The following is a 288,358-nucleotide window of genomic DNA, read 5'->3' as shown; positions in this document are numbered from 1 at the left end:
GGCTGCAAAGCTTCATTGCTCCAAGAAGCTTCATTTGGCTATCACTGGTCCTTTGGGGGAGACAGTCAACCTCTGCTACCACCTGCTGTCAATACTGTTGTCATCCAACATGCCTCCCGGCATGCATTGCAGCGCTACCGATTTAAATAACAATCAAAATTCATGTTCTCTGCTCGTTATTTCTTCAGTTACTGTTCCAGTTGTTTCATTAATTGCTAGTTATGGTATTTGTTAACACTTTATTTGACAGTGGCGCCATAAGATTGTCATAAGACAATCATAATTATGACATGACTCTATCATGACCATTAATGAATGCTTATAACAGAAGTCACATCGTGTCATCCGGCAAATTATGGATGTAAAAGATCTGAGCTGGAGTTGGAAGGGAAGTAGACGTAATTTGCTGGATGACACTGAATGACATTGGTCATAAGTATTCAGTAATGTCCCTGATAGTGTCATAATTATGTCTCATAATGCCGCTGTCAAATAAAGTGTTACCTATTAACCCAAATAAATCAACAAATAAGCCGCAGATTCAAAATGAGGGGAAAAAAGTAGTGGTTTATAGTCCGAAAATTACGGTATAATGGCTCTCTCCTAACAGCTAGAATGCAACAGTCCTTACAGTCAAATATTATGTGAAAAGACTGCCAATATGTTATTTTCTCCAGTTTTTAATATCAATGTGCCTCGCTGCCACTTTGTTTGGATCATAAATTTCTAAACCTGCCTCGCCAACAATGAAACTCACCGCACATTACTGCATTTACAGTATACCTCCTGGGAACATACTATATGTGTGTTTGGGGAGACCGGGCCCCCCAATTGTGGATCACTGTTGCCACCTGGACAGCTGTTGTGAGACACCTGATTACACCTAAGCAAGGCAAGCACACCTGACGGCGCCCCCTGTGGTTCTGTGATCATTGGAGCCTCCCAGATGGCTCAAATGTTTTTGGGCATCAGTCCAACAACAACAGCAACACAGAAGTCAATAGAGCTTTGAAAATAAATCCCAGCGCCTCGCCACTCACATTTGTTTGTGATGTCTGCTGCCATTGAGGAAAAGCCCCTTAAATGAGGCCGAGTTTGGTTCTTCATAATGGAAGGGCTGGTAATAGAAAACTGCTGTCTTGCTGTGAAATTAGTTTCACGTTTTTGAGTAATAGCCAAACCAGTGGAAGACAAAAAGCCTGCAAGGTTGTTTCAATACAGCATGAAATTCAAGACATGAGTTCTTATAATTTGGTGTCTGGTCAGCCTCCAAAATACTGGAATACTCTCCAACTGGGATTGACCGCTACACCCAGTTCCTGTACTTCTTCCTAATCTTCCTGAGAAACCAAGGTGGGACTCTTAGGTGAAAAGGTCACTGTCCTCCAGCGTTCTTGGCTTGGCAGGGGGGCAAGTGTTGGGTTGAATTGGAGGGACAGGTTTAGTATTGAGGTAAGCAAGGACATTGTAGGTCCAGGGGAGGTGCCTAAATAGGGTTTGGCCCCTTAGCTTTTGTTGTTGTTTTGTTCTCATTGTTGGTCAGGTTTAATGCAACATTCCTTCTGGCTCTACAGTCCGTTCATACAACAGCAAGGTAGAAACGACTTGGGGTGGATATCAATAAAAAATAGGTTTTAAAATCTATTTGGAAACGATAAATACTGACCCCTGATGGATATTTATATGATTGAGTACCTTCTACTAAAACAGGGGTGACCTACCCTGGTCCTCGAGAGCCGCAATCCAGCTTGTTTTCCATGTGTCCCTCCTTTAACACACCTGAATCAAATGATCAGCTCATCAGCAAGCTCTGCAGTTGCCTGATAACAATCCTGATAATTTGATTCAGGTGTGTTGGAGGAGAGAAACATGGAAAACAAGCTGGGTTGCGGCTCTCGAAGACCAGGGTTGGTTACCCCTGTGCTAAAAGGTTGCATCACTGAAATACCAGAAGAACTTGATTTAGGATATAAATTATGTAATTTACCTCATAAAGAGAAACATTCATGGATCATTATGGTACTACTTGCAGGTGATGCTTATCCATCGGCAAAACTAAGTACTATGAGGTAGTAGCACCTATCAGATGGATGAAATTGCTATACGAAAACACACACGAATGTTAGCTTAACCTTTTGCAGCTTTATTTTAATCACGGGACTATGTTCCTAACTAAAAAAATCTAAACTTCAATATCATGCAGCTCATTTCTACATGCTTAGAGGTAAATGCAGAACAGGAGATCCTTATCATCCTCATTTTTAGTTGGTACAGTCATGTGAAAAAATTGGACACCCCATTAAATATTCAGTTCTTTATTAAGAAATGTTCTCATATCAATGTCTGATCTTGTTTTTCTTTATCTCTGGAAAAGAAAGTGATTTAATTGCTGGTAAACAACAACAAAAATAACATTGTTTTACTCATAAACCAAATATATCAACAAAAATGCATATTCTAACTAACCCTACCACCTAATAACTAGTGTTACCCCCTTTGGCTGAAATAACTTCAGTGAGAAGCTTTTTGTAGCCCTCTACTAGTCTTTGACATTAGTCTGAAGAAAGTTTGTCCCACTCCTCAACGCAGAATACTTTCAGCTGTGAGATGTTTGAGGGGTTTCTTACATGTACAGCCCGTTTGAAGTCACCCACAGCATCTCAATGGGATTAAGATCTGGGCTTTGACTTGGCCGTTCCAAGACTCTCCATTTCTTCCTTTTCAGCCAGTCCTTGGTGGATTTACCGGTATGTTTTGGGTCATTGTCATGTTGCAGGGTCCCGTTTCGCTTCAGCTTTAATTTTTTCAGAGATGATCTCACATGTTCCTTAAGCACCCTCTGATACATGATAGAACTCATGCTGGATTCTATCATCAACAGTAGCAAGAGCCTGCTGTAGGTCCCGTGATGGGATTTTAGGGTTTTTGGAGACTTCTTTTAGAATCTTACGGTCTGCTCTCAGGGTGAACGTGCTTGGACGGCCAGACCTGGGCATGTTGGCAGTTGTTTTGAATGTCCTCCACTTGTAGACTATTTTCAGGACAGTGCAATGTCTGATTTTATATCCTTTTGAGTTCTATTACCTGAATCTCTCAAGATTGTTACCATTGTTGTTATGACCAAATATGTTAGAAAACATTCCCACATTCCATAGGGTGTCCGAATTTTTTCACATGACTGTCTTGTTCAGACTGTTTCGTTCAATGTGGTGTAGTTTTCTCAGTTTCCTGCTACTGTTAAGAGTTGAAGTAGAAAATCGACATCCTTTAAATGAAACGAGACTTTTGTACATTAACCACTAGAATGTTATACCCCAACCAATGAGGTTGTCTCTATCTCAGTTAGTCAATCCTATTTGAATAGAAGTCCTCAAAATTCCATAATACATTATGAATGGTTGGGCCTGGTCCCAGGAAAAAATATGTTTTGAGTTTTTTCACACTAAAACAGTATTTCTCATAAAATGTTCTACTTTTCCAGCAGAAAACTGATGAATCTGAATGTCATGTCATCAAACTAAAATGGAAAATAAATCTTGTTGCTCAAGGCAGTCATTGCCCTGATTGAAAATGACAAGTATTCATTTTTCGATGGCTCATCAATGTGTTTCTCAGCTGAGCAACATGAAAACAATAGTCTGCCTGAAGGGATGCGGCCAGAGCAAATGGGGTCAAGCTGTGGTCAATTGAAGCTTCTCGTAACCTCTCGTCTTTCTATTTTTCAGCACTTGACGAGAGTCTCCTAAGGCAGATCTCATTTTAGACAGCTTTGTTGTCGTCACGGGCCCGCCTCGCTCCTTCTAGGCGGCTTTTAAAAGAGATTACAGGTAAATGGGTTGTTTTACCCTGGAGCCTGCTGTCACTGAAATATGGAATTGTTTGATGTGCTAGTCCATACACTGTCAGCTCAGATGTTACATGTTTTGGTTATGAAGGGCATCAGTCATTTTGATGGCGTTATCATGACCAGTTTGTCATGTCATGGAAAAGCTTGGCCAAATTCCTCAAAGCAGTTTCTATTCTCTGGTTACTACTTGCTCATCGCTTTCCCTTTGTGGCTTTGTGGAAATGAGAGGAAGCCACAATTCTAAAGTGAATTTATGCATGAGTTTTTTGTTTATTAATTAAGTTCTCATTTCAAAACAGCCTGCCTACTGCAAGGGATTGCAAGTAAGAATGTGCATTTTTTGCAAAGCAGCAATTTTATTCTCAGAAGGGAGATCTGTAATCTACTTCCATACAGGAAGAGTTCCAAACCTTCATGCATCAGATAAGTGTTTTTGTTTTTTGTATCTGGGTCAAGCACATTTCGTTTGGAGTGATGCCTTTGCCAGACAGAGGTTATTCGTGGCTGGCCTACAGGGACTTGATTATGACTAATGAGTTCCAAGTTAATGTGAGCGACCAGAGGAGGTAGCTGTCGGGAAAATGGACCCAAACCTTGATCGTGAGATCTCGTCACGGGTTACATTGTGGGACAAACCCACAGGAAGTGCACTGTGGCTACCCCTGGTCACGTCCGACACGAAATGTTGGCTTATAAGGAGATATCTACGTGTTGTTAAGAGAAACATTCATGAATAGAAACGGTGATTTATCCATAAAATTTCATCATTTGGAATAAAAAAACATAAGCAATTATTGCAAGGTTGATAGTATTTGATTACATATTAAAGTAAAAAAAAAAATACTCCGATTTATTATTTATGAAGCTACACTTTTAGAATTAAACAGACGTTAGTTGTATTTTCACAAAGGTTATCGGTAACACCTATACAAGCTTGGATTTTACTAAATTTCATCTCAAAGGAAATTGATGGGATCAGTGTTGTTTTTGGCAGCCCTTTTAATTTTCGTCTTAGTCTTTTGGACGATAATACTTATTAGTCTTTGTCTTTTTTTAGTCATCTCAAAATGTGTTTGTCTTCATCAAGCTTTTGTTGACAAAAAGTGAAGAGTAATTTTGTCTAGTTTTAGTCGACGTTTACTAAAAATGTTTTTGTCTGTAAAATAACACCAAAAATAGATAAAGGCAATACCATTTCGAACGAACATTAACAGACGAGCACATATTGTAGCGTCTACATGTTGATAACACAGACTCAGCAGGAAAAGAGTTCATTATTTTCAATTAAATATACCCACCTGGATGCCACAATCTGTATGATAAAAAGTTGTCCGAGAGTTTAAGAGGACGCTCACCGTTAGAATTAACCTAATGCTAACGCGAGTGCTATGCTAACGCTACGAGTTACATTTAAAGTGTGATGATCACTCAGCACAGATCTTTAAAGGCTAAAGCACCATTGCATATCTTCTCTGGCAAGATAGGAAAACAAATCCTACCATGTGTGCAAGTCTTGAGACTGGAGGACACTGCACTGGTGGAGGTGGGTCACAAGCAGACACTGCTACAATGCAGGCTTACTACACATAAAATATCACACATTGCAAAAATGTGACAGAAACAATTGCACATTTTTGTCTCGTTCTCGTCTCGTCGGACGAAAACAAGCGTTAGCCTCGTTATGTTGTAGTCTCCCAAAACACGTTATTAGCTCGTTATTGTCTCGTCATTGTCATGAAAAAAGCGTTGGTTGACGAAATTTTTTTGTTATCGTTGACGAAAACAACACTAGATGGGATCAACAACCCCTACTTACTCTTCATATTTTAGTATATGCATTGTGGACAATCTTGTAATTGCGATTGCACATTCAATGAGGTGAAAAAAAAACCTCACAATTTTCTGTATGTATGTCTTCATCAGGGAAGCTGAAATCAGTTGTATTTTCCCAAAAGACTACATGATCCCCCAAAGGTATACTTTTGTTTTCCCCTTTAGTTGGCTTATTGAAAAACTGTGCTGTGATACCTGACAAACAGAAATAAGTGATCAGTAATTGCATTGTGGTTCAGGGACACCAAATCAATTATTTTGCCTCCATGGCAAAGATTACAGCTGTTTATTTGAACACAAGCTCTTCCTAGGCCAGTCATCAGGGTTAATTGAAATCTGGGGATCGTGGCTGTGAGTCACTTTTGGTGTGCGTGTGTTTCATGCAGCTATTTTAATAGTAATGTGTTAGTTTGTTTTTTAATTATTAACATTTCTGTTCTTGCAAAAATGTATAACAATACTTAACTGCCAAACAAGACAACCGTTCAGTGTGCCAGGGTTGAAGCAACAAGTGTGAGAATAACCTTGGACCCACCCATTTTGTCGGAGCCCCTATTCATCCCTCCCTTAAACTGTCGTACGTGCATTGTGGCTAAAGAGGAGCAGAGGAACAAGACAATTATAACATTACGGCTGGCTGACTGAGCAGTGTTCCCAGCTGGTGAAACACAGAAGGGAGAAAAGGGCCAGTTTTCCCACCGGAAAGCAATCCAGCACATACAGTATGGAGACTGTCTTGATGTACGTCGGGGGGGCTGCGATGCCACACCAATCCTTGGAGAGCAAAGGGGTGTAGCCATTTAATCCTTCAGCGATTTTCATCCAGGATTAAAACTCTCATTTACATCCAGTGTGATTCATTTACTCATATCACATTGTCTTCCTTATGGGTGTGTAAAATATTCAAAAATTAAAGTCACAGTACAACCAATAAGTGTGATTTGAGATGAACTGTATAGCTGACTTAATAACACTTACTGTAACAATTTAGGGTCGAATTGTTACCTAAATTGTTTTGATCATTGTGTAAATGTGGTGAAATTACAATGCATGTTGTTGTGGTGAAAATAAACTTTCTCTTAATGATTGTGTGCAATATTCTGCTCATTAAGCTTAAGGGAAATGTTCAACTATTTAAAACTCTAAGATGCAGCTCATTCAGAACTGGGAAGTTATTACAAATTTTATTTGGGGGGCTCAGCATGGACATAGCATCACCTCTGCTCATTGTGATTGTGGGACACATTATTCACCTGGTATGTGGGTGTTGAAATGTACAACTACATTAAGGTATGTATGACAACCAATGTGTCATAAATCAATTGTAGTTATAGTTTAGTTTAAATTCAGTAATCACCCATTTGTAGGGTTGTTCCGATCATGTTTTTTTGCTCCCGATCCGATCCCGATCGTTTTAGTTTGAGTATCTGCCGATCCCGATATTTCCCGATCCGATTGCTTTTTCTTGCTCCCGATTCAATTCCAATCATTCCCGATAATTTTTCCCGATCATATACATTTTGGCAATGCATTAAGAAAAACATGAATAAAACTCGGACGAATATATACATTCAACATACAGTACATAAGTACTGTATTTGTTTATTATGACAATAAATTCTCAAGATGGCATTTACATTATTAACATTCTTTCTGTGAGAGGGATCCACAGATAGAAAGAGTTGTAACTTTGTATATTGTGACTAAATATTGCCATCTAGTATATTTGTTGAGCTTTCAGTAAATGATACTGTAGCCATGCCCAAATGCATGATGGGAAGTGGAACCATGAGTGTGCGTAGTGCTACCAATTGATATATCTTTTCTGCGTTGGGAAATAACATAAGGTGTTAAGAGAAAGATCAATTGCTACCTTGCTTCCCCACATTGCTTCCCATGATATTTCTAATCATAGGGAGAAGGATTGTAAGGCTTTAATCAATTAAAGAAAGGCTCCAAAGGCTGCCAAATTTCACTCTACTCATTTAACGCTGCCTTTTATCTCTCTATATAGGTAAAACGGCGCCATTACAGATTGAGCGCGACAATGCGTGGGTGGGTCGTGCAGCGCATGCATTAATTGCGTTAAATATTTCAACGTGATACATTTTTTAAAAAATTAATTACCGCCGTTATTAGGATAACCTTAAGCCTAATCTAAAGACTCTGGGTGAGTGTAACATATTATGTCTGTAACGTTAAATACAATTAGAAAACGATTTAACTAAAATATATCTATATATTAAAAAAAAGGCATGGCCGATATTTTTTTACCGATTCCGATGCTTTGAAAATGACATGATCGGACTGCCGATCGATCGGGACATCTATACCCATTTGCTTTAGTAATTTAGTCCTGTTAGCCTTACTGTTAGCCTGTTTTTTGCACTCTATTTTGTACACTTGCGTACCTGAACTGATGGTATAAGTAATAAAATAGGTGTCTTTGATGTGAAGTCGCACCCAGAGGCTTCTTCTCCCTTGGAGGAGACAAAGCACCAATTCATTACTGGAGCTGGTTCTTCAAAGCTCAGCCACTCTGCATCCAGAAACTCTAAACTAGCATCCCAGACAGGCTCCTTTAACCACCCACTCAACCCCCCTGGGCGCTAAGGTGGCGACTGGATGAGTCCACATAAGTCACGGTAGCCTGCACATATCCCCTCCTTAAAGCCTGCAGCACCACACCTATCCCCCTCAGGTGACAGGTGGATTATTGGGCATTTTTGCATTCCCTTGCCCATCTTTAAACACGCCCGTTAACTGCGGGAAAGATGTTCCTTAAGATGTGGGGAGGTCAAAGCTCTGAAGTTGAGTCTTCAGAAATGCTCTGCAACACCGTACATTAGATTGCTGTTAAAAACAACAACTTACAGTCTTACAAAAAACAAAAACTTTGAAAATGGTGGCTAACATTGTATGTATTCATTGTAAAAGATTGTCACATTGTGTTTGTTTCTCCAATAGACACGCATACTACAGTGATAGCCAATGCATGATGAGTGGGACAACTCTGAAATATTATTTGATTGGGTAAAATAGCACTGGCATTTTAAACATGTCTGATAATGGCTATTTTGCACACATTTTGGAAATGTTGTTTTTATTGATATTTTTCTCCATTATAACATGATGTTGATCAGGGCCAGAGTGGGACTCATTGTCATCCCTGGAATTGCCACAGACCGGCCCACTTTATATCATGACCTACCATATTGAAATGATGTAATTATAATCGTGCTGTCAAGCGATTATTATTATTATTTTTTTTTTTTTTTTGGTATATACAGCACTGCTCATTAAATAGCAATCTCAGCAGTATTCCCCATGCATGTCTGACGTCTTCTGATCCAATCTAAGACTGACTTTTTAGGGCGCTTTCACACTGGCACTGTTTGGTCCGTTTTAAACGGACCAGAGTTCTTTTACTCAAATAGTCTGCTTCGTTTTGTAAATGTGAACGCGCACTCCAGTTTAGATCAAACAACTGAACTCTGGTCTGCTAAAAAATTAGAGGATCTCAGTCTACTTTAGGCGCACCTTGCTTCGCTTGTGAAGGCAACCGGAGCAGGGTGCGCTTTTGCTACTTTATGTGCAGCGTCACAGCGTGGAGCTGTGATGCTCTAGGGTGTGACGGTACACGCAGGGCATCCTTGGAAGTGGAAGTACAGCGCGGACGCTATTCAAAATCAACAATGGCAAGATGACAGATGATTAGCCATGGCCAAATTTTTTTGTGCTGCGCTAAGTAGTTGTATTTGAGCACAGAATCGGGTTCTAATTTGGCAATTGTGTTTTGCATGTTGTTGCTGAACGTACCATGTGGCGGTGACTGACCGAGACAGCGGAGCCTCCTAGGGCGGCTGTTTTGTGAGTCTCGCTCTCCTGGAAATGCGACAATTTGACAGTCCAAAAAGTCACAAAAGTGACCGCCTATGTGACTTGGGGTACCAGACCCTTTTGTGGTTTAATTTTCCCCTATGCATTCTTCATATGCTCCTGTTCGCGCTGGCAGCGACTTGCTACGCTATGCTACATTACGTGCAGCATCACAGCACCATGCTGTGACGCTCCACGCTCCCTCCCAGGAAGGAGGTATTTCCTCTTTTATTTGTCCAATCAATGAGTGCGCCTTTCATCCACGTGGTGCTACTCTGAAAGTTCAGTTGGCGCAGTGTGAATGCTAAACAACTCATTTGCAAGTGTTGCTGCGAGGTACAGTGTATCACAAAAGTGAGTACACCCCTCGCATTTCTGCAGATATTTAAGTATATCTTTTCATGGGACAACACTGACAAATTGACACTTTGACACAATGAAAAGTAGTCTGTGTGCAGCTAATATAATAGTTAATTTATTTTCCCCTCAAAATAACTCAAAGTATAGACATTAATATCTAAACCCCTGGCAACAAGAGTACATCGTATGAGAACTACATACATCCCTAAATGTCGTAATTGAGTACTGCTTGTCATTTTCCCTCTGAAAATGTCATGTGACTCGTTACAGGAGTGCTGTCAGCATTGCTGCGGAGATTGAAGCGGTGGGGGGGTCAGCCTGTTAGTGCTCAGACCATACGCCGTACTCTACATCAAATTGGTGTGCATGGCTGTCACCCCAGGATGAAGCCTCTTCTGCAGACGGTACACTAGAAAGCCCGCAAACAGTTTGCTGAAGACAATTCAACAAAACACATGGATTACTGGAACCATGTCCTATGGTCTGATGAGACGAAGATTAATTTGTTTGGTTCCGATGGTCTCAAGCATGTGTGGCGACCAGGTGAGGAGTACAAAGATAAGTGATTCATGCCTACAGTCAAGCATGGTGGTGAGAATGAACCCCCCCCCCCCCCTTTTCAATCTATGCAGCAATGCTAACAGCACTCCTGTAACGAGTCACATGACATTTTGGGGGGAAAATGACAAGCAGTACTCCAATTTGGACATTTAGGGATGTATGTAGTTCCCATGCAGTGTAGTCACTTTTTTTGCCAGGGGTCTAGATATTGATGGCTGCATTTTGAGTTACTTTTTGTGGGGAAAATAAATTAACTCTATCATATAAGCTGCACACAGACGACTTTTCATTGTGTCAAAAGTTTCGTTTTGTCAGTGATGTCCCATGAAAAGATATACTTAAATATCTGCAGAAATGCGAGGGGTGTACTCACTTTTGTGATACACTGTAGCTCTCCAACCGGACCCTGGTCCACTTGGTCTAGTGTGAAAGAGCCCTTAAAGGCTCAGGAACATTTTGCAGGTGCTTTGAATTGGTCATGTGGCAACTGTGTACAAAACTGAAGCTTTTTACCAGATTATTATTTTTTTAGTTTGTGGTTTGATTAGCTGAAAAATGTTAATCAGAAAAGTTACAACGAGGAACTGCTTCAGATATGTCAATTTGCATGTAATGGCTCAATACAATTTCGTTGGTTTATGTTAAATTGCCAAAATGAAACAATCTTTACTTGATATTCAAAATTTTCTGGATGTACTGTATATACTTTAATGTAATATATCATTTGTTATCATTGGTTTCATATTATTGTTGACATAAAATGACATAAAATATGAAATGTGAAAGATAAAATGATTGAACTCACCAAAACGGCTGTCTCCCAACTCACTTATACAGTTCGAATATCTGTGCATTTCAGAGTGCATTTCAGGGGGGCTCGCGCCAATCAATCCACCTCAGAATACCCTATTTTGGGTTAAAACGCTAAAGTAATGTCTTGCCTGAAAATCTAGATTTCACCCCAATCCTCCGTGTGTCTGTGCCCAAAAATAGTGTGCTTCGGGCTGCCGCGACAGAAGCGCGAAGTGCCCGGAGCCTCCATACTGTAGGTTTTAGTGATGCTCAAAAACGTTTATATTCTTTCATTCTACATGTTCATTCACAGTTTATCTGTGCATTGCAGTAATAAATGACAAGAGTGCCACATTTCGGGCTATAAAGGACAGTTATGTTTTGCCTGACAAGGGGATTTCACCCCAATCCTCCATGTGCTTTTGTCTGCCTATAGTGCGTATCAGGCGGCCACGACAGCTGCCCAAAGCACTGGTAGATTCATCGCTGTATTTTCAACCAAACATGCTCAAAAACAACCATAATGGGTTGCGCCAAGCAGCCAGGCAGGTTCACGCTTGTCACGCTGCCTCAACGTGCCCCATTTTGGCCATTGAAACCCAGAAATAAGTTTTACCAGGATCAAGTCAGCAGGATGATACTCTGTCCCAGAGCTGGCGGCAATGTGAGCGCACCGCGGGGTCTAGAATTCCTACTTACGGTGTGCGGGAAGGGCCATCATTTTTTGCGAGATTAAAAAAAAAAATTAACAGCGTCAAAGGAGAGTTGCGTTAATGCTGTTATCAACAACTTTAACTTTAAAAATGTATGTTATGACCCGCCGTCATGGCCCAAGCATCAGGCCAGCCCACCGAGATTTTTCCTGGCCCTCTCGATTAACCACTCTGGGCCTGATGTTTATTGTTATCAAGTGACTTAACTTTGAGATCTTGCGTATAGAAGCAACAAAGAAGATAGATAACTACACATTCAATAGGACTTCTCCCTCCCTTTGAAGGATTCATTCAATTTGAGGTTAAGGTTAATTTCATTTTATTGTATTTGTAATGAACTCGTTATATTTGTCTAGAAAGCATAATGCCATTTCAATGTGATTTCATGGTTAAGTGAAAATGCTGGGCTTGTGTTCTTTGAGTTGTTTGTTTTTATAATGAGGGGGACATGAAGGACCTCTTAAACATTTTCAATCCATCCATCACTGTCAGTGGCAGTGAGTTAATTGCTTGTGAGACCATCTATAAAAGTAATAGCTTTATCCTGAAACTAGAAATATATATTTTCTAAAAATCTCATTTCACCCAAATCGCGAAAAACTGATGTCTCTGCTTTTGTGTTTAAAATCATATTCAATTAAAAGGCGTGCATTTTTTAATACAACATCTAAAAATAGTCACACATTCTCAAGATCTTCGATAACTCTTGCAATCAGAGCAAACTCATATAATCCTTTCATCAAGTGTATTCAAGGCAACTCCTTCCACTTTGTTTGTTTGTTTTGTAATCCTTGTAAAGACTTCAGAAGGTCATCGAACCACTTGAAGAAAAGAAAAGTAGCTTGACCCGTGTGCTGGAAAGTCTTTATGTATAGAAGCACTAGCTGTTCCATGATCCATGATGAGCTTTACGTGGCACGTGTTGTTTGCTCATGGTGTTTAGATAGCGCTTTTAGAAAGTTTTTTTTTTTTTTTTTTTTTTTTACCATGTGGCTTATTTAAAAGCCTGAATAAACACATGTCTGTTATATTGTGCGTCTTTTCTGCCAAGTGCCAAGTCAAGTTGTTATTCTTTTGTGACATGTTTGTAACACTGCAGATTAATTTTAAGGACGCTCATGCGACAACTTTTCTCCGTGGGTGCCAAAAATAATATCCTTCCCTTTTATTGTCCCTCTCAATTTTACTTGTTCTTTGCCCAACTATGATGTCAGTCCATATAGCACAAAGGGTCTGTGAGTGCGTGTACAGTTTCTGTTTTGACACCCGTTCCTAATTACACATGTAAATGATTGATCACCTGGTCTTGGCGTGGGGCTAGCTGAGATGGTTCAAAGATGGTTCTGTGATTATGTCGAAGAACTCTTTCCGCTGCTAGGTACAGTTGAAAGTGATACCTGTTCAGGCCCACGAGTTGGGAGATTAAGTTCTGAGCACCTGCCATTTGGACCAAAGTTTGTCCCTGTTAGTGGCCTTGAGGAGTGAGCTCCACAGGTGTGACTGGGTTTCTGTGGCTTTTTGTTTGTGCTAATCCCACACAAATAAAGACCGAGCTGGCAGCTCGCACATTTAAACTGGCTCATTGACACCTGACGCCTGACCAGGGAAGGCACAACGGAGCTATTTTTGTGAAATACGATTTGGCTAATTGATTTTGGAGTGGCTAGTCCTGATCGCCTGCGGTGGTAAACTGAACCTGCTTCCGCTTCAAATGATCCCCTCTTTGTGATACAAAATGATGCTGGATGCAAAATCCCCGCTTGTACTGTTGAGAAAATAAACAGTGCACCAGGAGCAGCCAGCATTCAATGCTTTTACAGATGGGGTTAGAAGCTGTTTCCCTTGTTCTACTCAGCAACAGCTGTTGATTCATCTGCACTTTGACTCAGGTATGGAGCCAATCTGAGGGCCAGGAGGGTTTTAACCCCAATCTTCTCCTCTCCTCCGTCTCGCAGCCTGGCACACATGGGCCGAGCAGCTGTGCTTCCCATTGATGTACTGGGCTGACTGGATGGCTGCCTGGCTGGAGGGGAGATAGATTGGAGGGGAAATGGCTTAATTGTCCTCACTCTCACTGCTGGAATGCAAATAGCCCTCCACTGCTAAGCCTCCTCGGCGAGGAAAACCCCACGCTGAGGAGCACTGACGGTTTTTTGTGCTTATACCGGTAGAGAACTACAACAAGGCACATGGTCCATTCTGTCCAATATTATTAAAAATAAAATTGCAGTAAATTAAAAGAGATGTAATACCTCCACTAAGTTTAAATCACATGTGGCAAGCAATTATTTTTGTTGTCCTTTACAGTTCGGGTAAGCTAAAGCAAAACCAGTTTTCCATGGAAATGGTGCCACATTAAATTTCCGTGTAAATTCTGGTTTGCTTTTTTTCGTTACTGTGCCGTGAATGGAAGGTTTTATACCTGAAAATTACTATGGTTTCTCCATTTCACGACCATAAACTGGGATGCAGAATATCGTGTAGTATAGTGTTCTATAGTATAAAATAGTTGGAATCTATTGTCAGATTTATAGTGGGGCAAATAAGTATTTAGTCAACCACCAATTGTGCAAGTTCTCCTACTTGAAAAGATTTGAGAGGCCTTTAATTGTCAACATGGGTAAACATCAACCATGAGAGACAGAATGTGGAAAAACAGAAAATCACATTGTTTGATTTTTAAAGAATTTATTTCCAAATTAGAGTGGAAAATAAGTCTTTGGTCACCTACAAACAAGCAAGATTTCTGGCTGTCAAAGAGGTCTACCTTCTTCTAACGAGGTCTAACGAGGCTCCACTCGTTACCTGTATTAATGGCACCTGTTTTAACTCATTATTGGTATAAAAGACACCTGTCCACAAACTCATTCAGTCACACTCCAAACTCTTCTATGGCCAAGACCAAAGAGCTGTCAAAGGACACCAGAGACAAAATTGTAGACCTGCAATCCCTCGATCTGGGGCTCCATGCAAGATCTCGCCCCGTGGTGTCAAAATGATAACAAGAACGGTGAGCAAAAATCCCAGAACCACACGGGGGGACCTAGTGAGTGACCTACAGAGAGCTGGGACCACAGTAACACAATGCGCCGCCAGGGACTCAAATCCTGCACTGCCAGACATCTCCCCCTGCTGAAGCCGGTACACGTACAGGCCCGTCTGCGGTTCGCTAGAGAGCATTTGGATGATCCAGAAGAGGACTGGGAGAATGTGTTATGGTCAGATGAAACCAAAATAGAACTTTTTGGTAGAAACACAGGTTCTGGTGTTTGGAGGAGAAAGAATACTGAATTGCATCCGAAGAACATCATACCCACTGTAAAGCATGGGGGTTGAAACATCGTGCTTCGGGGCTGTTTTTCTGCAAAGGGACCAGGACGACTGATCTGTGTAAAGGAAAGAATGAATGGGGCCATGTATCGAGAGATTTTGAGTAAAAAAATCTCCTTCCATCAGCAAGGGCATTGAAGATGAGACGTGGCTGGGTCTTCCAGCATGACAATGATCCCAAACACACAGCCAGGGCAACAAAGGAGTGGCTTCGTAAGAAGCATTTCAAGGTCCTGGAGTGGCCTAGCCAGTCTCCAGATTTCAACCCCATAGAAATTCTGTTGAAAGTCTGTTTTGCCCAACGACATCCCCAAAACATCACTGCTCTAGAGGAGATCTGCATGGAGGAATGGGCCAAAAATACCAGAAACTGTGTGTGAAAAGCTTGTGAAGAGTTTGGCCACCGTTATTGCCAACAAAGGGTACATAACAAAGTATTGCGATGAACTTTTGGTATGGACCAAATACCTATTTTCCACCATGATTTGCAAATAAATTCTTTAAAAATCAAACAATGTGATTTCCTGTTTTTTTCTCCACATTCTGTCTCTCGTGTTTGAGGTTTACCCATGTTGACAATTACAGGCCTCTCTAATATTTTCAAGTGGGAGAACTTGCACAATTAGTGGTTGACTAAATACTTATTTGCCCCACTGTATTGTTGTGGGATAATCACTTCAGTGTAAATTATTTCTTAGAGGGAACCTCAGACTTAAAGACTTATAGGCTCTAATAAGCCACAATTGTTCTCTCTTACTAAAATGTGTTATTAGAAGCACATAAAATGTTGCCATTGATTTAAAAATCTATAATATTTAGTACATGTTTTGACCTACGGAGCATTGCGTTTTCTTGAAGTAGCTTTGAAGCAGATTGTTGATTTGTTGACCACATTAATTGTTGATTTGTTGACCACATTAGTCACGTAGCATATTTAAGCCACCCTTATTTGATATTACTACGCTTAAGTATTTTCTTAAGGCATCTCTAGTATGTTCTGTCTGTCTGCATCTAAACAAAACAAGCTAAAGCGCACGGTGATACTTTGGGTGTCAAATTCGCCTCTTGTAGACGTTTCGCCGAGGTAGCACATTTTGGCAGAACACGATTTTTTTCTACTGTTGTCTCGTCTCATGCCGTCTTTAATTTTGACTTTGCTTTTGCTCCTGGTTTTGTGAAATATCGACAGTGATGTCATGCTCATTAATGTTCCTCTCAGGTTCAAATTGAAAGGGTTGAATAGATGGCATGTTTATGTCGCTAGAGTCATACTCTGAAAGCCCGGCAGTGTCACCAAGTGATGTCACCGCCCTGTGACGTCAACAACAATGGCGACCTATTAGTTAAACTAATTCTACAAATTGTATAAAAACGAAAACATCAAGAGGGGTTTCAATAGAAAAATTGTTTTAACTTATAATAACGTTTTTCTTTTAAGAAGTACATTCCTTTCTATCAGTGGATCCCTTTAAGAACAATGTTACAATACATTTGCATTTAATCTTTTAACATTGTTTACACATTTTTGGGGAGGTAAATTTTTCTTTCATGTGCAATATGCGGTATTTTTAAAAAATCCGTATTTAAGTATAATTAGTCCACGGGTTATGACGTTGATTTCGACTTTACGACACTGGAGTCTCATCCACCATTTGGTCTCTAGTCGTTTTTTTTTTTCTTCCCTTAATTAATTTTTTTATTTTTAGCCACGTAACAGTTTCCCAATGGTAAGTACAGTATCTTCTTTTTCTCTTTCTTTTATTAATACGACATAAAATACATGTTTTTGGATATTTATTTTGAGATTTAGGGGGCATTTAAGGACACTTAAAGGGATAATTCCAATTTAAGCAGAAATTTGGGTTACGTCGCCAGCAAAGGAAAGGAACTCGTTTGTAACACAGGGACTACCTGTAGTTTTATTTTCCTATATTCAAGCACTGTTAGTATTCATGTTTATATAGTTACATCAAATTACTGTTATATCAAATATACGTTATACTCTTCCAATGCTGATCATTATACAGTAGTGGTACTTGATGCAAAGAAATGTTTTTAGGTTGTCAGACATGGATGCAAAATACCAATCCTAAAATGAAATCATTGACATTGTTTTATTGATGAATAGTACAGTGAGGAGTCACCAGGGGTCGCGTTAACCGAATATTTTCCGTCATTGACCGTTTTTTTAAAACGGTGACGGAAAAAACTGAAGTCCATCCGTCATTTTGACAGGTTGCAATTTCCACCCCAGACCACAGGATGGCGAGTGAGCATATTAATAAGCTATTGTCTCTCTTGATGCATGACGTCGCTGGCCTTACTCGGAAAAATGTCCGAACTAGCATTCAGGTGTAGCAAACACGGAAACGTTAGGAAGCTTTGGAGAGCATTGTCTAAGGCTACGTTCATTCTACAGGTCTTAATGCACGAATCCAATTTTTTCGTGTTTTTCCGACTCGAGTCAGGCATTAACTTGACGGTCTGAACGGGACAAGTCGCATAGAAGTGGACCATTTTAAATCCGATCTGGGTCATTTTTTTATGTGGTTCAAATCCGATCTGGGCCACATTTTTCCAGACTGTCGCGGCGGTCTGTACCGTCCAGTGTCCCAAATCCGATTGCAGTTGTGCGTTATTAGCGCCTAGCTTGCAGTGAACACGGCTTTTGGGGAAGGGCCGGGCTTGACAACAGTCATAAAAAAATAAAAATGGGTTGAGGATAAGCATGAGAATGATCGGTTTTCTCTCTGCTCTAAGTGAGCTATATTTCAACATTTCCTACACGGCCGAGAGTCGGGAGAGGGGTCTGGCTGCAGAGTCAGGGCAAACTGCCCGTATGTGTGTGTGACATGCACGGACAGTGCGTGCATGCTATCGATCCAAATAAACTGTGAATATAAGCCTAAACGGGGATTATTTATGTCTGTTATTTGTGTCCTCCTTTTGAAAAGCAAAATATGATATCCCTGAAATGACGGATGACTTGTCATTTGTTTTGATGCTTCTGCGCACCGGCGCATGTCGGACTGCGAATTAAAGCGCATGCGTAATACTTGAATGTTCTCAATGGACAAAAGCAGTCTGAACGGGCACGCCAAAAAAATGGATATGACAAAAAAATCGGAATTGTGCATTAAGACCGTAGCCTAATTGAATGAGCAGGGACAAACAGCTTGGAGTCAGAAGTACATGCGCTATTCTCAAACCTGAACGCACCCCGAGTCTTGGATGACAAATCAACAGAGTAGAGAGTAGACACAACATGGCTGGTAGTTTTTTCAATTTATTCAGAGTTGAGTAAGTAACGCACCGCTTTTGACCAACACTGCAATTGAATATGTCGTTATTACCATTTTAAAAATTTAAGTGACGGGTAAAAATAGATTATGACCGGATTTTTATGACCCTGTCAGTCAAAATGACAGACAACGAAAAAGTCTAGCGCAACCTCTGGTGAGGACAAATATTTACTAAAATTTGTTTTTACAACAAGTACCCTAATTTTCGCACTATAACGCGCCGTTGACTATAACCTGCCACCCACCAAATTTGGCACGAAAATAGCATTTGTTCATAGATAAACCGCACTGGACTATAAGCTGCAGCTGTCCTCACTGTATTATGGGATATTTACACCAAAAAATATTGACCGGTAACACTTTGACAGCGGCATCATACAACTGTCATAAGACCAAATGAACCACCATGAAGCTTGGAACCAATTGGCTGCAAAGCATCATTGCTTCAAGAAGCTTCATTTGGCCATCACTGCTCCCTTGGGGGAGACGGTCATGATAGCGTCATGTCATAATTATGACTGTCTTATGACAGTCTTATGACGTCCCTTCAAAATAAAGTGTTACCTATTAACCCAAATAAATCAACAAATAGCCCGCACAGGACCATAAGCCACAGGTACCAAAAATGAAGGAAAGAAGTAGCGGCTCATAGTCCGAAAATAACGGTAATTGAGGTTGTTTTAGCGTAATCATGCTGGAAGATGGTTTTCTATGTAGTGATTGACTGACGACTTACCCATGCTAGTTTACCGTGCCTCTCACCTGAATTCAGATGGGGTGGGCTTCACTGCATCCATGACCCTAATGAGGATAAGCAGGAGGGAGGGAATGAGATTTCGTTTCCCAGCTATGGATAAGCTTTTGCAAAATTCCAGTCTATTCTCAAATGTATCAGAAAACTACCATCAATTCAAGTTAAATGTCATGCATAGTAGCTAATATTTTCTGAAAATTTCTTGACCTAATGCTAATGTCTAACGCTAACGCTTATTCAGCAAATTAATCTTCTGTAAAAGTTGAAAAAGCATGTGGTTTAAAAACACGTTCATGGAAGTTGGAACCCACTTTGTCATGTGCATTGCAGGACTGGATTGGAGCAGTTTTATTTTTCCAAGGAAGTTACCATATTTTTTGGACAATAAGTCTCAGTTTTTTTTTCTTAGTTTGACTGGGGGTGCGACTTACACTCAGGAGCGACTTATGTGTGAAATTATTAACACATTATGATATCATTTCACATGTTATTTTGGTGTTTTGGAGTGACACTGATGGTTTGGTAAACTTGTTAGCATGTTCTTTATGCTATAGTTATCTGAACAACTCTTAATAGCTATGGCCACGTTCGCGTTCTGCCTTTGGCAATGTGTGTTCAACTGTATTATTGACTTTTTTATATTGAAATGCATGCTTTTAGTTTGTGGCGCTTTAACGCCCAAGTGGGGGCGCATTCGCATTTGTTTACACGAAGAAGAGTTCACACACCAGAAGAAGACGGAAAGCTACGCAGCATCTGAGCGAGTGGGCGAGAGAGAGAGAGAAACACGGCTGTGAACCTACTTTCATTGTTTATGCTTGTAAAATATCTCTACAGAGGCAACACCTGTGTGTGTCATCTTTTCTGTTGTTGTGTGTTTTCCACCCGCGATCGGACACTTAGATCAAGTTGTGTGGTTGTTTGAACGATGTGCTAATGCTAGCGAACGGATGCTAACCGTTTGTGTCAATGCTGTAATAGCAGCTATTTATCATTTATTTACGTTGATGCGAACCTGTTTGGTATCGAGAATTGATTAGTATTATTTGTATTTTTAGTTTTACTCTTCAAATGATGGTGTCATAACGACGGCCAAAATAAAGTCAGCAAATTATACAGACGTTCAGCATCGTCATTTGGGAGTTTAGCTCGCTGTATAGCCAGATCCGAGCCGTAGCGTCCTGGTGAGGATCATATATTCGCATTTTGTTGTTCATGCGTCATGTAACATTATCATACTGTACACTTATTAAGCATGTTGTTCTCTATTGTATTTTTATATTAAATTGCCTTTCAAGATGACATATCTGTTCTATGTGTTGAATTTTATCAAGTAAATTTTCCCCAAAAATGCGACTTATACTCCGGTGCGACTTATATGTTTTTTTCCTCTTCGTTGGTCATTTTATGGCTGGTGCGACTTATACTCAGGTGAGACTTATAGTCCGAAAAATACGGTATATTAAGTTAAGTTCAGCCTTGGCGAAGATGTAGTTCCACCTGCATTTTTTTCACCATTCATCATTGGGAGGTCAAGCAGATAGACAGGTGAGGGGTCGTGACTCGTGTAGAAAAGGTTGGAGATGAAAGAGTTAAATGCCAAGGCATATGTATCCTGTCTGACTTTGATCTCTGCCTCAGGTAGCTCTTTCCTGGCCATCAATCTCGGCCCGGAGCTGATGGAAGGCTGCACCTTTCCGAGAACGGGCTTGCTCAGACTGAGACCGTCTCCTCACCTCAACAAGAGGACCGGATTGATGTCTCAGCCTTACACGCAAAGCTACATGTGTAAAAAGTGTTCTGCATTAAAGTTCAATTTAATGGCATTGTTGGTTTCATGTTTGCTTTCTCAGTGTGAAGCTTTTAAAGAAAACAGTAGAGTACGCAGGCAGGGAGGGTGTGTTGCCTTGCGGTTCTCTAGTGACGTACTGTGCATGTCTGCGTTGCTTTGATGTTTCTTGGCAAACTTTAGACGACTACTGACAGGCTGACGATGCGGCAGCGGTGGCCAACTTTTAAACCCCCGGCCCCAGTCTTCTTGCCCTCCAGTGACAAACACTTTAACACGACAAGGCTATATATCTGAAGTGCTGCAGAGAACACGCATGACCAAATCAGGGTCAAGAGAGTAAACCTTAACTTTTTGACTGCCATCGACGAGTTCAGACGTCCAATCCATTTTGACTCGTAGGGCTGGCAACAAATGATTGCTGTCAACCCTCCCAGTCAAAATGGATTGGACATCTATCAGAGTAAGTGGATGTTTTTGATATATTGTTCTTCTTTTACTAACTACCACAACATATACTCTGTGAAAACTATACATATATCTGGGCTAACAGCGAATAAGTGACCAGTCCAGTGCTTTGTGTGTTTTTGTTTTTGTTGTTTTGATAAGCGTGAAATAAATGTAATCAAAATTGAGAACTTCTAATAGCTGCTCGTCAGTTTCTTCTATGAAAGTTGTTGTCATTTGATCGGTCGCGTGGTTGAGACTGGCTGTTGCTGAGCCTTTGTGTCACATTGTACGTTACAACGGAACTTAACACTTGACAGAACCAAGGCTTGTTGTCAGCAGATGAACTTGATCCCCTTAACGTGTTCCCATCCAAAAGGTAAAGACTTGAGTTTTTACCTCACTAAAATGTTGACTCTGCAAATTCAATGGGGGAAACAATTTGTGTAGGTTGAAACGAATAATTGATTAATAATTGATATAAAGAAACAAATCATTTATTAACTAATAAATGGTGCAAGTTTTATGGATAACCGTTGACACGTTTCTCACCCTTGCCCGACCTCTGAATGGGAACAAAACATTAGTTGAGTAAATTTTCTGTTTTGGCATTGTCCACCTTCCATTTGAACGTGAAATGGGTGGAACATTGTTTACACACACTTTTCATAAGTGTTGTTTCTCAATAAGGCCAAACAGATTCCCCCGTTCCTCCTCCACTTGTCATCCCCGTCACCTCTGGCATTTCAAACTGACTCTTATCTCGCACATTGTTGCCAGGCCACAAAGGTGGGTTCACGTTACCCAGAGGGGCAGGTAACCTCAGAAGGCTAATCCTTGGACCTGGTAAACCGGTCTTTTCTCTAGACCTATAGCTATGTTTCATTGTGTGTGCAGTTGTGTGTGTGAGACTCCCTGGGGTAAATCATTGTCCGCTTGCTTCGTTATTTCCACCTCCACCTGTTAGCTTATGAAAATTAATGGGCAAGCCCCAAAACGTTTATATGTCAAAACATCTGGAGCTTGTTAATCGTGTTATGGATGACATTTTACTGGTTTAAAGTGGCTATTAATACATTTTATTATTTTGAGGCGAGGAGCATCAGTATGTTTACAATTTTTAACTATTTATATATTTATACCATGTAATTGAAAATGGGCCAGTGTCAGAGCTGTATTAACATGTCAGATAGATTTAATTCAATTGTTTATTTCAAGCCCAAATAATATTTTGTATGCAGGATAGGCATAGCGGGTGAAGCGGTCATGGACAGTCGACATGCAGTAGTGTGCAGAGTCGCTGATGAAATGACAATGAATGCTATGCGGCCGTGCCTTACAGTGGTATGAAAAAGTATCTGAACCTTTTGGAATTTCTCACATTTCTGCATAAAATCACCATCAAATGTGATCTGATCTTTGTCAAAATCACACAGATGAAAAAAAGTGTCTGCATTAACTAAAACCACCCAATTATTTGGAGGTTTTAATATTTTAAATGAGGATAGTATGCAAACAATGACGGAAGGGGGAAAATCAGTAAGTGAACCATCACATTTAATATTTTGTGGGCCCACTTTACCAGCAACTTCAACCAGACGCTTCCTGTAGCTGCAGATCAGTCTAGCACATCGATCAGGACTAATCTTGGCCCATTCTTTTCTACAAAACTGCTGTAGTTCAGTCAGATTCCTGGGATGTCTGGCATGAATCACTGTCTTTAGGTCATGCCACAGCATCTCAATGGGGTTCAAGTCGGAACTTTGACTTAGCCACACCAGAAGGTGTATTTTGTTCTTCATTTCATTAGTTTATTTCAGGCCATGATTCCTTGTCAAGAGAAAATACAGTGGGGCAAATAAGTATTTAGTCAACCACTAATTGTGCAAGTTCTCCCACTTGAAAAATTAGAGAGGCCTGTAACTGTCAGCATGGTTAAACCTCAACCATGAGAGACAGAATGTGGAGAAAAATAAAACAGAAAATCACTTTGTTTGATTTTTAAATAATTTATTTGCAAATCATGGTGGAAGATAAGTATTTGGTCAATACCAAAAGTTCATCTCAATACTTTGTTATGTACCCTTTGTTGGCAATAACGGAGGCCAAACGTTTTCTGTAACTCTTCACAAGCTTTTCACACACTGTTGCTGGTATTTTGGCCCATTCCTCCATGCAGATCTCCTCTAGAGCAGTGATGTTTTGGGGCTGTCGTTGGGCAACACGGACTTTCAACTCCCTCCGCAGATTTTCGATGGGGTTGAGACCTGAAGACTGGCTATGCCACTCCAGGACCTTGAAATGCTTCTTACGAAGCCACTCCTTTGTTGCCCTGGCTGTGTGTTTGGGATCATTGTCATGCTGAAAGACCCAGCCACGTCTCATCTTCAATGCCCTTGCTGATGGAAGGAGATTTTCACTCAAAATCTCTCGATACATGGCCCTGTTCATTCTTTCCTTTACACCAGGTCCAAAGTCCGGCCCGGGGGCCAAATGCGGCCCGTGGTCAAATTTCATCCGGCCCCCAGCCTCTGTCATAAAATCAATAGCATCTGGCCCGCACACAGACTTAATAAATTGGTCAGCAGTACTGCAGCCAGCATATGAAGTAGCTTTCACATGAAATGCTGCTCCTCATTTACCCACTAAAAGGCAGCAGCACTCTAAGCAACATTACTCCGTGTGACCTTCTACTTCCAATTTTCCAAAATGGCGACAGTCAACAAAAAAAAGTTGACTTTGGTGGCGGACGCTTCAAGGATAGGTGGAAATTGGACTATGTCTTCACTAAAATACGCAACAACTGTGTCTTGCCTCATTCGCAAAGAGACAGTCGCTGTTTTTAAAGATTTTAATGTGAGGCGATATTACCAAACAAGACACGCTGACATGTACGACAAGATTACAGGGAAGATACGCAGCGAGAAATTGAAGCAACTTGAAGCTAGTTTCATTTCACAGCAGTAGTATTTTACAAGAGCCCGAGGGTCGAAAGCGAACGCCACAAAGGCTAGCTGCGAGATTGTTGAAATTATTTATTAAAAAAATAATAAAGCAAATGTGACACACTGAATGGCTTGCTAAATTTTGCTTACATATATTGTTCTCAGTAAAGGACGTCAGCCAAGGTCGGCCCCCCACATTTTTGCCACGCCAAATCTCGCCCCCTTTGCAAAAAGTTTGGACACCCCTGCTTTACACAGATCAGTCGTCCTGGTCCCTTTGCAGAAAAACAGCCCCAAAGCATGATGTTTCCACCCCCATGCTTCACAGTGGGTATGGTGCAATTCAGTATTCCTTTGTCGCCAAACAAGAGAACCTGTGTTTCTACCAAAAAGTTCTATTTTGGTTTCATCTGACCATAACACATTCTCCCAGTCCTCTTCTGGATCATCCAAATGCTCTCTAGCGAACTGCAGACGGGCCTGGACGTGTACTTTCTTCAGCAGGGGGACACGTCTGGCAGTGCAGGATTTGAGTCCCTGGCGGCGCATTTTGTTACTGATAGTAGCCTTTGTTACTGTGTCCCAGTTCTCTGTAGGTCATTCACTAGGTCCCCCCGTGTGGTTCTGGGATTTTTGCTCCCCGTTCTTGTTATCATTTTGACGCCACGGGGTGAGGAGGGAGTTGAAATTCCGTGTTGCCCAACGACAGCCCCAAAACATCACTGCTCTAGAGGAGATCTACATGGAAGAATGGGCCAAAATACCAGCAACAGTGTGTGAAAAGCTTGTGAAGAGTTACAGAAAATGTTTGGCCTCCGTTATTGCCAACAGAGGGTACATAACAAAGTATTGAGATGAACTTTTGATATAGCCCAAATACTTATTTTCCATCATGATTTGCAAATAAATTATTTAAAAATCAAACAATGTGATTTTCTGTTTTTTTTTTCCACATTCTGTCTCTCATGGTTGAGGTTTACCCATGTTGACAATTACAGGTCTCTCTAATATTTTCAAGTGGGAGAACTTGCACAATTAGTGGTTGACTAAATACTTATTTGGCCCACTTATATACAGCTCATATAATAATGTAACAAAAAGAGCAGCAAAACTAAGTAACATTGCAACATCAACTATATGCCTGAAAAGGAGTGGGTGGAAACAAGAACAAAAATCTTGCTACTTCCATTAATGATTGCAAGTTGTCCAGGCCTCGAGGTAGCAAAACAGCCCCAAATCATGATGCTCCCGCCACCATGCTTCACGGTGGGGATGAGGTGGTGTTGTCGGTGAGCTGTTCCATTTTTCCTCCACACATGACATTGTGTGTTACTCCCAAACAATTCAACTTTGGTTTCATCAGTCCACAAAATATTTTGCTAAAACTTCTGTGGAATGTCAGTGACTTTTTGCAAACATTAAACGAGCAAGAATGTTTTTTTAGACAACAGTAGCTTTCTCCTCCCATTAACATAATTCTTGGCCATGGTTTTACATCTAGTTGATGTGTGCACAGAGATACTGGACTGTGCTAGTGATTTCTTTAAGTCGTTAGCAGAGACTCTAGGGTTCTTTTTTTACCTGTCTGAGTATTCTGCGCTGAAATCTTGGCGCCATCTTTGGTGGACGGCCATTCCTTGGGAGAGAAGCAACAATGCCGAACTATCTCCATATGTAGACAACTTTTCTGACTGTTGATTGATGAACATCCAGACTTTTAGAGATGGTTTTGTATCCTTACCTAGCTTTATACAAATCAACAATCCTTGATCACAGCTTTTCAGACAGCTCTTTTGACCGAGGCATGATGCACATCAGACAATGCTTCTCATCAAGACATTTCATACCAGCTGTGTGTTTTATAGTGGACAGGGCGGCTTTAAACCACTCATCAGTGATTGGGAACACACCTGACTTAAAATGTTTGTTAAAAATTGGTTTCAATTGCTCTTTAGGTCTCCTTAGGTTCACCTAGTTCACTTATTTTCCCCCCTTATGTCATTGTTTGCATGCTATCCTCAATAATTTATGAAAACTTATAAATGTTTGGGTGGTTTTAGTGAAAACAGACATTGTATTTTCATCTGTGTGATTATGACAAAGATCGAATCACATTTGATGGCGATTTTATGCAGAAATGTGAGAAATTCCAAAAGGTTTAGATAGTATACCAATGTAAATGCACAGTTGGTAACTGTCATGTCTGTGTTCTTAGTTATTCTTTGTGACATGTTTTGTGACACATTAAGGAGCACACTGTCTTTGTGACGCATGAGTGTGATGCAATATGCTGAAAATTAGTAGAAGAGGGCTAGGCATATGACAATGATATAAAGATTACACTAATTAATGTAAATATATATTTTTTTACATTCCACATTTTTATGCTGTTAATGGAAGCATTATTCTTGTAAAATAGTTTTACTGTAATGGATTGTGTAAGTTGCAACTTTACTTGCAAGTTTACAATGTGTGTTAAGCATTTTGCTGACTAAGCACTATGAATTTTCTCATTATAATGGGACTCTTAGCCTGACCATGTATAATTTCTAGTCCCTAAAATTATAACAGACTATATTTTTTTACATGCATTTCCATTTTTCCTCAAAGTGATAATTACCTGACCTGATCTCTTTTGCCACCCTTACCCATGGGCAGGCATGCAAGTTTCTGTGTCAGAATTCTGGTTCCCCCTCTTGGGAAAGATCTGTGCCAGTTTTTGTTGTTTTTTTACTCACCTCCCTTGGCACTGGATTGAGGATTTACAATGGAAAAGTATCATATATATCCCCCCCACCCGTGTTGAGGTGGTGGATCTGGAATGTGTGCTTTGGCAAGATTTTGTGAGGAGCGGGGGCAGGCGGGGTACAACAGAGCTGTAAACACCTAGTGTGGACCCAGACTTGCTTCTCTGTTCCAGATGTGCAGTATGCATGCATGGAGCGGCACTATTAGTGCCGTTACACTCCAGCAAGCACAGTAACACAAAACACTGCCACTACTGTCCAGCTGCCTGTCCATCAGCTGAGGCCTGGACACTGTATAATAAACTGTGTGTGTGTGCACCACCTTCCCATAGTCAGAACTGGCACCACAAAAAGCGGAGGCAAGATCTGAACCGAGCCAGAATGCAAGATCTGTAATTGTCGCTTTTTAAAGCACTCAAGAGTGTGGCTCTTTTGCTTATTTTGTCTAATTGATTCCAGAAGTCTTCTATTCAAGTGATCAATTAAAACGTTGACATTGGTAGATGCATACCTGCAACCCGAGGCCGTTGGCAATCTTACAAATAGTGACGAATGCCCTTACAAATTGGTGACTAATCTTACAACGTTGTATATAGCGTGCAATATGAAAAAAAATAAAAATCCATTTTTAAAATAATATGAATTTATTGGTAATATTGGTATATAACCTGGTGCAATCAAAGAACAATCAATATCTTCAGCTAGATCATGATTACTAAAATTTAACAGTGACTTTTGTTATAATTGTATGTAGCACTTTTGGCAATTTCGATGATGTCTTTTGATGGCTGCACATCATGGCACTTCAGCTCGAAATTCAGTTTGACTTGAAGGTAGTTTGTTCGTGTGTCCAATTATAAATTAAAAAGGTCAATTGATAAAATTAATTTACCGATTTGCGAAGTCTGAGAAGTGATCAGCAATAGTTGCAGGCAAATTGTGTTCGGAAATAAATTGGCAGAATAAAATCTCCGCTTTCGTCACTTTTCATTCTGCAGACCTCATCTTTATGACCAGTGTTGTTAATCTTACTTTTAAAAAGTAATTAGCTACAGTTACAAATTACTTCTCCCAAAAAGTAATTGAATTAGAAACTCAGTTACCTGAATGTAAGAGTAATTAGTTCCTTGGCAAAGTAACTGGTGTTATCATTCATGTTTTTTTTCCCCATTTATTTCAACAACAAAAAAAACATAGTAACCTTTGCTATGTTTGGAAGTCATTTAATGATGTGAATCAACTGTTAGTTGTTAAAATTGCTCCCGTTTTTGCAATGCTTCCCTTTTGTCTACTTTCGACATGCGAAAGTTTTAAAACTTTTTCATCATTTAAGGATAGATTCAAGATTTTTCCGATTTAGGAGTATTTTAGATAAAAAGTTACTTAGGTTCGCTTGGAAGGTTCACTACAACAGCCTTTCTGAGAAGTCTACCGCTTTAAAATGGCGGCTGTTTACTAACGCCGCCGAGTCTGTCATATTGCATCTAGTTCTATATGCATGTAATATCTAGGCGTAGATTGTAGGCTTGTCGGCTACAGTCAGGAAATACTGGAGCCGCCTCGCTTCGAATTTGCTACAGCGTCACAACTCTCTCTCCGAGTCTTTGACTTTTCTTGTATCATTCAACCAACGTAGTAACGCATAGTAACGCACATTGCCTCGTTGCCGAAACGGTGACAAAATCCGAACAGAGAGAAAAAAAAAGTAATGCACGAAAAATGTACAGATTTTGAACTACGGCGTACACATTTAAAAATCAGTGCTCACTTGTACAAATTATGCCGAAACCGTTCATCTTGATAGGTATGGAGATGTTGCTTTTTGGCAGTCCTTATGCAAATGAGCTTCAGTCAATAACGGTATTTTCCTTTTTACGAGAATCATTTCTAAACAATGACTTTTATTTATTTTTTGGGGCTGTAACATACGTGAGACTTTTTTTGTCTTGTTTCAATATGCTTGAATAAAATGCTTGAATAAACTCTTTAGTCATGCTTTTTTTGACATCTGAACCATATCAATTTCTGCAAACAAGCTATTTCAGTGAATAGACACAAGCATGATCATATTTTCAAATAGTAAAACAATTATTTCAAATTCTGCATGTCGCATCATCAGTGTTGACAGTAATGCTTAGTAACGCATTACTGTAATCTGATTACTTGTTACTGAAAGAAAGCAATCTAATGTGTTCATTTTTCCAAACCATTAATCTGGTTAAAGTTAGTTTCCTTACTGTCTGTGCGTTTGTTATTGGCATATTGTATGTAGAATGAAGACTATTGTAGTCATGTACGAAGAGCATTTTGAATAGAAAATGCTTGAAAGGTTCTCGGTACGTGTTCGTTCCCATGGTAAATGCTCACAGCTACTTCCTGTTTTGGTCTCGAGTCACAAGCGCTAAGTGTTTTGGAACTGAGAAAGGCATGGGTGAGGCTGCCAGAGCGGGTGCACATTCGAGCCGAATGTTGAGGTGTGCGAGGGAATGTTGATAATTATATTCATGAATGAAAGTGAGGGTATCAGCAATAAGTTGGACCCCTTACATGCGCCGCTGTTTAGTAGCTTTGCAACGACGGGCAGTCATCGCTCAAAGTTGGCAATTAAGCATTGTTTACATCATATTCGTGTTTCACATTTATGCCGTAAGGTGACGTGCTCGTTTAGCATCTTTGGGATGTGTTGTTCAGTCCGACTGAGTGTAAAGTGCTTAATTGCCGCCACGTTTTGTGGCCAAATTGACTGCATGTGTTTACGACGTAAACGCATCCACGCCCACCCCCACCTTTGTGTTTATTGCACTGTGCAATTCATTTGTATGTTGTTGATTATTCTGAAGTCAATTTGCATTGTTTTACATTGGCACTGATATGCTGTTAACCTTAACCAGAAATTCAGAATTTTTGACATTAGGATAAATCTTCGAGGCCGTGCAGTTTGTCAGTTATTTGTTAGTTTCCGGGCTTCCGAGTGGCTAAGATGGTGTGAGACAAAGGTGGTTGAAAACAACTCCATAGATTAAATAAACCTCCGCTAACTCGAAAATTGAGCCTTACGTGAAAAAATATGATATTCCCCTTTAAGTTCATTTTTCGGAAAAAAATTACGTGAGATGACACTTTTCTGTTTTCATTCTTATGTTCAGGCGGCAAAGGGAGAAAAATTGGTAAAGAGTAACTGATAAATTACTTTTAAAGTAACGTTACTTTGATAAAAAAGTAATCAGTAGTGTAACTAGATTACTTTTTTGAGGCATAATCAGTAATCAAATTACTTTTTCAAGTAATCTTTGAATACACTGCGCATCATAATATCAGTGGACTAATAATGACATACCTTTAAACACAGTACCCAGTCAGTCATACCTCAGATGCATTTATAAATGTTAATGTTACAACCCAATGAGATAAACAGGTGTGCTTTCGGCGTGTAAACATTTACTCCTAAATCCACACCAGATAATGTGGCACGCCAGAACTCTATCAGTCTTGTGAGTAGGCCAACGCACACATGTTAGCACCCTTGAGGAATGACAAACTGGCGTTCTGACGGGTGCCTGGAGGAGAGATTTGGTCAATCATCCTCCGAAGTGGGGCCCCACCTCCTCTATCATCCTTCACCTCCCATCCTTCCCGAGGCATAAAACAGTCAAGGAAAAAGCACGAATTCTATTGTTTGCATTGGCTTTGTTGATGCACCAAGACATTGAAACACTTTGCACCACAGAGGATTTTTTAATAGTTTGTACCAAACTATGCAGATGCTTTTCAAGCTAGGTGGGATGCAAGTCTCCACAGTGGGACAAAACATGAGCGTTAATCTTTTACTCTTATAGCCCGGAACAGTTGCGAGTCTAGTCTTTCAATGAGGGGAAGCTCAAAGTGTGTCGGCCTGTGAGTGCTTTGTAACGGTGGAGGGGCTCAGCGGCACCTGCTGCTTGGTAGGGAAAGAAACTAGAGTGCCAGAAGTCAAGTCTCCAAACAATAGGAAAAAAACACCAGGTATAAGCACGATTATTCGAAAGTCGTTTATCACAAAACAAGTGTCGTTAGGATGATTATGAGAGTCTCCAGTTCAACTCAGAACAACAGTATAAAAATTGAAAAGTGTCTCCAATGGATGTTAATACAAGCTCCCGCGATTCGTTCATTTCACTGTCACTCAATAAGGGATTCCGCCTCAGACAGATCATCCAATCATCGTGCAGAGAAGCAGAGCGTTCAGCTGAGCCCACCCACTGCCCATAGACCCCCGGAGACTCACAGCGTCCGAAAGGGGGGGAGAACCCAATGATTCATCTTGTTTCTCTGTAGTGGAATAATGTACTTTCAACTCTGGAGACGCACACCTTCCACACTGTTTAGGACTGTGAAGCTAAGCGAATGAATGAAAAGCAAGCCGCATCGTAACCAGTAATAAGAAGCTAATTCTGAACAAAAGTTGAGCGGCTAGTTGTGCATATTTAGTCAGTGACGTACACACAACAGTATACAGTTGATCACTTTCATTTTGATATTTCGGGGGAACCTGAGCTTCCCTTGCAGTCTTATAGCAATCACCTCTGCTTGGAAATAGGCTTTTTTTGACCTGAATAAAATTGTGGTAGTAATTTACAAAGTTTATTAATGTGCTGTGGATTATTATTGTTTTTCATGTTATTTTTTTCTGAAAATTGATTTTTACAAGTATTTTTTTAATTCATCTATCTACACCAACAACATATAGTGACATAATGTTCTTACAGTAATGGGCCAAAGTACATACTAACCACCTGTTGTCTTTTATAAAACATACAGTAGGTCTAATTGTGAGTAAATTGAGGCAGGCTCATCATTAATTCAGTAAATATGCTGAGGTATTTGTGTTATTATTGTGCTTGATAAAAGTCGCCATGTAGTCATAAATACACCAGGGTGCACCACTTATCGTTTAGGTGGTGTTAGATCAAGTCATTTTTCATCTCAAATCATGTTAATAAATGCAGTATCTGTGCGAACAACTGCAATTTTTTCAATCGTCATCACTTTTGTTTTTGGCATCTCTTCTACTTTAAGTCTTAGTTTTTTGTACGAAAATACTTGTTAGTCCTAGTCATATTTTAGTCATTTCAAAATGTGTTCGTCTTCATCTCGTTTTCGTCGACGAAAACTAAAATTTCCTCTAGTTAGTCGACACATATTCAAATATTTTCATCTGCAAAATTTAAAAGTTTTAGTCCAAAAATAAATGAAATAAAATAAAGGTTTCCAACAATTTGGAACAAACAATGACAGGCGAGCACATATTGTACACATATCGGACAACGCCAACTTGGTGATGATAATACACACTCTGCAGGAGAACTGTACATTAATTTCAGTTAATTACACCCACCTGGACGCCACAAACTGTATGCAAAAAAAAAAAGTTGCCAGAGAGATTAAGATAACGCTTACAATACTAAATGCTAATGCTAACAAGAACTACTAGAAATACTATGCTAACGCTCCAATTTACGTTGAGTGAGTGGCGATCACTTAGCCCTGAAATTGAAAGGCTAAAGCAACAATGCATATTCTATTTTGCTAAGCTAAGAAAACAAATCTTACTATGTGTTTCAAGACAAGAAAGCCTGCAGCCTGGAGAGGACACCGGTGTGTGTAGGTGGGAGCAGCACATCACATGAGTGACACAACCAAACACTGCTACAATGCAGGCTAACTACGCACATACAATAAAAAAAATGTCACACATTGTGAACATTTGACGGAAGCTACGGTGCATTTTCATCTTGTAGTGGTCTCATCAGATCAAAACTGGCCTTTGTCTCGGTATGTTTCTTAAGACATGTGTTTAGCTCGTTATCATCTCGTCATCATGAAAAAAATGTTCATTGATGAAGTATTTTCGTTAATGTTAGGGCTGTCAAATTTATCGCGTTAACGGGCGGTAATAATTTTTAAAAAATTAATCACGTTAAAATATTTGGCGCAATTAACGCATGCACGGAATGACCCGCTCACGCATTGCCTTAAACAGATTACAATGACACCGTCTATGCACATTGAGAATGAAGAGAATGCCACCGGCCGCTTGGGGGCAGCGCCATTCCATACTAATGTTATTCCTCCTACTAGTGGGAGGATTAGTAGTCGTGAGCTATTTGTGCTCCTCACATATTTCTGTAAGTTTACTTTCTTTTAGTGGCAATTATGTGTCTCTTGTTCTATTTTGGGTAAGATATGTACAGAGATATATATGTTATAAAGGCGAGTGGACACAGGCGTTCATTGGACCACGCCGTTTATTGGCATAAGCTTCGACAACTCTTTCACAACAAACATAAGTATCATTTAGTGAAAGCAAAACAAAAATAATATTCCTATCTCTCAAAAAAAATAATGTTCACAAAAAGAAAAGCACTTCAGTCTGTATTAATGAGGCCCTATTCTCACACAGTTGAACTATGGAAAGAGAACTGGCATTCCCATTCAAAATAGCTATGCAAAATACACATAAAACTTACTCAGACTTTGGTCACTCTATTCTTATTATTGTTATTTTTATTCTTATTATTCTTATTATTATTATATTAACTCTACTTTTGATTGAAAATTCTACAAATTTTATTAAAACGAAAACATGAAGAGGGGTTTTAATATAAAATTACTATAACTTGTAACTACAGTGGGGAGAACAAGTATTTGATACACTGCCAATGGGTTTTCCCATTGGCAGTGTATCAAATACTTGTTCTCCCCACTGTAAAACATTTATCTTTTAAGAAGTACAAGTCTTTCTATCCTTTCCATTCCAACAATAATTTACAGAAAAATATGGCATATTTTATAGAGATTAATTACGAATAATTAATTTTTAAGATGTGATTAACTCGATTAAAAATTTTAATCGTTTGACAGCCCTAGCTATCGTCATCGTTGACGAAAACAACACTGTTGCCATGTACTCCAAAGTGCACCATGGTGGACAACTCATTGCTTAGTTGGCGTAAGATAGTCATTTTTTTCTTGGGTAACTCAAGTCGTGTTAATAAATGCAGTAAAAGTGTGAGTAACTGTGCACTTTTTTCAGTTGTCATTCAGGCAGATCCGAGGCCATCAGTATTTGAGTTCACCATTGAGAAATTTCTGCTGGTAAGAAGGTTTTTTTCTACCAGCCAGCACTGAGGACAACATTAATTTCCTCAGGCAGGCAGGCATGCAAAGCCACTGAAAGTCTCTACAGAGAGCTGCACTAGAAATGCATTGTTGTATTGATTTCTTTAGAGATCAGAGCAGCATTTCCACCAATTGTTCTACTCTTGAGAGACTAGTCGGGTGCTCCAAGTCTTTCAAAACGTTTCTTGAGAATATTCTACGGTTCTTTCTGCTTGAAACTTATGTCTAAAGCAAACAATGGTGCATTGGTGGATTGTTACCCCCACCCACTTTTTTTTTTTTTTAATTTTCAGTGTTACTTTTTTCATTTAAAATGGACAGTTGGCACTATTTTGAAGTGGACAATTGCCTCTCTCAAATGGAGTGTGTACAGCAGGACTGTTATTGTGCAAGTAGTGATATTTGATTAATTCCCAGACTGTTTCTTTCTAAGTGAATGTGATTCGTCTTGTCATTTGTTACAGCACTCCTCATTTTTCCTTCTTTACCTCCATTTCTGAGAATTCAAGCTTCAATTTGTGTTCAGTTTTATGTTTCCCTCAATTTCTTGCGTGAACTATTTGTGTGCAGCCCACCTTCATTTTGTAATGCCATACTGAAATTGTCCATGTGGGTCTTGTATTTGCATATATTTTGGAATGATCTGATCCCGTGGTAATACATCCTAGCTTAATATCGAGGCCCGCGGCCTGTCAACAGCGTAAGCACGCTTCTGCCCCAAAACGGAAGGTGACAATGTAAAACATGACGTGCCAGTGTAGAAGATCAGAGCTACTGAAGGTTGCCTGGGAATGTGCTCTTTGGTTATAGGCATAAAGAATGTTGTCAATCTGCGTCATGATGGACAAACTTGACTGGTGTGTGTTTGCGTGTAGGAGTGTACTACGAGGACACACACCTGTGAGGAACACGCCTCGACGCAGGCCTTGTGTGCGGTGTGTAGGAGACGCCACCGAGTCTGGACCGCAATCGAGAGCGCCGAATGTTTTGAAAATGTTTGTATTAAGAAAGACATGGCGAAGACCCATCCCTTTGCCCCATGACTGCAGGGCTCGCCTTTGTTCTTGGCTCGTTGTACAGACGTAATTACAAGCCTGGCAGGGCCTCTTCTCCTCCCTGTGTGTGTGCGTATTTTAGTGTGTGTGTGCTTGCTTGCACACCTTAGTTCTCATGCAATGTTCTTTTTTTTCCCATCCCTCTATGTTCTTCTGTGTGGGAGAGCAAAAGATGTCTTCATTCGTCTCTATGAATTTTTTAAATCCTCTTCGGTCCCCAACACAAATTTAAGTGCCAGCCATTAAATTATTATTACTAAAATAATTCATATTAATTGAGGTACAAAATGCACTCTCTCCTCAAAGGCTTTCAAGGGTAAAATGTTCATCCCTTGACAAATGAATGGACAAGTATTTTAAATGGTAAATGGAGAGAACTTTCAGTACGTATATAGTGCTTTTATCTACACTAGGAGTGGGAACTTCTTGCTACATCACGATATGATTCGATTTGCGATACAAAGCTCTCGATAACGATCTGACGATATAGCGATACAACGATTTTCAATACATTGGTCAGGAAATCATTCTAGGATATTCTACAAAAAACTAAGACACAGAAAAACAAGCTTCTGCTGTGAATTGGAATGAGTTTATCACTAGTAGACGTTCAATCCATTTGAAGTGGGAGGGTGGCAGCGAATGAATATTCGTTCATTCGCTGCCAACCCTCCCACTTCAAACGGATTGAACGTCTATGGCCGTCAGTGGCAGCCAATGTCAGGCAATGAGTAATTTTGGGCCATTTAAGGTCATTTACCTGTTGATTTTCAGTTACTTCTAGGGTTGTTCCGATCATGTGTTTTTTGCTCCCGATTCAATTCCAATCATTCCCGATAATTTTTCCCGATCATATACATTTTGGCAATGCATTAAGAAAAAAATGAATAAACCTCGGACAAATATATACATTCAACATACAGTACATAAGTACTGTATTTGTTTATTATGACAATAAATCATCAAGATGGCATTTACATTATTAACATTCTTTCTGTGAGAGGGATCCACGGATAGAAAGACTTGTGACTTTGTATATTGTGACTAAATATTGCCATCTAGTGTATTTGTTGAGCTTTCAGTAAATGATACTGCAGCCATTCAACCCAAATGCATGATGGGAAGTGGACCCATGACTGTGCGTAGTGCTGCCAATTCATATATCTTCTCTGTGTTGGGAAATAACATAAGGTGTTAAGAAAAAGATCAATTGCTACCTTGCTTCCCCTCATTGGTTCCCATGATATTTCTAATCATAGGGAGAGGGCTTTAGCCTATTAAAAATAAGGCTCCAAATGCTGCCAAAATTCACTCTACTCGTTTTACCCTGCCTTTTATCTCTCTAAATGGATAAAACGGCACCATTACAGATTGAGCGCGACAATGTGTGAGTGGGTCGTACAACGCATGCATTAATTGCGTTAAATATTTAACGAGATACATTTTTTAAAAATTAATTACCGCCGTTATCGGTACCTTAAGCCTAAACTAAAGACTCTGGATGAGTGTAACAAATTATGTCTGTCACGTTAAATACATTTAGAAAACGATTTAATAAAAAAATATATATATATTTTAAAAAGGCTTGGCCGATATTTTTTTGCCGATTCCGATACTTTGAAAATGACGTGATCGATCCCGATCGATCGGGACATCTCTAGTTACTTCCTGTTGATTTTGGGGTATTTCATGGTTCACTTGCTGTTTATTTTGCGTCACAGACCAGGAAGTTACCTGGGAATCACCCAAATGAATAGGCAGTGACTCAAACTCAACAGGACCTGTAAATGGCCTAAAATGAAAAGCAAGTGACCTGTAAATGCCCCGAAAATCGGACCGAATGACTGTGAACGCTCTGGTTTTGAATGGATTGGGACGGATGGAAATGGATTGGGCGTCAATCACTGTCAATGGCAGCCTTTTTTTTTAATTTATTTATTTTATTTTTTTATTGACACCTTTTTAAAACGATATCTTATATCGATAACCTTTCGGGATACAAAGTATCACGATATATCACCATTTCGATATTTTGTCACACCCCTAATCTACAGTGTTAGAGTGCCCAAAGTACTTTACAAACTCACATTCAGCCATTCATGCACAGATTCACACACCAGTAGGTGGTGCTGCTGCCATACCCCCATGCTAGAGAAGTTTGGGGTTCAGTGTCTTGCCCACTGACACTTCGACAGTGAAGCCCTACTGCTCTATTAACTTTGTTATGAAATACGCTAGTAGTCAGAAAAAACTTGCATATAGGAAAAAGATGTGTTTCATTGTCCTATAACTAAAACAAAGGGTTTTGTCATTTTCTGTAGTGTTTTCCTAAAAGTCAAACATCTGCAGCCCAAGTGCTACACAAAAGGAGGCCAAGAAAACAAAAATTGAGTTCTTGTTTTGACCTGCATCAACCTGTCCAAAAACTGCTTTGATGTTGAAGCTAGCACTATTTCAACCAACACCTTTTTTAATCGTCGCCAACGTGATCTTTCACACAATACTAGCCAACTACTATTTTGAACTATGCAAACTAATGGAACAATGAGGAGTTTATGTTACAATTTATGCCCCTTCTGTCATTTTATTTCTCTGTGCTGGTAGTAATATCTTACTTTTTTAAAATCAGATATAAATGAACACTGTCAGAGTAGAGTTACATTGCTGTGCCAAGTCCAAGCACATTTATTAACATTATGTCCAGTTGCTCTACTCATCTGCTAATGTCGCTGAAAATCATATTGGATTTCATTAGATGTGCAAGTGAAGAGTTCAAATGCAAATGCCGCCATGTGCCATTTAGACAAAAATGAGCCACACCTACCAGCTGACTACCTGTCATGGCATCATTCCATGTTGCATTTCCTAATCCTGCAAAAGACAACCATTTATATGTAATACTTGTCAGTTTTACTCCAGGGTTATGGTTTTGTGAAGAAACGGAGGGGGCGTTTTTTAAAAATATATTTTATGGGAGCAAAAAAAAAAAAAAAACACCGGCCACCACTCCGAATTAGCCTTAGAACTGCTGCACATACTGTCCTAGTATACTCCAAATCAATCATGACTAAATGTGTGGTACTCATACCACAAATGGGACACAGGTTTCCTCTGTGGTATGGAAATGATTCACTGACAAAGTACAGTTCAATTGTATTTAAAGTTTATCACATTTGCATTTATTGTTGGTTTTGAAACAAGCACGTTGTAATTTACCTTCAATGTCAAGCACATTTTTGATTTATTTACAATAGGTTGTTAGTTTCAAGATTCCTTGATGTTTTGCTCATAAAATTTAACATTTTTATCTATTATTATTTTTTACTTTATTCTCATAAATTATTGTTTTCCTGTAATATTGCAACTTTGTTATTGCTTTATTATTATTACTATATTTGTTATTCTTTCGTCTCGTTTAGTTTTGTGCAATATTTCTCGTGACAGAGTATTGTTGTTTCCATAACATCCTAATTTTATGAGAATATTTTTTCCCTAATGATTTAAAAAAATAATAATAATACATTCAGACTTCTCTTTTGCATTTGAACTCAAAAGGCTAAAGTGTCACTCAGGATGTTTGTGAAGTCATTTCAGGCTATAATAATAAAAAATAAAAATAAAAAAAATAATAAAAAAGCTTGGAGGTATATTATGTATTTTAATAATATAAAAGTGCTTCGTATGCAGTTGCTAGATTTCTTTGATCTTCTGAAAAGTATATGCATGACCAATTAAAGAAGAGTGGATTTTAAGTGCAGGCTTATGATGCTCACAGCCCCAAGGCCCATATTTTTGGTGGAAATGCTGTTAATTATTATAGTAATTATGGTGTTATGGATTCATTACTTGCAATGGCATTCAAGTTCAAAAGTGATAGGCTATTTTAGATTTCGCACTCAATTTTTGAGTGTTATAAAGTTTCTAGTTGTGAATGAAATTGTCCCATAATAATAATGATAATTTGTGGCTGTGTTCTGGCGGCCTGATTTGGCTGAGTGGCTGCATGTGGGGATCGGGAAGCGGGCCCAGCAGCAGGCAGGCAGGCAGGCCTTCACTATGGCGTTTAGTAGAACCTGACCAAAATGATGGGTTTGGACAACACGCTCAACCCACCAAACACTCTTTAGAATGTGACCATATCTTACTGCACATGTGAGCTCACATGTGATGGCTCTATTTCTATGCATGCATTCAAAAATGTTTTTTTCCCCAACTTGTTTTTGTTGCGTTGTAATTTCAACTCTAAAATAAAAATAATTAAAGCCTCAGTTCATAATTTGACAAACGGCTTGTACGTGTCTGCCTTTTTTTTTTTTTTGCACAACCTTCCCACATCCATGTTTTCCCATTTCCCATCATTGTATATTTATCTTTGTAAAACTTAAACGACTGTGTTTTTGTATTTCCGTTTAACTTTTCCTATACATTACTGGGATAATTGAGACTGCATAATTGTTTTTTTTTTTTAAGTATGAATGGCCCAACTGAAAAATTAGATATACAAATTTAACAAAACATTTGGAGCGGCAAAAAAAGCAGTGATTATTGCGCAATATTTGAAAATAGTCTATAATAAACCGTGTGGGGAAATATGTGTTTTTTTAATGAAATTCTGCAAATGCAAAATTAAAGTTGGACGCACGTGAGAAACTTCTATTAACTTCATCAAATTTTTAGTTTGGAAATTATTTCATTTGAAGGACTGCTTTTAAATTATGGGTAAAATAAGTGATAAATTGTGTTTTATTTCATTAAAACGGCATGCCATTACTTCTAATAAGAGTGTTTGAATTGCTGTGTGATTCATTTTAAGCAAACACATTAATAACGTATGACCAAAAATACATGCCGTTTCGGTCATTTCTAATGGCGCTTTATTTTTATGCCATTTTTGTATATGCTTGTTAAAATGCATTTGGGTGCAAATATGCAATCTCCTCAAATGGGACCTCTATTCACCCCCAAACAAATGAAAAAAGAAAACTGATTTCTCTAAATATTATTTGTTGTGTCCTTGGGGGACTATTTGTGGACTCAAACAACGGTTCCGTCAGTCACCGCATGTCACGATGAACATAATTTCATGTGTTGCTATTGTATAGAAGGAGGTCCTATGTGCGTGCGTGCGGGTGCAGAGCTTGATTTTTAGCGCATGTTAATGAGCTTCAAGCGGATCCGGTGACAGTTTGCGGCTGAAGGCCAATCAGAGGGAGACTGAGTTTGCAAGACACAAGACGAGCAGTGTTGAAGCTCTCCACGCTGGAAGTGTTTGACGAGCCTTGTCAGCTGCAAAGAAGGATTTTTTTTTTTTTAACTTGGCTTTTCGTGGATATTTTGGGGAGCATCCATCGCCTTCGGACGCGTGCGCTTGGAACTTGTCGGCATTTCTGTGTGGATTTTGTACCGGATCTCCTCCTCAGAACTCATGAAACCATCTTCTTCACTGTGTGGACGCTCTGATGATGTCTATGGCTCTCATGCCTGACACTCTCAATGGCCCCGATCCGTCCAAATCGGCCTTTCTCGAGTTCGGCCACGGACATCCGGCTCACCAGCAGCGCTCTCCGGGGCTTTCTCACATTTACCCCGTGCACGGCTTCCACGCTGCCGGTCACTCGCAGCATGACGGATCCTTCCCGGGAAGCGCATCTTATGGCCGCTCGTTGGGTTACGCCTACCCGGGTGCTTCGAATCCTCACACCCAGCCTGCCTACATGCAATACCAGCACAACAACAACAGCTCTGGCAGCGCTTTGAGCCTGCACGGTCGATTAGAGCACGCAGGTATGCACAGGCAAACGTGTCCATGCTCGGACAATAATTGTCGCTCAAGTGTCTTCCCAAATCTTTCTAGATGATAAAGTTTGTGAGCACATTCTGTCAACATATTTCAACACTGCCCGGTAGTTAAGTTTTATGTTTTACATCAACATTGTCAACCCATTTTGTACACTGTAAAATATTCAGAAAGCTTTTCTGTGGTACCCAAATTATTTTCTTTTGCTTATCATACGCATACATATGTATATTTTACTGCTTTTGGGTTCAATTTTATAAATCCTCACAAACAAACAAAAAATCACCCAATGATATGAGTATATTTGACCTTTATTTGGGGGGGGGGGGGGGGTACAGTTCTAAAGAACTGCATTAGTCTATAACTCTGAGGAACAATTAAAAAATATTCTGTTGTTTGATGTTTATGCTGATTAAAAGTAAAACTGCATGCCGATTCCAAAATTGCAGTCATTTTCCCCTTCCATAGCTTCCTTTTATCAGCAAAATATCATGGCTGACCATTATTGGCAGTGATAGTCCTTAAGTTGAACACTTCTGAATGTGCTAAAAATGTCAAATTTTACCTCAGCTACTGTCATTGAATTAAACTTACAGTAGCCGATCAATTATAAAAACATATTGTTCAATAAGCGTTGCAATCAAGTCTCTTTTGTTCCTGTATAAGTAAATATATTTTGTCAAAATGTTTATAAAACAAGCAAACATCTAATAGTATTATTTTGCCTTTTCGGGCATCCTGTAGTTCAAAAACATGACACATTAGAGGAAAAACTATTATTAGTTTTGGATTCCGCACCCAAAAATTTGTCAACAAATTTATGTCCCTCAGTGTAATTGCGGTGATCTAAAGTTGTGCTAGAAAAGATGACAATAGTGAATCTGACAAATTTTGTGATGTTTTGGCTCTAACAGCTTTTTAAAAATAATAAATTTATCTGAACATTCAAATAAGAAGTCCGAAAACCATGCAGGGGCATTTGTTTTTTACAAAAAGTATAGCATGTATTAAATATAAATAATAGGATGGAAAGATGAAAATAACAAATCAATTGGTGGCAAAAAAAAAAAAAAAAAACTTGAACCACTTGATTAGCTATTCATGGGCCACTTAAATTGTTGACAGGCCCAGTTTTGCCCCTAGGCCATAAATTGGACACCTTGGGTTTTAGAGCTAATTGATGGTGCTGTAATTTGCAAAAATCAAAACACATAAAATCCTTTGGATTGTTAATACCTGTTGGGAAACTATTCTCATAGATAGATGGTTGTAATCTCTAATTATACGTGTAATCATCCAGTAATACTACCTCGTACTTGCTTATTAGTATAATTGCTTGCACTCGATCTGACAAAATGGCCACACGTCATTGATTTGTTACCAGATCACGACAAGTCTCCGCTCGAAACGAGAGACGCACGTCTGAACGGCAAAGGGAAGAAGATCCGGAAGCCCCGCACCATCTACTCCAGTTTGCAGTTGCAGGCTTTGCACCAGCGCTTCCAGCAAACCCAGTATTTGGCCCTCCCGGAGCGTGCTGACCTGGCTGCCAAACTGGGGCTCACCCAGACTCAGGTAGCTTTAACTCATTCACTTACAGCCAGGGGCTTCACTAGATTTTAAGAACGGGGGACTTAGCCACCAGGTGTTACACAGGATGTATAACTGAACGTAGCATACAAGCATAAAACTTAAGAAACAGCTAACAAAGACTAATAATTATATATACACACACCAAGGGTGTAGGTTTGGTCTTAAAATTGGTAGGGACGCTATAATAGCATAACCTGCATGTACACTTATTGGTGGGGATGGGACATTAATAAGACCAAACAGATTGGGTACATTCCTACATAAAAATGAAAAAAAGTTAAAATTATTTTCATAGGAAGAAAGTCATTTTTCAAAATGCTGACTTCATATAAAGGAAATTTAGAGTGGTGCTTTTTATTATTTTTTTTTGGGGGGGGGGGGGTTAAAATGTGCATAGGCTTCAAATAAAAATGTTTTTTTTTTTTTTAAATGATGTAGAAAATAAATACATTTTAATTAATAAATGCACAGTTGAATTAACATTAACAGTAGAAAACATACAGGAAGACACCTATCTAAGCAGCTTTCTACTCGAGTTTTACAGGTTAGCAAGTTCACACAGTTTAATGTCATGCTAACTCTGATGCTGGTTGGACTTTCAGTAGAAAAATTAGTGGTGTGTTCCCCACCTCTACAACATTGACATCTTTTTATATTACTTACAGTGGCTGCTGCTGGCTGGAAAAAAAACTTCTAATATCCCTCCTCTTCAAAGGGGGCGGAGGAGGCGGGATATTGACATGCATTTCTGTCGGGATTGTGTGAATGTTGGGGTTCTAGTCATCAGCCAATTGCGTTTTGGGGGGGGGGGGGGGGGGGGGATTGGACCGGCACTACTAAATAGCAAGTGAAAAGGGGTAAATGTAAGTCTTAACATAATAAAAGTAATTCGCTTAATAATGGTAGGGTCAGTTCTATCCTAGCAACACATGGGAAGACAATCTAAATGACCTTTATGGCTGAACTCATTGATTAATGCAAATAAGGTTGCTTAAAAGTTGGTGGGGACAATTTGAGCATCCTGAAAAGTTGCCTACCGTCCCTATGCAAACCTACGCCCTTGACACACACATATTCAGTCATAGAGGTTAATGTTATGGCTTTCACTCGCAACACAGTAATTGTTTGTTCCCATATATTTGTAAATCGCACAGATTACATTTCGGGCATATATGTAACAAAAATGGCTGTAATTTTAAACCCTGAAAATACTACTAATTACTTGAATTTGTGTAATATCTTGGTCAGTCTAATTTTCCTTACACACACATGCACACAAACATATATCCAAACATATACATACAGTACATACATGCATACACGGAAAAAAAGAACCCTATAGGATTTACTCAATAAAATTGAGGTAACAATTTACACTCATTTTGATAGTGTAAATTTTACCCAATTTACACTATCAAATTAACTGATACCCAATTTTACCCAATTTTTAAAAGAAAGCCCACAAACACTTTGCGAAGACATGTCAACAAACCACATGGATTACTGGAACCATGTCCTATGGTCTAAAGAGACGGGCGGGCTTTCTTGTGTACCGTCTTCAGAAGAGGCTTCCTCCTGGGGTGACAGCCATGCACTCCTGTACTGAGTCACATGACATTTTGGAGGGAAAATGACAAGCAGTACTCAATCTGGACATTTAGGGATGTGCATTTTTTTCATAGGGATGTACTCACTTTTGTTGCCATGGGTTTAGATATTAATGGCTATATTTTCAGTTATTCTGAGGGGAAAATAAATAAACTATATTATATAAGCCGCACACAGACTACTTATTATGTCAGTTTCATTTTGTCAGTGTTATCTCATGAAAAGATATACTTAAATATCTGCAGAAATGCGAGGGGTGTACTCACTTTTGTGATACACTGTATATATACTAGTATATATATTCAAATAAATAGTTTTTAAGCACTTCAAATGTAATAATTGTAAGTTTTAAACATGTTCCTCTCCCACCGAATTATTATTAAACAAGAATAAAGTAGAAAAATGCTTGTCTTTATTCAACGTGTCATTGCGTGAGTCCACTCAAATCTGCTCAAGCTGTTCACTTACACACTATGAGTTACAACAGCAACTGTTTGACAAGTCAAACGATGATTGACGCATGCTGCGGTTTGAAGTTTCAGCTTTCAAGCATCTCTGGCATGATCAATCCTTAACGTCTGTCAAACATCGTTAACATGTATCTGTATTATACGTTTTTAGTTATTTCACCGTTTTTTGTTGTTGTTGTTGTTTTTTTGCTAAGTACACAATTCGACACATGTTCATTCATAGTTTTATTACATTTAGTGAGAATTTATATTGTAAATAGTCGTGAAAATAAAGAAAACGTACAAATGAGAAGGTGTGTCGAAATTTTTGGCAACTTCATTAATATGTCAGCAATTCTTTGTATTGATTTGTTTTTATTGTTTTTAAATTAAATAAAAACAACAAATTATTTAATGGGGCTTAAGAATAGATGAAGCCCCTCTAAAATATTACAATAAAATAGGCCTAACGACGCCACTGCTTCCGATCCAGTATTCACAGAGTATGTGCTGTGGTAGTTAGCAAAATTTATATTGAAAACACCCATTAACGACTACAATCGTCTAATCTATTTTACCTGGTTGCCACCCTGTCCCAATCAAAATTTATCAGACGTCTATAACTGTCATTGGCAACCAAGTTAAATTCATGCACATGCAAACCAAAAATGGTAAAACTTATGGTTTTTTTTTTGTGTGTGTGTCTTTTATTTGCAATGAGAAAAAAAATACTGTACCAATTGGTGAAAATGATCATGCAGATACGTCAGAACATTAAATACAGGGAGGAAAAAATGTTGTGATTTGTAATTGGAGATCATAAAGCCTGACTTATTTACTCTACTAATTACTCGACTTGAGGAAAGTCCCATGTGTGACCACAAGTTTAGAAGCCGTTCATCCACGACATGTTATGGTTTTGTTAATATAATAGTGATAATAGTTACGCTGCTTAATTACATGTAGCTGCTTGCAATAATTAGGAAGGAAATTAACACTAGGTTTGATCACATGTTAAGGCTGTAAATCATCTCACTAGGACTGAGTTAATATTTTTTCCGCACACCAAATTAAATAACACTTTCGCTGCATGGTTCACATTTTATCTTGAGGATGGTAACAATGCAATATTAAAAATACTTTTGATGACGTTTCTGACACCGAGCTGCACTGTTTGTAATATTCATAATAATACATAATAATAATGTTAAATAATTATCATTATCAGTACAGTTCAAACCAAGGCCTTAGGTTTGGGCTCAATATTGGTAGGGACGATATAACAGCATAACTTGCATGTACACTTTTTGCTAGGATCAGGACATTAATAAGACCAAACAGATTGGGTGAAGGGGTTCAGGGCTACATTTCTCATGAATATGAATCTAATTAGTGGATCGCCTAAATGATCAATGCAAAATAAATCTGTAATGACTTTCACACTGCAAATTTATAACGTCTTAGTTTGATCATTCTTCTTAAATCTTGTTGAATAATTTCCTCCATCTTGTTTTGAGTGTAAATATTACCATTTGTTCTTATTAAACCCATACATCTAAAAGTTGGTGATTTTTCAGCTAAATCAAGAAAAAAAATGGTTTCAGATAACGTTTAGAACAATATTCTTGAATTAAGAATATTTCAGATTTTTTTGCTTAAAATAAGTGTGTTTAGATTATTTTCAGATAGCTATTTTTCTTATTTCAAGAAATCTAAGTGAGTAAAATTTACTCGATGCACTAGCTGGTAATTTAACTTATTTCTCGTAAATTTACACTGAAAACAAAGGAATTTAACTAGTTTTAAGTAGGTATGTTTTTGGAGTGCATATGTATTGGTTCAGGTGATAAATCGTACAATTCACATGTTTGTTTTCAAAAACTACTAATCAAACATTTTGGAAACTTCCAGAATAAATGTCTGGATTTTATTAGCAAATTTTAATTGCAATATTTGAACATAAATTATATGCAATCATACACAAAAAATACAAACCATGTTAATCATCTTTTAACTATCCAGGAATGCAAAAAAATACCATTTGTCTTACGACCACTCATTATTGTCTGTCTAAATAAATTAAATGTAACAAAAAAAATTCTTAGTAAATATAAGGAAAAAAATGGAGCATTTCTTCAGATGAAACACTACTACTTTTGGGAGTGGGGGGTCAAGTCATCAGCCAATCAAACGTGAGTTTGAGGGAAAATTTTGGACTGGCACATTCAGCAAGTGAAAGGGTGTCAATGTAAGTCTGAACATAAAGAAAGTCATTCACTTAATAATGGTAGGGTCAATTCCATCCTTACAATATACGGGAATATAATCTAAATTACTTATACAACTCAAGTTATTATAAAATGCAAATAAGGTTGTTTAAAAGTTGGTGGGGACAATTTGAACACCCTGAAAAGTTGGTAGTGTTTTGTCCCTACCGTCCCTATGCAAACCTACGCCCTTGGTTCAAACTATTACAATGGCAAACATGTCGTTAGGAAAGCATTTATTGTCTTGTCTTGCAGCAACTATACGTTACTGTAGTTGATAAAATGTAATTAAGGTTGTAATGATTTCTGCGATGTAATACGGATTATCATTTTTCCCCTCCTGCAGGTGAAAATCTGGTTTCAGAACAAGCGCTCCAAATACAAAAAGATCATGAAACACGGGAGCGGGCCAGAAGGGGAGCATCTGAGCAGCACCAGCTCGGCGTCCCCCTGCTCGCCCCATGGAATGCCCCAACTTTGGGATGTTTCCATGGCCAATAAATCAGGAGGCCCCGTGTACAGCAATAATTACATGAACACGTTGGGCCACTGGTACCCCAACCAACATCCGCACCAGGAGGGCATGTCGAGACATCAGATGTTGTGAATGCATGGATTGTTTACTGCGGGCCCATTGAACTCCACAATAAACACGAACTTCTTCCCCGAGACGGACTTTTTTGCGCATCATTTTACGGATCATTTATTGACAAAGGAGGCTGAAGAGCAGCTTTTAATGCGTAGCGATGTCTGGATACATGTTGATCACGTTACCAAAAGAGACTTTTTAATTTTCTCGGAGTTCACAAACAGATGTTGAGTGCGCTCTGTTGTAACTTTGTAGTTAATTGTGGAGATGTCGCCTTTAAATGCGTCCTTCAAATGTCCCTCTGGCGTTTCTGTTGCGCAAACGGGCATTTGAATGGAACTCAGCAAATGCGTGTGAGATTCAAATAAATAATAATAATAATAAAATGTTTGTTTTGAATTTAACACATTTTTTGTTGCTATAACTTTGGGATGAATTGAGTCTTGAAAAAAAGAAAATCATACAGCATTGAATGTTGGTGTTTTTGTTGTTGTTTAAGTTCAAACATTCATTCTACTGTACTTAAAATGTCATAAAGTGAGTTGAAAGCAAAGAAAAGACGGGCTTTCACGTTCCAGGACAATTAGGTTTCGGTTGTTGTTTTTTTATTATTACAACACTGATCAAGTTCTTTCACCTTAAACGTAATTACAGCAACATTTTCAATACTGCTTTTCAAACTCACTCATATTTAAACTCCATTCATGTTAAAATATTAGGTAAGCATGCATTTCCTGGAAAAACAATGATCCTTAGTTGCGCATGATAAACACATAAAGTGACCTGATTGTTTAAAATTATATCTGTTTACCTTATTTTAATATGTACAACCAATGTACACAATCATATAATTACTTTTCCCCATGTATTAGCTCAAATACAGTCCTGTAATTTTATATTGTGTCCACTGCAAACACCTCGATTTAATCTCTACAAATATTTCATTACAGCACATACACACGTTTCTTTTTTTTTTTTCTTCTTTTTTTTTTTTTTTTGCCATAGAACCATAAAGAATATTCAATAATAAAGAAAATAAAAGAAGCTACTCTTAAACATCAACACATGAATCATGAACAATGCACTCCGCTCTGTTTTGGACTGAATTGAAATGTCCTCAAAGGATGAACCCTCACCTTGTTTGGAGCTCCATTCTTGTTATTGGAGTGAATCCTGAAGAGGAAGAGCTGAAGAAGTCCCTTTGCAGCCCCCCAAATTTGGCTCTTTTATAGTCCCCTTTCTGCAATATGCAAGGCCTATCCTCATTGATGATGATTACGTGCCTTGTTAAGCATTGTGACTGGATGTCTGAGAAAATTATAGGCAATTGCCCATCTCTAGATTAGAATAATGGCGTGTGTGGTTGGACAGATGATTCTTTCAAACCAATTATCATGCAGGCACAGTAAAGGGGACAGTCAGAAAGCTTTGTGTGGGGAAAAAAAGAGAGGATCTGCTAAAAGCAGCGTGACTACGAGGGACACAGAGTTTGTTTGGTTTTGATTGTGCATTGACAATAATAGGTCAAATAGAAAAGCATCCCAGTGGTTACGGAGGCCTTTTGGGTGATTATCATCATTAACTACAGTGATGTGACATGTGAGCATTTGAAAGAGCAATTTGGTTTCCTCTCAAGCGAGTCCTGACTTCACTTCCACGGGACACGAAGTGCTGTTTCTCCCGAGATTCGAAAGGGGAATTAAGTTTGGCAGACATCGGGCTCGCAAGAGGAGGACACACAAACACTCTATTGTGTTTACATCCCTGCACATGACACTATATTGACTTACACTCACTCTCTTGAGACTTCCCCCAAACCATAATCACTGCTTTGCATCCCCAACTGAAGTCTTCACCCTCAAATGTAATGATTTATGTGATAGAGACTCGCTGTTTGTTCCCGGAAGGATTGGATTGGAGTCGCCAGATATGTGGATCCGCGCACTGTATTTTTATGAGTCATTCATACGTTAGCCAGCAAAAAATGCTAAGTATAGCTTATGTGCAAGCATTTAAAACATCCAAAACACTGCTGTAATACACAGCAGATAAAATGCAACATGGCAAAAACAACACATTTCCCCACAGTATTTGCAACCAAAATTATATACTTTACAGTTTACAGTGCAACGTTGGAATATAACTGTATAGAAGAAGATAAGAGACAAATGTTTAAGGGTGGAGGTATTAAAATAGTAATGTGTATATGAACTGAGACAGTTACACTATATTCAGCAGTCTAATACTGACTTCCAGGGGCATTTGATTTGGTGGACAAAAACTAGTTAAATATATGAGTATAATTGTGTCATTTTGCTAAAATATTGTACAACATTTTTAGCTTAAGTGGGGGAAAAGCTACACTTCCTTTTTTAAAAATTATAAACTGTGAAGTGAGTTATGAGTTAAACTTAGAGATGCCGATCGATCGGGTCGGATCACGTCATTTTCAAAGTATCGGAATCGGCAAAAAAAATATCGGCCATGCCTTTCTGTAATATATATATATTTTTAATTAAATCATTTTCTAATCGTATTTAACATTACAGACATAATATGTTACACTCATCCAGAGTCTTTAGTTTAGGCTTAAGGTAGGGTTATCAAATTTATCCCGATAACGGCGGTAATTAATTTTTAAAAAAATGTATCACGTTATAATATTTAGCGCAATTAATGCATGCACTGCACGACCCACCCACGCATTGTCACGCTCAATCTGTAATGGCGCCGATTTACCTATATAGAGAGATAAAAGGCAGCGTAAAATGAGTAGAGTGAACTTTGGCAGCCTTTGGCGCCTTTTTTTAATTGGCTAAAGCCTTACAATCCCTCTCCCTACGATTAGAAATATCATGGGAAGCAATGTGGGGAAGAAAGGTAGCAATTGATCTTTTTCTTAACACCTTATGTTATTTCCCAACGCAGAGAAGATATATCAATTGATAGCACTACGCACATTCATGGTTCCACTTCCCATCATGCATTTGGGCATGGCTACAGTATCATTTACTGAAAGATCAACCAATACACTAGATGGCAATATTTAGTCACAATATACAAAGTCACAAGTCTTTCTATCCGTGGATCCCTCTCACAGAAAGAATGCTAATAATGTAAATGCCATCTTGAGGATTTATTGTCATAATAAACAAATACAGTACTTATGTACTTCATGTTGAATGTATATATTGGTCCGAGTTTTATTCATTTTTTTTCTTAATGCATTGCCAAAATGTATATGATCGGGAAAAATTATCGGGAATGATTGGAATTGAATCGAGAGCAAAAAAAAAGCAATCGGATCGGGAAATATCGGGATCGGCAGATACTCAAACTAAAACGATCGGGATCGGATCGGGAGCAAAAAAACATGATCGGAACAACCCTTGTTAAACTTGTATCTGGCAGGCACGACTATATAGTGATGAGCCACAACATTACACCATATTCTAAGGACATCTCAAAACAAGATTTGCTTAAATCAAATAAGGCTCCATTTTTATTTCACCATATGGTTTGCGGTTGTAGTTGCTGTCATCGTGGACTATTACTGTTGTTGATGTGGCTGTTTTGCCCATTGTTCTCACATCATTTCCTCAGTTCTCCATCTTTTTTCTGTTTTTCTCCACACTTTGTCCATTTACTCTCCATTTCAATGAGTAAAATGTGATTTTTAAGGAGATTTGAAGTTATCACAAGTTAGATGAAAACCTATGATGAGCATGTTCCACAAATTAAGAGAGAAACCAGAATTCAGGCAGACGCAAACAGCATAACTGTATGAATTTTCAGGCCAGGCACCACATGGACATAAATAATTGCAGTTTTACACTCTTGTTAATGTTTATCACATGTTGTCTTTTTCTATAATGTAATTTAGTCGATGTCTGCTGGAGGTTTGCCCGTTGCATGGGTGGTTAGCACGTCTGCCTCACAGTTCTGACTGGAGCTTCAAATCTGGCCTTGGAGTTAGCATGATCTAACGTAGTCTGACATCCAGGAGCCACGTGAGGTGGCTCAGGCATCTGTTAGGATGCTAAGGAAGTGTTTTGGTCAAGTTCCACCAGGGGGAGGAGGTCCTAGTGAAGAACCAGAACAAACATGGCTCGGAATAGGGCTGCAACTACCAACTATAAAAATAATAATCGGACAAGGGCGTAGGTCTGGTCTTAATATTAGTAGGGACGATATAGCAGCATAACCTGCATGTACACTTTTTTCAGGGGATGGGACATTAATAAGACCAAACATATTTGGTAAATGGGGGTCAGGGCTACAATTCTCACCAATGTGAACCTAAATAATTGATAGGCTAAATGATTAATGCAAAATAAAACTGTATTGACTTACACTAACTTTCACACTGCAAATGTATAATGTCTTAATCTAATATACTGTATATATTTTTAAATCTAGTCAAATAATCTTTTCCATCTTTTTTTGAGTGTTAAAGGCTAGATAACAGATTAAGTCGTCAGATTCTTCCACTTACTTTAAATAAATATTACTATTTGTTCGTATTGAGCCTATACATCTAGAAGGTGGTCATCTTTCACCTAAATCAAGAAAAAAAAAAAAAAAATTCAAATAACGTTTTGAACAATATTCTTGAATTAAGAACATTTCTAACAAACAAGCTTTTCTTTTAAGATTAAATATACAAACTTTTTGCTTAAAATAAGTCTGTTAAGCTTATTTTCGGCTAGCTGTTTTTCTTATTTCAAGAAATCTCAGTGAGTAAATTCGACTTGAAGCACTGTAGCAGTAGCAAAATTAGTGGAGTGTTCCCCACCTCTATAACATTGACGTCTTTTTTACATTACTTACAGTGGCTGCTGCTGGCGGGAAAAAAACTTCTAATATCCCTCGTCTTTGAAGGGGGCGGGGGAGGAGGCATGTTGTATTTCTGTCGGGCTGTGAATGGGTGTGTGTGTGTGTGGGGGGGGGGGTTCAAGTCATCAGCCAATCAAACGTGCGTTTCAGTGGAAAAATGGACTGGCACATTCAACAAGTGAAAAGGGGTCAGTGTAAGTGAACATAATGAAACTATTGTAATTGATTTAATAATGGTAGGATCAATTCTATCCTTACAACATATAGGATAGACAAATGACCTATATAACTGAAGTCATTATATAATGATAATAAGGTTGCTTTAAAGTTGGTGGGGATAATTTGAACATCCTGAAAAGTTGGTAGTGTTATGTCCCTACCGTCCCTATGCAAACCTACGCCCTTGTAATCGGACGATTCACTAAACGATGAATTGATTAATCTGATAACTGTTGCTTTTTTCAATTACCTTCACCATTTAACTTGTTTTAGGCATTTTGTAAGTAACAATGACAAAAGATGACAAAATGGATGACTATTTCCTTCAAAAATAATATTTTATCACAGCCTCCTGACTTACCTGTGGTCTACAACTGTACTCTTTTAAGTACATAAAACTTGTTAAAAGTTTTTAATAAAGTTTCTGAGTATATAACATAAAAATAATTTCTCAGTAGACAAGACAAAAGTCCTGTTCATTAAAAAAAAAAAAAAGTGTTGCTGATTGGCATTTTTTATCTTGGGGACAAAGCGCTGATATACATTGTGTCAATGACTCATTTATTTTCTTTAAACAAACTAAACAAAATCAAATAAGGAGGAGGCAGACTGTAATGACGTTTTTTTTTTTGTTTTTTTTTTTCTAATCAAACAGTTGTTCATAAATACAATCCAAATCCAACTGCAAAGCACTCTCTCTTGTATGACATTTTACAGTTTGAATGGGAGCTTGCGTTGGAAGGAGACTCTAAACTGTTATATGAATAGGTTTATATGTGTGGTTTCTTCATAAAAAAGAAATGAGACAACTTTACTATCAAACAATAACCGAACAAACGGACACACATAAGACACTGATTAGCATAATCACTAACCAGCTTGGCGCTCCGTGCTAAGTAGTAACACCTCATCAACAAAGAAAACAAACAAAACAATTGGTTTAATTTACTCACAATTGACAGAGGCACATTGGATCTAACAACACAAAAGACAATCTAACTTTGACACTTTGTAACATTAGGGTTTCAGCAAACCAACCTGAGTGTAGCACTAAACTCCCTCTCTCTTGCTGTAATCATTGGCCCACGCGCAGCCTCACATAACACACAAACAAAGACCCAAACGGGACTGCTCATAGCTACTGGCAAAAATGTATTATCAAATTCATTGGCAACTAACTTATTAATAAAATTTAATTGATTTAATCGATTAGTTGTTGCAGCCTTATCTCGGAATGTCTTAGTTAACATACAGCTTTGCAAGAAATGGATGAACTGGTTCGGGGAGACAGAAGTCTGGGCGTCTCTGGCAATTTCTGTCCATGTGATGTGATGCATCCTCTCACATTCCCCCCAAAATTGAAGCAGAGGTTGTACAACTGCCTACCAATAGACTGGTGACTGTACCCAGCCTCTTGCAGCTGGGATAGGCTCCAAAATACTCATGACCTGAGTTGGTAAATACACTATAGAAGACTGAAAATTTTGTTCAGATTGCAATGTATGGAGATGACCAGCATGTAAAACTGAGTGGTATAGGGTCAGGCAGGGTTCACAAGTCCACAGCTGTCCCCTCCTGGCCAATGTATTTCTTATGTGTTTACAGCAAACTGAACCATATGAGTGACCCTGATGCAGCTGATGCTCAGTCCAGACGTGGTCTGAACGCCAGACAGCTGCTGGAAGTTTCTCCATCGTCACTTCGGCCTCGCTGAGGAGCTCTCGACCTCCGCCTAAACTCGCTTTGTTGCCCCCCAGAGACAAGCGCTGACACAGGCCTGTTGACTGCTGGACGAAGTAAAGGCCTCGCTGGGACTCAAGCATCGCTTCTATTCAGAGTCAGTGATGTTTTTTTTTTTTTCTTTTCGGCCAGGCAGGATCACATTCAAGTTCAATAGTTCGCCTCCATGGCTGCTTGCACTTGCTCATATTTAGAGATAAAGTGTACGTTGGAGGACTCACATACTCATGCACGTTTGTCTTCAGCACAAATGGTTTCCCTGATGAAAGGCGGTCGAGGACCACACAAGCCGGGCGCTGGCTTCATTTTAGAGATCACATGACCAACTGATGAGAATTAATTGACACCAAAATGCAAATAATTCACATCTGCTAAAACGCAACACGCCAAGATATACACAATCTCAAAAATAAAAAATAAAAACTGTTCTGGTTTTGTAGGTTTAACCACTTGTGGGTATTATTCAGCACCCATTCTTAGTGGTTATGAGGGTTCTTAATAGTACCTGAATGTACTTTGTGTGCAAGCCAGAAAGCTATTGGCTATGTGAAGCTTTATTTTTTTTAGCACAATTTAGCGCAACTGGTGGTGAATTTTGGGACAATATGCTTGCTTGACTGTTCGCAATGCAATAACAACAATGTTAAGTGAGGTCAAACACAGAAATCTCTTCATTTTTCAAATTGAACTTTACAATTTTAAGGAAAACATTTACAATTCCAGTTTTAAATAGAGAAAAAAATAGCACTTTATAATTGAATGTCATCAGGAAACAATTGGTCTCTTCAAAGGAATAAGCATGCTTGTAATAATGATAATATATAATAATAATAATAAGCATGTCCTTATTTTAGAGCTCACCGATTAATATTGAAAAAAGAAAAAGCATTACATGTATTTACATTTAACAGGGATATAGTTTTTGTTGCGATTGGTGAGGTCGTGAAGGGAAAAAAAGTGTTTTTCTGTGAAAAGTATTGACATTTATTCTTTTTTTTTTTTTTAAAAGACCTACACATTTTTCAAATTCGTGTTTTAAGTATGATCATCAGAATCATGTTACACATAAAAATATAATATATATAATAATAATATATTTAAAAAATCTATATAATATATATATATATATATATATATATATATATATATATATATATATATGTGTGTTGAAATAATAAGTGATTTTGCTTAAAAACTCACTGAACTGAATTCAAGTGAGTTCAAATTTAGGCTTTAAAGATGGCTCGAATAAAGTGAGACATTCTAAATATTAAAATGGCTCTTTGCCTCTTTTGCAGTGGATAAACAGTGACGATTTTCGATAAAATGTTCAGTATTTTATGAATTTTAATGTATTCTAACAACCTTTCAGTATAACCTCATTGCGGTTGCATGTCCATTTTTTTTTTACTATACCAAAGTCATTTTCCTCACCATTAATTAAATAATTTATTTATTGCATATTAATTGGCTCATTCAGTGCGAAGTAGTGAAGAAGGCACCCCCAACCCAAGCACATGCACAAGCACAACCACGCTTACTTCACTCTTCCGACAGCTCAACACGGAGACGCAATAAAACCCAGAGACTCCAGCATGTCTGCAATTGCGTCGCCTCCTACTGCAGGGCTCGTCCATGCTGCCAAAAAACACTCATCTGCACAACTTGTTTTCTGCTTTTTCTGACGTCAACAACATTGTTTAGCACGCTCAACAACCAGTTAGTTGGCATGTTGATCCTCCCAGCAAACCAACAAACAGCAAACAAATTTGCCTAAAACTTCAATTTGGACATGAACAATTATGCTTTAAAATTTAGGTGTCTAAGGAGAAATAAAACACGGACTGTAGATTTGCTGATGTTGTGAATGTTTATTTCAATTATGATTATTTTTTGGATGCGTGGCTATTTTTTGTAATATTTTCCCTGAGTAAATTAGAACGGCGGCATTTTGTAAACACCATACACCACTTAATGAAGATATTACAAGACTACGTGGACACACAACGTGCAATTAACACCTTTATTCCAAGGATAAGAAGGCAACATGAGTATAAAAAAATGACTTCTGCATGGAGAACCACAATTGAGTCGTTCAAACAAATAGAATCATAATAGTGGTTCTATATAAACACGTATTTACAGCCTTCGACGTTTTGTACAAATCCTTATAAATATGACCTGAGTTTCATGTGACGCTCGGGATGAATTATTTTTAACTATTAACTGCAATTATTGCTTTCATGGTTACTGTAACAAAAATAACGTTGTATATCTATTTACATTAAAAAAGCGAGGAAGGGGACTATAACAGAAGAGATAAATAATTTAAAAAAACAACAACACGTCAGATGTCTTTTAAATAGGTCGTTACAAGTGATCACAAATCCCTTATGTGCTTTGTCAAAAAAAGTTCTGGTCAGGATCATCCCCTTAGGACTGTTAATTCCCGGTCCAAACGCGTTCAATGCAAAGTCTTTTTTTTTTTTTTTTTTGGGTAGACCTCGTTTGAAAATTAAAAAAAAGAGTCATTGTTAATAAACAGCGCCCACGCTCTGTGGGGGGACGGGGTGGTGCACGGTTCCCGGATGCTGTATGTGGGATCCCTGCTGGTACCAGTGGTTGCTATAATCGTCCATGTAAGGCGGCGACGAGCTGTGAGTTGGCTGCGGCGCCTGAGGTCTGCTGAGGGGGGTGTTTTGGGGGGTGCTGTTGTCCCACGCTGCGGGGGAGGGCGGGGAGTTGCACGCCATGGAGTCGCTGGCGTTCGGGCTGTGGTCGAGGGGCACCTCGCCGTTCTTGTACAGCTTCTTGAACTTGGATCTCCTGTTCTGGAACCAGATCTTAACCTAAGGGAGAAATATACTATTAGTGGATTCATATTTACTCGGTTTTATAGAGTATCTGTGCGAGGAATCGTACCTGTGTTTGAGTCAGGCCCAGTTGGGCTGCGAGTTCGGCTCTCTCTGGAAGAGCCAGGTATTGCGCCTTCTGGAAGCGCCTCTGCAGAGCTGCGAGCTGATAGCTGGAGTAGATCGTGCGGGGTTTGCGGATTTTTTTCGGTTTGCCATTCACCATTCGGACCTCGGGCTCTGGCTCCTCTTTGACTAAAAGGTGAAACACAGTATAATACTATGAATTTAAAGCTTAAAAAATCTAATATAATAGGAAAACATATATTGAGAACAAATTAATGAGCGTCTATTGCGCAAAGAAATGTTGGAAAATTTAGGTTTGTTTATTATTGTGACTTTTATGCAAGAAAATAGCATAACCTAATACGATTTTAAGGAATACTTTATAGGTTGCATTATACATTCAATGCAGCTTTTGTACTTAAATGGCTATTTCCTTACCTGAGCTCGGAGATGATGCCTGCAGGTGATCTCTGTTGTAATGTCCGTACTGTCTGTAGCTGTTCGTGTAAGGGTACTCTGATTTCGTGGCGTACACTCCAGCGGCCCCCACTCCGTTCAGGTTAAACTGGTGGTGGTGATGGTAAGAGTTCATGGGCTGTCCGTACGCTTGGCTCTGGTAATATTCGTGATGGCCGTGGGCCGACTGCGCCGCGCTGTAGTAGCCCATGTCCGTCACCGACGACTCGGGTAGAGTCGGGGAATCCTTGGAGGTCGGGTGGGAGCTCATAGATCCGGGAAGATCGGTCAAAATCCCGGCGATTTTCTTCTCGTATAACTGCTCGGTACTCATGCTTTTGGGAGAGGGTTGCATGGGGGTTTCCTCGCAGGGGTAAATCCACGCGTGGATGGAGGCTTCTATTGGGAAAAGTCCACTTAAAGTCTTCCAACTGCAAGAACTTGGTTGTGGCATGCTTGGGTGTCTGTGACATGAAGTTATAAAGAAATGGGCGGGATGCTGCGCTCCTATTGGCTCCAGAACAACCCCCACCCTTTTCTTGGCACCCTTAGGTGCAGGCCAGCCCTCCGCACGCAAACCTCACCGACTTGACATTTATTTGTGTTTTCAATGACGCATTTGCATTTACCTGTTGGTCCAGAGAAAACACAAATACAAGCGCTTTCATTCAAAATATTACAACCACACTAATATTTGTTTTTTATATTTTGCACATTTCCAGTAAGGAAGAACACAATAGTTGACCGGAGCTTTCTCTATGTCTTCTGTTTTTCTTTTTTTTTTTTTCTCTGTCTCCCCAAGGAACTAATCCTATCGCCAGACCGTCTCCTTAATGTTTTTATGCAATGTTTTGCCTGAAGATCACACTTTTTATTCAGCTCAGTGAATAGGCTTCCCGCTGCCAGCTATTGTTATTTAATTGTGTTTGGCGAGGCCTAGGAGTCAACTTTAGGGGTGAGAAAAAGAGATAGGAACGATAGGTGGAGAAAAAAAAAAAAAAAAGACAGCTGATGCAGCCCCCAGGGTAAATTCCTATCCAGTGTTTATGCATGTTTGCTGTTTTCTGGAGGGGAGTGGTTGGGCGTGTTAAAAAAAAAAAAAGAAAGAAAATAAATTGCTTTAGCATGCTGATTGATTGTAGGGAATATTTAAACTTAAATTTTAATTGTTTGATTGTTAATTTTAATTATTTTTAGGGTGAAGTTTATATTGTGACCTACAGTGACTAATTTTCTTTTTATACCTTCAATTAGACAAACATAATTACCAATGATTGATTTTCTAATCCCTCACGAAGTGGCCAAACCACTTTTTTTTTTTTCAATCCAACAACCCATTGGTATACCGCTTTATTTTTCTTAATGCTATAACGCCCTCTTTTGGTAAATTATCACAGTGCTACTTCGCGAAAGAAATTCGGGTTTGCTTGAAAAATGGGTTACGCCCTCAGGTTAATTTCACTTTTATTTTCTTTCTTTCTTTCTTTCTTTCTTTCTTTCTTTCTTTCTTTCTTTCTTTCTTTCTTTCTTTCTTTCTTTCTTTCTTTCTTTCTTTCTTTCTTAGTTAATTAATTAATTTTATTTCAACATTTATTTATTTCCTTGTTACACTCTTGTCCCATGGAGAGCCAGGAGTGCAAAAACTAAATAAAATTGATAAATAAATGATACATTATCACAGTGCTACTTCGCGAAAGAAATTTGGGTTTGCTGGAAAAGTGTGTTTCGCAGGTTTACCCTCACTGTCCTGATGTATGGAGGACAAGGAGTGGAAAAATTAAATAAATGAATAAATACACAATCACATAAATTATTAAATGTGTTATTAAAATGCTTCTATTTTTAATATTTATTAATTTTTTTCACGTTGTATTTATTTATTTGCATTTTTATTTATTATTATCTTTTTTTTTCAACATTTATTTCAATTTTAGTTATTTATTTAACATTTATTTATTTCAGTTTTTATTGATTGATTTTATTAGTTATTTATTTCTTGCCCCTTGTTTCTACAGAAGACCAGGAGTGCAAAAAAAATGTAAAAAAAATAAAAATAAAAAAATAAAAGAATAAATACAGAATTAAATAGATTATTAAATGTGTCATTAAAATGCTTCTATTTCAATATTTATTTATTTCCTTTTTATTTATTTATTTGAGTTTTTTTTAAATTTATGTACTAATTAATTATTTATTTAATTATTTCAACGTTCATTTCAATTTTTAATTATTTTTTTAAAAAAACATTTATTTGTTTAAATGTTATTTATTTATTTATTTCAACTTGTATTTACTTCATTCTTGCACTTTTGTTCCTATTGAGGACCAGGAGTGCATAATTTAAATGAATGAATAAATACACAATTAAATGAATTATGAAATGTGTCATTGAAATACTTCTACTTCAATATATATATTTTTTATATTATATATTATATTAATACTCAATTTTTTTTAAATTTCACTTTTTATTTATTTTTTTGAAATTCATGTATTTATTTATTTCAACATTTATTTCTATTTGTATTTATTTATTCAACATTTATTTATTTAAATTTTTTATTTATTGATTATATTATTTCTGGATTTATTTCAACATTTATTTATTTCCTTGTTGCACTCTTGTTCCCATGGTAAATCAGGAGTGCAAAAATTAAATGGATCAATAAATACACCATTAAATAAGTTATGAAATGTGTCATTAAAATGCTTCTATTTCAATATTTATTTATTTATTTATTTATTTGTTTGTTTGTTTATTTATTTATTCATTCATTTATTTGTTTCAACATTTATTTATGATGAAGTTCACTGTTCGAATGTCAACTCTTGCTGCGGTCTGAGCCCAAAATTTAATGTTTACGACAGTATTGTCAGATTGTATCGTGATTTATGTTATAAACTAATCGATTTAATAGAATTTGGTAGTGCAAATACATATATGGAAGTACGGTATTTCCAAGTTTGATTTGAAAGAATTAATCTCAAATTCTTTGTTTGTAACTATGTTTTTTGCTGTGTAAAAGAGATATTGTGGTCCTCCGCTACTAAATTTAATGATATTTGAACTATATTTTTACAAGGCAGTGAACAAGAAATAAATACACAATGCGCATACACAGTAATCCAGATTATAAATACAGTGCTGTATTGACTAATTCGAAATAAGAGACGTCCTGTGCATTCTAGTGCTCATTACATTCATATCCAGTAGATGGTGCAAATGGCTAAAATATAGAGTAGCACGAACACACTTGCCATAACAATAAATGACTTCTTTATTGTTACTAAAATTGATTTTGTGATTTCAAAACCCTTTTTTTCCCCTTTAAATAACCAGTGAATATTTTTATTAAACAGCGTCTCTTTTGATACTGTCTCGATCACAAATAAATACTGTGTGTGAGTGAAATACTGTTCACACACTGTACTTTGTACACTTGCACTGAAATAAGATCCAATAAAATGAATAATGTTTAAACATGCAGAACGTTATAACGTTATGACATTAGTATAACTGTCATTTCCTCACATCAGAAGAGGAAAAATATAAACATATTAATATTTTCCAGTGTAATTAGGCCACAGAAAACTGAATTCACCTAAATAAGCAGATTGTTCTAGTTACACCTCAATAACAGTGTCCATGAAAACTTAGTACCGTAATTTCTGGACTATAAGGCGCACCTGACTATAAGCCGCCAGCCACCAAATTTGACATGAAAACGGCATTTGTTCATAGATAAGCCGCACTGGACTATAAACTGCAGGTGTCCTCATTGTATTATGGGATATTTCCACCAAAAGATATTAACTGGTAACACTTCATTTGACAAAGGCATTATAAGACTGTCATAAAACCAAATGAACCACCATGAAGCTTTTAACCAATTCGCTGCAAAGCCTTATTGTTTCAAAAATCTTCATTTGGCCATCACTGCTCCCCTGCCACCTGCTGTCAACACTGTTGTCATCCAACATTTCTCCTAGCATGCATTCCGGCACTACAGATGTAAATAACAATCAAAAATTCATGTTCTGTGCTAATTATTTCTTTAGTTACTGTTCCAGTTGTTTCATTAATTGTTAGCTATTGTATTTGGTAACATTTTCTTGGATAGTGGTGCCATAATACTGTCATAATTATTACATGACACTGTCATAAGCATTATTGAATGCTTATAATAGATGTTGGTTAGTGTCATCCAGCAAATTATCTCACTTCTGAATGGACGTAAAAGATCTGAGCTGGACATAAATGGAGTTAGTGACATAATATGCCACATGACACATACTGACATCTGTCATAAGCATTCAGTAATGCCCATGATAGTGTCATGTCATAATTATGACGTTCTTATGACAGTCTTATGATGCCGCTGTCAAATAAAGTTTTACCTATTAACCCAAATAAATCATCAAATAAGCCGCACTGGACTATAAGCCACAGGAATCAAAATGAGGGAAAAAAGTAGCGGCTTATAGTCCGAAAATTAGGGTATATTAATCCATCAATCCATCTTCTGAACTGCTTATCCTCACGAGGGTCACGGGGGTGCTGGAGCCTATCCCAGCAAACAACAGGCAGGAAGCAGGGTACACTGAACTGGTTGGCAGCCAGTCACAGGGTACAGAAGTAGACAAGCCCTTCGACAGGGGGGCAACCTGGTATGTTGTCCCAGGCCTCATAACCATAGAGGGCTCCTGAATGACCCTTCATTTATTTTACTTTACATTACTTGGCTGTGGTTAGTGATGTCGGTAAGTGAACAACAGCGGCTAACACAACGTTTACATTCGCGATCACCGTGACCAAAGCCCGATTCGAGTCTTTCACCGGCCGCTTGTATCCTATTGAGCTGCAGTGTGACAAGACATGCTGCTTGCGTTGAGCCGAGGCAAGAGAAGGTGATGGGAGATCAGGGATATATGTTAGTCTGATGTTAGCGCAAGGCTGAACAGACTCTGGTCCGGTGGCTGGATTTATCTTGGGTTTACAACCCACTGTAATACGTGTGTTTAGTTATACTGTTTTGTTGCTTGGCAGGCAGGCATAGCACTCTCAGTTGTATTGTATTGTAGCCTACATGGGACAATAGATGGAAATTGTGTGTTTATATTGTGTCACATCACATTACTGTCTGTTAAATTTAACTGTCCATCTCAAATTAAATAATTTGAAAATTTACACTGTCATTACTTGCAAAGCTTTAAAAGTATTGCATATGTTGTCGTGACAAGCCGATGGCAGGGGTGGAGGATTGCGTGGGTGGATAATGGTCTCTTGCCCCCGGGCCCCTGCAAGTCTGTTGACAGCCCTGGAGGCAGACAATCATCCACGCACACACTCACACCTACGGACAATTTGGAGTGCTCAATCAGCCTACCGTGCATGTTTTTGGGATGTGTGAGGAAGCAGGACTACCCTAATAGAACCCACGGAGAACATGCAAACTCCACACAGGGAGGCCATACTCAGGATGGAACCAACAATCCACCATGCCGATTATATGAATATACCATATATATATATATATATATATATTTTTTTTTTTTTGGGAAGCAGTTTTTGTTTCAGCTCTGTAAGATATACTTGACACTAATAATGTCCCACTTTTTGTTTTTTGTGTTGTAGCCTAAATAACACTCTACCCAAACACTTGACTGACCCCTTGCAGACCCACGCAGACAAGAAAATGTTTGAGTCACAAATTAATATAAATTAGAGTCTTATTCCCGTTGCATTCAAATCTTTCAACATAAAATATATGCATAAAATCTATTTGAATATTTATATAGGATAGGAAAGATTGGGCTTTGCAAGGTAAAGGTTCAGATAGTAAAATTACTTCCCCCCCCCAAAAAAATTTTTTTGAATGGAGTTTCTTCGGCGTGCCGCAAAGCCCAAACCGTTTGAAGGACCGTCACCATTTGAATACCAAAATGACCGGAATTTTCTCGCGATGCAGGGAATTTTTCAAATGAACCACTGAAATTTTCCATTCACCCGAAAATGTAAAAAATTTAATGTTTTTTTTTCAAATTGTATCTAGTCCTACAAATTTTGACCAAATGACATAATTTACACACCAAAAATTCTGGGACGATAAGGGACATAAAAGTTGTATACAGAATTTGCCGAAAACGTGCGGTTCCCTCAAAATTCTCCAAAAACGGTCCCATTCATTTCTAATGGGAGGCCATTGACAGCCATGTATGTCCAAATTTCCCATTCATTTTCAATAGCAGGAAAACATGTGTCCTTGTGATTTTTGACCATTTACCATGACAGGCTATTCACATTCGCCTGGCGCCCAAGTACGTTGATGCCAATGACAGCCATGCACCTCCATGCCATTGACGGCCATGTACGTCCAAATTTCCCATTCATTTTAAATGGCAGAAAAACCTGTGTGGTTGTGATTTTTGACCAAAAACTTAGCATGACAACCCAATGACATTCAATTGGCGCCCAAGTAAGTCGATGCCATTGACAGCGATGCAAAAGGACGTGTCCACAAAATGTCCCTAAATCAACAGAAAGTGACCTGATAGAGCTGTATCTACCACAGCAAAGCCCCATCACAATTTCTCTAGAAATTGCGGTTTCCTGTTTTTGTATATCTTTCTACTTATCTGCACATACAATTTTACAGTGTATGCATGGCCTATTATAAAATATTCCAACATAACAGGTTTGGAATCACTACATTTTTAAAGAAGCTATTTTCAGATACTATTTTCATATATTTCTCATCATTCAACACTGTAACATAAAGGGCTCAATAACTGTTAAAGTGGGATGGCTGTTAATGGTAATCCAACCGTTTTCACAGGACCTTGAATGATAACGACTGTGGTTTTGAAAAATTCCACTGGGGGAACAAAATGTACCTCTCACTCTCTCTCACTCTCTCTCTGTTTGTCTATCTCACCTCCAAGTACTTTGTTCCCATTTTATTTTGAAATACCAGCTTCTGCATTCCACTTTCAATTGAATGCCTTCAGGCTGTCACATACTGTATTATATAGCCTGCAGGTAAAACATTCTACAGGGTTTTATTGTTATTATAGGGAAGTGCACATAAATGCCCTGCACCTCTCTTTTATTGTCAAACCGGCAAAGGGAAAATACATTGCATACTACCTCAAATTGGGCCTTTTCAACTCAAGAGTTGTACAACTGAACATCATATTTACTGAAAAAGGGACTTGGGAAGAGGTAGGGTGTTTATTTTGGTGACTGAAGCTTCAGCTTTAGAGTGAAGTGATTACTTGTTTTAAACGGAGATCCTCATTATGCAGTTTACTAAATAAATACATCTAACCACCATGGGAAATACAGTCATGCACATGGCGGTGGTAGGGGGTTCGAGTACTTAATAATACACATCCTACTTATGATCCCACAGTGCAACACAGCAGCGGATGTTTACTTTTCTTAACTACGAGGAGATGAGGGCCACGCAATTGCTTCCTATAGGCCCCCGCAGCAAACACGATTGCCCTTTGAAAACTTCAAGCAACTCTCCATAATGAAGCGCCACAGGCTGGTTTAGGCTGATCTGATTGAACGCGAGTCCACCTCTCTAGTAAGTGGGAGAGCGGCAAGTCATATTATTTACTGTGGTCTCTCTCGTTATCTCGCCGTCACACCCCCACGCCTCGCCTCCCATCCCCCCTTTGAGATAAAAAGAGAAGATGGCAGGGAGTCAAGGATACTAAGCGTCTAATTGTTCAGACAATATAGGGATTTCATTTCTGAAAGGCATGCAGGAGCTATTGTCGGCCACAGCTCTCAATTCATTGGCTTGCATCAACGGCGGTAGCTGTCATTTTGACTGGGAGGGGTGAATGAAAATTGCCATCCCAGTCATGTTGTTGAAGGATCCCAGCGGTGTTGTCAATCAGCGCGGTTGCTCGTGTACCACCGCGGCCTTCGTGTACTCAGGCGGCTTTGCACTGCTCTCTGTGGAGATGTTGTGTTACATCGTGATACGCATGAGAGAAAAGAATCAGGTAACACTTGTGTAAAAAGTGGTTCCACAAGGCCCAAAAGATAATAGAAGACAGATGTGTCCACATGTTAAAGGGCATGCCCTGTCCAAACAGACACGCGCATGTGCACATGACATAAACATGAATGGCTCGAAAGATTAACGTTCCCTTACTGGGCCACTTCCACTCTTCTGAGAGCAAAAGTTACAACTACAGGCTTTAATAGAGCACTAAGTGCTTCTATCTATCTGGATCTTCATCACTGAAGACTTCAAAACATGTTACAACATCACTCAGCATAACGAAATGCAGCCATTGCAAGCTATAATAAAAAACATATTGATGATAGAACACCTAGAGGTGGGTAGTAACACATTACTGTACATTTACTCTGTTACATTTACCGTATTTTTCGGACTATAGGTCGCAGTTTTTTTCATAGTTTGGCTGGTGGTGTGACCTATACTCAGGAGCAACTTATGTGTGAAATTATCAACACATTATGATATAATTTCACATGTTATTTTGGTGTTTTGGAGTGACACTGATGGTTTGGTAAACTTGTTAGCGTTAGCGATCGTTTTAGTTTGAGTATCTGCCGATCCCGATATTTCCCGATCCGATTGCTTTTTTTTGCTCTCGATTCAATTCCAATCATTCCCGATCATTTTCCCCGATCATATACATTTTGGCAATGCATTAAGAAAAAAAATGAATAAAACTCGGACGAATATATACATTCGTTAAACGCGTCAAATATTTTAACGTGATTAATTTTAAAAATTAATTACCGACCGTTAACGCGATAATTTTGACAGCCCTACTTTTTACATGACTTACAGTGGCTGCTGCTGGCCGAAAAAAACTACTAATGTCCTTCCTCATCAAAGGGGGTGGAGGAAGCAGCATGTTGTCGACATGTTGTCTGTGTTTGGACTTTGTGTGTGTGTGTGTGTGGGTCAAGTCATCAGCCAATCAAACGTGCGTTTAAGGGGGGGGGATTGACCGGCACATTCAGCATGTGAAAATGGGTAAATGTAAATCTGAACATAATGAAAATAATTCACTTAATAATTATAGGGTAAATTCTTTTTTGACAACATGAAAAGTTGGTAGTGTTATGTCCCTACCGTCCCTATGCAAACCTACGCCCTTGCTTTAAAGCAACTTAAAGAATTAAGTATTTAACATAGAGCGCTGCCATCAACATGGCTAGAAAGCGTAGATTTTAACCTCCCTCACAGTTTTTATTTGCCACCGTTTGACCACGGAAAACAGGAGATATGATCCTTTTATTTTCATAGTATGAAATATGTTTTCTCCACTAGAGGGTACTCATGCTCTTTGGACGAATGATGCTTCATTTCTGTTCCCTCGCCGGAATTCAGTAATTTCTTTTGTATTTCTTTGGCTTAATATGGTTATGTTGTAGGTTATACACATCTTCTTTAAAGTATAATAATAACTAGCCCTGCAAGCAGGACTGAACGGGCCCTCGCGGTATGGCGCAACTCGGAGCTCAGGCAAAGTTGGACGGCATGCAGGTGGGGGTGGTGGCAGTCGACAGCAGACAGATATCCAGGCAGATATATTGCATGTCTGAATGTTCAGAATTAGTGGCGAGACAAAATGGCGACGGTCATTATGACTTTTCTGTTGGACCCCTCTGCTTTAACGAAACAAAATTGTTCATCAGGCACCTGAACACATGTCTTGAGGCTCCCCTGATTCAGGTTTGAGGTCAATTAATTTTTGTCCCCGAGAAGCAGGAGCCTTTCTCATGAATTAAAAGGGTGTTTCCTGTTCCCACTAGGTGGCGCCAGGCGCAATGGGTAATATTTCAATAAGGTCATATGTGCAGGCTGAAATACCTCACATTCATGCCAGATATGAAAAAGATTGCACCTTCAATCAGGAAGTTATTAGTCATTTACTGAATTGGCGTGTTGTCAAAAATACGCCGCATTTGCTCCCCTGCCCAGGTCAGGCCCGTGAATGAAATGTCACCATTTTGATAACCTAACATCTCATATGTGTCATGAACAGTCTGACCAATTTTGAGGAGCATTCAACTTACTGCCTCGGCGTAATGGTCTCAAACGTGCATGCTGGTTTTTGACTAAACTGTCATGTTCTGCAAGATTCAATCCATAATACCCGATTTCCTGTTGGGTTTGGAATATGGGTGCAAGAGACTTTTTGGAGCAGTTTTGCACAACGTATCCACTCCCCAAATTTCATCACTCTACGTCGAAAGAAACTAATAGGAAAGGCCTTTTTAAAAAATTGAAGGGGGCGCCACTGAGCCATTTTATTACATCTTCTGGAAATGTTGCTAAATTCATGAAATTTACATGAAGCCGCATGTATGTGCGAATTTTGGTGAGTTTTCGATCATGTTCAGACCTTGAAATTGGCCATTTTGAGACAAAATGCCGAGGGTCTTTTCACTTTCCTGTTTGGGTACTGCTACATCAACGAAAACTCAATATTTTTTTATCAGATACCTAAAGACATGTCTTAAGGCTCCCCTGATGCAGGTTTGAGGTCAATTATTTTTTTTCCCAAGGAGGAGGAGCCTTTCTCGTAAAAAAGGCAGTTTCCTCTTCCCACAAGGGGGCGCCAGGCCTAATGGAAAATATTTCAATACAGTCGTGTTCAGGTTAAGACACATTACACACATGCCAAATATGAAAAAGATTGCACCTTGTATCAGGAAGTTATTAGTCATTTACTGAAATTGGCACGTTACCAAAACAAACACCCGACTTTGGTACCCTGCCCAGGTCACGCCCGTGGACGAAAACTCACCATTTTCAGACCTTAATATCTCATATGTCTTATGAAGACTTACACCAATTTTGAGGAAGATCCAACGTACTGGCTCGGCTCAATGGTCTGAAACGTACATGCTGGTTTTCCACGAAAATGCCATGTTTTTCAACATTCAATCCAAAATATCCGATTTCCTGTTGGGTTTGGAATATGGGTTCTGCAGACTTTTTGAAGCGGTTCTGGACAACGTATCCACTCCCCAAATTTCATCGCTCTACGTTGAAACACATCAAAGCAAAGGGCATTTTTAAAATTGCAAGGGGGCGCCACTGAGCCAATTCTTGATTTTTTGATTTTTTTTTTTTAAACGTTGCTAAATTATCGAAATTTACGCGAAGCCGCATGTATGTGCAAATTTTGGTGAGTTTTTGAGCATGTTCAGGCCTTCAAATTGGCCATTTTCATTTGCCATGAAAAAATAAAAATAAAAAATAAATAAAATCCTTCGAAGAACAATAGGGCCTTCGCACGCGAAGTGCTCGGGCCCTAATAACAGTTCATATAGACAAGTTTCCGAGGGACTTTACTTCCACTTTACTTCCTAATGTCTGTGCGCAACTTCCGTTTTCAATTTTTTTACCATTGACTTCAATGGCGCTGGAGTGGCATCACTCACTAAAAACCCTGAAAAAACACGACTGCATCCTTCTGCAATCTCGACATGGGAAGACAACATAAAGAAGTGGCCGAGGGTGACCACAAGTAAAATAATATCGTATTTTATTGACTCCATGGCAGTGGATGGAAATGCCATCAGGAACCTGAAAATATCTGAGGCATTCCAGTATCTGCACAGCCACAAAGTTGGATGTGTCCTCATACGCAAACACTGGAAATTTGTCTTCATGAAGGCGGATGTAGAACCAAGCCAGTGCCTCAATGCTTCGTACCACAAACAAGAGGTGCTGGTAACACCGGAGAAAGACGTCAAAACTGCAGGCTGTACATGTATCGCGGGTCCCGTGCGTTCGTGCAGTCATGCTGCCGCTGTGTTATGGAAGGTATGTGCTCCAAAAATATGAAACCTAAAATCTGGTGCATGAAACGACTTGTTGCCTTTGCTATTGATTTTACGATGATGATTGTAATTATATAGTTTAATCATTTTTAGTACAACTACTGCTTCTGCTGCTAGCCTGTTGCTAATCAGTACGTGTTGGATGACTGTGGTAGTGTTACAAGTTTTTTGTTCATTTGTTTACAGGTGGAAAACGCTGTTAGGCAAGGGAAGATAAGTTGATGTGCCTCACACCAACACTTACTGTACGTTAATGGACATATATTGAGACCACGTCGTTCTACCCGGGGGCGGCCGAGAGGCTGGGGCTGAAGATCTGCAGCAACTTTAAAGATACACTATTGGAGCTGAAATTTCCGAGGACAGATGGAGAAAGCCCGTCTGGAGGCCATAATGTCGGGAGAAAGTTTGTCGAGGCTCCAGAGCTCTACTGTCTGATGTCACATTCTCCTATGCTCTTTTTCCAATAATTTTATAAATTGTGATTTATTGACCTGTTTTGCACATGCACCAATCGTTTTGAATAAAACAAGAATTGGAACCATGTTGTCCAAATGTTTTATTGTGATCAATATCAGCAATAAAAAAGAATGACATACTATTCTTTTAAAAAATGTACATACCTTTTAGAATTTCCTCGTAACAGCAAAATCCAGGTAAGCCCTTCTGCATACGGCAAATGTAATATTTGTAATTTCACCTCATTTTGGTCACTCAAGTGGCTGGCGTATCAATCTATACCTCACGTCGTCACAGGCTGACAAGTTGTTATAATTTTGTCCACAAATGATCAACAAAGTGATAAGAACAATCATTCAATCTCATCTACGTCTCATCTACGTCGTGCTGAATCCATTTTTTAGAGATTCTGTGGGTTCCTCTGGCTTGATTTTGCAGTTTTAACTTTGTCAACACACTGCTAACTTGAACCGCAACTCAGAGGTTTTTTTCTAAACCGGCAGACATTTTCCATAATGGCGCCGCCCATATTTCGCTCAGGAAACTTGTCTATAGCTATTTGGTGAAAAATAAATAAATAAATAAATAAAAATTAACATTGTAAGCAGTTACTCACAAAGTTACTCATTATTTGAGTATTCTATTCACCCAAAACTTTTTTACTTGTATTTGAGTACATTTTTGGGATGAATTCTTTTACTTGAGTAATATTATTTTGAAGTAACGCTAATTTTACCTGAGTAAAATTTTTGGCTGCTCTACCCACCTCTTGGAATACCGCAAATAACTGAATTACTGGCCATGAGGATTTAGCACTATAATTGTGGGGATGCCCACATAAAATATTTGGATTTTAGTTCCATCCACGTGCTTTGACCAATTCTCACCGTTCCAACTTGGAAACATTCCAAAAATAAATGCAACGAGGCTCTTTTTTAATTTCGCCCCAACATTTATGAATGTGACAAAAACGCATGTTTTTTTTGATGAAATTAAACCCATTTTTTCCAATGGCAAAAACACTTCAAATTAAAAAATGTCTCACATTTTTTTAAAAGTCAATTCACAGAATTTACATATCAAAAAAATTCAGGAAATCAGGATGCACAAAAGTTGTATAGTTTTATAGTTATAAACAGAAATAATGACTACAACGTCCCTCTTTATTCACATGAGAACATTTTGTATTAGTCAGGACGGCCTTGCTAAGAAGACTGCTTCTATTCTGTTTCTGCACTTTACTTGGGCACAAGTAGGAGCGGCCAGCACAAACAGCTGGGCTGACCAAAAGACCTTTTTGATCACGTCGTTTTTGTCCCCCGCCACTCAACTTGCGTATTGACGGAATAGGTCGCTTTCTGTGCGTAGAACTACAGCAAAACAAGAATACCCGATGAAAGCCTTTTTATTGGAACAAGGCCATCTGTGTGCTTCTATGAATTCCACACGTTCTCTCTCCAGTCCCTATTTAATCCTCACCGTTCCCGAATTCACCTTAACCCCGCGGCCCATTGTTGCTATCCTATTTGGGGATTAAAACAGAAGAACGCGTAACCGTGGTGACATTTGGACTCTTCTTGAAGTTGTTGTCGCTGCCGTTGTTCAAGCAGGAAACTCCACCCTGAATCTGAGCATGTTTTGACTCGAGAAGAGATGAAACTACGCCTGTGCGTCTTGGGAACATCTTGACTACACTCGGCAGCAGTGCGCGTCTACACTTTAAGGCGCAGTTCTTCTCAAACTAGCAAGTGGAAAAGGAATATCCTATTAAAGTAAAGCCATGTTATTCCATGTTCAAAATGTATACACAGACGTTTATGAAGTACCCATCTCTGTAATTGACAATCAGTGTGTGTCAATTTTCAGATACAAACAATATTCTCCATTGACTGCTGCAAATCTTTCGTAAAGAGAGTAAAAATACAGTAAAGAAATCCACCTTGTTATTTGGTGGGCTTGTTAACGCACTGTCAAGAGTAGCAATCAATCCAGGCATGCCTGAGCTTGGCGGATTTAGGGTGTTCTCGTTCTACCACAAGTTTTCTCTCCAGGCTTGGTGTGTCATCCTCAGTTTATAAACCGACAATTTTAAAATGAAGCAAATTGGCAGAAAGGCTGTTGAATGTTTTGTGTTTTGAGCAAATGGAAGCACCCATAAGCACATTCCTTGTCAGAGCACGTCCTTGGGCAGACGATCACTTCGAGTGCTTATCTTCACAAAGGGCAAATGTCCAGAAAAAAAGTACAATTTTAGTATGTATTTAGTTTCATTCGTGAGTTTTATGTCATGACGTGAGATGAATTTTTTGCAAATAATTGCTTGCAGACCCTATTTTGTGAATCACTGCATGAAAAATAATCGAGTATACATATAGTACCGTAATTTCCCGAATATAAGGCGCACCCGTGTATAACTCGCACCCAAAATTTACTTGTAAAATCTAGGGGAAATTATTGTACCCGTGTATAACGCACACCCTAATTTTAGAACCAATAAATAGATGAATACAAGAAAACAGAGCTCGTGTACAGATACAAAAATGTCATTTTACTGACTGGTGAAACACAGCACAAGCATAGCACATTGGTAGTTCAAAACATTATCGTAAACTGACAATATGCATGGTAACAATATGATCTGACAACTTCTCCAACTTACCAAAATCCAGGAGAAAACAAAACAGATGTGAATTTTCTTTTAAAGGCTGCTGTATAACTTGATCGTTTCATCATGATGAATAAATGTTTCTTCCACGGATTGATATGGTAAAATAAAAGTGAGGACCGAAGTCGGAAATCGGAACGAGTGCATTGCTACTGTAACAAGAGGAACTATTGTTATTTGGGTTTGAGTTTCCCGAGGGACAGATATAAATGACGACACAGTAATTCTGTGTTGTGTTACGTTTGTTATGGTCCGAGTTGCAATAAACGTTGACTCAAATGAGTTCAAGAAACTAAATTCTGTGCTTTATGAAGAGTGAAAAAAGCAGAATTTAACACAGACGAAATCATTCGTCCAATCAGAGTGAAGTGTTACCGAAACAAAATGGTGACGTCATGTACCGTAATGGTCGGCAACGGATCGCTGCATACATTTTCTTCAACACAACATGGCCGTGTCAAAAAAAAAAAAAAAAACGGTCTTTATATATATATATATATATATATATATATATATATATATATATATGATTTTACAAGTTGATTTTGGGGTGAAAAAGTGCGCATTATATTCGGTAAATTACGGTATTTAGCAGTGTTGTCTTTGCAACACTTTTAATTTTCATCTTAGTCTTAGGCTACGTTCATACTGCAGGTCTTAATGCACAAATCCAAATTTTTTCTGTTCAGACTGCCTTTGTCCATTTAGACCGTTCGAGTATTACGCATGCGCAATAATTCGCAATCCGACACGCGCTGAGCAAGAAGACCCGCATACGCAGAAGCATCAAAACAAATGACTACACATGCTTGCTATTATACGTCATTCCAGGGCGATTATATTTTGATTTCCAAAAAGAGGACACAAATAACAGACATAAATAATCCCCGTTTAGGCTTACATTCAAAGTTTCTGTGGATCGATACCATGCACGCACTGTCTGTGCATGTCACACACACATACAGGCAGTTTGCCCCGACTCTCGGCCGTGTAAGCAATCTTGAAATATTGCTCATATTGAGCAGAGAGAAAACCGATCATTCTCAGGCTTATCCTCAACCCATTTTTATTTTTTTATGACTGTTGCCAAGCCCGATCCTTACCCAAAAGCCGTGTTCAAGACAAGCTAGGCGCTAACGGACAGCTGCACCGCTACCGTAGCGCGCCGTCTCTCTCGCTCTTTGATGACGTAATTGCTGCATGAATTCCCGATTTGGGCGACTTGGCATTTCAGACCGGCGCGATGTTCTGGAAAAATGTGGCCCAGATCGGATTTAAACCACATACGAAAGTGACCCAGATCGGATTTGAAATGGTCCACTTCTACGTGACTTGTCCCGTTCAGACCGTCAGTTTAATGCCTCACTCGAGTCGGAAGAACACGAAAAAATTGGATTCGTGCATTAAGACCTGCAGTATGAACGTAGCCTTAGTCTTTTGGACAAAAATACTTCTTTGTCTTATTCATATTTTAGTCATTTCTAAATTTCTTCTTTGTCTAGTTTTGGTCGACAATTACTCAAAAGTTTTAGTCCAAAATGAAATAAATAACAATTTTGAATGAATATTGACAGACGAGCACATAATTGTAGAGTCCACAAGGACATCACCATCTTTGTGATGATAATACACACTCAGCAGGAAAACAGTACATTTTTTGAAAAAATGTTCTCCAAGAGTCTAAAGCCTGAGTTATGCTCCCGCGTTGCGGTGACGGCGCAGCGACTAGGCGTCATTTGACATTTGATGGTTCTCCGGCCAGGTGACGCGTTGCTCTGTAATTCACCGCCAAGCCACTAGAGGGGTGTGGCGTCATGTTTGTACGGTTTTGGGGCATGCTTGTTGACTTCCCTATGTGTAGTTTACAGAGAAAAAATAAACAATGCAAGATGGAACGCTTGAATGTGGATCTTCAGCTCATCAACATTGAATAAATGTTGATCATACAAATGTTGAGGCACAGGCGACGCAGAAGACGGTTTCGAGGCGGTCTGTCCAACTTTTGATGCCGCATAGAGAGTTCTAGTCTCGGGTGGAAACCAGTTAGCTGTAGCGGCTAGCTTCAAACTGGCGTCGAGCACTGCGTCCAAAGTTTTGTCCGAGGTCTGCAAAGCCTTCCAGCCCGATTTGTTTGCCGTGTCCTACAACCATCCAGTGGAAAGCCATAGCAGATTTCTGGCAGCTATGGAACTTCCCAATCTGCGGTTGAAGCCTTGATGTTAACATTATCATAAAAGCACTGAGGCACTCTCAATCGGTGTTGATATAAGAGTGAACTGTCTGTTGTGGAAAATGAAACATCAAAACAACTCTTTGACACCAAACTTTGACACCAAACCCTTCATATACTTGAAGTGTGACACGTTAATAAGTCATAGACTCACAGCAAACATATGTACACAATAAATGATGAAGTGCACCGACCACAAATACGACATAAAGTGATAAAAAGCTGGCAGTTTTTAGCCAAATGGGTCACCGCTTTGTGTGGCCATTCGATTCCGAACACACATATACTGTACTTGTCTCGGTGGTTCTTCCATTTTATTTCCATTATATTCAATCGCTGGCTGACCTCCAGCCCTGTATTTTCAGCAATCTCCTCCCATGAATTGCTTGCCATTTGGCAATCTTCATAATGTCTTGACGAGACATTGTAGAAGTTGTCGTACTTGCTCTTCGTTGATACTCTCGTCGGCTTGGTCCATTTTTGCGTGTAGAAAAATAATATTGAGACTATGGCGGGAATTCGCCCTGAACCGGAAACAACAGTCTGAACGGACCAATCATAGTCCATTTCCGCCACGTCACACGCGTTGACGCGACGTGAAGTCAGAAAAAAAAAGGACCCAGAGAGGCTACGGCGCAGGGTCGTAAATCGGGTCTTCGTTGACGACGCAGGTCTGATGCGGAAGCATAACTCGGCCTTAAGACGACGTTCTCCACGCTACATGCTAATGCAAACACTATGCTAACGCTACAAGTTACATTTAGTATGTGATGATCACTCAGCACAGACCTTTAAAGGCTAAAAACAACATGGCATATTCTCTCTAGCTAAGAAAACAAATCTTACCATGTGTTATCAAAACAAGAAAGTCTGGAGCCTGGAGAGGACACCGATGAGTAAGTGTGTGTGGAGGGCGGCAGGGGTAGGAGGACGTAGCATGTCACATGAGTGACATGACCAAACACTGCTACGATGTAAGCTAAGTACACATACGATAAGAAAATGTCACACATTGTGAATTTATGACAAAACATATGGCTCATTTTCATCTCGTTCTCGTCTTGACAGATAAAGACTGCCTTTCGTCTTGTTATGTTTTAGGCAAGGCAATTTATTTATATAGCACAATTCAACACAAGGCAATTCAAAGTGCTTTACATCACATGAAGATCATAAAAATCACATTTAAATCAACACAACGTAAAAACCAAGAAAAAAGATCGCATTTAATCACTTTATAAAAATAAATAAATAAAAATAAAACAAAAATAAAAATAAAACAAAAACTACTACTACTAATAATAAATGAAATCAGCAATGGAGATAAGCACAAGAGGAATAGAAAGGTAGATTGAAATATATAGACAGTTATGGATATGCAGTGCTAAACAAAAGCGTTTTTAGCCCTGATTTAAAAGAGCTAACAGTTTGAGCATACTTCAGACGTTCGGGTAACTTGTTCCAGAGGTGAGGAGCATAATAACTAAATGCTGCCTCACCCTGCTTGGTTCTTGTTCTTGGAACATGCAGAAGACCGGTTCCAGACGACCTTAGGGGTCTAGATGTCTCATAGGAATCTAACAAGTCAAGCATGTATTTTGGTCCAAGGCCATTAAGTGTTTTGTAGACGAGCAGTAGTATTTTATAGTCTATCCTTTGACTCACTGGAAGCCAGTGTAGCGATTTCAAAACCGGTGTAATGTGGTCCAGCTTCCTTGTATTTGTGAGGACTCTGGCTGCAGCATTCTGTACTAGCTGCAGCTTCCTGACTGATTTTTTATCAAGACCTGTAAATATACCGTTGCAATAGTCCAATCTGCTGAAAATGAATGCATGCATAAGTTTTTCCATGTCTTGTTGAGTCAGAAGCCCCTTAATTCTGGTTATATGTTTTAGGTGGTAATAAGCGGATTTAGTGATGGACTTTAGATGGCTATCAAATTTTAGGTCTGAGTCAATAATTACGCCAAGGTTTCTGACTTGATTTGAAGCTGTAAGTGACATTGTGCTAAGTTGGCTGCTTATCTTTGACCTTTCCTTTTTTGACCTTTCCTTTTTTAGTCTCCCAAGACACGTTTTTAGCTCGTCACAAAAATATTGTACATCAATGAAATATTTTCGTTATCGTAATTGTTGCCGAAAACAACACTGTTATTAAGAAAGAGGTTGATTCAGGTAAAATTTAGAGGCCACTACCACCCACATTGCCCAAGTACCCCCCTCAAAATGGCCTCTCAGTGTTTGCCATACGGCTGAGCCCCTGCCTGTGTCCCTCACTAATGAATGGACGCTTAATGATCTGAGCAGGCCATTCAATTGAGTGGAAATTGCAAGTCTGTAGCATCTCTCGCTGTTTCTCACCCTCCTTTCTCTGCTCCACTTATCATACGAAGCTAACACTTGGCCAAGTTCTTTTTCACACACTCACTTTTAAGGGGAAGCGCAGTAAATGGAGGATGCTGAGCTTCCACTTTTTTTGTCATATTAACCAATTCATACACAAATTATGAACTTTTTAAAAAACCCTATAAAGCACTCATCTAACTCATTGGCTGCTATTGACGGTGCTAGCCGTCCAATTCGTTTTGAGTCAATGAACGAACGTTTATTCGCACCTCTCAGTCAAAATGGATTGGACATCTATTGCCGACAATGGCATTGAAGTGCCTATAACATCAAAAAGCATGTTTATATTTCACGCGGTATTTTATGTTCCTGAATGAATTGGACCGCTTGGATGTGTGTGGAAGCGATTGTTTTATTTATTCAATTTTTAAATCCCGCCCCGTGAAAATGAGTGACTTCCTGCTCGAGTCTTGGGTTGTGGACAAATGAGAATGTGATGTCACCCAGGTCAGCATCTCACAATACAGCATTCCTTTATAGCATGCAGATGGACTGCGGATTCAGCTAATTTTGTGGATTAATTTGTTTATTTTTTGCATCACGCCAGCCAAATGTGCTGCAGGGTTTTGTTGCTCCACCAGGGAGAGGCATGTGAGACTTTTTGGGTTTCAAAAGCTTCCCGTTCACCCCGAAATTGGCCAAAAGAAGTCCGACAACTGTGGGACCACTGGAGTTACGAGGAAGTGAGTAAACATCGTGTTTTATATTATGTCAAATACTGGGATCATGGCACACGTTTTAATATGGATATGGCTTGCATTTTTTGGCTGACAATGCTCTTTGTCAACCGAGAATGCCACTCGGCCGAAGACCGGCGGCTTGTCGCGCACACCCCTCAGTCCTCTTCGCTTGCCCGCCGTGAGAGCGTTATAACCTTCTGCGTGTGCCCGGGGTTCTGTCCAATTTTGCACCCCATCAGAAATTGCAACTTTGTGTTAAAAATGGCCACGAATACAGCGATTACAAAGTAAACACTACAAACTTTCTTTAAATAAAGGAATATTTACTTACGTTTGATCATGGATGGACATGTAGAAAAGTTCTCCTCAGAACCATCCTGCCATGTTAGCTGCACACACCAACTGCACGCCGCTTTCTCACTGTTTAGGTCTTCGCTGTTTAGTTAAGTATTACTGTATTGGCCCGAATATAAGACGGAGTTTTTTGCATTGAAATAAGACTGAAAAAGTGGGAGTCGTCTTATATTCAGGGTCTAGACATTATACCCATTCATGACGCTAGATAGCGCCAGATATCATTGAAGCGAATGCTGAACTTGAGGAGTAATGTTCTGCCATGACAGATCTCAGCTACTCTCAAGTTTAACCAGTTTGCATTATTTTATTGCAATGTTTTTCCTTATTCAGATTTGTTTCAAGACTACAGTTACAGTTAGACCTCACTTTGATGGTTAATGCAGTTATTGCAATTTTGTTGTTTTATCACAATAGATTGGTTTATTTACATTTCAAAAACCAGAAGCCATTCATTTATGAACGTGATTGCACTTTAGTTTACAAATTTAAATGTTCAGATTAGGGCTGTCAAACGATTACAATTTTTAATCGAGTTAATTACAGCTTAAAAATGAATCGTAATTAATTGCAATTCAAACCACCTATAAAATATGCCATATTTTTCTGTAAATTATTGTTGGAATGGAAAGATAAAGCACAAGATGGATATATACATTCAACATACGGTACATAAGTACTGAATTTGTTTATTATAACAATAAATCAACACGATGGCATCAACATTATTAACATTCTGTTAAAGGATGGAAGACCATGGATGGAAAGACTTGTAGTTCTTAAAAGATAAATGTAAGTACAAGTTATAGAAATTTTATATTAAACCCCTTCTTAATGTTTTCGTTTTAATAAAATTTGTAAAATTTTCAATCAAAAAATAAACTAGTAGCCCGCCATTGTTGATGTCAACGCTCATGGGTGCTTAAGCCCATAAAATCAGTCGCACCCAGGCGCCAGCAGAGGGCGACAAAACTCCAAAAAACACAAGTAACAAGTTGGCATTGCACTGTGCTGTCATTTTAATCTGTTTGACAGGGCATGTCCGTTAATTGCGTCAAATTTTTTAACGTGATTAATTTAAAAAATTAATTACCGCCCGTTAACGCGATAATTTTGACAGCCCTAGTTCAGATATTAATATTCGAAAGAGGCAAAATATCAGGCTTTTTTTCTCAAATATATTGTTATAATCATTTGTTTCAGATGTACTGTAATTATTTTCTGTATAAAAATTAATTTGGTGTTCAAAAAGTCTTTTTTCAAACTTGAGTCTTGAAAAAGAGGGGTTCGTCTTATAATCAGGGCCATCTTACATTCGGGTCAATACGGTAATTTACGCTATATTTGTGTGGAACATGTGTGCTTACGATGTTACTTGTTTATTTAGCACCTGTGGATAACATTGAGAGTCCAACTGAATGTAAAAGAGGGCTTATTCACAGCCACAGCTTTGGGAGAGAAATATTATAAGGATGCAAAATTTGGCAGAACACCGGCAATAGGCCAATATCCTCTGGTTGGGCCCGGACAGCTTCGCGCTCCTCCGACGTCGGCCGGGTTGTGCGGCAGTCATTCTCCAGCTGCTTCCCCAGTAAAAGAGCTCTCCTGCCTACAGCAGGGGAACGACGAGCTATCACTTGCTTGCCGCCGGGAGGTTGCCGATTGACGAAAATAATTGACAACCCCGCCGCGGTGTGACATGCTCTGGGGTAGTTTTGTGTGATTTTAGGCTTCGAAAGGCGAGAATAGGTCTTTGAAATGCCTCTCAGTTCGGGTTAGACTGCCGGCTAGCTGTCACGCCTTCTGGTTTGTTGACGCTCTCTGAAGCCGGGCAGGGAAATGACAAAAGCCGGACAAACTAAGGTGGCATAAAATATCGTTCGGAAGGTGCAAGAAGCCGACAGTTTTGACCATTACGGAGTAAATTTGCCATGTCGTCCTGAATCAATGCATTTTTAATATTTCATATTCCATTTAGCACAAGACTGTTATTTGTCATGACTGTACCATTGATTTGGGGGACAATTGGGGAAAAATACTTAGATAAAAAGAATATCCTGTAAAAATATTGGAGTAGAGAGATTGAAACAATGAAATTTTGCTGCTCTCTTCGTCACATTTTCCTCATTCTGAATATTTCCCTCTCAATGGGCTGAATTCGAAATCAGATGAAATCGTCATCCTCCAGCTGGGGACGCTTGAGCGCTATAATGACAGGCAAGTCTAAACGGCAGATTAAAAGACTAATTTCTCGTTCTAACCCTTTGCCAAACTGTTGTATATAGTCGAATCGTCTTAAAATATGATTCTAATTCACATAATAATGTTATTTAAGACTTTTTAAAAAACTTTAATTTCTACATTTATTTAATAATATTAAAATGATACACTGATATATAATAAATATTAATATTAATTGACGATATTAAAGTTATTCTCGATGACCATATACTAGTATATATATAGTCACTTGCCCTATAAAAGATTAAAAGCCATAAATGTAAAAATAAATAAATAAATAAATAAACATATTACAAAAATAATCACCTTGTTAAAAGTCTTAATTGTCAACCTTTTAATAGCTGTCCGCTTAAAGGATTTTGTCAATTGGAGGAACTTACTAAGCATAAAATATTTTAAAGTTGTTTTTATCAATCTAATTTGGGCACTGACACATTTTTTCTCATTTGAATTTTTTTTTTTACAAAAAGTATACATTATATAAATTGAGAAAAAAAAACCTGTGCAGCACATATGTGACCGATATACGCTCAAGCTCTTACAACAGCACATTTATTTGTAAGACAATCACATTCACTCCTAAAGAAAATGGCACCATGTGGACTGGAACAACAGCTGCTCCAAAGACGGATGGAAATAAGGGCCTTAAGGATGGGTGGTTAGGGATCGGACCCTTGCAACAGATAAAGGAGGTCTTTACAGAGCAGCATTGTAAATCATGTAAACCCACTTCACCGCGGGAGGGTACACAAGCAATGTGGGGGCAAGGTGATGTTGTGTTTACCACTCAAGTGCCATTATTCATGTCTGACCATATGATTACATTAGGCTTAGCACCGGAAGCATACATTCACTAAGAACACACGGGTAGATGCACCTTCAGTAACGTCGCAAGTCATTGTGTGGTCTTCAAGTATGTTAAAGATCATATTCTGGACAATGTGTCCCGCCGCAGCCAATTTCAAAAAGTGAAGTGTTATGAATTTCATGAGAAAAGCAGGAAGGGTCCGTGTGATGACTGAGGTCAAAGGTTGAGATGATGTCACGCTTCACAGACGTGGCCCCTTTTTACCACAACTCCTTCCAGAATGTACACATGGGCCACACAAAGAGCTACTTTCTTTGGGTAACTATTGTGTCTTGAGCCAAATTCAACTCTTTTCAAAAATTCCTTCTTTTTAATCTGTCCATCTGACTCCTCTGCACATAATCTACAGCGATTCAGAACAAAAGGAGGAGGAATGCAGTCTTGAACTACTCCCCATTTTAATGATTAAACACCATCTCCATTGCTCCATAGCACATCAGGTGTTCCATTATTTTTTTCTCCAGTAATAAATTATTAACTGTCGACACATTCTTTTTAAAGTTACTACAGTGAAAGTCAAGGATACTTTTGTGTGGACATTATTACCTGCGTCACAAGCCGGATGTTGAGAATTATTACCAACACGCAAAAACTACAACCAGATTTTAACGAAATTGTCGAGAGGTGATGTATGCAACAAAGGAGAAAAGTGTGAAATACTCAAAGGTGGGTAGTAACGCGTCACATTTACTTCATTACATTTGCTTGAGTAACTTCTCGAGAAAAACGTTTTTCTAAGAGTAGTTTTACCAAGCCATACTTTTTACTTTTACTTGAGTCAGTGGTGTTACCAAGATGCCAGGTGTGGGTGGGCATTAGTCTTCCCTGGGGAGGGGGAAAAAAATATATATATACAATGCTCAAGTAGGTCGAAATGCAGCATAGGGCTACTGCACCTTAAAACATGTTTTGTTTTCTCCTTGAGATAACTGTTGTTGTGATTTGGTCTAAACAAATAAAAGTTGATTTGATTTTATTTGACTTAGAACACATTCATAACTGGACAGTGTAGACAGGTGACAATGTTTTTTTTAGGTAACCTATTGTGGTTCCTCGGTTTTAGTATTATTATTATTATTATAGAAATTCTTTGTTACGCAGCCCCTTTGAGCTAAATATGACCCCCTTAGAATGCTTCAAAATGCACCAAAATCAGCAGGCAGGTCAAGACAGGTGCAATCTTTGATACCGTGTAAAGGCAAATTCCAAATACACTATGTAGCGCCCCCTAGCAGTAATTCTTTGTCCCGCTGACGCTTTGAGCCCTACTTTGACCCCCTCAGAATGCTTCAAAACTAGCCAAACTCCACAGCCAGTTGAACACTGGTAAACTTTGATAGAATGTTAAAAAAATATATATATATTTATATATATATATATATATATATATATATATATATATGTGTATGTATGAATGAAATAAAAAAATGCGTAAATGTGTTTTTATTTTTTAAGGTGAAAGAGGAGGTAACAACGCAAAGGTTAAAACTTAGAACACATCAGTACTATATAGATGGGATAGTACTACATCCAGTTTTCTTTGGGTGGGCAGAGCGTGTCCATGGGTAGGCACTGCCCCCCACCCCAGTAACGCCCCTGACTTGAGTAGATTTGTGACGAAGAAACTACTAAGCTACTTTAAGTCTACACTAGTCGTTACAATTTTCCACTTTATTCTACACATTAGATTTTACTTTTTTTTTTTTTGTCAGCGACGCCAACAGTAGCTCTACCAGTTTCACCAATGAGACATCACAACAATAATCACATGACTCCGTTATACAAATCAGACTCAAGCTACCCTTTCTATCAACGCCGTTGTAACATATTTATTTTTGTCACACTGCTGTTGCCATAGTTGTGCGCTCCCTGTGGGTGTGGTATTATGGTAAAAGGAACCCTAAGTGATGAGTCGTGTGCACATGTGATGAGAAGCAGACTGAATAAAGAAGTGTTGTTCCACTCAAGTCTTGGCCTTAAAGGTACTTACAGTGGGGCAAATAAGTATTTAGTCAACCACTAATTGTGCAAGTTCTCCCACTTGAAAATATTAGAGAGGCCTGTAATTGCCAACATGGGTAAACCTCAACCATGAGAGACAGAATGTGGGAAAAAAAAAAAAAACAGAAAATCACATTGTTTGATTTTTAAAGTATTTGCAAATCATGGTGGAAAATAAGTATTTGGTCAATGCCAAAAGTTCATCTAAATACTTTGTTATGTACCCTTTGTTGGCAATAACGGAAGCCAAACGTTTTCTGTAACTCTTCACAAGCCGTTCACACACTGTTGCTGGTATTTTGGCCCATTCCTCCATGCAGATCTCCTCGAGAGCAGTGATGTTTAGGGGCTGTCGTTGGGCAACACGGACTTTCAACTCCCTCCACAGATTTTCTATGGGGTTGAGATCTGGAGACTGGCTAGGCCACTCCAGGACCTTGAAATGCTTCTTACGAAGCCACTCCTTTGTTGCCCTGGCTGTGTGTTTGGGATCGTTGTCATGCTGAAAGACCCAGCCACGTCTCATCTTCAATGCCCTTGCTGATGGAAGGAGATTTTCACTCAAAATCTCTCGATACATGCCCCCATTCATTCTTTCCTTTACACAGATCAGTCGTCCTGGTCCCTTTGGAGAAAAACAGCCCCAAAGCATGATGTTTCCATCCCCATGCTTCACAGTGGGTATGGTGTTCTTCGGATGCAATTCAGTATTCTTTCTTCTCCAAACAGGAGAACCTGTGTTTCTACCAATAAATTCTATTTTGGTTTCATCTGACCATAACACATTCTCCCAGTCCTCTTCTGGATCATCCAAATGCTCTCTAGCGAACCGCAGATGGACCTGGACGTGTACTTTCTACAGCAGGGGGACATGTCTGGCAGTGCAGGATTTGAGTCCCTGGCAGCGCATTGTGTTACTGATAGTAGCCTTTATTAATGTGGTCCCAGCTCTCTGTAGGTCATTCACTCGGTCGACCCATGTGGTTCTGGGATTTTTCTCACCGTTCTTGTTATCAGTTTGACGCCACGGGGTGAGATCTTGCATGGAGCCCCAAATCAAGGGAGATTATCAGTGGTCTTGTATGTCTTCCATTTTCTAATAATTGCTCCCACAGTTGATTTCTTTACACCAAGCGTTTTACCTATTGCAGATTCAGTCTTCGCAGCCTGGTGCAGGTCTACAATTTTGTCTCTGGTGTCCTTCGACAGCTCTTTGGTTTTGGCCATGGTGGAGTTTGGAGTGTGACTGACTGAGTTTGTGGACAGGTGTCTTTTATACCGATAATGAGTCAAAACAGATGCCATTAATACAGGTAACGAGTGGAGCCTCGTTAGACCTTGTTAGAAGAAGTTAGACCTCTTTGACAGCCAGAAATCTTGCTTGTTTGTAGGTGACCAAATACTTATTTTCCACTCTAATATGGAAATAAAGTCTTTAAAAATCAAAAAATGTGATTTTGTGTTTTTTACCCACATTCTGTCTCTCATGGTTGAGGTTTACCCAAGTTGACAATTACAGGCCACTCTAATCTTTTCAAGTTGGAGAACTTGCACAATTGGTGGTTGACTAAACACTTTTTTACCCCACTGGCCTCTCTAATCTTTTCAAGTTGGAGAACTTGCATAATTGGTGGTTGACTAAACACTTTTTTACCCCACTGTATATTGAGGAAGTACAAAACACAAAGTGGTGACGAGGACGTCTGGACTTACATCAGCTCGAACGTGCGGTTTTTGGAGTTTGCTGCAGGTCGCGGTGCTCCAAGTGATAGACGGCGCCGACCTCCGCGTCTGTATTGTGACTTTGTGGGGAGGAGGATGAGCGGATATTTCAAAAGGAGCGTGAAGGTGCTGTATCACCAGGCGCTATGGCGGGAGTTATCGGTTCTGTTGGTCCTTTTGATGAGCTTGTGCAACAGTGGAACTCGTACACGGAGCGTTTTGGCTATTTCGTGAAAGCTAACGATATAACGAAAATGAAAGTAGTGCCCACGTTTTTGAGCGTTATTGGGCCAAAGACTTTCAAAGTACTGAGTTACTTGCTTCAACCTGATAAACCTGCTAACAGCAGGACTGTTCAATGACGTGGTGTCTATAAAACTTAAAAAATAAGTATTTGACATAGAGCGCTGCCCTCAACAGGACTTGAAAGTGCAGTTTTTAACCTCTCTCCCAGTTTTTATTTGGCACCGATTGACCACAGAAAACCGGAGGTATGATCCTTTTAATTTCACAATAGGAGCTATGAAGGAACTATTCACTATTCAGCTATTCAAACTAGGAACTATTTTCTCCACTTGAGGGCACTCATGTTCTTTGGACGAATGATTCTTCATTTCAGTAATTGTTTTTTCTCTTGCTACAATGCAATTATTATTGTTTTTTTTTTTTTTTCATTTCTTTGGCTTAATGGGTCATAGAACAGTGTAATAATAACACTTCATATAGATAACTGCTACGAGAAAAATACCATTGTTTTAAAAAAATTGAACATCCTAAGCAGTTACTCACATTGTTACTCATTACTTGAGTACTTTTCAACAAATGCTTTTTTACTTGTACTAGAGTACATTTTTTGGATGACTACTTTTCCTTTTACTTGAGTATTATTATTTTGAAGTAACGCTACTCTTACTTGAGTAAAATTTTTGGTGACTCTACCCACCTCTGGAAATACTTCACTAATTCGCTCATCATCATTGATTGTGTTCTCAAGTTTGCAAAGCTGTCAAATATGACTTTATGTTATGTAGCTAGCAATCTTTTTTCCTCAATAAACTGAAAAAGGGCTTATTTACACTTTTGCCATGAAACCAATTTCTCTACAAGTAGTTTGACTTGTTCGTGAGATGTATAACATGACCTGTTTTGTTGCCACAGCATATTGACTGTGTCCCATTGACTCCAGTATTTCCTGTCAGATCCGAAGCAAAACCGGAAATTTAAAAATATATATATATAACAGGTGTCACTGGACAGTGGGAGCGTTCGGAGCCACACCTTCCTCCTCAGGGTACAAATTCCTAAGCAAGCAAGCGAGACCGTGTGAGGGTCGCAAAGCTCTTTCTATTCTCTTTCCCCCACATGCACACTGACAAATCAGAAAATATGCACATGTGGATGATGACATGCCCCACACACACTTTTATGTATGCAATGTGTGAATGCTGACTAATTATTAAATGCATTTAACAAAAGCCAGTTGCTGAAAATATCAAATTTCAACACTAATTAGAGAAATCTTATTGATATGTAAACCGGTGGTGTCCATTACATTGATCGAAATCGACCAGTCGATCGCAACAGTAGTGTGGGTAGCTCATGGCATCCCAAAAAATAATGTTGTTCACACAACATAATTAATTATGTACAAAAAACAAACAAACAAAAAAATTATATATATATATACATACAGTGCCTTGCAAAAGTATTCGGCCCCCTTGAATCTTGCAACCTTTCGCCACATTTCAGGCTTCAAACAAAGATATGAAATTTAATTTTTTTGTCAAGAATCAACAACAAGTGGGACACAATCGTGAAGTGGAACAAAATTTATTGGATAATTTAAACTTTTTTAACAAATAAAAAACTGAAAAGTGGGGCGTGCAATATTATTCGGCCCCTTTACTTTCAGTGCAGCAAACTCACTCCAGAAGTTCAGTGAGGATCTCTGAATGATCCAATGTTGTCCTAAATGACCGATGATGATAAATACAATCCACCTGTGTGTAATCAAGTCTCCGTATAAATGCACCTGCTCTGTTATAGTCTCAGGGTTCTGTTTAAAGTGCAAAGAGCATTATGAAAACCAAGGAACACACCAGGCAGGTCCGAGATACTGTTGTGGAGAAGTTTAAAGCTGGATTTGGATACAAAAAGATTTCCCAAGCTTTAAACATCTCAAGGAGCACTGTGCAAGCCATCATATTGAAATGGAAGGAGCATCAGACCACTGCAAATCTACCAAGACCCGGCCGTCCTTCCAAACTTTCTTCTCAAACAAGGACAAAACTGATCAGAGATGCAGCCAAGAGGCCCATGATCACTCAGGATGAACTGCAGAGATCTACAGCTGAGGTGGGAGAGTCTGTCCATAGGACAACAATCAGTCGTACACTGCACAAATCTGGCCTTTATGGAAGAGTGGCAAGAAGAAAGCCATTTCTCAAAGATATCCATAACAAGTCTCGTTTAAAGTTTGCCACAAGCCACCTGGGAGACACACCAAACATGTGGAAGAAGGTGCTCTGGTCAGATGAAACCAAAATTGAACTTTTTGTCCACAATGCAAAACGATATGTTTGGCGTAAAAGCAACACAGCTCATCACCCTGAACACACCATCCCCACTGTCAAACATGGTGGTGGCAGCATCATGGTTTGGGCCTGCTTTTCTTCAACAGGGACAGGGAAGATGGTTAAAATTGACGGGAAGATGGATGCAGCCAAATACAGGAACATTCTGGAAGAAAAACCTGTTGGTATCTGCACAAGACCTGAGACTGGGACGGAGATTTATCTTCCAACAGGACAATGATCCAAAACATAAAGCCAAATCTACAATGGAATGGTTAAAAAATAAACGTATCCAGGTGTTAGAATGGCCAAGTCAAAGTCCAGACCTGAATCCAATCGAGAATCTGTGGAAAGAGCTGAAGACTGCTGTTCACAAACACTCTCCATCCAACCTCACTGAGCTCGAGCTGTTTTGCAAGGAAGAATGGGCAAGAATGTCAGTCTCTCGATGTGCAAAACTGATAGAAACATACCCCAAGCGACTTGCAGCTGTAATTGGAGCAAAAGGTGGCGCTACAAAGTATTAACGCAAGGGGGCCGAATAATATTGCACGCCCCACTTTTCAGTTTTTTATTTGTTAAAAAAGTTTAAATTATCCAATAAATTTTGTTCCACTTCACGATTGTGTCCCACTTGTTGTTGATTCTTGACAAAAAAATTAAAATTTTATATCTTTATGTTTGAAGCCTGAAATGTGGTGAAAGGTTGCAAGGTTCAAGGGGGCCGAATACTTTTGCAAGGCACTGTACATATATACAGTGGGGAAAACAAGTATTTGATACACTGCTGATTTTCCTGGTTTTCCCACTTGCAAGGCATGTAGAGGTCTGTAATTTGTATCATAAGTTCTCTTCAACTGTGAGGGACGGAATCTAATACAAAAAAAACAGAAAATCACGTTGTATGATTTTTAAATAATACATTTGCATTTAATTGCATGAAATAAGTATTTGATACATTACCAACTAGTAAATATTTCGGCTCTTAGTTCTTTTTTAAGAACCCCTCCTGTTCTCCACTCATTACCGGAAGTAACTCCACCTGTTTGAACTTCTTACCTAGATAAAAGACACCTGTTCACATGCTCAAACAAACAAACTCCAACCTCTCCACGATGGCCAAGACCAAAGAGCTGTGAAAGGACATCAGGGATAAAATAATAGACCTGCACAAGGCTGGTATGGGCTACAGGAAAATAAGCAAGCAGCTTGGTGAGAAAGTAACAACTGTTGGAGCGATTATTAGAAAATGGAAGAAGTTCAAGTTGACGGTCAATCTGCCTCGTTCTGGGGCTCCATGCAAGATCTCACCTCGTGATTTTAAGTGGCCCCATCTGGCCACCCCTATGAAAAATTTCTGTAGGCGCCACTGGCTTACCATTGAAATGAAGATGGAAATGATAGAAAAATATGAGCGTGGGGTGCACATCCATGAACTGGCTCAACAATACGGCCGTAGAATGTCTACGATTTCCACGGTCCTCCTTCGACCTCCGTTCGTCAGTCTTTATAAGTTAAGGTGACAATTGTTATTGTGGTAACATCACCAAAAAATCGCCAGCTTTGTCAGGTTTTTATCATTTATTTCAGAACTTGTGCAACACAACACCCCTACCGTCCGCGCAGTTGATGGTGTTCTCAACAAAACATTAAAAGAGAAAATAAAATCTCAACCGCACCTCTCGCTCTCTCTCTGTCACGTAGGCGACACGGTGTGTCCAGGTACAGCACGCAAAACACGTCTGCCACATTAGAACCAGATTTGTTACATTATTACAGGAATTATTATTTTATTATTCTAGTTTTTATTCTTAATTTATTTGTTTTGCTGTGTGTAATTGCCATTTGTAATAGTACCATCAGTACTTAAGGATTTAGTGCAAGATAGGTTGCGCAAGGTTGTCTCCCTGAAAAGTAGATCTTGGAGAAAAAAAACAATGAGCACACTTGATGTAAACAGTTGCTGTATATAATATATTCTGTAAAGAACATGGAGATATAATAGATATAGAATAGATATAGTAGATATAGAATAAAGGAAATTATGGTTTTTATTACAGTCTGATAATGACTTTTTAACGGTTATCCCGATCTTGTCCAACTCCAAAAATCGATATCGATATCAAACCGATACCAATATATGTGGTTGTGGACTTAACATATTCATTGCTTTTCAATCATTTATCGTTCATTTAATTTTTGCACCATGAATGCAAATGGTCTGCTCACAAAACAAATCCCAAACATCTTAGTTTGGAAACATCTAATGGTCAATAAGCATAACTGCTGTGCTAAACTGTGACCAGCCATTGTACAAAGGCCGATGTCGATATTTTCCGATATCATTTTAAAATGCTTTTATTGGCCGATATTTAGCTCTTGACTCAAGTTTTTATATTAAATCCGGTGAAATTACTAAATATTACATGTTCTTGAAGTTTAATTGGTGGATAAACTCTTGTGTGCATTTGATTAATGCAAATTCTAGCAGTTCTATAAACTAGGATCCAAAAACATAAATTGCAGTAAAACGCCACCATTCACTTGGATGACAAAGTGTCTCAAAAAATTTGACCGTGGCTGTATTTATTAAAAAATAATAAAGGTTTAGCTTCATACTGTACTGAAATTGCCATCCACACTCTAATTTCTTTCAAAATAGAAAACAACATAAAATTCACTAAGCTCATGTTATCTCTTTCAGTTCAATTTATTTTAGAAAAAAAAAACTCAGTTTTCTAAGAAGTGCGTGAACCTAAAAGGTCCCTTTCTCTTCACCTTGCAGTAATCTTATTCACTGCAAAGCAAAAAGGAACTGAGAAATTATTAGATTTAGCCCATTAATCTTTGATAAATTTCCCCTGAAATTAGATTTCATCCATGTCAGCATGATCGAGTTACAACAGAACATGGACTACATTATGCCCCCAAAATTCTGTTTGTTTTTTCAGTCTAGACCTGCATTTGATTCCCATTACAGTGTAACAAGTGGCAGGCTTGCTTGAAAAAAAAAAAAAGTTTTCTCCCTGGAAAAAGGTCACCCTGAGCCCTGGAAGGCTCTTGGTTGAAGTTTAAACAGTCCACGCTGCCTTCCTGCTGCCCAGAACATACTGGCTTCATAGCAACCCTCGGCGCTATGGCAACGGCTGCCCATGTCATCGCAAAGGAGCGAGGACTCCGTAAGCGAGTGCGTGCTGTGTTTCATATTCATTCAATGTCCTGTTCGCTCTGTTTTCCTCCCTTCTACAGTTATTGATGATTAAAATTCATACACACTCAAAAGCAAAGTCATAATCTGATTTACATTCGGTTCATTTTTACTCTCGATTTCTACATGAAGGCTGTTCCAGTCTTGGACGGTAAATGGACTGTAATAGAGCATTGAGTGAGCATTTGTTGTGGTGCGAGAACAGCCAGCACATTTCAGCTATCGCACATCTAGATCAGCACTCACCCACCATCCCATCAAGCTTTCAAAAATGTCTCAAGAGTCATACAGATGTGTTCTGCCAAAATGTCCAACCCCTGCAAAACGTCTAATCAGAGGCAACTTTGATACCCAAAGTACTATTGTGCACTTTTAGCTTGTTTTGTTTATATGCATACAAAACAAACATACTAAAAAGTGCTTTAGAAAAATACTTCAACGTCGTAATCTCAAATAAAGGTAGTATAGGCAGTATGTGACTAACGTGGTTAACAGTGACTAACGTAGTTAACAGATCAACACTCTGCTTCAAAGCAGAGCAAAAAGCGCAATGCTTAAAAGCTACAGTGGGGCAAATAAGTATTTAGTCAACCACCAATTCTCCTACTTGAAAAGATTAGCGAGGCCTGTAATAGTCAACATGGGTAAACCTCAACCATGAGCGACAGAATGTGGAAAAAAAAACAGAAAATCACATTGTTTGATTTTTAAAGAATTTATTTCCATATTAGAGTGGAAAATAAGTATTTGGTCACCTACAAACAAGCAAGATTTCCGGCTGTCAAAGAGGTCTAACTTCTTCTAATGAGGTCTGACGAGGCTCCACTCATTACCTGTATTATTGGCACCTGTTTTAACTCATTATCGGTATAAAAGACACCTGTCCACAAACTCAGTCAGTCACACTCCAAACTCCACTATGGCCAAGACCAAAGAGCTGTCGAAGGACACCAGAGACAAAATTGTAGACCTGCACAAGGCTGGGCAGACTGAATGTGCAATAGGTAAAACGCTTGGTGTAAAGAAATCCACTGTGGGACCAATTATTAGAAAATGGAAGACATACAAGACCACTGATAATCTCCCTCGATCTGGGGCTCCATGCAAGTTCTCGCCCCGTAGCGTCAAAATGATAACAAGAACGGTGCGCAAAAATCCCAGAATCACACGGGGGGACCTAGTGAATTACCTGAAGAGAGCTGGGACCACTGTAACAAAGTCTACTATCAGTAACCAAATGCACCGCCAGGGACTCAAATCCTGCACTGCCAGATGTGTCCCCCTGCTGATGAAAGTACACGTCCAGGCCCGTCTGCGGTTCGCTAGAGGGCATTTGGATGATCCAGAAGAGGACTGGGAGAATGTGTTATGGTCAGATGAAACAAAAAAAAAAAACCTTTATGGTAGAAACACAGGTTCTCGTTTTTGGAGGAGAAAGAATACTGAATTGCATCCGAAGAACACCATACCCACTGTGAAGCATGGTGGTGGAAACATCATGCTTTGGGGCTGTTTCTCTGCAAAGGGCCCAGGACGACTGATCTGTGTAAAGGAAAGAATGACTGGGGCCATATATCGAGAGATTTTGAGTGAAAATCTCCTTCCATCAGCAAGGGCATTGAAGATGAGACGTGGCTGGGTCTTTCAGCATGACAATGATCCCAAACACACAGCCAGGGCAACAAAGGAGTGGCTTCGTACGAAGCATTTCAAGGTCCTGGAGTGGCCTAGCCAGTCTCCAGATCTAGACCCCCTAGAAAATCTGTGGAGGGAGTTGAAGGTCCGTGTTGCCTAACGACAGCCCCAAAACATCACTGCTTTAGAGGAGATCTGCATGGAGGAATGGGCCAAAATACCAGCAACAGTATGCGAAAAGCTTGTGAAGAGTTACAGAAAACGTTTGGCCTCCGTTATTGCCAACAAAGGGTACATAACAAAGTATTGAGATTAACTTTTGGTATTGACCACATACTTTCCACCATGATTTGCAAATACATTCTTTAAAAATCAAACAATGTGATTTTCTGGGTTTTTTTCCACATTCTGTCTCTCATGGTTGAGGTTTACCCATGTTGACAATTACAGGCCTTTCTAATATTTTCAAGTGGGAGAACTTGCACAATTAGTGGTTGACTAAATACTTATTTGCCCCACTGTATGAGAGTAAAACACACACCAAAAGTATGTTGAGGCAATGAAAAGGTAAAATAAGACTCAATAAAAACAAAAATTGTAAATACTCGCCGCTCTTGACCAGTGTGCGCATGCACACTTAGCATTGGTAGCACGTCTCGCCGGTAGGACGGAATTACAGAATACCGGTCTTAAAGACAAAACAGGAAATGTAGACCATGTTAGTGTAGGAAAAACTTTGGTGGGAATTACAGTTGTCTGATAATGCTTTTTTCAAAGCAACACTTTGTAACTTTTCAGTTTTGGTTGATTTTAGCGACGCCGGTGGACAAAAGCAGTAGTGTTTTGCCTTAAGGAAGACTGACCCATGAGGACCAGCGCACACCCGCACAGTGCTGTAAAATCATGATCTCCCAGTCGCCTGCGGCTGTGTGGAAGATGAATAGTAATAAGGTAATGAATCCAGTTGTGGCTAAGCAATAGCATATGATGGTTAGCAACCATATGGCAGTGTCGTAAAATCAATAATCAATCAAAAATCAATGTCACGTTCGCCTGCAGATGGATTAAACAACATTTCTGTTTCCAGCAGAGGTTGCGCTAGACTTTATCGTTGTCTGTCATTTTGACTGACAGTGTCATAAAAATCCGGTCATAATCTATTTTTACCCGTCACTTAAATTTTTAAAATGTTATAGTATTTAGTTTTCATTCATCTTTAATTAATATTCTGTCCGAACAAGCTTAACAGAGAATCCACACCGCGCCATCACACATCAAGCAGCTGTGTGTTATTAACGCCTAGCTTGCCTTGAACACAGCTTTTTAGGAAGAGTCAGACTTGACAAGTCATTAAAAAAAAAAAAAAAAAAAAGGGTTTGAGGATAAGCCTGAGAATGATCCGTTTTCTCTCTGCTCCATATAAGCAATATTTCAACATTGCTTACACGGCCGAGAGTCGGGGCAAACTGCTCGTATGTGTGAGTGACATGCACGAACAGTGCGTGCATGCTATCGATCCATATACTTTGAATATAAACCTGTACAGGGATTATTTATGCCTGTTATTTGTGTCTTCTTTTTAATAAGAAAAATATGATATCCCTGGAATGACGGATGACAGCCAGCATGTGTGATTGTATGGTCATTTGTTTTGATGCTTCTGCGCATGCGGGTCGTCTTGCTCAGTGCATGTCGGACTGCGAATTAGTGCGCAGATATGACAAGAAATCGGATTCGTGCATTAAGACCTGTAGTATGAACGTAGCCATAGGCTTGTTGCTGTTAAAAAGAGGACACAAATAACAGGCATATATAATCCCCGTTTAGGCTTATATTCAAAGTATATGGATCTATAGCATGCACGCACTGTTCGTGCATGTCACACACACAAACAGGCAGTTTGCCCCGACTCTCGGCCGTGTAAGCAATGTTGAAATATTGCTTATATGGAGCAGAGAGAAAACCGATCATTCTCAGGCTTATCCTCAAACCTATTTTTATTTTTTTATGACTGTTGTCAAGTCCGACCCTTCCTAAAAACCCATGTTCAAGGCAAGCTAGGTGCTAATAACGCACTGCTGCATCGCTACCGTAGCTACCGTACCGTCTCTCGCTTTTTGATGACGTAATTGCTGCATTAAATCCGATTTGCGGGACTGGACAGTACAGACCGCCGCGACAGTCTGGGGAAATGTGGCCCAGATCGGATTTGAAATGGTCCCGTTCTATGCGACTTGTCACGTTCAGACCGTCAAGTTAATGCCTCACTCGAGTCGGAAAAACACGAAAAAATCGGATTCGTGCATTAAGACCTGTAGTATGAACGTAGCCTTAGTTCGGACGCTCAGTTGCCTTGACATTTTTCCGAGTAAGGCCAACGACGTCATGCATCAAGAGAGACAATAGCTAATTAATATGCTCACTCGCCACCCTGTGGTCTGGGGTGTGAATTGCAACCTGTCAAAATGACAGATGGACTTCAGTTTTTTCCGTCAACGTTTTAAAAAACCGGTCAACGACGGAAAATATTCGGTTAACGCGACCCCTGGTTTCCAGTGGCTGTGTGAAGGTTAAATACTAATAAGCAGTGTTGTTAATCTTACTTTGAAAGAGTAATTAATTGCATTTGCAAATTACTTATCCAAAAAAGTAATTGCATTAGTAATTCAGTCAATGTATGATTGATTATTTACTCGGCAAAGTAACTGACGTTACTTTTGATGTTCTACACATTATTACATGATCCTTTCTATAACTTCTTTCGCAGCAAATATGTTTATAGTAACTGATTGAATTGAACTCTTTTTCATTCCAAAAAACATCGGTCACCCTTTTTACATTTTTCAAAATTTCAACTGTATAAGAGTGTAATGGTATACAAACTTTAACCTTCAAACATTTGGAGAAAAAAGCCTTTTTCCTGTTGTAGTGAACTGTGACTTATGTGTACCATCACACTTCTAATATATATAGATATATTTTTCAATATGCAGGTGAGGCTTGAATCGGATACCAAGAGGAATACAGTCCATTATTTTCAATTAATTGTACCCACCTGAACGCCACAAACTGAATGTTAAAAGTTTCACGAGCGTTTAGCATGACGCTCGCCATGCTAAATGCTAATGCTAGCAAGAACGCGAATGCTATGCTCTCAGACATTTCTCGCATCATTCAACCAAGGACGTAACGTATAGTAATGCATGCCTTTACATCCTTTGTAACGGTAACGGCGTTGCAAAGATGGGAAAAGTAATTTGATTACTCACCACTGACAACGCTGTTAGTAACGCCGTTATACTCTAATGGCGTTATTAACAACACTGGTAATAAAGTAATGGATCCAGTTGTAGTTAAATAATAGCATATGACAGTTAGCAACCGTGTGGCTTAGTGTGGCTAACCCCCCACCTCACCCGAGCTCGTCACTAATTGAATTGTGATGTCCTACTGGACGCTTCAATAATGATGAATGTAAATGTCAATAAGCATAACTGCTGTGCTAAACTGTGACCAACCCTTGTACAAAGGCAGAAGGTGTCAACATTCATTTTCACGGCAACATGCATGTTGGCCCAAAACTGACAACAAAAAAAACGATGTCGATATTATCCGATATAATTTTTAAATGCTTTTGTCGGCCGATAATATCAGACAACTCCAGTAATAATGATTATGGCTTACACCAGCAGTAGTACATCATAAATATGATCTGTGAAAAAAACAATCTGCCATCTTTGGTGCCATTAATTTAATAAGCAAAAAACCTCATACACGAGGAAAAAATAACCAATAAGAGACAGGTGTAAATTACACCCACAGCAATCTGACTCTGACCTGTTTCTTTTGACCTGAGAAAAGTAACTTATTCATGATGAGAGTGTACTCTAATCATAAATATTATCGAGTTTTATTGCTTTTGCTTTAATCTACCATCAGAAACCGACTATTTGACTTGGCAAGACTTCTGAAAGAAAGTAAACATAGCCCAGAAAATAAAACTCATCCGGTATTTTGAAAATAGTGCATTTATACTGCTGACCCCTGTAAAAATATGGTATATGTCATTTCAAGCTAAGCTTCATAACACCTACTTATACTATTTCAATAGAAAGTTATAATGTACAACAACTGCCTGGTAAACGTAAAAGCATGTTTTGCCTTAGTTTGGTATATATGATCTTAGTTCCCTTTAAGTTATTACAGTGCAAGTCTACCTGTGGTTGAACAGGAAGATTTTGTAATGAAGAGGTTAACCTCAGTTAGGAGAACTATGAGACAGTCGGAAACAGAACATGACAAGGATCGCGAGTTTCTTCTTCAATGTGGTGGCTGGAGTGTATTCATTTTCTATACTTTGTTGTTCCTTAATGGCAACTTTTACACTGGCAGTGCACTATCCAAAGGGATACTGCACAGATGCAAACAGGGTGCATGTGAGACGAGCCCAGGTTGAGAATAAGATGGCTTCTAAGGCGGGAAATAACATGCTAATCTTTGCTAACAAAAAGAAGGCTGTCTGCTTCTAAATTGCTCTGTTCAATGTCAGTGCTGCTGATGCATGCATTGATTAGGGCAGCAGGCAACAGGATGTTGACAGTGTACACACGGGCATGTTGTGCACTTACCCGACTTCAGAAGACACACTTTGTACCGTATATGTAGACAGTCATCTTGTTTTAAGGTCAGGGGAAGCCAAACTTTTGAGCTCAAGGATTATACATTTTCAAAATTGATAGATGGGCAAAGTTGTCATAGAAGTTAAAAAAAATTTCCCAAAAAATTATCTACAAAATTTTTGATCATATGTGCATTTATTTGACTATTTCACTTAGAATAAATGTTTGTGACGTTACATAAATCTGACATCCCTGCATCTATTTTTCGCTTATTTTTTTTTTTAACATAATGTATACATTATTATATTTTTTAACCTTATGGTGTTTCAGGTTTCCTATTGTTTCTTTGTGTAATTGACATGATAAGGATTATGAGGTCGTCCGTGGGAATTGTCTTCCCCCCATCAAAGGATCCTGGGCCTCCCAAAAAATTCTAATCCCTGATTTAGAGCTAATAATGCTCCATGTCAGCTGACTTGACAATGTATTAACTCATTCACTGCCATTGATGGCCATCCTCTCTTATTGGCAATTGATTTCTTTGCAATGGCAGAAATTTGAACACTGTTTAACGTGTACCTTATGTTATGGACCACTGAACATCCAAAATGTAACTACATTGTACATCATTTTTTGTACTGGACGTTACTTGAAGAACATTAAAAAGTTTGTGTTGCATTTAGTTTATATGGCTTTTTATTAAGGTTAACTTAGTGGCCAATATGTGAATCAATACTCCTGAAAACACTCCACTAATCTTACTAAAACTTGAGTGGCCCACCTTCACATGAGCTCTCTTGTGACGCTCAGCCTCAGCCCACCTATCCCCTGCACTCGTGGCCTGGAATCGGCCATTCATTAAACCCTTAATCCCTTTACAGGGAACTTTAGAGTTCATGGAAACAGCTCGAGTTTCTTAGGCTTTCTCTAAGATAACAGCCTAACGACAACAAAGTCTAACTTCATCCATAAAACCCGCAAAGACAGGAAAACACTGTAAATAGGTTAATGTCACAGCCAGGTTAGTGTACTTATAGTTGGTCAAACAAGTTTGATGTTTGTTATGTATTTAATTGAGAAAGAAGTAAGACAATAAACATGTTTTTTTTTACCTCATTGGCTGCCTAGAGTCCCTTTCACAAATACCTAAACACCGTTAAAATTCCGGGATTTAAACGGATAGCCCTTATGTGTTAAAGCAATTTCCCGGACATGGATATGACGCAGACATTTACCGAGTCGCGTCTTAGTATAATGTCCGGGACTTTCCTGGGAAGCGATATGTGTAAATAGCAGGCGTTAAATTCCAGGGTCACAGTGCGATGGCTGATGACATAAATATCATTTCCTCTTTCTTCGCACTAAAACGAAATTAATGGGCGGAAACTAGATCTTGAAAAGTACGTACATCAGCACGTTATTTCTTAGTACTCCTTGATCACGATGATGTTTTAGTGCCGTATCTGTGCCGATACCAGTAATTTATTGCTGGTCAAATTTGAATATAGGTGCTCCGAATGGTCAAAGATATCCGCACTAGGGTCAGTCTGACACCATATTACAAAAGTAGCATTTACATAACGAAACACATGACTACATAACAAACTTACCAATCGGGCTCTTTTGTTATATGAATAAAGATCAATAACTAACAAAGAGAGAAAACAATATGCGAAAACGAAACAAGGAAATGAAACATTAGATGCAGAAACACATTTTTTTCATCAAGGATGATGATGACGAAAATATTTCGTCAAACAACACTTTTTTCATGACGATGACGAGACGATAAGATGAGCCAAAAACAGGTTTTGGCAGATTAAAAGTGTCACGAGATGGATGCCAGTTTTCGTCTGACATGACCAAAATGCGCAACAGTTTCCTTCATGTTCAGAATGTTTGACATTTTACCTGTAGTTAGCCTGCATCGCAGCACTTGTGACGTGCTGCACCCCTCTGACTCACCAGTGTCGTCCCCAGTCACTCCCGCTTGTACAAACGGTTATATTTGTTTTCTTATCTTGGCCAGAGAGAATATAACATGTTGCTTTAGCCTCTAAAGGTCTGTGCTGAGTGATCATCACACACTAAATGTAACTCGTAGCATTAGCATAGCATTCACGTTAGCATTAGGCAAATGCTAACGGCGAGCGCCCTCTTAAACTCTCAGACAACTTCTTTGACATACCGGTGGGTATAATTAATTGAAACTAATATACTGTTTTCCGGCTGAGTGTGTATTATCACCGAGTTGGCATTGTCCTTGTAGATGCTACAATATGTGCTTGTCTGTCAATATTTATTCAACAAAATTGGAAACCTTTATTTATTTATTTTTTGAGTAATTTTTAAAGATTTTACAGACGAAAACATTTTTAAGTAAATGTCGACTAAAACGAGACGAAATTAGTCTTGAGTTTTTGTCAACAAAAACTAGACGAAGACAAACACATTTTGAGATGACTTAAATAAGACTAAGACTAATAAGTATTATCATCCAAAAGAGTAAGACAAAAATTAACCCTTTAACACCGAACGTGTCGGTGGCGACAAATTATGCATATCATCTTTGAAGTCTCGTCACATTGTAATTACGTCACCCGCATGGTGGGTCTCATTTGACAGTGCGGACGTTGAGGTCTATCTAAGCCCGTTTTTACTTGAAGTCAATTGACCAAGTAAAACGGGAGATAATCTTATTTGTGTTGTATAGTATTATAGTCCCTCGTAAATAAGCATTAAAACGCTGCATGGACCATGTGTTTATGTTAATATTGTCATCATTTCTTGTCCTTCATCAAATCAGAAAGCACCACTAAAGCCTACTTATCCCAGGAGCCATTGTGAGGTCAAGAAGGACGGATGTAATTTAAACATTTTTAAAGGGATCCTCGATCGTAAAGACATGTAATTCCTAAAAGATAAATGTTTGCATGAGTTATAATAATTTGATATTAAAACCCCTCTTAATGTTTTCGTTTTAATAAAATTTGTAAAATTATTTTAACTGATAGGTCGCCATTCTTGTTGATGTCGCAGTGCGGAGACGTCACATGGCCCGCTGCTGAACTTCCAGCGTGTCACTTGTTAGCTACCCCAACATGTCGTCAGTTCTGCCCTTCCAATTTGAACCAGAGCGGAAAAGTGAAGAGCAGGACAGCACTGTCGGTCATTCACAAGACGAGCAGCAAAGGCAAAATGCACAGCAGGAAATACCTGATGAGACAACAGTTGGGAAAAACTGGTGGTGTACTTTCGGCAAGTGGATCTCAATGACAACGGAGTGAGAGAGTGTATGCTTTCGAGACTCCGGTTTTTGTTAGCAGATCTTCAAGGTGACCTATTCCGTGACCAAACTTATTCCAATATAATTATGTAAATCGTTAGCATCCAGAGCTGTCGTGTGCTTTACATACAGTACAGGCCAAAAGTTTGAACACACCTTGTAATTTGTGCATTTTTATTTTCATGACTATTGACATTATAAACTCTCTCTGAAGGTAATAAAACTTGCACAATTGGTGGTTGACTAAATACTTATTTCCCCCACTGTACCTCTTTTCGATCCAGAAACTCCATGTAGCATGTATCACCGAGTGTCAAGACACAGCTGTGAATGGCCACAGCTGGATTTTTGGGGGATTTTACGAGTGAAACATAGTAATATGGCAAGGGTCGCGATGCACAAATCGCAGACATCAAGGAGTAATCAAGATTTTCATTTTCATATACAGTATTTACCCTTTTTAACATTTTTGTTCTTCGATCGATTATTTATCATCTAAAATATTGGGGAAAATGCGACAGTAACTGAAAAAAAAAATACAATTGAGCTATACTTATGAGGTAGATATCTGTGACTTTTTTACAGATGTCAATTTTTTCATTGTGACGTAATTTGTTTAAAAGCTTAAAATATGTGAGTGAATAATTTTTCAAAGTCTTTTTTTAAAACTAAATATTAGACATCAGTTAATTTTTCTGAGCTAAAAATGACAGACATTTCGAATAATAAATATGATTACTTACCATCTTTTATGGCTCGGTTGAAACAAAAGTGGTTGCGCGACGTCTGTAAACAGGGGTTACCAGGGTAAAACAGACAAATTAAAAATAGTTCGGGGGCTTATTGCGCCATGAATCTGCTATGGCAGCATATGCAGTAAACATATTGTTGTATCAAACACAACATGTCTTTTGGCTTAAAATACAGTAGTTTATTTTAAAGAGGGGTGCAAGTGCAGAAACTGCTTTTTCAGCCTTGTCTGTGTTTTCCGCCACATATATTTTCCTCTTTTGCACTGTTGGTCTACTGCAGGGGTGTCCAAACTTTTTGCAAAGGGGGCCAGATTTGGCGTGGTAAAAATGTGGGGGGCCGACCTTGGCTGACGTCCTTTACGTACAACAATATATTTAAGGAAAAATTAGCAAGCCATTCAGTGTGTCACATTTGCTTTATTATTTTTTTAATGAATAATTTCAATAATCTCGCAACTAGCCTTTGCGGCGTTCTCTTTCGACTCTCGGGCTCTTGCGAAATACTACTGCTGTAAAATTAAACTAGCTTCAAGTTTCTTCAATTTCTCGCAGCGTATCTTCCCTGTAATCTTGTCATACATGTGAGCGTGTCTTGTTTGGTAATATCGCCTCATTGAAATCTTTAAAAACAGCGACTGTCTCTTTGCAAATAAGGCAAGGCACAGTTGTTGCGTATTTTACTGAAGAAATAGTCCAATTTTCATCATCCTTGAAGCGTCGGCTTTTTTTGTTGTCACCATTTTAGAAAATTTGGAAGTAGAGGGTCACACTGAGTAATGTTGCTTAGCCCTTAAATACCTGCAACATGAAGCAATTATCAGAGAAGCCCAAAATTAGAAAAATAGGTCCTAATGAAACCTTTTTTTGAAATTTATGGAAAGAAAAGTCAAAATGAATATGTGTAATAAGCGCTCTAATGTCTATAACCCATGTTTTTTTCTCATGGAACCTGCAGATGCATGTGTTGACTTGCATCCATTTTTTTTTTTTTTTCAAAAAGAAATGTCAACATTTTAAATTAGTCTGAAAATCATGAAATTTTAGGTGTATCAAATGTGATACATTTGGCATTAAAGGGTTAAAGTGCTGCTGCCTTTTAGTGGGTAAACGAGGAGCAGCATTTCGTGTGTAAGCTACTTCATATGCTGGTTGCAGTACTGCTGACCAATTTATTAAGTCTGTGTGTGGGCCAGATGTTATTGATTTTATGACAGAGGGTGGGGGCCGGAAGAAATTTGACCACGGGCCGCGTTTGGCCCCCGGGCCGGACTTTGGACATGGCTGGTCTACTGTATATAACCTGTTTTGACCATAGTATGTGTAAAGGCCAAAAACACATATGACCATACCTACTGTTTGTGTTGAATTGTCAAATATAAAACTATACAGTCTTATTTTTTTCTGTTAAATGTTGATTCTAACTAGTTGAATAAATATTATCAAGCAGTGGCGCCTCCAGAAATTTTTCATAGGGGTGGCCAGATGGGGCCACTTAAAATCTTGGGGTGGCCAAAACTAAAAGCCATAATTTCATGTTTTCATTATATTATTGCACTAAAAATGTCAGGGGGAAACTATCAGAAAGACTTAAGGACACGGCTACTGATATACTTTGGTGTATTGTGTAATATTTGATGTTACTAATGATTTAATGTGCATAGTCCATAACTGTCCAGTCAACATTTTGAGTTCCACAACAATTCTGTTTTATTGTGTTATGAATATATTAGGCATAAGGTGTACATTTAACTAGGGCTGTCAAACGATTAACATTTTTAATCGAGTTAATCACAGCTTAAAAATTAATCGAAATTAATCGCAATTCAAAACATCTCCAAAATATGCCATATTTTTCTGTAAATTATTGTTGGAATGGAAAGATAAGACACAAGCTATATACATTCAACATACTGTACATAAGTACTGTATTTGTTTATTATAACAATAAATCCACAAGATGGCATTAACTTTATTAACATTCTTTCTGTGAAAGGGATCCACGGATAGAAAGACTTGTAATTCTCAGTAAATGATACTGTAGCGACTTAACTGTTCTGCCCAAATATATTGTAGTAATGTACTAGTAGTAGTAGTAGTAGTAGTAGTAGTAGTAGTAATATACTATACTATACTATTGAGTAGAGTAGTATTGAATATAATAGAATAGTTGCTGTGGGAGAGATGACAAAGCTTTTGCCAATTAAAAGCATGGCCCCAATGAATGCTTGTATCTACTCCCCTCTGCCTCTTATCTCTGTATATAAGTAAAACAGCGCCATTGTAGGCTGTTTGCGGCAATGCGTGAATGAGTCGTACCCCGAATGTGTTAATTGCGATATTTTCACGTAATTTTAAAAAATTAATTACCGCCCGTTAATGTGATAAATTTGACAGCCCTACATTTAACAAAACAAAATAAATGCATTCATTTGGGATGAAATGCATAATCCGTTATGCAACAATCTAACGGTATACTGGCAAACGGGGTGGCCAGTGGGGTGGCCAACCAATTTATAGGGGTGGCCGTGGCCACCCCTGGCCACCCCCTGGTGGCGCCACTGTTATCAAGCTTCAAAACGGTTTGTCGAGCAAGTTGATTATAATTGGTCATTGAAGAAAACAAAAGTTTGGACATGAAGGTTATGGTGTCCTAAAAAAAAGAGCCAACAAGGCCATTGTGAACAAATTTTTCTTTGAAATTATTATTATTAAGGCAACATCAAGGGCATCCAAATTCGGGCAAAATGGGCTCAGGTGTTAAAAGGTTACCAGGGCTGCCAAAAACAACACTGCACAAACATATTTTTATTCATTAATCTCTGAGTCATGACGCAATTGGAGAATTATTATTCAGAGAGAGAGAGAGAGAAAGAGAGAGAGAGAGAGAGAGAGAGAGAGAGAGACAGAGAGAGACACACACAGAGAGAGAGAGAGAGAGAGAGAGAGAGAGAGAGAGAGAGAGAGAGAGAGAGAGAGAGAGAGAGAGAGAGAGATCTCACCTTCTCAATGAGTATGCGAGCGCGCGTCGAGACAGCAACTCTTGCGCGGGGAGGTCCCTGCTGCCGTCTCTACCTGTCGGATCCAGTGCTACTCCACGGTCATAAACTAGGAAAATGTCTCCCGGGCTACTTTTTCACGCGTGGATGCTGCTTTTCGTGCACGCAACACTGGTCTGCCGCGGATTTAACGTGGACGAACGCTTCCCTGTGATCAAAGTGGGACAAACCAAAGGCAGCTTCTTTGGATTGTCCGTGGCCATGCATGAACAGACGGAGGGGTCCAGGAAGTACCTGTAAGTTTTTTTTTTTTTTTCTTTCTGTTTTTCTACTTCTGTTTGACGGTCATTGGCTTGGAACCAACAGGCACCTGCTTTGACCAAGTGGGCGGAACCAGACTCCTTCTTTCAGAAAAGCTATCCTCTACTAGTAGATCTAAACTTTGCAGGTGGAAGTCGCACCTGCAAAGTACCTGAAGTTAAAAACTGTGGCCATCAAACTCAGGTTCAAGGACCCCTAAGTCGACCGGTACTGTAAAGATGAAAAACTGCAAGTAATTAACTCATTGGCTGCTACTGACAGTGATAGACTTCCAATGCAATCAAATTAAACTGGTGGGGTTGGAGGCAGTTCAAATGAATTGGACGTCTATCACAATCAATGGCAGTGAATTAATTAATGATAAGATTAGTAAGTTTAAGTTTACGTAAAACACTTCTCTCAATTCACTTCAACATAGTTCTTTGGTACTGTGATACCACAAGATGGTGACAAAGCACTACTGACAGCAAATGTTTTACATTTAGCAAACAAGTGATTTTCAACATTTTTTTTGTCCGAGTATGTGTATTTTTCAAATTAACTTAATTAATTTTGACTTCTTTCTTTTGTTAATTTTTTACTTTAATATCATATTATGTCTTTGTAAGAATTTGTATTTGTCCCAAAATTTTGTTCCGGTACGTAGTATGACTTCCTGTAAGGTCACAAATTAAACAAATATTCATTTGTTGTTGAAACTTTGGAACATTTTCTTGAAATTATGTCAATTTTTAAATCTTAAAACAATTACTGGGGGAAATGGCAGTTAGTAGTAGGATATGAATCAATACAGTAATTGGTAAAACAGAATCCACTCTAATCAATCAAAACGCAAAACATGGATGAGCTTCGCTATCTTTTACAAATGCTGTTTTGTTAAACAGAATGGTTTTCCTTCAAATGTCTGAAATTATTTGTCACCAAATTGTCAAAAAACTCCCTTTTTTTTTTTCTGCTTTTGGTAAAATGTAACTGGTTGTGTTAAATGTAGACATGTGCCGATTACCGGTTTCAAGGTATACCGTGGTATGTAAACGTCAAGGTTTCAAAACCGCAAAAACTTTCCATCATACCGTCCCTACGGAAGTATTAGCTATTTTTTATGTCCCAAAAATGAATTGAAAAATCCCTTGCTTGCAGCTGCAAGGCTCAACCTGTCCCTCACAAGTTGTTGCTCAGTGTCAGTGAGTCAGCTGTGCTACACGATGGGTGGAGGTGAAACTCTGAACTGAACTTTTTTCCCCCATCAAAGAAAACGAAATCGCTGGTGTGGGAATACTTCAGCTACAGAAAAGTTATAGACGGCCGCGGCTTAGAGGAAGAGGGCCAACCAACATGTTAAAACATGTTTGCGGAGGGTGGTTGTCGATGAGGCAATACCTTCAATATGATTTCGCATTTATACAAAATTAAAGGCTAGTAAACACTGTCATGAACGTTTCCCACCAGCTACAAGTGTTAACTCAAGCATGTTTAGTGTGTCTAGCGCTGGTAAAACGTGGTGTTTTTTTCTCTCTGGTAACTGTCTGTGTTGAGAAAGCGAATGTGTGTATAATGTAAACACGATATGAGTCATACACACGTGCTTTCTATGGAAACTAATTCAATTTTTTTCTTGTAGAACAATTTTGTTCTGATGGTAATAATGTTTAGCTGTGGCTGTGGGTTTAGGCTCCCCGAAAGGACTGCATTTATTTTAATTTTATTTAGTTTGTTCTTTTAAAAAAAAAAAAAAAAATCTTAACATTATACTTATGTGCCAATTTGCATTTATTTGAAAAATAAAAAATCATGTTTAATGGAAAAAAACGTTTTTTTTTCTCTTTAATTCTGTAATTGAAATACTGTGATACCGTGATATTTTGGCTTAAGGTTATCATATCGTCAGAATATCATACATACAATATCATACATGCTGCGTTAACTGTATATGTAATATTTGATTAAACCCTTCAATTGAAACAATTTGTGGCAGACTTTGCAATATTGACAAACATTGAATATTGTTAAGTTGTGAAATTAGGGATTTACACTCCTACTAGCCGTCATATGCCATTTTTATCTCTCATTATCTATAGGGCGCTTAGTATTTGAACGCTAATAATGCTGCCAAGCAACAAATAGTCTGGCAAAGAACATGAAATGCTGTAATTTCATTGTAGTTTTCAGAGAATCTGGCTGCACCATTAATATATTTCTATATAAATAGAGCACTACAAGAGACCCTTCTTTGAAATCCATTTTGGACTAACACATTCCTTCATAATGCTGCACCAATCAAACTCACAGCAGAGGTTAAAACAGGTTAAATGACTTAATTTGAGAGTGAATACATTGTTTGTGTAGCTGCGGGTAAAACAGCTGGGCCAGGAGAGAATTGTTTAGCCAGAGGCATGTTGTGGAGTGTCAATATGTGTTCGTTTAGCTCTTTGTGCCTATTCAGCCATTCTGGAGTCCAGAGACACAAGACCCGTAACCTGTCCTACTTTCTGTCCACCTGAGTTTGCACTCAGACATCTAACCAAGACAAAAGTGGCTTTGTGTTTTGTAATCAAGCTTTTTATTGGTGTGTTTACAATACAAATGGAATTTTGTGTTTAAAAGATCTTGGCTGTTGTATATAGAATTTCACTGTTCCACTATGTTGTTGTGGTTCATCGTTTGCGCAGTGGCTATATCACAGATTTGTTTGTTATGAAACATTTCCTTCTGTTTCAGAAATATGTATTTTATTGTGCAACTGTTCGATAAATAGCTATCTTTTATGGTATTTTTTTTTATAGTACATGAATGTAAGGCTTTGTTCAGATTCCAGCTTAAATTGACCTAAAATTCACCATTTTGCTTTAACCAGACTTAAGTGAGATTCTTAAGAGGCCAGCTCACATGGAATCTGATCTTTTCAATTCCATTTTTTTTTCTTTTAACCTGTCCTGTTCAGCTGATTGACACAGAGAATGGAAATTTGAGTGTCCGATTGGTCTGAACAGTTTTAATATATCACATGGAAGTATGTCATACTCTGATTGTGATCATTCAACGTGCCTCGTTTATTAGGAAAAAGAGCGAACAGGAAGGAGTTATTGGCGGACAGAAGAAAAGAGAGAAGGAGAGAGAGACAGGAGAAGCACAAACAACAACAAGAAATACAATGAACGCCTACACTAAGTATAAATATGATAGTGCTGTCGTTAGCTGGTTGTATTTCCAGTTGACACCATGTGGGGGGCCTGATGACCAAGGAGAAAGAGGAGGGGGCGGGGGGAGTCAGAAAGATAAGTGATTGGGAGGGGTAGCGTGTACACAAATCAGCCATGTGTGATGTAGAACCCAGTATTTGTGTGAATGTCTTGTGAGTGTGAGTATATTGGCATCCTATTCTATGCTGCCTGATCGCTAATCCTGAAATCGAGTTTTACAACTTGAGTGTGTTTAATTGCACCTATTCATGCATGAATCCCATCAGACATAATAGTTCTACAGACAGTGAAAATGTTGCGCAGGAACCGCCCCAGCCAATCGGGAGGGGGTGGGCAGTGCAGCACATCCCTCCTCCCGCAGGCCAGCAATGGGGCCACCGTCATCTTTTCAATTCCGATCTAAGCCGCTTTCCGATGTGATTTTATTTCTAAAGATTTTTCGGAATACGATTGCGGTCGGAACACTACAGTGACCCCCAAATCTAATTCATGCTACAGTGAAGTCAATATGTAATTCTCAGCAACAGGCAGAATAGTGGGAGGAAGGCATAGACGAAGGTCTGCAGTGGAGTGTTAAAGCTAAGAGTATTTGGCCGACGTATCTAATACAGTGGTACCACTACTTAGGAAATTAATTGGTTCTGGAAGTAGTTCATTAATTTGAAAATTATGTAAGTAGAGACGCATTTTCCATGTAAATTCCCTAATCCGTTCCAAGCCCCCCAAAATTCAGACATAAATGTTTTATAATGCATTAAAATGCATCAAAACATGTAACAAATTCATGTTAAAATTAGATTATTGCACAATAAGCGTAATATCTGAGTTGTGCATAATGTAAAAAAAAAACAAGAATTCAGTAAAGAATAAAAGTTAATACACTCATGTAAAGCTGTTGGAACACGAGGGGCGAATGGGATACAAACATACACATACAGTAGAGGTCCCTCTTAACCAATTGGATGCCAGGAATGCTAGGCAATAGCCAATGGCAGAGCAGCTATAAGTACGTTACGTTCAGTAAAATCTGGGAGCTTCGATTACCTGCTATACTATATTTTTGCCTTGAGTATCCTGAAATATTTTGAGGCATGTCTTTTAACCTGAAAATTCTGCATGTAGAGACGTTCGTAAGTAGAAGTACCACTGTACATTATACGTTTCAAAGAACAATACTTTAGCTAGCATGCTATGTTTAAAGTCTTAAGCCAAAGCACTGATGCGCTGGAATTGCGTCTGTATGAGCCACAGTGCCTACTGCAATTTTCACATTCTCTTGAGTAATTATTAAACTATTCAAATCCAATTAAATCGCCCCAAAATTATTTTTTTACAAAAAAAAAAAATATATATATATATATATATATATATATATATATATATATATTTGCTTATCTATCTATGTAAGCAAAACATCGTGACAGAAAGAACAACTCGATACCTTTTGTCTAGATGGCAGAAGGGACAAAATCAACCTTTGCCTCAACTTTTTGTAACATTGTCGTCTGTTTTTTCTCCGATGGACAGGGTGCATTTTCAGAGGTGTCATGGGCCTGTGTCCTTTTCTTCCTCGAGAGTCTTTGTCCAAATGAATGATGTCATTGTTTATTCAATGTCAGACCCCCCTACACATTTAGACCTCACCCAAGCCAATTACAGTCGCCCCCTAAAGCGTCCGCATCCACTAAGACACTGTGCGCACACACACGGCTGTTATCTGCTTCCCGCCTCCACTTTGAGGAGTCGAGCATGACCAAAAGTGGCAAACCGGGACAACTTCCTTTCCAGCTCCACATCTCAGTGGGAAATTAGTATCAGTATCAGTGTAATCTCTGAAATGAGGGACAAAGACGTGCATTAGCGCGAGAAGAATGGAGAGCAGTGTCCAGATGACATGTGATCGATGTGCCATCTTGGCCAAGTCCCATCTGAGATGCAATCATCCTCAGTGGATTGACACTGAAGAAGTGGACCACATGCTTCTGGCTCTGTGGAGGGTCTACTGCTCTTGTTTGCTCTTACATCATATCATGCAGTTATTTCTATAAGTATATTATTTGGCTTCTACAACAAAATCCAAAACTATTTTGGTTGTGGCGACTCTTCGCCATTTTTTCATGTTTGCCTCCCCTGCATTGTAATTTCCATTGTGCATATCCAAATTGTCTTTTTTGAGGGATTTGGATGAGTAATGCCACTCCAGCTCCACTGTTGTTTTGGTTAGAGAAAGTGTAAAACGGACGTTCCTTGCAGGAATGCAGAAGTAAAGCGGAAGTACCTCGGAAACTTGTCCATAAGTGATCGGTATAGAAAGGAATGGCCTCAAACGAATTTAAATAGCTAAAAATTAGGGCTGTCAAAATTATCGCGTTAACGGGCGGTAATTAATTTTTTAAATTAATCACGTTAAAATATTTGACGCAATTAACGCACATGCCCCGCTCAAACAGATTAAACTGACAGCACAGGCTTATGTGCACTTGTTACTTGTTTTTTGGAGTTTTGTCGCCCTCTGCTGGTGCTTGGGTGCCACTTATTTTATGGGTTCAGCACCATGAGAATTGTATAATTCTCCATCAACAATGGCGAGCTACTAGTTTATTTTTTTTATTTAAAATTTAACCAATTTTATTAAAACGAAAACATTAAGAGTTGGGCTGTCAAAATTATCGCGTTAACAGGCGGTAATTAATTTTTTAAATTAATCACGTTAAAATATTTGACGCAATTAACGCACAAATGCCCCGCTCCAACAGATTAAAATGACAGCAGAGTGAAATGTGTACTTGTTGTGTTTTTCAAAGTTTTATCGCCCTCTGCTGGCGCTTGGGTGTGACTGATTTTATAGGCTTCAGCACCCATAAGCATTGTGTAAGTAATTATTGACATCAACAATGGCCAGCTACTAGTTTATTTTTCGATTGAAAATTTTACAAATTTTATTAAAATAAAAACATTAAGAGGGGGTTTAATACAACATTTCTATAACTTGAACTAACATTTATCTTTTAAGAACTACAAGTCTTTCTATCCATGGATCGCTTTAACAGAATGTTAATAATGGTAATGCCATCTTGTTGATTTATTGTTATAATAAATACAGTACTTATGTACCGTATGTTGAATGTATATATCCATCTTGTGTCTTATCTTTCCAGTCCAACAATAATTTACAGAAAAATATGGCATATTTTATAGATGGTTTGAATTACGATTAATTGCGATTAATTACGATTAATTAATTTTTAAGCTGTAATTAACTCGATTAAAAATTTTAATCGTTTGACACCCCTAGTTTTAAAATAAAATTTCTATAACTTGTACTAACATTTATCTTTTAAGAACTACAAGTCTTTCTATCCATGGATCGCTTTAACAGAATGTTAATGTTAATGCCATCTTGTTGATTTATTGTTATGATAAACAAATAAAGTACTTATGTACAGAATGTCTAATGTATATAGGCCTATCCGTCTTGTGTCTTATCTTTCCATTCCAACAATAATTTACAGAAAAATATGGGATATTTTATAGATGGTTTGAATTGCGATTAATTACGATTAATTAATTTTTAAACTGTGATTAACTCGATTAAAAATTTTAATCGTTTGACAGCCCTACTAAAGATATGATGGGTTGCCAAGGAAAGTCAAATATACATCACATCCTTTTTAACTCAGAAGGATATTAGCCATTAACTCCGTTAGCCATTAACTCATTCCCTACCAGACCCGGCTGCAGAAAGAAATTACAGGGGGGGCATTACATTTTTTGGGGGGGGGCACACTTCTTCAATGTAAATTTAGCTGTGACAGTGGCGTTTTTACCCGTTATATTTTCTGATGATAGTGTCAGTCAGTGAAACTGCAGGAGGTGGCAGCGCTATCCCTTCATGTTGACTTTCGGCCGCGTCTTTGTCATGACTTGAGTTCGTCTTTAGTTTCTTGAAAAAAACACGGATGTCCATTCCAATTTCAATTAGCAACGGAGGAGCCGCTCAATCGCCATTTCTGTAACCGGAGCAATCCCTATCCAATCGCAGTACACAATGGCCGGCTACTCAGCCCGCCCCCCTTATCTGTGATTGGCTAGAAATTGCCTACATTCGCTGTTCTGATTGGTTGAATTGAATGACGATAGATCAAGATAGGATGACTAGAGCAGTGTTTTTCAACCTTTTCTGAGTCACGGGACGTTTTTACGTTGGAAAAAATCTCGCGGCACACCACACCAAAATGTTCCAAAATTACTTTCTGTATAGTATATTTAATTATAAAATAATTTCTCAGTATTTATACTTACTTAGTGTGAAACGTTTAGCAATTAGGCTTGAAAAACTATCAGACAGGGGACTTGAGCAATGTATTTAAGCACATCAGGGCTGGTCGTCTCGCTGACAATGGCTTTGCAGACAGGTAGTATTAACGTCTCTGCCACAGTTTGGGACTTTTGGGATTTAGCAACAAAGTAACTGGCTTTCAGGGCGTTCTTATTTACCTTTGTAGTTTTTCTCAAAAAAGTTGCCCATTTCTCTGTGTTTTCACGAAGGCGTACAAAACAATCCATCGACTTGTTCTGAAGCGACGGGCGTTCATTTGGAGATGACATTTAAGCTTGTATGGCGCCATGGCGCTAGATAGCCGCTCGTGTCGCGTTCAAGAACTGCTCGGATTTCTAGGCATCTCCCACCTAGCTGTCCTCGATAATGTGTTGGAATAAAACAAAGAGGGAGGATTAACGGTCGTCACATATGGATAAAATGGAAAGGACACTTTTGTATGTATCGACACTTGACGAGTCAAATAATGAACAGTAGAAGTGCTGGGGTCCACATTGTTACGGAGAGCAAGGTGGCTGATGGCTAGAAATCGGAGCAGTTCTTGAACGCAACACGACTCATCTGCACACAACCGAGAACTTTTTCCCCATTCCTTCCTTCCTACTGCAACTTTGCCTGACGATGTTAAAAAAAAAAAAGCGACATTGGATAATTTCTCGCGGCACACCTGACGATCTCTCACGGCGGCGGCACAATCGGTTGAAAAACACTGGAATATAGGGTTCATTCTCCCCGTGTGTGTGTTTTTTTGTGGAAGATTTTTTTTTTTTAATTACACAGTACAGTTTAATTCAGCTAGGGTGGGCACAGCCGTCCCTCAGGGCGGGCACGGCCCCCTAATGCCCGCCCATGCCGCCGGGTCTGCTCCCTACCATTGACACTGCTAAACGTTCAAAACTACCAGCTTCATTTAATACTTTTGGGTGCAATTTAAAAATGAAATCATATGAACCAACTTGGACAAGTCCCAGCACTTCAAGCAGGCATTCTTTCATATGTGCATTAGTCAGACTAAGAATGGGATGAAGTCAGGAGAGATGATAGCCACTCCCACTTGTGCAATTAAGTAAATGCAATAAAGTGCTGAACCCTTGACACCCTCAACCAACTAATATGAATCTACTTGTATATTGTGGCTCAGTCAGTGTAATACAAAAGCAAATTTTGAGCAAGTTCAAAGCCGTAGCTTAGCGGATACGAAGGTACCAGAGATTATTTGATTCCGACTACACCACCAGTCGCCTATTTAAATCCACTCAGAAGGGTTTTTTGTTCTCTATTGTAGCCAGGAGGAGGGACTGGGCAGTCAGCTGGCCACCTATTGGCTCTTCCAGTCCCCTGACCCCACGGTATGTGCGGAATGTATTAGCTTTCTGTGCACAGTCACAACCTGCCAGGTTTCAGGTTGAGACAAGACAGCAGTCAGGATGATGATCTATTGGGAAACAATTCCAAACCTACCAAAATCTGGAATCCATTTTATTTTCCAGCAAAAAGTTCACTCATTTTTTAGTCATGACTAAGAGTAGCCCAATATGATAAAAATTAAATTCCTCTGACACATGAATCCAAATTGAAGTTCTTCTGCGTTTTTAGGTCTGTCTGACTTTATTAGCCCCAGGTTATGAAAGTCAGCCTTTTAATTAGGTGACGTCACCCACTTTTTTTTCTACTGTGAGAACAGATTAGGCAGGTCAAACGGCGATCAGAGCTTTACAAACACAAATGAAACTTAATAATTCAGTACAAATATAAGTCAAACCATTAAGTACACCTACACTCCAGTGAAATGATGTCTAACACATAGGTTTGATTGATACGGTGGATCTGGTCTGTTTGGCTGTCTGATGGATATTCACTGTCATGCTCAGTGAAAGACTAAGATAGCCATCAATTTTGGTTTATTGCACCCTCATTCATGTTTCACATGACATGGACATAATATGAAAGGGATATGATAGGCTCGTCAGTTCCAAGTTGACAAACTGTGCAAGCTGTTGCCAGTGAAAATCTGTCCGTGGTGATCACTGCTCACCCTTGTGGCATTTACTGTGTGTGTCCAGTGTGTTGCACTTTGTGTCACAACAGAATGAATGACGGCCTCTAATAACATGTTGAAATGGATCCCAGCAGGATGTTGCGCCTCTCCATAGAGAAGATTCTCTCTGGCAGGGCTTTCATTACCACTACCTGTCGTGTTGACTACTGTAAGAGATCCTTTTCCTTTGCTCCTGTGCGGAAAAGAAGCTGGTGTAAGTTGGCTGGCCTCCGGGTGGATGAGGGTCACCTGTCTCTGGAAAAGCTATTCGCTTCAATACCACCGTTTTTCATCTTTGACACGGAAATGAGAGTCGGCTTACACTCGGTATGTGTCTGTGGACCTGTAGTATATGAGCATACATGCATTCAATGTGCTTTGAAAGGCCCATCTATAATGTAGTTGTCTTTATACACAAGCACATTTTGTGATGTTAATGATAATTTGCGCTAGCCCTGGAAAAACTAATATTGCGTTTGACTTTTGGGCACAACATGTTGATGACCCCGAAACGCAGTGTCAACAATAAAATTAACTTACAAGAATATTTATAATAATAGGTTGAAAACTAATGTTTTTTGTTTCCCATCATTCTTGAGGAGAATTCTAAATGAGGCTGCTTAGGACAGCAATAGTTTTCACCAAGATCGTCATCCATTGAATATGGTACGGCCGCCAGTGTCATGCCAATGTAGTTACCCCTGTCAAAAATGGTATCCCGTGGGCGGAGCCACTGCGCTGCACTGATTTGCTTGATTTCTGTGTTTTGGTGAAAACATGGTCCATCCATAAAAAATAACTTTTTTTCAGTCGTATAACGTAAACATATGGACTGAACGTTAAAAAAAAAGCAATGTTTTACTGTTTTACTCATAGAATGACCTATGACTGTTATTACTCTAATTCAAGTCCTGTATAGAGTTAGGGTTAGGGTTCAGTTCAATAAACGTCGATGTCCAAAACATATAACTGTGTTTCTTTTCTGGCTTCAATTAATTGTTTAAGTCGACATAACCAATGTGTGTTTGTGTGCGCTCCTGTGGCCAGTTGATACAATTTTTGACGGGGGTAACTACATTGGCAAGACACCGGTGGTGGCTCTTTTGTACAATTAGCATCTTTAATGGGACAAATTGAAACTCCGCTCACCATTTTGGTGGTGCTTTCTGGCGTTTCATGGTCCACATTTTCAATCCTTGGTTCTTGCTCAGTAGTTGTCACTTTTGAGAGCTTGGGTTTGAAAAAATTACATATATCCATCTTGCCTCTTCGGGCCTCGGGTCATTTTGGCTGAGCAAAGCAAATGACCGTCTAAGGTGCTAGTCACATGATCAGCTTAAAAAATAATTTTGACCCATTATAAAAATATCTTTTTTTTGTTAATTTCATTACTTTTTGTTGTTTGTTTTACTGTATTGCTTTACAACTTTTATTGACATTATTTTACTGGAAAACTCAATTTTAAAATCATATATAGAAAAGTCAATTACATGCAATGACACTTTCGGCCATCAGGGGGGGCTTTGGCCCCCACCTACAGTGGGGAGAACAAGTATTTGATACACTGCCAATGGGAAAACCCATTGGCAGTGTATCAAATACTTGTTCTCCCCACTTTATTCCCCCCTTAAACTCTGCATATGGGTTTGCAATACATTGTGATATATATTGTGATATTAAAACTAGAAGGATTTTCACCAGACGACTTGAATAGATGTGTTTAAACTTTGACTGATTCACCATGACCACATTGTATTCATATAATACCGTTTAATCCAGGCTAAGAGGGTTCAAGGGATGAAGATTAATGTATATAAAAGGGATCCAGGAGGCCATGTAAAAGCATCGCAACAGCAGTATAAGCAGTTTGCTGCTTTTATGATGCAAAACAAAAGTTCAATACAAAAAACATCTGCACATCCTGTGATGGAACTATCGCGCATGCACACATTGCGCTGGCGATGTTCTAACGATATATTGTGCAGGCCTGATTTGTGCCCAATTCTGAGTATGTTTGCATTTTATTTGCGTTTTGGGACACTATGACATCCTTTATTTGGCAATGGGAGACACTCAGTGCCGCCCCCCCCCCCCCCCGAAAAAAAACCAAAAAAAACAACCAACTTTGTCAGACAAGGTTTTGCGAGCTGCTAATGAAAAGCAAGTTAGTTTAGCATCACGGCAAGACGTGCCATATTTCATCAGCTCAGGCCCTAAATGAGTTTGTTCTCTTGTTACTGTTTCACCAGTGGCAGATGGTGGTCTGCAAACAGGATGTTTGCCCAGCTGAGATGTCTGCTTGACTTGTGTAAGAGTGGCTGGGAACGACACAGATGCAGATTTGACACAGACAGACACAGATTTCTGCACTATTTTAATTTCATATTAAGGAGAAGCTAATTTTATCCTCGTGGAAGTGATAATCAAAAAGCAAATTTGATAAACCATATGGAAGAGTGTTGTACAGTAAACAAGAGTCAAACGTGAATGAATATAAAACCTGACAAGTATTGGAAATGAAGCACCAAAATTCTAAAAAATATAACAATTTCATCCCGCTCAACCTTAATTCCAAAGGGTTCACATACTTTTTTTTTTTTCAGCTTTCTTCATCAGATAAGCACTTATATGTAATATTTCACAATATTAATGATAAAGGACTTGGTTTTATTTAGCGTGTGACCTTATTTGAGTACAGTCAAGCCACTCCTGCTACGTATTTGGAAGGAGCCAGATGAGGTGGATCAGGCATTTGATTAGGATGCCTACCTGGTGAGGTGACAACCCAGCACATGCTGAAGAGACTGTCTTCCCTAAGACTTACTTCCCTGCTGAAACTGCTGCCCTTGAACAAATTAAAAACCAGAATAATTTCTAAAATGTGTGTGTCAGCCGACCTCCTTTTCAACCTTTTTCACTTGCTTTTTGAGATGCTAATTTGTACTTATTCAATCATTCATTTCAGTGGCGTTTTTTGCGCTCTGAATGCTTTGGATTTAAAAAAAAAAAAAAAAAAAAAAAACTAATTTCACACCAATGAGCTAATATATTGTCCGTGTTTAAAGCAACATTAGGTAACTTTTCAGTTTTGGTCGATTTAACCAACGCAGGTGGACAAAATTGGTAGTGTTTTGCCTTAAGGAACACCCGTACAGTGTCGTAAAATCATGATCTCCCAGTTGCCTGCAAATGGGTGAAGGATGAATTGTAATGAGGTACTGAATACAGTTGTGGCTTAAAAATAGTATACGATGGTTAGCAACCATATTGCTTAGTTTGGCTAACCTTGTCAGCGATGCCGAGTTCGGTTGTTGTAACGCTAGCGAGTGAAAGCAAGGCCAATGTTTATTCATCAGTATTCTTTCATCCCTGGTAGCCTCCCTTTTTTTCCCTTCTCGGACAAAACTATTGCCTGTTTTGTTGCTCTGCCATCTTTGCAGAATTGCATCGACTTCCGTCTTTATAATGGCAGGGGAAAGTGACGTATGCCGTAAAACAGTGGTCCCCAACCTTTTTTGCACCACGGACCGGTGTGATTTGGGTCTTTTTTCCACAGACCGGTGTTCTGTCAAATTTTGCACCCTTATAAAATTTTGCTCCCAAAGCTTTTGTGGCGGTGAAAAAGCCTTCTTTTATATTCAGTTGGACTCCTTTCTACATGTCCGTCCATAATCAAACGTAAGTTAATATTCCTTTCTTTAAAGAAAGTTTGTAGTGTTTACTTTGGAATCGCTGCATTCGCGGCCATTTTTGACATTTTAACGCATGAAAAATTTGTCAGAACACAGTCAATGTGCGGCAGAAAAATGCAGCAAATATAAAATACTATTTGTTTTTAGCCCAGTCATGATAGGGGCAGGGAAAATATAACTCACCCGCTGAATCAGTGGGAGGCCTGACCTTGTTTCGTTGAGACGAGATGGTCCCATCTGGATGTGATGGAAGAGTGAGAGAAGCCCGCTTCACAAATATACGATGTTGTAAATTGTAAGACGGTTTTCAGTGCTCTCGTAGCGATTTCAGGATATTTAGAAATTACCTTAATCCAGAGCCTCGGTAGAGTTATTGTCTCAAATGTACAGTACGTTTAAGGTCGCCGTCATTTGCCATCTCTACAAGCTGATCCTCCTGCTGCACAGACGTGCTCGAATCACTGGGTTTATTCACAAACGGGTCACAATTCCACTCCTTCGCAGTTTGTGGGTCTTTAGTGATTGGGAATTAGCGTGGATTTTGTTTTATTAGAGGTTGTAGTCTCATCTTCTGGCTCGTCAGGTGCCCTTTTCCCATAAAAAATCTGTCCAAAGACCTCTTTTTTTCAATCATTGTAGTGTTGGGGCTAATTATTTCCGGGAACAAATGTGATGCACCTCCCCTACGTCATACGTTATTATCGAGGACAGGCGCACATAGATATACAAAACAAGATGTACTGCTAGCAGTGCAATCAATGGATTTCTATGACGACATTCTATCCTGTAGTATTATATCTAGAGTAGACAGGGATATTGGTGTGTTAATGGGCACAGGCCAAAGTTAATTCAGCCAGAATGCAGTCGTTAATAAATGATTATTTTTGTGCGGCCCGGTAGTAAATGCGCCACGGACCGTTACCGGTCCGCGGCCTGGTGGTTGGGGACCCCTGCCGTAAAGCAGTCAGCAAGTTTGAAGGGTTTTTTTGTGTGTGGCAGGGATCCTGCCACCCTCCTCAAAGTTAATTAGTGCCAGTGAAAGTGATACAGACCCCCTCAAGATATAAAAGAGGTGTCATTCAACTATTTGTCAGTCGACATATTAAAAAATTGTAGAAAAGTATTTCATAAAGGTTGAAAAGTTACCGTGTTGCTTTAATTCATGATGAATGTTTTACTTTGCTACAGGTAAATTTGCAGATTGCTGCATGACTGTGTGCCCTCATACATTGTGCAATTCATGTTCTTATGTATGAACACTCAGTCGGTGTGTTAATGGTGAGGCATGTTTGCTCTGAATAGTCTGATAGCAATGTTTGTATTTAACCTCTCCTGCTTCTTCATGAAACAGTTTCGTGACAATTCACCAGTTAGCATTTGCAGCGCAATGGGTGGCGAATGGTTACGAACATACGCACCAAGCCGATGACCTTAGTCATTCTCTCGCCATATGAAGTACTGATTTGAAGAATGCCCCTCTCAGCCCACCTGGGCATTTTGGCTGCACGATATAAAAGATGCAAGCAGGCGTTCACATCATCTCCTGAGTAAGAGGGCAGATTTCAACATGTCCCATATCTTCATTCGGAATGCCGAGGTTCAGTGCCCACTTGCTATCCCCCCATGGGCCCCTGTCAGCGGGTTTATGAGCAGGTGATGAACTGGTAAGGAGAATGGAGGAGGTGAACACGCATTGTTGGACTTGGCACATCGCAGGAAATGAGTTGTATTCGTCATGGCTGACTCATGGTTTCTATGGGAGTAGAGGCTTGACGCAAATTGCTTAGAAAAAGCTACTTTGGGATGGGTATAAATGGCATGTGGCTTTGGTTTGATAAAGCTAGAGTCATTTGATTGGAAGTTCACTTGATGGTATGACTGTACAGAAGGGACAGGAAACTTGGTTAATACATGATGGCACAAATCAAATATCAAATTTGGATGTTGATCTGAAAATGCTTGGAGCGTTGGATTGATACTAGGGGTGTGACAATTAGAGCTGGGAATCTTTCGGCACCTAACAATTCGATTACGATTCAGAGGCTCCGATTTGATGAGAAAAAAACGATTATTGATGCACCCCCCCTCCTTTTTTTTTTTTTTTTTTTTTTTTTTTAATGTTTTGTACATTAGTTCAAAAATTGTTCAAAAATCCTCTCAGGCTAAACCAAACTACTATTTCAGTATCAAATTAAATATAACAGTACACAAATATACAAAAATAACAGTAAATAAAAAACTCCAGTCCCCAATCTGTATCAGCAGCTTTAAACTACATTCATTTAATTTAATGTTTTGAATCAACTATTACAGTTGTTAAAATTGCTCACATTATTCCATAATTTCACTTCTGTCTACTTTTGTCAAAGTTTTAAAACTATTTCATCATTTAAAGATAGATTCAAGACAAGATTCTGCCGATTTAGGAGTATTTTAGATAAAAAGTTAATTAGGTTCGCTACAACAGAGCCTTCTAGAGAGGTCTACTGCTTTAAGATGGCGGCTGTTTACTTACGCCGGAAAGTCTGTCATTTCGCATCTGTTCAATAATACATGTTCTAACACTGACGTCGTCTGTCATTTTGCATGTAGTTCTACATATACTGTATATGATATCTACTGTAGCCGTATGTTTGTAGCAACTAGCAACTGGGCGTTGTTTGTAGTGGCTGTCAGCTGCAGTCAGGTATGATTGTTTTTTTATCTAGCGGCATGAGTTGAACATGATATTTACTCTCGGTCCGTTCCTCATTGCATCCCAAAGACCGCGCTGACTGTGTTTTACTTCAGCTTTACCTGGTATAATTCAATAATCGGAATTTGGATATTTGTGAATCGTTCTCGAATCTTCCAAGGCCGAATCGCGAATAATCTAAGACTCGGAAATTTCGCACCCCTATAGTGACAATATATCAAAATGGTGATATATCGTGATACTTTGTATCCCAAAAGGTTATCGATATGCTCCTGCCAAGAATCGAAATGTCATTCTAAAAAGGTGTCAATGTCTAATAGAAAAATTAATAAAAATGAACCAACAAGTTGCTACCAAAATCTTCCACCATAATAGTGTCTCGATTAACTCTAAGGCTGCATTGATGGTGCTTGACGCTCAATCCATTTAGACCGGCGGACAGTCATTCTGTTCGATTTTCAGGGTATTTAGAGGTCAGTTGCTGTTCATTTTTGGGCATTTACAGGTCATTTCCGCTTGAGTTTGAGTCACTGCCTATTCATTTGGCTGATTCCCAGGTCACTTCCTGTTCTGTAGCTCAAATTAACAGGAAGTGACTAGAGGTGTGCAAAATTTCCGATTCTTAGATTATTCGCGATTCGGCCGTGGAAGATTCGAGAACGATTCACAAACATCCAAATTCCGATTATTGAAATATGCCAAGTAAACCGGAAGTAAAACACTCAGCGCGCCGCGCGGTCTTCGGGACGCAATGAGGAACGGAGCGAGAGTAGCTAAACATCATGCTTCTCATTACCCGGCCCCTCAGGTAATGCCAATGCTCAACTCACGACTCTAGCTCAACTCATGCCACGAGATAAAAAAACACAACAACATACCTGACTTCTGCCGACAGCTTCTACAAAGTACATCCACATAATGTTACGGTAGATATCATTTATATAGGACTAGATACAATATAGATTCGGTAGCGTTAGCAGCACATCTACATGAAGCTAGATGCAGGCGTTAGTAAACGGCCGCCATCTTAAGGCAGTACACTTCCCTGCAAGGCTGTAGTAGCGAACCTTCCAAGCGAACCTAATTAACTTTTTATCTAAAATACTCCTAAATCGGTAAAATATTGACTTGAATCTATCTTTAAGATAGTTTTAAAACTTTCACATGTCGAAAGTAGACAAAAGGGAAATTATGGAATAACGGGAGCAATTTTAACAACTTTAACGGTTGATTCACAACATTAAATTAATTGAATGTAGTTTAAAGCTGCTGATACAGAATGGGGACTGGAGTTTTTTTTATTTACTGTTATTTTTGTATATTTGTTTACTGTTATATGTTAACTTGATACTGAAATAATAGTTTGGTTTAGCCTGAGAGTATTTTTGAACAATTTTGGAACTAATTTACAAAACATTAAAAAAAAAAAATTTTTTTTAATAAATTAAAAAAGGACCTTAAATGGCCCAAAATTACCTCATTGCCTGGCATTGGCTGGCAATAGACTATGGCACTGACAGCCATAGACGTTCAATCCATTTGAAGTGGGAGGGATGAACGAATGTTCATTCGCTGCCACCCTCCCAGTTCAAAAGGATTGGACGTCTACTAGTGATAAACTCATTCCAATTCACAGCAGAAGCTTGTTTTTCTGTTTATTATTTGTTTGTAGAATATCCTAGAATGATTCCCTGACCAATGTATCGATAATCGTTGTATCGCCATATCGTCAGATCATCGTTATCGTGAGCTTTGTATCGCAAATCGTATCATATCGTGAGGTACCAAGAGGTTCCCACTCCTAATTGATACATACCACAAAGCTATGAGACTCATTCTTTTTGTATAGTTGGAGAAAAGCTTGCAACCACTTTTTTAGGAATTCATTAGACAAAAAAACAATACACACACATGCAGAAGCTGTGGTTCTGATTCCCCACATGTTTTTTCTATCTGAAATGGCTACAAACTTTCATGGAATTTCATTTATCGGATGCTGCTGTCACCACTGCAGGCCCTTTTGAGCCATCTTGGCTCCTGCTGGTTGTCATCACTAGGGACAGATAATTGATTTGGGGCTGATAATGTCTATCTGATGGCAGTGACAAGATAATTGGAACCTTCTGAATCAAATCAAATACATAGGACAGCATTACGTGTTTGTGGCAGAAAGATTCTTTTTGTTTTTTTCGATTATTTGTTTTTTAATTCAATGGTGAAAACATCATTCTTTTGACATCGTTGTTGGGGAGCGTTAGTTGTGTCTAGCTGCATGTTGATGGTCCACTGATAGGACTGCAGGTGTCTTAATTCGAGACATTGAATAAATATTAGTGCAATATTGAAAACTCAACAAATAGGAGCACAAATTTGGCCAAATATGAACAACAGATTGTTGCTAATGCATTGATAGGTTTTCATGATGAGCATTCAGGTTGCACAGAAAGCCATTTTGGATGATTTTTCTTTTTTAGCGTTTCACTCTCTTGGTCTACTTTTTCCCCCTCTCCACACTTGATTGAATAGGTCAGCCACTGTAAACAGGTTTGTCCACACCTTCCGCCTACAAGTGCAGGTAATAAATCTGTTGCTGACAGTCAATATTGTGTTGCAGCACACGGCATCAGGACCTAATCCCTCCACTTCAAAGGTCACCATGTTGAAAGGTGCCGATATAGGGCATGAGTAGACATGCATGACAAAAAAAAATTAGCTCTACCAACATGTTGCTGCCCAGACTTGCTAAGGGTCCACCTCTTGCTAACTAATTTCTTTCTCTAACTCTGGTTTATGCCCCCCCCCCCTTTTTTTTTTAAAGAATTCTACAAGAAATCTAAGAAGACTCTTATAAATGTTTGTTATTTTTTCATCTGTGTTGATATTTTTCTGAATTTTCCAAACTCTACTTTTGTACTAGTTAGCATTCCAATTTGTGGATGTCTACAACTTTGACCGACTGTCACTTACTGAGTGGAAATCTAAAAATAAAAATCAGATTGTAAATCACATGCTTCTACCACGTTTTACTGATATTTTCCTTTTTGCACTATGGCTTATTTTCATGCTGTTATCATCTTTGTATACTGCCACACACCATGACAGGGCTGCGATATAATCTTGTAATCTGTGCATGTGTGTGTCCAGGCTTTTAGCGGGAGCGCCCAAAGAGAAAGCCTTATTCCTGACGAATGTTAATGAAACAGGTGCTGTCTACTCCTGCCCCATTTCCACGGATGTCTCGGACTGTTCCAGAATGGACCTGGTTACCTCTAGTGAGTCAGAAAGAGTCACCAAGTATTTGTACCTCCTACCACTGAATATATTTTGCTAAATACTACAATTTATCTTACTATATGGGTTGTCATGTTATAATCCTTGCCATTGTTAAACCGGACAGGAAAATCCGTCAATTCGAATCGAAATGTAAGGTTCCATTCCGACAGAAGTGAGTAGAAACAATAGGCGGAGTTTGACTTTTGGGGCAAGGTGGGCACAAGATGTTGATGACCCCGAAACGCAGTGTCAGCAATAAAATTAATTTACAAGAATATTTATGATAATAAGTTGAAAATGAGCGGGGTTTTTTTGTCTCCCATTATTCTTGAGGGGAATTCTAAATCAGGCTGCTGGCAGGACAGCTATACTTTTCACCAAGATCATCATCCATTGAATATGGTACGCCCGCCGGTGTCGTGCCAATGTAATTACCTCAGTCAAAAATTGTATCCCCTGGGCGGAGCCGTATGGAGGTAGATTTGTGTCTTCATTATTCGATAAATAAAAAAATGCTTCAGTCAAAACAAAAAGTTGCCTCAAACAAAATATATATTTTCAATAAAAAAAAGTCCCCTCAATCAAAATAAAAAAATGTGTTTGAACGCAAAAATAAATTTGAAACCCCAAAAAATGCATTTGAAAGCTATTTTTATTTTATTTAGTTTTTTTATTTAAGTCTTTTTTTTTTTTAATTGAAGTAATGTTGTTTTGTGTCACATAGCCACATTTTGGCTAGGACACTTGTTGAAGTAATGTTGTTTTGTGTCACATAGCCACATTTTGGCTAGGACACTTGTGTCTTTATTATTCAATCAAAAATTTATGTTGCTTCATACAAAAAAAATATTTTCAAAAGAAAAATCACTTCAATCCCTCTCCTATTTTTTTTAAAATAATATGCACAGCAAATGAACATCTAAGGTGCTAGTCACATGATCTGTTTAAAAAATAATTTTGACCCGTTATAAAATAACTTTTTTTTTTTCATTTCATTCATTTTTGTTGTTTGTTTTCTTGCTTTACAACTTTAGTATATATAGGAAAGTCAATTACATGCAATGACACTTCTCGGCCACCCCCCCTAAACTCCGCTTATGGTAGAAACAGGTTACATTTACTCCGTTACATTTACTTGAGTAACTTTTTGAGAAAAAGGTACTTCTAAGATTAGTTCTACTAAGCCATACTTTTTACTTTTACTTGAGTAGATTTGTGAAGAAGAAACGCTACTCTTACTCCTCTACTTTAGGCTACATTAGTCGTTACATTTTTACTCTTTATTCTACATAATAGATTTTTTTTTTCTTTTGCCAATTTTGCCAGCGACATCAACAGTAGCTCTACCAGTTTCACCAATGAGAAATCGCAACAATAATCACATGACTCCATTATACCAATCAGACTCAAGCTTGCTGTTCTATGATCACGCCGACCTGTCCAATCACGTGGCATCCTTAAAGTACCGTAAAAATATAAGCGTTTAACATAGAGCGCTGCCGTCAACATGACTCAAAAGCACAGATTGTGACCTCCCTCGCAGTTTCTATTTGGCACCGATTGACCACAGAAAACCGGAGATGTGATCCTTTTAGTCTCATAATAAGAAATACAGTGCTGCTCAAAAGTTTGTGAACCCCCTCAACATTTTGGAATTTTCTATTATTTCAACCTGATTTCCTAATCAATCAATTCAGTAGTTTTTTTTTTGTTTTTTTAACAGTTGTGTTGTCGAGACTAAATTAAAAAGAGTTTTCATCAACTGATGTAGGTGCAAAATTGAACTGTTTGGTCACAACCAAAACCGCCATGTCTGGCGAAAAGTCAACACTGCATACCACCAAAAGAACCTTCTCCCAACAGTGAAGCATGGAGGTGGGAATGTCAAGATCTGGGCTTGCTTTTCATCCTCAGGACCTGGACAACTCCACATAGTCCAGGGAATCATGAATTCTGAGGAATATTGTCAAATCCTAGAACATAACCTGACGCCATCTGTTTTGAAGTTAAAGCTTGGCAGAAGGTGGATCATGCAACATGATAATGATCCAAAGCATTCCAGCAATACAACCAAGGAATGGCTGAAAAAGAAGAAGATTCGTGTTCTGGACTGGCCCAGTCAAAGTCCTGACCTAAATCCCATTGAAATGCTGTGGCGGGACCTGAAGCGAGCAGTTCATGCCAGACGCCCATCAAACCTCTCTCAACTGACTGCGTTCTGCAAGGAAGAATGGGCAAAAATCCCCCAAAGTAGATGTGAGAGGCTGATTAGTCACTACAGAAACCGTTTGGTTGAGGTAATCTCTGCAAAAGGAGGCGCAATATCCTATTAACTGAAGGGGTTCACATATTTTTGCACACATGATATCTGAGTTTTTCTTAAATCAACCACTTTTGTTAAATAAAGAATGACAATATAACTATTTCTTTTGTTTCAGTCCATTATTTGGAATGTCAGTATTGTGGATTTGGGTATAACTTAACATTTAATAAGGTTATTTTAGTTTTTTTTTACAAAAAATCTGACCATCGCTGTGGGGTTCACAAACTTTCGAGCAGCACTGTATGTTTTCTCCACTAGCGGGCACTCATGGTCTTTTGACGAATGAGGCTTAATTTCAGTATTTATTTTTCTCTCGCAGGAATTCAATGATTTTTTTGTATTTCTTTGGCATAATGTGGTTACGTAATGGGTCATTGTACAGTATTGTTATAACAATAGTCCATATAGATAACTTTGTGCTCAGAAAAAAAATACCATTGTCAACAAAACTAATTACTCGTTACTCATTACTTCTATTCTTTTCACCAAATAATTTTACTTGTACTTGAGTACATTTTTTGCATGACTGCTTTTACTTTTACTTGAGTAGTATAAGTAACGCTTCTCTTACTTGAGTAAAATGTTTCGCTGATTTTATCACTGATTTTTTTTTTCCTTTGGCTGAATGTGGTTATGTAATAGGTCATAGTCTTCTTCGTCTTCAAAGTATAATAATAATAGTTCATAAGATAAAAAAAAAACATTGTTTAAAAAAAATAATAAATCAAGCATCGTAAGTAGAGACCGATTATCGGCCGGCCCAATTATCGGCGCCAATATTTGGAAATTTGACGTCTATTGGTATCGACCTTTTTTAAATTCAGTTAGAGTATATTGAAATTTTATTTTATTTTATTTATTTATTGTGTAACATCATGCGGGGGCAGGTAGAGGAGGGCTGGTACATTCTTTGGTCAGAGATAAAGCGTAAAGATAAAATAGTAGCTAAGTTTTTTTGTTTAACTTTTCAAGGGGTGCTGTTGAGCCTGAGACCTCCCTGTATTTTTGTTGTATTTTCTGTGAAAAATTTCAGAGAGCTATTTATTTAACCTTTTGTTCAACATTATAAGAGATCTAGGAAATTCAGGCACTTCTGGAGCTATTATTTTCTATTTGTGTGAGTCAATAATAAACATTCTTTAGGCATCTCAATGAAGTTCAGTGTTAGTATTATTCAATTTTCTTACACCAATTTTTCCACTTTTACTACAAATGAATACCGGCTCCAAAAATCGGTTATCGGCCCCTCTAACTACTAATACTCGGTATCGGTCCTGAAAAACCCATATCGGTCGATCTCTAATTGCAAGCAGTCACTCACAAAGTTACTCACTACTTGTGTATTCTTTCCATGTAATACTTTTTTACTTGTACATGAATACATTTTTTGAATGACTACTTTTACTTGAGTATTTTTTTAAGTAACGCTACTGTTGCATGAGTAACATTTTTGGCTACTTTACCCTCTCTCAATTCCGATAACATATTTTTAACAGTAGACTGAGTAGGGTAATGTCAACAACTAGGGTTGTTCCGATAATGTTTTTTTGCTCCCGATCCGATCCCGATCGTTTTAGTTTGAGTATCTGCCGATCCCGATATTTCCCGATCCGATTGCTTTTTTTTGCTCCCGATTCAATTCCAATCATTCCCGATAATTTTTCCCGATCATATACATTTTGGCAATGCATTAAGAAAAAAATGAATAAAACTCGGACGAATATATACATTCAACATACAGTACATAAGTACTGTATTTGTTTATTATGACAATAAATCCTCAAGATGGCATTTACATTATTAACATTCTTTCTGTGAGAGGGATCCACGGATAGAAAGACTTGTAATTCTTAAAGGATAAATGTGACTTTGTATATTGTGACTAAATATTGCCATCTAGTGTATTTGTTGAGCTTTCAGTAAATGATAGTGTAGCCATTTAACTGTTCTGCCCAAATGCATGATGGGAAGTGCAACCATGACTGTGCGTAGTGGTACCAATTGATATATCTTCTCTGCGTTGGGAAATAACATAGGGTGTTAAGAAAAAGATCAATTACTACCTTTCTTCCCCACATTGCTTCCCACGATATTTCTAATCGTTGGGAGAGGGATTGTAAGGCTTTAGCCAATTAAAAATAAGGCTCCAAAGGCTGACAAAATACACTCTACTCATTTTACGCTGCCTTTTAGCTCTATATATAGGTAAAACGGCGCCATTACAGATTGAACGCGACAATACGTGAGTGGGTCGTGCAGCGCATGCATTAATTGCGTTAAATATTTTAACGTGATAAATAAAAAAAATTTAAAAAATTACCGCCGTTAATGGGATCAAATTGATAACCCTACCTTAAGCCTAAACTAAAGACTCTGGATGAGTGTAACATATCATGTCTGTAACGTTAAATACAATTAGAAAACGATTTCATTTAAAAAAAAAAAAATATATATATATATATATATATATATATATATATATATATATATATATATATATATACTGGACTGTCTCAGAAAATTAGAATACACAATATTCTAATTTTTTGAGACAGTCCTGTGTATATATACAGGACTGTCTCAGGAAATTAGAATACACAATATTCTAATTTCCTGAGACAGTCACAATATACACAATACACAATATTCTAATTTCCTGAGACAGTCAGGAAATTAGAATATTGTGTATTCTAATTTCCTGAGACAGTCCTGTATATATACACAGGACTGTCTCAAAAAATTAGAATATTGTGTATTCTAATTTCCTGAGACAGTCCAGTATATTAAAAAAAGGCATTTTTTTGCCGATTCCGATACTTTGAAAATGATCTCTATCAACAACATCAATAACAAGGGAAGGGAGAAAGAAAATGGCGTCGCTCTGAAAATCAGACAGTTAGGAAGCTTGTCTTGTTTGAAAAAAAAAATTGTGTTGGCAAGAAATCAAATAACTCATCATTCAATTGTTACAAGCCCTTCCAGTTCAAAGGGATTGGAAGTCAAGCACCGTCAATGGCAGCCATTGATAAAATGATGATGCTTTGTCTGATATCAGGGCTCGAGTGCATCTGCATCTTTGTGGTTTTGTGTCAGTGGGTGATTCACTTTCCATGCAGTTTATCTCAAGTTTGCCATTTTATAAAAGTATTATTGACAAAGCCCTTTCAGTAGTGACTTAAATGATGTATTCACAGCAAACTCGGAAGAAATGGTGGAGGGCATGTGGCTGGGCGTGACTGTGGCCAGCCAAAGAGTGCAGTCGGCAGGACGCGTAATGGTGAGAGAAACACGCAGTCTTTTACTCTGGCCTGTTCATGTAACATTCAAGCCATGAAATTCTTTTTGTCTCTTTTAGATGACAATTTTAACTGTTGTACCAAACCTTCTCTGATGTTCAGGCATGTGGCCATCGCTACGTCAAGGTCGTCCAAAGTGGCACCGATGAGCAGCGACGGATGATAGGAAAGTGCTACGTGAGGAGCAACGACCTGACCTATGACCAAAATGATTTCTGGCAGACTGACAGCTATGAGGTGTGCGACCCCACTTTGGACTTGGAGAAGGAGGGAATGTGCAACATGGGCATTTCGGGTGGTATGACGGAGAATAACACGTACATGGGCAGCCCAGGAAGCTACAGTTGGCAAGGTGGGCACTGGGATTAACGTGGGTTATCCTCTCAGTTTTGTACAAGGGGGTTGACTCTTTCTCTATGTTTGCTATGTCCTAGGAAATGTACATAATATATGGAGAAATCCTGATCCTCTCGATTCATGGGACTCCAGAAACAAAAACTTTGGATCATTGAAACAACAACCACAAACAAGAAAACTCTACTATATGGGTAAGTGTCTGTTATTACACATTATATTAGTACATAAACTTAAATTTCCTATACTTTAAAATGCAATGAAGCATTTGAAATAAGACATTTGCCTAATGGAATAAAAAATACTTTTTATTCTTACACCCTTGTGTCTCCTACAGGCTATTCAGTTCTTGAAGAGAAGCGCCTGCTGAGCATTGACAACTACACGGTGGTGACAGGCTCGCCGAGGTATGAGTCCAAGGGTTCCGTGGTCCTCGGGGATATGGCTGACAATAACATCGTGACGGTGCTCATCATCCCAGGGGAACAAGTGGGCTCATATTTTGGCAGCAGTCTCGCTGTCACCGACCTCAACAATGACAAGTAAGCGCGCCAACAGAAATGAGCATACCTTCTAATGAACATCACGAAGGAAAATAGATTCAATTAGAAATAGTGAGTCTAAAAGTGGGCAAACCTCAGTGGGGAGAATGAGTTAACAGCAAAGACAATCTACAAGATATTAAGTTAGCTAGTTATTGAAACAGTTTAGGTATCCTTCATTTAGCAAGGCAATGGTTCCACTGGGGATTGAACACAGGATCTTCTGTGTGTTAAACAGACGTGATACCCACTACACAGCAGAAGCTATTTGCAGAATTATCTTACTTCAACAATCAGTTACATGGAAGTTCCTTTGTCTCTTGAAAATTGAAGTCTAAAGAAAATCACAAGAAGTGAATGGTTCCACAATCTGAAGCATTGAAGTATATATCTTTTGTATAAGAACACACTGGTTCCACGGGGGATTGAATTCAGGACCTACTGTTTGGAAAGCAGACGTTGATGACCATTACACTACAAAACTGAGTGTCCGTAGGCTTTACTCTCATAAATCTAAATAATTCCGCGATCTGCTGAAAAAGCATCTTTTGTATAAGTTTTATATAAGTTTTATATAATTGTATATTTTTTATAACATCCAGCCAGCAAAAACATTTTAACTCAAAAAGTAGAAACATGCTAGTTCTTTGGCTTTCTGAAAATTTATAAGTAAAGAACATCACCAACAGTGACTGCTTCCACTGGGAATTGTTTACAGGACTTTCTGTTTGTTAGGAAGACATGATGACCATTAAACTACAGAACCAAATAGCAGTGAGTGTCCATCTCCAAAATATGACGCATGGCAGTTATGTGGTCTGCTGAATTCATATATTTAGTTGAAAACAAAACTGGTTCCACTGGGGATTGAACCCAGGACCTTCTGCGTGTGAAGCAGACGTGATGACCACTACACTACAGAACCACACGTTAAACTTTTCATATTGTAAATATGAGGTGTGGTAATTCTGTGGTCATCTGAAAATATATCTTTTGTATAAAAACAACATGGTTTTATGGGTATCGAACCCAGGACCTACGTGTGAAGCAGATGTGATGATCACTACACCACAGAACCAGATAGCAATAGATGCTTACCTTAAAAATCAGAAACATGCAAGTTCTTTGGCTTTCTGAAAATTTATGGGGAAGGCGTATCACCAGCAGTAACTGCTTCCATGGGGAATTGATGACAGGACTTTTTGCGTGTTAAGCAGACATGATGACCAATACACTACAGAACCAAATACCAATGAGTGTTCATCTCCAAATTACCAAGCATGCTAGTTATGTGGTTGCTGAATGTGTATCTTTTGTTCAAAGAGACACTGGTTCCACCGGGGATTAAATCCATGACTTTCTGCGTGTAAAGCAGACATGATGACCACTACATTACAGAACCAAGGAAAGACAGACTTTCATCTCATAAATCTGAGGCGTTGTAATTCTGTGGTCAGCTGAAGTGAAAATGCATCATTTGTATGAGAACAACATGGTTCCACTGGTTATCAATCCCACAAACTTCTACGCGTGAAGAAGATGTGATGACCACTACACTACACAACCTGCTAGCAAAAGAATCTTACCTCAAAAATCAGAAACATGCAGAACAGAACAGAACCAACAAAACCAAAGAGTAGTGAGTTTTCTTCTCCAAAGTATGAAGCATGGTAGCTATGTGGTCTGCCGCATGTGTACCTTTTGTTCAACAAGACACTGATATCACTGGGTAGCAAACCCACAACCATTTGCGTGGAAAGCAGACATGATGACCTCTACACTGCAAAGCCACAAACCAATGGATTTCATCTCATAAATTTGAGGTGTGGTAATTCTGTGGTTAGCTGAAAATTCATCTTGTATATGAAAACAACACAGATCCGCTGGGGAACAAACCCAGGACCTTCTACGCATGAAGCAGCTTTGATGGCCACTACACTACAGAACCTGCTAGCAAAAGAATCTTACCTAAAAAATCAGACATGTGCAACTTCTTTGGCTTACTGTAAATTTATAGGGAAAGAATATTATCAGCAGTGACTGCTTCCACTGGGAATTGACCACAGGACTTTCTGAGTGTTAAGCAGAAATTATGACCAATACACTAGAGTACCAAATATCAATGAGTGTTCATCTCCAAAATATGAAGCATGGTAGTTATGTGGTCTGCTGCATGTGTATCTTTTGCTAAAAAAAAAAAAAAAAAAACAGGTTCCGCTGGGTATTGAATCCAGGACCTTCCAATGGATGCTCAGCTCCAGAATCCAAAACATGGCAGTTATGTGTTCTACTGAAAGTGTATCTTTTGCGTTAGAATGCAATGGCTCGAACCCAAGAAATTCTACAGGTGAAACAGTCCTGATTATTACTAAACTACAGAACCAACTGTCATCAGTGTCTTATCCCGAAAAGCAGAAGCATTGAAGTTGCACTAGGGCTCAAACCCAGGACCTCCTGCTTGTGAAGCAAAAACATGGATGCTCTTAGGCCTCTTGAAACTTCAGTAAAGAAAATCACAAGCAATGAATGCCTCCTACAACCTAGGCCCTGCTGTGTGTCAGTCAAATTACATGGTTTCATAGTGGTTCCACTGGGAACTGAACCCAGGATGTGCTTGTTAACCACACATTTTCTTTAACCATAATCGAGCAGATATTCATTCGTCCAACACCTATAGCTAAATTTTATTACTGTTATAAATGCCAAATGAATTCACCAAATAAAACAGGCCCTTGGTATATACTCACTCGGTCCGACTGGATTAAAAAACAGACCAAAGTATCTTTGCCTGTATTGGTCTGTATAAAACAAGATGAACTCTGTTGACGCTCCTGAGGGAGACCAAGGACGACCTTGCTGCTTGTTATATTTTGAAGTTTGAAGCTGGTGAAATGCTTGAGTGCCTAGAGCCCGTGAGCTGTCGTGTTGTGTGGAATGTGCACTCAAGTATATCAAAGCAGATTTGAAAAGCTGTCAGCAGCCTATTCAAGGTGTTTGCTATGATATCATAGCCAGATCACCTTCTGCCTCTCCCGTTAATGCATGATTGAAATTTTATGGAGTTTGACGCTCAGAGAAACCTTGACATTAAAAGATAGCTTAATTTGCTGTTCCTTTCTACAGCATTTCATTTTTTTATGGTTCCTGTGCTTACAGTTGGAACGACTTAATTGTGGGAGCCCCGTTTTACTTTGACCGAATGAAAGATGAGGGAGGAGCAGTTTATATCTATATGAATGAGAACGGATCCTTCCAGAAGACTCCTACTGTGGTCCTCAAAGGTCCTGCATCATCCGCATTTGGCAACGCAGTGGCTGCCATTGGTGACGTCAACCAGGATGGATTCCAAGGCAAGCAGAAACACACACATGCAAACATACATACAGGGTGTTGAGTATACACTCATATTCTGCATTATCTTAGGAGAAGGCAAGCATGTGTGCTCATGGCTCACCTTTAATTAAAAAAACCAAAAAAAAGTGATTAAAATGTGTTTGTAGATTTGTTCATTTCAAGTTATATCATGAACAATTCTATTTACGTTGCTCAATTAATGCTCAAAATGACCCTTTTCTGTCATAAAAAAAACTGTATATACAGTATGGTGTACCTATGTACTGTGCATAAGCAAGTATTATCATCTAGATACATTTATATGCATTTATGCATGGTTCATAAAAACTAAATTAATGAAACTAAAATGAATCAACTAGAAATGGGCACCAAGTAACACTGTTATGTTGATTTTTTTCCCCTATAGTATTTAGCACATTCCGTGCCACTAATGGCAATTGATGTCCAATCCATTTTCACCGGATTGAACTGGCCCCTTTAAGTCAAAATAGATTGGATGTCATTGGCAGCCAATGACTTAAATAAGTGTCCTGGAAATTGTGCTGTAATGGTAAGTGTATGGTCAAAAATCAATGACACACATGTTTTTCTGCCATTTAACATGAATGGAAAATTTGGACATGCATAGACGTTAATGGCATAACCTGACTTGGGTGCCAGTTGAATGTCAATGCGCTGTAATGGTAAGTGTATGGTCAAAAATCAATGCCACACATGTTTTCCTGCCATTTAATATGAATGGAAATTTTGGACGTGCATAGACGTTAATGGCATAGCCTGACTTGGGTGCCAGTTGAATGTCAATGCGCCGAAATGGTAAGTGTGTGGTGAAAAATCACAGCCACAAATGTTTTGTGCCATTTAAAATGAATGGAAATTTTGGACATGCATAGCCGTCAATAGGATGGACGTACATGGCCTGCAAAAATGCCAAATACCAAAATTTGGACATGCATAGCCGTCAATGGCATGGACGTGCATGGCCTGCAAAAAATGCCATATAAAAAAAAAAAAAACATATTCAAAAAAAAAATGCCACATACCAAAATCATTTTTGCCACATACCAAAGGAAATGCAACATACCAAAATCCATTTTGCTACATACAATTTTTTTTTTTAAATGCCACATGCCAAAATCCATTGTGTCACATTGCAAAAAAATGCTACATGGCAAAATCAATTTTGCCACATACAAAAAAAAATGCCACATGCCAAAATCCATGTTGCCACATTCTCCCCAAAAATGCCACATGGCAAAAAAAAAAAAGCCACATGCCAAAATACACTCACATGACAAAAAAAATGCCACTTGGCAAAATCAATTTTTCCACATACCAAATACCACTTTTCGTTCTCGGCCCTGCTGGAAGAAAATTTGCCCGCTCCGGTATTAATTATACAGTGTTAAGTTGCCATCTACAGGGCATACACTGTCATCACATTATTTTCTCATCTACAGACTTTGCAGTCGGCGCTCCCTTTCATGGCACAGGCAAGGTCTACATATGGATGGGAAGTAAAGAAGGAATCTCACAGAAGCCCAGCCAGGTACTACATCAGAACAACTCAAGCTCTTATTCACTGTTGACCCCATTTATGTCTCACTGTTGCCCTCATCAGGTAATAGAGGGCAAGTCGGTGGACAATGGAGGATTCCAAACGTTTGGTTACTCCATCAACGGAGGCATGGACATGGACGACAACAGCTATCCTGACATTTTAGTTGGCTCCCTTGACGACCGTATCGCCTTGCTCAGGTAGAAAACGAGGTGTACATTTCCATTTGCGCGTGAATGTCGAAAAATGTGTAGTGGACTCAAAGCCAAAATGTCTGCGTTTATTTATGACAGGAGTCGGCCAGTCGTCCACTTATCCCGGAAGTTTAATGTGATGCCAGATATTGTGGATCCTAATGAGTGTCAAGGGAATACACCATGGTGAGAAAGCCCAATGGTCAAAGTGGGTTATGTAAGAGTGTTTGCTGTTTATTTGACTATGATTGCATTTCCCAGCATCACGGCCACTATCTGCATGTCTTTCAATCTAAGCAATGGCAACAAAAATTTCAAGAAAAGCATCAGTAAGTCAGTCCTCCGTGTTCAAATGCTTGTTTCCCATTAACAAAAGCACACGGAAACTCAACAGTGGTGAAATACACGGTGGAGGCCGACATTGAGAGAAGGAGGAGCACACGGGTTCGTTTCCAGGAGAACAATGACGACACTTATTCAGGCGTGCTGAGCCTGCCGGATTTCAAAACTCATTGTAGTTCTCTCTACCTGGATGTCGTGGTAGGTGTATTGAACAAGATATAGACTGTGCAAAAGTATAATTCAACCACACCACGAATTAAATGACGTTGTTTTCGTCCGGGCAATATCTGGCTAATAAAAGATTTGTGACTGTGATTTAAGATGCCTTTGAGGGACAAACTGGAGCCAGTGGTCTTCTCCGTCAACATGTCTTTAGATGAACCAAAACCCAAAGCAAAACGCTCCATTCAGAACTTGGACTCCTTCCCCATTCTCAGTCAAAACCGGAAACTCACCAAAAGAGCCGAGGTGTGTGCATACAGTTGGCGCGCTGTTATTGCTCTTGTACCTAATAAGGTGTTCATATGATCAAGTCAATACTGGTTTGCTCCCAGATTCACTTTCAGAAAGAGTGTGGCTTGGACAACAAGTGCACCAGTAATCTGCAGCTGGCAGCTCATTTTGCTGATGATCGGGAAAAACCTTTTCCCAGGTGAAAATAAAGTGTGATTAACCCCCGAAAATAATAATAACGATACTATCATTGCATATTAATTGCACGTTTCTGAAGGACATTGCATGATAACTGTACTTTTCTGTGCCCAGACAGGGCAAAGCCCAAGTTCTTCAATTCAACAGCAACATGAAAATAATAAGGCTGATGGTGGAGGTGACCAACTTTCCTTTAAGGGGGAAGCTGGCTGAAGACGCCCACCAGGCCATGCTCAATGTCACCATCCCTGATGCGCTCCAATACTCTGGAGTGAGGTCCCCGGTATGTTTAACAGGGGGCAGCAGAGAGCTATTTAGCTCCATCTGCATACACAGGCTACCTGCTTTACAAATATCAATAATATTGAAGCCCCACCACATCCACTTTGATTGACTACAATTATGAGAGGTTTACCAAATAAAGTGCGTGGAATGCTGTTGAACATTAAATCATAACTTAGGCACCTCTAAATCCTGAAGTAATTTAAAATCTGCAGATTTTTGGGGAAAAAACACCCCACAAAAACATATTTTTGATGGGAAATTTTTTTTGTTTTAGTATTTAAAAAATTATTAATATTATTAGTATCAGGCACTGTGTGCTACAATTATATGTTGCAATCATATCACAGCTTTTAATTGGCACGATTGTTCACATGCAACATGTATAAATTATACAATATAAAATGTCCATGGGCTTGACATGAGAAATGAAATCGAATTCAACCTCCCAAGCATGCATACAACACTCAATTTTAATGCAACATGTTATATTTTATGAACAATCTACATGGCAGCACTTTTATACTTGCGGTTAGTGTTGTTTTTGGCAGCCCTTTTAATTTTCGTCTTTGTCTCTTGTACATAAATACTTATTAGTTTTAGTCATACTTTAGTCATTTAAAATGTGTTTGTCTTCGTCTAGTTTTGGTCAATGAAAACTAATCTAGTTTTAGTTGACAATTGCTCAAAATGTTTTCGCCTAGTTTTAGTCATACTTTAGTCATTAAAATGTGTGTGTCTTCGTTAGGGGTGCACGATATCCATTTTTTGAAACCGATATCGATAACTTCCTGCTCCTCAAGGTCGATACGATAACCGATAAGATATATATAATTTTTTAATGTATATCAATCAGTCAATATCATTGACGATGTGTCCCTTGAACAATGAGCACTGATCTAAAACCAACATAAACCCAACAGGTATTGTGCTTTGTCAGCAGATAAAACATTTGAAACATTTATAGAACAGCAAGCCTATCAATAACCAAAAGGCCTCTCAATAACTTGTAAACATAACATTGTAAAATACAAACATTTGGTAATTGCCATAGTAGGGTTTATAACTCAGTGAAGGAAAAATACGGCCTCTAGAACAGTAACAAGCCTTTGCATACTGGCAAAACAGGAGTGGAAACAAACGCACACATCCCAGTCCGGTACCAAAAATATTATTAATAGGCCCGATACAATATATTGTTATTGGATTTATTGGGATGACGTCATAATTCCTATATATAATTATCGTGCACATCTAGTCTTCGTCCAGTTTTGGCCAAGGAAAGCTAGTCCAGTTTTAGTTGACAATTACTCAAAATGTTTTCGTCTTTAAACTTCAAAGCTGTTAGACCATGAATAAATAAATAAATAAATACAGTAAATAAAATGTTTCCAACAATTTCGAATGAACAATGACAGACGAGCACATAATTGTAAAATCTACAACAGGGGTCGAGTTGTTATTGAACTAAATCTTTATGAAACGACAACGAAAGCCTGACATCTTTACTTGGTATGTTACAATCGTTGCGCACTCACCACTTGGAAAATAACAAATAGAATCATTGTGTGGCAGTGCATATATTTCCTGTAAGTCTAAAACCGCGACCAGGGAACTCGACAATTTTGACAGGCGAAAAGTCATGGAAGTCAAACTGATTGCGCACCTCTATGACTTCAGGTACCATGCAGTTCACTTTCGTGGTTTAATTTACCCCTACGCATATTTATATACTCCAGAACACTCGGCATTGAGTTGGGAGGGGCCAGCCCCGCTTCTGGCTGAGCAGAGATTTAAGGCGTAAAACGAGCTCTGTACTTATGCCCAGCTCCGTGCAATCCGTGACGGAAGGGCCACCAATGGGCACTGAACTGAACCATATTATTGTGAAATATGTTTGAAGGTCAAAGAAAAATGTGTGAATGGACCATCAGCTCATAACAACTCGTTCATGTCAAATGAGCCGGCCGGTTCCACATTTAAAATTATGGGTTGGCACAGAGCCAGATGCACTCATCAAAGGAGCCAGATATGGCTCGCGAGACATAGGTTTCTGACCTCTGGTCTACAAGGACATCACCATCTTTGTGATGATATTACACACTCAGCTGGCAAACAATACATTATTATTAATTAATGAAACTCATCTTGATGCCACGAAATATTTTCCAAGAGTTTAAGATGACACGCACGACGCTAATACTAATGCGAACGCTATGCTAACGATACAGGTTACATTTAGTGTGTGATGATCACTCAGCACAGATTTTTAAAGCCTAAAACAACATGGCATATCTAGCCAAGATAAGAAAACAAAACTTACCAAGCGGCACCTGGCATGTGTTTCACAAAAGGCTGGAGACTTAGGTCATGTCCACACCTAGCGTTTTTTTTTTTTTTTCCAAAACCGAGGATCCTGCCCTAATACGTCAAGAAAAAATAATTACATCCACACTAGCTCATTTGTAGAAAAAAAAAAGCTTCCACAGCCAACCGCATTCATTCATTTTTAAGTACATTCATAACAATGCGTGAAAAATAATTGTCCATAATACCTCCATCCTTCGCATGTGTTATTAACTTATTTTCTCCAAAAAACGTATACATCCGTTCTATTTTTAATTGTTTCAGTGTCCCAAAACGTATTTATAGGTCTTTTACGTATTTTTTTTCACAAGAGACATCTTTAAGTTCTGATGCAACTTTGCTCCAAAGCACAACGCTCAAAATCCATTTTAAAGCAATAAAAGTGGCCACTGGAGGGCAGTAGCGCATTTGGTAAGAACTGATATCGGACCATGACAAGAAATGAATGAAGACAAATAGTCAGGAAACGGAAGTTGGAAGAAGTGAGAAGCATGAGAAAAATGTGGAGAGCGATGTAAAAACACAAGGCACATGCCCCACACAAGTTCCCTTGGTGAATTCTGTTATGAAGTAGTGGTCACTACAAAAGAAGTAGGTGACATGAGTGACACCACGAAAACACTGCTACGATCCGTGCTAGCTACACATAAGACAAGAAAATGTCACACATTGAGAACTTATGATGGAGACTATGGTGAATTTTCATTTTGTTCTCGTCTCATCATGGCATTCGTCTCGTTATGTTTTAGTCCCCCAGACAGGTTTTTAGCTCGTCACTTCGTCATCATGAAAAAAAATTGCTTGTCGATAAAATATTTTCGTTATTGTCATCGTTGACGAAAACAACACTGATTTCGGTCGTATTTGTCTTGTTCACTACTTTAGTAATAGGTAGTTCAGTGTGATCTTAATCTGAACACTAGGGGGCATTGTGCAAAAGGAGTTAATGCAATACTGTTTGATACAAGGAAGATACTGTATAGATAATGAACAAATTATATATTTACTTAAGTATTTCTATAATTTAGGAACATGATGTCGAATGTCGTTATGAAGGCACCGTCCTTTGTGAATTGGGGAATCCACTGAAAGGCAAGGAAAAGGTATATTATTTCAATGCTCTTGATCATTTTTTGGAATCATGTGAAAAAAAATGTAATGATGTTAAATGTTGGGGTTTTTTGGTGACAGGTATCACTTGACTTGAGGTTGGAGACGTCAGGTATAGATCTGTACACGCAGAAAATCCAGTCTGAGCTGCTTCTGTCCACGTAAGGGTTTGAATATTGATGTTCTATGTGAATGTAATAATTTGATATAATAGGAATGACTTTAAAGTCATTCAAATTATTCATTTTATTCAAAATTATTTGTACTTTTTTTATTGCCCATAGCAAAATACATTTGGGCAAAACGAGTACTACAATTAAATGTCATATGTGGGATGCAAAATATTGTCCCGTGGGCTGCAAGTTTGAGACCCCTGTCCTATATGAATGTATAGAAAACAAAAACAAGAAAAAAAAAACTACATTCATGCTAGAATGAGTGAAAGCAGTCATTTTTTTTTTTTCTCCATAGTCTCAGTGAGCAAAGTGACCTGGTGCCTGTGCCTGTAACCTTGTTCATCGAGAACAGCATTCTCCCCTCCTTCTCCATGTGAGCTGCTATTATCTACAGGTACAAATGTACGCACAAAAACTTTGCGTCTGATTTTTTTCGCCTTTTTTTGCAGAGAAAATGCGCTCATTCAAACCAAATTCAGCGGGACGGTGATGGGCGAGTCGGCCATGGTGAACAGCAGCAACGTAGGCAGTCTGCTCGAGTTCACCTTCAATGTGAGTCACCTCGTCCGCTCAGATGCATTCCCTCATTGACGCCTTTTACTGTCAGTTGGTTAATATTATTTTTGGGAAACAAGTCATGGCTTGCGGTGCAGCCGTATGCAGGGGTGGATGCTATAAAAATGAACTGTGACTGTGAGTTCACAGAACTTTTCCTCCCTCTGTTACTAGGTCAACATGGAGGGACCGCCCTTGGGGGAATTGGGGACCCTTGCTGTGGAGTTTGAGTGGCCCTTTGAGGTGTCTAACGGGAAGTGGCTTCTGTACCTGACTCAGATCATTGTTCAGACTGAGTCTGAGAGTGAATGTCGACCACCTGGAGATGTCGTCAATCCGCTCAATTTAACTGTGAGGGTCATTTTGCATATACATATGCACCTAGTAATGGTTAGCTCATTACCTCATTGGCTGGCATTGCCATCTGCAATCAAAATTATTCATTTAAAAATATTTGTACTTTTTTATTGCCCGTGGCAAAATACATTTGGGCAACACTATTACTCCAATTAGATGTCAAATGGGATACACAAATATTGTCCCGTGGGCCGCAAGTTTTAGATATTAAATAGTAAAATAAGAAAATCAAAAGAAGGTGGAAGTGACATATGCCCTAAAGCAGTCAGCACATTTGTAGTTTTTTTTTTTTTTGTATGTGTGGCAAGGTTCCTGCCAACCTCCTCAAAGTTAATTAGTGCCGGCGATACAGACCCACTCAAGACATAAAAGTGGTGTCATTCAACTAGGTTTCAGTCGACATATCACAAATATTATGAAAATATTTTATAAAGGGTGAAATGTTTCATAGTGTTGTTTCAAAATGAATTTTAAAAACAGATTAAAAACAAGATTATTTGATGCCTGTCGTCCCAGCTCAAACTGATTTTCATCTGCTTCCATCAATGGCAGCCAATGAGTCAATACAGTATAGTGGCCGTGGTCTGACTGAGCCTTGGTTTTAAATATGCTTCCGAAGCAAAACAAAGGCAGTGTTAAACTACTTTAGAATACACGGTCAGATTCACCACATTTGAACCTCTACAGGCCGCAAATTCCAAAATAGTAGTAAAAATGCTATTCTGAGAGTCTGATGTCTTGATCAAACCCAGTCATTTGGCCACTGATGTCACCGTCTGCTCTGCTTCCTTCACCACATTTCTATGGCAGCTGTCTGAAAGCGCATCGAAACGTGTCAAAAGGCAAATCGAAGTGGAGCATACAGATGATACGACTCCGCCTCACAATATTCAGCAGCAGAACAAGCTCACATTGCTCACGCCGCGAAAAGAAGCACACCAGTTGGTGAGCGCATAAGCTAATTTTCTTTATCCTTCCATATCTACATGTTGTCGGAGTGTATTTTTCCTTTTGCTTTAATGTTTCCTGTTTGTGTTTGCAGGAATGCTCCAAGGGCACAGCACGATGCGTGACCTTTACATGTCCTTTGTTGAACATGACCAACTCAGCCAAGATTCATGTCCGCGCCCGTTTATGGAACAGCACAATGCTCGAGGTGCTTTCATCAACCACATAGCTAAGGATCAATAACATTCAATATTTGCGCAAGAGCAGTAAATCTTCACTGAAAAAATACCAAATCTATGATGCAATTTTACCTTTATAAAGATAGCGAAGCTCTCTTTGAAAGAATAATGTTTCAGTTGTGATGTGCGTGTTTTGGTTCTGTTTTGAGAAAAGGCACATATTGAACTTTAGACTTCACAATCAGTTGATGGGACACGGGGCTGATCCGTATGGGGCCTATTTTCAAAAACTTCAAATATGTTCAAAACCAAAGCCGCTACCAACCTAAAACCAAAACTGACACCTCCCTTAGGCTTATATGAGTCTCCATGAGCAGCGAGATCAAAAAATTCAAAGTCATTCCCTAATAAAATCCAGAATAATTATTTTTTATAAAAGTATATCACAACTTAAAATTGCTATAAAATTCTCAAATTTTACGCTAGATGCACAAAAATAAGTCACGTCATGTTGTGTTGTGTCATTTCCTGTTTTACTTTGAAGGCTTCACCCTCCTTGTGTCTGTACGCTTGCCCTTCCTCTTGTCACCTAATCACCTATTGTTTCCACCTGTTCGCCATTACCTCTTGTGTATAAATAGTCTGCCTCTCCCTTGTCTTGTGCCAAAGTGTTTTTCTACCAATGTTGCTCATGTCAGTCTTGTTGTTTTCACAGCTATACTGTTTTTTCCCCCCTCCATTTTGGGTGTTTGTTTGTTTTTTTAACTTAGTTTTTTGTAAATAAAGTTTTGGTTTTAACTCCACAGCTGAGTCCGCCTTATCATCTCGGCCTGACAAAATCACCAAATGCAGAGATGATCACCTACATTTCTAGAATCAATATCAATATTTAACATATCATATAAATTTTTGCCCAAAATAGCAACTTCATTTTTTTTTTTTTTTTTAGTTTTCAACAGCTAATGTATCACTCAACTTTCACATCAGAAAATTAATACTTGAGGAAAGCATGCAAAATCTTCTTAGTTTTACTCAACAAAAGCAAAATTTGCATTTTTCTATGTAAAATCACAACTTATTTAGATTGAAATTCGCCATTGTGTAAAGATACAAAATCCAACATGGCGGCCGTCACAAAACAAAGAGCTTTTTAAATAGAAAATTCTTGCAAACAAATACTTAAATCGCGGAATTTCTATAGATATGAATGTAAAACCATAGACTTAATTTATTGATGGGACACGGGGCGCGGGGCTGATTCATTGGGGGGCCTATCTCCGTCAAAGCTGACCGAGTGGAAACACAGACAAATTGTGAAAAAATGCTTAAATCCATGTTTCACGTCCATGTTTTTAAAGATTTCAATCTCGATTCTTGGTTAAAAGCAAAAAAAAAACAAAAAAAAAACGTGCAGGTAGTATTTATTTACGTAAATATTATGAACTATGTGGTTGGTCGGTAAGGAAATTAGCGGCCGCCATATGTAAACAGAGCTTTTTCCGTTGAAAATTCTTTTGAATAAATGCTTAAATCCCTGAATTATTTATACATATGGATGTAAAATAGTCTCGATTCTTGGTTAAAAGGGAAAAAAAAACGTAGGTAGCATTTATTTACGTAAATATTGCGAACTATGAGGTTGGTCAGTAAGGAAATTAGCGGCCGCCAAATGTAAACAGCTTTTTCCGTTGAAAATTCTTGTGAATAAATGCTTAAATCCCTGAATTCTTTACAGATATGGACGTAAAACAGTCTCGATTCTTGGTTAAAAGCAAAAAAAAAAAAAAAAACGTGCAGGTAGCATTTATTTACGTAAATATTGCGAACTATGAGGTTAGTCAGTAAGGAAATTAGCAGCCACCATATGTAAACAGAGCTTTTTCCGTTGAAAATTCTTGTAAACAAATGCTTAAATCCCTGAATTCTTTATAAATATGGACGTAAAACAGTCTTGATTCTTGGTTAAAAGCAAAAAAAAAAAACGTGCAGGTAGCATTTGTTTTACATAAATATTGCGAAGTATAATGCCAATGCTTTAGCTGTAGCGGCTAATTTGTCGCATTGATTTTTTTTTCACAACGTTTCAAAATGCATGCATAGTACAAAAAATGTAATAATTACCTTGAGTCCTCGAACAAATCACTCCTGAGACAATCCGTCCTGTTTGTATGCAGTACAGCTTTCGTACTTTTTCAACCTACATCTGGCGTTAGATCTCTGCATGTGACCGACCTCTAACAAATGAAGAGGAGTGTTGGACGCCCCCCTTCAGGAAGGCATGACGCAATAAATGGGGAGTGTGTAATGTCAAAACATTATGATGTCTATGGTAAAACAGTCTAGATTCTTGGTGAAAAGCAAAAAACCAGGCAGTTATCGTTTATTTTACGTAAATATTTCAAGCCAAAGTCACGGTATTGTTTAATCCAACATGGCGGCCGTCACGAAACAAAGAGCTTTTTAATTTGAAAATTACTGCAAATAAATGCTTAAATAACAGAACTTCTATAGATATGAACGTAAAACAGTCTAGATTCTTGGTTCAAAGCAAAAAAAAAAACGGGCCGTTATCATTCATTTTACGAAAATATTTCAAGCTAAAGCTAGGCTAATTTTTTCCGTTCATTTAACTGTCTTCACAACGTTTCAAAGTGCATGCATGGTGCGAAAAATATAATAATTACCTTAAATCCCCTACCTAATAGCTTTTGAGACACTCCTGCCTGCTTGTATGCTGTAAAAACTTGTCCTATTTCCACCTAAACCTGGCGTTAGAATGCAACGTGTGTTTGAATTAATCACAATAGTGAAAGCCGCCTCAATGCTCTACGGGTCGGCCCCCTACGGGAAGTCGTGGCGCAAAGTCCGTGGGAGTTGTTTTGTTATAGTCTATGATTGAACATACTGTATTTCTTCATTTTTATTGTGTTTGCCTATACAGGACTTTGCCAATGCTTTGTGGATCAAAGTTGTAGGTGAAGCCACATTGAAACTCATCACAGACAAACCCACCCTTAAAATGGAAAGCCAGCCCATCATGGTACGACTTCAAATTATGAGTATTATCTCATAAGACTTCAAATTATGAGTATAAAATGTTAACTCTTTGGCTGTTATTAACAGCCATAGACGTCCAATCCACTTTGACTGGGAGGGGCGAATGAACGTTCGTTCATTCGCCTCTCCAAAATGGATTGGATGTCTATTGCTATTAAAAGTTTTATAGAATTTGAGTTTTCATGTGCTAACTACTATAGGTGCACGATAATTATCGGTCCGATAAAAGGAATTATGATGTCATCTCAATAAATCCGATAACATAATTAATAGGCCCGATAATCTAAATTTTAGCACGGTGTCGATTGATTTGGATGTGTGCTTTTGTTTCCGCTCCTGTTTTGCCAGTATGCAAAGTTTCATTACTGTTCTAGAGGCCCTATTTTTCCATCACTGACTGATAAACCTTACTATAGCAATTACCAAATGTTTGCATTTTACAGTTATGTTTGCAAGTTCTTGAGAGGCCTTTTGGTTATTGATGGGCTTACGGCCTAAAGAAAGTTGTTTCATTGACCAAAACAACAAAAGTCTCCTCTCCTATTGCATCAAATGTTTTATCTGCTGACAAAGCACCATTCAGTTTATGTTTGTTTAAGCTCAATCCTCATTGTTCAGGGAAACACATCGTCAATGACATTGACTGATTGATTGTGATTGACTCAAATTATATTTAGTTGAAAAAAATAAATATGGGCACTTTATTTGAAGTCAAAACTTATTTTCTTTGTTTTGTTCATTATAATAATGTTCATGTCATCATGAAAATTCTATTTAGGTCAAAGGCAAATCAATGCTGAATCCACCATTAGTATTTTTCACCTACAAGTGTTCTAAAACTGAGGTGAATATACATTTAAAAATTGTATATGGCGGAAAACACGGATAAGACTGAAAAAGCAGTTTCTGCTCTTGCACTCCTCTTGAAAATAAACTGCTGTATTTTAAGCCAAAAGAACTGTTGTGTTTGATAGAACAATATGTCCATATGCTGCCATAGCAGATTCATGGCGCATTAAGCCCCCCAACTATTTTTAATTGGTCCGTTTTACCCTGGAAACCCCCGTTTACAGACGTAGTGCAACAGCTTTTGTTTCAACCCAGCCATAAAACGAGGGTAATTAATTATATTTATTGTTCAAAATGTCTGTCATTTTTAGCTTAGAATCATCTATCAATCTAATGTTTAAAAAAAAAAAAAGACTAAAAAGACTAAAAAATTATTCACTTGCATATTTTAAACTTTTAAACAAATGTCACAATGAAAAAAATGGCGTCTGTAAAAAAGTCACAGATATCTACCTCATAACTATCGCTTAATCGATTTTTTGTGTTACTGTCGCATTTTCTCCGATATGCAACCCTCGTGAGGAAAAGAATGAATGAATGTTAGATGATAAAAAATCGATCCAAACAAAGAAAAATTGAAAAAAAAAGTTTAAAAGGGTAAATATATGAAAAAGAAAATCTCGACCACTCCTTGATGTCTGTGATTTCTGCATCACAACCCTTGTTATAATACCATTTTTCACCCGTAAAATCCACCCAAAATCCAGCTGTGGCCATTCACAGCTGTGTCTTGACACTCGATGATACATGCTACATGGAGTTTTTGGATTGAAACATGGTAAGTACGTGATAATATCTCGTTAAAATCATGACGTCTTTATTATGCTCTCACGTGTTCTCAGCTCCAGTGAGGGTTTTGAGGTTTAAAATTTGTGTTTTTTTTAAAATGCCCTCCTGTTCCAAATTTTTCTTCCCACCAGAAAATTGAGATGTTAAGCTTTCCAATGATGTATCACACATGCATATCGTACAATTTTGAAAGTTGGCCAAATTGGGGGCCTCAGAGCGGAACCTCAAGTCACCTGAGTGTTTTCCGCCATATATATTATCGGTTATCATATCGGTATCAGCCTTGAGGAGCAGGAAGTTATCTTCATCGATTTCAAAAAATTGATATCGTGCACCCCTACTATCTACCACAGCTCATACAAATGCTATTTATATACTTTACTGGCTGTTGCTAATGGTTGTCCCCATTTTGATTCAGTTCGCAGTGGATATCGAACCAGTGGAACGGGTTGAGACGCCCTATGAACTTCCACTGTGGATCATCATTTCTGCCATCGTAGCAGGAGTTTTACTTCTAGGAATCATCATCCTCATACTTTGGAAGGTAAGGCAATATTAAACACAGTGAACCTTTGCACACTGACTTAACAGTGGAAATATGTCCACAAGTGGTATTTCTCAACCCCCAAAATCTTTCCTGGACACTCACACTGACATCCTCCTCCACCTCCGTGCAGTGTGGCTTCTTCCAGAGGGCCAGCAGGAGGGAGATGTATGAGGCCAAAGCCCAGAAGGCTGAGATGAAGATCCAGCCCTCTGAGACAGAGAGGCTGACTGAGGACTACTGAGACCCACTATGGGTACACAAGCGTGCACTTCAATGGGGCTTTTGGGTAACAACACCCCTCCAAATGAACGGACTTTCGTGAACTCTTACTAATCATGGTGTGGGCTCTCTCTTTCTGACCTAACATCCTCTTGCTTACTTTCCAGCAGGCTGGCGCTTAAGGAGCTCATTATTGCGTGTATGTTGAGAGGATTTCTCTGATGCGCAGAAAACTTGTACTTGCTATGCTACAATAATTCTAGTAAGAGTTGTAGTATTACAGTTTGGTGAAAAATTGCAATTTGCATTGCAATGAATTATCATGCTGAGGCTCTAAAATGTGTTGCTTTGAGATATCTGGGTATAAGAAAAAACAAAACTTTTCCCCATTGAACAGGATTTGTATTTTTTTTAAACATATTATCAAACTGGAACATAAGTATCATGTTAAGTTAAAATAAATTTTTAAAAATGACAAAATATTTGAAATAAAATAAATACAGTCCTTTAGGTGGGCCTAAACCCACAGCTCAACATTATTACCATCAGAACAAGAATAATTGAATTATTTTCCATAAAAAGCACGTGTGTATGACTCGTATCATATTTACATCATACACACACTCTCTTTCTCAACACAGACAGTTGCCAGGGAGAAAAAAACACTACATGTTTTACCACCGCTAGACACGCTAAGGCTACGTCTACACTAGGACGGAAATGGATGTAGGCGGGTAATATTACCCGCTGCTTCATATAGACTGCTGTCTTCGTACAACAATCGGATACTAAGAAAGTGATGTCATGCCGTCGCCATTTTTAGTGACAGCATCGTAAACAATAGAGGCGACGATCACGCATGGTATTCCTGCTCCTCTTTCCATTTCCACACATTTTTGTTGAACCTTCAAACTACGTTGCAATACTACTGTATGCTTCAATTCAGTGCCTATTTGTGGTCCTCCTATCGTGGATGACGCGGAGATGAGCGTTTTTTACAGAGCTCGCCTCCCGCATTGTCTCCGATCAGCCAGCTGCGAGGCTGGCCCCTCCTAACTCAATGCAGACCGAACATGAGTATATTAAAATATGCGCAGAGGAAAATTAAACTCCAAAAAGTGACCTGCGTAGTACCCCCAGTCAAGAGGCGCGATCAGTTTTTTTCCATGACATTTCTGCCTGTCAAAACTGTTGCCACTTCCAGGATCGCCACTGTTATGCACAAGCAGTCCTGGTTGCGTCTTCCAGGAACTAGACGCAGCGCCACACCATATGCTTCTATTTGTTATTTTCCAAGTGGTGAGAGCGCAACTGAGCATCGATTGTAACATCCCAAGTAACGATGTCAGGCTTTCATTGCTTTCTAAAGATTTATTTCAATCACAACTCGGCCACTGCTCGTAAAAGCCAAGAGTGCTCTCCCTTAACTCTCGCTCCTGCATGATGCGTTCAATTGCGTTCACGAAAAAAACATTGATCACAAAATAATGACAGTCTAGAAGGTGTAGTAATTTCGAATTTTCTGCCGGCGAGTAGTGAGTTTCCGGTTCAGAGGTAAACCGCGAGGGCGATGACGTGACATATGAGGCTGCTCTTTTCCAAGCATGCGTAGTTTGCGCAAGTGCAGGCGTACCTTGCAGAAGCGGGGGGGCCTTAAACGCACCTTAAACATAAGTGTGGACAGGTATAAAAATAGACGGCAAAATACCATAGAGAAAAATTATCTGTCCTAGAGTAGACGTAGCCTAAACACGCTGGAGTTAACTCTCGTAGCTTGTGGGAAACGTTCATGACAGTGTTTACTAACCATAAATTTTGTATAAATGAGAAATTATATTGGAGGTATTACCTCCTGGGCAGCCACCCTCCGCCAACATGTTTTACATGTCGGTTGGCCCTCCTCTTCTAAGCCGCGGCCATCTGTAACTTTTATGTAGTCGAAGTATTCCCACACCAGCAATTTCATTTCTTCAATGTGGGAGAAAGTTCAGGAGTTTCACTTCCTCCAGCCATCGTGTAGCATAGCTGACTTACTGACACTGAGCAACAACGGGTAGAAAATGGTTGAGCCTTGCAGCTGCAACCGAGGGATTTCTCCATGCATTTTTGGGACATAAAAAATAGCTAATACGTTAGGGAAGGTATGACGGAAAATTTTTGCGGTTTTGAAACCTTGACATTTTCATACCACGGTATACCTTGAAACCGGTAATTGGCACGTCTACTTACAGTACAGGTCACAGAGTATGAAAACAGCTTCCAGCCCCTCCCGGTTAAAATTGATTGGCTAAAGACTTCATCTATGTGAGATTACAAGCAGAGGTCGGTAGAGTAGCAAAAAAGTTGACTCAAGTAAGAGTAGCGTTACTTCAAAATAATATTACTCAAGTAAGGGTAATAGTAGTCATCCAAAAATTATACTCAAGTACAAGTAAGAAAAGTATTTGGTGAAAAGAATAATGGTAATAATGGTATTTTTTTCTCAGCACAGTTATCTATATGAACTGTTGTTATTATTATGCTATACTATAACATATTACATAACCACACTAAGCCAAAGAAATACAAAAAAACCCAAACATTAAATTCCATCGAGGGAAAAAAATCTACAGAAATTAAGCATCATTCGTCCAAAGACCATGAGTGCCCTCTAATGCAGACAATAGTTCCTAGTTTGAATAGTTACTGAAATAGTGAATAGTTCCTTCATAGTTCCTATCATGAAATTAAAAGGATTATATCTCCGGTTTTTCGTGGTCAATCGGTGCCGAATAGTAACTGGGAGCAAGGTTAAAATCCACGCTTTCGAATCATGTCGAGGGCAGCGCTCTGTCAAATAGTTAATTTTTTTTACGGTTTAAAGACGCCACGTGATTGAGCAGGCCAGCGTGGTCTTAGAACGGCAAGCTTGAGTCAGATTGGTATAATGAAGTCATGTGATTACTGTTGCGACGTCTCATTGAGTAAACTGGTAGAGCTACTGTTAGCATCGCTGGAGTTTTAAAAAAAAGTAAAATCTAATATGTAGAATAAAGTGGAAAAACGTAACGACGAGTGTAGCTCAAAGTAGCGGAGTAAGAGTAGTGTTTATTCTCCACACAATTCTACAGAGGTAAAAGTAAAATGTATGGCTTCTTGATACTACTTTTATGAGTACTTTTGAGTATGAGTAATGAGTATTTTTCTAAAAAATTACTCAAGTAAATGTAACGGAATAAATGTAACGCATTATTACCCACCTCTGCTATACACTAACATTCTTTCTGGAAATGGGGAAATAAAAATATAATTTGAATAAATTCAAAGTATTAGGGTGTGCAGGCCTTATTACATCCCATAATGGAAAATTGGATCTATAGCAAGTTGTTTGCAGTGAAAGCCTATTCATCTTTGAGAAATTTAGTCAGGCTATAACATTAATCAATAGTGCAAAAGCTTTTGGCAGTGCCACACAATTAGCTGTTACATAACACTACTTAAACAAACCAGGAATTTGTGTCAATATATTCACATTCATAACATAAAAAATGACTCCATCTTATCACAATATCACTATACTTGTCAAATACTGTATATTATACAAATAACAAATGACACGGCAACAAAACACAATCTAAAACACTAGGCATCATTTTAAATGTCAATATTTGATTTCTGGGCAGATAAAATTAGACTCATTCATCAAAATTTCAGCAACTACACCTGTTACACGACCCATTTAAATATGCTTTCCAGTGAATTTTCATTGAATTTGCTTGTAAATGCTTAAGGCACACTTTTGCTTGGGCTGTGCAGCATGTTTTAATACTCTTGCAAAATTGATATAAAAGAAATTACCACAAGAAACTAACTTAAATCTTAGTTGGAATTTAAAGGAAGAGCACCTTGTACATCAGGACTTTCCATACTTTTTCCAACATATCCCTTTCATGCACTAATTGTGTAAGCACAAAATCAAAAAGGCATCAACCAGCAGCAATAATTTTGCCCAGCCCTGATTCGTATTGGCCCGAATATAAGACGTTGTTTTTTGCATTGAAATAAGACTGAAAAAGTGGGGGTCGTCTTATATTCGTGGTCTAGACATACCGATATACCCATACCCGACATAGATATACCCATTCACGATGCTAGATGGCGCCAGATATCATTGAAGCGATTTCTGTCATGACAGATCTCAGCTACTCTCAAGTTTAACCGGTTTGCAATTTTTTATTGCAATGTTTTTCCTTGTTCAGATTTGTTTCAAGACTACAGTTACAGTTAGACTTCACTTTGATGGTTAATGCAGTTATTGCAATTTTGTTGTTTTATCACAATAGATTAGTTTATTTACATTTCAAAAGCCAGAAACCATTCATTTACGAATGTGTTTGCACTTTAGTTTACATATTTAAATGTTCAGATATTAAGATTTGAATGAGGCAAAATAACATGCTTTATCTCTCAAATATATTGTTATAATCATTTGTTTCAGATGTACTGTAATTATTTTCTGTATAAAAATTAATTTGGTGTCCAAAAAGTCTTTTTTCAAACTTGAGTCTTGAAAAAGAGGGGGTCGTCTTACAATCAGGGCCGTCTTATATTCGGGCCAATACAGTATGTACTTTTACTGTATATTTCTTACATTTACTTAGGTCAGTGCATCCTTGGATGAGCAGGCCTTCACTGAGGCTTTGGGGCTCAAGGCCTAGACCGTGAGATTAAAATCCGTGCTAACGAGTCATGTTGATGGCGGCTCTATGTCAAATACAGTGGTACCTCTTCGTACGAAGTTAATTCGTTCCAGGACCTTTTTTGTAAGTCGAAATGGTCGTATGTCGAGCAGGATTTTTCCAGATTTTTCCATAACAATACTTATAATTCTATTAGCCCGAAAACCTACACTAAATCCTTAATAAAAATATCGACAGCACTGTCGATATTTCACAAAACGAGCAACAAAAGCAAAATGAACAGGAAAGACGGGATGAGACAATGAGAGAATGACAAAACCGGTGTTCTGCCAAAATGTGCTACACCAGCAAAACGTCCTACAAGAGGCGAATTTGACACCCAGAGTAGTATACCATGTGCATTCAGCTTGTTTTGTTTAGATGCATACAGACAGAACATACTAAAGATGCCTTAAGGAAATACTTAAACTTAGTAATATCAAATTAGGGTGGTTTAAATACGCTATGTGACTAATGTGGTCAACAAATTAACAATCTGCTTTAAAGCTACCACAAGAAAACACAATGCTTAAAAGTATGAGAAGGAAACACATGCTAAAAGTATTTTGAGGCAATGAAAAGGGAATAAAAGACTCAATAAAACCACAAATAGTAAGTACTCGCCACTTTTAACCGATGTGTGCATGTGTTGGATGTCCCGCCATTTTAGCACCAATAAATAGAAGAATACAAGAAACCAGCTCGTGTACACATAGAGAAATGTCATTTTACTGACTGGTGAAACACAGCACAAGCATAGCACATTGGTAGTTCAAAACATGACCATAAACTGACAATATTCACGGTAATAATATGATTTGACAACTTCTCCAACTTACCAGAATCTAGGAGAAAACAAAACAGATGTGATTTCTTTTAAAGGCTGCTGTATAACTTGCTCGTTTCATCATGATGAATAAATGTTTCTTCCATGGATTGACACAGTAAAATGAAAGTGAGAACGCAAGTCGGAAATCTGTGAGAGCTCATCGCTGTGGACATGACAGTAACAATAGGAACTATTGTTATTTGGGTTTGAGTTTCCCGAGGGACAGATATACAGTGCCTTGCAAAAGTATTCGGCCCCCTTGAATCCTGCAACCTTTCGCCACATTTCAGGCTTCAAACATAAAGATAGGAAATTTAATTTTTTTGTCAAGAATCAACAACAAGTGGGACACAATGGTGAAGTGGAACAACATTTATTGGATAATTTAAACTTTTTTAACAAATAAAAAACGGAAAAGTGGGGCGTGCAATATTATTCGGCCCCTTTACTTTCAGTGCAGCAAACTCACTCCAGAAGTTCAGTGAGGATCTCTGAATGATCCAATGTTGTCCTAAATGACCAATGATGATAAATAGAATCCACCTGTGTGTAATCAAGTCTCCGTATAAATGCACCTGCTCTGTGATAGTCTCAGGGTTCTGTTTAAAGTGCAGAGAGCATTATGAAAACCAAGGAACACACCAGGCAGGTCCGAGATACTGTTGTGGAGAAGTTTAAAAGCCGGATTTGGATACAAAAAGATTTCCCAAAGCTTTAAACATCTCAAGGAGCACTGTGCAAGCCATCATATTGAAATGGAAGGAGCATCAGACCACTGCAAATCTACCAAGACCCGGCCGTCCTTCCAAAAGTTCTTCTCAAACAAGGAGAAAACTGATCAGAGATGCAGCCAAGAGGCCCATGATCACTCTGGATGAACTGCAGAGATCTACAGCTGAGGTGGGAGAGTCTGTCCATAGGACAACAATCAGTCGTACACTGCACAAATCTGGCCTTTATGGAAGAGTGGCAAGAAGAAAGCCATTTCTCAAAGATATCCATAAAAAGTCTCGTTTAAAGTTTGCCACAAGCCACCTGGGAGACACACCAAACATGTGGAAGAAGGTGCTCTGGTCAGATGAAACCAAAATTGAACTTTTTGGCCACAATGCAAAACGATATGTTTGGCGTAAAAGCAACACAGCTCATCACCCTGAACACACCATCCCCACTGTCAAAAATGGTGGTGGCAGCATCATGGTTTGGGCCTGCTTTTCTTCAGCAGGGACAGGGAAGATGGTTAAAATTGACGGGAAGATGGATGCAGCCAAATACAGGAACATTCTGGAAGAAAACCTGTTGGTATCTGCACAAAACCTGAGACTGGGACGGAGATTTATCTTCCAACAGGACAATGATCCAAAACATAAAGCCAAATTTACAATGGAATGGTTCAAAAATAAACGTATCCAGGTGTTAAAATGGCCAAGTCAAAGTCCAGACCTGAATCCAATCGAGAATCTGTGGAAAGAGCTGAAGACTGCTGTTCACAAACACTCTCCATCCAACCTCACTGAGCTCGAGCTGTTTTGCAAGGAAGAATGGGCAAGAATGTCAGTCTCTCGATGTGCAAAACTGATAGAAACATACCCCAAGCGACTCGCAGCTGTAATTGGAGCAAAAGGTGGCGCTACAAAGTATTAACGCAAGGGGGCCGAATAATATTGCACGCCCCACTTTTCAGTTTTTTATTTGTTAAAAAAGTTTAAATTATCCAATAAATTTTGTTCCACTTCACGATTGTGTCCCACTTGTTGTTGATTCTTGGCAAAAAATTAAAATTTTATATCTTTATGTTTGAAGCCTGAAATGTGGCGAAAGGTTGCAAGGTTCAAGGGGGCCGAATACTTTTGCAAGGCACTGTAGTTGACGGACACAGGAAGTGTGTGCTTACGTTTGTTATGGTCCGAGTTGCTGAGCTGCAGTAAACATTGACTCAAATGAGTTCAAGAAACTAAATTCTGTGCTTTACGAAGAGTGAAAAAAGCTTAATTTACACAGACGAAATCATTCAGCCGATTAGAGTGAAGTATTACCAAAACAAAATAGTGACGTCACGTACCGTAATGGTCGGCAACGGGTCTCCGCATACGTTTCTTCAACACAACGTGGCCGTGTCAATAAAAAAAAAAATCGGTTTTTATATATATATCTAATATATATATATTTCTGTCTCCATCCATGTACCCGTTTATAATGCGCACCATGATTTTACAAGTTGATTTTGGGGGAAAAAAGTGCGCGTTATATTCGGGAAATTACGTTAATCACCCCGAGCGTCCATTGCACACATAAAACATGGCGCCCTCCGAAGGCCAAAACATGTATTAAATATTACAGATTTTTCAATCAATGGCAATATTTTCTGTGTGTCTAATAACATATTTTAGTATTAAGGGGAAAAAAAAAAAAAAAGTGGCTTATTAGAGCGTACAAGTTTTTAAGTCCGAGGTTCCCTATAAGAAAAGAAATCATAATTTGTGTATGAAAGTATTAATCATGATGCACAAACTGTTAAATTTTTACATTTTATGCCCTTCTATCTTTTATGGGGTTTTTTGTATGATATTTTGATGAATAAATTGTCATAAACTTAATGATACTAGTATTGTACTATTGTACTATATGTATCAATATTTTTTATTTTAATTATTAAAAACATTTAACATTATACTAGTACTTTTGGAGAGGCTTGAAAAGACCAAATCAGAAACAGTCAATTAAACTGGAATATTATCGCACATCCTCCCATCAGATTGCACTCCAAAAGGTTAAAATCACTGATCTCTTCGATATGCTGTGATGTATATTAGAGCAGTTTATCCTGTTTTTTAAATCAACATTAGCATTTACATGCATTTTGTATAGGAAGCAGTAGTTTTGTACACGGTACCTTGCTTGTGCTTTTCTTCCACGTCTTCCTCAGGCTCCACTAAAGGCCCCCTCGCTCTTTCCTTCCCAACTCTGTCTCTACGAACAATCTAAATCTCCTAAATGTCGTCTTCAAGTCGCCATTAAATCTGAGCTTAAGTATCTAATGTCACTTCTTTTCTCTCCAGCTTGGATTCTTCAAGCGATCCCTCTACTACCGGATAATGCCAAAGCACCGCGGGGTGAAAATTCGCAAGGCTGATCGCTATCAGTTCAATGAGGGATTTGAGCCAGAGGAGCCACACAGAAAGTATTGGATCACCAACTGGACAGAGATGCAGCATTTCTACTACTGAGGCCTTAATTTACATTGCTCAGCTACTGACTGACATGTGGACAAAGAAAAGAACATTTGGACAAACTGTGGATGATGATCTGTTTTTTTTTGTTTTTGTTTTGTTTTTTAAAATAGATTTCTCAGTGCAATATGTTGAGCATTTGTGTCACAGAGATTGTAATTGTCAAGTATTCTCTCACTGCAGTGTTGTAAATTGAATATTGAGGCATTCACTGTGTTGTTTTGATGTTCTGAATTTGCTATGAACGCTTTATCTGGTGATATTTCTTCTTGCTGGTGTTTTTTTTTTTTTTTTTTTTAACCCCAATTGGCCTTATAGTTTATCCTTGATTGTAAATGCAGTGTTGCCTTGAAATACGGGTGACCAGATTAACAAGTTCTGTATTGAAAAGTGGACAAGTTCCGAATGCCATAGATTGGCTAATGATGGATCACCACATCATTACAGACAATATAATAATGCTTACAGGCATGTATTCTTTATCCTCAGTGAAGAATGACTCATATTTCTGCATCATGGTGAATTCTAGTCGTTGTGAAACTCATTTTTGCGTCTATAACTGGATCACAGTGCCTCTAGTGGCCAGGTCAACCTCAACAAAAGAAGCCACAGTAATTAAATTACAATATTGTGCACGGTATTTTCCACACTATAAGGTGCACGTAAAGGCCTTAAATTTTCTCAAAAATGGCACTGCGCCTTATAATCCGATGCGCCTTACATATGGATCAAAATTGGTTGATCAGGACATTCCCTTTTGTGCAGCTTCATCTAATGGATGCAAAACGCAAACCCAACTACGACTACTACTACTACTGCCTTATAATGTGGGGGGCTCTATATATGAAAACAGTTTTAGGCTATTCATTGAAAGTGCGTCGTCTACTCTGATCCACCTTACAGTGTGGAAAATACTGTACTGGTATTTGAGAAAAAAAAAAAAGATTAGCAGCTCATCTCAAGGCAGCGCTGTATATGCGTTTCTCCATCAGTGCTCTGAGTAAGCACTGACTTTTTAATCTCTGCTGTAATTGTTTTTTGTTGTTGTTGTTGTTGTTTTTTTTTTTTTAATTATCATTCTCATGCACTGACTTGCTGTGCCGAACATGATGAGTTCAGTTCCAAAGTTGTGTTGTTTTTTAGGGACTGCATTGCCTTCTCTCACTGGACTGGGGTTGTTTTGAATTGCGAGGCCCTGACTTGATGACTATTTATTACAGTCTTGTACAAACACAGGAGGAGATCTGTTTAAGAGGATGTAACACAGGGAGTTACAACACTGGATTCAATTATGCTTCATGTTGTGATCAAATAAGGCAATGTGTAGCTTTGTTATAAATGTTTCATTGACTTTTTAAAAATCAATTTATAGACTCAATGGGCACCCATTCCATTGAAAGTAGGGGCAAGTTTGTTCGAACTCGGATATTTTGCCCTTTTCAAATCAATTAACACAAGCAAATTTTGAAATGTTGTTATTGTTATTCCACTCATCTAGTGGACAGTGAGTGGATATCATTTGTTGTACAGGACTTTGGACACCGGCCACGGCTTTTGGGCAGAATGGACTAAGAAGACATTGATTCTGTCGTTTCTAATGGACTAAATGTTGCCTTGCTGCTTTTGCTCATGTTACCTGAGAGCGACCTGCCAGGTATTCTGCTGTGACACTGAGAACTGCAAACCTTACAGAGGCCCCTTTGACTCCTCTGGGTGGAGCGGGGAAGGACTAAAATGCACAAACCTTGCTGATTTTTATACTGCGCAGTTTTGATGTAATTTGATCATTCATTACATCTGTCAAATGAACTACTGCCTGGAAATGTTTCATATTAAGATTTTTTTTTATTGTAGAAACAAGAAACCACATCAGAAAATGCTTACACAAACAATAACTTTACATAAATTTCCTCCCTACATGTGAACATATTACAAATAAATTACAAAATTGCAATTTCTTTTGCATAGGCAAAAATATAATTGGTGTATACAATAAATATACAACAACATGTAATGGGTAGGGAGACCAATACAAATAATGTAAAAGCAAATGTGGTCAGATTCGTTGTACAGAACAAAACACCATTTGCCACATCAGGGTTGTTACTGTGCGAGCTGCACTTGCCAGTTAGTGTTTTTCCCTAAGCTCCATTGACAACAATGACGCTTTAGACCTTTTTGACTTCCTGTATCTGTAGGCCATGAAGATGATGGTGAGCAGTAGGACCAAGCCTATTACCAGCAAAATCCACTGGCCTGCAACGGCGGCTGCTCTGTCTACATTCATTCCCAGGAAGTCCACAGTGTTGGTATTAGTCTCAGATTCCTTTGCTGGAGCTGCAAAGAATGATAAATAAGATTTTCGGCTGTTACTTCACACATTTTATTTTCTATGATCCAGAACCTTTAACTCTCAATTAACTGAAATCACCACTGTATTTGCATTTTGATTTATGAGCCCTATTGTGCTAAAGAAGGCAGTTTTTGTGGGTTCTATGCACTGCAAAAACACACCTCCTTAAAACGAGTTAAATTCCCTTGTTTTCAGAATAAATCTACTAGAAATACCGTAATTTTCAGACTATAAGCTGCTTCTTTTCCCCCTCATTTTGAATCCTGCGGTTTATAGTCCAGTGCTGCTTGTTTGTCTATTTATTTGGGTTAATAGGTACAACGCTTTATTTGACAGCGGCATCATAAGAATTTCATAAAACCGTCATAATTATGATATGACACTATCATGGGCATTACTGAATGCTTATGACAGATGTAATTAAGTGTCATCCAACAAATTATGTCACTAACTGCATTTATGTTCAGCTCGGATTTTTTACATCCATTCAAAAGTGAGATAATTCGCCGGATGACACTAATTGACATCTGTTATAAGCATTCATTATGGGTTACTAAATGAACACGTGCCTCACGGCATTAATGTTCAACACTAATATGATGTAAACAATTCCTGCGGAATTCGCGAGAAAGAGAGGGAGCGACGACGACTCGCCGTTGCAACGGCAAAGCTACGAAACGGCCGTCAATGTAGCCACTCCAACCTATCGCTGGAACCCTCCAGAATGAAGGAAAAATACTCATGTTCATTTCCATGACGCTCACAGATCAAAATACCCTCCCACATGTCAATAGGTGGCTACACTCAGCTCGAATGTGCACCCGCGTTGGCCTGTCACACATCTTTCTCAGTCCTAAAACACTAAGGGCATGTGAATTGAGACCAAAACAGGAGGTAACTATGAGCCGTTACCATGGAAACGGACATTTTCTATTTAAAATGCTCTTCGTGCATGACTACAATATTCTTTATTCTACGCACATTATTGGGCAATAACAAAATAGTAACGCACACACTAAGGAAAAATGAACGCGTTAGATTGCTCGTTACTGAAATAAAGTAATCAGATTACAATAAGTCTCGTTATTGAAAACCCTGGTCACTGGAAATTGATGTTGTTGTTGTTTTTTTGTAAAAAAAAAATACATACATTTTTGGGATAGTAAAAATACAACTGTGCATTGCATGATTTTTTGGGGGTATAGTCTGGAGTATGGAGGAACAATGTGAGTCAGGTGTAAAATGTGGGGGGAGTTGACAAAACAAATCTCCAAATCCGCCAAAGAAGTCATTTTATTAGGGCTGTCAACGATTAAAATTTTTAATCGAGTTAATCACAGCTTAAAAATTAATCGCAATTCAAACCATCTCTAAAACATGCCATATTTTTCTGTAAATTATTGTTGGAATGGAAAGATAAGACACAAGATGGACATAAACATTCAACATACTGTACATAAGTACTGTATTAGTTTATTATAACAAAAAATCCACAAGATGGCATTAAAATTATTAACATTTACTGGATGTGTATTTTGCATAGCTGTTTGATTTGGAATGCCAGTTCTCTTTGCATTGAGCGCTTTTCTTTTTGTGAACATTATTTTTTTGAGAGATAGGAATATTATTTTTGTTGTGCTTTCACTAAATGATACTGTAGCAACTTAACTGTTTGGCCCAAATACATGATGGGAAGTTGGGCAACCATGACTGTCAGTTGTGGCTACAAATGTTATACAGTATGTTCTAGGTCATAGGTGTCAAACCAGTTCCACAAAGGGCCAAGTGGGTGCTGGATTTGGTTCCAACCTGTACCGCGGAAACAGTTTAACCAATGATTTTTCTGTTGAAACAAGCAGCACCTGACAAAGTTTAACTGATTACCCATGTAAGAGATCAGATTGGTCAAAAGGTGTCCTTCTCATTGGTTGGAAAGAAAACCTGCATCCACTTGGCCCTTTATGGAGTCAGTTTGACACCAGTGTTCTAGGTTGTGTTCAATTAGGCGTGTGAAGAAAAAGATAGTCTCCTGCTCGGGCCCAATTGCATGATGGGAAGTTGGGCAACCATGAATGTTAGTAGTGACTGCAAATTGTGTACAATATGTTCTGCGTTGTGTTCAGTTAAGCGTGTTAAGAAAAAGATCGTCTCTAGCTACGCCCAAATGCATGATGGGAAGTTAGGCAACCATGACGGTTAGTAGTGGCTGCTTAAACCAATAAAAGGTGCGGTCCAATGAAAGCCCGTGTCCACTTGCATTTCTCTGCCTTTTCGGTCTCTGTGCTAAAACGGCGTCATTGTAAACTGTTTGCGGCAACGCATGAACGGGTCATTCCGTCCATGCGTTAATTGCATCAAATATTTTAACGTGATTATTTTTAAAAAAAAATTACCACCCGTTAACGTGATTAATTTGACAGCCCTACATTTTATATAAGCCACAAATTAGCAAGCAGACACACATTTGGGGCAGGCATTCTTAATGGTAAACATTTAGGTGTGTCAAAAGCCAAGTTGCATCATATGCGGGAGTGTGATGACTAAGCCCAAACAGTGTGCATGTGCAAACAGCTACTGTCCCTTTTTTTTTTCTTCAATTCAATGAATCTAATCTGTTTTCCCCTTTCCTCAGGGAAACAAGCAACAGAAGAAAAAAAATGCTAAAAGCAAATCATTTTAGGTATTTCCTTTTGGAAGGAAATCAACTGAGCGATGTGCTTTCCATCTGTTGGGCTCCCATTTTATACATGTGTAACTTATTGTATTTCAACGCGTTAGTATGTAAAACTTACTTGAAGGCTTCCAGTCGTAGTCGGGCCACCCGCGGATGTCCTTGTTCTTGTCATTCTCTTCTTCCAGCCATTTAATGAGAGGTTCGAAATATTCCATGAGTGGCTTGGCGCTCATTTTAGGCTGGCCTGTGATCATGGTCATGGCTTCGGGCCAGGGCTTGCTGAAGCCCAACTTCATCACGTCTCTGCGGGTACAACCAGGAGGTCACAAACAACAACGCACACAATTTATTACCATTGTGAAGGGCCTTTTGTGTCCTCATGATGGATCTATAATTGGTTGATAAAATTCCGAGGTCTTAATTGACCAAACCTTTTCACGTGTAATTGGTAGAGAATTATCCAAAAATATGTTGCTTACATTTTATACCATTTTTTTTCACGAGGAGTATCTGATTTATGAAAACAAAAGCACATTTTTACTTTGAATATAGTATTTTTTTTTGTTATTTTTATAAACATCAACTACAGTGCTTGCCAAAAGCATTGGCACCCCTGCAATTCTGTCAGATAATGCTCGAGTTCTCCCCCCAAAAATGATTGAATTACAAATGCTTTGGTAGTAATATCTTTATTTATTTTGCTTGCAATGAAAAAACACAAAAGAGAATGGGGAAAAAATTAAATCATTATCATTTTACACAAAACTCCAAAAATGGCTCGGACAAAAGTTTTGGCACCCTTTGAAATATGATGTGATGCTTCTCTAATTTGTGTAATTAACAGCACTTGTTACTTACCTGTGGCACATAACAGGTGGTGGCAGTAACTAAATCAAACTTGAATCCAGTTAAAATGGATTAAAGTTGACAACCTCTGTTCTGTGTCCTTGTGTGTTCCACATTGCTCACGGACAAAAGAAAGAAGACCAAAGAACTGTCTGAGGACTTGAGAAGCAAAATTGTGAGGAAGCATGGGCAATCTCAAGGCTACAGGTCCATCTCCAAAGACCTGAATGTTCCTGTGTCTACTGTGCGCAGTGTCATCAATAAGTGTAAAGCCCATGGCACTATGGCTAACTCCCTAGATGTGGACGGAAAAGAAAAACTGATGAAAGATTTCAACGAAAGATTGTGCGGATGGTGGCTAGAGAACCTCGACTAACATCCAAACAAGTTCAAGCTGTCCTGCAGTCCAAGGATACAACAGTGTCAACCTGTACTATCCGTCGGCGTCTGAATGAAAAGGGACTCTATTGTAGGATACCCAGAAAGACCCCACTTCTGACCCAAAGACATAAAAAAGCCAGACTAGAGTTTGCCAAAACCTACATGAGAAAGCCAAAAACTTTTTGGAAGAATGTTCTCTGGGCAGATGAGACAAAAGTAGAGCTTTTTGGGAAAAGGCATCAACATACAGTTTACAGGGGTAAAAAAAAAAAACGAGGCCTTCAAAGAAAAGAAGACTGTCCCCACAGTCAAACATGGCGGAGGTTCTCTGATGTTTTGGGGTTGCTTTGCTGCCTCTGACACTGGATTGCTTGACCGTGTGCATGGCGTTATGAAGTCTGAAGATTACCAACAAATTTTGCAGCATAATGTTGGGCCCAGTTTGAGAAAGCTGGGTCTCCCTCAGAGGTCATGGGTCTTCCAGTAGGACAAAGACCAAAAACACACTTCAAAAAGCACTAGAAAATGGTTTGAGAGAAAGCACTGGAGACTTCTAAAGTGGCCAGCAATGAGTCCATTCCTGAATCCCATAGAACACCTGTGGAGAGATCTGAAAGTGGCAGTTTGGAGAAGGCGACCTTCAAATCTCAGAGACCTGGAGCAGTTGGCCATAGAAGAATGGTCTAAAATTCCTGCAGAGCATTGTGAGAAACTCATTGATGGATACCGGAAGCGGTTGTTGGCAGTTATTTTGTCTACCAAGTATTAGGCTTAGGGTGCCAATACTATTGTCCCCCCATTTTTGGAATTTTGTGTAAAATGATAATGATTTCTTTTTTTTTCATTCTCTTTTGTGTTTTTTCATTGCAAGCAAAATAAATGAAGACATTACTACCAAAGCATTTGTAATTGCACTAATTTTCTGGAAGAAATTGAACATTATCTGACAGAATTGCAGGGGTGCCAATACTTTTGACCAGCACTGTATATATTTTCAGTTAAGCCTTTATAGGGCACTCATTTTACTCATTCGTTACCATTGATGGCGCTAGGCGTCCAATCCATTTTGACTGGTAGAAGCTGTTTTTTATTCATTTAAATTAAAAAAAAAAAAAAAAAAAAAAAGGTTTTATTAACATTTTAAGAATTTGTACTCATATGTAATCATATGAATGTTTTTTTTTTTTAATGTAATAATGTTTACTGAAATATATATAGTATGTACCAAATAGCTTTGTTTTTTATTATATTTTGTTTTTTTTTAATGTATATATAAAATCGTCACTTGTCCATTAAAGGGTTTAATAATCAATCAGTTTACTTTTATTTTGTTGCTTGCATTTTCAAGTATGTCATGGAGAAGCATTTAAGGCACTTTAATATTAATAATGTCTCACACATGACTATCTATATAAGTATAACACCATTTACCATTTATGATCTCTTTTCATGTTGTCGCGTACACTCACCCCAACAACTTCCCAGCATCCTTGGACTGGTAAATGTCACATGTGTGCAGGGGCCCCACGTGCTTGGCAGCATTACAAAGAGCCTTGTGGAACTGGAACTGGATAATGAAGCTTACAAAGTACCTAAGGGTGTGATAAAAATAATACCTCGTCATAAATGCGCTTGATAAATAAACGCATGATGATGATTGCATTCATCCTGTCACATGAAAAACATGGTGTTCTGCGGCTCACATCGCTAAGTTTACCTTATCTTATCGAGGTGTGTGTTTGCAAAGCGTCAGTTTATCAGTGATTAATTATCAGATGCGGTGAAACAACAACAGCAAAAGCACTCACCTCACGTAGGGAACATTAGCGGGGATGTGGAACTTTGCACCTGGGTCAAAGTCATCCTCGGTGCGGGAGACGGGCGGGCATAGGCCCTGGTACTTCAGTCTGTGGTAGAAACAACCAATTTATGCTTTCGTTGCATACATTAGAGAGAGGCTCCAATCTCTTAATTTCAGTTTAAGTGTTTTCTCTACCTCAGGTTCCACCACTCTTTATTGTAGTCAGATGATAGTATGCGTCCATCAAACACCTTCCACCTCCATTGGTCCATCAGGTAGCCAAAAGGTAAGAAGGCAATCTTATCAAGCGCCATGTTCATCAGGAAATTGATGTCACTCTCTGAAACATGAGGAAGCTTATAACTAGGAATGCTCCGATATCTGTGGCTGTTAATTCTACTACTACTACTCAGGGGTGAAAGTGGTTATAATTTCTTGCCGGAACTCCCCGACCTGAAGGTCGCCACGCTGCCAGAAATTTTATTTATTTATTTATTTTATTTTTTTGAGGGGTGGGGTCAAAACTACTGAAATGCAAAGAAAACTGTTTTGGTCAGTTATTTCTATAACACATACAAAAACTGATTTTCATTCAAAATTGTATTTTTTCAATGATTTGCAAAATAAAAGTTAACAAAAACAGCTATAACCCCGACCTCCATCTCCTAATTTTTATTTTCCTCCATTCCCTCACATATTAAATACCAAATCTAAATTTTAATTACTTTAGAACATAGGATGTATATTAAAATTGAAGATTATGTAAACATTTACTTTTTGTTGTGTTTTTTTAATGATAAAGATATAAGTAACATACATTCAGGAAAATAAGTACAAATGACTTATATTATGCAGAGTGAAATGGAATATATTTTGAAGGTTGCACAAACATTGACTTTTTTAATCATAAGGAAATGAATAAGTAGCCTAACATAAATGAACAAATACAAGTTCTAAGTGCACATTGACAGCTAAGATGTACTAAGATATCCCATCATAGAAAATACAACTAAATATGATAAATAACCCACCTTTTGCCTGCATTGCCCTTTTCCCCCCTGCTGTTTCAGAAAACATGCACATTTGAACCAATCAGGGCTAACTATCTCTGGTGATCGCATGTCATTATGTCAGACAATCAAATGCATAAATGAGTCCAGGCGTTTTGCTTTGCTGCGTGCATTCGCACATTGACGTGACTCGTCATATTCCGACTCAGATAACTGCAGCAGCTGGGGAAACCTCCCTGCCGTCCGTGGAATAAAATAAATAATAATTATTGGTGGAAACGGATTACCCAATACAATGACTTTATGATGCTTGTTGTTAACACTTGTGTATGTAAATTTGATGTTGGTAGATTATTTTCTTCTTGGAGATGAAATGCATGTGTGGCAGCTTTGTTTTTTTTTTTTTTACATAGCGTTTTGACAGTTGCTGTCATATTTTCTGAATCAAAGCACCGTATACCGGAACAGCGTTCCGGCCCTGAATCTTATACCGGAACTGTGTTCCGGTCCTGAATGTTATACCGGAACCGCGTTCCTGACCGTTCCCGCCCACTTTCACCCCTGCTACTACTACTACTAAGAGTACTCCTGATTCGTTAAAACTCTAACAATACTGCTTACTGTTGCTGTAATTTTAACTGTGTGGGGCAGCCGTAGCGCAGTCGGTAGCTCAAGTCGTCCTGGGACCGAAGGGTCAGCGGTTCGATTCCCGGCTGTGACTGTCAAATTACCCTATGACAAGGCACTGCACCCTAATTTGCCCCTAATTGGTTGGCAGTGCCTTGCATAGGATCAGCACCATTGATGTGTAAATGTGTGAGTGAAAGGGAAAATGTGTGCTAATGTAAAGTGCTTTGGGCATGGTAACCATATAGACAAATGTGCTTTATACGTAAGTACTCTCCATTTACTAAGTTTAATGATACATCGATCTGAATCGATTCATCAATTGATTAAGCGACAAGCCAATCTAATCAATCCAAACCCGAAACATTGATTAACTTTTAGACATGGTGTTTTGTCAAATGCATCCGCATCCTCTGCTCTCATACCAGCTACCTTCATGTCCTCTTAACTACATCCATAAACCTCCTCGCTGGTTATCCTCTAGCATATGTCTGTGGCTTCGTAAGAAGCATTTCAAGGTCCTGGAGTGGCCTAGCCAGTCTCCAGATCTCAACCCCATAGAAAATCTGTGGAGGGGGTTGAAAGTCCGTGTTGCCCAACGACAGCCCCAAAATATCACTGCTCTAGAGGAGGTATGCATGGAGGAATGGGCCAAAATACCAGCAACAGTGTGTGAAAGCATGTGAAGAGTTATAGAAAACATTTGGCCTCCGTTATAGCCAACAAAGGGGTACATAACAAAGTATTGAGATGAACTTTTGGTACTGACCAAATACTTATTTTCCACCATGATTTGCAAATAAATTATTTAAAAATCAAACAATGAGATTTTCTGGGGGGGTTTTCCCCCACATTCTGTCTCTCATGGTTGAGGTTTACCCATGTTGACAATTACAGGCCTCTCTAATACTTTTAAGTGGGAGAACTTGCACAATTCGTGGTTGACTAAATACTTATTTGCCCCACTGCATTTAGATAGGCTTAAGTGTCATTTAAGATGAAGAAAATCTCCTTTTTTGTGTGCAACTAATTTAAATAAATCCATCACCCTTCATGGTAGCGAGTGATGTCATCTAAAATGTGTTTATGGCAACTCACCGTGATTATTCTCCACTTTGTCCAGGAGGCCAATGCTATGCAAATGTTTGGGGGTGGACACAGACAAGGCCAGGACATCGCCGATGGCCTCGTGGAAGCCGGGGTTAGCACCCTCGCGGAATGACACAGGCTGATCCTTGTACTGCAGGAAGTACTGAACGTGTCCCATCTCGTGGTGGACAGTGATCAAGTCGTCCATGGTTATAACAGTACACTGTTTGATTCTGCGTACAGATAGGCGCGTGAGCTATTTAGTCACATGCAAACACGTTATCAAGTGCTACAGAGGGAAATGTGTTGAACCTGAAGTCTTTTCTGTTATAAAAGTCCCATGCAGAGGCGTGGCAGACAACTTGTCGGCCGTCGGTGGGCTTCTCTATCATGGATTTGTCCCAGAACTCTTTTGGCATAGGCAGAAGCCCCAGAGAGGTGAAAAACCTGTCTGATTCCTGGAACATTCTTTTAGCATCCCAGCCCTTGGTGCGTGTTGGAAGAAAATGGCTTATTAGTGAAGATGTGGAAGAATTATACAGCTAGACGAATGCATGCATTTGGTGTATTCACCTGTGCGACCATGGCTGGCGTCGCATCAACTTGCGTAGCGTCTGGATAAGGCATGACCAGATCCATGATACCAGACCACGTCTGAGCCCACATGTTACCTAGGCGACAAAAAAAATGTGTGATTTTACTGTAATCGCTCACTTCTGCTCTGCTGTGTTTATTAAACAAGCTGGATTCTTGGAGAGCGAGGATAATGCCTAACTGTGTGAAAGTGTCACACACAATCTCACGCTTGACGCTTCCCAAAGAAAATCAAATCCTTCCTGCCTGTGAAGGCATCTGCAGCCAGCTGCAGAATATTAGTGGGATGTGCTACCACACAAAAGGAACATTTTGGCTGGAGTGTCTATGAATTCCACAGTGAAGTACTTTCTGGCTTGTGGTTTTGTATAGGTTTGAAAAAAAAAAAACTGATTAAATCAAGGAAAATTTCTACAGCGCCATATAGAAACGGTAGCTATTTTTGTGAACTCACTTCAAGAAATCTGAACCTCATGCTGACTTACCAAGCAAGTGAGCAGGTATGGGTCCTCTCAAATTGATGCGCTTAGGACCAAACTTTTTGTACAGAGCCCTGCGGACATAGGCGTGCACGTTCAAGTAGAGCGGTTCCAATTCTTTCCAGAGAACCTCCAGGTCTTCCTCAAAGGTCGGAGTTTCATACAGAGAACGCCAGGAAGCACCGTTGTCACTGTAACCTGTAGATAAGGAGAGATATTTGCTAGACATGAGGTGACATAGACAATTGTGTGTGTGTTTGAGTGTGAGCTGTGGACGACATCAGCAAGTTCTGGCAAATAAATGGCTGGAAATTGAAATGGCAATTGCTCAAAATCAGCCAATTATTTATAGTTTGGCTGGGTCTGCGACTTATATTCAGGTGATCAAGAGTTTTATAATTACTAGAGATGTCCCGATCGATCGGCATCGATCACGTCATTTTCAAAGTATCGGAAGCTGCAAAAAAATATCGGACATGCCTTTTTTTAATATATATATATATTTTTTAATTAAATCGTTTTCTAATTGTATTTAACGTTACAGACATAATATGTTACACTCATCCAGAGTCTTTAGTTTAGGCTTAAGGTAGGGTTATCAAATTTATCCCATTAATGGCGGTAATTAATTTTTTAAAAAATTTATCACGTTTAAATATTTAACGCAATTAACGCATGCGCTGCACGACCCACTCACGCATTGTCGCGTTCAATCTTTAATGGCGCCGTTTTACCTATATATAGAGCTAAAAGGCAGTGTAAAATGAGTAGAATGAATTTTGGCAGCCTTTGGAGCCTTTTTTTTAATTGGCTAAAGCCTTACAATCCCTCTCCCTACGATTAGAAATATCATGGGAAGCAATGTGGGGAAGAAAGGTAGTAGTTGATCTTTTTCTTAACACCCTATGTTATTTCCCAATGCAGAGAAGATATATCAATTGGTACCACTATGCACAGTCATGGTTGCACTTCCCATCATGCATTTGGGCAGAACAGTTAAATGACTACAGTATCATTTACTGAAAGCTCAACAAATACACTAGATGGCAATATTTAGTCACAATATACAAAGTCACATTTATCCTTTAAGAATTACAAATCTTTCTATCCGTGGATCCCTCTCACAGAAAGAATGTTGATAATGTAAATGCCATCTTGAAGATTTATTGTCATAATAAACAAATACAGTACTTATGTGCTGTATGTTGAATGTATATATTCGTCTGAGTTTTATTCATTTTTTTCTTAATGCATTGCCAAAATGTATATGATCGGGAAACATTATCGGGAATGATTGGAATTGAATCGGGAGCAAAAAAAAAAGCAATAGGATCGTGAAATATCGGGATCGGCAGATACTCAAACTAAAACGATCGGGATCGGATCGGGAGCAAAAAAACATGATCGGAACAACCCTAATAATTACCGTATTTTTCGCCCTATAAGGCGCATCTAAAGTAAAAGCCTTCAATTTTCTCAAAAGAAGACAGTGCGCCTTATAATCCGATGCTCCTTATGTATGAATCAATATTGGTTACCGTAATTTTCACACTATAAGGCGCACCTGACTATAAGCAGCCAACCACCAAAGTTGGCACTAAAACGGCATTTGTTCATAGATAAGCCGCACTAGACTATAAGCCGCAGCTGTCCTCACTGTATTATGGGATATTAACACCAAAAGATATTAACCGGTAACACTTAATTTGACAGCGGCATCAAACGACTGTCAAAAAACCAAATCAACAACTTTGGTTGCAAAGCTTCATTGCTTCAAGAAGCTTCATTTGGTCATCACTGCTCCCTTGAGGAAGGCGGCCAACCTCTGCTACCACCTGCTCTCAACACTGTTGCTGTCCAACATTGCATGCATTGCAGCTCTACAGATTAAATAACAATCAAAATTCATGTTCTGTGCTAATTATTTTTTCAGTTACTCTTGCAGTTGTTTCATTAATTGCAAGTTAAGGTATTTGGTAACACTTTGACAGTGGCGCCATAGGACTGTCATTAGACAATCATAATTAACACATGACACTGTAATGAGCATTAAGGAATGCTTATCACAGATGTCGTTTAGTGTTATCCGGCAAATTAGCTCACTTTTGAGTGGATGTAAAAGATCTAAGCTTGACAGAAATGGAGTTTGTGACATACCGTAATTTTCGGACTATAAGCCGCTACTTTTTTCCTTCACTTTGAATCCTGCAGTTTATAGTCCGAGTCCGGCTTATTTGTTGATTTATTTGGGTTAATGGGTAACACTTTATTTGACAGCAGCATCATAAGACCATCATAATTGTGACATAACACTATCATGGGCATGACTGAATGCTTATGACAGATGTCATTAAGTGTCATCCGGCAAATTATGTCACGAACTCCATTTATGTCCAGCTCGGATCTTTTACATCCATTCAAAAGTGAGATGATTTACCGGATAACACTAAATGACAAGGATTTTGATTGTTATTTACATCTGTAGCCCTGCAATGCATGCTAGGAGGCATGTTGGACAACAACAGTGTTGACAGCAGGTGGCAGCAGATGTTGACTGTCTTTCCCAAGGGAGTAGTGATGGCCAGATGAAGCTTCTGGAAGCAATGAAGCTTTGTAGCCAATTGGTTCAAAGCTTCATGGTGGTTCATTTGGTCTTATGACAGTCGTAAGATGCCGCTGTCAAATAAAGAGTTACCGGTTAATATCTCTTTGTTTTAAATATACCATGATACAGTGAGGACAGCTGAGGCTTATAGTCCAGTGCGGCTTATCTATGAACAAATGTCGTGTTCGTGTCAAATATGGTAGGTGGCGGCTTATTGTCAGCTGCGCCTTTTAGTGCGAAAGATTACGGTAATTTGCCACTTCATGACATAGGCACTCAGTAATGCCCATGATAGGGTCATATCATAATTATTACGGTCTTATGACAGTCTTATGACGTTGCTGTCAAATTAAGTGTTACCTATTAACACAAATAAATCAACAAATAAGCCGCACTGGACTATAAGCCGCGGGATTCAAAATGAAGGGAAAAAATTGCGGCTTATAGTCTGAAAATTACGGTAATTATGGCATGACATGCACTTTAGCGCAGCTTCATCTAATGGATGCATTACACAACCCAACCCCTACTACTACTGCTAGTACTACTACTTCTACTGCACCTTATAATGGAATGTGCCCTATATATGAAAAGAGTTTTAAAATAGGCCGTTCATTGAAGGTGTGCCTTATACTCCAATGCGCCTTATAGTGTGGAAAATATGGTAAGTTGTTATATATTGTTGTTTAGGCTATAGTTATCTGAATATCTGTTTATATGTTTTGTTAACTGACGCCTATTTTGACAGTTGTTCAGTGTTATTACTTAAATGTATAATGTTTGTACTTAGACTCAGATAAAATAAAATTCTCCCAAAATTGCTATTTGTAAATATTTTCTCCACTTTTTGGGGCATTTTTTGGCTGGTTTGATTTATAGTTTAAAAATATGGTGTATTAGTACTATTGCAAAATAGCTTCACGTCATACCATTGAGTACGGCAGCCTCATTGGACAGTTCAACGTATCTCTTGTAATCTGAACGAAGTATTTTGCCTGCAGCATCTCGCCAACCTTTCCAGGCAAATAGCAGCTCGTCATAATCTCTGGACTCTGCCATGATCTTCTGAAGGTCTGAAATGTACATAATAACAGTTATTATGGCACAACAAGTCAACCAAAATTTAGTTTTTCTTTTTGTTCTTACCAGGATCCAGTGGGTGACACTGGCCGTTTTCTCTGCAGACCTCCGCCACGCTATATTTGGTCTCCATGTCGGATACGATGGTGTTGAACTATAACAGTACAGATCAGCATTTCTTTAGCTATACAGTATTTATCCACAGCTTTAATTTGCAAACTTTTGGAGTGCGCAAAAGAAATTCTGCACACCTCTTCAAGCTGTTGTGGCGGCAGAGCGGCTTTATCGATTTCGCTGAGTTTTAGAACGATGCGCCTGGTAGTGGCATCCTGGAAATCTGTCGTATCGAACTGCCGTGCTCGCAAGCCATATTTCAAGGTGTGAGCTGACATTTCCAGACTCTTTTGAAGCTAGTGAAAAAAAATAGATTAACTTCAGTTGATGGATGGATGATGAAAGAGCAAGAATGGAGTGATAATGCAACGGTGAAGGCTTGGGTTATATTTGTGGATTGTGATAAAATTTTCCCGTCAATGGCAACAACATTAATTATTTTTTGTACCAGTTTTACAAACTCTGATGTTCTCGATCTTACCATGATCTGCTTGTTGGCTTCATTGATGTCAGTGTTATACGCCCATGAGGCCTCTGTATATGCATTGAACGCCACTTCAGCTGTGCTGTTGAACTCCTCCAGAAGATTCTTGGCATCAAGCTCATCTGTGTTTTTATCTACACAGACAAGGGCAAGATTAGCCACCGAGGAAGTTCCAGTATGCCTACAATTATGCATTTGCGTCTGTCTTACCGATATCCTCTGGATAGCCCTCAGGAATGGGTGGAACCCAATCAAAATCAGGCCATCCTAAGACTTCATCAACATTTTGTTGTTCCAGCCACTTGATAATAGGGTCAAAGTATCTCATCAGTGCGCCCGCGTCCAACTTGTCAGTACCTATCGCCTCTTTGAGCACAAGAGGCCAAGATTTGGAGGAACCTGCCTGAAGAACTTTTCTAGAGTGACAACAACATTTTGTTGAACATGAACATTTCCTTAAAGCGTCACCCCGTTGATTAGAAAACTCACTTCATAATGGCCCCGGCTTCTGCAGAGCGGTAGATATCGCATGTGTGCAAAGGTCCGGTGTGCTTGGCTGCCTCACACAGCTTTTCGTGGAACTGGAACTGCAAGATGAAGCTAACAAAATACCTGCAGAAGCAAGAATTGATACAAAATTATTGTGTATTTAGAGTTTCAATGGAGTTCAATTGTTCTGATTGTATTAATCCCGGCAGAGCAGGCTTTTTGAATGGCACCGCCACTTTGCAGCATGACTAAAAACAAAATAGTCCCTCAAGGTAGAAATAAAAATGTTCCTTGTACTGCTTGTCATGTTCTTTAGTGGTTAACTAAGTGCAGCTTGTGTCCATGGAGCGAGTTTCCTGCTATTGTATGGCTTTATATTGTTGAAAATCCCATTACCGGCAATTCTGATGGCTGTATTAAGATCACAGTATGCAATAACACCTCAATTCCCATCTTGAAACCATTGTTAGGGTTATTCCAATTTTGCATTGTACATTTTGAGTGCACATGAAACACCTTGAGGTTCACATAGTCATTTAAAAAAGACGCTCTTTGACTCCTTCATGTACAAATTAGGTTGTTTTTTTTTTAAACCCATACAAGGCACTCATTTATCTCATTGGCTGTCAGTTACAGCAAGACGTCCTATCCATTTTGACTGTCATCCATTTGTTCCCTCTTAATGGTTCTCATTCTGACATCTCCCTGTCAAATTGATGGGACGTCTAGCACCGTCAATGGCACTGAAACGTGAGCATTCACAGCCAATCTTCCCAGTTGAAATGAATTAGATTTCTATTGCCGTCAATGGCAATGAGTTCAAAACTAGGGAAAACAAAACAAAAGAGCATACGCAAAGATTAAGGGGCGCCCTTGGTGGCATAGAAAATGTCATTGCATATACAGTAATTGACTTTCCAATATGTGAATTTAAAATTAAGAGCTTGCCGGTAAAATATTGTCTATAAAAGTTGTAAAGCAATAAAACAACAAAAATGAATGAAATGGAAAAAAAAAATTCATAATGGGTCAAAATTAGTTTTCAAACAGATCATGTGACTAGCACCTTAAATATCACCATTTGCTTTGCTTAGCCCCCCCAAAAAATGCCTGAGGACAGAATAGGGCAAGATGGATATAAGTCATTTTTCAAACCTCAGCTTTCAAAAGCGACAAAAACTACTGAGCGAGAACCAAAGATTGAAAATGTGGACCATAAAACGCCAAAATTTCCGTTTACTCCATTAAAGATGTTATGCCTCAAAAATGATGGGAAACAAACAAACAAACAAACAAACCAAAAAGTGGCTCATTTTCAATGTATTAGTACAAATTTTCCTGGCTGGAATATTCAGTCAAAACAGATGCGGCGTCTACTTCTCCACTAGGAACGACAGAAAAACGTGTGCGCTCACACACATATGTACGAGCATGGGGTAAACTACTATCTGAGCATATAGCTTGTAAGTTAATTCTATTGCTGACGCTGCGTTTAGGGGTCATCAACATCTTTGCCCCCCCCCGCCACAAAAGTCGAACTCCGCCTATGCTTTAGAGTGTTACTTGGAGCGACAACGAGTATGTATTTCATTAATTTAGTTTTGATTAATGTTGCATTGATTTTTAAATTCTCCAATTGCATATACAAGGTTTGGTAATGGAAAAAAGATGTTACCTGATGTATGGTACGTTTGCAGGTATGTGGTATTTTGCAGCAGCATCAAAGTGGTCGTCACTACGCTTAGTAGGTGGGCAGACGCCTTGATATTTTGTCCTTGAGAGAAGAAATAAGAAACAGATGGATTGCATCGCTTATATAACCAAGATACCAGTCATGGAAAACTACTCATTGTTTAGAATGTGTTTTGTGTTAGGACTGGAATTACAGCACACATGCTGCAAAGTTCCAACAGTCGTCAAAAGACGTAAAAAAGTCAACAGAAAACTAGGGATGTAACGATCAGATCACGTGATCGGAAATCAACCTCATCGCGCCACTTTTCAGAGGATCGGAATCAGGTGAAAAGGACCATGTTTTTAATTAAAAAATATATATATTTATGTTTTTCTGCTTCATGGTTGTACAGCCTCTCACTCGTCCTCCTGCTGCATTTCTTGGTCGGCAATGCACTGGAGTTTGCTATTTAAAGTTAACGATGATTAACAGGTGCGTAGCTTTGATCTGGCAAGTGAAGGCTCTGCAGCTCTATGATTAAATGCACGAATGTGCTCATCATCGTTTAGTCAGTCTTCGTTGTCTGGAGGCTTTTCACAGCAACGTGAAGCGTGAGTGAATTTGAGTGGACTCCTACAGAAAACAAAATATAATACTCAAATAAAGAGCCAACTTTTAACTATACACCTACCTGAGGTACCACCATTCCGAGTTGTATCGCTCTGGAGGCGTTTTACCCCCAAATACGCTCCAACGCCATTGGTCAATAAGGTAGCCGAATGGAAGGAAGGCTATCTTCTCCAGCGCCATCTTTAACAGGTAGTTGATGTCAGATTCTGAAGGAACACAATGTGGAATTTTAGTCGAACGTTTCCCATCTAGATCTTTGTCATGTCTCTGTACCGTGGTCAGACGTTTCAGACTCCAGTAATCCAATGGTGTGGAGGTGTTTGGGTGTGGAAACAGACAGAGACAGAACGTCGCCGATGGCTTCGTGAAATCCGGGATTGGCCCCGCGACGGAAGCCCACAGGTTGGTCTTTGTACTGGAGGTAATATTGCACGTGTCCCATCTCGTGGTGTACGGTAAAGAGCTGCTCCATTTTCACAGTGGTGCATTGCTTGATTCTAAAAATGAAGAAAAGTGACAATGAAATATGATATTGATTGATAATAAATAAATAATAAATCCTGGTTACCGGAAGTCTTTGCGGTTGTAAAAGTCCCAGGCAGACGCGTGACACACAACTTCTCGATCATCGGGCTTTTCCAGCATGGAGCCGTTCCAGAATTCTGGAGGCATCGCCGATAGATTCAGAGACGTGAAGAACTCCTCTGCGACGCGGAACATACGTTGAGCGTCGTAGCCCTGCGGAACAAAAATGAGAGGAGTTGTAATCAAAGTTAAATCCAGAGAATTGGGTCGAGTCCCCAACTCCACTATCTGTACATGACTTTTTCATATATGAGAGTTTTTCAGTCTATGGGAGAAGGTTTTAATTGTGTGTTAGAGCATTTCAGTTGCGCTTTTAAGTGTTTCAGTACATGTAAAAAAATATATACTCGGCGAATCCAATAGTTCCATCGATCCATTCATCTTCAACATGGGAGCCTATCACAGTTGACTTTGAGCAAAAGGCGGACACACACGCCAAAGTGTGTGTCAACAGTGAGTTGTAGGGCACACACATAGACAGACAACCACTCACACTCAGAATCACGCCACCACTGAGTTGGAATTAGAGTTGGGCATCGGGCATTGATGGGATCCAGGACTAACACTTGTACCAGGACAACCGTTCGAATTTTTAAATTTCGATTCAGTTTTTCGATGCCCTGACTGCCGAGCGGAAAAAAGTAGCTGTCGAACACTAAGAAGAAGCCACATTAAAGCTCATTTTTGTGCGTTGCAACTTCATTATAACCATGGACACGTTGCAGCAGCGCTCAAGAGTTCGGCTCAGTGCAACATTTGCTACACAGCTATATACGTATATCATGCAAAGGTGGCTGCACGACCAATATGATTAAACACCTCCGGCTTCGTGGAATACAAGTGCTGAGTAGCGCAAAGCTGAGTTATTTGACACGCTGCGGTCTGTTCCTCTAACCAGTCAGAACCAGGAACCAGGAAAAAAAATAGATGATGGATGGATGGAATATTACGAGAATAAGTCGTATTATTACATAGAGCCAATGTAGCAATGTAAGCAGCTATGAACTTTACGTAGCGCATTGCCACCTCCGTTAAAATCAGCAGTATTAAAAGCATCTTTTGTTCCAGAATCTGTTTTACAAATAAGGAAATCCTTATTAATTTGCCTCATCACATCAAATTATAATCAATAGAAGAATTTATACTAATGCTTCGTCGTAGCTTCCACCTAAGGTACACGTATGTAAAGTGCAAACCTGCTCACAGCTCCCTTACACCTACGTAATGTTTGCAACTTTTTCTCGCTTTCTCAAATTTATATATATCATATTTATTCACCCAGTGAACGTTTGTTCTCCACTGCAGCAGACACTATCTGTCCAGAATGCTCACGCTTACTGCCTGAAGGCAGGTATGATCATTTTCCTCAACAAAAACTGTTTCTGATTTTATACTGTACCCGATGCTAATTTGGACTGGGTTCTACAAGTTGTTGTTTTTTTTTCTGTCTGTTTGTTTGATATTTTGCACCAGGTTAGCCCAGAGCTTAATGACATATAGAAATGCCTGCAGCATAAGACACTCTAAAACATAGGCAAAAGAATATGTGTAAATGCTTTTGAAAAATAAACATCTTTTTGAAAGTGCACTCCTGTGGAAGGAAACTTTATCATATTCAAGTTCAAAGCCTGATATTTATATACAAGGTAAAAATAACCCTGTGAGAAATTCATAGTTAATTGAAAGTTCAAATATTTTTTAAAAATTAATTGAGAAGTTAAGAAATTAATATAAACTATGCCATTTTTTACCCTGCCTATTAAAAGAATCTGAAACATTCTAAAAAACAAATAAATAAATAAAAACTTGGAATGGGAACCAATAAAAATTCGAACGATGCCCAACCCTAGTTGCAATCAAATTTCACGCTGTGAATGCCCCACTACACCATCAGCGAGTGACTTCAATCATTTTAAACAAATTTCAGTTGTGACAGAAAGATCTATTCAGTTGTCCTTATGTGTGAGAGGATTTTAGTTACGTGTACATGAAAAAAAAAATTGCAGTTTGAAACAATATTTAGAATTGTGTGAGAGCGCATTTTAGTTTGGTATCAGAAAGTTCATGGAAAAAAACATATACAGGTATACAGTGGGGCAAATAAGTATTTAGTTAACCACTAATTGTGCAATTCCTCCCACTTGAAAATATTAAGGTCTGTAATTGTCAACATGGTTAAACCTCAACCATGAGAGACAGAATGTGGGGAAAAAGAAAAAACAGAAAATCACATTGTTTGAATTTGAAAGAATTTATTTGAAAATCATGGTGGAAAATAAGTATTTGGTCAATACCAAAAGTTCATCTCAATACTTTGTTATGTACCCTTTGTTGGCAATAACTGAGGCCAAACGTTTTCTGTAACTCTTCACAAGCTTTTCACACACTGTTGCTGGTAATTTGGCCCATTCTTCCATGCAGATCTCCTCTAGAGCAGTGATGTTTTGGGGCTGTTGTTGGGCAACATGGACTTTCAACTCCCTCCACAGATTTCCATGGGGTTGAGATCTGGAGACTGGCTAGGTCACTCCAGGACCTTGAAATGCTTCTTACGAAGCCACTCCTTTGTTGCCCTGGCTGTGTGTGTGGGATCATTGTCATGCTGACAGACCCAGCCACGTCTAATCTTCAATGCTCTTGCTGATGTAAGGAGATTTTCACTCAAAATCTCTCGATACATGGCCCCATTCATTCTTTCCTTTACACAGATCTGTCGCCTTTGCAGTCCCTTTGCAGAAAAACATGACGTTTCCACCTCCATGCTTCACAGTGTGTATGGTGTTCTTCGGATGCAATTCAGTATTCTTTCTCCTCCAAACACGAGAACCTGTGTTTCTACCAAAAAGTTCTATTTTGGTTTCATCTGACCATAACACATTCTCCCAGTTCTCTTGTGGATCATCCAAATTCTCTCAAGCTAACCGCAGACAGGCCTGGATGTGTACTTTCTTCAGCAGGGGGACACGTATGGCATTGCAGGATTTGAGTCCCCGGCGGCGCATTGTGTTACTGATAGTAGCCTTTGTTACTGTGGTCCCAGCTCTCTTCAGGTCATTCACTAGGGCCCCCGTGTGGTTCTGGGATTTTTTTCTCACCGTTCTTGTTATCATTTTGACGCCACGGGGTGAGATCTTGCATGGAGCCCCAGATCGAGGGAGGTTATCAGTGGTCTTGTATGTCTTCCATTTTTTCAATAATTGCTTCCACAGTTGATTTCTTTACACCAAGCATTTTACCTATTGCAGATTCAGTCTTCCCAGCCTGGTGCAGGTCTACAATTTTGTCTTTGGTGTCCTTCGACAGCTCTTTGGTCTTGGCCATAGTGGGATTTGGAGTGTGACTGACTGAGGTTGTGAACAGGTGTCTTTTATACCGATAATGAGTTGAAACAGATGCCATTAATACAGGTAACGAGTGGAGCCTCGTTAGACCTCGTTAGAAGAAGTTAGACCTCTTTGACAGCCAGAAATCTTGCTTGTTTGTAGGTGACCAAATACATATTTTCCACTCCAATTTGGAAACAAATTATTTAAAAATCAAACAATGTGATTTTCAGGTTTTTTTTCTCCACATTCTGTCTCTAATAGTTGAGGTTTACCCATGTTGACAATTACAGCCCTCTCTAATCTTTTTAAGTAGGAGAACTTGCACAATTGGTGGTTGACTAAATACTTATTTGCCCCACTTTAAAGTCGTATGTGTGAGAGCATGTTTGGTTTTGTGTTTTTCACAGAACATTCAACTAATGTGGTGTCATAAAATCTGTGTTGTTTCTATATGAATGTTTCATTCTGTGTTTGTGAGTTCTGGTAATTTGTGAGAATATTTCACTGGTGTGTGATAGAATTTCAATAGGTTGTGTAAAATGGTTTCAGTAGTGCATGTACAGTAAGAGCTTTTCTATAGAGTTTATGAGTAGAGTAAAAAATAATTCAGTCACATGTGTGAGAGCAGTAGTGATGGTATCCTTTACATAACACTCCTCTCACTTACTTGTTTGACCATTTCTTTAGTCACATCAATGTTGGGTTTGTCCGGAAACGGTGTCATCAAGCGGTAGATGTTGTTCCAGGTCTGGGCCCACATGTTTCCTGAGTGCGAGGAAGAAAACACTCTTAAGCAACAATCCATCCTTGTTTTTGGCTTGTGCACTCCATAGGAAATGCCTGCTTTAAGCATGTACGTCCACTCTTATAAGATAAGCTGAGCAAGTGACGTGAGGAGCGAGGAGTGTGTTCGTTATTGTTTCCAAGCAGATTGTCAGAAATTATTGTCATACCGAGCAGATGAGCGGGGATCGGTCCTTTGAGGTTGATGTATTTGGGGCCGTACTGGTTGTAGAGTCGGCGTCGCACGAAAGCGTGGAGGTGCTGATAGAGGGGTTGGATTGTTTTGTATAGATTTTCGATGACATCTTGGAAGTTTTTGGTTTCGTACACTGCGCGCCAGTCATCTCCCGTGTCGGTAAATCCTACACAAATCCAAAATGTTTTCAAATAGTTATTCATTCCTCCTTCCGTTCTTCCATTAATTTTATCATTTCATCTCAGCATTTACACAATGAACTCTTTTTGTGTTTTGGGGTGATTTTCTTACCATCAGCCCTTGAGGCTTTGTTCCCAAGCTCGACAAACCTGGGGTAGTGCTGCTTGAGGGGGACACCTGAGACATTGTGCCAGCCCTCCCAAGCGTACAACAGTTTTTTGTAGCTCCTCGACGTCGCCATGATATCTGTTAGATCTGCAAAGGACCAATTACAAAAAGCTTTTGGACAAGTGAGGGCAAATCTTCTAAACCCCAAAAGCAGGTTTCCTTATTTACAAATGTTCTGTTTGAATTGTGAAGAAGTGCTCTCATTATTGAACTTCATAAAAATAATTTTAAAAATGTCATCATTGCAAACATTATCAAGTAGCGATAATGAAACTGGCGGCAGGGATCAGAGAGCAACATTTGAAAAAGTGATCCAAAATAAATAATTTGTGTACCTGTAAAACTCCTTACTGTGCCTGCAGTGGTAATAGTATTAAATCCATGTGTAAATACAGTGGTACCTCTACTTACAAAATTGATTGGTCCTGGAAATAGTTTCGTAAACTGAAAATTTGATAAGTAGAGACACATTTTCCATTTAAATGGCCTAATCTGTTCCCAGCCCCTCAAAATTCAGACATAAGTCTTTTATAAAGCATAAAAATGCATCATAACATGAATTAAATTCATGTTACAATTTGGGTATTGCACAATAACAATAAAATGGGAGTTGTGCAAAATGTAAAAAAAAAAAACCCGGGGACTACCTGGAGTTCTGAAAGGGGTTTCATAAACTGAAAATTCCTTAAGTAGAGACACGTTTTCCATGTAAATGCACTAAGCCATTCCAAGCCACCCAAACTTCAGACATACACTCATCGGCCACTTTATTAGGTACACCTGTCCAACTGCTCGTTAACACTTAATTTCTAATCAGCCAATCACATGGTGGCAACTCAGTGCATTTAGGCATAAAGACATGGTTTAAGACAATCTCCTGCAGTTCAAACCGAGCATCAATATGGGGAAGAAAGGTGATTTGAGTGACTTTGAACGTGGCATGGTTGTTGGTGCCAGAAGGGCTGGTCTGAGTATTTCAGAAACTGCTGATCTACTGGGATTTTCACGCACAACCATCTTTAGGGTTTACAGAGAATGGTCTGAAAAAGAAAAAATATCCAGTGAGCGGCAGTTCTGTGGGCGGAAATGCCTTGTTGATGCCAAAGGTCAGAGGAGAATGGCCAGACTGGTTCGAGCTGATAGAAAGGCAACAGTGACTCAAATAACCACCCGTTACAACCAAGATAGGCAGAAGAGCATCTCCGAACGCACAGTACGTCAAACTTTGAGGCAGATGGGCTACAGCAGCAGAAGACGAAGCCGGGTGCCACTCCTTTCAGCTAAGAACAGGAAACTGAGGCTACGATTTGCACAAGCTCATCGAAATTGGACAATAGAAGATTGGAAAAACGTTGCTTGGTCTGAGGTGTCTCGATTTCTGCTGCGACATTCGGATGGTAGGGTCAGAATTTGGCATCAACAACATGAAAGCATGGATCCATCCTGCCTTGTATCAACGGTTCAGGCTGGTGGTGGTGGTGTAATGGTGTAGGGGAATATTTTCTTGGCACTCTTTGGGCCCCTTGGTACCAAATGAGCATCGTTGGAACGCCACAGCCTACCTGAGTATTGTTGCTGAGCAAAAAGTCAGTTCAAAAAGTATTTTTTCCAACTTGAGTCTTGAAAAAGAAGGGATCGTCTTATAATCAGGGCCGTCTTATATTCGGGCCAATATGGTAAAAGGGCATAGGACAAACAAAAGGACACTTCTCTCTCAGCAGCTTCGTACACAAGTTTTGCAGGTTAGCAAGTTCACACAGTTTAATGTTATGCTAACTTTGATGCAGGTCGGACTTTCAGCAGCAAAAGATATGTTCCCCACCAAGTCTTTATACATTACTTACAGTGGCTGCTGCTGGCCGAAAAAAACTTCTAATACCACCATCTTTGAAGGGGGCGGAGGAGGCGTCATGTTGTCGACATGTATTTTTGTCGGGGCAGTGTGTGAGCATGTATCTGTGTGTCGCGGGGGTCAAGTCATCAGCCAATTAAATGTACGTTTGAGGACGGGGGGAGGTGGTGAGTCGGGTCAGACCGGCACATTCAGCAAGTGTAAAGGTGTCAATGAAAGTTTGAACATAATGAAAATAATTCACTTAAAATGGTAGGCTCAATTCTATCCTTACAACATATGGGAAAACTATCTAAATTACCTATATAACTGAACTCATTATATCATTTATATAAGTTTGCTTAAAGTTGGTGGGGACAATTTGAGCATCCTGAAAAGTTGGTAGTGTTATGTCCCTACCGTCCCTATGCAAACCTACGCCCTTGGGTTAATAAAATACTGCTGTTCTTATCATTCTGTAAAATGTATATCTGCGTTCGTTCCTTTGCTGTCATACCTTCTATTTCAAGTGGATTGGACATCTAGCGCCGACAATGAGAAATTACTTTAAAGTCAACCGAGTGTGCAGTAATTTAGTACTAGAAAGAAAATAAAAATGTAACGTGGTATCGGTACAAGATCGGCATCAGTTGATTTTGGAACCGGTATCGAGAGCCAAAAAATGGCATCGGTGCAACACTAGCGGAAATGTACTGTTGTTGCCTAAAAACATGATAGGTCCACATAAAATCATTCATCGAGAGTGATGAGTCCAATGCTTAAGATGTATTGAGGTTTTGAATAACTGAACATCTGTGCCTTTCTAAAGTTGTAAAGTAGTAAAGTACATTAGTTAATAAAGGTTTACTGCAGACAAAACACTGGGCCATTGTTTCCAACACCCACCATAGTTAACAGCTATTAGTGCGCTGTTGTTCCAGACTTTGACGCCACACTAACAAGGGCCTCCATAACGCTTCCTGTGTGAAGTTACTTTGCCCATCCTGTTACTTTTTCAGGAACCGATAAGAAGAGCTTTTACAAGGTGTTGCTCTGTAAACCAATCCTTTGCGACCCTCTCCTCTCAATCATTTAGAGTTTACTCACGAGGTTCGAGGCTCCAGGAGACGTTAGGCTGCGGATGGACTTTGGCGGTTGAATAAATACTATCCATGTTGCTGAGAATGGTGTTATACTGCACAGATACACACAGGACAATGGAACTCATTCTTCTAGCGGGGACTTGACTGATAAAGGTTGACGATTAAAGACAAACCTCGCTTCTTTCTTCTGGAGGCAGGTTAGCAGGTCCAAGGAGCATCACCAAGTACATCAGTTTCTGATCTTTGGGGTCGAGAGTCTCAAGCACCTCATTAGTGAAGACGGTTTTGGCCTTGAGCCCCCAAGCCTCAGTGAAGGCCTGCTCATCCAAGGATGCATTGACCTAGGCAAATGTAATAAATATACAGGGATATGATGGAAAAAGTATGGACAGTCCTGATATACAAGATGCTCCTCTTTCAAATTCCAACCATAGACTACACCATCAGTTGACAAGACAACTCCTACAGACATTGCGCCGCGGCTTCCCGTAGGGGGCCGACCCAGGCAGAACGCTGAGTTAGGTTTCACTGCAATAAACTCAAACACATGCTGCGTTCTAACGCCGGATTTAGGTGGAAACAGGACGAAGGTTTTAGTGCAGTGGTCTCAAACCGGTCCTCAAAGGGCCGCAGGGGGTACTGGATTTCATTCCAACCAAACGAGACAAATACCTTTTCACCAATCTGGTTTCTTACAAGTGTAATCAGTTGATTGCAATCAGGTGCTGCTTATGTTAGTAGAAACCTCATTGGTTGAACTGTTTGTGCTGGATCTGTTGGAACAAAAACCAGGACCCACTGCGGCCCTTTGTGGAGTCGGTTTGAGACCGCTGTTTTAGTGCATACAAGCAAGCAGGAGTGTCTCAAGAGTGATTTGGTCGAGGATTCAAGGTAATTATTATATTGAATAGCACCACGCATGCACTTTGAAAGGTTGTGAAAAGAATCAATGGATACAATTAGTGTAACTTTGGCTTGAAATATTTACGTAATATGAATGATAACTGCCCGTTTTTTTTTGTTTTTTTGTTTTTTTTTGTTTAACCAAGAATCTAGACCGTGTTAGCTTCATATCCATAGAAATTCCACGATTTATGCATTTGTTTGCAAGGATTTTCAACCTTAAAATGTCTTTGTTTTGTGATGGCCGCCATGTTGGATTTTGCATTGCTACACAATAGCGCAAGCGTTGCTAGAAATATTTACGTAAGATGCCCGATAACTGCCCGTTTTTTGCTTTTAACCAAGAATCTAGATGGTTTGACGTTCATATATATATAAAATTCTGCGATTTATGCATTTGTTTGCAAGAATTTTCAACTTAAAAACCTCTTTGTTTTGTGATGGCCGCCATGCTGGATTTTGTATCTCACAATAACCAAAGTTTTGCTGGAATATTTACGTAGAATGACTGATAACTGCCCGTTTTTTTGCTTTAAACCAAGAATCTAGACTGTTTGACGTTCATTTCCATGAAAAATTCTACGATTGACACATTTATTTGCAAGAATTTTCAACTTAAAAAGCTCTTTGTTTTGTGATGGCCGCCATGTTGGGTTTTGTATCTCTACACAATAGCGTAAGTTTTGTTTGAAATATTTACGTAAAATGACGGATAACTGCCCGGTTTTTCCTTTTAACCAAGAATCTAGACTGTTTTACATTCATAGCAATAGAAATTCCGCGATTTACGCATATATTTGCAAGAATTTTCAACTTTAAAAACGCTTTGTTTTGTGATGGCCGCCATGTTGGATTTTGTATCTTTCTTTAAGTTGCTATTTCTGGCAAAAACGTATATGTGTCAAATATTGCTATTGATCCTAAACAAATATTGCTATTGATCCTGAAAATATACAGTAGGTGATTATCTCTGCATTTGGTGATTTTTGTGCATCTAGCATAAAACCTGAGAATTTTATAGCCATTTTAAGTTTTGATATGCTTATATAAAAATATAAAAATAATAAAATACTCAGGATTTTATTATGGAATGACTTTCAATTTTTTGATGCTGCTGCTCATGGAGACTCATATATAGCTGAGGGAGGTGCCTGTTTTGATTTTAGGTCGTTAGCGGCTTTGGTTTTGAAAATATTTTTAAAATTTTTAAAATAGGACCCCACCCCGTTTCCCGTCAACTGATAGTGAAGTCTATAATGATATGTATGAATTTAACAAAATATGGCAGACATATGCTACAGGATGACCAAAGAGGAGGTTTATGAATGTAGTTAAGAGGACATGATGGTAGTTGGTGTGAGAGCAGAGGATGCAGTGGACAGGGTTAGATAAAGACAACTGATTTGCTGCGATGACCTGTGAAAGAAAATAAAAAGTAATATTTTACCAAAGCATTAAAACTACATAGCATTTGACGTTTTTGAAAGAAAAAAAAAAGCCCCCCCACGGATCGGCCCCGAGCCCCGTGTCCCATCAACTGATAGTAAATTCTATGTTCCAACTAAGATTGAAGTTAGTTTCTTTTGTTAATTTCTTTTATATCAATTTTGTGAGAGTATTAAAACATGCATTACAGCTCTAGCAAAAGTGTGTTTAAAGCATTTGCAAGCAAATTAAATGAAAATTCACTAAAAAGCACATTTGAATGTGCTTTTTTGTCACAGGTGTGGTTGCTGAAATTTTGATGAATGAGTCTAATTTTGTTTGCCCAGAAATCAAATATTTACATTTAAAACTATGCCAAGTATTTTAGATTGTGTTTGTTGCAGTATCATTTGTTATACGTATAATATACAACATTTGACAAGTATAAGATGGAGTCATGTTTCATCATATGAATGTGAATGCATTGCAAGTAGTGTTGTGTAACAACTAATTTTGTGGCACTGCCAAAAGCTTTTATACTATTGTTCAATGTTATAGCCTGACTAAATTCACATTATTCTCAAGATTAATAGGTTTTCACCGCAAACAATTTGCTACAGATCCAATTTCCCATTATGCGATGTGATAAGGCCTGCACACCCAAACATTAATCACTTTCAATTTATTCAGATAATATTTTTATTTTCGCATTTCCAGAATGAATGTTAGTGTATAGCAGAGGTGAGTAGTAACACGTTACATTAACTTCATTACATTGACTTGAGTAACTTTTTGAGAAAAATGTACTCATAAGTGTAGTTTTACGAAGCCATACGTTTTACTTTTACTTCAGTAGATTTGTATAGAGAAGAAGCACTACTCTTACTCTGCTACTTTGGGGTACACTCATCATTACGTTTTCCTCTTTATTCTAAATATTAGATTTTACTTTTTTTTTTTTTTACTCTAGCGATGGCAAGAGTAACTCTACCAGTTTTGTCAATGAGACGTCGCAACAATAATTACATGACTTTATTATTCCAATCCGACTCAAGCTAGGATCACGCCGGCCTGTTCAATCACGTGGCGTCTTTAAACAGTAAAAAAAAATTAAGTACCGTAATTTCCAGACTATATGCTGCTACTTTTTTTCCCTCATTTTGAATCCTGCGGCTTATAGTCATTTCATGGCGGCGTCATAAGACTGCTATAAGACCGTCATAATTATGACATGACACTATCATGGACATTAATAAATGCTTATGACAGATGTCATTAAGTATCATCTGGGAAATTATGTCACTCCATTTATGTCCAGCTTGGATCTTTTACATCCATTCAAAAGTGAGACAATTTGTCGGATGACACAAGATGACATCTGTTATAAGCATTCATTAATGCTCATGGCAGTGTCATGTCATAATTATGATGGTCTTACGACAGTTTTGTTGTGCCACTGTCAAATAAAGTGTTACCAAATACCATAGCTAGCAATTAATGAAACAACTGGAACAGTAACTGAAGAAATGATTAGCACAGAACATGAATTTTGATTGTTATTTACATTTGTAGTGCTGCAATGCATGCTAGGAGGGATGATGCATGACAACAGTGTTAACAGCAGAGGTGAACTGCCTCCCACAAGGAAGCAGTTATGGCCAAATGAAGCTTCTTGAAGCAATGAAGCTTTGGAACACATTGATTCAAAGCTTCATGGTGGTTCATTTGGTCTTAGACAGTCTTATGATGCTACTGTCAAATAAAGTTTTACCGGTTAATATCGTTTGGTGTAAATATCCTATAATGCAATGAGGACAGCTACGGCTTATATCCAAGTGTGGCTTATCTATGAACAAATGCCATTTTCGAGTCAAATTTGGTGGGTGCCAGCCATGGTCAGGAGCGCCTTACAGTCCGAAAATTACGATATTTGACATAGAGCACTGACCTCAACATGACTCGAAAGGTAGATTTTAACTTCTCTCTCTCAGTTTTTATTTGGCACCGATTGACCATGAAAAACCAGAGATATGATGCTTTTAATTTCATGATAGGAACCTATTCACTCCACTAGAGGGCACTCATGCTCTTTGGATGAATGATGCTTCAATTCTGCCAATTTTTTTCTCTTGCTGGAATTCAAGGATTTTGTTTGTTTGTTTGTTTCTTTGTTTGTTTGTTTTTTTTTTTTTGTATTTCTTCGGCTTAATGTGGTTACGTAACAGGTTATAGTACAGTATAATATTATCAGTTCATATAGATAACTTTGTACTGAGAAAAAGAAATACCATTGTTTAAAAAAATCTAACAACGTAAACAGTGACTCACAATGTTACTCATTACTTAAATATTCTTTTCACCAAATATTTTTTACTTGTACTTGAGTCCATTTTTTGGATGACTACTTTTACTCTTACTTGAGTCAACTTTTTGGCTACTCTACCCACCTCTGGTGTATAGGCTTGTTGTTACTCTAGAATGTGCAGGTGCAATATTTCAAATCCCTCTTTGATTCTCACACTGTAAGTTCTCATGCTATAATTACAATTTTGTTGTTTTGCTATGTTGCAACCCTGCACGTTTCGCTCAAGGTCAACCGCTGCAAACACTAGTTGGCTTGGTCAAAAATGGGAAAATATTTGCACACGCATTGCGATTAGGCCGGACTACACACTTTCCAGTCGCCTCATGTTTCTGTTGCGATTGCTCTTATCTGGGGTTTTCCCAGCAGGGTGCAGGCGAGAAAAGTGGGGACTCTTGAGTTGAAGCGTTACATGAACCTTTTTGTACAGCCACATATACCCAAGATCCAATTCAAGAGCTGTGCAGAAAAGAAATATTATGTTCTAGTATTATATGTAGTCTTTCTGCAAACCTTGAAGACTTCCATTAATTTGCACTGTCATCCATTTGTTCCCTCGTGATGGTTTTCATTTTGAATCATCATCTTCCCCCACTGATGCAGCAGTGATGACACGCAACTTTACATTTGATTCATGTGGATATACATATTTGTAATCTGCAAAACTGCAGCTTTCCTTTTTCCAAATGGGCTCCTATCCATTTTTACAAGCACAGTGAGAGAAGCAGGACACATTCTGCAGCCTGACCCGTGGCAGGGGACCGGATCTACACCTGTTGTCCAAGCTACAATGTCACAGCTGTACAAGCACGGACATCACAATAAAAGCCTTTGAGTTAAATTCGTTTTTTTAACCATTCAAATCTCAAATTGAAACACTTTGGCTTGATTTCTCTTGATATCCTCTGACTCCATGCTACAGTTGATGTCATAACTAGTATTGGACACTAAAATGACATATCGGTACCAGGGAGTACGAAGAAATAATGCGGCGATGCTGCGCGATATCTACTCTTCAAGATCTAGTTTCCAACCACCCAAGACGTTGATGGACGTCCAACTGTGTGGTGTCCATTCATCCTTCTGCTTTGAATTTAAATGAGTTTATTATTAGTAGACAATGAGCTGAAATATACATTTTTTTCTTCTTCACAGCGAGTTTATCACCAGTCACCAGACGTCCAATCCATTTGAAGTCGAATCTGCCAACCTCCCACTTCAAATGGATTGGACGCCTGGTGATGTTCAATGGAAACTAATTAGTTGAGCCGTGTCTGACAAAGCCAATATAGCAATTATTTTATAATCAAGTGAAAAAGCAGTAATTTAGTATTAAGATTTTTTCTATGTATCTATCCATCCATCCATCCATGTATCCATATCAGATATCATATACAGTGGCAATTAGACATACAACCCTTTCGACATTCGACGTAAAATTCGACTCGTCATTTGTCTCGACATATGACAAAATGCTCGAAATATGATGATTTATGACAGCGTCGCAATTTCATTTTTTGCCCCCAACACGGACGCACGGCGGATTTTCTTGTGTGAGTAATCAACGTGGATCCCATGAATGTAAGTGCAGGTTCTGACTAGGCATGTGCCGATAACCGGTTTCAAGGTATACAATGGTATGAAAATGTCAAGGTTTCAAAACCGCCAAAATTTTGCGTCATGCCGTCCCTAAGGTATTAGCTATTTTTTATGTACCATAAATGCTGGAAGAAATCCCTCGCTTTCAGCTGCTAGGCTCAACTCTTGCCCACTGGTTGTTGCTCAGTGTCAGTGAGTCAGCTGTGCTACACGATGGCTGGAGGCGGTGAAACTCCTGAACTTTTTCCCACATCAGAGAAAATGAAATCGAAATCGCTGGTATGGGAATACTTCGGGTACAGAAAGGTTACAGATGGCTGCGGTTTAGAGGAAGAGGGCCAACCGACATGTAAAACATGTTTGCGGAGAGTGGCTGCTGAGGAGGTAATACGCATACCTGTCAAATTGTATGGTTTCGGCGTAATTTGTACAAGTGAGCACTGGTTTTTAAATGTGTACGCCTTACGTTCAAAATCTGTACGTTTTTCGTGCATTACGTTTTTTTTCTCCGTTCGGATTTTGTCGCCGTTTCGGCAACCAGAAAATGTGCATTACTATGCGTTACTACATTGGTTGAATGACGCGAGAAAAGTCAGGGACACGGAGAGAGAAGAGAGTTTGTTGTGACGCTGTAGCAAATGCGATGCTAGGCTAGATAGCAACAGTATTTCCTGACTGTAGCTGACAGCCAACAATCTACGCCTAGATATCACATGCATATAGAACTACATGCGAAATGAAAGCCTCGGCGGCGTTGGTAAACAGCCGCCATTTTAAAGCAGTAGACTTCTCAGAAAGGCTCTGTTGTAGTGAACCTTCCCAGCAAACCTAAGTAACTTTTTATCTAAAATACTCCTGAATCGGCAAACTCTTGACTTGAATCTATCTTTAAATGATGAAACAGTTTTAACTTTCACATGTCGAAAGTAGAGGGAAGAGAACTAATGCAAAAACAGGGGCAATTTTAACAACTTTAACAGTTGAGTTACAACATTAAATGACTTCCACACATAGCAAAGGTTACTATGTTTTTTGTTTTTTTGTTGTTGTTGTTGTTGTTTTTTTTTTAATGAAAGAAAAAGCATGAAAGGTAACACCAGTTACTTTGCCAAGTAACTAATTACTCTTACATTCAGGTAACTGAGTTACTAACTCAACTACTTTATGGGAGAAGTAATTTGTAATTGTAATTACTTTTTAAAAGTTAGATTAACAACACTGGCCATAAATGTAAAGTCTGCAGAATGAAAAGTGACGAAAGCGGAGATTTTATTCTGCCGAACACAATTTGTCTGCAACTATTGCTGATCACTTCTCAGAATTAGCAAAAGAAATGTTCCCTGACTCAAATATTGCATCGGTAAGTTAATTTTATCAATTGGCCTTTTTAATTTAAAATTGGACACACTAACGAGCTACCTTCAAGTCAAACTGAATTGCGAAGTGCCATGAAGTGCAGCCATCAAGACATAATAGAAATTGCCAAAAGTGCTACATACAATTATAACAAAAGTCACTGTTAAATTTTAGTAATAATGATGTAGCTGAAGATATTGATTGTTCTTTGTTTGCACCAGGTTATATGTTACAATATTACCAATAAATTCATATTATCTTAAAAATTGAGTTTTATTTTTGTTTCATATTGCACGCTATATACAACGTTGTAAGATTAGTCACCAATTTGTAAGATTGCCAACGGCCTCAGGTTGACAGGTATGAATACCTCAAATATGATTTCACATGTATAGAAAATAAAAGGTCAGTAAACACTATCATGAACGCAGAGGTTGCGCTAGACATTTTCGTTGTCTGTCATTTTGACTGACAGGGTCATAAAAATCCGGTCATAGTCTATTTCTACCCGTCACTTAAATTTTAAAAATGATAATGATGACATATTCAATAGTATTTAGTTTTCATTCATTTTTAATTAATATTGTAACGCTTGCTTGGCGGCGAAAAATTAGACACGGAAGTTGTGATATTTTTCTCCCTTTTTACTCTGCTTACCGCCAACAACTCCGCCCCCAAAGAAAAGGAGGCAACGATATAGACCCCAATCACCAACGTCACACAATGATCTTAATTGTGGTTGTCAGCCCAAAATCTTCTAAATATATATTAAATGCATCTTACCAGATATAAAAAGACTACTACATAGTCTGTGGTGATCGTTTGGTGCCCAGATTTCTTGTCGAATTACAGCAGTCCATCTCGCTCTCATCTTCGGGTCTCTCAGAATACGGTAGAACTTCAAGTCTCTCCGTCTATCTTCTCAGTTACAGCAACCAACCACCACACACGCCTTCACCATTTTGATTATTAATATTAACGAGCAGAAAAACACGCCGTAATAGGAGGCATGTACGTAGCGGTAATGTGTAAACATGACGAGCTGACACACAATATGGCGGCTCCGGTCAGGGGGGCGGAGTTGTGACGTCATGTGATTGGGGTCTATACACAGGCGGCAATCTTGTCCATCAATTGGACGATGCGCTGGCACACCGGGTGCACCAATAAGAACCTCGCGTTGATGTGTCAATCACGGTGCCGCCGCCAGACCCCGGTGACGCTACAATATTCTGACAGAATATCCAACGACGTCATGCATTAAGAGAGACAATAGCAAATTAATATGCTAACTCGCCACCCTGTGGTCTGGGGTGTGAATTGCAACCTGTCAAAATGACGGACGGACTTCAGTTTTTTCCGTCACCGGTCAACGACGGAAAATTTCCGGTTAACGCGACCCCTGCATGAACGTTTCTCACCAGCTACGAGAGTTAACTCCAGAATTTTTTGTGTGTCTAGCGGTGGTAAAACATTTTTTTTCTTCTCTCTGGCAACATGTCTGTATAATGTAAATATGATACGAGTCATACACATGTGCTTTTTATGGACAATAATTCAATTATTTTTGTTCTGATGATAAGAATGTTAAGCTGTGGCTGTGGGTTAATGCTAATCTTAAGGACTGCATTTATTTTAATTTTATTTAGAAATCTTTTTTGTTATTTATATAATTTATTTTAACTGAACATTATACCCATCTTCCAATTAAATTAGTTTTACCCAGATACCTCAAAGTCACACATTTTAGAGCTCTAATTGCAATACCATGGTACTGTGAAACCGTGATATTTTTGCTGAAGGTTAACCGTCAGAATCTCATACTGGCACATGCCTAGTTCTAAAAAAAGGAACGCTTAGCATCGAAATTAAGATGGAAAGATAAAAAAATATGAGCGTGATGTGCGCACCAGTGAAGTGACCCGACAATACGGCCATAGAATGTCTACGATCTCGATGGTCCTCACCGAACTCCATTCACCAGTCGTTATAAGTGAAGATGACAATTATTATTGTTGTAACATTGGCCAAGAAAGTCGCCAGCTTCGTCAGGTTTTAAACATTTAATTCGGAACTTGATCAACTCAACACGGCAACTGTTCGCCGTAGCCAACGCCAATAATAACATGAAAATAGAAAGTCTGCCGCACCTCTATCACTCTGTCGTCAGCCACACAGTGCGTTCAGGAACAGCATGCAAAACACAACCATAAATAGAACCCGATTTGTTACATAATGATAATAATTATTACACTATTACTCCAAATTGTATTTATAATTAATTTGTATTGGATGTGTAATTGCTATTGTAATTTTACCAGCAGTATTTCTTAAGGATTTAGAGTAGGGCTGTAGAATAAATTCACCGAATTATAATTTATTTTTATGGGATAATCCCGCTCGACGTACGGCCATTTCGACTTTCAAAGCAGGTCCTGGAATGAATTAAATTCGTATGTAAAGGTACCACTGTATATATACATTTATTTGTTTATTTATTTTCAAACATGATGTCAGTACAGTATCGGCTTTGGACGATACCACACAACCAGGAATCGGCATCAAGTGTGCATAAGTGTATCATTACAACACTAATCATAACTTGCCTTTAGAAGGCTGCTATGACAAATTCTAACCATGTGTGTATATAACTTTAAATGCTTGCAAGCTGTAAACATTTGCTTCACTTTAATTCATAGGAAAATATCGGCCAACTCCAAACCAAGCAGTGCTCAGTGTACAACTTGGAATGCACCGGAGTGTACAGTATTGGCAGTGAACCGATTTTCTATTCCAAGACGGATCATACCTGGAGATGAGAGTTGTGCTCTGTCAAGTTGGTGTTGTAGGTCCAGCTGGCCGACACGCTGTAGAAAAAAACCTCCTCCGCAGTGCTGTTGTAGTTGCTGAGGAACCTCACCGCATCGGCCTTCGTGTTGGAATATTCCCCTGGCAGCCAGCTTCCCGGCAGAGCTTCACATTGCTGCAGCACTTGCAGCAGTAGCACAAGTGACCACACAAATGTATGCATGTCTGCCTCCCGGCACCACAAGTGTAAAAAAGGAGAAGAAAGTTGGGTGGAAAAAATGAGAAAAAAAACCTTCAACAGGGGGGCTTCAAGCTCCTTTCCCTGGACTGGTCACCAAGCTCAGCAAGTGTCTTTTTAAAGTCCTAGCGTGACCCAGCCCACACGCCCCTGCAGCCTGCACTTGCACCCCTTTACAATACTAAACATAATCCCCACCCTTGAACGCAACGCGCACCAAAGCCTTACTTCTCGCGCCCTCCTCCAGCCAAGCAGCATCAGCATCAGGGGAGATACGACAGATAAGATATGGCACAGCGGTCGAGCAGAGGAGAGACTTGTCAGCGCCTCCCTGACCGGCACGAGGCGGGACTCGACATACTTTGCTCTCTCGTGCCTCGCTCAGCACAAACACACACACATGGCTCAAGGGGAAAGAAGAGGAGGGCGGGAATGGGGAGAAGGGACACGGGAGGGGGAGAGGGGATGGTAAGCAGAGGCTTGATAAGCTTGGGGAAATTAGAAAAGTGAGACGTACACCAATGATAAGACACTCACAACCATTCTCACCGAAACATTATGTTTCAAAATGCTTAAAAAAAAAAAAAAAAGAAGTGTTTAAAAGTTTTTGCTCTTTTAGAAATGCCCTTCTTTTTCAACAAAAAAAAACCACCAGTGTACATATAGTTGCTTACAGAAAGACAAAAATCAAAAAATTAACATTTCTTAACATTTTTTTTTTCCAAATTAGAACTCAATATTTTTGGGGGAGCACATCTGAGATATTGTGGTTGCACAAGTGTGCACACCCTCTTAAAAAGGGCTGCCATTTATGGTGAATAAATGCAATTTCTGAAGATTCTCTAGATTTTCAATCAGTTTCTATACATTTCGGGCATTTTTGGGTCACTTCTTTTATTAACTTATTGGCTGACATTGATGTTAACAGTCACAATAAAAGCCTCTGAGTTAAATCATTTTTTTAACCATTCGAATCTCCAATGGAAACACTTTGGCTTGATTTCTCTTGACATCCTCTGACACCATGCTACAGTTGATGTCATAACTAGTGTTGGACACTAAAATGACGTATCAGTATCAGGGAGTACTAAGAAATAATGCGCCGATGCTGCGCGATATGTACTCTTCAAGATCTAGTTTCCAACCACCCAAGACGTTAATGTACGTCCAACTGTGTGGTGTCCAATCGTCATCTGCTGTGAATTTAAATGAGTTTATTATGAGTAGACAATGAGCTGAAATATAAATGTGTTCTTTTTCTCAGCGAGTTTATCACCAGTCACCAGGCGTCCAATCCATTTGAAGTGGGAGGTGCCACCCTCCCACTTCAAATGGATTGGACACCTGGTGATGTTCAATGGAAACTAATTAGTTGAGCCGTGTCTGACAAAGTCAAAACAGCAATTATTTTATAATCAAGTCAAAAAGCAGTAATTTAGTATTAAAAGATTTTTCTATCTATCTATCTATCTATCTATCTATCTATCTATCTATCTATCTATCTATCTATCTATCTATCTATCTATCTATCTATCTATCTATCTATCTATCATCCATCCATATTTTTTGGGGCGCACATCTGAAATATCGTGGTTGCACAAGTGTGCACACCCTCTTAAAAAGGGCTGCCATTGATGGTGAATAAATGCAATTTCTAAAGATTCTGTAGATTTTCAATCAGTTTCTATACATTTCGGGCATTTTTGGGTCACTTCCTTTATTAACCTATTGGCTGACATTGATGTTAACAGCTAGTCCTACCAGTTAAAATTAATGTATGTTGGTGTCAATGTGGGCAGTGAGTTAATTTTGGGTCATTTCCTACACATTTAGGGGCATTCCGTGGTCACTTCCAATACATTTTGGATCATTTCGTGTTGATTTTAGGGTATTTTTACGTTACTTTCTATACATTTTGGTAGAGTTGTTCAAAAATATCTGCTAAAAGCATTTTATAATGGTATCAGATATTATTGAAATTGGTTTTTCATTATTGGTTTTGGACCAATATGCATATTTCTTTCAAAGTGAATGAAGAGGCGTTCTGCCTTCACCTTCAAGGGTTGATCACACCTTAGCACAGCAGTTATGCTTACTGACTATCAGTGTCTTCAAACTAAAATGGTTGGGATTTGTTATGTGAGCGGACCATTTGCATTCATGGTGCAAAAATTAAATGAACAACAAATTATTGGGAAAAATGAAGTACTCATTACAACTCATTACATATAACCATTGCATTACCAAAAAGATAGTCAATAAGAAAACTAGAAAAGTAAAAAAATACAAAAATCTGTGCAAAAGTTTAGCAAAATGCATCATTGCCTATAGTTGTATTTGTAATATTTTTGTCGCCACCTAGTGGCTCTTTGTGGTAACTACTGTAAACATGATTTTATTGTGAATGATTGCTTTTATCTAATTATGGACATTTGGCTCATTTCAATTTATTATTATTTGAATGGGAGATTTATTGTTTAACAACTTTAGTTTAAGTTGTTTTCTCATTTTTCAAATAATGTTTATTTTATTTGGAAAACCTTGAAGTTGTTATATTTATCATTATCAAAGCATCCAGTGGGGCATCACAATGCAATTAGCAATAACACTTTATTATTATTATAGTGCACGACCGCATATATCGGTATCGGTGTGACATCGGTCTTGAATTTTTTTAGTTGGACATTATCGTTTACCAATTAAAAAGTCATTATTGGACAACTCTATATTTTGGTCGATTTCTTTTAAGGCAATGCCTGTTAATATCATTTTTTTTCCTTCAGTGGAAATGAATGGAGCCTTTGTAAATAAATCGAATGGTTTTGTCAAATTTTGGTGGATCCATATATTTTTGGCAAAAACTATACAACCTTATTATGTGTAGATTATGTGAATTGGATCAAAAATTTAGAATGTGATATAGTTTGAAATTTTAAATTTTTAAATTGTTGCAGGAAATGCTACTCCATACGAAGAAAATGGATGTCAACTTTTGACATTGCAAAAATGAATATAAAATTCCCCTAGAAATGACTTCTCTCAATATTGTGGCATTTAGCTAAATTAAAATAATTGCGTCTGACCTGAATAGGGAGAAGTTTATTCTAATTTGACAGTAATACAAAGAAATGAAAACTTCCCGTTTCAACTGTTCGTACAGTTATGGGATTTCATGGTAACAACATACAGTTTGTTTGCCAAACACAGGTCACTTCTGGTTAAACTCATTGAACTCATTGCCGTGCTGAACCTGTGACTGTCACGCAGCCCAATTATTAGCATATTCTATCAGTTTTCATGGTCGCGTTGGCTTATCTTTGGAAGGAAAACCCACTGACTATCCCCAAAGAGACACTCAACCCTTCTTTCGGTGTCTTTGATTTTATGTACGTCATCGTTCAAAGATAAGCAATATCAGTGTAGTCTTGCTAATATCTTCGGAAACCTGTGGACTGAATTGAATGGCAAATTATTGACAGACTGCATCCTATCCAGCTGATAAGAAAGCAATGCTAAGATGGAAAACTTATAACAGATGAGGTTATATTGTTTATTTATTTGCCGGCTAAACCAAGACCGTGTGACAATATTCAGACATTGTATTCAATCTACACGTAAACCTCAACCATGAGAGACAGAATGTGGAAGAAAAAAAAACAAACAGAACATCACCTTGTTTAATTTTTAAAGAATGTATTTCCAAAGTAGAGTGGAAAATAAGTCTTTGGTCACCTACAAACAAGCAAGATTTCTGGCTGTCAAAGAGGTTTAACCTCTTCTAACGAGGTCTAACGAGGCTCCACTCGTTACCTGTATTAATGGCACCTGTTTTAACTCATCATCGGTATAAAAGACACCTGTCCACAACCTCACTCAGTCACACTCCAAACTCCACTATGGCCAAGACCAAAGAGCTGTCGAAGGACACCAGAGACAAAATTGTAGACCTCCACCAGGCTGGGAAGACTGAATCTGCAATAGGTAAAACGCTTGGTGTAAAGAAATCAACTGTGGTAGCAATTATTAGAAAATGGAAGACATACAAGACCACTGATAATCTCCCTTGATCTGGGGCTCCATGCAAGATCTCACCCCGTAGCGTCAAAATGATAACACAAACGGTGAGCAAAAATCCCAGAACCACACGGGGGGGACCTAGTGAATGACCTACAGAGAGTTGGGACCACAGTAACAAAGGCTACTATCAGTAACACAATGCGCCGCCAGGGACTCAAATCCTGCACTGCCAGACGTGTCCCCCTGCTGAAGACAGTACACGTCCAGGCCCATCTGCGGTTCGCTAGAGAGCATTTGGGTGATCCAGAAGAGGACTGGGAGAATGAGTTATGGTCGGATGAAACCAAAATAGAACTTTTTGGTAGAAACACAGGTTCTCGTGTTTAGAGGACAAAGAATACTGAATTGCAGCCGAAGAACACCATACCCACTGTGAAGCATGGGGGTGGAAACCTCATGCTCTGGGGCTGTTTTTCTGCAAAGGGACCAGGACGACTGATCTGTGTAAAGGAAAGAATGAATGGGGCCGTGCATCAAGAGATTTTGAGTGAAAATCTCCTTCCATCAGCGAGGGCATTGAAAATGAGACGTGGCTGGGTCTTTCAGCATGACAATGATCCCAAACACACAGCCAGGGCAACAAAGGAGTGGCTTCGTAAGAAGCATTTCAACGTCCTGGAGTGGCCTAGCCAGTCTCCAGATCTCAAACCCATAGAAAATCTGTGGAGGGAGTTAAAAGTCTGTGTTGCCCAACGACAGCCCCAAAACATCACTGCTCTAGAGGAGATCTGCATGGAGGAATGGGCCAAAATACCAGCAGCAGTGTGTGAAAAGCTTGTGAAGAGTTACAGAAAACGTTTGGCCTCTGTTATTGCCAACAAAGGGTACATAACAAAGTATTGAGATGAACTTTTGGTATTGACCAAATACTTATTTTCCACCATGATTTGCAAATAAATTCTTTAAAAACCAAACAATGTGATTTTTTTTTTTTTTTTCACATTCTGTCTCTCATGGTTGAGGTTTACCCATGTTGACAATTACAGGCCTCTCTAATATTTTCAAGTGGGAGAACTTGACTTGCACAATTAGTGGTTGACTAAATACTTATTTGTCCCACTGTGTGCAGTAATTTTTTTTTTTTTTTTCGTTTTAAGTTTGAAAACAGAGCAGCAGGCGATCAAAGTTTTATTCCTCCACTGACAATAAAGTGTTAACAGCTGCTTTATTTTCTGGTTGCTGGTGTGTGTGTTTCCTGCAGTCTTCCAATCCTCAAATAATTGGATGTAGCTTCTCTGTAATAGAATGCTGTGAGGTGTGAAGAGACGATGATAGCTTCAAAAAGCCAATTTCAGGTGTATGTTGCACACCGCTGGCCGTTGATGCTGTTGCTGTGGAAAGTGTGTTGAAGTAAGGTCGCATGCCATCAGGTGTGCCTCAAAAGTCATTTTGATGCCCTTTGTGGCAGCCTGATTTAAGAGTTTAAGGGGTGTGTATTTTTTTCTCCATTTTATTTGAGCCATCTGTTTTCTTTCACACTTGAGCCTGACTCAAAGGACACTCATTCTCACGAGGACCGCTCTCGCAGGCGCTGACTAATATGAACGCCGTGCCTTTTGAATGCGGGTAATCAGCGAGGGAGGAGGCCCGACGATAGCATATCTAGCGTTGATAGCGTTATGATTAATGCCTGTTCAAATATCATATTAGATGCTGTATACATTCAGTAATGAAGACTTCAGCTGGAGGCACTGTTGTCGTCTCTTGTTAATATTTTCAGGCAATGGAGTTGAGCGTTTTGTGAGTGTGAAATGATGATTGATGGTTACCATTTTCCGGTTTTTGTATTGCGGATGTGACAGAACTGACATCATGTCTGAGGTAATAGAGTGTGAGTAATATATAAACTGTCATACTACTACTGCAAAGCATCGATGAAAACTTCTGCTTTCCAAAATTTTTTTAAGAATAATCTAATTTTGAAGGTTACCAAACACGCTAGGGCAGTCCGACATCTCAGCTTCTCAGGTGAAAGGTTAACTTTGACAACACTGATTACTGAAAGGAGGCCGATAAGATTACGCAGATTATGACGATACCACCAAAAGAGGAACAAATTCCCAAGAACTGTGTCTTTCAAAAGTACCTTTTTACCATTTGGTTTGCTCTTTAGCCTCAAACTGAGTTGATGATAGAAGATAATGGGTCGATTTGGTTAAAGATTAAAGATAAAAATGGTGCTATGACGTTGCTGCTACTCTTGAAAAACACCACAAGCCATGTTTGCGCAGCATGTTTACAATGAACATTTAGGCACTAAATTAGATTACAGGAAACGCCCATTCTGACACTAGTCACTACAATATACAGTGGTTTGAAAGAGTATCTGATCCTTTTGGAATCTCTCATATTTCTGCATAAAATCACCATGAAATGTGATCTGTTCTTTGTCAAAATCACACAGATGAAAAAAACGCTGTCTGCTTTAACTAAAACCACCCAAACATTTAAATGTTTTCATATTTTGATGAGGATAGTATGCAAACAATGACATAGAGGAAAAATAAGTAAGTGAACCATCACATTTAATATTTTGCCCCCTCCCCTTTGGCAGCAATAACCTCAACCAGATGCTTCCTGTAGCTGCAGATCAGTCTGGCAATTCGATCAGGACTAATCTTGGCCCATTCTTCTCTACAAAACTGCTGTAGTTTAGTCAGGTTCCTGGGATGTCTGGCATGAATTGCTGTCTTTAGGCCATGCCACAGTATCTCAATGGGGTTCAAGTCTGTATTTTGACTTGGCCACTCCAGAACGATTATTTTGTTCTTCTGAAACAATTCTGAAGTTTATTTAACTTCTGTGTTTTGGATCATTGTCTTGTTGCCGCATCCATCCTCTTTTTAGCCCCAACTGTCAGACAGATGTCCTCAGGTTTTCCTGAAAAACATCCTGATAAACGTTTGAATTCATTCTTCCATTAATGATTGCAAGTTGTCCAGGTCCTGAGGCAGCAAACAGCCCCAAATCATGATGCTCACTCCACTATGCTTCACAGTGGGGATGAGATATTAATGTTGGTGAGCTGTTCCATTTTTCCTCCACACATGACGTTGTGTGTTACTCCCAACAATTCAACTTTGGTTTCATCATTCCATAAAATATTTTGCCAAAACTTTGCCTTTTTGCGAACATTAAATGAGCAACAATGTTTTTTTTTTGGACAGCAGTGGCTTCCTCTGTGAACACCATTCTTGGCCATAGTTTTACATATACTAGTTGATGTGTGCACAGAGATATTGGACTGTGCCAGTGTCTTTAGCCGACACTCTAGGGTTCTTTTTACCTCTCTGAATATTCTACGCTGAACTCTTGGTGTCATCTTTGGTGGACAGCCACTCATTGGGAGAGAAGCAACAGTGCCAAACTCTCTCCATTTGTAGGCAACTTCTCTGACTGTCGATTGATGAACATCCAGACTTGTAGAGATGGTTGTGTGTCCTTTCCCAGCTTTAGGCAAATCAACAATCCTTGATCGCAGGTCTTCAGACAGGTCTTTTGACCGAGCCATGATGGACATCAGACAATGACATTTCTTACCAGGTGTATGTTTTATGGCGGGCAGGGCAGCTTTAAACCACTCATCAGTGATTGCGCACACACCTGACTTAAATTGTTTGGTAAAAACTGCTTTCAATTGCTCTTTAAGTCTCCTTAGGCAGAGGGTTCACTTATTTTCCCCCCTTCTGTCATTGTTTGCATGCTATCCTCATTAAAATATGGTAAACCTATAAATGTTTGGGTGGTTTTAGTTAAAGCAGATACTGTTTTTTTCATCTGTGTGATTTTAACAAACATCGGATCACATTTGATGGAGACATTTTATGAAATGTGAGAAATTCCAAAAGGTTCAGATACTTTTTCATATCACTGTAGTGGACAGCTATTCAAAAGATGACACTTAAGACCTTTAACCTTTTTTAAAGCAAGTGACTACGTATGTGAATTTAAGAATAAATGGATAAGCGGCTTGGAAAATGAATGTTTAAGTGCCACTAATGGCGTTAGGGGTCTAATCCATTTTCACTGAGAAGGCAAATGAACGAATGTCAAAGTGGGTTGGAGGTTTAATGCCGTCACTGGCGGCCAATGAGTTAAATTAATGTTGTGTAAGGTTTTTTTTTAAAAAATCATAATTCATGCATGAAAGGGTTAACTCTTTCAGTGCCATGGCATTGACGATAATAGATGTCCAGTTAGGTGCATAGTACCTGTAGCTATGAAGCTGCAAGTGGCCCTTTTTGTCCTTCTGCCATGAAGGTTGTCACTAGATAGACTTCCAATCTAGTTTCCTTGGAGGACTGGTGGTGAAAGCTGGATTGGACTTCTGTCGCTGTCGATGGCGGCCAGTAAGTTAAAGTTCAAACTCCCTGAACTGCTGAATAAAAGGAGATAAGCCTTTTTTAAAAAATGAAAAACAGGAGGGAGAGTCTGGATAAGTAAATATCCAGAGGTTAGTAAGGCTTTTGTCTTGCCTCTTATGGTGCAGACATTGCCAGAAATTCTTTCAACTTCTTTAGCGTTGCTATCAGCCTTTTGGCCATTTTTCCTTTTGGAAAGGGTTCTGTAATGTGACTGTTATGACATATTTTCTTCACTGTGTTAAATAGGCTATTTAGGCTTAATCAGAGGCACTTCTTAAATTTGCCGATTGTGTTCTGATCCCTATTTTACAGAAAAAACATAGTTCTGATCAATCTTTCAGAAACACAATTTCACAACAAACAAATAGCCAGAGGTGGGTGAGGTAGCCAAAGATTTTACTAAAGTAAGAATAGCGTGACTTCAAAATAATATTACTCAAGTAAGAGTAAAAGTAGCCATATAAAAATATACTGAAGTACAAGCAAAAAAGTCTTTGGTGAAAAGAATACTCAACCCATGAGTAACATTGTGAGTAACTGCTTACAATGTTTGATTTTTTTTTTTCTCAGCACAAAGTTATCTATATGAACTGTTATTATTATACTGTACCATAACATATTGCATTAACACACTAAGCCAAATAAATACAAACAAAAACATTAAGTTCCGACGAGAGGAAAAAAGTGTACAGAAATTAAGCATTATTCATCCAACAAACATAAGTGCCCTCCAGTGGAGAAAACATACACTGCTGGCCAAAAGTATTGGCACCCCTGCAATTCAGTCAGATAATGCTCAATTTCTCCCAGAAAATGATTGCAATTAAAAATGCTTTGATAGGAATATCTCCATTTATTTTGCTTGCAAAAAAAAAACACAAAAGAGAATGGGAAAAAAAAATCATTATCATTTCAGAGAAAACTCCAAAACTGGGCCGAACAAAAGTATTGGCACCCTTTGACATCCCTCATGGGATGCTTCTCTAATTTGTGTAATTAACAGCACCTGTTACCTACCTGTGGCACATAACAGGTGGTGGCAATAACTAAATCACACTTGCAGCCAGTTAAAATGGATTAAAGTTGACTCAATCTCTGTCCTGTGTCTATGTATGTACCACATTGAGCATGGAGAAGAGAAAGAAGACCAAAGAACTGTCTGAGGACTTCAGAAGCAAAATTGTGAGGAAGCATGGTATATCTCAAGGCTACAAGTCCATCTCCAAAGACCTGAATGTTCCTGTGTCTACCATATGCAGTGTCATCAATAAGTGTAAAGCCCATGGCACTGTGGCTAACCTCCCTAGATGTGGACGGAAAAGAAAAATTGACGAAAGATTTCAACGAAAGATTGTGCGGATGGTGGATAAAGAACCTCGACTAACATCCAAACAAGTTCAAGATGTCCTGCTGTCCGAGGGTACAACAGTGTCAACCCGTACTATCCGTCGGGGTCTGAATGAAAAAGGACTCTATGGTAGGATACATACACAGGAAGACCCCACTTCTGACCCGGAGACATAAAAAAGCCAGGCTGGAGTTTGCCAAAACTTAACTGTGAAAGCCAAAAATGTTTTGGAAGAATGTTCTCTGGTCAGATGAGACAAAAGTACAGATTTTTGGGAAAAGGCATTAACAGAGAGTTTACAGACAAAAAAAAAACGGCCTTCATAGAAAATAGCCGACATTCCTACAGTCAAACATGGCGGAGCTTCCCTGATGTTTTGGGGTGGCTTTGCTGCCTCTGGCACTGGACTGCTTGTGCATGGCATTATGAAGTCTGAAGACAACCAACACATTTTGCAGCATAATGTATGGCCCAGTGTGAGAAAGCTGGGTCTCCCTCAGAGGTCATGGGGCATCCAGCAGGACAATGACCCAAAACACCCATCAAAAAGCACTAGAATATGGTTTGAGAGAAAGCACTGGAGACTTCTAAAGTGGCCAGCAATGAGTCCAGACCTGAATCCCATAGAACACTTGTGGAGAGATCTGAAAATTGTAGTTTGGAGAAGGAACTCTTCAAATCTCAGAGACCTCGAGCAGTTGGCCAAAGAAGAATTGTCTAAAATTCCAGCAAAGCATTGCAAGAAACTCATTGATGGATACCGGAAGCGGTTGTTCGCAGTTATTTCGTCTAAAGGTTTTGCTACCAAGTGTTAGGCTGAGGGTGCCAATACTTTTGTCCAGACCATTTTTGGAGTTTTGTGTAAAACGATAGTGATTTTTTTTTTCATTCTCTGTTGTGTTTTTTCATTGCAAGCAAAATAAATGAAGATATTACTGCAAAGCATTTGCAGTTGTGATCATTTTCTGGGAAAAATTTAGCACTATCTGACAGAATTGCAGGGGTGCCGATACTTCTGGCCAGCAGTATATTTCCTATTATGAAACTAAATGGATCATATCTCCAGTTTTCTGTGGTTAGTCAGTGCCAAATAAAAACTGAGTGAGTGATTCAGATACGCGCTTTCGAGTCATGTTGACGGCTATGCCAAATACAGTTCTTCTATTTTTATGGTGCTTTAAAGATGTCAGGTGATTGAACAGGCTGGCATGATCATAGAACAGCAAGCTTGATTGAAAGCAAGATTGGTAAAATGGAGTGACGTGATTATTGTTGCGTTGCCTCATTTGTGAAACTACTTGAGCCACTGTTGGCGTCTCTGGCAAAAAAACAACAAACAAACAAAAAAGAAAATGTAACGACTTGTGTAGCCCAAAGTAGGAGAAGAAAAGTAGCGTTTCTTCTTCACAAATCTACTCAAGTAAAAGTATAAAGTATGGCTTGGTAAAACTACTCTTAGAAGTACATTTTTCTCAAAAAGTTACTCAAATAATTGTAATAATAATAATAATAAACGGAGTAAATGTAACACGTTACTACCCACCTTGTGCAAATAGCAAAGTTAAAGACGATTTATGGATTCTGTAATGAGCTTACCTTGATAAAAGTGTGTCTTGTTCAAGACTGCATTCAGTCTGTGCTTTTTAGGGTGTGGCTTGGCAAAAAATAGAAATACTATTTTTTCTTTTAGAGTCAACATTCATATACACATTGAAGAGGAGTTAGGAGTCCCACAATCTGTCCTGTGGAACCATAATGAATGAATGAATTCAAAGTTACTGTTTGTATTAAAATATTGGTTTCATTTCTCCGTTGTTGTTCCCATTCACTAAGAGTGCAAACAATGTGTTTAAAAACCTGTGGTTCTTGTTCTTACCTAACCAAATGTTAATGTCACATGTCTCGATACAGGCGCTATGCCAAATAGTCAGCTGATCTTTTGCCCGTTTTGCATGCATCTGTTTTTTTACAGTCTTACAATGATGTACAGTGCCTTGCAAAAGTATTCGGCCCGCTTGAACCTTGAAACCTTTCGCCACATTTCAGGCTTCAAACATAAAGATATAAAATTTTAATTTTTTGTCAAGAATCAACAACAAGTGGGACACAATCGTGAAGTGGAACAAAATTTATTGGATAATTTAAAGTTTTTTAACAAATAAAAAACTGAAAAGTGGGGCGTGCAATATTATTCGGTACCCTTGCGTTAATACTTTGTAGCGCCACCTTTTGCTCCAATTACAGCTGCAAGTCGCTTGGGGTATGTTTCTATCAGTTTTGCACATCGAGAGACTGACATTCTTGCCCATTTTCCTTGCAAAACAGCTCGAGCTCAGTGAGGTTGGATGGAGAGTGTTTGTGAACAGCAGTCTTCAGCTCTTTCCACAGATTCTCGATTGGATTCAGGTCTGGACTTTGACTTGGCCATTCTAACACCTGGATACGTTTATTTTTGAACCATTCCATTGTAGATTTGGCTTTATGTTTTGGATCATTGTCCTGTTGGAAGATAAATCTCCGTCCCAGTCTCAGGTCTTGTGCAGATACCAACAGGTTTTCTTCCAGAATGTTCCTGTATTTGGCTGCATCCATCTTCCCGTCAATTTTAACCATCTTCCCTGTCCCTGCTGAAGAAAAGCAGGCCCAAACCATGATGCTGCTGCCACCACCATGTTTGACAGTGGGGATGGTGTGTTCAGGGTGATGAGCTGTGTTGCTTTTACGCCAAACATATCGTTTTGCATTGTGGCCAAAAAGTTCCATTTTGGTTTCATCTGACCAGAGCACCTTCTTCCACATGTTTGGTGTGTCTCCCAGGTAGCTTGTGGCAAACTTTAAACGAGACTTTTTATGGATATCTTTGAGAAATGGCTTTCTTCTTGCCACTCTTCCATAAAGGCCAGATTTGTGCAGTGTACGACTGATTGTTGTCCAATGGACAGACTCTCCCACCTCAGCTGTAGATCTCTGCAGTTCATCCAGAGTGATCATGGGCCTCTTGGCTGCATCTCTGATCAGTTTTCTCCTTGTTTGAGAAGAAAGTTTGGAAGGACAGCCGGGTCTTGGTAGATTTGCAGTGGTCTGATGCTCCTTCCATTTCAATATGATGGCTTGCACAGTGCTCCTTGAGATGTTTAAAGCTTGGGAAATCTTTTTGTATCCAAATCCGGCTTTAAACTTCTCCACAACAGTATCTCGGACCTGCCTGGTGTGTTCCTTGGTTTTCATAATGCTCTCTGCACTTTAAACAGAACCCTGAGACTATCACAGAGCAGGTGCATTTATACGGAGACTTGATTACACACAGGTGGATTCTATTTATCGTCATCGGTCATTTAGGACAACATTGGATCATTCAGAGATCCTCACTGAACTTCTGGAGTGAGTTTGCTGCACTGAAAGTAAAGGGGCCGAATAATATTGCACGCCCCACTTTTCAGTTTTTTATTTGTTAAAAAAGTTTAAATTATCCAATAAATGTTGTTCCACTTCACCATTGTGTCCCACTTGTTGTTGATTCTTGACAAAAAAATTAAACTTCATATCTTTATGTTTGAAGCCTGAAATGTGGCGAAAGGTTGCAAGATTCAAGGGGGCCGAATACTTTTGCAAGGCACTGTAGCCTTGCTGTTTGCATAATGGTTGTTGAACAGTATTCCACTACACACCACACACATAGTTCTGGGCGGACCTAAACATTTAAGACTGCATTATTTGTACGTTTGTTGTTTATGCGTAAAAATAATGACTACATTTACTAGGTAAATTATGGCATCTCCACCTCACAAGCTCCAGCCTTCCTGCGTGGGTTTTCTCCAAGTACTCTAGTTTCTTCCCACAGCCCCAAAACATGCATAGTAGGCTTATCGAACACTCCAAAGTTGTCCCTAAGTATGAATATGAGCGCGAATGGTTATATGTTTCATTGTGCCCCGTGATTGGCTGGTAACCAGTTAGGGCTGTACCCATGAGGACAAAGGAAGATGAATGAAATAATTTTTTTGCGTCTCTCTACTTGTATTATTTTGATGTTGTTATACTGGCCCATAACTTGTAATACAAGAGTGGCTCTAACCACCTGAGACAATTTCAATGTGTAAAGGTTAAGTTAGGTTTTTTTGTTTGTTTGTTTGTTTTCTACTAATTTATTTATTTTAGATGAACAGGATTTAAACTCACTAAACTAGCAAACTAGCAGAATCTTGTGAGCTGAAATGGTTGTATAGTGACACGCACACATACACGCACAACTATTAAAATGTAATTAGAGATGCGTGCACTTCCTTTCGATGCAGTTTACTGGAAAACATTAAGCTTTTTTGACTGTACTGTCATTATGCAATGGTGTTCCACTTTTTCTGTAAATTGATATTGCCGCCATCACACTACATTGGCTACTGTCTAATGATCATAGGCAGAGTTTGACTTTTGGGGCGGGGGGGGCACAACATGTTGATGACCCCAAAACGCAGTGTCAGCAATAAAATTAACTTACAAGAATATTTATAATAATAAGTTGACAATGAGCTTTTTTTTTTTTCTTCCCTCATTCTTGAGGGGAATTCTAAATCAGGCTGCTCAGGCAATACTTTTTGCCAAGATCGTCATCCATTGAATTTGGTACGCCCGCCGGTGTCGTGCCAATGTAGTCACCCCAGTCAAAAACTGCATCCCCTGGGCGGAGCCATATGGAGGTAGATTTGTGTCTTTATTATTCAATCCAAAAAAAGTTGATTCTATCAAAATCTATATTTTCAACCCAAAAAAAGTCGCTTAAATAAAGAAAAAAAAAGTGTTTGAATGCAAAAATAAATTTTAAACTCAAAAAACTAAAAACAAATGCATGTGAAAGCTTTTTTTAAATAATTTTTTTTTTTTTTTTTTTTAATTGAAGCAACTTTTTGATTGAAGTAATGTTGATTTGTGGTAGGGCCACATTTTTCTCTTTATTATTCAATCAAAAAATAAGTTGCTTAAAAAATATATAGATTTTGTAAAAGAAAAATCACTTCAATCAAAAAAAAAAAACAAAAAAAAAAAGAAAAATTTCAATCAAAGAAAAAAGTTTTTGAATGCGAAAAAATATTTGAGATTGAAAAATTAGCATTTGATCACTTAATTTTTCATTGAAAAAGTTTTCTTTGATTGAAGCAATCTTTTTTGTGTTTGGGCCAATTTATGATTAGGACATTTGTGTCTAAATCTAAATTATTTTCAATCAAAGAAAAAAAATCATTTTTAAAAATGTTTTTTTTCTCCCATATATATATATATATATATATATATATTTATTTTTATTTATTTATTTATTTATTTTAATCATATGCAAAGCAAATGATTGTCTAAAGTGTTTGAAAAATAATTTCGACCCATTATAAAAATGTTTTTTTGTTCATTTCATTAATTTTTGTTGCAGTTTTATTGCTTTACAACTTATATATGAAAGTCAATTACATGCAATGACACTTTTCGGCCACCAGGGGGGCTTGGCTCCTCCGGCCCCCCTTAAAATCTGCTTATGCTAATGATCCATAGAAAATGTCTCAAAAGCAATGTGAATCGTATTCTCATCATCCTTATAATCATCATGATGATGAAAAAGAAAAACATCTAAAATAATATCACAATTGTGAAAGGATGAAAATAAATATCATAAGGATTATTGAAACTTTTTTTAAGTCATTGGCAGCCATTGACTGTGACAGACATTCGATATGGCAGTCAATAAGTTTATCATGTATTATATTATTATATGGGTACTTATGATTTGTTCTGTAGACGAGGTTTCAGTCAGTCTGTAGTAGTATTCCAAGAGCCACACGCTTGGCTTTTGGCTTATACTGCCCTCTAGCGGTGGTACTTTGTCAGTGAAGCCAAAGTGACATCTACACCTTGTCCCGCCCCACTACTCTGCCAGGAGCTACAACCACCACAACCATCCTCCTCCGGCTTCATGTATCAACATGCTTCCCTATGAACTAGACTGAGGCAAAGTGTTTTTTTTGTTTTGTTTTGATGAAAAAAAAAAAACGATATTAAAGAGCAATGTCGGAGCCGAAGAACATTTCTCAAATTATTTCTCAGATTTTTCAGGAGGCGCCGGAGGCCAGGAACAAACTGATTGAGAACCAGAACAACCTGCAGCAAGTTGCAGACTACTGCGAAAACAACTATCTGCAGGTGACAACATCAACTCTTTATTTTTTTTTTTTTTTTTTACTACAACTTGTATTTCCTCAGTAATGCAGTATACCTTATCTACCATGCATGAGGTCTATCAAAATGACTTTGACTTGTATAACCAAGTACTGTACTATTTAATAGATGTATGCATGATAACAATGTTGGCATTATTAACTAAACAAATAATTCACAACTTTGGTGTTACCTTGACAATTTACCATCTTTCATGAAAACAGTATTATACATTCTATGAAAAGTTTGGGACCAACTGTAAATGTTATGTTACACAGGATAAGCATAATTTAGCTCCATTTATGTTTTGTAATTGCTTTCCAACCATTGATATTTTACATTTGAAGCTTTAAAAATTTAACATACACAACTCACAAGTGACACTAAAAAACTTACGATCCCATTTCAATTTACTTCAGATGTACGTGTGCAAACTGTTGAGTAGAGTATTAAAATGTGCCTGTGACTACACTGTACGTCACTATCATTGATATATCAACAAAGATTATTTACAGTAAATTATAATTTTCATAAAATTACCGTATTGGTCCGGATATAAGACGGCCCTGATTATATGACAGCCCCCTCTTTTTCAAGACTCAAGTTTGAAAAAAGACTTTTTGAACACCAAATTAATTTTTATACTGAAAATAATTACAGTACATCTGAAACAAGTGATTAAAGCAATATATTTGAGAGAAAAAGCATGTTATTTTGCTTCATTCAAATCTTAATATCTGAACATTTAAATATGTAAACTAAAGTGTAATCACATTCGTAAATGAATGGCTTCTGGTTTTTGAAATGTAAATAAACCAATCTATTGTGATAAAACAACAAAATTGCAATAACTGCATTAACCATCAAAATGAAGTGAAGTGAAGAAAGCAGTTTCTGCTCTGGCACTCCTCTTTAAAATAAACTGCTGTATTTTAAGCCAAAAGAACTGTTGTGTTTTATAGAACAATATATCTTGATACTGCCATAACAGATTCATGGCGCATTAAGCCCCCAAACTATCTTTAATTTGTCCGTTTTACCCTGGAAACCCCCGTTTACAGACGTCGTGCAACCGCTTTTATTTCAACCCAGCCATAAAACAAAGGTAATTGATTATATTATTCAAAATGTCTGTCATTTTTCGCTTAGAATCGTTAATTAATGTCTAATTTTTCGTTTAAAAAAAGAAAAACGACAAAAAAAATATTCCCTCGCATATTTTAAATTTTTAAACAAATTACGTCACAATGAAAAAAAATGGTGTCTGTAAAAAATTCCCGGATATCTACTGTACCTCATACAGTATCTATCGTTTCATTGTATTTTTTTTTTGTTACTGTCGCATTTTCTCCAATATGTTAGATGATAAATAATCCATCCACACAAAATACATTGAAAAAAAAACATTTAAAAGGGTAAATATATGAAAAAGAAAATCTCGACCACTCCTTGATGTCTGCGATTTCTGCATCGCGACCCTTGTTATATTAACATGTTTCACGCATAAAATCCCCCCAAAAATCCGGCTGTGGCCATTCACAGCTGTGTCTTGACACTCAGTGATACATGCTACATGGAGTTTTTGGATCGAAACAAGGTAAGTATGCGATAACATCTCGTTCAAGTCATGGCGTCTTTAATTCTTCTTTTTCATGCTTTTACCTCCAGGTAGGGTTTCGATGTTAAACTTTTTTTTTTTTAAATGCCCTGTTCAACATTTTTCTTCCCTCAGAAAATTGAGATTTTAAGCTTTCCAATGATGTATCACACGCTCAAATCTGGTCACGCTGCTCACTTACACACAATGAGTTGCCACAGCAAACGTTTAACAAGCTAAACGATGATTGACACATGCAGCGCCTTAAAGTTTCGGCTCCCAAGCTTCTCTGGCAAGATCAAACCTTAACGCCTTTCAATCATTGTTAACTTTAACAAGCAACAAAAAATCCGCGATAAACTGAAGCCTGAGTTATGCTTCTGTTTTGCGGTGTCGGCGTGGCAACTACGGTGTCAATGAGCATTTGAAAGTTCTGCGGCAAGGGAACGCGCTGCGCTGTAATTCACCGCCAAGCCACTGGAGTGGTGTGGCGTTGTGTTTGTACAGTTTGGGGCACTCTTGTCGACTTCCTCTAGTTTTCTTCCGGTTACACAGCAACACCAACGGAGATGGAACGCTTGATAGTGGATCTTCAGCTCATCAACATTGAACAACAAATGTTGATCATACTGTAATGTCCGTAACTATGCTCGCGTCCTTTAAAAGGCGATCAGACTGGGGAGCGGTGACATAGCGGGAAGTGAGTGGAAAGAACGGGAGAAAGCGAATGTTAGCGGCCGCATGTTGCGGCAGCCCGCTATTATTTTGTTATTAGTTTATTTTATTGTTGCCACAATAAAGTAGGGAAAGCCATCATCAACTCGTGTCCTTCTTCCCACCATCTGGGGCTATTATTATTATTAATAAACGTTGAGGCGCAGGCGACGCAGAAGAAGGTTGCGGAAGAAGCCTTCAAGCCGCGTTGTCCAGCGTTTTGTCCGATTTCTTTCTCCGTGTCCTACTTCCCAAACTGCGTTGGAAGCCTCAATGGTTTATCGTAAAAGCACCGAGGTACTCTCAATCAGTGATGATGTATCAAGTGTTTGAACTGTCTGTTGTTGAAAATTAAACATCAAAACAACTCTTCTGACACCAAACCTGTGCTTTATTCTTCATTTACTTGATGTGTGATATGTAAATAAGTCACAGACTCACAGCAAACATATGTACACAATAAATTATGTCGTATTTTTGGTTGGTGTACTTCATTAAGTGATAAAAAGCTGGTAGTTTTTGGTCAACTGGGCCACCGCTTTGGGTGGCCATTAGCTTCCGAACACACGCATACTTGTCTTGATGGTTCTTTCATTTTTGTATGCATTCGTTGACCTTGCCATTTGGCAGTCTTTATAATGTCTCAACGAAACTTGCTCTTCAATGATACTCCTATCGCCTTGGTCCATTTTTGCATGTAGCAAAACAATGTTTTAAAAAATGGTGGTGATTTTGCACTGAACCGGAAACAACAGTCTGAGCGGACCAATCACAGTCCATTTGTGCCACGTCACCATGCGCTGACGCCGCACAAGTCAAGATTTTCTTGAAGTGCACGAAAGGCTACGGCGGCGGGTTGTAAATCGGGTCTGCCTTGACGGCGCAGGTCTACCGCAGAAGGATAACTCGGCCTTTAGGGCGCGAAGTTTGATGCGCGAAGTAGCAAGGGATCACTGATTTTCGATTCAACATAAAAATGTATGGTGAGCCAAATTTACCAACCACCACAGTTGTTATTCTTTGTGCTTGGAATTTGCACAGGCAGATGAGCCGAGCAAAGCTCTCGAGGAGGCCAAAGGTTTGGCCACTCAGGCGTTGGCCAGCGTCACCTACCAAATCAATAGCGTGGCCTCTTTGCTGCTCCGACTGCTGGAGTCTCAGGCCGAGCAGGTCAAAAGCATGCAGTCCTCGGTCAACCTCTTGTCCACGGTGAGAGGCGCCTTTTGCCTTAGAAACCTCATTTCGAGTATACATTTGTGTTTTTACTTTAGTACCGGTAACTGAGTGGAATCAGAACGTCTCCTTTTACCAATACCATTGCCTTGCTTTGTCTTTTGGTGTAGGCTGCGTCTATCCACTATGAAAAAGTGTCCAGGAGAGAGATCAGCACCTTCACTACACCCAAAAATAACACACGGACCAAGCTTGTAACACCGCCCGCTTCGGGCAGGGAGTCGGAGAGAAGCTATTCACGAACACCGATATCATACTCCATCCTGGATGCCACTGGACACAGTTTCCAGGTCAATTGGACTCCTGTTATTTATATCTACCGCAGAGGTCAGACGTTAAATGTCTTGATAGCCGTTAGGAAGGCTGATGTCATCCTTTGTTCACCTCCATAGGTGTCCCAGGAGCCTCTAAGAAGCAGGACAGGGACCACGGACAGCACGCAGAGCAATGCAGAATTCCCAACGTACGTCAACATGGGTGTTTTAAAATCAGTATTACTTACTTACTTACTTACTTAAGTACTTTCTCAGTGTTTTTACAAAACTTGTAGGCTAATGCTAGGGATAAAATATAATGAAACACTATATTAGATAGCGTCAGGTGTGTGCTGACCCCCGTTTACCAAGAGTTTGGATGTGATTCGTTAAATCTAATAATTCCGATTGTTTATTTTTACTTCCTATCCTAAAAAAATGTTCAATTAAGTTGTTCTCAGTCATGCTGCAAACTGTTATTGATTCATCTTGGTCTTATTTTGACTTTTCTTATCACAAAAAACAAGTGTTTGAGCAGATTTTCTATATTCACTGATGATAGAAACTGATACAAACAGCTAGAGGGATACAACAAATACTGCAGAATTCTTGATGCCTAATTGTTTATTTTTGCTGTAGATCCAGCCAAGGCATCGCTGTGCCTCTTCCATCCGTCCCCACCTTGTCTGCCGACCTCCCTGATGACCTTCCTCCGCCTCCTCTACCTCAAGCTCCAATGAATGCCAGTTCGTCTATTCCACCTCCACCACCACCACCCCCAGCTTCCTTTACAGACAACAACCTGCCTCCTCCACCTTCCTTGACTTCACCAACATGTCCACCACCACCACCACCACCTCCTCCGGCACCACCGAACGTCTATTCACCTATCTCGCTCCCTCCTCCACCGCCACCTCCACCTGGAGTTGGGGTCATCCCCCTTCTCTCACCCCCACCTCCACCTCCTATTACAGGAGGTGCTCCTCTTCCTCCGCCTCCTCCTCCACCTCCTATTACAGGAGGTGCTCCTCTTCCTCCGCCTCCTCCTCCACCTCCTATTACAGGAGGTGCTCCTCTTCCTCCTCCACCACCGCCACCCACTGGATCCTCTGGAATGGTGCCATCTCCTCCTCCACCACCACCTCTCCCAAACTGACATCCATCCATTCATTGTCGTTCGCATTTGTCATCTTTAGGTTGGACTTTTGTTTGGCAGGGCTATCAACTAGTCACCAGCTCATTGTAGTGCACATACTATTTGCACCTACCGTAATTTTCGGACTATAAACCGCTACTTTTTTTCCTTCATTTCGAATGCTGCGGCTTATAGGCCAGTGCGGCTTATTTGTTGATTTATTTGGGTTAACAGATAACACTTTATTTGACAGCGGCGTCATAAGACTGTCATAATTATGACATGACATTATCATGGGCATTAATGAATGCTTATGACACATGTCATTAAGTGTCATCTGGCAAATTATGTCACTAACTCCATTTATGTCCAGCTCAGATCTTTTACATCCATTCAAAACTGAGATAATTTGCCTGATAACACTAAATGACATCTGTTATAAGCATTCATTAATGCTCATGACAGTGTCATGTCATAATTATGATTGTCTAATGAGTCTTTTGGCGCCACTGTCAAATAAAGTGTTAACAAATGACATAACTAGCAATTAATTTAAAAAACTGGAACAGTAACTGAAGAAATATTTAGCACAGAACAAGATTGTGATTGTGATTTACATCTGTTGTGCGGCAATGCATGATAGGAAGCATGTTGGACAACAACAGTGTTGACAGCAGGTGGCAGCAGAGGTTGACTGACTCCCCCAAGGGAGCAGTGTCCAAATGAAGCTTCTTGAAGCAATTAAGCTTTGCAGCCACTTGATTCAGGTGCACCTTATAGTGCAAAAATTACGGTAAATAAATTAAAATATGGTGGAACATTTCATTTGAGTACTTTCGGACTACTTTACGGTACATGAACTCATTGGTTGACATTGACGGCAATAGACGTCGAATCCATTTTGACTTGGGGGGCTGATAGCGATCGTTTGATCTATCGTCACTGGCATTCTTTAGAGTAACAATTTATTTAAGAATTACAAGAAAAGAAATTATTTATTAATCTATGATTATAACTGTACTTCTCAAATTGTGGGGTGCCCCCACCTGCACAACCCCACCACATAGAAAAAGGAGCTGATACTGTCTGCAGCAAAAATAAAAACTGTTCCTCTGTCAAATGACACTGTCTTTTTTGTTCTATTAATGTTTGTTTTTTTTCGGTCAAATTGTTTGGCATAGTGTCTTCATGAGAACTTTTCATTTTTTTATTGATTTTATTCAATTTAGTTTTTCAGTGTCAAATGGTTAAAAAAATTAACTAGAATGTATTTTTACAGTCTGGATGTTTTTTCTTTTTTTTTTTTAATGCGCTTTCAGTCTTCTATTACAAACAAAACAGGGTTAATGAAGTTATAGCTTATTGCAAATTGATCTATAATTTTTTTTCCCCTTTAATATTAAAAATGCTGAGGTGTACTTATAATAATAATAATTTCATGAAAAAAATTATACTATTTACAGTGGCAGCAGAAAGTTGGTAGGGCACGAAACGTTTACATCTTCCGGGGGTGCGGGGGCGTAAGAGGAAAAAAATTGAGAAGCACTGGATTATAAGAACATTAATTAATGATTACAAGAACATTATTAAAACTACTGCAATTTTCGGATGATAAGGCGCACCTGAGTATCAGCCGCCACCCACCGAATTTGACACGAAAACTGCATTTGTTCATAGTAAAGCCGCACCAGACTATAAGCTGCAGCTGTCTTCCCTGCATTATGAAATATTTACAACAAAAGATGTTAACCGGTAACACTTTATTTGACAGCGGCATCATAAGACTCTCATACGACTACATGAACCACCATGAAGCTTCATTGCTTCAAGCAGCTTCATTTGGCCATCACAACTCCCTTGAAGGAGACAGTCAACCTCTGCTGCCATCTGCTGTTAACACTGTTGTCGTCCAACATCCATTGCAGCAATACAGATGTAAATAACAATTAAAATTCACGTTATGTGCTAATTATTTCTTCAGTTACTGTTCCAGTTGTTTCATTAATTGCTAGTTATGGTATTTCGTAACATTTTATCTGACAGTGGCGCCATAAGACTGTCATAAGACCATCATAATTATAACATGACACTGCCATGAGCATTTATGAATGCCTATGGCAGATGTCATTTTGTGTCATCCGGCAACTTGTCTCACTTTTGAATGGATGTAAAAGATCTGAGCTGGACATAAATGGAGTTAATGACATAATTTGCCGAATGACACTTCTTGACATTGGTCATAAGCATTTATTAATGCCCATGATAGTGTCATGTCATAAATATGACGGTCTTATGGCAGTCTTATGACGCCGCCGTCAAATAAAGTGTTACCTATTAATCCAATAAATCAACAAATAAGCCACACTGAACTATAAGCCGCAGGATTCAAAATGAGGGAAAAAAGTAGCGTCTTATAGTCTGAAAATTACGGTAAATGAATTAAGTAACGATACATTTAAAACCATTTTTTACTTTAAAAAAAAAAAAAAAAAAAAAACACAGAAATGTTCGCGGCTAGCCTCCCATAGTTCAAATAGATGGGACATCTCACCATCAATTCAATTCAAAATATGTATCTTTACTACTATTATGAACCTACCATGTTATGATCTACTCAAGGGAAATAAAGCATTGCAAAGTAGTTTAGTTTATGTCTGTGCACATGCTTTTTCATACACTTTTTGCATTGCCCAGCAGCAAAAATATTCAACATGTTTCAACTCTAGCCCCGCCACATTCCTAAGAAACAAGCCCAAACAAGGATTACACCGTTTCCCCCCTTCCGTTTCCTTTACCCTTCCCTCTCAGTTGTCTATATATTTAGAACGTTTTCTACTCAGCTAATAAGCCACTCTTAAAAAAAAAAAAACAGCACTGTGTTGACAAGTGACAGCGATAATACGCTTATTAAGTGGCCATCTCAGCAAGTCGTGGCTGCTTTTTACACACTATGTCAGAGCAGAATGGAGAAGCAACTGGTTATTAACATGCAACAACTATTCATTAGTTTAGCAACATCTCATTAGTATTTGTATTTGGTTCAGTTAAAACTGGAGTATGAGAGCCAGCCTGATAGTAACGTTAAATTAGGGTTGGCATGATGAAACAGGTTTGTGTGTCTGTATTGTACTACCACCAGGTGGCGCACACAAAATGGGGCCAAAACTAATTCTTTATATTCAATTAGAAGTACGTACGCTATTATGGTATTTTTTTATTGACGTAGGGACAAAAAAATATATATATTTTTCAGTTCATTTTAGTGAGGAAAGAATGGCGTACCACACGCAGGCTATTTTTAGACCGTGACGTCGCATCGTAAAGCGGAAGTAAAGCCGAAGTGGGACATTACAGACCCACCCTCGCATAGACCCAACGTAATTAGTGCTACTTTTCTCCGGTAATCTTTCAAAAACAAACATGCCCATCACGCATTGCTTTTTTGGAACTTGTAGAAACGACTCTAGACATTACGACACATGAGGATGTTTTCTTCATACGTTTCCGGAAACCAAAAACTCGGGAGGAAAAAATGTGAAGACCGAATCAACTTGCGTGGACTTTAACACCAGCTCGGCGAATCCATTCACGTTTCATATGCAGTAAACATTATGTTGGGTTGGCATGGTCTTTCAGAGGACAAAGAGGTAAGCTATTTTTATATTTTTAACTGACGACTGACCTGAAAAGAATTACAATGGTATCTGACTGCCACTGTTACCGTTTCTGTTATATATATAAACAACTTTAGTAAGGGGGAAGTGTAAATAAATTATAGGATTAAGATGTGTTATCAATGAAAAAATTAAAAGTGTTCGATGGCTGTCACTGAGTAGCATTTGCGATCGCTACACAAAGCTAACTAAATTACCCCCAAGAACGGTAAGAGACGTAGGACAACCAGAGGATATATAAGAAAGACTGGGCTGATGGTAAAGGATAGCTTGTTGAAACAGGTGAATGTCAATGTCAGTCGCGTCGATAAAAAAGCTAAAGCTATGCTTAGGTCGGCTCGTTTTTTTTCGTCTTTTTCAGCCTTCGACACTAAAGCCATCTCTTTAATTGAACACTTTTATGTTCTTCCACATCTTTGCCAGTCAATTTGGCACCAGGCACATCATTTTTGGAGAGAATTGGTAGGTTTAGCTCTGTAAACGTCTCCTTCGTACACGATTTCCATTCATTTCCTATCAGGGACAAACGGTGGCTTGTCCCTACTTAGCAACAGTAGCTAATGTCATGAACATTGATGAGCGGAAGTGACGTGTTGCTTACGGTACGCCATTACGAAATAACAGAAAGTACGCTTTTTCATGGCGTCCAATCAGATTGCTGTGATGTCATCTCCTTTCTGCTAAAATCCACTAGAGGGCATATTTGCACACTGTGATTAAATTAGCCAGTATTGCACATCAATTTAACTTGAATATATTTGTTCAATTCAACAGAGTTGTGCTTATTAGGATAATTTGTGCAAAATTGGAAAAGTTAGCTATTCAATGAGCAACCTAGACTTCTGAAATCCACCCAGGAAATATCTTTAACAGGAAGTTAACGTCCTGCAGCTTTAAACAAGACAATAACGCAGTAAAAAGACGCTCACGCTGTGAACACATTACGAGTGACACATTACCCTTTTGGAGCCACACACAACTTGAGACTTTTTTTTTTCTTGTTATGTTTGGAATTCTTCGATAAGGTAAGACCCAATATTATGCAAACATATATACATACTGTTTATGTTTATTATTTTGTTAAATGTTGTTTTCAAGTTTTGAATAGAGTTACGTAAATTCAGCTGATATTCAGATGCGCAGTAAGCCAGGATTTATAGGATGAAGGTCCAAAGACTATGTTGCTCATTCATATTGCAGAAATTTTCACCTTCACAATTTTACATGTAATTGCTTCTAATGGAAAGCAAGCAGGGTCATTGTCGGTCACCAGAATATGACAGTTTGCACTCTAACTGTTCTAGACGGTTTACATAAAAGGAGGTGTGACACAATATGATGGAACATTGAACCACTAGCAGATGTATTTTCATTTTTAACAGCTCATTTGATTGTTTTATGTTGTGAACATTGTGATCAAAACACGAATGTGTGGTTTTATTGGCTTTAGTGTACAAACTGCTCATTTACTTTTTAGTTTTCCTATGCACAGTACAGTGAAATTTTGCTGAAAATGTAGAACTCACGAAATCCGAAAAGGGCAATTATTTGAGCTCATCAATTTGACAGTCAAACGTAATCCCCACGTGATTACTATATTGAACATTATTTTAGTTTGATTGTGTACGTTTCATATTTGATGAGATTATGGGTTGTTAGTTGGAAAATCAAAATATATCAAATGCATTTTTTCAATCTACGTGTAATAAAATACTAAATTCAATATTTTTCTGTTTTTTTCCAGTGATGTCAGTGTCTTGGAAGGAGCAATGGCCTTTGTAAATATATTCCAATATGTGTGAGTAGTAAAAGTAAAGAAAATACTGTGACAGTTGTGCTTTGAGATCTGAGATGTGTTTGCTTTGACCTGCAAAAAAAGTGAACTCAATTAATACTTCATAACAATATTCCTGATATTCATTTATTTCCAAAAAAAGAGGCTGTTTAATGCCACCACAAACTGAAATTCCCCATCAAACTAATCGAATTACATCTAACGTGTTTTTCGGACTATAAGTCGCACCCGAGTATAAGTCACACCAGGCAAAAATGTGCAATGAAGAGGGGAAAAACATATATAAATGGCATTTAGGGGGAAATTTATTTGAAATCCCACACCAAAAACTAGGGTTGGTTCATTGAGCATTGATGGGAACTGGGACTAACAATCGGGTTCTTCTGGAACCGTTCACATTTTTTAAATTTCGATTCCAAATTTTGATGCCCTGACCACTGACTGGAAAAAATAGCTGCCGAACACCACGAAGAAGAAGCCACATGACTATGTATTTGTGCATTGCAACTTGATTTCAACCATTGACATTGCGATGTCGCTCAAAAGTTGCTCAACTTAACAACGAAAAATACCAGTCAGCTCACTGCAACATTTGCAACACAGCTATATCATGGAAAGGTAGCTGCACAACCAATATGATTAAACATCTCTGGCTTCATGGAATACAAATGCCGAGTAGTGTATAGCTGAGTGCCGTGCATTTGACACGCTGCGCCGCTCCTCTAACCAGTCAGAACCAGGTAAGTAAAACAATAAATTACATCTGTCTTTTGCTGCCCCTGCGACCTGACCCCGGATTATGGCGGGTGGGTGGATGGATGGATGGACGGACGGAATAGTACGAGAATAAATCGTATTATGTTGAACTAATGTAGCTACATAAGCAGCTATGTACTTTACGTAGCGCGTTGCCGCTGCCGCCGTTAAAACCAGTAGTATTAAAAGCATCTTTTGTTTTAGAATCGGTTTTAAAAATAAGGAGATCCTTACTATTTTGCTTCATCTACATCAAATTATAATCAATAGAAGAATTTATACTAATGCTTCGTCATAGCTCCCAGCTAAGGTACATATATGTAAAGTGCGTAGCGACACAGCTACCTAACCCCTACGTAATATTTGCAACTTTCTCGTAGCAATAGTACGACTAATCTCGTAGTCCTTTTTTAAAATTTATTAATTTGGCCCTAATACTCTGTCGTATCAACGTGCATCATTAAAAAAAAAAAATTCGTGTACGTCACTAGTGATGCGTGACAGTTATTTATCTACTCTGCTGTGAGCACCAGCCAACATCTGTTATGCTTTAAAGCTTCATCTCCACTCAGTGAACATGTGTTCTCCACTGCAGGATACATTATCTGTCCAGAACGCTCAGGCTTACTGCCTAAGAAGGCAGATATGATCATTTTCCTCAACGAAAACTATTTTATACTGTACCCACTGCTAATCTGGACTGTGTTTTACAAGTTGTTTGTTTGTTTGATATTCTGCACCAGGTTAGCCCATTAGTGGCAGCTCAATAACATGTAATAATGCCTGCAGCATAAAACACTCTAAAACATAGGCAAAAGAATATGTGTAAATGTTTTCTCCGTGAGCTTTTAAGAAATAAACATCTTTGTGAAAGTGTACTCCTGTGGAAAGAAACTTCATCATATAAGTTAGACCCTACCAAGAACATACGTCATTTTGAAAGGCAATTTAAAATAAATGTAGAATAGAGAACAACAGGCTGAATTTCGTCAGTTCCTGAGAAGCTTCTCGCTAACTTTTTTTCTTCTGATCAGTAACGGTTTTCGGCTGAATATTTTACTGCTGCAATTTGTCATCCACAGCATATGAGTTTCTTTACATTACCATTTTGTTTAGCTATTCTCAGTAGTTTCAGCCAATGATGAAACGCGGGGTTTCAGCGCCCTCTTTCGGTTTAGTGTGAAAATAACATTTGAAATGATATAAAAACGTGTTATTAATCTCACACATAAATCGCTCCAGAGTAGTGATCCCTCGCTACTTTGCGCTTCTTACACATGTCGCTCCAGAGTAGTGATCCCTCACTACTTTGCGCTTAAACATTTGCGCCCCTATATGCATGTATACTTACTGTTTTTTTTTTTGTTTTTTTTAAATATACTTTGGTGGAAAGGAAAAAAAAACATGCATCTCTTTCCAATGCTGTTAAATCTGAATAAATACATTGAAGAAAAAAAAAAAATGTAAATACGCTCCGCCTCGGATTTTTTCGTGGCCGGGTTCCAAATTAACTGCGAAAAACGAGTAACAGCTGTATAACTCACACTTCCTGCTGAACTTTGACAAAAAAATTGCGACTTATAGTCCAAAAAATACGATAATAAAATTATTGTTTCAAGCGTGACAATCTAAAAAAAGAACAAACTAAAACTTGTATCTCAAGGCACTGCTAAATAACTAAATGCACTCACACAATTTCAACGCAGACAATTCGTTCCCAGATTCCCGTCCTTGGTGATATCCATTGCTGTGGTGCTCCTCTGCTTCTACCTGCACGCCAAGAAAAAAAGAGCGGCCTACGACGTTACCATGGGAACCATTCAAGAGGAGGGCGGCGTCTCTATACAAACTATCTCGCTAGCAGAGTGTCAGGAGGTGGAGGAGCAACATTACGATAGATTACCTCCACGTTACAGCACCATTGATTTCCCCCCTCCTTACTCACTGGTGGGTCACATTTCAATAAGGGTCGCAAACCACTGGGTCTTTTAAATAACACATAAGATGTATAGTATTCACAGAGTATGCGTTGGGGTAGTTAGCTAAATTTATTAAAAACACCCTTCAACAGTGAAAGACGTCAATGACAGCCAAAGAGTGAATAGAGACGTTTTTATAGTTTGCTTGTGTTATACTAGTCTTTCTAAAAAACATTAGCATATTGTAATAAAGTTCATTATTTTCTGTAATGTACTGATAAACATTAGACTTTCATATATTTTAGATTCATTACACACAACTGAAGTAGTTCAAGCCTTTGATGATTTCGATGATTTTGGCAACAAAAAAAAAAAAAGTCAAGAAAAAACAAAAATCCCTATCTAAAAAAAAATAGCATATTTCATCCGACCAATACAAAAAAAGTGTTTTTTAATAATAATAATTAAAAAAAAAAAAAAAAAAGTCAACCTTCAATTAATTATATCAGCTATGCACTCAATACTTGGTTGGGAATCCTTTTGCAGAAATGACTGCTTCAATGCGGCGTGGCATGGAGGCAATCAGCCTGTGGCACTGCTGTGGTGTTATGAAGGCCCAGGATGCTTCGATAGCGGCCTTAAGGTCATCCACAGTCTGGTGGGTCTGGTGTCGCTCAACTTCCTCTTCACAATATCCGACAGATTCCCTATGGGGTTCAGGTCAGGAGAGTTGGCAGGACAATTGAGCACAGTAATGCACTGTGAGCAGGTGCCAGGTCGTGCTGAAAAATGAAATCTTCATCTCCATAAAGCTTTTCAGCAGATGGAAGCATGAAGTGCTCCAAAATCTCCTGATAGCTAGCTGCATTGACCCTGCCCTTGATAAAACACAGTAGATCAACACCAGCAGCTGACATGGCACTCCAGACATCACTGACTGTGGGCACTTGACACTGGACTTCAGGCATTTTGGCATTTCCTTCTCCCAAGTCTTCCTCCAAACTCTGGCATCTTGATTTCCGAATGACATGCAAAATTTGCTTTCATCTGAAAAATGTACTTTGGACCACTGAGCAACAGTCCAGTGCTGCCTCTCTGTACCCGAGGTCAGGCGCTTCTGCCGCTGTTTCAGGTTCAAAAGTGGCTTGACCTGGGGAACGCGGCACCTGTAGCCCATTTCCAGCACACGCCTGTGCACGGTGGCTCTGGATGTTTTTACTCCAGACTCAGCCCACTGTTTCTGTAGGTCCGCCAAGGTCTGGAATCAGCCCTTCTCCACAATCTTTCTCAGGGTGCGGTCACCTCTTCTGGTTGTGCAGCGTTTCCTGCCACACTTTTTCCTTCCCACAGACTTCCCACTGAGGTGCCTTGATACAGCACTCTAGGAACAGCCTATTCGCTCAGAAATTTCTTTCTGTGTCTTAGCCTCTTGCTTGAGGGTGTCAGTGATGGCCTTCTGGACAGCAGTCAGGTCGGCAGTCTTGCCCATGATTGCGGGTTTGAGTAATGAACCAGGCTGGGAGTTTTTAAAAGCCTCAGGAATTTTTCGCAGGGGTTTTGAGTTAATTCGTTGATTCAGATGATTAGGTTAGTAGCTTCTTTAGAGTACCTTTTCATGATATGCTAATTTTGTGAGATAGAGATTTTTTGTTTTTCTTGACTTTTTTGCCAAAATCATCAATATTAAAACAATAAAAGGCTTGAACTACTTCAGTTGTGTGTAAGGGATCTAAAATATATGAAAGTCTAAGGTTTATCAGTACATTACAGAAAATATTGAACATTATCACAATATTAGCTGTCAAAATTAACGCGTTAACGCGCGGTAATTAATTTTCTAAATTAATCACGTTAAAATACTTGACGCAATTAACGCACATGTCCCGCTCAGACAGTATTCTGCCTTTTGGTAAGTTTTACAGCAAGGCTTTTTGTGCTGTCTAACAGCGAACTCTTGTGGTCGCTTTGCGACATGGTTTATTGATTTCTTGCCAGTTCAATATGGCTGCACGACGTCTCTGTTGTGCTTATATTATCCTTGGACAAGATTTGTCCGTAAGTATGGTTGTTGTAAAGAATGTACATATTATGTTAGTAAGCGAAATGTTATATTTTTTGTATGAGACGCTTTTTGTTTATGTTTAGTTAACCTGTATAGCGTGCTAAGCTAACGTTGTTGCTAATGCAATGCTTGTGTACTTTTTTTTGGTTGTTTTAAGACGGTCTAAAGAGGACAATGGTTTGAGGCCATTTTATTAATAAATCAGATGAAAAAGGAAGAAGTCTGATTATTAAGGCATCGTTCACTAGCTGTCTAGCTTTGGAAAAAGTAGACGCTTCGGAGTGAGGACAGCATAGACAGATTTAAATGACAGTAGAGTGAAATGCCCATGAGTGCCTTGAAATGTGGAAAAGCGCTATACAAGTATACCACCACCACCACTAGTCCTTATGTACCGTATGTTGAATGTATATATCCATCTTGTGTATATATAATTCACAGAAAAATATGGCATATTTTATAGATGGTTTGAATTGCGATTAATTGCGATTAATTACGATTAATTAATTTTTAAGCTGTAATTAACTCGATTAAAAGTTTTAATCGTTTGACAGCCCTACACAATATACTAATTTTTTTGAGAAGGATTATTATTTAAACTCAAATCTCTTCCAGTTTGACCCCAAACTGACAAGTGTTTGGCCAGGGGGCCCACCGCCTGCCTACGAGATGTATCCAATCACACTGCCTCTGGCTCTTCATCATTGGAGGACACCCTCGAGACGTCCGTCAGCCTCCACCAGCACCCTTGTGAACCCACCAGCTTAGAAGCTGTGAACTCTTGCCAACAAATAGTGTGTTTTTAAAATAAACAAGCTTGTCAGCATCTCCATAGAGATGGTCCTCCAGCTACACACCAGCCACACCAACACCGTCTTTGAGTGATAGTATAATCTTTATTACAATTCACTACTTATAGGTTTGAGGGTAAAATAAATATGAGATGCTTGTAATTGTTGGAACGGTATTTAAATATTCTATGAATCCTTGGCTTTGAAGCATGTTAAGGCAAAAGTATGTATTGGACTGTTTGTACATCACAAATAACAACATCACTAAAAGGTATTGAATGTTTGGCGTAATTTGTTTCTCCTAAGATTGTGTTTACCTGGTTTGAAACTCGCAGTGCTTCAAATACAAGTAAACAAAGCAGGCTATGGTAGTCAATAATATTCAAGTTGAAAGTGGCTAGATTTTTATGTCGAGAGCTTCAGTTTAATGTGTGAGAAATGTGTCAAATGTGCAGTATGTTTCTATTGCTGTTCATTTTCCAAACAAATGAAGAAACACAAATAAGCCCATTTGTCCAAAAATACAATCCTACTATACAGTATATGGCGAGGTGGTAAAATATATGGAATTTAATACAAATATCACATTTGGTATTTTGCCATCGTCTAGTAGCCTTTATAGCAATCCAATGTAAACATGACACGAAATTACTTAGGATTTGGAAAGCTAAAATGTATAGACCCTTTTTTCCCATAACGTTTTACATACTAAAACATATGATTCTTCACTAGGAATCACCACGATACTACATTTTCTCGATCAACTAGGCTGAAAATGAACAATCACGTAACCAATTAATACCTTATTTCTTTTAGTGGGAGAACGTTTTGAGCTTGTTTCAAATTCGAACTTGATTGTTCTTTGACCTCACACTCTTGGATACGGAATCAACAGCGTCCCCCGTGGTCACAGCCAAGTAGTGCACACCGTTTGCGTCAAAATGCGAATATAGCGGTTAGGATTCTTTGCAGAATATATTTTGGCACCTATACTCCATCATTTACCGTTTTTGTATTAGTCCCAAAGCTCTGTCTTATATCAAAGTATTGCACAGTGGTAGCATTTTGGTACCAAGGAATGACACAGAATTTAAAATAATCTATTATATATATTCTATCTATACATATATATGTAAATCTATGTTGGTGCGCACAGCCTTAAAGGTGTGACAAATCAAGATACTGATTGGACAGCATGATTATTGCACAGGTATGAGGGGTAAGAGCTTCGTTTAGCAAGATCATGGTGTGGTCTAATTGTAAAGTAGTGCTTTAATTTACTCCTTATACCACTCAAAGACACAAGAACAAATCTCGAGGCGGGAGTCAGTAATCAACGATCTGTCCCGTTCCTACTCTACAATGTTTATAACCAAGTTTGTGATTACCACACACCCACCGATTGCACTAAAAACCAAAAGCCAACTCTAGAACCGCTTCAAAATTGACAGTATGATGAAAAATTAAATACAACACCAAGTCTGTTCAAAGATACCACTTCACAATTCCGCCTCTGAATGGTGCAGTGGGTGTTCAATGGTCCGACCGTTCCTCAGCTGTGCTCTGAAACTCAAAAGACCCAGCTGACGGGCACCCACTGTTGTTCGTTTAACAATTTTTCCATGGCAGCGCGTAGACTTCGGAACGTGGCTTCTAGGCCGTCGTTTACGATGCAGAGGTCAAAGTAATGTCCGTAGGCCCTCTTGATGCGCTCGCTTTCGTCCACTGTCCTCTTGAGCTCAGAGTCCTGAAGGGAGCGCAATGAGTAGGATAATTTTAGCGCATGTGCTTGGCCATGGTGCAGATTTTACTTTTCGAGCGTCTCAACTCACCGTTAACTGTTTAGTCACCACTCCTGACTCTATTGCCGACCTGTTCATGGCTTTAAGGACCTCAAAATCCGGAGCCTCGATGAACACGACGTAGGGTAAGAACTCGGCTGTCCGCAGGACTTTGAGAGCCTTGAGGAAAGGGTCCAAATGTAGCGGTGGTTCTTAAACATTTTACAGCAAATACTTGCTCAAAGAATACTTGGCTCTCCAAGTACCACTATCAGGGCCAAAGTTAACTTATTGGCTGATAATGATGGCGCTTGGAGAATGATTTCGTCCAGCCTTCCCAGTCAGAATGGACTAGTTGTCTAGTGCTGTCAATGGCGGGCAGTGAGTAAAACTACACTAGTGTAGTAGGCCGAAACGTTCAGATTTTTTTTTTTTTTTTAGTTATTTTTATAATCAATGTTATTAAGTATTGACGCTGTAGGCTACTTAGATTTTAAATAAAATAAATGAATTTTTGTTGTAGTTATTTTTATAATCAATGTTATTAAGTATTGGCACTGTAGGCTACTTAGATATTAAATACAAATGAATGAAATAATAATGTATTTGAGTGTTACTACACCTAGACGTTGTTCCTACATACTTGAAAAGAAACGGTTTTTAATATAAATCACGTGAATCTTTTGTAGATTAAGTTGAAACCAATTGAACTATACTTGATAAATGCACTGTATTGGGAAAAAAATGTTACTAGAACATCTTAGAACAATCTTTGGTATACCACTAGAGGGCGCCGACACAAAACTTTTTATTTATTTATTTATTTATTTATTTTTTCTTTGAAAACTACTATAGTGTGTTATATAGCAGTGCACTGTATACAGTATAATTTGCAATGCTGATAGCATGACTCCACTACCTGTGGATTGACATCCAGGATGCAGATCTTTCCCGTTTCCGTCACTTCGTGTATGGAGTTGATTTTAGTACCATACAAGTTCCCGTCGTATTCACCGTGCTCTAGGAATCGTCCGTTTTTGATGTCACATTCCATTTCGCTGCGGGTCATGAAGGAATACATCTGCCCGTCTCTTTCGTCCACCTTTGGCTTTCTGCTGGTGACTGAAGAAAGAAAAAAGGGACGACAAAAGGAATGGTCAGGTATGTTTGTTAGTAACGTATATTGGTAGACATTATATTTGCACTCACATGGGATGGTGGTGCCGTACCGCTGAGGATCCAACACCAGTAGCTTGTTCTTTAAACTGCGACGGCCAACGCCCTGCGCACCAATTAGAACTAACGTCTTCCTTCTGAAGGGTGGCACCTTGGCCACCTCTTCATAGATCCGCAGCTCGTGACGATCAAATTCTTAGAAAAAAAAACATTAATAAGGAATTTTAGAGCACTTACGTAGGGTCTGTTAAAGCTGGGATTCTCACTCTTTAGATTGAAATATATATAGCTCTTATTATTATCATTGCTAAAGTACATGTACTGTAATTTTCAGATTATAAGGCGCACCTGACTATAAACCACTACCAATCACAACCACATGTTTTTCTGCCATTCAAAATGAATGGAAAATTTGGACGTTCATAGCCGTCAATGGCATAGCCTTACTTGGGTGCCGGTTGCATGTCAATGCGCTGTAATTGTAAGAGTATGGTCAAAAATCACAGCCACACGTTTTTCTGCCATTCAAAATGAATGGAAAATTTGGACGTTCATAGCTGTCAATGGCATAGCCTTACTTGGGTGCCAGTTGAATGTCAGTGTGCTCCAATGCTAAGTGTATGGTCAAAAATCACAGCCACACGTGTTATTCTGCCATTTAAAATGAATGGAAAATTTGGACGTGCATAGCCGTCAATGGCATTGCCTGCAAAAATGCCATATACCACCAAAAAAAATGAAAATGCCACACACTAAAAAAAGGCATATACCAAAAAAAATGCCACATACCAAAATCCATTTTGCCACATACCAAAAAAAATTCCACATGGCAAAATCAATTTTGTCACATGGTAAGACAAAAAAATATGCCACACGGCAAAATCCATTTTGCCACATGGCAAAAAATGCCACATGGCAAACAAAAAAAATTCTACAAGGCAAAATCCATTTTGCCACATGGCAAAAAATATACCACATACCCCTTTTGGTTCTCGATGTCTCTCAAATAAACTAACAAATCAGCCGCACTGGACTACAAGCCGCAAGATTCAAAATGAGGGGAAAAGTAAAGGTTTATAGCCCACAAATTACGGTATATTGTTCTTTAAATTATATGATATAATAATAATTGCCCGTTAGAGAACTGGTGAATTAAATGCCTGATTCAAGTACCTGCATTCTTGGTGGTTAAATACATCATCTTTTTCTTCTTCTTGCCAACCACCCCAGCACACAGAGGACCTGAGAGAAACCAAAAGACATAGAACTGTCATGTATTCTGTCATGTATCTCATGAATCAATGTATTAGCATATTGCATCACACTCATGCATCACAAAGTTTTCATCACATGGACTGGGTACTCTTTATTATGTCACAAAGAACAACTGGGAACAGAATATAAGGCACAAACAAATAGCATTCAGTGTCAGGTCGTATTGTCATGTACGAGACAGAGGAATCAGTTGCGTATCGCAGACACATGATTTTATTGATGTTGACAGGCAAAGGAAACAATCAGGTCAAGCGGTAAAGGCTAGTTGGCATGCAAACATATGCTGAATCGGTGACTTGATTTTTGAATACGGACTACAAGGAGTTGATGTTATAAGCAATGACCACTAGATGACACCATACAAACGCTCTAAAAGTATCCCAATCTGGTTAGATGCGCGGAAGAATGTCCTTAGTGGAGAAACATCCATACGAGGGTTTAGTGCTCCTTGAAAATGTTTGGCGTCACTTAAATTAAACTGACAATGTTGTGAACGGGGAGAAAAAAATGAACATTTGTTGGTTTTAGATGTGTTGACGATGATGTGTCCTTCCAAGGGCAATTATGTCATTGAATTGTTCTCCTGAAAGTGATGTGCAATTCTGTGACTCACCACATCTTTTGTGTCTGTCTGTTCTCGACTCCACACAACAAATGAATGTAAAACAGGGCTGGGGAAAGTTTGCACTCAATGGCGAGGTTTGATTTGATGAATGTTAAAGTTAAATGTATACTATCTGGATATAAAATACAGTACACTATGGTAAATAGCATTTGATATACAGTGAATCAGTGATCCCTTGTTTTTCGCGGTTAAACGGGACAAGAACCCGCCGCAATAAGTGAAAAACCACGAAGTAGCGCCCCCCCCCCCCCAAAAAAAATTATATTTTTTTGTATGTAAAGTATTTATTCAGATCTATCAATAGAATTTTTTAACCTTTTCCCCAAAGTATAATTTAAAAAAAACTTTTATGTATGTAATACTTTAATAAATGGTTTTCAAGCACTTTGAATTGAATAATTATGAGACATTTTAAACATGTTACTGTCCCACATAATTATTTTTAAATAAGAAAAAAAGTAGAGGCCCAATCCATTAAAAAAAAAAAAAAAAAAGCTTCTTTATTAAATGCTTCATTGAGTGTCCACTCAAATCCACTCCAGCTGCTCACTTACACACAATGAGTTGCCACAGCAACCGTTTAACACATTAAACGATGATTGACGCATGAGGCTCGAGTCTCTGGCAAGATCAATGCTTAACCGTCTGTCAATCATCGTTTACTTTAATAAGCAACTTCAGTTCACTCTCTGACGAACAAAGAGGAGGGAGAGGGAGGGAGGGCGCAAGTGGGAGACTGCGCTATCTGCTCGGAACAGATCATCTGTATTTATTTTTACCGTAATTTCCGGACTACAAGCTGCTACTTTTTTCCCCACATTTTGGCTCCTGCGGCATGTGCAATGATGCGGCCAATTTGTGTATTTTTCTGACGGCCGCCAGGGACGCTCGAGCATGGAATGTGGGAGTGAGACACGCGGAATATATGTGTGGAGGAAGACGCTAGTTTGCACTATTACCGGTAGTTTAACTTTGTGCGTTGTGCATCCGCCTTTGTGCACGAGTAGAATTGGCATACCTGCATCATGGAAAATGCTCGAAGAAATTAAATTGGCCATCCGAGTTGTATGGGAAGCTTTGAGGACGAGCGGCGAGAGATCGTTTGCCAAGACTCACCGCATGCAAAGAGCAGCTTTTGCACAGGTTTGCCGGGGGAGCCTGGCAGCATGAAGCGCTGTGCAAGAGTCCGCCATCACCAACGAGTTTCGAAGGGGCAATTCTGCTGCGTGACGAGGACAGCACGGGCTAGGAGTGAATTTGCCTCATTATAGGAGACATTGAAGGCGACAGCGAAGGAGAGACTGAGTTATGGAGATACCATACTGAGTAGGTGCGTGGCGAAGTGCATCTGAGCGTCTTCATATCCGACACTGAGGGTGAAGACCCATGGTTTGAATGCACAGGAGGAAGATGAAGATTGCTAACAAAGACTTTTATGTTTGTATTAACCAGCACAGTTAGTGCTGCACCGCCATGCTGATGCTATGTAACTTTCGTGCCGCTGCTATATAACTGCCCTGTTTGCCGGCGCTGTTTGGAACGAAAAGTTAAGGTGTGTTTCTTTGTCAATGTCTCTTGTTACAAAGTGGGCACACATGGCTTATTGGCAGGAGAGGCTTATGTATGTACAAAATGGTTTTTCCTTTAAAAATGTACTGGGTGAGGCTTGTAATCAGGGGCGCCCAATAGTCCAGAAATTACGGTAATTAAGTTAAGTTTGAAGCACGAAGTAGCGAGGGATCACTGTACAGTGTTAGTTTTAAGAAATTTTTTTTAAAAAGGTTTTTAGACCGCCTTTGCATTGTACCATGTCTGGAAAAATGGTCCTAAATCAATAATAATTAATCATCTAAAAAAAAAAAAAAAGGTATTTATGATTCTGATAATCATCTAAATAAAAATGTGTTTGACTAATAGTTACTTTCTTACTACTAATAAATCATTTAACAATAAAATGATTAAAAAAAAATTTTTTTTAAGAAAAAATGCTAAATCACTGCACCAAATAATATATAATTCTTAATAATATAAATTCTCATAAGGCCAGATTCAAGAAAAGAGCAGGTCTTCACCCATCTGTGATCTAAAGGAACGTGCTTTCTTTTTATATGTGAGAAGCTGAGTATTGATTGCCAATCTCCAATCCTCGCCAGGCTGATTGCAAAGTTTAATAACTAACCGGCAGCTTGGGCCGGGCCACCCGAGTCATGCTGGGGCTCATTACCAGTATTTTGATGCTCACAGGCAGACTGGAGAGGTGACAGCACGGGTGAAATTCATGCATGACGCTGAGCGGAACAGATGTTGTCTTTGTTCCCAGCGTGTTTATGCAGCATGGGGTCAAATCTGCATAATTGCAAGCGTTTCTCTCTGTTCGCTCTTTCGTTTGTGAGCTGCAGAGGAGAGAGCCTCTTCATATAGGGCGTACCTGTAGTAACGAGCTCCAGATCTCTTTTCACAAACGCTTTCCTCTTCTCTTCCAGTAGCTGACTGGGAATTAAACCTGCACTTCCTCCCTGGATGTGGCAGGCCTGAGAAACATACAAAAGATGAGAAACGAACAGGCCAACAAGCCTTGAGCTCCCCTGTTGAGTAAGTTGTGTGTGTGTACTCACCTGCCACCAGTTCAGATCTTCCTGGTTGAAAATCTGCAGAATATCTCCACTGCAGAAGCTCAGTCCCGCCTCTTTACATGGAATCAGGTTGTCATGAGATGGGTCGTAGTCAAAGTGACATTTGACGAAAGCCTAGTTTGGTAGACAATCAGGAATTTGAATGAACGACCACATACTTTGCATAGGTTTTAAATACTTCCTAAATTAACACCTCTCAAGACTGTGCATTATGAGTTTTGGCAGAACAACAGTCGAGCGTACTCTCTGACTAATAACCACAATGTTTAATGACAGGACAAGGAGACATAAACAGAGAGAGGGATGGAGCTAGAGAACTAAGGTGAAAGCGAGCCAAACTGCGTAGCCATGGAAACAAGTCCCTCCCCCTTCTGCACTTGACGCCTTCTCGCATACGCTGATGATGTATGATGATGAAAAAACTCCACTGTTCTGCACACGTGTGTGTGTCGTCAATTGAGCTTAAACAATATTTTAGAGACTTGAGGGGAGAGCGCCATTGGGTGAGATGATTTAAGAATGGAGATTATGCTTTTATGCATAAATTCTGATTTTTTTTTTTTATAACCCTTATTGAACTCATTGGCTGTCATTGATGATGGCGCTATACGTCTAATCCATTTTAACGTTCGGTCATTTGCCCCTCCCAATCGAAATGGATTGGACGTCTAACGCCGTCAATGGGCAATCTGTGTGTTAAAAAGGGGCAAAAATCACAGCCAGACTTCCCAGTTTAAATCACTATGAATAGCAAGCAATGAGTTAAATAATATGAAAAAAATTAACATTAGTTTTTCTATTCATTTTAATTTCATTAGTTCAGTTTTTATTTAAAATGTATTAATAAGTTTATAATTATAAAAAGTAATATACAAAATAGGGCTGTCAAACGATTATAATTTTTAATCGAGTTAATCACAGCTTAAAAATTAATTGTAATTAATCACAATTCAAACCATCTCTAAAATATGCCGTATTTTTCAGTAAATTATTGTTGGAATGGAAAGACAAGACGGATGTATACATTCAACATACTGTACATAAGTACTGTGTTTGTTTATCCTAACAGTAAATCCGAAAGATGGCATTAACATTATTAACATTCTGTCAGTGAAAGGATCCACGGATAGAAAGACTTGGAATTCTTAAAAGATAAATGTGAGTACAAGTTATAGTAATTTTATATTAAAACCCCTCTGTAAGTTTTCGTTTTAATAAAATTTGTAAAATTTTCAATCAAAAAATAAACTAATAGCTCGCCATTGTAGAAGGTAGTGATTGAAATACACTACAAGATGTCAAGGGAGAGTTTTAAATCAATTGGAGATCTAGCCAAGTTTTTCTAGTGCGTTTTGCCCTTCGACTGACGCCGTAGTTTCCGGGTTCATTGTACCTTACGTTCATTTGAGTGTTGACTTCACAACGTATAAGACCTCTGATAGTTTGTATATTGTGACTAAATATTGCCATCTAGTGTATTTGTTGAGCTAAACGAAATGTCTGAATAGAGTTTGACCGAAGTCTGAGTATTATTTTGCATAGCTATTTTGATTGAGAGATAGGAATATTATTTTTGTTGTGCTTTCAGTAAATGATACTGTAGCGACTTAATGGTTCTGCCCAAATGCATAATGGGAAGTTGGGCAACCATGACTGTCAGTGGTGGCTACAGAAGGTATATCTTCTCTGTGTTGTGTTCAATACAGGGTGTTAAGAAAAAGATTATCTCCTGTCATTCTACCCCACGTCGCTCGCCCCAATAGTTATAATTGTTGTGGAAGAGATGCCAAAGCTTATCCCAATAAATAGTGCGGCCCCAATGAATGGCTGAGTCCACTCCTCTCGCTTGTCTCTGCCTCTTAGCTCTCAATATACATAAAACGGCGCCATTGTAGTCTGTTTGCGGCAATGCATGAGTGGGTCATCCCGCGCATGCGTTAAATATTTTAACGTGATTAATTTAACAAATTAATTACCGCCTGTTAACGCAATAAATTTGAAAGCCCTAATACAAAATACATACATAAAAGCTTAATTTAATTTTATATTAATTTAAAGTGCTTGTGACACGAAAAAGCATGTTTATTTCATAATACACGCGGTATTTTATGCTCCTGAATGATATGGACCGCTTGGATGTGTGTGGAAGCGATCGCTATATTTATTTAGTTTTTTGAATCCCGTGCCAGGAAAATGAGTGACTTCCGGCTTCGGTCTCGCATTGAGGAGGAGGGCGCTGTGACGTGTACGGTAGAAGACGTCCTCTTCACGCTACAGTGTACTGTTGTGTATGAGGACGAAGGATTCAGCTGATTTTGCGGATTAATACTTTTATTTTTTGCATCACGCCAGCCAAACGGCTGCAGAAAAATCATTCTTTATGCGGGAGAGGCGTATGCGCCTTTTTGGAGTTTCAAAAGGTTCCCATTCACCGTGGATATTTACTGTGGGACCATTGGACTTACAAGGAAGTGAGTAAACATCTTGTTTTGTATTATGTCAAATACGAATACAGTGATTACAAAGTAAACACTATAAAATTCCTTTAAATAAAGGACTACTTACGTTTGATCATTGATAGGCATGTAAAAAGCTATCCTCACGCTCATTAGCAGTTAGCTGTTAGCACGTTAGCTACACAACAATTCCAGCCACCCTCCTCAAGGGAACGAACTGTAAATTGCTCTCCGCCGGGCGGTTTGTCAAATAATCCAGGCTAGTTATGTGTGATTTTCCACTTCGAAGACTTTGAAACATCCCTCGGTTCGGGTTAGCATGTCGGCTAGCTGTCACTCCTTCTGGTCTGTTTACATTCTCCGAAGCCGGGGAAGGGAAATTACATATGTCCGATTTAGGTGTCATAAAATATCGTTCGGCAGGTGTGACAGTAAAGGTAAAGTCGACTGTTTTGACCATTATGGAGTAATTTTGCCATGTCGTCTTGAATAAATGGATTTTTATTATTTTATATTCCATTTAGCACAAGTTATTTGTCATGACCATGCCATTTATTTAGCAATTGGGGAAAGTACTTGGGTAAAAAGAATATCCTGTAAAAATATTGAAGTAAAGAGACAGAAACAATGACATTTTGCCGCTCTCTTCGTCGCGTTTTCCTCATTGTGAATAGTTCCCCCTCGACGGGCTGACTGGTCCTTCTCAAGCCATTTATATAGGTATTGGGGAAAAATACTTGGATAAAAAGAATATCCTGTAAAAATATTGAAGTAAAGAGACAGAAACAATGACATTTTGCCGCTCTCTTCGTCACGTTTTCCTCATTGTGAATAGTTCCCCCTCGATGGGCTGACTCGTCCTTCTCAAGCCATTTATATAGCTATTGGGGAAAATACTTGGATAAAAAGAATATCCTGTAAAAATATTGGGAGTAGAGAGACTGAAACAATGACATTTTGCAGCTCTCTTCGTCTCGTTTTCCTCGTTCTGAACAATTCCCCCTCAATGGGCTGAATAGTAAAACCGATGAGCCTAGTCTACCGCTGACGTCATCCACCTGTTGGGGACGCTAAAGCCCTATAATTGTAGGCGTGGCTAACCGGCAGATTAAAAGACTAATTTCTCGTCATCTGCGCTTTGCTAAATTGTTGTATATGGTCGAATCGTCTCAAAATATGATTCTAATTCACATAATAATGCCATTTAAGACTTTTTTTCTGGTGTCGTATTCTCTTTAAATACAGTATACAAACTGTATATATAATAATAATTGTGATTTTTTTTTTAAATGATCAAAATGTCACTTGCCCTATAAAGGGTTAAATGTCTAAAGTGTTATATCAAACCAAAAATAGTCACTTGCTTCATGAAGGGTCAAATGTTTTAAGTGTCAACTTTTGAATAGCTGTACACTGCAGTGACCAATGTCCCTCAAAGAGTTATAATCACAAAACACATAAAAACTTACTGAAGTGCAGTCGACTTGTTTCATTTAGCTTTTGAATCATTTTATTGGAGTGACTTAGTGTTGTATTTTGTCAATGAAAATATTTCATCAACGAACAATTTTTTTCCATGTCGATGACATAATGATCACAAGCTAAAAACGTCATTTGGCAGACTAGAACATAACAAGATGAATGCCAGTTTTCGTCTGCCGAGACAAAAATGCGATCGTTTCTGTCATATGTTCACAATTCGTGACATTTTCATATCGTACGTCAGCTTTCATCGTGGCAGTGTTTAGGTCGTGTCACTCATGTAAGATGTGCTGCGCCTCTCCCTCATTCTCCTCACCGTAGTTTAGAATGTGTATCAAGCTAGGCTGCACTATATCTTGCTTGTTTGGAAACACGGAAAGATTTGTTTTCTTATCTTGGCAAGAGAGAATATGTAAACTTGCTCTTTACTGAGCGATCATCAGATGCTAAATGTAATCCTAGCGTTAGCGTAGTGTAGCAGATGATCGTTCGTTGAGTTCAGTTTGCATTGCCGTGTTAGGCCGCTCGTGTCTCCTCTATTTATAGTCTCTCTACCGGAAAGGCGTGCGACCAAAGAGTTCCCCTCCCGGAACAAAACATGTGTTGAGAGAAATGGTGGAGGAAATGTTTTGTATTCATAAATGTGTCCTCAGTTGATGTTGAAATAATGGTCCTATTGCTTGTTATTATTGACATATTATCTTTTCGCCACAAGATGGCAGGATGGGACATAATTGTCTAAAGTGCTACTTTCATTACTTCTTCTTGTTTGACTTTGATGACTTTGATTTGGGGGATTGCCTGTGAAGACAGCAATAAGAGAGGATGTATCCGCATGTCAATGGAAATTAAATACGCCGAGTTTTGGCTAAAAGACAACTTATTCTCCGTCAATTCTTCCTACGAATGCAACGTTGAGCTGCAACCACCTCAACAACATGCCTCACATGAGTTCCAGAGGTGAATTCTGTTACAAGGCAGTGGTCACTACTGTGGCATCGCGTTAGCATTAGCTTCAGAATGGGAAGCGTCCTCTCAAAACACTGACCAGTCTAAAGCAGAGCCACATGTTTTTTCTGGCCAGTAAGTCTAAAGGATGTGAAACACTTAGACAACTTTTTTTTTTCTTACACACAGTCCGTGGCTCCTAGGTAGATTTAATTGAAAATAATTTGGGGGCATGTCTGACAGAGCCAATTCAATCAGAATATGCCAGTAGAATACAAATGCTAAAATACTTGCTAAAATCAATATCTTAAATCTTGGGAGTAGGAGAGGAACAATTATATTTGTATTGATAGAATCTCTGCTACAGACAAAACCATCCTCTATTTGTAAAGCATTGATTGAGAAAGCAGACATTTATTGGGTGGCCAAACACAATTGGCAGCCACTTTCCTCTTCGGTGCCATCTCTGAAAATGCTAATATTGAAAAATGCACTTCATATTTGAACGGATGAGATGAAATGTCAGGTGACAACGACAGTGTAACATACATTGGAAAACTGTCTGTTTTGTAAAGTGCAATTTCTGATCCATTGTTAAGTGACTAAAAAAATATTTTGCCAGTGTTGCTCAAACATCACAGTATCTAATTGTTGACTAACTGACCTGTCTTGGTGTGTGGGGCTCCTGGTAGCTGGGCAGAATCTTCAAAACCACACTGCCGCTCGCTTCCTTCAGCATCTCTTGCAAGACTTTGGGGTCGTTGCCCACTTCCTTGCCATTCACCTCCTTGATGATGTCCCCCACGTGAAGTAGACCTTGCTGGTCGATCATGCCGCCGTGGAGGATTCTGGCGATAACAAGCTCGCCACTCTCCACACGGAACGTCACTCCCTTTACACACAAGTGTTTCATGCTGAGCAAAATGTCATCACTTACTAAAGTCCAATACAGTAATCTCCTTGCTGCTCTGCTGCAATCACTCTGCTTTCATGAACGTCTGCAGGAATCATTTACTGAACTGAAATAACAGTATTTGGACCAGTTTAAAGGGAACGACAACACCTAGTATAAATGACCTTCATGTTTGTGCCGAGTATTTAAGGGTGAAAAGGTGAATTTCGTAGACCTCTGAGAATGAAGAAAACAAAGACGAAAAATTATACCGCTTACGAGGGCAGCCAATTTGGGACCACGCACATAAACACTGATATACTTCAACTCCGCTATTTGGGACAATATGACATCACGAGGAAATGAACAAACTAGAAAATGGTAAAATGCATGAAAAAACGGTATAGCGGTTTGATAACAGTAAGTCTTAACGGTGGAATTTAATTGAAAATATTGGGAGCAACATTTAACAATGTTCAATTCTTTACTTTATGACACACCGTTACTCACTATCCACCATCTCCAGTCGGGATTTGAATCCACGGCGTCAACTTGGCGGTCAAATGTGCCAACTACTGACCTGGATGATGTGCTTTGAGTGTAGAAGATTAGGAAAACATGACTCCCTGACACCTTAAAACAGTGTCCTGTTGTCTAAAGTTGACGTCTTGGGTTCAAACTTGTTACAGTAGGGGCATACCAAAAAAGAGCACTGTTATACATATATAATTTTTACAGTTTGATGTAAAACAGTTATACAGTATTCCATAGACTTCACCATCAGTTGACGAGACAGCTCCCACAAACATTACGCCACGCCTTCTCATTGAGAGCCGACCCAGGCAGAGAATTTAGCTTTCACTGTGATAAACTCAAACACGCTGCGTTTAAATGCCGGATTTAAGTGGAAAAGGGATGAAAGTTTAACTGCATACAAGCAGGCAGGAATGTCTCAAGAGTCATTTGGTCGAGAATTCAAGGTAATTATTATATAAAATAGCCCCATGCATGCACTCTGAAAGGTTGTGAAAAAAATGAATGGAAAAAATGTGCGCAACTTTTGTTCGAAATATTTACGCAAAATGAATGATAACTGCCTGTTTTTGTTGTTGTTGTTGTTTTAACCAAGAAGACTGTTCTATGTTCATATCTATAGAAATTCCGGGATGTGTATTTATTTACAATTATTTTCAAATGAAAAAGCTCTTTCTTTTGTGATTGCAGCCATGTTGTATCCATACAAAGTATCCGTAACTTTACATTCAAATGAACAGGTCATTTTCGGCCAACAGCCCTTTTTTTTGAGTTAAAAAGGAGTATTTTAGACACTTCTGCATCCATACAAAAAAAAAAAGAAATCGCCTTTTACATGTTTTATTTGATGTACATTTTTAATCTAAAAATGACGAGGGCCAGATAGCCGGCAAGCCGTGCCTCCGTGCTGAGGCAATAGTAACATCGGAAATAAACCTAAATAAATTGTAATTGCAAATAGAAAAATGCAAATTAAGTTAAGTAAAATTAAGATTATTCTGCATGCTTTCCTCAAAAATTAATTTTCTGGTGTGAAAATTGAGTGATTTATTTGCTGTTGAAAACTAAATTGAAAAATGTTGTTGAAAAATAAAATTACTATTTTGGGCAAAGTCCTATACGATATGTTAAATATTGCTATTGGTCCTGACAATATACATACAGTAGGTGATTATCTCTGCATTTGGTAATTTTCTGTGCTTCAAGCAGAAAATTTGAGAATTTTATAGCCATTTTTTGTTATACTTGTATTAAAAATAATTAATCGGGATTTTATTAGGGAAAGACTTTGAATTTTTTGATGTCACTGCTGATTGAGGCTCAAATATGCCTAAGGGAGGTGCCTGTTTTGGTTGTAGATCGCTAACGGCTTTGGTTTTGAAAACATTTTAAGTTTTTGAAAATAGGGCCCCTACAAATCGGCCCCGAGCCCAGTGTCCCGTCAACTGATCGTGAAGTCTATGAGTATTCATTCATTCATCGTCTGAGCCGCTTATTCCCACGAGGGTGGTAGGGGTCCTGGAGCCTACCCCAGCTAACAATGGCCAAGAGGCTGGTTGCCAGCCATTCACAAACAACCATCCGCACACACACTTATACCTACGGACAATTTGGAGTGTTCAATCAGCCAACCATGCATGTTTCTGGGATGTGGGAGAATGCCTTCTTGCAACCAATGTTGATTTCTCTCAAAGCAAAATCCGCGTGTGTCCGTCTTGCGGGTAAATAATGAAACTGCGACGCCTTCATAAATCGTCAGATTTCAAGCATGTCGTCATATGTCCAGACAAATGACGAGTCAAATTTTACGTCGGATGTAGAAAGTATCGTCTTTCGAAGCGATTGTATGTCAATGGTACTACTGTAGTTGAATTTGTGAATACTGAACAGCAAGGGGAATATTGTATTTCAGAGTAGACTAGACTGTATTAAGCAACAACACTAGTGATCGAAAGGTAATGAACCGACTACAGATAAATCGTCTTTTGTGTCTTGAAGTAAAACACGTTTTAACTTCTTTTAAACAAGCCTTCCTTTTCGCAAAGCAGGATGTGTGGAAAACACAAATCCTATGCCTTATTATTATGATTGATTGCTACATTGAATTCATATCTCATTATCTGTGTGAGATTATTTCCCAACCACTTACCAGGTGCTCACCAGCCACCTTGCGGATGCCTACCATCCTCACGGCATCAGGGGGCACCGGCTGATTGTTGAGGGCTGCGTCCATGAAGGCGCAAGGGCTGGGAGGAGGCGTTTCGTAGTTTTTGGAAGCGACAGAATCATGGGTCTCCAGGAGGGACTTTAGATGACAAAAAATATTGTAAATTGCAAGGAGATGATGGCAATATCACGCTCCAATGCAAATATGCTTGAGATCACTTTACTGTGAGGCCTACAGGAGCTACAAATCAATCATATCGATGCTGGCACAATATGCACCATTAAGCATAAACTCCGGTCTAGCTCGCACGCTTTTTCATTGCAAGCACAGTTTGCAGTGAGATTTAGAGGCTCTGTTTAAAAACCTGAAAGTGAGGCTCCTTCAGGATGCGGACCAGCTCTTCAGCTGCTTGGCTCCTGTGTGCCAGAGGGTTGAGCTCCTTGAGGATGTCCTGGACCAGCTCCACGTTGTTCTCCCTCACTGCTTCCAACTTGGGTTCTTCAAAGCGCTCATGAGCCTTGGATGTTTAGGAGAGGGCAGATGGTACATGAGTCGAATTTTGGCCAGCAAGTTTCAAGTGTGCGGACTGTTGGTTCAGATTCAATTACTGCGGAACTAACAATGACTAAATAATTAAATAATAAAAAGACACAAGAACTGTATGATACGCTCAGCAAAAACTTGTTCTCTGATCATGTGCCCTTTGCGTTTGTGTGTTCTGTGAAACATTAATATTTCAGGGAAACATGAATTTTTCAATTTCCCCTGCTTACAGTCAAGGTTTCTATATTTCTGATCCAGGGTTAGCAGCAGTAATTCCCTGACTCCTTCCAAGTTAAGGACTCATGAATGTACTTTATTTATATGTGTATAATACGCATAAAATTCATGCAAAGTGGCAATCCAATATGTCCTTGAATTGTAAGCATTTTTATGCATGTACAAGTACTATAACAATCCTTAGTCATTATCAGTTAATCAAAACAAGCTTGCATTGGCAGCATTCAGTGTAACCTGCTGAAGCAATCTGTCAGTGTTTGGCTTTTGGACAACAAGCAGGCAAAGGCATTTTGTTTTATCGAAACTACAGAATTTTTAGAGAATATGTTTAAAAGCTCCTTAAATCTTTGAGATGTAAATCACTTTTTAACTCATTTACTTCCAGCCCAGGTGTATAAAAGGCTTCAAACATATGATTAAACCATATAACACAGATTTTGTTCCCAGGTTCTAAGTGGTGTTTTCTAGTTTGTTTCGTAACATTGACATGTTAAAACACTTTGGGTTTGTGGTCATTACTTTGAAATTATATATTTTTTTCTTAATGTTGTAGTTTGTAATGCTTTTATATATGTATATATATATATATATATAAGGCGGAAAACACTTAGGTGACTTGAAGTTCCGCTCAGAGACCCCCAATTTGGGCAAATTTCAAAATTGTCCGATTTGCACGTGTGATACATCATTGGAAAGCTTAAAATCTCAGTTTTCTAGTGGAATAAAAATTTTAAATAGGAGGGCATGTAAAAAAACAAACAAACAAACAATTAAACAGCAAAACCTTAACTGGAGGCGAGAGCAGAATTAAGGAGGCCACGATTTTAAATGATGTTATCGCGTACTTACCTTGTTTCAATCCAAAAACTCCATGTAGCACGTTTCACCGAGTGTCAAGACACAGCTGTGAATGGCCACAGCTGGATTTTTGGGGAATTTTATGGGTGAAACATGGTCATATAACAAGGGCCGCGATGCAGAAATCGTAGACAACAAGGAGTGGTTGAGATTTTCTTTTTCATATAGTTACCCTTTTAAACATTATTTTTCCATTTTTCTTTGTTTGGATCGATTATTTATCATCTAACATAACGGGGAAAATGCGACAGTAACAAAAAAATACAATTAAACGATAGTTATGAGGTAGATATCCGTGACTTTTTTACAGACGCCATTTTTTTCATTGTGACATAATTTGTTTAAAAAGTTTAAAATATGCGAGTGAATAATTTTTTTTAAAGTCGTTTTCTTTTTTTTAAACTAAATATTAGACATCAATTAATGATTCGAAGCTAAAAATGACAGACATTTTGAATAATAAATATAATACTTACCTTCTTTTTATAGCTAGGTTGAAACAAAAGCGGTTGCGCGACGTCTGTAAACGGGGGTTTTCAGGTTAAAACAGACCAATTAAAAATAGTTCAGGGGCCTAATGCACCATGAATCTGCTATGGCAGCATAAAGACATATTGTTCTATCAAACAGTTGTTTTGGCTTAAAATACTGCAGTTTCTTTTAAAGAGTGCAAGAGCAGAAACTGCTTTTTCAGTCTTGTCTGTGTTTTCCGCCGTATATATTTATGTAAATTTTCCTCCTTATTTTATAGACTTAGTTTGACCTGAAACACGAAGAAATGACATTTAACATAATATTTTCTGCATAACTGGGATGTAAAATTGGAAATCCTCTAATTTAAACAAAACCAAACTTTTACCTTTTTAGTGGCAGTTTTTCATTTAGTTTGAACCCAAGCAACACAAATAAAATGATTACAAGCCAGGAACATTTTTCTCCCCATAACATGGTGTTACTTGTTTGAGATGATCACAATTTTTATTTTAGTGACTTCAACATCCACTGATTAACATGTTTGGTTGACAGAGATGTGTACTAGGGGTGGGAACCTCTGAATACCTCACGATACGATACGATTTGCTCACGATGGCAATCATGCAATCACACGTGCAGCCAGTTAAAATGGATTAAAGTTGACTCAACCTCTGTTCTGTGTCCTTGTGTGTGCCACATTGCGCATAGAGAAAAGAAAGATGAAAGACCAAAGAACTGTTTAGGGACTTGGGAAGCAAAATTGTGAGGAAGCATGGGCAATCTCAAGGCTACAAGTCCATCTCCAAAGACCTGAATGTTCCTGTGTCTACCGTGCGCCGTGTCATCAATAGGTGTAAAGCCCATGGCACTGTGGCCAACCTCCCTAGATGTGGACGGAAAAGAGAAATTGACGAGAGATTTTAACGAAAGATTGTGCGGATGGTGCATAAAGAACCTCGACTAACATCCAAACAAGTTCAAGGTGTCCTGCAGTCCGAGGGTACAACAGTGTCAGCCCGTACTATCCGTCGGTGTTTGAATGAAAAGGAACTTTATGGTAGGATACCCAGGAAGACCCCACTTCTGACCCAGAGACATAAAAAAGGCAGGCTGGAGTTTGCCAAAACTTACCTGAGAAAGACAAAAACGTGTTGGAAGAATGTTCTCTGGTCATGTGAGACAAAAGTAGAGCTTTTTGGGAAAAGGCATCAACATAGAGTTTACAGGGGAAAAAAACGAGGCCTTCAAAGAAAAGAACACGGTCCCCACAGTCAAACATGGCGGAGGTTCCCTGGTGTTTTGGGGGTACTTTGCTGCCTCTGGAACTGGACTGCTTGACGGTGTGCATGAAGACTACCAACAATTTTTGCAATGTATTGTAGGGCCCAGTGTGAGAAAGATGGGTCTCCCTCATATGTCATGGGTCTTCCAGCAGGACAATGACCCAAAACACTTCAAAAAGTGTTTGAGAGAAAGCAATGGAGACTTCTAAAGTGGCCAGCAATGAACCCAGACCTGAATCCCATAGAACACCTGTGGAGAAAAATAGCAGTTTGGAGAATGCACCCTTCAAATCTCAGAGACCTGGAGCAGTCGGCCCAAGAAGATTGGTTTAAGATTCCAGCAGAGCATTGTAAGAAACTCAGTGATGGATACCCGAAGTGGTTGTTCGCAGTTATTTTGTCTAAAGTTTGCGCTACCACGTATTAGGCTGAGGCTGCCAATACTTTTGTGCGGCCCATTTATGGAGTTTTGTGTAAAATGATAATGATTTTTTCCCCTCCATTCTCTTTGTGTTTTTTCATTGCAATCAAAACAAATGAAGATATTACTACCAACGCATTTGAAATCGCAATCAATTTCTAGGAGATATTGACCATTATCTGACAGAATTGCAGGGCTGCCAATACTTTTGGCCAGCAGTGTATACACAGTGTCAAATGTGGAAGTGTACTGAAAGAGCGACAACGGTAGACGCCTGCCGCGAGCGTGTGCCTAATTGTGCGTTTGTGCGGTGCTGTGCGTAAATGGTAAGTAAACCTCGCAATCATCATTCATATTTACAGGGAAAAAATGTTAAGAATACTACACCAGGTATATGTATGGTATTTACAGAATGTGTGCTGTGGTAGTTAGTACATGGCCACCGACTGCGATCATTTGCTGCCAGCCTTTCTCAATCAAAATGAATTGTACGTCTATCACCATTAATAGCAGTCAAAGAGTTAATTCTGCTTCCGTTTTAATTACATGGTGTGGAAAAACCTACCAATCTAATTCTGTCAACACACCAGATTATATCATCACCTTGATGGCGATAAAACCTGCCCCCTCAAGGCTTTTGGACAGTGACGTCAGAGTAAACCAATTTCCATCTTGGTAAGTGTTATGATATTTCATGGTGTCGTGACATCATTGACAAAGGATTGCTTCTCAAATCCCAAGCTCCAATTTTATCTTCAATATGTGTGATCTACAGATGCATGGATTGGTCAATAAAACAGCCATCAGACGACTCGTAAACTTCACATCTTGATTTCCACTGCAGCATTTCCAGCTAAATGTCAGACGGTCATAAAATGGAATTAGAGTCTCATAACCACTGGACACTGTATATAGCATTGTCTTAAAGATTGAGCTTGCTTGGGAAACATTTAGCAGCATTCTCTGGAAGAGAAACGTATAAAAATCGCCAACTCTTGGACGTAAATCAGAACCTTTAACATGCCTTATGTCTCACGTTTAAGATTATTGTTAGTCCAATCACGGTCAGATTCTGTATATAATTACAGATTGGCTTGATTGCTTCATTCTATTGTGAGTGTGGCACAATCAATGCAATTCACCAAAGTCATCCAGTGGGAGAATAGCTCTTTATTGCTCTGATCACGTGAGCTGCCTCGATCTGCACGCAATAGCTTGTTAAGTGTTTATGGATTCACCACCGGAGTTGAGAGTGTCTATAACCCTGGAAAAAATGCTTTACATCAATCTGCGAGCCATGTTTATTGGCTCGTGCCTGGGCAGAATAGCTTCTTCCACTGGGTTTTCAAATATCCTCAAAGGTGTGACGCACTAAAACAGCATTTAAGGTCCATTTTTCTGGATCGAGTCAATAACAGCTTGTTTATTGGTGTTAAAAATAAACTTTGTGGCCGTTATTTATGAAAGGGAACCACGAATATAAAGACTTGTAGTTCTTAAAAAATAAATGTATTATGAGTTAAAATAATTTGTTATTCAAATCTTCTTGATGTTTTCATTTTTATACAATTTGTAAAATTAGTTTAACTAGTATACTATAGACAGCATTGTTGTTGACGTCGCAGGGCGTTGACGTCACAGGGTTACGCTGCCGGGCTTCCAGAGTATGACTCAAGCGACATAAGCATGTCATCTGTTCAGCCCTTTCAATTTGAACCCGAGAGGAACATTAATGAGCATGACAGCACCGTCGATATTTCACAAAACGAGCAGTAGATGCAAAATGAACAGGAAAGCCGAGATGAGACGAGACGAGGGTTGGACAAAACCGGTGTTCAGCCAAAATGTGCTACACCGGCGAAACTTCCTACACAAGGCGAATTTGACACCCAAAGTATTACCGTGCGCTTTCAACTTGATTTGTTTAGATGCATACAGACAGAACATATTAAAGATGCCCTAAGAAAATAATTAAACGTACTAATATCAAATAAGTGTGGTTTAAATACTAATTTGGTCAACAGATCACCAATCTGCTTTAAATGTACCACAAGAAAACACAATGCTTAAAAGTATGAGAGGGAAACACATGAAAACGTATTTTGAGGCAATGAAAAGGTAATAAAAAAAAGGATGAAAAAACAAATACTAAGTACTCTGTTAGATGTCTCGCTGCGTAAGGAATTACAGAAAACCGGTAGTGTTCGTCTAGTGAAAGTGGAAAACTACGTCATCATCCAGAGCGTCCATTGCACGCATAAAACATGGCGCTCTCCGTAGATCAAAACATGTACTAAATATTATAGATTTTTAAATCAATGGCAATATTTTATGTGTTTCTAATAACATTTTAATAGAAGAGAACAATTTTGGCTTATTTGAGCCTACAAGTCTTTAAGCCCATGGTTCCCTTTAAGAAGATTAAAAACATATATATATATATATATATTTTTTTTTTAACAAAAGCATGAGTTAGAACTTTTTTATTTCATCTTCGTGCATGGCAAACTGAATGACAGAATATGAGAACAACCACCAGGATAACAGTCTGCCACCGCAGGGCCTGTTCAACTTTTACACCAGTACTTCAAAAAGAGGAACTACATGCAAAAGGTATTACATTTTTGTGTGAAATTGAATAGCAAGTCAAAGTGCATATGGGAAGAATGCGTTTACATCATAACTGCAAAATTTCATTTTATATCCACTTCAAAGCAGGATGAGAACTTGGAAGTGGGAAGTTTTAGGGCGGAAGTATTGGTTTAATCTTGGAAAAGCTTCACACTGACATCCAAATGCAACTTTCAATTTTTATCCAATTGAACAAAATAACAAGGTCACATGATGATGACATTCAAATATGAGATTTTACTGATGTGGAAAATGTGCTGCCAATTACATAATGGCATTTTGTGAAAATTACATTGTAATTGAAACAGGCAGTTAATATGAAATTGTATATTTGTATTGGGTAAATTATTCACACATTAAAGGCAACTTAACTCATTTACTGCCAGCCACCCGCAGTTCAAATCAATTGGACGTCTATCGCTGTCAGTGGCAGGCAACATGTCGATTATTAATTTGGGGAAACTCCTGCCAATAAAAACCTTGGTGTCAAGGTTCTCACCTACGTTCTTAAAGATTAACTCTTACCGACATTTTCATTGGTAAATGCTGTCTGCCATTCACTCCTAATTAGAAGTTTGTTTGCGCCACCAGTCAAGCGCGTCAAGCAGAGCTGCTCTGGTCTCTGATGGCCTTGTAACCTTTTGTTCTAGCGGCTCATTAGCACAACAGACAATGGGGGAAAATGGCACAAATGCTCCAAATAATGTAACTGAGATCATTTTTGTCCATGCAACTTTGTAACAGTGGCTACATAAAGATGTTGACATTCATTACTAATAAATAAAAGACTTAGTATGATTCTGTTCTCACCACTGGGCTCTCCATGATTCCTTTGAGGAAGATGAGGTCCAGGTCATTGGCAGTTGTGGAGCTGATGCTGTCACTCAGGGTGTCCAAAGCCTGATGCATGGCTATACAAGAGACAAATGAAAAAAATGACTTATTCCGCTACCGACGGGATTCATTACAAGCTAGAAGATGACGAAAATCGCAAAGCAGTAAGTTATTGAAGGACTCTTTAGAATTCTTAAGCAGGTGCGGTATAGAGAGTACGGCAGGTAAAATATGTACACTATTTGCAGCTCCCTACTCAAAAACGAATTGATACCAAAGGGCTTACCAAAGTATGTTGATGTATGACAACTTTGCTTTAAAATACTCAAGTAGTTACTAAGCATTCAGAAACCAACTTTTCTCAGCCAATAGTTTTTAGTTCCAATGCACATTTATAGCTAAAGTGTTAAACCCAGAGTAATATATAAATAGATAAATAAATAAAAAGCATGATTTACAGTGCTGGCCAAAAGTATTGGCACCCCTGCAATTCTGTAGGATAATTCTCAATTTCTCTCAGAAAATGATTGCAATTACAAATGCTTTGGTAGTAATATCTTCATTTATTTTGCTTGCAATGAAAAAACGCAAAAGAGAATGAAAAAAAAATTACATCAATATCATTTTACACAAAACTCCAAAAATGGGCTGGACAAAAGTATCGGCACCCTCAGCCTAATACTACTTAGTAGCACAACCTTTAGACAAAATAACTGCGAACTGGAATCATTGCTGGCCACTTTAGTCTCCAGTGCTTTCTCTCAAACCATTTTGTAGTGGTTTTTGAAGTGTGTTTTGGGTCATTGTCCTGCTGGGAGACCCATGACCTCTGAGGGAGACCCAGCTTTCTTACACTGGGCCCTACATTATGCCGTAAAATTTGTTGGTAGTCTTCAGACTTCATAATGCCATGCACAAGCAGTCCAGTGCCAGAGTAAGCAAAGCAACCCCAAAACATCAGGGAACCTCTGCCATCTTTGACTATAGGGACCGTGTTCTTCATCTGCCATGTTTGACTATAGGGACCGTGTTCTTTTCTTTGAAGGCCTTGTTTTTTTCCCTGTAAACTCTATGTTGATGCCTTTTCCCAAAAAGCTCTACTTTTGTCTCATCTGACCAGAGAACATTCTTCAAAAACGCTTTCGTCTTTCTCAGGTAAGTTTTGGCAAACTCGAGCCTGGCTTTTTTTTATGTGTGGCTTTTTTTATGTCTCTGGTTAATAAGTGGGGTCTTCCTGGGTATTCTACCATAGAGTCCCTTTTCATTCAGACGCTGACGGAAAGTACAGGTTGACACTGGAGTACCCTCGGACTGCAGGACAGCTTGAACTTGTTTGGATGTTAGTCGAGGTTCTTTATCCACCAGCCGCACAATCTTTTGTTGAAATCTCTCATCAATTTTTCTTTTCCGTCCACATCTAGGGAGGTTAGCCACAGTGCCATGGGCTTTACACTTGTTGATGTCATTGCGCACAGTAAAAACAGGAACATTCAGGTCTTTAGAGATAGCCTTGAGATTGCCTATGCTTCCTCACAATTTTGCTTCTCAAGTCCTCAGACAGTTCTTTGGTCTTTTTTCTTTTCTCCATGCTCAATGTGGTACACACAAGAACACAGGACAGAGGTTGAGTCCATTTTAATCCATTTTAACTGGCTGCACGTGTGATTTAGTTATTACCACCACCTGTTATGTGCCACAGGTAAGTAACAGAGGCTGTTAATTACACAAATTAGAGAAGCATCACATGATTTTCAAAGGGTGCCAATACTTTTGTCTGGCCCATTTTTGGACTTTTGTGTAAAATTACAATGATTTTTTTTGTTTTTTTAAATTTCCATTCTCTTTTGTTTGTTTTTTTAACTGCAAGCAAAATAAATGAAGATATTACTACCAAAGCATTTGTAATTGCAATCATTTCCTGGGAGAAATAGAGCATTATCTGACAGAAAAGGCAGCCAAAGGCAGAATCAAGGTTATTGATTGTTACCCTGCAGTCGGACAGCAGAAATCTGCAAGACTCAACATGCTTCGAAACAAACGTTTATACCTTTCTCTTAGCCACCTCATCTAATTCTGGTTTCAGACTCAGAGGCAAATACCCAGGCGAATAGATTAAGAATACTTAATTCTAATGCATTTTTGATATAGTTTAGCTTGTGAGAGTGCAACTTAGATATTACAACATTACAGTTTAGCCAATTATTTTTAGTTTATTGAGCTTGTCACCTCAAAACACCACATTAAATGACTATAAAATGCGAGGTAAACAGCCAGGTTTATGCGCGCACATATTGAGCTTGCCCTCAAAGGCAAAATAAGGACACAAGTCACATCTTGGCTTTCCTCAAGATGAGACGGAAGCCAGACAGGCAATAACAGAGACAGAAGCTGACGACCTTGATCATTCATTACACAGTCCTTCCGCCCTGACGCGGGATAATTTCATAAGTAAATTGAGTAACTAATTGCATGAGTCTTCTGCAGTCCATGATTTTCTTTGCGTTTTGCCTGTACCGACAACACTTCTGCTCCAGCAGGTGCAAATGCCAAATTTTCACCTGGCAGAGCACATCAGAGCAGCATGCGCAGCTTACGTACATGGCCTGCCTAATTCTCTTTAATCACATCAGGCTTTTTCTTTTTGCCACTTTTTTGAGTAACTTTCTTTGCTTGGACTCCACGTGTTCTTTTTTTTTTTTTCACCCAAATTATTATTAATCGGGCAACTACAACCAACTTGGAGGCTGTGTGAACACAACAAAGAGAAAAAACGTTCACTGTATGCTGGTTGAAAGTCACAGATTAATCAAGACGTGTGAAAATATTACAGAGCAGAGTATGACAGGGGGTTGGAGTTGTCCTATTACTCACCAGACATTATAAATCTACATTGTCCCTCTCTTGTTTATTTATAAGTGCAGAAAAAAAGGAACCCAGAAGAGTGACTGCACTGCAGTTTTTACCCTTTCCTGTCCTTGCTTCTTTTTCTAGACGAGTTACGATTTCAGGTGAGTTTCACATATATCATTGTTGTGTTAAAATGAAAAGCTTACCTTTATTTAGACAGTAGGATATTATATTTTCTCAATGGCAATGTACATTAAAGTAATGTATTGAGACACATGATTAATATACAATGCCTCCATCACCATACTAATAACTCAAAAAAATTAACTTTCACTGTTGAATTGAATACAAAAGTCTTTAGCCAGTTTTAGCCTCTGAAAAAAAGGCAAAAAAATGTGTAGTGAATGTTATAAGGCTGGGCGAGTAAACTCACAAATTAGTTCACACAGTTAATCATTTTAACTGTGCATTAAAGTGCGTACGACAGGAGAAAAAAAGTTTCCTTAAATAGGATTATTATGTGAACTAGAATCATATTTTGAGACGATTCGACTATATACAACAATTTAGCAAAGCGCAGATGACGAGAAATTAGTCTTTTAATCTGCCGGTTAGCCACGCCTACCATTATAGGGCTCTAGCGTCCCCAACAGATGGATGACGTCAGCGGAGTCACGATTTCATCTGATTTAGTATGCAGCCAATTGAGGGGGAAATATTCACAACTAGGAAAACGCAACGAAGAGAGCCACAAAATGTCATTGTTTCAGTCTCTCTACTCCAATATTTTAAAGGATATTCTTTTTATCAAAGTATTTTCCCCAATAGCTAAATAAATGGCTTGAGAAGGCCCAAAGGCCCAGTCCGCCCGTCGAGGGGGAATTATTCACAACGAGGAAAACGCGATGAAGAGAGCTGCAAAATGTCATTGTTTCGGTCTCTCTACTTCGATATTTTTACAGGATATTCTTTTTATCCAAGTGTTTTTCCCCAATTGCTAAATAAATGGCATGGTCATGACAAATAACAGTCTTGTGCTAAATGGAATATGAAATAATAAAAAAGCACTTATTCAGGACGACATGGCAAAATTACTCCATAACAGTCAAAACTGTCGACTTCACCTTTACTGTCACACCTCCCGAACGATATTTTATGCCACCTAAATCGGGCTTATGTCATTTCCCTTCCCCGGCTTCGGAGAATGTAAACAAACCAAGAGGCGTGGCAGCTAGCCGACATGCTAACCCGAACCGAGTGATGTTTCAAAGTCTTCGAAGCAGAAAATCACACATAACTAGCCCGGAACATTTGACATGACGACTGGGTTGTCGATTGTCTTCGCCGATCGGCAAACCGCCCTGCGGAGAGCCATTTGCAGCTCGTTCCCCGTAGGAGGGAGGCTGCAGTTGTTCTGCAGCTAACGTGCAGCTAATGTGCATGAGGAGAGCTTTTTACATGCCTATCCATGATCAAACGTAAGTAGTCCTTTATTTAAAGAAAGTTTGTAGTGTTTACTTTGTAATCGCTGTATTCGCGGCTATTTTTAACACAAAGTTGCAATTTGTGATCGGGTGCAAAAGTGCAAAAGTGCAAAAGCCGAGTATAGTGCACGCCCGGCGGGGGGATGTGCGACATGCTGCCGGTTGTCGGCCAAGGGGACAAGGAGCTTGTCAGCCACAAAATGCAAGCCACCTCCGTATTAATATCCCAGTATTTGACATAATACAAAACACGATGTTTACTCACTTCCTCGTAAGTCCCATGGTCCCACAGTAGTAGGGCTTATTTTGGCCAATATCCACCGGTGAATGGGAACCTTTTGAAACCCCAAAAACGCCTCTCCCTCGTACAGCAAGATATAAAATGTATGAATAGAATAAATGTATCAATCCACAAAATCAGCTGAATCCTTAGTCATTCACATACAACAGTACGGCTGTATAGTGAAGAGGACTCCTTCCTCCGTACACATCACAGCGCCCTCTTTCTCAACTCGAGACTGTTGCCAGAAGTCACTCATTTTCATGGCGTGGTATTAAAAAAACTAAACAAATATAGCGATCGCTTCCACACACATCCAAGCGGCCCATATCATTTAGGAGCTTAAGATACCGCGTGTATAATGAAATAAACATGCTTTTTCGTGTCACAGGCACTTTAATAAACACTTGGTAATTCTTCAGTTTTGGTCAATTTTAGCGACGCCGGTGGACAAAAACGGCAGCGTTTTGCTATAAAGAAGACTGCCTTTCCCATGAGGACCAGAGCACAACCGCAAAGTGGCGTTAAATCATCAATCAATCAAAAAATCAATCTCCCAGTCGCCTGCAGATGGATTAAACAACATTTCTGTTTCCAGCGGCTGTGTGAAGAACGAATAGTAATAATAAAGTATTGAATCCAGTTGTGGCTAAACAATAGCATATGGCGGTTAGCAACCGTGTGGCTAACCCCCCCAGGGGTCACACCAGTGAGAGAAAGTCAGGCCAATGTTTATTCTCTATATCCTGGTAGCCTCTCTTTTTTTCCGCCTCGGAGAAAACTTTTTGTTGCTTTGCCATCTTTCCAGCATTCGCGTGAAAGTGTTCGCACCGACTTTCGTCTTTATAAGGAATGGGGAAATTGAGATATGCCTTAAAGCAGTCAGCACATTTGTAGTTTTTGATGTGGCAGGGCACCCTCCCCAAAGTTAATTAGTGCTGGTGAAGGCGATACAGACCCCTTCATAATATAAAAGAGGTGTCATTCAACTAGTTGTCAGTCGATATATTATCACAAATGTTATGAAAATATTTTATAAAGGTTGAAAATCTACCTACTGTTGCTTTAAGTCATTCTTAATGAGTTGATATAAATGAATACTTCTTTAAAATGGTAATATTTTTAAAATACTGGGTTGAATATTGTTTTTGAATTAATTATCGGATCGCGTGTAAGACAATGCGATTAATCGCAGTTGATATCATGTGATAAATCAACGTGTAAGTCATTGGCAGCCAGTGACGACGACAGACGTCCAATCCATTTGAACTCGAACGCTAGGAACGTATACTCGTGAAAAACTAATTTAAATCCACAGCATAAGGATTGAAAGAGCCACACGATTGGCCGTCTAGCACTGTCAGTGACATTAAATGAGTTAAATAGACTGCAAAAAATCAGAGATAGTGTCTGCCACAAGTCATACCGTAATTTTCAGACTATAAGGCGCACCTGGCTATAAGCCGCCACCCACCAAATTTAACACGATAAACCACATTTGTTTATATATAAACCACACTGGACTATAAGCCACAGCTGTCCTCACTGTATTATGGAATATTTACACCAACACTGGCAACACTTTATTTGACAGCGGCATCATATGACTGTCATAAGAACAAACGAATCACAATAAAGCTTTGAACCAATTGGCTGCAAAGCTTTATTGCTTCAAGAACCTTCGTTTGGCCATCACTGCTCTGTCGGTTGAGATTCAACCTCTGCTGCCATCTGCTTTCAACACTGTTTTCGTCCAACATGCCTCCTAGCATGCATTGCAGCGCTACAGATGCAAAAAACAATCAAAATTCACGTTCTGTCCTAATTAAATTCTTCAGTTACTGTTCCAGTTTTTTCATTAATTGCTAGTTATGGTATTTTGGTGACACATTTGACAGTGGTGCCATAAGACCATCATAATTATAACATGACACTGAATGCTACACTGATGCACTTAATGAATGCTTATGACAGATGTCATTTTGTGTCACCAGGCAAATGATCTCACTTTTGAATGGATGTAAAAGATCTGAGCTGAACATAAATGGAGTTAGTGACATAATTTGCCGGATGACACTTAATGACATATGTGATAAGCATTCAGTAATGCCCATGGTAGTGTCATATCATAATTATGACTGTTTTATGGGAGTCTTATCACGGCGCTGTCAAATAAAGTGTTATCTATTAACCCAAATAAATCAACAAATAAAACGCACTGGAATATAAACTGCAAGATTAAAAAAGAGGGGGAAAAGTAGCGCCTTATAGTCCGAAATTACCGTAATAAAAAGAATTTCAAACTTGACACAGTAAGCTATGGCACTATTATTTAGAAAGGATATGTAATTTACCTGTGAATTTTGTTATAATGTCTGTCCCACATGCGTTGCTCCACCATTTATGTTGAAATAACCATCACTTGCCTCATTGAATGCCATTGACGTAGATAGAGGTTGGATCCATTAGAACGGTCAATTGCAAGGGAATTAGTTTTAAGGGGTTTACGATACAAACTAAAATCAAACAAACGATTCATTTACTTTAATTATATCCCGAAGGAAAGTGTTAAGCAGACTTGCCATTCAGCTCTATAAAAATAATAATACAATTTGATGGCCCCTGGCATCACTTGCCAACAAGGAAGGACGTGCAATTACAAGGAAAGCAAATTAAAAGGGGCTGTTATGCCCTCCAAGGAGAGTTCCAATTAAAGCCAATGTCACGGAGGTCGCTAAACAATCTGGGCTGCTATTGTTTGTGCTCAGAGCACGGCGGGGGGCCATGAACCTCTTACACAGCATTTAGTGAAGGTTGCTTTGTCGCTATGGAGTGGCATTTAGGGACATAGAGTGGTGGCTGAGAGGTGTGCAAACCTCATTCTCAAGGGGCACTGAGAGCCACGATGGAGTGCAGAAACCGTTCACAGAGAATGAACCGACAAATAAATCCTTACTGATAACGTCATTAACTCAACTCAACTCTTCAGGTATTCAAGATGGATGTCCAAGAGAGAAATATAGTTTCTCAAATGAAACATTTTATCATGACCTAAGCCACCTGATGAGTCATTTCTGATTTAATGAGGAGTTCATTAGTTGTTATGCAGAGTTGTTATGTCGAGACTTTCCATGCTGATGGGCTTGTAGAGGGAAATCAATCAGGATACAAATACATATCAGTTTAGTATAATTGAGTCAACATGCTCCTTTTAGAACAGCAATAATTTGAAGTTGGATAAGGCGCATTGCGTGGTTTTCAGGAAAATTCTGATGAACGTGAAGAGCAGGCCGACAAAAGCATGATACAACATTTAATGAAATAGATCTTAATTCATGAAATTTAGTCTCTCTACACAATTCATATCACAATATACTGATAATATTGTCCAGCTTTACTAATGAATACCCTCAAAACTTGAATGCTTTATTTATTTGTTTGAAAGTTTGTTTTTGTTTCAATTGCTCAGAGCTTAAATAAAGGTAATCTTCTGATTTCGACGAAAGTAAATTTGTCATAAAATGCGACTGGAAGCCTACTAACAGCACCAAAGTGCAAAAACAATTCCGAAGGCAGTTTCACAGGGCTGAAGACATCCATAAGCAACATTACTTTTTGATACATTCTGTACAGTTTAAGGATAACGCCTCAAGTCTTGCATAACACCTTTTTAAAACTCAAGTGACGCATTTCTATTGGCAAAAACAACCAGTCAGCTTGGACTCCAAGTGTGTTGAACTGACACCATCTGGATGACGTAAACCATTGGTCTGTCATAAGTAAACAAGAGTAGAAATGATATTAACGCACCCTTTAGCTAAGCGCTGGATATTTCTTTGTTGCTGCCCTGTTTCATCTCGGATAAAATGTGTCTCCTTACTGTGCTGTAAATTCTCCTCCATTGATGTTGTTTATAAGCACGACTTGTGAAGGTAGACATATTCAACGGTGTGTGGTTGGTGTGGTTTTCTCAGTTTTGCTCTTTTTAAGTCTCAATATTTTTTAGGACAACTTCATTTAGAAAACACTTTGACTCACTGGCTGTCGTTGATGGCGACAGAAGATTAATCCATTATGACTGAGGGCCCCTGCCAGTTGGATTGGACGTTTACTGCTATTAATGGCAGCACATAGGTTAAAAATTAAGATATTGGTGCATGGCCATATCCTTAGCTAAATGAAGGACGCCAACAGCTGCCATTAAACCAGTCCAACACGCTAAAAGTGGCCAGAAATGTTAGTAATCAGGGTTTCCCAAGAATTTTTTGAAGCTGTGATGGTGGGCTGCATCAGACAGCCCGACATGTTTTGCCACAGCAGAATTGCTTCAAATCATGACTAATGAGATTTTTTTTAACAACATTATTTTTTCCAAGAAGAACCATAACAAAGATCTATTTGAAATATTTCAAAACTTGACACTTTACATTTTGCGATGGAGTATTGGGGTCAAATAAATAAATAAAATAACTTCGAGATTAAATTTGCTACGACGGGAGCAATGACGAAGCATTAGCATTAAGCATTCTATGGATAATAATTTGATGTAGATGAGGCAAGAATAAAAAAAGTCAAACTATTACTATGCGAATGAATGTCGAATTAATAGTAGAATAAAAATAGTATTATTAGGTAGGGCTAATGTAGCTGAATAAGCAGCTACGTACTTCACGTAGCGCGTTGCCGCCACCGTTAAAATCAACAATATTGAAAGCATCTTGTGTTTTAGAATTGATTTAAAAAATAAGGAAATATTAATATGAATAAATATTTTGCCTCATCTACATCAAAATATAATCAATAGAAGGATTTATACTAATGCTTTGTTGTAGCTCTTAGCTAGGGTATACAGTGCTGCTCGAAAGTTTGTGAACCCCACAGCGATGGTCAGATTTTTTGTAAAAAAAACTAAAATAACCTTATTAAATGTTAAGTTATACCCAAATCCACAATACTGACATTCCAAATAATGGACTGAAACAAAAGAAATAGTTATATTGTCATTCTTTATTTAACAAAAGTGGTTGATTTAAGAAAAACTCAGATATCATGTGTGCAAAAGTATGTGAACCCCTTCAGTTAATAGGATATTGCGCCTCCTTTTGCAGAGATTACCTCAACCAAACGGTTTCTGTAGTGACTAATCAGCCTCTCACATCTACTTTGGGGGATTTTTGCCCATTCTTCCTTGCAGAACGCAGTCAGTTGAGAGAGGTTTGATGGGCGTCTGGCATGAACTGCTCGCTTCAGGTCCCGCCACAGCATTTCAATGGAATTTAGGTCAGGACTTTGACTGGGCCAGTCCAGAACACGAATCTTCTTCTTTTTCAGCCATTCCTTGGTTGTATTGCTGGAATGCTTTGGATCATTATCATGTTGCATGATTCACCTTCTGCCAAGCTTTAACTTCAAAACAGATGGTGTCAGGTTATGTTCTAGGATTTGACAATATTCCTCAGAATTCATGATTCCCTGGACTATGTGGAGTTGTCCAGGTCCTGAGGATGAAAAGCAAGCCCAGATCTTGACATTCCCACCTCCATGCTTCACTGTTGGGAGAAGGTTCTTTTGGTGGTATGCAGTGTTGACTTTTCGCCAGACATGGCGGTTTTGGTTGTGACCAAACAGTTCAATTTTGCACCTACATCAGTTGATGAAAACTCTTTTTAATTTAGTCTCGACAACACAACTGTTAAAAAAACAAAAAAAAAAACTACTGAATTGATTGATTAGGAAATCAGGTTGAAATAATAGAAAATTCCAAAATGTTGAGGGGGTTCACAAACTTTTGAGCAGCACTGTATGTACGTAAAATGCGTAGCTGACTACAGCTACATTACCCCTACTTAAGAATATGACTGTTTTGCCTCGTAGCAATAGTATGACTTGGATCTCTTTTTTTTCTTTATTTTGCCTTAATATCTACAGCATTACCACAACAATATTAGTCTTTTTGTGAACGGACCCTTGTCCATTGACAGCTTAAATCTTTTCTAAATACTTCAAAACACTCATCTGAAATTAATACCAGTGACATCAGCAACGAACAAATGTTATGCAAGGACGCGATGCTTCGGGTAAAACACACACCAAAAATAACCTAAACGTCATGTCAATGTCAACATTAAGGTCGTTTTCACAGGTTTAAACCAGAATTACATTCATTAACTTGAAATACCTTTCTGTGGATTTTTCTCCCCACTCCGCGCCAACATAGTCAGATCACGCTTGCAACAGGAGAACCGATGTGATTTTAAAATGAAGCATGTAGAGGAACAATTTGTATTTGACGTGCTAATTCAGACGACTTCTGGCAAATAGTGCGTAAATAATGAGCTATAGATATTCATTTAAAAGTATTGTTACATTATACAAATTAAAATTTAGAAAGGATCTTTATTTAAAAAAAAAAAAAAAAAAAAACATCTCATTTGCGAGGCATGGTTTGTGTTCAAGGGCGTAGGTTTGGTCTCAACATCGGTAGGGACGATATAGCAGCATTAACTGCATGTATACTTTTTGCTGGGGATGGGACATTAATAAGACCAAACAGATTATTGAACATGGGTCAGGTATACATTTGTCACGAATATGAGATAAGAGATGATGATCAATGCAAAAAAAATCTGTATTGACTTATACCAACTTTCATGCATATTGGTTCAGGTGAAACAACATTCAATTCAACCTTTGTTTTCAAAAACTACTAAAGAACCATTTGAAGTGCAAGTCCCTTTATTGAAAAAATGGGGAACTATCCAAGAATGGGTCCACTTTTGGGGGCACTGGAGCACCCCAAGACTCAAATTAAAATATTGCAACGTAAAAGTGATTTGGGAAAAAAAATCAATGAAAAAAATATGAGCTGTCCAAGGACATCTGAGCCATACTAGACTACCCCAAGACTTTAAATAAAGGGACTTGCACTCTGAAGCCACCGTGTTGCATTACCGTGATGCACATAATGCAAATAATGATCCAAATGAAGGGTGGCAAGCTTGACGGCGGTCGTTTTGCAGGTTAGCAAGTTCACACAGTTTAATGTTATGCCAACTCTGATGCAGGTCTGACTTTCAGTACCAAAGTTAGTGTTGTGTTCCCCACCTCCACAAGATTGACGTCTTTTTACGTTACTTACAGTGGCTGCTGCTGGCTGAAAAAAAACATTTAATAACCCTCCTCTTTTAAGCGGGCGGAGAGGCGGCACGTTGTCAATATGAATCTGTCGGGGTAGTGTGAGTGTGCGTGTGTGTCTGTGTGGTGGGAGGGTGTGTGTGTGTGGGGGAGGGGGCTTCAAGTCATCAGCCAATCAAACGTGCGTTTGAGGGGGAAAAAATGAACCGGCACATTCAGCAAGTAAAAAGGGATAAAGTTTGAACATGATGAAAATAATTCATTCAATAATCCTTACAATATATGTGAAGATAATCTAAATTTTTATCATATTATATAAATATAATAATTATTATCATATAACTGAATTTATTATGAAATGCAAATAAGGTTGCTTAAAAGTTGGCGGGGACAATTTGAACATCCTGAAAAGTTGGTAGTGTTCTGTCCCCACCGTCCCTATGCAAACCTACGCCCATGATTGTGTTGGTGCATCTTGGTTCTGTTGCACTGATATTAGTATCAACATTGATACGGCACTAAAATGACATCCGTTCATTCACTGACAGTCCTCTCACTTTAAATTGATTGGACGTCTAGCGTTGTCAGTGGCATCCAATGAGGTAAAAAAATAAATAATAGTAATGTGTTCTTCATCTGGCCAAAATGCACCCTCCAACCAATAACCAATTAGTTTATCACTTGTAGGCATCCAGTCCATTTGCGGAAGAAATGAACGTCCGTTCACTCGCTGCCATCTCTCCCACTTCAAATGGATTGGACGTCTAGCGCCTTGCAGACAATCACCCCTAGTTGCTCCTTGGGGTAGCGACTGTAAATGCGTTTTAATTGTGAATGATTCCTTTTATTTAATTATGGACATTTTGGCTCATTTCAATCATTTATCATTATTAAAAGCATCCAGTGGGACGTCACAATACAATTAGCAATGACACGTTGCACAACCGATATCGGTATCGGTTTGATATCAGTATGAGATTTTTATTTTTATTCAATTGCAAACCTTCTTAGAGACAAACTCCACCCTTGACAAGTTCCAATCAGGCTTCAGGTCCAGAAATAGCACAGAGTCAGCACTGTTAAAAGTACATAACGACATTGCCCTTTCTGTGGATAATGGAAACCCAGCTATCCTTGTTTTACTAGACCTCACCGCAGCATTCGATACAGACCATACAGTCCTTGTATCTCGTTTAGAACATTTCATAGGTATCCATGGTAACGCTCTAAAATGGTTTAAACCGTACCTACAACATAGAACATTCTCGGTAATGATTGGGGAATTTTCCTCCTCACAAACTTCTCTTGCGGGGTACCACAAGGCTCTATTTTAGGGCCTGTTCTTTTTGCACTTTATTTCCTACCTTTAGGATCAATTATAAAAAAACATAGCTTTTCATTTTTATGCTGATGACCTGCAGCTTTATCTGCCCTTGAGACCCAACAAAAAAACTGCTTTCGCTAAATTGATGGAGTGCATATCTGAAGTGAAGCAGTGGCTTGCACAAATCTTCTTACATCTTAACGAGAGAAAAACTGAATTTATTACTTTTGGCACACCTTCGATGATGAATGCCCTTGAGCCCAACTCTGGCGCTCCGGCTGACATTTTTGAGGCACACTTTAAAAATCTCGGAGTGATATTCGATAGCAGGCTAACCTGTGATAAGCAGATAAGTTCTGTTGTAAGAGCAAGTTTTATCCAGCTCCGTCTCTTGGCCAAAATGAAGCCTTTTCTTAGTCGCCACGACCTTGAAAAAGCAATTCACGCTTTTATAAGCTCAAGGCTGGACTACTGCAATGCACTTTATGTTGGCCTCCCTAAGTCCTCAATTTCTTGTGTGCAACTTGTTCAAAATGCTGCTGCTCGATTTTTAACAGGCACACCTAGACGTGAGCATATTACCCCCGTGCTGTCATCACCCAGTCCATTTTAAAATTGATTTCAAACTTTTACTGTTGGTTTTTAATTCTATTAATGGCCAGGCTCCATCTTATTTATCGGAAATTTTAACCTTCCGTAACTCTGGCAGGACTCTTCGTTCGACCGGCCAGCTTCTTTTACATGTTCCGAGGTCAAAACATAAACAACGGGGAGACCGATCTTTTGCGGTTGCTGCCCCTAGGCTGTGGAATAGCCTTCCCCCTGAAATCCGCACCAGTACGGATCTAGGTCTTTTTAAGTCTCGGTTAAAAACACACCTTTTTAGACTCGCCTTTTATACAGATTAGGAGAGCCTGGTTTTATTTGCATTAGGGTTTTTCATGTTTTGGGATTTTAAGGGTTTTATTGTTTTATTTGCTGGACTTCTATCGCGGTGCGCTGTTTTTGTTTCATTTCTTTTTTTTTTTCTTAATGTCATTGTGTAATACTTTCCTGCCTTTTATTTATCTTGAGTAATGTTTTGTTGTAAAGCGCTTTGAGGGCCTTTCGGGTTTTGTAAAGGGCTATATAAATAAATTTGAGTGATTGACTGATTGATTGATTGATTGATTGATTGATTGATTGATTGATTGATTAAGATTTTTTGAGTTGGACAATATCTGGATATGGGTTATTGGTTGAAAAGTTATTATCAGACAACCCTATGTATTATTAAAAGAATGTTGTTGTTAAAACATGTTATCGGGACAGTATCGGCGTAGGCCGATGCCACATAGCCGGTTGTCGGAATCTGTATCGGGAGCCAAAAAATGGTATCTGTGCAACACTAAATACTCGTGATGATTTCATCCTCCCAAATTCATAATGCAATCAAATTTCCCTTTCAAGAGCTCGTCCGGTTTGTGTGCAGCTCGGGTATTATAATATATTGTCAGTGAACAATGTGGGCGAAACAACTGCAAGTGTCAGCACATTATCACGTACCGTGGGCCGGAGTAGATTTCAATTGGCCCATTTTGTTGAGAGCCCACAATGATCTCTGACAGGCTAAACCAGCACACTTTACTCAATGATCCAACGCCTCACTACAAATATGTCTACTGCTCCCTGTTTCTCTATGGTGATAGATGAGATAGATCGAGAATTGTATGGATTATTTGCTGTGTGAGAGAGTAAATGGGAGAAAGTGAGCAACGGAGAGACAATTTAAAGATATAATAATGATATGCTAAAGAATGGTGTCTCTGATTAGATCAAGATCATGAATGTACAATGTGCACACACATATAAACGCTGGTGCTTTTTCTAGAAAATTGGATTCATCATGGCTGTCACTGCTGTCAAGTTATATTACAATTCATAGCACATGTCGCAACACAAAATTCAGTGTGGCGTGTTGTATGCATGCAACAATGTACCATAACTTTACAAATACTGTATTCAAATCAATGACGCCACCTTGCTTTTTCTCTGACAACCATGACCACGTTCAATGTGCTTTTTACCATTTAATCCTAAACCATGCCAGGGTGACGGATGGCAAATTACTTTGAAGACGCAGTACATAAATAACCACGGACACACACAGAGAGGATATTTATGTGCAGTATGAAAGACAATGCAATATTAATGAACTCTGTCAATTATGAATGGTATGTATGGTACTTCCAACTCTGTGTTACTGGCAAATATCTGTGAATTTTAAGTCCCCCCACCCTCCCAAAAAATGTATTGTCACGATCTAGTGATGACAGTGTATATTTCAACATGTCCATAAAAAAACGGACAGTCCGGTGAAATATTTCATCTGAACACACTATGTAACCTAACCCTAAGTCTCTGGGAACAATGTGTATGTAGAAGGCTTCCTATGATAAATTGATAAAGAAGAAGTTCATATTCTTAACAGTCTGGGAGAGGAAGTAAAACGACATCATCATAACAATAAAGCCACAAAGCAAATTTGAGAAATTCATCAAGCTTATGCCCAAATACACCTGAGTCTATCATCATAACAAGTGAAAGGCTGTTGAGTTGGATACTTATGGCATCATAAAACCAGCTGAAACACTTATCTTATAAAGTGGTGATACTCAGTTCTCAATACAAACTTCTCCCAACAACATCATAACTTTCCCCCACTTTCCTGTCATGTTGGACAATCCGTGTATATAACACGTATAAAAAAACATTAATGTTTCCTTCGCTCAGGCTGACACTGTGTGACATTTTTACCATCTTTACAAATCCTTGGGTGTCCCTGTCCTGTGCTCCTGTGCATGTCTATGCTGCCCTGGGCCCATTCTGTCTGTCCTTGTCATCGTCACTGTAGAGACATAAACAGACTCCTCCACAACTACCCTAGATCATTGCATTTAAATGGACTAATATCATGACCTTGTGCTAAATTTTGCATACAGGACACAATAGGTAACATGCAAACAAAAAAGCATTTAACTGCAGAACTCTATCACCCACCACGCAGGTAGACAAGTGTGTCCTTACCTTCTCCCCCTAGTTTAATTTCCAGGCCCTCCAAGGACAAGGCCGAGCCCCCCTCCTCAAGGGAGAGTCTTCCAAACAGACTGCCAGCCATGGTGACCAACACCTCACTACGGAGCGCTTACACACATACACAAACTGCAACACACCCAAAACTGTGTGTGAGTGTGAGCTCGCTCCCTCTCCTCATGCCAAACAGCTCCTGCCTCTTTTCTCCCTCTCCACCTGCTCTTGACGTGTATGTGTATGAGCTACGCCCGACTGAGCGGCTTCTCCTCCGCATGAATGAATGCAGACGAAAGGCTTGTGTGCATGAGTAGACCAGAGAGAGAGCGAGAAAGAGGGTGACACGTAAAAGGGGAGTGGGGAAGAAAATCGGAAGTGTGATGCTTACTCTGGGAGGAGGAAAAGAGGAAAGGAAAGGAGGCTGGGCCATTTTCCTGGAGGCTTCCCTGTGGGGGTTAACTGGGAGAGAGGAGAGCGCAGGGCTGGCTTGTGAGAAGATTGGTCAAGGAGGCAGTACGAATGGAGATGAATCAGAAATAAGAGCGATAAACCAAAATGACATCACAAACGGGTAAACGTTGTCAGCCCTGCAAACGCACTACGACAATACTTTGTGCTAGCTGCACGTCTTATACTGAAGTGGAGAAATGTATGTGAAAGTGAAGAACAGGTAACTTTTCTGAACTACTTTCTTTAAGTCTGTTCAAAATAATGTAACCTTCTCTTTGAAAGGTAAAAAGTACTTACTCTACCTTGGAAAAACTGTTTGTTTTGTAATGCCAAACAGAGTCCTTGGCAAGGGAAACATTAACACATTTGTACTCACACTCCTAGTGAAGCCGACTACTACATTTTGTGTCAGTGCTGAGGAGCAAAACAATACACTTAGTATTCAGTAATATAAGCTTTGTAATGCTGATAGAGCGGTGCCTTGACCTGAGAGTTCATGTTTTTCTATGACGCCTGTAACTAAGACGACTCATGTTTCATTTGAACTTTCTTAATTGAATTGAATGAAAATGCCATTAAACCATTCCAACGTTCCCATTTTGTCTTACTGGTGGTGATGCATGGCCACCAGGGGCCTGTATTATACAGCCATACAAAAAAACAAAAAAAGAGCTTCACAACAAACTCAGTAAACTGCAGTAAAGAGTAAATATTTTTATGATATTTATATGGCGGAAAACACAGACAAGGCTAAAACAGCAGTTTCTGCTCTTGCACCCCTCTTTAAAATAAACTGCTGTATTTTAAGCTAAACGAACTGTTGTGTTTGATAGAACAATAAGTCTATATGCTGCCATAGCAGTTCTATTTCATTCCTTCTGACCGCCAGAGGGCGGTGCTTAGCACCTGGATATCTACGTGTGCGCAGCACAAAGGTCGAGAATAAAATACCAACAAAGTCACGCCATTGGACGTGACCTGGGTGACGTCAGAGGTCGATAAGAGCCCCGCTCACCCAGCACTAGTTCCTTTTCTACATTCTCGCATCGGCGAAGGTCGTATTACCGCGCTCGCCGGAAGCCTCGAAACCGGCTTGGTTGGAGCTACGTGGATTACGTCCTCCAGAGGCTGCGAGCTGCGGCTGGACTATCGATTTCTTCACGTTCTGGATTATCTTCAGTTGCATATTTTCTGTGAGTGTTTTCCGCTCCGGACTCTATTGATTGTATTGTTGTGAGTATATTTCGCTCTGATACGCTAATGTAGCACCGCGGCTATTTCCACCAATCATGCGGGCCCGCACTGGCTAATGTGTCGCCGCGGCGGTTTCTTCCGAACCGGGTCATTGATTAGGCTGTGAGTGTTTCCCGCTCCGCGCCATTTTTGTTTGGTGTGCCGTGAGTGTTTCCTCGCTCTTTGCATTTATACAACGGGAGTGTTTTTACTCACTCTTTGCATTTCTACAACGGGAGTGTGTGAGTGTATTTTCGCTCCGCGCCTCCTCCAGCTGTAACCGAGTGGCTTGTTTGCTTCGAGCCTCAATACTGTGGACTGGTCCTCGAGTGTTATTCGCTCGGGGAGCCTCGTACTTTGCTGACTCACTCCGGAGTTCGTGAGTAGGGCTCGCACTGTGTGTAGGCATGTCGGGACCGCTCGTGAACGCGTGTGCTCGCTGTTTAGCCCACCTGAGCCCAGAAGACGGACACACTTTATGCCCGTCGTGTTTAGGTGTTGGGCATTTAAGAAAGGCGCTCACCGAGGAAGCGTGTCTTAATTGTGTCTGCATCCCGTTGTCGGAAAGGTCCGCTAGACTGGCTTTGGTGGAAAATGAAATTTCTCACGGCGCGTTGGCGTCGAGCCCAAAAAAGACGACCAAGCGCCATAAGAAGCAGCATGTTGGGGCCACCTCATCAAAGAAGGCTTGTGATACCGACCACATGCTATCTGCTAAGGTTGACACTTTGGCCTCTGAGTTCGCTCAGATTAAATCATTACTCCTGAATTTACAGCCAGGGGGGGATATGTGTGCAAACACAGGTGTCATTGATAGCGTGCCTGAGCAGGAGCACTGCAGTGTAGTTGGCCACCTGGAAGAGGACGTTGTGTCCATAGCAGCAAGTGACTCGCTGTTTAGGACCGGAGATGTTACCTATGGTGGTGACCTTGACATCGGGCCTTCTCCATGCCCCTCGGTAGCGGACTCTGACACTTCCGAGTCCCTACCCCCAGACTCTAGTCCTGGTTTGTCTTTCATAAAGCAAACTGTCCAATTAGCCCTTTCACAACTGGGTATTGAGACATTACCAGCTGAGAATTCGGTTTCTAATGCCTTCTTTAAGACCGCTCAAAAACCACAATTCTGTGTGCCAGCATCACAACCCTATATCAAAGAGCTTCAGCTTTGCTGGACGGATCCTAAGTCGTCCACCCACTTGTCCCAAGACTGTAGGGCACTCAGCTCTATGCATGATGCTGCTCAATATGGGTTAAACAAGATGCCGTCGGTGGACAGCATTGTCGCGAGCCTGATAGTGGACCCAGCAGATGCTGCCCGCGCAGAGGCACGATGCCCGCGCCCACAGTGCCGGGTGACTGATGATCTCCTTACCAAGGCCTATGATGTTGCGGCTCGGATTGGCCGCTTGGGTAATACATTTTCCCACCTTGCCCTGGCCCTTTCACAGTCATTGAGGGTTGCAGGTGTCAATGAAAGTTTACAGAACCTGAGCGATGCTTCCCTCCAGACATTTGCATATATGTCCAGAGAACTTGGCAGACTCATGTCGACACTTACTGTGACCAGACGCCAAGTATGGTTGGCACAGTCTCCTCTGACTGAGTCGTGTAGGGGTGCGCTTCGCACTCTACCTGTTGTTCCGGGTCAAGTGTTTGGCCCAGCAGCCCAACAAACCCTTGAGAGAGCTGTGGAAGCCAACAGGTCCCGGCAACAGTTTGTTGACCTGCAACGAGCTTCCAGGCCCCCCCACAGACGTGCTCCTACCTATCACTCTGCTACCAGGGCTCCACCTGCGCCGAGAACTGCACGTCCAGTTTCTGCGGATGGACATTCCTCTCTACGGCCTGTTTTTCGGGAGCCGACAGGAAGACCTCCAAGAGCCGACCGATTTCACAGACTTCAACACACTCGCCCCTCCAAGCACTCTACCGCTAGTAGGGGCAGGAACGGTAGAGTTTGACTACCATTGCCAGGGCCTCAGCCATTTTACCGAACTCCATCTCAGACGCTGGGTCGCCCTTGTTCCAGACCCATGGGTCATTTCAACTCTGTTCAGAGGTTACACTATTCAGTTCAAGCGTCGTCCCCCAAAGTTCAATGGGGTGAAGACAACAGTTGTGTCAGATCCAGGGAAACGTATGGCCCTCAGAAAAGAGATCGTAGAACTCTTACAGAAGGATGCTATAGAGTTGGTTCCCAGTTCAAACCTGTTGAAAGGATTTTATTCAATTTATTTTCTTGTTCCGAAGAAGGACGGCGGATTTCGCCCTATCCTCGACCTGAGATCACTAAATTGTTACCTCAAGCGTCTAAAATTTCACATGCTTCGCACGACGGACGTTCTCCAATCAATCACTCAAGGAGACTGGTTTACAAGTGTGGATTTAAAGGACGCCTATTTTCACGTGCCAGTGGTACCACACCACAGGCCTTTCCTTCGCTTTGCCTTCGAAGGAGAAGCATACCAATACAGAGTGCTGCCATTCGGCCTCTCTCTTGCTCCCCGGACATTTCCAAGATGCATGGCTGCGGCGCTGGCCCCCCTGCAGAGCCGCGGCCTCAGAATTCTTCCTTACTTGGACGATTGGCTTGTGTGTTCACAGACTCGGGAACAAGCTCTCAGCCACACCACGCTGCTGTTGGACCATGTGAAGCAACTAGGTCTCAAGGTAAACCTTTCAAAAAGTCATTTGATTCCCAGCCAACATGTGATTTTCATCGGCATGAGCTTAAGCTCCTTAACTATGACCGCCTCTCCGTCGCCACAAAGGGTGGACGACGTTCTCCGAACGGTCACGCGTGTCAGACACAGTGCGAGTCTGTCATACGGGACCGTCCTCCAGTTGTTGGGGAAACTGACTGCACTATCAGTTGTGGTGCCATTGGGGCTTTTGTTTTTGCGCCCGTTACAGATTTGGATGAACGGTTTGGGATTGGATCCCACCCGACATCAACGCAGACTTGTGACTCTCTCAGGGCGTTGTCATCGACTTCTAAGGCCCTGGATGGACAGGCAGTTCATATGCAAAGGGGTCACGTTAGGTTCTCTTCCCTCACGCCGAGAAGTGGTTGTAACGGATGCGTCGCTTTCAGGCTGGGGTGCAGTGTGGAACCACAGGACGATCAGGGGTGTTTGGTCCCCACTGGAGAGACTTTGTCACATAAATGTATTGGAGCTTCGTGCTGTTCGACTTGGTCTCAAGCATTTTCTCCCTGCGCTGAGTGGAAAGCATGTTCTGGTTCGGTCGGACAATACGTCCACTGTCTACCATATAAACCACCAAGGGGGGACCAGATCTCCTCTCTCACTGGTGGAGGCTCAAAAACGTCTCCTGTGGGCTTTTCCACACCTTCTGAGTCTCAGGGCAGTCCATCTTCCGGGGGTGCGGAACTGTGCAGCAGACTTACTCTCCAGGCAGAAACCACCGCCTGGGGAGTGGAGGTTGAACCCTGCTGTGGTTCAGGAGATATGGGGGAGGTTCGGTGTTGCAGAGGTGGACCTCTTCGCTTCAGAAGCAACCACTCATTGTCAACTGTGGTTTTCCCTTGCGGAACCGAACAGTCCACTAGGTCAGGATGCCCTAGCACACTCATGGCCAGACTCTCTCCTGTATGCGTTTCCGCCTCTTCCTCTCTTAATGGTGACTCTGCACAGAATCAGCCAGAGCAATCACAGGGTGTTGTTGGTCGCTCCGTTCTGGCCAGGAAGAATGTGGTTTCCGTTGATTCTCAAACATCTCAATGGGGATCCTTGGCCTCTGCCCCAGAGAATGGACCTGTTGTCCCAGTTGGAGGGGAGCATCTGGCACCCCCACCCGAGCGTCTTCACCTGTACCTGTGGCCTCTGAAGGGCCGGACTCTCTGTTAGAGTCCTGTACAGAGGCGGTTGTACAAACTGTACTTGATGCTCGTGCTACGTCCACGAGGGCGCTTTACAGTAACAGGCGGAGACTGTTCAATAAATGGTGTAAGGATCACGATGTGGATCCTGTGCGCTGCTCTGTGCCAATATTACTTAGCTATTTACAAGAACTTCTTGATAAGGGACTTTCTGTATCAACCTTAAAAGTGTACGTGGCTGCGATAGCCACCCACCATGTTTTGGTGGATGGCCGATCAGTGGGCTCTCATTCCCTGGTGTGTCGGTTTTTGAAGGGTGCCCTTCGTCGACGGCCTCCAAGATTACCACGCGTCCCCACGTGGGACCTTCCGTTAGTCCTGGAGGGTTTGTGTTCAACCCCTTTTGAGCCTTTGGATGGGGCTGACCTTAAGTGGGTCACAATAAAAACTGCGTTCCTCCTCGCAATTACTTCAGCGAAGCGAGTGAGTGAATTACATGCTTTATCGATTTCTCCGAACTGTTTAAGGTGGAATCCTGACTGTTCTGGGGTTACATTATGGCCCAATCCGAGTTTTCTACCGAAGAGACTTTCAGCCTTTCACATTAACCAGCCAGTTACCCTGGCTGTGTTTAACGATGTGAGTGAACCTGACGGACATTTGCAAAGTTTGCTATGTCCTGTTCGTATGCTGAAGCACTATATTAGCGTGACTGCAAGCACTCGTAAAACAGATGCTCTTTTTGTATGTTTTGGTGACAAAAATAAAGGCTGCACAGTCTCGAAGCAACGCTTGTCACATTGGGTTGTCGAAGCTATTCTTCAGGCCTATGAATCCAAAGGTCTTCAGCCTCCTAAAGTCACGTGCCATTCCACAAGGAAGATGGCAACTTCCTGGGCGGCACTGAGAGGTGTTCCTCTGAATGACATCTGTTCCGCAGCAACGTGGGCATCGTCTTGTACGTTTGCCCGCTTCTACAGAGTGAATGTGGCAGCTCCTCACCCGGTAGCTTCAGTAGTGCTGTCGGCTTCCTCTCACCGAGACTGATCCTCGGTATGTGTGGTGTCTTCGTGACATTGTTGGTATAAAGTCATCCAGGTGCTAAGCACCGCCCTCTGGCGGTCAGAAGGAATGAAATAGAACGAGAGTTACTTCTGTAACTAAGGTTCTATGAATTCCGGATGACCGCCAGAGCTGCCTGTCACTCAGACTCCCTGCGAGTACATTCCGAAAAGGAACTAGTGCTGGGTGAGCGGGGCTCTTATCGACCTCTGACGTCACCCAGGTCACGTCCAATGGCGTGACTTTGTTGGTATTTTATTCTCGACCTTTGTGCTGCGCACACGTAGATATCCAGGTGCTAAGCACCGCCCTCTGGCGGTCATCCGGAATTCATAGAACCTTAGTTACAGAAGTAACTCTCGTTTCATGGCACATTAAGCCCCCAAACTATTTTTAATTTGTCCGTTTTACCCCGGAGACCCCCATTTACAGACACCGCGCAACCGCTTTTGTTCAAACCCAGCCATTAAAAGAAGGTAAGAAATTATATTATTTGAAATGTCTATCATTTTTAGCTTAGAATCCTTAATTGGTGCCTATTATTTGGTTTAAAAAAATTGACTTTATAAAATTATTCACTTGCATATTTTAAACTTATAAACAAATTACATCACAATGAAAAAAATAGTGTCTCTAAATAGTTCACAGATATCTACCTCATAACTATGGCCTAATTGTATTTCTTTTGTTACAGTCGCATTTTCCCTGATATTTTAGATGATAAATAATTGATCCAAACCAAGAAAAATAGAAGAAAAAAAAAACGTAAAGGTAAATATTTGAAAAAAATCTCGACAACTCTTTGATGTCTGCTATTTCTGCATTGCGACCCTTGTTATATTACCGTGTTTCACCCATAAAATCCCTAAAACATCCGGTTGTGGCCATTCACAGCTGTGTCTTGACACTGGGTGAGACATGCTACACGGAGTTTTTGGATCAAAACAAGGTAAGTACGCGATAATATCTCGTTAAAATGATGGGGTCTTTAATTATGCTCTCACCTCAAGTTAGGGTTTAGGGGTTTACTTTTTTTTTTTAATGCCCTCCTGTTCAAAATTTTTCTTCCCCCACAAAATTGAGATTTTAAGCTTTCCAATGATGTGGAACACATGCATGTAGGACAATTTTGAAATTTGGCCAAATTGGGGGTCTCAGAGCAGAACTTCAAGTCACCCGAGTGTTTTCTGTGATGTATATATTAGGGGTGTCAAACGATTAAAATTTTTAATCTAGTTGATTACAGTTTAAAAATTAATTAATCGTAATTAACTGTAATTAATCGCAATTCAAACATCTATAAAATGTGCCTTATTTTTCTGTAAATTATTGTTGGATTGGAAAGATAAGACACAAGATGGATATATCCATTCAACATACGGTACATAAGTACTGTATTTCTTTATTATAACAATAAATCAACAAGATGGCATTACCATTATTAACATTCTGTTAAAGCGATCCATTGATAGAAAGACTTGTAGTTCTTAAAAGATAAATGTTAGTACAAGTTATAGAAATTTTATATTAAAACCCCTCTTCGTGTTTTCGTTTTAATAAAATTTGTAAAATTTTCAATCAAAAAATAAACTAGTAGCCCGCCATTGTTGATGTCAATAATTACTTACACAATGCTCATGGGTGCTGAAGCCTATAAAATCAGTCTCACCCAAGCGCCAGCAGAGGGCGCCAAAACTCCGAAAAACACAAGTACACATTTCATTGTGCTGTCATTTTAATCTGTTTGAGCGGGGCATTTGTGCGTTAATTGCGTCAAATATTTTAACGTGATTAATTTTAAAAAATAATTACCGCCCGTTAACGCGATAATTTTGACAGCCCTAATATATATATCTATCTATATATATTTTGTTTTTGTTTTTTTGGACAGAGCATAAAGATAATATGCCTGTGCCTAAAATGTGTTGAAACATTGTTACAACACTGTGACATCGATAGTATTTTTTTAACAGAAAGAAACCTATTTTTGAAGAATTGTATACTACCTGTTAAGGCAGTAATAAATAAGACTTTCAACAGTCCTCTAGTAACTCAAGTGGAACCTACCAGAATAAACTGACTTGTCAAATCCTCACCATGTAAAGGTTCAATTCAGCTCAAGTACCTTTTATTTTTTGGTCAGTCATGTGTTAAAACATGAAACATAACCAATGCAGAAACAACATACAGGTGACCCAAAAAAAAGTTTACACTCAGTTGACTGCTTGTTTAAAAGCCATTGAAACATATCTAAATAGGTTGTCATGCTTAAGTGATTCAATAAGGTCACTCAATGCAGCTGGTAATCTCTCGTCTCTACAATTCCTGTGCTTCTGCTGAAAATGAAGAAAACTTTAGCTGTACCTGAATTGCTGCGTGCCGGTCTGACACCTACTGATATTGCAGAAAATCTGAGAATATCCAGATGTGCAGTCTACAAAGTTAAAAAGAAGCTGAAAGATACTGGAACAGCCTCACGAAAACCTGGGTCTGGAAGTGCCCGATCTGTGGGGACCAAAAGTTGATTGACAAGGTGATATGTGGCCACCCAGAGTCCAGATCTCAATCCCCTGGATTATAGCATATGGGCAACTGTGGAGGACAGTGCCTGCAAGAAGCCACAAACTTCTGTGGCAGCCTTGGAGAGGTCCATTGTTAGATCTTGGGAAAAGATGACAGCATCCTACATAAAGAAGACCTGTCAAGGGTTCCGCAGGCGCCTGGAGGCTGTTGTGACACTTAAGGGAGGACACATTGAAAAATAGAGTGTACTGTACATGTTCTTTACAATAATGTATAATTTGTGATTCAATTCTAATTCTAAGCTGAATAAACATGGCATTTAAGTTGTATTATGGCAGTGTAAACTTTTTTTTGGGTCACCCTGTAGAGTCAAATGAACCCAAATGGCATGTATAGGACCTTTAACTACTCATGTAGAAGTCTTCAATTGTACACTTTGTTCATGATTCATATTGAATAAAACAAGATCTGTTTTTACCACTGACTACTATGACCAGTGACGCAGATTGCCGATGCATGAGCACATGACTGCATGAGTGGCTGGCTCCAAAGCACACACCAGAAAAACCTTCTGAGGCGTGACTAAATTAAGACGAGAGTTGGAGTGAACTATTAGCCAGCTCATCAAGCCACATTAGAAGTGGTGAGATGAGATTCACGTCTGGAGTGCTGGATTAGCCACAAAGCTTTCACTATCACTTCCCCTTTTTAGACATCTTCATGACTGATGCTATTCTCAAAGCACTTGACTTGAGAGGCAACACCTTATCGTGAAATGAATATTTTCTTTCATCATTTCATAAGCATAAAGTTTCTATTGTCTTGCGTTTCCAATTCAATTGGAATTTATTATGTAGATTGTGGGTTTGCGAATGTGTGGTGCACACAGATGCTCTAGTCATAGTTGATCAAGCCACTTACTGGAGTCAGAAAATGATGTTGCCACAGGCATTTTATGATTTATTTCCTCCTTGTATCTTCTGCCAAGCTTGCAACTGTGAAAAAAAAAGAGACAAGAGAGAGAAATTCAAAAGAAAATCAAAGTATTGATTGGCTGATGAATAGAATTTTCCTGGCACAAAAGCACTTACGTAGTAGAAAATAAATGTGAGACGCTTGGCCTGTCCCAGTGTTCAGCTCTTGAATTCTCAAATAACTAATTTGGCTGAATAATGAGTCTCCAATAATGAGCAGATGACTAAAGTACGATAATCCAGCCAATTCTGAGCTTTGCAACCAGGCCGTTTATCAGACAGCTTTTAAGATGATCCTAAAGATTATTGTTTAGTGTGAGTTTAGTTTCAAGAGTCTTTTACCCCCATCCGTAAAGGTCACCAAACCCAACAACAATAACTGTGAAAAATACTGTACATTTACCAGGGGTGTGACCAAAAATTCGGCGCCGGAAATTTACCACCAAATAGTGTGAAAAAAAGTTGCCGTTTAATCCGACCGGGAGCGACTTTGCTCGGCTTCGTCGCTATTAGAACTCGGCTCACTCCCCTGGCTCTCGATCAAATGCACTTTGCACAAGAAAACAGAAAGTCTTATTTTAAGGAGTAGGAGAGATTGTATCAGCCTTGTAAAGAGTTTTACAAGTTTTGGTGAGAACGAGTTAGTTTTTAGTTGTTGTGAACAACAGTTCCACAAAAACTTACATCAAGATCTCATTTAGCTTAGCAATCGGAGGCGTAAGACCCATTTTTTGAGTGTCCCATACTTCTAAGAAACTGCATTTATCAAGCTTTCATCGGCCGTGACGTGTGTTGCTATGACGACGCCAGCACCGTTCAGAGTTTACCACAAGACGCTCACTGCCGCCGGGAACGCATCCTCCCATAGGGTTTCGGAATTGGCACCTTTCAAGCTAAATGTCTCGAGGCCCTGGGTTTGAAGTACCAATGTTGAGGCAAAGGGCATTAATCGAAAAATAATGAAATAAACTAATAATATTTTTTTAACGAAATAAAAAATTATTATACGCATGTGTATTTTTCGGCCTTTCGGATTCGTTTCTTTGGCCAAGTGTTTCCAATATATGGTTTTCGGATTCGGCCAAGAATCCTTCCGTACATCCCTAATATTTACATTCAACACGGCGATAGAATGGAGATCCATTTGATAACCCATTGCAAATGGATTGGACATCTATTGCCGTCAATAATACTGTATTATAATCAGTCTGGGCTAGCACTCTCAGAATGGATTGGATGGCTATTGCCATCAATGACAGCCAATGAGTTAAGTACAGTATGAGGTGTAGAACACACTACTACAGTGGTCATTTTTAGTATGCTACATACTTTAACTTCAGTTATAACTTTTTAGACATTAAGGGGAACTCACATTTTATGGAGTGAAAATGATGAAAAACCTTAATGCATCAGCTTGTTTGCAGCATATTGATAAAACCCTCATTTGCTGACCTTTATCGTGACAACAAAAACAAATGCATTCCAGCCATAATAACAGTCATAAGTATCGTGTTTTCAATCTGTCTAAACAAGGTCCCACCCACACTAAATGCTATCTAACTCACTTTGGAACTATTAATAGATATCCCTGCAGTTACTGCCCTCGTGTCCATGGGGGAATATTACTAACAGATGGAAAGATTGAACGAGCGGGTGAGTGGGCAGGACGGCCGATGTTGGCTTAGAGAGGATCTGTTGATTCTAATTGATCCATTTAACATCAGGCAGCATGAGAACAAACAGGTTTGAGAACAAACAGCCTTGGATCCAAACCTGCCTTATCAGGTGACATGGCATCGGTGGAATTCACACTTGAAAATAGCGGTACGGGGATGTAGCAATGAAAACACAGTATAATCAATAGCCACGGAAAAAGGAGGGGGGGAAAATGTGGTAGTGTGGCAATGTATCAAGTGGGAGGTCCGATAAGGGGAAAGAAGGTTTAAATAACAGGGATGAAAAAAGTACACAGTTGAACAAGCGAATGTTAATTTTTGGTTGCTATGACAATATCCAGCCATGAAGCACACACATGGAAGTAGTGCTAAATAGCCCAGCAATGTCACTGGAGTGTCGCTCTTGTGTAAATGAATGAATCCCAACCACACATTAAATTTTAAAATGATCGAGCCATCACCACTCAATGCACTTAGAGTGCGTTCGCTTGCTCACATCGGGAAGATTCTTTTCTTACATCACTAGTATCTGCTGGTTTGACTGCTGTTTTCACTACATGGAATGTGATATAGATGAACATTCTCATAGGCTAAAAGGGCTTTGGGAAAATTTACCAATGTGAATCTGGCCTTTAATGCCACATTCACGTTCCACCCACGGGATCCCGTGTTTGCACAGTCAAATGACAGAGCTTGTTAAAAGTATGCAGAGGCCACACGGCAGCTAAGGAGCTAAAGCCGATTTCAGCAGAGCTTTTTTGGGAGTTTGAACCAGAATGGGGTTGTCAAGTGTTTTTTTTTTTTTTTTTTAAACCCGTCATTTTAGAAGTGTGTAAAAATGAATTTTTTTTTTTTTAACGATTGCGTCATCGCTGTAGGTTGGAGCTTTTGGCTTGGTTTTGAGAAGAGTGCTGAAATGCAAATGCTGAATTACCTTTATAATGTCAGTCTATACGGTATCAAAGTAAAATACACAGGGTTGTTGGTTTATGATGGAGTTCTCTTCCCTAGATGGCAAAGTAATCCAAATTTGTATGCAAATTGAAACGCAGCGTAAATCAGTCTCGGTAGACTTGTTCCTACCAAGCTTCATGAAAATGTACTTTCAATCATGTAAGCAACAGTAAAGAAAATAATGTACTGTATTAAGAAATGTGCAATATAAATAAAGCCTAAATTAAGACTTTGTGATGCTGTCATGCGACTCTCCAGCTCCATTTGATTGGTAAAATTGAGTCACGTTGGATGAGTAAACAACAGTCCCCTGCCAGCACCTGAGGCCCAAGTCTTTTCTAGAATTTGCTTAAAAATACTCTTGTAGAAGTCAAAATATATATCATTTTGACACTACTCTGTCTCTACTGTAAAACACTATCTGAACGACAGTTTGCTAAGTAAATGTAACAGTGAAAATTGCTTGTTACCAAAGCTACCATCATTGTCACGGAAAGTTGATAACCTTAAAATGTTGTACATTATGTTGGGAATAGGCATGTGCCGGTATGATATTTTGACGGTTCGATAACCGTGAGCAAAAATACCACGGTTTCACGGTATTTCAATTATAGCTCCCAAAAAAATATATAACTTTTTTCCATTGAACAGGATTTTTTTTTTTTCAGACCATAGTTGCAAATTGGAACATGAATGTATTGTTAAAATAAATAAATTATCAATAAAGAAAATATTTTAAATACAATTAAACTAAATATAACTTACAGACTATACTCACAGCCACAGCTCAAGTTGCTCAAGATTAGAGCAAGAAAAAAATAATTTCTATAAAAAAGTAAAAACACTTCTGAATAAATTTTTTAAAAAATTTATACGGCATGACTTTTTTTTGAGGGTGGAAAAGCTTAAGTGAAGTTTCGCCATTTTCAGCCACTGTGTGTGTCTACATGATGTCATGCCTTTGTGTTAAAAAGAACATAAAGAATTCATAAGTTAGTTAAAAATGTATAAGTTAGTTAAAATGTCAATATTGATGTGGAAAGGTTTCATCTAAAAAAAAAAAAAAAAAAAAAAAAAAACTGGGAGTGAGACCTCTCCTTGATCCAGCGAACATGGATTTGTGCTTAGGGCAAGATCATCTTTCGCAATTAGCGATCTTTGGCGCTATCACTTTTTCCCCTTCATTCAAGCGAATCAAGCTTGCTTTCTCACTCTCCGGCTGTCACACTCAACGACGTTGCTCTCCCAACTAAGCTTAGGTTAACATTCATCTTTGTAAGCTTTTAGTTAGTTTGTATATTGAATTTGAAAGGAAAATGTGTGTTTTGTTTTTGGCGAACTGTTTCCATGGTGCTAATCTGTTGAAGCTACTCACATGGAAAAATCTAATCGTACAACATTTTAAATGTATTCATTTTGTATATTACACTTACCACGATTCGAGAGCTCAATAAATTGAAGAACAGTACGCCTTATGTTTGGAGTATTTGTTTTTGGGTTAATAGGCTCCAGCACCTCCGCGACCCTCGTGAGGAAAAGCGGCATGGAAAATGAATGGCTGGCTAGCCGATAGCGTCACTTTCACACACAGCAACAAACGGGAGGGGGTGAGCGCTGCTGCGCCAACCCGCTTCTGGCTGCATTTTTGACACAAGAAAAATAGCGAATCGAATACCGTACTACGGTCTGATGGAAAATTTTAGTGGTTTTGAAACCGCGACGTTTTCACTCCACGGTAAACCGTGAAACCGGGAACCGGCACATGCCTAGTTGGGAATGTTATAAACTTTGGAGCTCCTGAAACAGAATATTACTGTATAGCAGGGGTGCCCAATCCTGGTCCTCGAGAGCCCCTATCCAGCTTGTTTTTCGTGTCTCCCTCCTTTTACACACCTGAATCAAATGATCAGCTCATCAGCAAGCTCTGCAGCAGCCTGATAACGATCCTGATCAGTTGATTCAGGTGTCTTAGAGGAGGGAGACATGGAAAACAAGCTAGATAGGGGCTCTCAAGGTCCGGGATTGGGCACCCCTGCTGTATATAGTATTGCGCATTACACGTCACATATGATTCTTTGTGGTTCAAACACAACTTGTGTTCTGGGATGATGAATCCATCAAACTATTGTGTTGTAGAATGCCATCACTCTCACAGATTTCACAATGCTTCTCCATCCGGGCAGCAAACTACTTGATCAACATTGCATCATCTCCAGCTGGAATGGCACTGACATGCCCTGGAATGCTGATCACTCCATTAGAACACGCTTTGAATGGAAATCGGCTTACTTCACGAAATGTCTAGTGTACAGTGAACCCTTGCTATTCGCAGGCATTGGGGAATCAATGACGGAAACTGGTCTAATGGATGCCATTCCTAACATGTGTTTAATTGCCGATGGTATAATTTTTTAAACACAATGTTTGTTTTTTTTTGCCAGGTTTTGATCATTTCATCGGAAGTCACAAAGCATGCGCTTGTTTATTGGCGTTTAGAACTATAATAAAGATGATAATTACTATTATGAGTTGAATGAATTAATGTCTACAATGATTCAGAGTGTTTGATGCACGCTGTTGATGTATTAATGAAGGAAACACATTGACATCCACACCACATGACAAATAAAGTGAAATCATGCATTAAACAGAAGGTCGTGGTCATGGAAAAATTTTGGCATTTCAATGGCATATGGTCCAGCACAGGTGTCTTGATATGACAACTGCTTCGAAGCGTTCTAATGGGGAAGCAACATGTAAACACACACACACACACACACACACACCCATGCCCCCCCCCCCCCACACACACACAAAGGCAGTAGCCAAACAAGTCTTAATCCACACATGTAGCCTGGCGTCAGGCCTAAAAATAACCCCGTGCTCCCACAGGTTCAGCTCCTCTCATTACTTTACAGGGAAAACGGCCGTATCCAAGACAACCGTGAGCGGCTCCTCGCTTTTTTCCCCCGGTGCATTGCCATGGCAACAAGGGAAACGACGTAGAATAATGAGGACGGAATTAAAACTGATACTATTTAAAGGTTTGACCATTGTTCATCTTAATTACAGAGGTGATAGGATTTACAGTACATTGTATATTAGCATAGCAGTCAGAATAAGCTCAAATGTCCACTCCTCTCCATTTTAGAAGCAACAAATTGCAAGAACTAATTAATGAAACTATATACCATACAACCATCGCATACACAGCAACTCCTGTAGAATATGATGAGATTCTAATAAAAAAATGAATGTCATGTATACAGTAAAGGCAGACCTGTACAGCTCAAGGCAATATACTAAGAATCCCCCCAGGAAAAGTTTGTGTATTCATCAACCGACCAACGCGCCATGACACACCATCCATTAGTTGCTGAAATACTTCAGTGAGGGGAAAAATATATTTTTAGCATTTTCTAAAAGTAAATGCCCTATTTTTAAACGTGTAGAGTACGTAAATACCCTGAAGAGATGATTCAGTCTTCAATGACGAGTGAGGTTAAGGCGATGCTAACAACTGTTATGAATAATGCCAAAATAGTCCTGAATGCACACAAGACGGTATAGTAAGGTTTACTTATGATTACATCTGACGTAAGGGTTTGAAATATTCCTGAAGGAATTTGAGGTAAAGGACAGACTTCCAGAGTACTGCATTACAAATGGCTTCCAACAAGCCATGGGAAACCTATAACAATACTCCAGTCAGGGATCTGAGAGCCAACCTTTTGAATGCTTATGCTAATCCCCTACAAAGAAGCGTTAAAAATTATCTTTTGTCCCAGCAAAAGCTCTTTAAAATGAAAACTTTGCGAGAAAACTTTGATACGGGTTCATCTTTGTTATTTTTCTCCACTTTTATAAACATCTAATACTAAGCAACAATATTGTTTTGTGTCTTTTGGGCTGCAATAGCTAGAAACAACCTGCTGGAAGCAGAAAATATTTCAATGGGGTTTCTACGATAATGTTCCATTGTCATATATTGACCCTTATAAATGTTCTTTAAAGTATGTTTGTTTATTGCTGGAGATTTAGAGTAATACCAATAGTGCCATGGAAGAAAGATGACGGAGTGCATTTTGATTCAAAGGTAAAAGCAATGTCATGACGGGCGGTTAAACATTGCTGAATATTAGTAAATACATTATTTTATTTGTACCACTTTATCTGTTTAGATGTTTGAAGTACCACTAAATCATAACAGTGTCAAACTGCCGATGTCACTGTTGTGCAGACAATATATCTTTTGGCAAAGAGTGGAAACAATCTATCTCCTATTGCCGGTAACGAAAACAAAACAAAACACAGATTATGGTGTCGACAGAAATATATTATCTGCTGAAAGAACAGAGTGTAATCTTTCATATAGTAGTTGTAATGTTACATACTACAGTAGAGGTGCACGATAATTATCGGTCCGATAATAGGAATTGTGAAGTCATCCCAATAAATCCGATAACAATATTAATTTGGCCCGATAATATATCATATTTTGGGCACGGTGTCGTGGACTGGGATGTGTGCGTTTGTTTCCACTCCTGTTTTGCCAGTATGCAAAGTTTTGTTACTGTTGTAGAGGCCGTATTTTTCCATCATTGAGTGATAAATCCGACTATGGCAATTAGCATATATTTGCAATTTACAGTATTATGTTCACAAGTTCTTGAGAGGTCTTTTGGTTATTGATAGGCTTGCTGTCCTCTAATTGCCAGGTTAAGAAAGTTGCTTCATGGACCAAGACCACAAGAGTCTCCTCTCTGTTGGGTTTATGTTTGTTTTAGTTCAGTGCTCATTGTTCAGTGGAACACATCGTCGATGACATTGACTGATTGAATGTGATTGACTCAAATTAATTTATTGAAAAAATAAATATGGACACTTTATTTGAAGTCAAAACTGTTCTTGTCTTTGTATTGTTCATTATAATAATGTTTATGTCATCATGAAAATTCTGGTTAGGTCAAATCTATGCTGAATCCACCACTAGTATTTTTGACATACTGGTGTTTAAAAACTTAGGTGAATATACATTTAATAATCATATCTATATTATGGGTTATCGTATCGGTATCGGTCTTGAGGAAAAGGAAGTTATCGATATCAGTATCGGTTTCAATAAATGGTTATCGTGCACCCCTATACTACAGACGCATATTCCAGGGTACTTGGAGGATGAGTCAAAATGTTCCAAAATCGGCTGGCACTTAAGAGAGACAAAGTTGATTAGATGGAAATTGCCCTTTTGAAAAGTATTTTACCATTATGTACAAAACCAAGATCGCGTAATCAAATACTGGGGGAAATGATATTGAATTGATATTGTGAGTACATCTCAAAATTAAATATAGGTTAAATAAAAACAAAACTGTGCATATGCTCCAATTGTTTAGATCTGCATGCGCCAGTATCTTTAAAAAATACAACAATTTGCAATTAATGAGAATTAAACCTGAAGAATTTTTAAATTATAATTACTATCTTCGAACAAAAACAAAACTCAACTGTTATAAATTATATTTCACAGGTAAAACAATGCTGACGTCACTGCACAGGTGCATTAACGTAAATTAGGCTAACAATACATATTTAATATGGCGACTAATTGGCCTGCTTCAGAGTATGATACGGAATCAATGTTGCTAGTCCTGTTTGAGTGTGGATTTGTTAGGGGATTTTCTCGTCATGTGTTGGGTTATAATGTGTATTTAAACGGAATCCATTGCAACGAGAAAAAAAAAAAAAAAAAAAGACGATAACGACAGGAGCATTTTACATTCAAGACCGTTCCCTTCGTAGAATACGGTGCTTGCTCACTCACCTTATCCGGCTGCCGCGTCCCTGAGAGCGGCTTGTGGACGCCGCTCGACTCGGTGGTGCTGCTGGTGGAGGCGGCAGGTCCTGGTTAATCCGAGCAGTTACTTGAAGACGCCAAAGGCAACCCACCAAACGTGTTTATCTTCAACGAGACCTTGCTTTAAGACAGAACAAACACTTCCTTGAGGTTTAAATTGTCCCGTTGCTCCAAGGTGATTCAATATGGATCGTTGATGGAGAATCAACGTGACGGTCCTGTGCAACAACAGAGACCGGAGTATCGAGACTACTGAGGTACTGAACCTCCTGTCAGCGAAAATTTGTGAGCTATCTCTCGGTAAGACAGTGGACTCTAGTGGCGTAAACTTCCTTTACACTCAATTTGATGGGTACTGCACAAGTACTGTGCGTAACAAACCATAAATCGCACAAATGAGAACGTGGCTTCAGAAATATACAAATAGAAAATATGTGAAAAATGGAGAAGAGGGAAGAAAGAAAAAAAAAAAAAAAAAAAATCCTAATGAATGTCAAATTGATATCGGGTTATACTAAAAATGCAATCAAAACATTTACACAATAAAATCTTAAATATATAAAAGTAAATGCAGAATTTAAAATGTTATTTACATGACTTTTAGAATTTAATAAATGCTTTTGGGGTTTTTTCTGCTCAACATTGGCCTCCGCTAAATTGCAATTGATTGTGCTATTAGAAGAGACTGGAAAGTGTCACATTCTTGGTGGTGATTTGTGAGCACTGTCTAGTATGGTCGGAACCCATTTATTTTATTTGGGAAAATTTGTTGAGTTTGTTAATATTTTGGCCACGCAATTTCCACAGTATTCAACAAGATAAATTACTACAGTATAAAGATTTCCCTTTAAACTGAACGGAAATAACAGCTAATTGATTAAAATTGTGCTGACTCTATACTTTTATGCCATTATATCCTTTATTGTAAAGTTGTTTTCCTCATACAAAGTATTTACATAGTTGGGCACAAAGAGGCATACAAAGAGAAGCATTTCAGACAAACAGCAGGAAAAACACATGCATTTTGAGAACTTGAAATAGATAAATTAGATGCAAATTGTCCCTCCAGGAAATCACAGCATTTTTGATTGTTGTTGTGTTGTTGTTTTTTAAGGAGGAAGAGCCATCCTTCAAGTCAATTACCACCCGCTGTTATAGTCCAGACTGTAAAAATAGACACAAGCAAACTTGGTTAGGTAGGTCATGTGCAAAACAGTTCACTGCCCTATACAGACCTCAACACTGCCATTATATTCATTGTTCTTAGCCAAGTCACATTTCTTATTTTGCTTATCACAGTATTCTTCTATCCCTGCTCTCTTTTTCTGCCTTCTGTGGCAAAAACTCTCACCGTGGTTCAGGGTCTTGGTTTGGATCTGCACCATAGAGCAGCCATTCCATTGCCTGCTCAGGAGATGACCTCTTCCCATATCTGGATAAAATTACATTGCATTAATGTAAAAATTACGGTATTGTTATTCACATTTTATTCACTGCTTGAATCACATTTGGAAAGTTACTGAGCTCGATAACATAATAAAGAGTCAACATCTGTGATGTTTTTATGCTCCCTTCATTTTATTACACAGCCCTTGACCTATTATTCCCAAACAAAAGCTTTAAATTCTCTGCACAAATACAGATAAGCTTGTCTGTCATCGTCTTTTTTCTTGAAATCGATTCTTGGCCACTGAGGAGTTTAAACTGCGGGACAGCATGAGAAATCCAGCCCATATAATTACACTGCAGAAGGATAAAGGAATCTTAGTCTACTAAATAACAGCCCCGGTAATGTTCTTATTGTGTACTTTTCTACTCGTGTGACCACTTTCCACTTTATTACTTGAAGCTATGATGTAATGTTTAGCAAAGCTGAAATATGAGATTATATATTCGATCAGGGAGCTGTTAACCTTTTAGACTGGGGCACTTATTCACAAATTGGATTGTGAGATGTCAAGTGGGAGGCGTAAGTATGAGAAAGCCACTTTACAATATTAGTAAATGATCATTGTAGTTAAGAGGGTTTTTTGTTGGAGGATAGTGACTATATGTACACCAACTTCTAATAATGTATGTATTGTGTGTCTTATCATGCAACTAACAAAATATTATTAACTACATACTGAATAAACGGTAAAGGGAGAGCATATATAGTTTTTAATTAAATTTTACTCTTCAAATTTTTTTGACGATAATAATTTAAAAATAAAAAGAAACTGTTTTACATAATTATAATGGGTTTTTTGTGTCTAAGAAACTGTCATTGCATTTTGACGGTGATTTACATTCATGATTAAAATTGAGGAAGAAAAAAGTCTGTTAAAGCACATGTACGAAACTTGCACATATTGAAACTAAGACTTTTTGCGTCATCCATAATATTCCATCACATCATATTCTCATGAGATTCTGCAGATTGGTGAAGTAATTTCAATTTTGGAGAGATTCATAGTGACACATTGAGTTGATCCAAATTCCCTTCTTTTAACTACCAAATGAGTATTATCGTGTTGTGTGAGTGTCCTCACCTCTGTCTGGTGATGAGGTTGACATAATGTCTGACAGCAGCGTGGTACTTGGCCCAATCCTCCGGGGAAGCGTTGCTGCCAGGACTCTCGGGTTTGGGTGGGTAAGCATCGGCGAAGCTGCCCCAAAACACCAACAAGCAAAAGAGGAGCGCGGCGAGCATCATGCACTGTCTCAGCATAGTGGACGGACCCTTGAAGTGGAACAACCAAACATGTGAGCACATTTCTCTTAGGTCACACAATGAAATTAAGTGCAAAGTGGATCCACATGTGACACATAACAAAAATAATCAAAATGCAGACAAAAACTTACTTTTTAAGTCTTCTGGAGCACACTGGAAGGTTGTTGATGATGCTGGTGGTGATGCTCGTTCCCTGACTTACTCCTCTCCTCTCAGTTTCATGGCTTTTATAGTGAGGCGTGCATACCTGATGCGCACTGCTGACTAACACTAAACCACACCTCTCACTTTCCCGCTACTCCGGCAGCCAAAGTCATGCAACAACACACACAAGTCAGTCCTGTAATTTGGCACTTCTAACAACTTTAAATCATCCATTCACTTAGGATGATTTACAGTGTATTGTTATGGTTGTGGTTTGTGCGTCATTCTAATATTTAGGTTATTTAGCTACCGGTTTAGATACTGATAATAAAGTTAAAAATTACCGCACCACTTTACATTAAGAAAAAGCTCATGGCACACCATTAAAAATGTCACAAAAAGTATTAGATGTTGCTCCACCTACAGTGGGGGTAATAAGTCAATAGTCAACCACCAATTGTGCAAGTTCTCCTACTTGAAAAAGATTAGAGAGGCCTGTAATTGTCAACATGGGTAAACCTCAACCATGAGAGACAAAATGTGGGGGAAAAAAAATCACAGTTTGATTTTTAAAGAATTTATTTCCAAATTAGAGTGGAAAAAAGTATTTGGTCACCGACAAACAAGCAAGATTTCAGGCTGTCAAAGAGGTCTAACTTCTTCTAACGAGGCTCCACTCATTACCTGTATTAATGGCACCTGTTTTAACTCATTATCGGTATAAAAGACACCGGTCCGCAACCTCAGTCAGTCACACTCCAAACTCCACTATGGCCAAGACCAAAGAGCAGTCGAAGGACACCAGAGACAAAATTGTAGACCTGCACTAGGCTGGGAAGACTTAATCTGCAATAGGTAAAACGCTTGGTGTAAAGAAATCAACTGTGGGAGCAATTATTAGAAAATGGGAGACATGCA

The 288,358-nt window shown here is 39.1% G+C and overlaps 7 protein-coding genes and 1 non-coding gene across 12 annotated transcripts; 3 read left to right on the top strand and 5 right to left on the bottom strand.

Annotated features, from left to right (window-relative positions):
• Positions 1-40,655: 40,655 nt before the first annotated feature.
• dlx4b (distal-less homeobox 4b) lies at positions 40,656-48,814 on the top strand. The gene is made up of 3 exons (XM_057826792.1): positions 40,656-41,296; positions 42,694-42,884; positions 47,573-48,814. Exons 1-3 carry the CDS (start codon positions 40,972-40,974, stop codon positions 47,831-47,833), a joined length of 777 nt encoding a protein of 258 aa, XP_057682775.1. The 5' UTR covers positions 40,656-40,971; the 3' UTR covers positions 47,834-48,814.
• A 7,687-nt stretch (positions 48,815-56,501) lies between these two features.
• On the bottom strand, positions 56,502-58,424 carry dlx3b (distal-less homeobox 3b). The gene is made up of 3 exons (XM_057826791.1): positions 57,967-58,424; positions 57,533-57,717; positions 56,502-57,459 (listed from the first exon to the last, which is right to left on the bottom strand). The coding sequence occupies exons 1-3, from the start codon at positions 58,337-58,339 to the stop codon at positions 57,145-57,147; spliced, it is 873 nt and encodes a 290-aa protein (XP_057682774.1). The 5' UTR covers positions 58,340-58,424; the 3' UTR covers positions 56,502-57,144.
• A 46,140-nt stretch (positions 58,425-104,564) lies between these two features.
• Positions 104,565-158,723, top strand: itga3b (integrin, alpha 3b). 2 transcript variants are annotated; one of them, XM_057826786.1, is made up of 26 exons: positions 104,565-104,826; positions 123,960-124,087; positions 129,606-129,688; positions 129,810-130,059; positions 130,142-130,255; positions 130,399-130,603; positions 133,760-133,953; positions 135,418-135,506; positions 135,579-135,715; positions 135,809-135,895; positions 135,971-136,038; positions 136,104-136,249; positions 136,373-136,519; positions 136,606-136,703; positions 136,817-136,985; positions 140,380-140,454; positions 140,543-140,622; positions 140,933-141,010; positions 141,087-141,189; positions 141,367-141,543; positions 142,360-142,494; positions 142,592-142,705; positions 145,618-145,716; positions 147,790-147,915; positions 148,049-148,171; positions 156,744-158,723. In XM_057826786.1, exons 1-25 carry the CDS (start codon positions 104,648-104,650, stop codon positions 148,157-148,159), a joined length of 3,192 nt encoding a protein of 1,063 aa, XP_057682769.1. In that variant the 5' UTR covers positions 104,565-104,647; the 3' UTR covers positions 148,160-148,171; positions 156,744-158,723. The 2 variants fall into 2 exon arrangements, with proteins under 2 accessions (XP_057682769.1, XP_057682768.1); XM_057826785.1 differs by having other exon boundaries at positions 148,049-148,204.
• Positions 131,456-131,528, bottom strand: trnav-cac (transfer RNA valine (anticodon CAC)). The gene has a single exon. It is a non-coding gene; the product is annotated as a tRNA-Val (tRNA).
• Positions 158,724-158,752: 29 nt separating the features above from the next.
• Positions 158,753-206,326, bottom strand: ace (angiotensin I converting enzyme (peptidyl-dipeptidase A) 1). 3 transcript variants are annotated; one of them, XM_057826782.1, is made up of 27 exons: positions 206,094-206,326; positions 202,997-203,163; positions 194,472-194,695; positions 184,191-184,358; positions 184,022-184,109; positions 181,027-181,170; positions 180,710-180,901; positions 180,424-180,521; positions 176,414-176,583; positions 176,119-176,342; positions 175,907-176,051; positions 175,216-175,314; positions 173,541-173,663; positions 173,262-173,467; positions 173,049-173,185; positions 172,705-172,863; positions 172,520-172,607; positions 172,303-172,446; positions 168,775-168,966; positions 168,269-168,366; positions 168,008-168,180; positions 167,705-167,928; positions 165,165-165,309; positions 164,977-165,075; positions 164,638-164,760; positions 162,060-162,244; positions 158,753-159,251 (listed from the first exon to the last, which is right to left on the bottom strand). In XM_057826782.1, the coding sequence occupies exons 3-27, from the start codon at positions 194,691-194,693 to the stop codon at positions 159,043-159,045; spliced, it is 3,855 nt and encodes a 1,284-aa protein (XP_057682765.1). In that variant the 5' UTR covers positions 194,694-194,695; positions 202,997-203,163; positions 206,094-206,326; the 3' UTR covers positions 158,753-159,042. The 3 variants fall into 3 exon arrangements, with proteins under 3 accessions (XP_057682765.1, XP_057682764.1, XP_057682766.1); XM_057826781.1 differs by having other exon boundaries at positions 202,997-203,160; XM_057826783.1 differs by lacking the exons at positions 202,997-203,163; positions 206,094-206,326 and having other exon boundaries at positions 194,472-195,942.
• A 4,103-nt stretch (positions 206,327-210,429) lies between these two features.
• abi3b (ABI family, member 3b) lies at positions 210,430-217,658 on the top strand. Its single transcript, XM_057826493.1, has 5 exons — positions 210,430-210,677; positions 214,045-214,212; positions 214,347-214,526; positions 214,629-214,699; positions 215,130-217,658. Exons 1-5 carry the CDS (start codon positions 210,543-210,545, stop codon positions 215,644-215,646), a joined length of 1,071 nt encoding a protein of 356 aa, XP_057682476.1. The 5' UTR covers positions 210,430-210,542; the 3' UTR covers positions 215,647-217,658.
• Positions 217,659-225,018: 7,360 nt separating this feature from the next.
• Positions 225,019-284,880, bottom strand: mpp2b (MAGUK p55 scaffold protein 2b). 2 transcript variants are annotated; one of them, XM_057825542.1, is made up of 13 exons: positions 284,551-284,880; positions 276,044-276,117; positions 249,849-249,949; positions 242,956-243,108; positions 242,574-242,729; positions 239,663-239,890; positions 234,095-234,226; positions 233,908-234,010; positions 230,753-230,821; positions 229,613-229,774; positions 229,323-229,525; positions 228,455-228,583; positions 225,022-228,369 (listed from the first exon to the last, which is right to left on the bottom strand). In XM_057825542.1, exons 2-13 carry the CDS (start codon positions 276,072-276,074, stop codon positions 228,193-228,195), a joined length of 1,644 nt encoding a protein of 547 aa, XP_057681525.1. In that variant the 5' UTR covers positions 276,075-276,117; positions 284,551-284,880; the 3' UTR covers positions 225,022-228,192. The 2 variants fall into 2 exon arrangements, with proteins under 2 accessions (XP_057681524.1, XP_057681525.1); XM_057825541.1 differs by lacking the exons at positions 276,044-276,117; positions 284,551-284,880 and adding an exon at positions 266,008-266,383 and having other exon boundaries at positions 225,019-228,369.
• Positions 284,881-285,483: 603 nt separating this feature from the next.
• On the bottom strand, positions 285,484-287,580 carry pyyb (peptide YYb). Its single transcript, XM_057825543.1, has 4 exons — positions 287,428-287,580; positions 287,115-287,305; positions 285,935-286,015; positions 285,484-285,747 (listed from the first exon to the last, which is right to left on the bottom strand). Exons 2-4 carry the CDS (start codon positions 287,291-287,293, stop codon positions 285,723-285,725), a joined length of 285 nt encoding a protein of 94 aa, XP_057681526.1. The 5' UTR covers positions 287,294-287,305; positions 287,428-287,580; the 3' UTR covers positions 285,484-285,722.
• Positions 287,581-288,358: the final 778 nt, after the last annotated feature.

The sequence above is a fragment of the Corythoichthys intestinalis genome, chromosome 21 (genome assembly GCF_030265065.1).
Source record: "Corythoichthys intestinalis isolate RoL2023-P3 chromosome 21, ASM3026506v1, whole genome shotgun sequence".
NCBI classification, from domain to species: domain Eukaryota; kingdom Metazoa; phylum Chordata; class Actinopteri; order Syngnathiformes; family Syngnathidae; genus Corythoichthys; species Corythoichthys intestinalis.
Note: the sequence above shows the minus strand (reverse complement) of the source record. Positions and strands in the feature narration are given on the sequence as shown.

Bases quoted from the DNA above. Each gene is read 5' to 3' on its own strand.
- dlx4b (XM_057826792.1), top strand. From the start codon at position 40,972: ATGATGTCTATGGCTCTCATGCCTGACACTCTCAATGGCCCCGATCCG. The intron at 41,297-42,693 runs GTATGCACAGGC...ATTTGTTACCAG, and splicing joins CGGTCGATTAGAGCACGCAG to ATCACGACAAGTCTCCGCTC. The intron at 42,885-47,572 runs GTAGCTTTAACT...CCCCTCCTGCAG, and splicing joins TGGGGCTCACCCAGACTCAG to GTGAAAATCTGGTTTCAGAA.
- dlx3b (XM_057826791.1), bottom strand. From the start codon at position 58,339: ATGCAACCCTCTCCCAAAAGCATGAGTACCGAGCAGTTATACGAGAAG. The intron at 57,718-57,966 runs GTAAGGAAATAG...TTCACCTTTTAG, and splicing joins GGCATCATCTCCGAGCTCAG to TCAAAGAGGAGCCAGAGCCC. The intron at 57,460-57,532 runs GTACGATTCCTC...TTTCTCCCTTAG, and splicing joins TGGGCCTGACTCAAACACAG to GTTAAGATCTGGTTCCAGAA.
- itga3b (XM_057826786.1), top strand. From the start codon at position 104,648: ATGTCTCCCGGGCTACTTTTTCACGCGTGGATGCTGCTTTTCGTGCAC. The intron at 136,250-136,372 runs GTAGGTGTATTG...CTGTGATTTAAG, and splicing joins CTCTCTACCTGGATGTCGTG to ATGCCTTTGAGGGACAAACT. The intron at 140,455-140,542 runs GTATATTATTTC...TTTTGGTGACAG, and splicing joins CACTGAAAGGCAAGGAAAAG to GTATCACTTGACTTGAGGTT.
- ace (XM_057826782.1), bottom strand. From the start codon at position 194,693: ATGCATACATTTGTGTGGTCACTTGTGCTACTGCTGCAAGTGCTGCAG. The intron at 173,664-175,215 runs GTAACATCTTTT...TTGCTTCTGCAG, and splicing joins GCAAACGTACCATACATCAG to GTATTTTGTTAGCTTCATCT. The intron at 165,310-167,704 runs GTGAGTTGCCAT...CTCATGTTTCAG, and splicing joins CAAAGTGGAGAATAATCACG to AGAGTGACATCAATTTCCTG.
- abi3b (XM_057826493.1), top strand. From the start codon at position 210,543: ATGTCGGAGCCGAAGAACATTTCTCAAATTATTTCTCAGATTTTTCAG. The intron at 210,678-214,044 runs GTGACAACATCA...GAATTTGCACAG, and splicing joins GCGAAAACAACTATCTGCAG to GCAGATGAGCCGAGCAAAGC. The intron at 214,213-214,346 runs GTGAGAGGCGCC...CTTTTGGTGTAG, and splicing joins CGGTCAACCTCTTGTCCACG to GCTGCGTCTATCCACTATGA.
- mpp2b (XM_057825541.1), bottom strand. From the start codon at position 266,098: ATGGCTGGCAGTCTGTTTGGAAGACTCTCCCTTGAGGAGGGGGGCTCG. The intron at 234,011-234,094 runs GTGAGTACACAC...TATGTTTCTCAG, and splicing joins AAGATCTGAACTGGTGGCAG to GCCTGCCACATCCAGGGAGG. The intron at 229,775-230,752 runs GTACTTGAATCA...TTTTTTTCTAAG, and splicing joins TTTAACCACCAAGAATGCAG to AATTTGATCGTCACGAGCTG.
- pyyb (XM_057825543.1), bottom strand. From the start codon at position 287,293: ATGCTGAGACAGTGCATGATGCTCGCCGCGCTCCTCTTTTGCTTGTTG. The intron at 286,016-287,114 runs GTGAGGACACTC...AATTTTATCCAG, and splicing joins AACCTCATCACCAGACAGAG to ATATGGGAAGAGGTCATCTC. The intron at 285,748-285,934 runs GTGAGAGTTTTT...CTATTTTTACAG, and splicing joins AACCAAGACCCTGAACCACG to TCTGGACTATAACAGCGGGT.